The sequence below is a fragment of the Oryctolagus cuniculus genome, chromosome 8, assembly GCF_964237555.1.
Source record: "Oryctolagus cuniculus chromosome 8, mOryCun1.1, whole genome shotgun sequence".
NCBI lineage: Eukaryota > Metazoa > Chordata > Mammalia > Lagomorpha > Leporidae > Oryctolagus > Oryctolagus cuniculus.
In genome coordinates this window covers 62,127,897-62,375,815 of record NC_091439.1, presented here as the reverse complement: position 1 = coordinate 62,375,815, position 247,919 = coordinate 62,127,897, and the positions used below count along the sequence as shown (strand labels likewise).

The 247,919-nt window shown below is 40.8% G+C and overlaps 4 protein-coding genes and 3 pseudogenes across 18 annotated transcripts in view; 3 read left to right on the top strand and 4 right to left on the bottom strand.

The window, feature by feature from the left end:
* Positions 1-5,377: 5,377 nt before the first annotated feature.
* Positions 5,378-163,276, bottom strand: SLC9B1 (solute carrier family 9 member B1). 10 transcript variants are annotated; one of them, XR_011378326.1, is made up of 16 exons: positions 163,143-163,276; positions 157,887-157,963; positions 156,886-156,954; positions 155,766-155,901; positions 142,340-142,510; positions 140,354-140,496; positions 138,122-138,249; positions 114,344-114,519; positions 91,883-91,989; positions 90,869-91,018; positions 85,334-85,442; positions 83,625-83,761; positions 42,845-42,944; positions 36,012-36,127; positions 6,650-6,850; positions 5,378-5,621 (listed from the first exon to the last, which is right to left on the bottom strand). XR_011378326.1 is itself a non-coding variant. In XM_070047787.1 (13 exons), exons 1-13 carry the CDS (start codon positions 163,222-163,224, stop codon positions 80,326-80,328), a joined length of 1,701 nt encoding a protein of 566 aa, XP_069903888.1. In that variant the 5' UTR covers positions 163,225-163,247; the 3' UTR covers positions 80,229-80,325. The 10 variants fall into 10 exon arrangements, 2 of the variants coding, with proteins under 2 accessions (XP_069903888.1, XP_051675497.2); XR_011378328.1 differs by lacking the exons at positions 6,650-6,850; positions 36,012-36,127 and adding an exon at positions 10,309-10,395; XR_011378327.1 differs by lacking the exon at positions 36,012-36,127.
* Positions 45,629-57,455, top strand: CISD2 (CDGSH iron sulfur domain 2). Of its 3 annotated transcripts, XR_011378330.1 has the most exons (4): positions 45,639-45,855; positions 53,913-54,040; positions 55,465-55,679; positions 56,966-57,455. XR_011378330.1 is itself a non-coding variant. In XM_008267552.4 (3 exons), exons 1-3 carry the CDS (start codon positions 45,753-45,755, stop codon positions 57,053-57,055), a joined length of 408 nt encoding a protein of 135 aa, XP_008265774.1. In that variant the 5' UTR covers positions 45,638-45,752; the 3' UTR covers positions 57,056-57,455. The 3 variants fall into 3 exon arrangements, 1 of the variants encoding a protein (XP_008265774.1); XR_011378331.1 differs by lacking the exon at positions 53,913-54,040 and having other exon boundaries at positions 45,629-46,075; XM_008267552.4 differs by lacking the exon at positions 53,913-54,040 and having other exon boundaries at positions 45,638-45,855.
* LOC127483224 (leptin receptor overlapping transcript-like 1 pseudogene) lies at positions 108,416-108,802 on the top strand (annotated as a pseudogene).
* On the bottom strand, positions 148,540-157,949 carry LOC138843520 (large ribosomal subunit protein eL29-like). The gene is made up of 3 exons (XM_070047790.1): positions 157,887-157,949; positions 156,886-156,954; positions 148,540-149,465 (listed from the first exon to the last, which is right to left on the bottom strand). Exon 3 carries the CDS (start codon positions 149,431-149,433, stop codon positions 148,672-148,674), a length of 762 nt encoding a protein of 253 aa, XP_069903891.1. The 5' UTR covers positions 149,434-149,465; positions 156,886-156,954; positions 157,887-157,949; the 3' UTR covers positions 148,540-148,671.
* Positions 163,277-163,308: 32 nt separating the features above from the next.
* LOC103350816 (BBSome-interacting protein 1 pseudogene) lies at positions 163,309-163,534 on the top strand (annotated as a pseudogene).
* A 1,431-nt stretch (positions 163,535-164,965) lies between these two features.
* On the bottom strand, positions 164,966-168,032 carry LOC100345184 (peptidyl-prolyl cis-trans isomerase-like 4; annotated as a pseudogene).
* Positions 168,033-194,435: 26,403 nt separating this feature from the next.
* SLC9B2 (solute carrier family 9 member B2) overlaps positions 194,436-247,919 on the bottom strand; it is a 61,408-nt gene continuing 7,924 nt past the window's right edge. For 2 of the 4 annotated variants that reach the window (XM_070047788.1, XM_008267544.4), the window contains exons 2-13: positions 240,674-240,798; positions 239,486-239,657; positions 231,241-231,411; positions 227,900-228,042; positions 226,606-226,733; positions 216,677-216,852; positions 213,766-213,872; positions 211,542-211,691; positions 207,489-207,597; positions 205,233-205,369; positions 200,581-200,801; positions 194,436-199,993 (exon numbers count right to left, since the gene is read on the bottom strand). In XM_070047788.1, coding sequence (XP_069903889.1) covers positions 200,583-200,801; positions 205,233-205,369; positions 207,489-207,597; positions 211,542-211,691; positions 213,766-213,872; positions 216,677-216,852; positions 226,606-226,733; positions 227,900-228,042; positions 231,241-231,411; positions 239,486-239,657; positions 240,674-240,763 — 1,602 coding nt within the window. In that variant the 5' untranslated portion in view covers positions 240,764-240,798 and the 3' untranslated portion in view covers positions 194,436-199,993; positions 200,581-200,582. Of the gene's footprint in view, positions 199,994-200,448; positions 200,802-205,232; positions 205,370-207,488; positions 207,598-211,541; positions 211,692-213,765; positions 213,873-216,676; positions 216,853-226,605; positions 226,734-227,899; positions 228,043-231,240; positions 231,412-239,485; positions 239,658-240,673; positions 240,799-247,919 lie in introns of those variants that run through there. The other 2 variants (XR_518645.4, XM_008267546.4) reach the window with 2 other exon arrangements.

The following is a 247,919-nucleotide window of genomic DNA, read 5'->3' as shown; positions in this document are numbered from 1 at the left end:
GAGAAAGGTCTTCCCTTGCCGTTTCCCTTGCCGTTGGTTCACCCTCCAATGGCCGCCGCGGCCAGCATGCTGCAGCCGGCGCACCACGCTGATCCAATGGCAGGAGCCAGGTACTTCTCCTGGTCTCCCATGGGATGCAGGGCCCAAGCACTTGGGCTATCCTCCACTGCAGTCCCGGGCCACAGCAGAGAGCTGGCCTGGAAGAGGGGCAACGGGGACAGAATCCAGTGCCCCGACTGGGACTAGAATCCGGTGTGTTGGCACCGCAAGGCGGAGGATTAGCCTAGTGAGCCGCGGCGCCGGCCAAGCCTAAATCTTAAATCACATCTTAAATCTAAACTTTTGTTTTACAATAGTGGCACTATATTTTTTATATTAACCATTAAAAGGTTATATAAAGGGGCAGGTGTTGTGGCACAGGTTGTGCTGCTGCTTTGGACACTTTCATGCCATATCTGAGTGCCTGGTTTGAGTCCAAGCTGTTGTGCTTCCAAACCAGTTTCCTGCTAATGCACACTCTGGGAAGTAGCAGGTAAATGTTCCAGTACTTGGGCACCTGCCATGTACATGGGAGACCTGGATGGGGTTCCAGGTTCCTGTTTCTGCCTGGTTTACCCTTGGCTGTTGGCAACATTTGGGGAGTAAACCAGCAGATAGAAGATCTCTTCCTCTGTCACTCTCCTTTTCAAATAAATCATTTTTTAAAAAGATTTATTTTATTTATTTGAAAGACAGAGAGGTAGAGACAGAGAAAGAGGTCTTCCATCTGCTGGTTCACCCCCAAGGTGGCCGCAACAGCCGGAGCTGCTAGGAGCTTCTTCCGGGTCTCCCACGTGGGTGTAGGGGTCCAAGGACTTGGGCCATCTTCTGCTGCAGGCCACAACAGAGAGCTGGCTTGGAAGAAGAGCAGCCAGGACTAGAACTGGCACCCATATGGGATGCTGGCGCCTCAGGTCAGGGCTTTAACCTACTGCACCTCAGCACCGGCCCCATAAATCATTTTTTAAAAATGATTATACTGGCTCTCTCTCTCTCACTGTCCACTCTGCCTGTCAAAAAAAAAAAAAAAAAAAAAGGCCGGCGCCGCGGCTCACTAGGCTAATCCTCCGCCTTGCAGCGCCGGCACACCGGGTTCTAGTCCCGGTGGGGGCGCTGGATTCTGTCCCGGTTGCCCCTCTTCCAGGCCAGCTCTCTGCTGTGGCCTGGCCGCGGCGGCCATTGGAGGGTGAACCAACGGCAAAGGAAGATCTTTCTCTCTGTCTCTCTCTCTCACTGTCCACTCTGCCTGTCAAAAAAAAAAAAAAAAGATTATATATAGAAAATGACTAATAAATGAGTCATAATGTATGGATTATCCATGTTTATGTTTGGTAATGCCATTTTGTAATCCCGAATTCCTGAATTCCTTTTGGATGGCTTTGAAGAGAATTTATTGGTTGTTTTTAGGCTTATTTATTTATAGGTTGTTACTAGGCTTTCTGTTTGCTTGCTTGTATTTGCATTTAGTGGACTTATATTTATACTTAAATTTGGTTTAAAGAAATGTGGCCTAGAAGCATTTTGATGCCTTAGGATAAAGCTGGCTAGGATTAGCTCAAATTTTTCACTATTCACAAATCTAGTGTTATGGAGAGCCCGCTTTGCAGTTGCAAATAAAGCTGAAACATTTTCATTCTTTTAACCTATTTGGATTACAATGGTAGAAATGTCTGCATCTGAATACAGAAAGGAAAATGATTGTTTTTTATATCTTAGTCTGGGTGGAGTTTTTAGAAGTCTGGTTTTAAATACTGAAAGATACATTCCTATTGAGAAGTTAATAAAAGTACATAATTGTTGAAAAGAGGGGCTGGTATTGTGGCACTGTGGGTTAAGCTGCCACCAGCATCTTATCTGAGGGGGAGTGCTCTGCTTCTGATTCAGCTCTCTGCTGAGACACCTGAGAAAGCAGCTGAAGATGGTACAAGTACTTAGGTCTCTGCCACCCATGTGAGAGACCTGAATGGAATTTCTTGCTCCTGCCTTTGACCTGAGAAGTTCCAGCTTTTATGGCCATTTGGAGAGTGAATCAGTAGATGGAAGAGATCTCTCTTTCCCTCACAATGCCTTTCTAAGAAATAAAGCTTTTTTTTTTTTTTTTTAAACAACAACAACAAAAAGTTTGAATAGATGATGGGCTGAAAACAATTCCTTTTTTTTAAAAAATATTATTTATCTGAAAGAGTTATAGATGGCCACAATGGCCCGGGTTGGTCCAGGTCGAAGCTAGGGGCCACTAGATTGTTCAAGGTCACCTGCCATGGGTGGCAGGGTACCAAGAGCCTGGGCTATCTTCTGCTGCCTTTCCCAGGCACACTAACAGGGAACTGGATTGGAAGTGGAGCAGCCAGGACTCAAACTGGCACCTATATGGGATGCTGGCATCACAGGCAGCTGCTTTACTATCTGTGCCACAATGCCAGCCCTATAGTTCCTTTGTAATGAATATTATGTTGAATTCTCAAAAACTTTCTAGTAAATCAGATTTTCTTGCATGAATTGGCACAAAACAGAAAAATACCAAAGATCAAGAAAATATAAAATTGGCAATTAACTAATCTGAATAATGAAGGTGTGCCAAGGTTCTAATATTTGAATTCTTTAGTGAGACTATATTGTTATAACTTAAACATGGGGCTAATTGAAATATAATTAAGATTTGTACTGTATCTACACTTATGAATGTATCTATGTTTTCATGTATCTTTATATTTGACATAGAAGTCTATAACTTGCCAAGGACACTGGGTCTAATACAATTTCATCATTTTAATTAGAAATTCTATGGAGGAGATTTTCTGTTTTGCTTGGAATAGATCATTTGGAGCTCATCAACCAAATGTTATTCATATTATTAGTTTTATACTTACCAATGAATTCTCCTTTTTATTAAGTGAAATTAAGGTATTATAAATTATTTCATGCTAAGAACAACATTTTCACCTTAAATTAATAGGATTTTAACCATGTAGTGAACTTGCACAAGTCTTTGAGATAAAAATAAAGTATTTTTCTACACAAAAATTTAATACTAATACACACCAGTGTTCAGAGTAGCAGGATTCATAAAGGCCAAGTAGAAGAAACAACTCAAATGTCCAACAGGTGATGAATGAATAAACAAAATGTAATTTGGTTGTAAGGTGGAATAGTTTGAACAAGAAGGGACAAAATACTGATACATGTTACGACATGTATCTTGAAGCTAAAAAATATCCTGTTAAATGTAAGAAGCCAGGCTTAAAAGGCCACATATCATATGGTTCTGCTTATATGAAAGGACCAAAAGTGAATCTACAGGGACAGATGGCAAACTAATGGTTGCCAGGAACTAGAAGTAGAGAGAATGGGGAGTGACTGCTAATGAGTGTGGGGTTTTGAGGATGAGTTGTTGAAATTTTCTAAAATTAGATAATGGTGATAGCTGCACCACTCTGCGTCTATAGCAAAACATACTGAATTATACACTTTTTTATTTATTTTTTTATTTATTTATTTTTTTATTTGACAGGCAGAGTGGACAGTGAGAGAGAGAGACAGAGAGAAAGGTCTTCCTTTTGCCGTTGGTTCACCCTCCAATGGTCACCGCGGCCAGCGCACTGCGGCCAGCGCACCGCGCTGATCCGATGGCAGGAGCCAGGTACTTATCCTGGTCTCCCATTGGGTGCAGGACCCAAGTACTTGGACCATCCTCCACTGCAGTCCTGGGCCACAGCAGAGAGCTGGCCTGGAAGAGGGGCAACCGGGACAGAATCCGGCGCCCTGACCGGGACTAGAACCTGGTGTGCCGGCGCTGCAAGGCAGAGGATTAGCCTAGTGAGCCGAGGCGCCGGCCGAATTGTACACTTTTTTAAGAGTTGATTCTATGACATATAAATTATCTGAAATATAGATTTTTCAAAATAATGGTAGATTAGAACAAATATGGAAGCTAGTCTGGAAGCTTATTAGTCAGTAAAATAATTTTTAATTTATTTTTTATTTGAAAGGCAGACAGATGGATCTCCCATGCTCTGGTAGACTCCCCAAATGCCAGGAATAGCCAGTGCTGGACTGGACTGTAGCCAAGAGCTGGAAACTCAATCCTGGTTTCCCTCCTGAGGGGCAGAGACTCAGCTACTTGAGCCATTTCCCGCTTCCAGGAAGCACTTTAGCAAGAAGCTGGAATTGGGCTCTGAGCTGGACTTCCCAAGTCAGGCATCAAACCCATGCAAGTGTCCCAAGCAACATCCCAACTGCTACTCAAAATGCCTATCTCAGTAAATACTTTCTCATAATAATAAATGAGTTATAGCATTCTTGAAACACTTAAAATGTGAAAATTTTATAGGCAGATTTTTCCTTCAGTATAAACAATTTAGATTTTTAAAAATTTTATTAGATTTATTTATTTGAAAGTCAGAGTTATACAGAGAAAGAAGGAGAGGCAGAGAAAGAGGTCTTCCATCCACTGGTTCACTTACCAATTGGCCACAGTGGCTGAAGCTGTGCTGATCCGAAGCCAGGAGCCAGGAGCTTCCTCCAGGTCTCCCACATGGGTGTGGGGGCCCAAGGACTTGGGCCATCTTCCACTGCTTTCCCAGACTACTAGCAGAGAGCTGGATTGGAAGTGGAGCAGCCAGGACTCAAACCGGCGCCCATATGGGATGCTGGCACTGCAGGTAGTGATTTTACCCACAAGCCACAGCGCCGGCTCCTGTAACTTAGATTTGTTTTTAACATTAGTATTTACTGTGAAACACTCTTAAATTTGGAGATATTTTCATCAACATTTGCTTAGTAACACATGATCAAAAATTAAATAGTATTCTATTTTATTGAACTTTTATAAATGCTCATTGTTATGACCAGAAATGGGAGAATATAGCCAATTAAAAAAAAAGATTTATTTATTATTTGAAAGAGTTACACAAAGAGAGGGAGAGACAGAGAGAGAGAGGGAGAGCAAGTGAGCTTCCATCTGCTGGATTCACTACCCAGATGGCCTCAGTGGCTAAGGCTGAAGCTACGAGCCAAGGAGCTTCATCCAGGTCTCCCACATGAGTAGCAGGTGCATAAGTATTAGGCCATCTTTTGCTGCTTTTCCTAGGCCTTTAGCAGGGAGCTGGATCAGAATTGGAGTAGCTGGGACATGAACTGGTGCCCACATGGGGTGCTGGCATCACAGGCAGCAGCAGCTTTATCTGCTACTCTGCAATGCCAGCCCATGATGATAAATCTAAATTTGTTCTATTAAATTTAGGAGTGATTGTGGCAGTGTGGCATGTAGTGGTTCTAAAGGTCCATGTGGTATCTTAATGATTTAACAACACCACTTAAATGAGGAATTGTTTTAAACTTTGCCTTTAAAAAAAAAAAGTTTTATTTATTTACATGAAAGTCATAGTTACACAGAGAGAGGAGAGGCAGAGAGAGAGAGAGAGGTCTTCCATCCGCTGGTTCACTCCCCAATTGGCCACAACAGCTGGAGCTGCGCCGATCTGAAGTCAGGAGCCAGGAGCTTCTTCCAGGTCTCCCACACTGGTTCAGGGGCCCAAGGACTTGGGCCATCTTCTACTGCTTTCCCAGGCCATAGCAGAGAGCTGGATGGGAAGAGGAACAGCTGGGTCTTGAACCAGCACCCAAAAGGGATGCTGGCACTTCAGGCCAGGGTGTTAACCCACTGCGCCACAGCGCTGGCCCCTAGACCTTCCCTTTTTTAGATTTCTTATATTACTTGAAATGCAGAGTGATGGGGGGAGGCAGAGAAAGAAATCTTACATCCATTGGTTACTCCCCAAACAGTTGCAACAGCCAGATCTGAGCTGGGCCAAAGCTAGGACCCAGAGACTCCATCTGGGTCTCCTAAACAGGTTGCAGGGGCTCAGACACATGGGCCATTCTCTGCTACCTTCCCAGGCACATTAGCAGGGATCAGCATTGGATTTGGAGTAGCCAGGACTCAGGACTAGTACCAGCACTCAGATAACAGGATGCTGGTGTTACAAGCTGTGTCTTAACTTGCTGTGCCCCAACACCCTCCTCTCCCCTGTGTGAAATTTATTTTTTAAAGATTTATTTATTTATTTGAAAGTCAGAGGTCTTCCATCTGCTCCCCAGTTGGCCACAACAAGGCCAGAGCTGCACCAATCCAAAGTCAGAAGCCAGGAGCTTCTTCCAGGTCTCCCACAAGGGTGCAGGGACCCAAGGACTTGGGCTATCTTCTACTGCTTTCCCAGGCTTTAGCAGAGAGCTGGATCGAAAGTGCATCAGCTGGGACTCAAACCAGTGCCCATATGGGATGCTGGCACTGCAGACAGTGACTTTACCTGCTACACTACAGTGCCAGCCCCTGAAATTTTTAATACGTACAGTTGTCTCTACGATTGTTTCTAGGACCTCTTGCAAATATCAAAATCCACAGATGCTCTAGTCCCTTTTATAAAATGGTATAGTGTTTGCATTTAACCTTCACCTCTCTAGATTACTTAGAATATCTAATATGACATAAATGTTATGTAAATAGTCTTTATACTATATTTTATTCTATATTGTTTAGGAATAATGACATGAAAAAAGTTTATAGATATTAACTATGGATGCAAAACTATTTTTTAAAAGATTTATTTACTTGAAAGGTAGTTGCAGGGAGAGAGAGAGAAGAGAGAGATCAATTCTTCATCTGCTGGTTCCCCAGATGGCTGCAATGGCATGGGGCTGGGCCAAATCAAAATCAGAAGCCAGGAATTCCATCCGGGTCTCCCACATGAGTGGCAGGAGTCCAAGCATTTAGGCCATCTTCCATTGGTTTCTCAGGTGCACTAGCAGGGAGCTGGATCAGAAGAGGAGCAGCCAGGAATCAAACCAGCTCTCATAGAGGAGTCTGGTATCACAGGTAGTGGCTTAACTCACTGCACCAGAATATGAGCACTGCAAAAAAGCTTTTTACCTGCACTTGGTTAAACTAGTAAATGTGAAGGGATGATCATACTATCTAGTACCTATTGAGGATTGTTGTTTATTTTATGTACAAACATAACACAAGGCACTAAAAGAAACAGTGGAACTAAGAAACTATACTGTACAGTACATTTTTTTTTTTTCGACAGGCAGAGTTAGAGAGAGAGAGAGAGAGAGAGAGAGAGAGAGAGACAGAGAGAAAGGTCTTCCTTCCATTGGTTTACCCCCGAAATGGCCACTACTGCTGGCGTGCTGCGCCGATCTGAAGCCAGGAGCCGGTGCTTCCTCCTGGTCGCCCATGTGGGTGCAGGGCCCAAGGACTTGGGCCATCCTTCACTGCCTTCCCAGGCCACAGCAGAGAGCTAGACTGGAAGAGGAGCAACCAGGACAGAATCTGGTGCCTCAACCCGGACTAGAACCCGGGGTGCCTGCGCCGCAGGCGAAGGATTACCCTAGTGAGCCGTGGTACTGGCCAGTACAGTACATTTTTAAAACATTTGTTTACTCCAATAATTTGGCTCATTTGGTAGTGAAAAGATGTGGCAATTTCGGAGATACTCCATCATCAAGCATATTAAATTTAAAATCTCAAAGTTATAAGGAAGTAGTAATGCAATTGGGATTTCATGCACATACCTGGTAGAAGAATAATATGAGGGCCATGGCTCACTTGGTTAATCCTCCACCTGCAGCGCTAGCATCCCATATGGGCACCGGGTTCTAGTCCCGGTTGCTCCTCTTCCAGTCCAGCTCTCTGCTGTGGCCCAGGAGGGCAGTGGAGGATGGCCCAAGCTCTTGGGCCCTGTACCCGCATGGGAGACCAGGAGGATGCACTTGGTCCCTGGCTTTGGATCGGTGTAGCGCCAGCCGTGGTGGCCATTTCGGGGGTGAACCAACGGAAGGAAGACCTTTCTCTCTCTCTGTCTCTCTCACTGTCCACTCTGCCTGTCCAAAAAAAAAAAAAAAAAAAAGTTGATGCTTTGAGACAAATTGAGATTAAAAAAAAAATCCAGAAATTACTAGACATTTATAGATGTGTGTGAATTTAGCTTTTTTGTTTTTCTTCTTACTATTTTGGAGTAGGGGAACAAGGATGATTCCTCTGGAAGATTTTAGGGATAGAACCTAATGTCTAATGCTGGATTGGATGATAAGGTTATAATTAGGGACAAAAGGAAAGGGAAGGACTTTGGAGGCAAGATAGATGTGTAGAAAGAAGTGAGAAGAAAAATATCAAAGCCTTGTGAATATTTTTTATTTTGTTATTTGTGTATATATATACACAGATGTTAAATATCTTTGATTTCTGTTCCTTTATCATGTAACATAAGATGTACTGAGTTTATATTGGTATTTAAGTATTATTAATTGTTCTTATTTCTGTTATGTGATATCAGGAGAAAAATGACCATCACCCAAGGACCTTACTACCTCTGCTGGGGAAGGGATTAATACATTTCTAGTTGTGTCACTTTCGGTGAAATTGCAACCTTGTTATTGTCTATTTGGAGATTAAAGTATAGTTTAAGGAGATTATATGGGTGCCAAGTTGATAAGAGGTGGACTTGAGATGGTTACTTTTATTTTTATTTATTTATTTTTTTATTTTTGACAGGCAGAGTGGACAGTGAGAGAGAGAGAGACAGAGAGAAAGGTCTTCCTTTTTGCCGTTGGTTCATCCTCCAATGGCCGCCGCGGCCAGTGCGCTGCGGCCAGCACATCACGCTGATCTGAAGCCAGGAGCTAGGTGCTTTTCCTGGTGTCCCATGCGGGTGCAGGGCCCAAGGACTTGGCCCGACCTCCACTGCACTCCCGGGCCATAGCAGAGAGCTGGCCTGGAAGAGGGGCAACCGGGTCAGCATCCGGTGCCCTGACTGGGACTAGAACCCGGTGTGCTGGCGCCGCAAGGCGGAGGATTAGCCTATTGAGCCACGGCGCCAGCCGAGATGGTTACTTTTATGTGTCAACTATACAGGCTATGGGGTGCTCAGAAAACTGGTAAAACATTAATTTTCAGTGTATTTGTGAGGGAGTTTCTGGAAGAGATTAGCTTTGAGTCAACAGACTGAAAATAAAGAAGATTGCCCTTAACAATGTGTGTAGACGTTACCCAGTCTTTGGGAGCCCTGAAAAGAAAATAGAGGCAGAGAAAGGGCAAGCCTCTTTCCTGTTTGAGCTGGGATGTCCATCTCTTCCTGCCCTCAGACATTGATGTTTCTGGTTTCCTGGCCTCTGGACTAAGACTGTGACTTATGCCATCGTACCCTCCCCTCTAGTTCTCAGGCTTTTAAGCTCAGATTGAATTATGCTGGCTTTCCTATTTCTCCACTTTACAGATAGCAGAATATAGTAGGTTCCATAATTAAGTGAGCCAATTCATATATGAGTATATATTCATATTTAGGAGAACTTTACTAGTATATTTCTCTTGCTTAAATGCTACAAATCTCTGCTGACCAATATAGTTTCCTGCTAACGTACACCTTAGGAGTCAACAGGTGACACCTGACACCCACATGGGAGCTCTGGATTGAGTTCCTAGGTACCTGCTTTAGCCCAGCCCTGACCTGGCTGTTGGGGGCATTTAGGGAGTGAACTAGAAGATGAGAGATCACTGTATGTTTCTCTCTCTGCTTTTCAAACAAAAAAATAAATGAGAAAAAAATCCTTTTATCACATACCCAAAGTGGAATTAGTTGAATTTAACCTTGTGACTCTTTTGTAGGGTCAAGAAATGCGAGACAGGTAGGACAAATAAATTAATAAACCTGATTCTAAAGTGAAAGTCAAAGGAGGAAGGCTTTAAAGAGTTTGGGTGTATATCAAGAGTCATTTCTATTCTAGAACAAAGAACATGATTTCTTATGGAAAAGCAGTTATGGCTACAAGTCATCCTGCAAAAAGGGTTTCTCTAACTCCACTTGCCCAGTTTGTGTTACCTTCCTATGTAAAATGCTCCAGAGTTCCAAATTCACTTAGCCAGACCCACCAACCGGGGCCAGCATTGTGACATAGTGGGTAAAGTCACCACCTGCAATGCCAGCATCCCCTGTGGGTGTTGCTTCCTGTCCTGGCTGCTCCACTTCTGATCCAGCTCTCTGCTGGCAGCCTGGGATGAGAAATGGAGGATGGCCCAAGTGCTTGGGCATCTGAACCTACATAGCAGATGTGGATGAAGCTCCTGGCTTCAGCCTGGCCCATTGGTGGCTGTTGCAGCCATTGTGGGAGTGGACCAGCAGATGGAAGATCTCTCTCTCTCTCTCTCTCTGACTTTCAGAATAAATAAGTAAATCTTAAAAAAAACAAACAAACAAAAAAACACCCATGTACCTTCTGCCCATCAGATTGAGGCTGCCTGCCTTTCTGGTCCATTATCAGAAAGTCTCCAAGTTTCCAACAGGAGTCACTTCTTTTGGCCTAGAGGAAGGACTCAAGCACAGTGGGGGAAAATTGAGTGTGAAATCATGTTGAGTGGCTGCACAAAAGCTTTAAGAATATTTGGATTGGTGGCCAAGCAATCTGTACATTGAACTCTCTTGAGTGTCACTGTATGTTTCAGCTGACTCTGGGATCCTTTTTCTTTTTTTAGAGCCAGAGTGGTTGACTCACATTCTTCTTCACTGCCATTATCTGGGGCTTCATAACAGGAAACAAGCTTTCTTTTCTACCCTGCTAAATGTGGAAAAGGGCAATTTCATAGGATTTTTCTTTGCCATATACTTTTGTTCCTAAAACAAGTATACACCCTGTTAGGTTTTCATAAGGGTTTTTATTTCTGGTAATAGGACTTTAGCACTTCTATATGATAATAAGCCAGCAGCTGGCAGTGTGAAGGTCAACAAGAAAGTGGGTAAACTATTTGATGGTGGTTTCCTTCCTATCACCACCTCCAGCACTGTCTCCCACCTTCTCAGTAGATGAAATCCAATAGAAAAATTCCTAAGATTCAACTAGTCATGTGTTGCATAATGATGTGTTGGGTCAAGAATGGACCACATATGTGATGGTGGTCCCATAAAATTATAATGACACTGAAAAATCCCTGTGACCTAGTATCATTACAGCTTTCTTAATATCATAGCACAATGCATTACTCACATGTTTGTGGTGATTCTGGTGTAAACAAACCCAGTGTGCTGCCAGTATAAAAGTATAGCACATACAATTAGGTACTGTACATAATACTTGATAAGAAACAGTGATGTTATTTATGTGTCTACTATACTGTACTTTTACTCATGATTTTAGAGTGTACGCCTATTTATTAAAAAAAGTTTTCTGTAAAAGCAGTATGTATGTTATACCAGCAGCAGTTGCATTAATAGGCCACACTGAGGGACTGACCTACACTATCTGGGTTTGTGTAGGTGTACACTGTGATGTTTGAATAATGACAAAATCACTGGATAACACATTTCTTAGAATGTAATCACATCCTTAAGTGACATATGATTATGTTTTAAAGAAAAATTGGAAATGGTTATTGTAGTACTTTCTTTGATGTTGACACACATTAGCACAAACTAAGAAGCTGTTTTAAATTTTTATATATTTTTTCTTCTTAAATATTTACTTATTTATTTGAAAGGCAGGGTTACAGAGAGGCAGAGGCAGAGATAGAGAGGTATTCCATCCAATAGTTCACTCCCCAGATGGCCACAGTGGCCTGAGCTGCGCTGACCCAGAGCCAGGAGCCAGGAGCTTCTTCCGGTCTCCTGCGTGGGTGCAGGGGTCCAAGGACTTGGGCCATCTTCCATTGCTTTCCCAGGCCACAGCAGAGAGCTAGATCAGAAGTGGACTCGAACTGGTGCCCATATGGAATGCCAGCACCGCAAGCGGCGGCTTTACCTGCTACACCACAGTGCTAGCCCCCTAAGTAGCTTTAAATAACATATTTATAGATCTGGACACCAGAGAATTAAATGGGTCTCACTGGACTAAAATCAAATAAGCAGGACTGCATTTATTTCTGGAGGTTTTAGACCAGAATCTGTTTTCTTACCTTTTCCAGCTTCTGGAAACTACCATGTTCCCTGGCTCATGAACCATTGCTGTGTTCAAACCAGCAATGGCTAGCTGAGTCTTGCTTATCTCATTTGGATATACTCTTCTGCCTCTTTTGATGTTCATTTCCATTTTATTTGACAAGGGATTGAGGTAGATCTTCTATTAGCTGGTTATCTCCCTAAATACCCACAACAGCCAAGGCTGGGCCAAGCCTAAGCCAGAATCTGGGGACTCAATCTGTCTTCCACATGGGTAGCAGAGACCCAGGTACCTGAACCATCACCTGCTGCTTTCCAGGGTGAGCATTGTCAGAAAGCTGATCAAAAGTAGAGGAGGCAAGAATCCAACCAGGTACTCCAACATGGATAATCCAAGATACACAATGCCAACTGAAGGATAGATGATCAATAACCTTTTTTTCCCCTTTGCCATGTAACTATATTCATTCACATAGTCCAGCAACTAGGATGTGGGCATCTCTGGCAAGATGGGGAGTGGGTGACTAGAGTCTTGCTACTCCAGCTATTTGTAACCCATTGAGTTCTCTTGAGTTTATAGGCACCTACCTTTCTTCTTTTCATCACATTCCCACTTTATTCATCCAAAAAATATTTGCCTACTCAAAATATCAGATGCCAAGTGATACAGATAGTTCAAATGTACTAATGATTAGTACAGCTAAACTTTGTCAATTGTGACTCAGAGTTCTGGTGAGGTGATACAGGTTGAGTATCACTTATTCGAATTGCTTGTGACCAAAAATGCTTTGGGTTTTTTTGTTTTGGAATAGTCACATTCATATAATGCAAAATATATAATGAGGGAGAAGCTCCAAGTCTAAACACAAAACTCATTTTTGTTTCATATATGCCTTACATACATAGCCTGAAAGTAATTTTATCCATGTTTTTAAAAAAATATTTACTTTTATTTATTTGAAAGAGTTACAGAGAGAGGTAGAGACAGAGAGAAAGAGGCCTTCCATCCGCTGGTTCACTCCCCAATTAGCTGCAACAGCTGGAGCTGTGCCAATCCAAAGCTAAGAGCCAGGAGCTTCTTCCAGGTCTCCCACATGAGTGCAGGGACCCAAGGGTTTGAGCCATCTTCTACTGCTTTCCCAGGTTATAACAGAGAGCTGGATAAGAAGTGGGCAGCCAGGACTCGAACAGGCACCCACATGGGATGCTGGTGCTGCAGGCTGGGGATTTAACCCACTGTGCCACAGTGCTGGCCCCTATCTATGATCTTTAATACACCTTTATTTTGACTGGGACCTCACATGAGGTCAGGTATGGAATTGTCCACCTGTGGCATCGTGTTGGTGCTTAAGTTTTAGAGCACTTTAGATTTTTCTATTGGGAATGCTCAACCTGTATTGACTTTAAGTACATTGGTGGTTAATGAAAGGTGGAAAATGGAGAGGTTGGCATGACTTAGAGGGACTTTGTCAAAGGAAATTTTTTTTTAGGAATGGGAGAGATTTGGGTAAATTTATAGTTGAAATTCATAAAAGAAATGAGATACAGGACAGAGGGGTTGATGGATGAAGGCAGTTTTCTGAGAAGATATGAGACCTGGAGTAAAAATATAGGTGGAGTACTTGATTCTGAACAAGGGAGAAACCCATCAGAAATTAGAAGAAAGTGAGGCTGGTGCTGTGGTGTAGTGGGTTAACACCCTGGCCTGAAGCGCCAGCATCCCATATGGGCACCAGTTCGAGATCCAACTGCTCCACTTCTGATCTAGCTCTCTGCTATGGCCTGGGAAAGCAGTACAAGATGGGCCTTGGGCCCCTGCACCCGTATGGGACACACAGAGGAGGCTCCTGGCTCCTGGTTTCGGATTGGTGCAGATCCAGCCATTGCAGCCAATTGGGGAGTGAACCATTGGATGGAAGACCTCTCTCTCTGTCTCTTTCTGCCTCTCCTCTCTCCATGTAACTCTGACTTTCAAATAAATAAATAAATAAATATTAAAAAGAAGAAGAAGAAGAAGAATGTGAGGCTGGCGCTGTGGCATAGTAGGCTAGGCCTCTACCTGTGGCGCTGGCATCCCATATAGGTGCCAGTTTGTGTCCTGGTTGCTTCTCTTCTGATTCAGCTCTCTGCTTATGGCCTGGGAAAGCAGTAGAAGATGGCCAAAGTGCTTGGGCCCCTGCACCTATGTGGGAGACCTGAAGAAGCTCTTGGCTCCTAGCTTCAGGTGCTCAGTTCCAGCCATTGGAGCCATTTGGGGAGTGAACCAGTGGATGGATGCCCTTTCTCTCTGTCTGTAACTCTTCCTCTCAACTAAATAAATAAAAATCTTTTTAAAAGAAGAAGAAAGGATATTAGAGTGGGTAAAAATGAAATGAAACTAGGTTAGAGGAAGCAGAAAGTCAATATCATAGTTGATCTCAACTTTCTTAGTAAAGAAGAGGGCTGTGTGACAATATTGAGTTGGGCATGAGAAAAGTTGCAGACTTTGGAATCAATCTGGAGGCAAAATGAAAAACTAACCAAAGAAAAAAATGTTGGTTAATGAACTAAGGTAGGAGATTATTAATTTGTAGGCACATTTTTCCATATGGTTGTATGATTTTTCCCCCTCACTATTGAGGTTTTATTGAGGTGTTTGGATATGTTTAATAGGATTTTTTAATAGAGAATTGCATTGCTAATCAATGTGTGAATATGTATATAAATCAGTGCTTTTACAAAGATGGTACATTGGTATATTGTATTGGTACTTTTTAAAGTGGACAGTTAACACCTTTTCTTAAATGTATGTTCCCATGTTGAGAAACTCAAATGGCAGGAAAAAAATTATATGCCAGTTGAGACAGGATTCAAGGGGCTGGGGAGGGAGGCAGAAGTATAGAAGGAAATGAGAGGCTTTTAAAATTCAATCAAGATTCATTTCACAGATATTTATTGAGCACCTACTGTGAACAGACTCTGAGTTTGGCATTGTAATTAAATAGATGGTTTTCATGATTTGTTCACCACCCCCTCCAGCCCCCCACATCCCCACCCCTCTAGAAATCATTTGTAAAACTGAGAACCTTTCTGGGTTGGAGACCAAAGCTTTACCCATTCAGATTCTTGTCTCCCTTTCCCTCTATCGCTAATCCCCACTCCCACTTAGGATACTCCTGATGGCTCCATGGGTAGCCCTAGTGTTCACTCAGCAAGTCTGAAAAGCCAACAGTTTAATGAATATTAATGTCATTTTAAATTATAATGAGAAAATCTCATTATAAGAGTAATAGTCATGTGTAAAACAAGTGATTTGAAGAATTTAGGGGGGAGTAAATGTAAACATAGGCATTCAGATGAAGATAATTTGGTTGAACAATAAATATGTAATGAAAAGAGCATTTCATTTGTCTGACTTCTTCTGTGTAAGCCAGAAGTGTGCTTATGGCTCCCTAAACTAGTTTCACTCTGAAAGAATAGAAATAGGTAGTCCAGAATAAAGCAGTTGGGGGCTGGCACTGTGGCATAGTAGGTTAAGCATCTGCCTGTGGCACTGGCATCCCATATGGGCACTGGTTCAAGTCCCGGCTGCTCCACTTCCAATTCAGCTCCCTGCTGATGGCCTGGGAAAGCAGTAGAAGATGGATCAAGTGCTTGGACCCTGGTACTCACATGAGAGACCCAGATGAGGTTCCTGGCTCCAGGCTCCAGGCTTTGGACTGGCCCAGCTCTGGGTGTTGTGGCCATTTGGGAAGTGAGCCAGCAGATGGAAGACCTCTCTATGTGTCTCTTCCTCCCTTTCTCTGTAACTCTTTCTCTCAAGTAAATAAATAAATCTTAAAAAAAAAAAAAAGAATAAAGCAGTTGCCTTTTCCTTGTCTCTACTGGTTGGACCACAGCCAGATTATTATTATTATTATTAAGATTTAATTTATTTGAAAGGCAGAGTTACAGAGGAAGCAAGAGACAGACACAGAGATTTTCCACCTTTAGATCACTCCATTAGTGGCTGCAATGGCTAGGGCTGAGCCAGGCAGAAGTCAGGAGCCAAGAGGTTCATCTGAATCTCCCACATGGGTCATCTTCCACTTCTTTCCTCAGGGCATTAGCAGGGAGTTGGATCAAAAGTGGAGCAGCTGGGACTTGAACCAGGCCTATATGAGATGCTGGCATTGCAGGCGGCTACTTTACTTTCTATGCCACAATGCAAGTCCCATGTTAACATTCTTGTACAAGTGATTGTATGGACATGTGCTTTCATTTTTCTTGGAAGAACAGCTAGGAGTGGAATGACAAGATCACATGAGAGGAATATGTTTAACTTTTTAAGAAGCTGTCAAACTTTCAAACTGCCAAGTGGTTATACCGTTTTACATTCCCACAAGTAGTGTATGAATTCCAATTCCTCCTGCTTTGTTAGGGTTAGTCTTGTGAATTTTAGCCATTCTAATAAGTGTGTAATTGGGGCTGGCTGCTGTGGCGTAGTGAGTAAAGCTGCCTCCTGAAGCATTGACATCCCATGTGGGTGCCAGTAGAGTCCTGGCTCCTCCACTTCCAATCCAGCTCTCTGCTAATGCACCTGAGAAAGCAGCAGAAGATGGCCCAAGTGCTTGGACCCCTGCACACAGTGGGAGACCCAGAGGAAGTTCCTTGCTTTTGATCTGCCCAGCTCTGGCCATTGTGGCCATTTGGGGAGTAAACGAGCAGCTCTCTCTCTCTCTCCCTGTAACCCTGCCTTTCAAATAAATCAATAGTCTTTTAAAAAATGTATGTAATGGTATCTCTTATTTATTTTAATTTGCATTCCCCTATAACTAATTATATTGAACATTTTTCATGTGTGTGTTTGCCACTCATATATATTCTTTCCATATTTTTTGCCCTTGTTTACTCGATTCCTTTTGTCAGTATTTATTTTTACCAGTGACATGGATTAAATTAAACATCTACAGTAGCCTTAAAATTAATAGTCATTAATAGTAACATATGCATGGGGGAATATGAGAAGGCATCAATAGCATTCTTTTGTGAGACCACATAATTTAAGGATTGACTATATAAATCCAAGTGTTATATATATTTAAAAGAATCATAAGGTAGCAGAACTACCTCAATTCATATTGTTTCCAATAAATTTCTGCTTCCTCTAGCAAGATTGAGACCCTAAAAGGGGGTCCCTTTTAGGTTCAGTGTTGTGAAGCCAGTAACAAGACCAAAACTTAAGCACAAGTAGCACATGCTAATTTAGTGGCTAATTTAGTGAAGAAGTGGAAGCCTAGCTCGCAAATCAGGTTCTCAGCTTATTGAAGATTGAAGAGTCATAGATTTGGGCAGCAGGAGTTCGGGAGAGGAATATGCTAATTAAAGGGAGGGATTTTAATGGCTTTCTTGGAATAGGTGGAAATTTCTTAGAACTTGGGTGCCACCTCTTTTCAGTCCTTTTATAGTCTGAGGTTTCCTGTCATGGTGGTCAGCACCTGCCATTTAATAAGGAAATTAGCACATGTGGAAGGTCTTTTGAGGTCACCCAGGCACCATCTTGGATCTAGCCAGTTCTAGCTGGCCTGTCTGAGGAATAATTCTGGTATCTATAGACATTCTCCTGTTCTCAAAGATAAGCAGTGTTAAAGTGTGGTGGGCATTTATTCAGGTTACTCAGGTGCTGTCCTGGGTAACGATACTGTTCAATCCTTCAATCACTTCCAAAACTAGGAGTACATGTGGTAGTGTGCTAGAGCTGGCTTATACAGACTTAAAAGAACTGCTTTAAATATTTTTAGGGATTTTGTAGGATGATTGTTAGAAGTCACTATTATAAAGCAGTTACATAACTGACAATTATATTAAAATCCAATATGTAAGACTCAGTAAACAATACCCAAAACTTACTTCCTCTTTCTAGTACATTAAACTATTATTCATGCTTTTGTGGTTACATCAATTTGGTTCTCATGGTGGAAGTATTATATAATTGTTGAGAGTATAATATACCTCTTCTCAACTGTGTATTCAGTGATGTCCTATGGTAGCTTGAAATGGAACACAGTAGGAGAACTTACTCTAGGGGCATTTGCAGACACCAAAAATCAGAGCTTTACTCTCATGCCCCAGCAAGAGATGGCTGTTAAACATTTACTACCACACCAGTGATGCTAAGGCCCTTGCAGCTGCACTGACTTCCTGTCCATAACAATAACTGAAGCTTCAGTTTCATGGAGAATTCACCTTTGTGAAACTCTTAACTCCTCAAAAAGAGACAAATATTTTTGCTACATATAAAGCTATAACACCAATTTTCCTTGCTGATCATTTTTCCCCTAACATCCAGGTTTCTTCAGTTGAGGAAGCTAACATCTGACTACTGGGTTAGGAGGATACCACTATATATTATATCTGTGATCTCAAGGAAAAGCACATAATACTTTATTCTGAGAACAAGAAAAGGATGTACAATACAGAATTGTCCTAGGCAAAAATATAGGAAAAGCAAATAAGTGCCATACAACCAAGTTTCTGTATTACCAAAATTCAATTTATGTAAAGGAAACTAGATTAAAATGAGAGAGCAAGAGATGATGGGAGGGTTTGTTCTAACCCTTAAATCAACTTAAAAATTATTTATTTATTTGAAAGGCAGAGTTACAGAGAGAGGGAGAAAGGAGGAGAGAAAGAGAAACAGATGTTCCATCCTCTGATTTACTCTCCAGTGGCTGCAACAGCAGAGCCAGACTGAAGCCAGGAGCCAGGAGCCAGGAGCTTTATCCAGGTCTCCTACTTGGGTGGCAACGGCCTGAGCACTTGGGCCATCCTCCAGTGCTTTTCCCAGGCAATTAGCAGGGAGCTGGATTGGAAATGGAGCAGCCAGGACGTGACCCATTGTCTATATGGGATGCTAATATCACAGGCAACAACTTTACCCACTATGTCACAACACTGGCCCCTCAAATCAGCTTTTTATTTTGTTTTTAAAAGTTAGCTTATTTATTTGAAAGGCAGAGTTACAGAGAGAAAGAGAGACAGATTTTCCATCTGATGATTTACTCCATAAATGGCTGCTACAGCCAGGGCTGGGACAGGCTGATGCCAGCAGCCAGGAACTTCATCTAGGTCTCCCACATGGGTGCAGGGGCCCAAACACTTGGGACATCTGCTGCTGCAGATTAGCAGGGAGCTGCATTGGAAGTGGAACAGCTGAGACATGAACCGGCACCCATATGGAACCTAGTGCGTCACAGCGCAGGCCCCTCAAATCAATTTTTTAATATATGAAGCACTTTTTGCCCAAAGTCATCAAAGATGCTGGATACTGTTAGGAATTTAACTTCTAAGACAGATTCAGTATAATACTACAGCAGTCTAAAAATAACCAAATAAACTCTGGGAACAAATTTTTTATTTCTAAAACATGGAGCTACTGCTAAGGTAAGTGTCCATTAAAGTTTAATTTTAAAAGCAGCTAAGAGAAACCTACTAATGACTTCAAGAGCTTGCATTGTGGTGCAGTGGGTTAAGCTGCAGTGTGCAATGCAAGCATCCTATATGGGCGCTAGTTTGAGCCCAGCTCCAGCTGTTGTGGGCATTTGGGGAGTGAACCATCAGATAGAAGATGTCTCTCTCTGTCTTTGTCTCTCTATCTCTCTTTAACTCTGCCTTTCAAATAAATAAATCTTTTTTTTTTAATTGATACCAACAAAAACTAAACACCAGAACTTATTAGAAAAAGATTTCAAGGGGCAATAGAAACATTTAAAATGTAAGAGACAAATGTATCATCCATATAACTTTAAGTATTTGATTATGTTTCATAAGGAATTTGGATAGAAAAGCACATGTATACCTTGATTATAGGAAGGTACTAGTAGTGACATTTATTTAGAATGATGCATAGAGAGGTGGGCATTAGATCGAATGATTAAGTCACTATTTGGGGCACCATATCCCATATATCAGAGTGCCTGGATTTGAGAGCTAGCTAATGCACACCCCAGGAAGGCGGCAGGTGACAGCTCAAGTACTTGGGTCCCTGCCACTCGTGTAGTAGATCCAGATTGAGTTTGTGGTTCCTGGCTTCTGCCTGACCCAACCCTGGCTGATGCGAGCATTTAGAGTGAACCAGCAGATAGATCTCTGTCTCTGTGTATCTCTCTCTGCCTTTCAAATACATACATATATTTTTATATACATATATTTTTAAAATAATCATGCACAGAAAGAATAGCTCCATATTAAATTAGGGGGACTTAAATAATCTTTAAAACCAGTCAGTGCCCTATATAATGAGTGAAATAGATGAAACTTCCATGGGTATATGTCCTCCCTTATTCCTCCTTTCTTTTATTTTTAAAAGATTTATTTATTTATTTATTTGAAAGAGTTACACAGAGAGAGATAGAGAGGCAGAAAGAGAGGTCTTTCATCCACTGGTTCACTCCCCAGTTGGCTGCAATGGCTGGAGCTGTGCTATCAGAAGCCAGGAATCAGGAACTTCCTCCTGGTCTCCCATGTGGGTGCAGGGGCCCAAGGACCTCTGGGCCATCTTCTGCTGTTTTCCCAGGCCACAGCAGAGAGCTGCATGGGAAGTGGTGTAGCTGGTACCATATGGGATGCTGGCACTGCAGGCAGTGGCTTTACCCACTGTGCCACAGTGCTGGCCCCTCTCCCTGCTTTCTTAAATACAAGAACACAAATTCCCCAGGAGAGAACTCTTTTCTCTGTTTATGAAATTATATTTTAGGAATTTCATATGACAAATACTCAAGAATATATGAAACTAATATACACGACAGAACTGCCTGCTGAACATTTCCCACAATTGAAATTAAATTAATCACTCTTTTCTTCCTAAACCTTGTCCTATTTTCCAAAAAAATTGGTTTGTCTACTGACTGTCCTACTTAGGTGAATATCGACTCAATATATTGGAGTAATGTTTGTCTTTCACCTTTCTTGCTCCTTTCAGTCTCCATTTCTGCTTCCTTAGGCCTTCAATGCATATTACACCTTAAGTTTTCTGAAATTTAAATGTTGAAAACGTTTTTCATCATTACTGTATTTATATAACTACTCTGTGAGTTAAGCCAAAGCTATAAACATTTCATCATTCAAGTATTTATTGAGGGCCTACAAGGTGACTGACATGCAAATAAGAAAGCATCATCAGACAGGCTAAATGACTTGCTGAAGGTGACAGATCAGTAATTAAGACCAATCCTGTGGTTCTGATCTCAACATTCCTTTCATTACATATGATTCCTCTCATGAACTCATTTTTGGTCTATTACTTTAGATTCCTAATGAGTTTCTCTGTTTCTGCTCTTCCTTCTCCATTCTATCTTGTACATCACCATTAGATTAAGCACAGCTTTCAATCTAACATAGTCCAATAAAATTTTTAGTGGTTTCCCAGTATATCGTATGTAACAGTAAACCATGTTAATGCCTTATTGAGTTTCTTTCTCTTTTAGGACACTGACTACTGGACACTGACCACTGGACAGCCTAATGTAGTACTTTCCTGACACAAAGTTTTAGTGTTGTAACACTAATGTTGTAACACACTTTCAGCCCCCAGCTCCCCATTAATCTGTAAAAGTATCAAACCTGGCCCTTCTATTTTGCCCAGCAGAATAAGCCTTACTGAGTCATGCCTGGAACAATCTGTAAATTGCCTTAACATATTCTTTCATTTTTTAAAACAGCTTTTTTTTTTTTTTAAGATTTATTTATTTGAGGCTGGCGCTGCGGCTCAATAGGCTAATCCTCCGCCTTGCGGCGCCGGCACACCGGGTTCTAGTCCCGGTCGGGGCGCCGGATTCTGTCCTGGTTGCCCCTCTTCCAGTCCAACTCTCTGCTGTGGCCAGGGAGTGCAGTGGAGGATGGCCCAAGTGCTTGGGCCCTGCACCCGCATGGGAGACCAGGATAAGCACCTGGCTCCTGGCTTCGGATCAGCGCGGTGAACTGGCCGCAGCGCGGCGGCCACTGGAGGGTGAACCAATGGCAAAGGAAGACCTTTCTCTCTCTGTCTCTGTCTCTGTCCACTCTGCCTGTGAAAAAAAAAATTATTTATTTGAAAGACAGAGTTACAGAGAGAGGTAGAGACAAAGAAAGAGGTCTTCCATCTGCTGGTTCACTCCCAAGATGGCAGCAATGGCCAGAGCTGTGCTGATCCAAAGCCAGGAGCCAGGAGCTTCTTCTGGGTCTCCCATGCGGGTGTAAGGGCCCAAGGACTTGGGCCATCTTCTACTGCTTTCCCAGGCCATAGCAGAGAGCTGGATTGGAAGAGGAGCAGCCAGGACACGAACTCACGCCACATGGAATGCTGGCGCTTCAGTCCAGGGCTTTAACCCACTGCGCCACAGCACTGGCCCCTAAAATAACTTTTAAAAATGTTTATTTGAGGGGCTGGCATTGTGGCATAGCAGTTTAGGCCTCTACCTGTGATGCAGGCATCCCATATAGGTGCCAGTTCAAGTCTCCTCTGCCCTACTTCCTTCCAGCTCCCTGCTGATGTGCTGATGTGAAAAAGCAGCCGAGGACGGCCCAAGTGCTTGAGTCCCTGTACCCACATGGGAGACCTGGAAGAAGCTCCTGGCTCCTGGCTTTGATCTAGCCCAGCTCCGGCTGTTGCAGATGGAAGACTGTAACTCTCACTTTCAACTAAATAGAATAAATCTTTAAAAAAGGTTTGTTTGTTTGAACAGGAGAGTGAGACAAAGAGAAAGAGAATGTTCTCACCCATTGTTTGCTTCCCCAAATGCCTGCAAAAGTCAAGCCTGGGCCAGGCTCAACTCAGGAGCCAGGAATTCAATCCAGGTCTACCACATGGTGGCAGGGACCTAACTACTTGAGTTACCACTTGCCGCCTACCAGGGTAAGCATTATCAAGAAGCTGGAGTCAGAAACCCAACAGAGATTGACTTGGGCAGAATAGCAGCTTCAGATCCTCCATGAGGTCACAGGTTTATGAAGGTTCCTCTGCCTATTCCTGTAGGGCAGAGTCAGGAATAAGTTTAATTCTGGAGAAGTTAACTTGGAGAGGGATACCTTGAACTTTTTCTATGGTAGGGGTGTTGGGTAGTACTTTGATAGAACACTTTCTATTCAGGCTGTAGTTGAGCAGGTGGAAATCCCCTTCTTCAAGTCTTTAGTAACAAAAGATCTAAGAAAAAGACTGTTTATGACCCTTGGGATATGGTGTTGGAAAAATTTTGTTACTATATTCTCCAAGAGCTTTTTGTATATGATCCAAATTAATAGTGTACTTTATTTGATCCTGGGTATATGGATCAAAGTGAAAATCAGCAGTATGGAAAGGCCATGCACATATCCTTTCATAGGAGTTTAACAGTAAGTTTACTTTAGGTGCCATACTTATTTTAAGAAGGGAAACTGGGCAGCAGCTTCAGTCAAGTTTCAAAGGTGTCTTGACATAATTTAGCCAGGGTGTGTTTAAGGAATTGGTTTACTCTCTCAACTTTGTCTGATGACCAAGGTTTCCAAGACACATGGAGGTGGCAGGTGATGTCTACAGAGGAGGTTACCTGATGGCTTCCTTTGGAGACAAAGGGCCATTATCACTTTGGAGGGATCTTGGGAACCTGAAATGGGGAATCACTTCATTTAGCAAGACCTTAGATACCTCTTGGCACCTTTTCTGTTTGAGTTAGAATGGCTTCATCCAGTAGGTGTCAAGAAAAACTAGTCAATATTTAAAACCATTTGCTTTAGGCATATTTGTAAAGTCAAATTTTCAGTTTTCACCAATATGTGATTCCTTCCCTGTACAGGGTTAAGTAGAAGGTGTGGTTTGTTGTAGCTGCCAGGGATATTTTTGAAGACAAAAGGAGAAAAAAAGATCTAGTCACTGCTTGTGTCAGTGTATAATCCATTGCCTCCCAAACTGTGAGAAGCCATCTGAGCCAGAGTTTCCATCCCCAGCTGGGTGAATCGTACAAGTTTTTGATGATTTTCTACTGAGAGCCCATTGGTAGCACTATTTCAGGATGTAGGTACCCTCATCCATTGGGGTCTTTAGTATAGCCTGGTTGTTGGGGTCATTCTATCTTGGGAATAGTATAGTGGGAGCTTTTAGCTGCTGACAAGAGACTAGGGGATCAGAACCATTTTCAGTGCTCCTGCTTTTTTTTTTTTTTTTAAGGTTTTTAAATTCTTTTTTTAATTGGAAAGGCAGAGTTACACAGAGAGAGGGAGAAACAGAGAGGAAGAGAGATCTCCCATCTGCTGGTTCACTCCTCAGATGGCTGCAGTGGCTGGGACTGGGCCAGGATGAAACCAGGAACCTGGAACTCTTCTGGGTCTCCCACAAGGGTGGCAGGGGCACTTGGACTTCAGCCATCTTCTGCTGCTTTCCCAGGTGCTTTAGCAGGGAGCTGGATCCAAAGTGGAGCAGCTGGGACTAGAACCAGTGCTCACAAGGGATGTTGCCATTGCAGGCTGTGGCTTAATCTGCTGTGCCACAATGCTGGCCACCCAGGGCTGCTTATGTAGCAGCTCATTTTGCTGCCTTACCTTCTGCCAATATGATTGTTTCCCTTTTGGTGCCCTCTTCAAGAATCTCAGCTACCTCTAGGGGTTCCAAAATGCCTATAGAAGAGCCACAATTTCTTGGCCATGTTTAATAGGAGAAGTTTTTTATAGTAAGTCCAGATTGCTGCCTGGGCATGCAACACAAGGAAAGCATAGTTAAAAAAGTATTGACTGTCTTGTCTTTTCCTAATTTTAGGGATCTGGGTAAAGCAATGAGTTTGGCATTTTGACCTGAAGTGTCAGGAGGTAATGTTTCAGCTTCCACATTTGACTGAGACTCACTCACTATGGTGTATCCTGCCATTCTGATCCCTCATTTTATGAAACTACTGCCATCAGTGACTATTCATCATCTGGGTTTTCTAGAGGCTCATCTTTGAGGTCAAGTGTACTCTGCTCTGAAGTCTCTACACAGGAGTTAGCTCTTTAACATCTTCAAAGGGAAGGAAAGTGGCTTGACTGAGAACTAGGCATACTTTGAAAGTTATCTGGATTGAGAGTTCTCTCTGGTAAATCTAAAAGAAAGATCTGGTACTTAGTGAGGCATCCTTATGTTAATCATTGGTGTTTCTCTTAACATCCAGAACCCCCCTGCCCCTGGTGAGGAGTTTAAACCTTGGGGGACTAACCTAAAGTTCACTTGGCAGCTGACCACCAGAAGTGAGTAGCAATCACTGCCTTTAAGCATCCATTTTGTCATTTTGTGGCTACTGAGTCCAGCTGTTTGGAGAAATAGGTCACTGGCTGTGAGAGTGGGTCTAACTTTTGAGTAAGCACCCCAAGAGGAATTCCCTTTTGCTCAGTCAAAAATAGGGTAAAAGACATATCAAAATTAGGGATTCCTAGTGCAAGGGCAGTGGTCAATAAGCTCTTTTTTTAAAAAAAAAATATTTAATTTGAAGGGAAGAGAGAGGAGAGAGGGGAGAGGGGAGAGGCGAGAGAGAAGAGGGGAGAGAGGAGGGGAGTGGAGGGGAGGGGGGAGAGAGAGAGAGAGAGAGAGAGAGAGAGAGAATCTTCCATCTGCTGGTTCATTCCCCAAATGGCTACAACAGCCAGGGATGAGCCAGGCCGAAGCAGGAGCCAGGAGTTCATCTGGGTCTCCCATGTGGGTGCAAGGGCCTAAGCACTTGAGTCATTTGTTGCTTTCCCAAGCACATTAGCAGGGAGCTGGATTGGAAATAGAGCTGGAAGGCAAACTGGTGCCCATATGGAATGCTGGCACTACAGGGTAGCTTAACCCACCACACCACAAGGCCAGCCCCATCAATAACCTCTTAATTTCTTGGAAAGCCTCATGACATTTCTTGATCCATTCAAGTGGATCCATTTTGGAACCTTTAAGGTTTCATGTAAAGGCTTGGTATGAGTCTAAATCTTGAAATCCAGATCCTGGAGGAGCCTGCCATCCCCAAGGATGTTCTTACATTTTTAAAAAGATTTATTATTTATTTGAAAGTCAAAATTACAGACAAGGAGAGATGATGGGATGCTGGCATCATAAGTGGTGGCTTAACCTACTGTGCCACAATGCTGGTCCTATCTGTAACATGTCTCCTTTTCAGTTAATTGCTTTCTGGTTTCATGATGTATCCCAGATAGGCCACTTTCTATTAAGAAACTTGGGATTTAGCTGGAGAAACTTAATACCCTCATTCCCCTAAACAATTTAAAACCTGAATAATATTTTTATTTGAGTACTCCTTTGATGGGTCACAAAAAGAATATCATCTATGTACTGTAAAATGTCCCCAGCCTTTAATTTGAGCTCCTTGTGTTTCCTAACAAGGGTGTTATCAAACACATTTGGGCTATCCCTAAAACCTTGGGGAAGGACCATATCCATGTACTGTTACATTTAAGTAGGGGGTCATTCCACTCAAAGATGAATAAATATTGGGATTATGGATGTAGAAGTATACATTTTAAGGCCAGGACCATAAAACAGATGGTGCCTTTATGGAACTGGGCTAGAATAGTATAGGTGTTTGATACAATAGGGTGGAGCAGGATGACAGCCTCATTTATGGTCCTGAGACCCTGAATCATGCAATGTTCCTCATTTGGCCACGGGACTGGCAGAATAAGAGTACTGTAGGAGGACTGACATTAAAGTAGAACCCCATGTTCAAGAAATTTATTGATCAGAGGTTGGAGTCCCCATTAGGCACAGACCTTAAGGAATACTGACATCAATAGGGGGAAACTGGTGGTATCCTTTAAGATTTTGACAGGGACATAATAGGTGGCCTGTCCAGAAATGTCCCAGAGTTGAGGGTTTGATTTATGTTGAAACTTAACAGGGAGTTTATCTAAATGGAGTATTGCCTTAGTATCTATTAGCATCATAGTAAGAGTTCTGGTCCAGGGGCATTTTTAGCTAAAGGGACTTGCCCAAGGAGGACAACAAGTTTCTGACAAGTAGAGGCATTAGGCATTCCAGCATTACCTCAAAGTGCTAGGTGACTAGAACATCTATTTGGCAAGCTAGAGGCAAGGTAAGAAATTGGGAAAGAGATTTACTCTCAACTCTGGTAATACATCTTTAAGGACAGGGGTCCTGTCTGGGAATTTTAAAAAGAGTAAATGGTTCCTTTGTCCATCAAATCAGTATTGTTACTTGTGACATCCAGGGTTCTCTGGGTTTCTAGGACTGAAATAATCATGAGTTGTGGTTGCTACCTGAGTTCCCAGGCCATCAGTCCTCAGTGACATAAGGGAATTAGGATTCTTCCCCTCCCTTTGGAGATGGGGACAATCTCATTTCCAGCATCCTTCTTGTTTGCATTGAGGACATGGTCTGGGTGGCTCTCTCAGGTGGAGACATTATTTGAGCCAATGTCCTGGTTTCCCACTTTAAGTTCTCCTTTGGATTTTTCACTTACACCTGGACACCCCTTAGGTTGACTGTGAGGCTGCAGAGCACTGGTTTATAGAAACTGCCACCATGAGAGCTTGTTGTAAAGAACATTGTTCCCTGAAGTAGAGCCCCCTTTTCTCCTCAGCTTTGTCTCTGTTACTAAGTATGCCAAACACTGTAGCTAGCGTCTGGTTACTGGGAATTTGGGGGTTCTACTGATAAATTTTGGAGTTTTCTCTGAATGTCTGGGGCTGACTGATGAAATGAATACTGACCAAGACCTGTCTCTCAGGTGTGCTGGGTTCTATGTTGCTGTATCTCTTTAAGGCCTCTATCAGTTGTCTCTGGACTACAGCTGGGCTTTCTAATTTTGTCATAATTGATTGGCTTAACAGTGTATTTTTTTTTTCTTTTATCCCAGTCACCAATCAGGTAACTCTATGGCTTTAGCACCCTAAAGCCCCATGACCTCTTTGATAGTTCCATTTGGGATATGTTTGAGGAACTGCCGTGGCTCCCATAGCATATTAGCTCGGTTGCTGAGCTGTCAGGGACTCGGTATGAACTTGGGTTTCAGCACAAATTTGCTGTTTTCCTTCCATGGTACAACAGATAGAACAATATGTAAGTCACCCAGGTTAGATCAAAGGCTAGGGTTAAGGCCTGAAACTCTTCAATAATCTAAGTGGCACCTTCCAAGCATCTCCCCAGGTTTTGTTTGCACTGAGTTAGATCAGTCACGGAGAAAGGAACATGTACTTATTATCCTAGCTTCTCCATTGGCTACTTCCCCCAGGGGGCAAAGTCTATTTGCTCCACTACAGGTGACCCCAGATGAACTACTTCCTAGTAAAGGAACACAGACTGGATTATAGGGTGGAGGCTGGGGGCTGGTAGGGAGCAAAACAGAATCAGGACTTGAGAGAGAGGAAGTCCCATCATCCCTTCACACTTAGGCAGGTTGAGGTTGAGGTAGTTGGACCCTGGGTGGTGGAGGGGCACTTAATAATAATTCATCCATCGAATTCACCTGTCTTTATAGAGGGTGAGGCTAGACTTGATGCTGGACAGGAGCTTCAAGATTTTCCACAGGTATAGCAAGGATACTTAGGGTCTACAGTGTGGCAGAATTTGTTATCCATCAATAAAAAGAGGCTTGCCACCCAGGGCCCAATATTTCCTTAGCTATGGCAGTGGAATACTATGTTTTTAACAGGAAAGTAGGGGTTTTAGAAGACAATGTAAAAAATATCATAGCTAGATTGCAATAAAGATAAGAGACTTCCCAGCCAATGCCTTGGAGCAAATCCCAACCATTCTTACAAGGCTTCATCAGAATGGATCCCTGGCATCTTATCTGGATGATGTTGGCTCTTGGCATTCCCACCTCCCAACAGTTGCTGGAGGGAGCAAACATCATTGGGTTAAGAGGAATTAGTCCATAGTGGGTGAGAATGGCGTGAAGAAGAGAGGGTAGAGGGACACAGTCCAAGATTCTCAACCACAACAGAGATTACAGTTGACAGAAAGATTCATTGGCTGATTTCTCAGTGGGCTTTCAACTCCTGCTTGGCTCACCAAGGATTGTGTGGAATGAGGGGTCCAGGTTCTGGTCACCAACACAGGAAAGAATTTGAAGAAAGGACACAAGGGCCAGTAAAAAATTTTTATTGCAAAGCAGAAGTACACACTGAAGGAGTGAGTGTGGGCACACTAGAGAATGAGCTGTGTCCCAGGTGCCAGTAGAGATTCTTTTATCAGGCTTTTCCAGCTTGTGGCAGCATCCTTTACTGATGGGTGAGTCTTTGTCATGTAGTACTACTGGGATAACACACTCTAACATACATTGTGTATTTCACTAGAATCTTAATTTTCCCCCCAGTGATGTATGTGTTTTACTATTATAATAAAGCAAAGGTTGGTCAGTGGTTAAGATGAAGCTTAGAGCTATTAAAATTGGTTTTTGATTGCCTGTCCAGTATTAAAAAATGGTTGGGGTATAACTGCTTGGTTATTGTTGATCAGGACTTGTTTTCAAGAGGTGGTTATGACACCAAAAGTGCTTGCCGTAGAGCAGGCCACTTGCCCTATGCCAGTTATCTATCCTGCCTCACTAGGGTTTTCATTTGAGATCCTGAAGAATCAGAATGAACTGAAAGTAGATCAGAACTTACAGGAACAGAGTCATCTCAGGCATAACTATATTGTGGTGATGCAAGTCTATATATCGCCCTTGTCTAGCTGCCTAACAGAAGCAAAAGAAATCCTCTTTAGAGGAAAGTAATGTTATCCACAGCCTCAAAATATCTCTGTGATATTTTATATGTAATATTCAGGACACAAAAATAATCAGGTATACAAAAAGGCAAGAGAAAACAGGAAGCAACCCATAAAAATTATAAGGACTTCAAAAATCACTGTAATTAATATGTTCTTAAACTTAAAAAAAAACATAAGAATAGGAATGTTTGTAGTGCCTGGAAACACAGAAAACCAAATGAAAATTCTACAGCTGAAAGACAAACATCCAATCAATGGATCTAATGGCCAATTATAGAGTTAAAGACAATCAAGGAACTGGAAGAAATTTCAGAAGAAAATATGCAGGTGTATTTAGAGAAAGAGATGAAAATATAAAAAATTAGGGAGTGGGGAGAAGAGGAGATATACAGAACAAGGATTTTTTTTTTTTAAATGTCTAATTTAGGTATAAGTAAAGACCCAGGAAAGGAGTGACCGATGGAAGAAGGCATCATTTGAAAAGATGTCTAAAATAAAAGCCACCTGAAAAAGCAAGAAAATCACACCAAGTCACATCATAGTAAAACTGCTAAAACCTAGAAAACAAAACCAAAAGCAACCAGAGGACAAAGATAAGTTACTTTATTACATGAGTGGCAATAAGAAAGCTGCTTCGCAACTCAAATTATGCTATCTTCAACTTACTGAAAGAAAATATTGTGAACATAAAATTCCATATCAAAATAACTATAGGGCCGGCGCCGCGGCTCACTAGGCTAATCCTCCGCCTAGCGGCGCCGGCACACCGGGTTCTAGTCCCGGTTGGGGCGCCGGATTCTGTCCCGGTTGCCCCTCTTCCAGGCCAGCCCTCTGCTGTGGCCAGGGAGTGCAGTGGAGGATGGCCCAGGTGCTTGGGCCCTGCACCCCATGGGAGACCAGGAAAAGCACCTGGCTCCTGGCTCCTGCCATCGGATCAGCGCGGTGTGCCGGCCGCAGCGCGCCGGCCGCGGCGGCCATTGGAGGGTGAACCAACGGCAAAAAGGAAGACCTTTCTCTCTGTCTCTCTCTCTCACTGTCCACTCTGCCTGTCAAAAAATAAAAAAAAAAAATAAATAAATAAAAATAAAAAATAAAAAAAATAACTATAAAAATAGTGCAAAATAAAGTTATTTTCATACATACAGAAACTAAGAATTCAGCACAAGCATATCTGCTCTAAAAGAAAGAGCAGCCTCTGGGCAGAGAAAAATGATGTAAGAAGGAAGTGCTGATATTCTGTGAGGAATTAACAGCAATAAAAAGGAAAAATATGTAGGTAAATCTAAGTGAACATTAACTTTACAAAAAAGGCTGCAATACTGTGTTAAAACATACAGATTTAATTCATAACAGCAACAAAAATTTAGGGAGCACAAATAAAGTGTTAGAGGGTATTTTTACAATGTCCATAGAGTGGCAGAAGTACTAATATACATATTAGAATTTTAGAAGTCAGGGATGAGCAATCAGCTTCCTAGAGGAATTAAGATAGTGAGCAACAACAACAAAAGAATAGTGAACACAGAACTAAAAGTCTAAGAAAAAGATGAACTAATTTCCTAAAAACTTGATAAATTGCAAAGGAAGTAAAGAAAAAAGCTTGGGGCCGGCACTAGGGTGTAGCAGGTAAAGCTGCCGCCTGCAGTGCCAGTAACCCATATGGGCACTGGTTCGTGTCCTGGATGCTCTACTTCTGATCCAGCTCTCTGATATGGCCTGGGAAAGCAGTGGAAGATGGCCCAAGTCCTTGGGCTCCTGCACCCGCGTGGGAGACCCAGAAGAAGCTCCTGGCTCCTGGCTTCGGATCGGCGCAGTTCCAGCAGTTGCAGCCAATTGGGAAGTGAACCAGTGGATGGAAGACCTCTCTCTCTGCCTCTTTTTACTCTGTTTAACTCTGACTTTCAAATAAATAAATCCTTAAAAAGAAAACTTGTAAACCAGGTGGGACAAATAAAATACGGTAGGGTGGCACTTCTAAAGCTCCATATATCAGTACTCACATTAAATGTAAATTAGTATTCCCAACTAAAAGACAAAGTGTCACCTTGGGCTAATAAAATACACCTTTAGCTTATTTTCAAGAGACAAAAAAATTTTTAAAAGATTTGTCTCTTTGAAAGGCAGAGTTATAGAAAGAGGAGGAGAAACAGAGAAAGACATCTTCCATCTGCTGGTTCACTTCCCAAATGGCCACAATTGCTGGGGCTGGGCCAGGCTGAAGGTAGAAGCCAAGTGGAACAGCCTAGACTTGAACCAGCGTCCATACAGGATGCTGGCATTGCAGGCAGCTTAACCCACTATGACACAAATTTTAAATATTTACACACACACCATATATATATATATATAGCATGTATATATACAAATATATACATGTACATATATATATATATACACACACACACACACCCCTGTAAAACTAACAGATAGATAGATGGTGTGGCCATGCTATTATCCAAGTAGCATTTATACAAGAAGCAAAACGAGATATAAAAAGGTCCTTTGTAAGGGTCCTAATAGGAAACAAATAACATTCAGGTTGGGATCATTTAGTAAGGATTTATTTACAGTGGGACTGATAACAAATTTGTGTGTAGGGTACAATGGAATCATAAGGGATAGTTCTGTAACCCAGGGCTAACAGCAGGGGAGCTGTACCACCTTTACACCCAAAGACACAAAGGGATGAGGAAGTTACCAGAATCTGGAAGGAGAGAAAATTGTGAAAAATTCACTTCAAGGGATGCAGTGGCTTTTTGTTAGAGTACGCACCCAGTTACAAGGTAGCCTGATTTCTACAAGGCAATCCAGTTACGAGGTAACCTCTAACAAAGGGAGCAGTGAAATAAATACCCTCATCTCACTCTTTTTTCACCAGTATCCTCCTGTCAGCTACTAAGTCATCATGCAGTGGTGTTAATTCAGTCATATGTTCACTCAAAACCAAAAACATTAGCCACCCCAGAATTCTTCATACACAGTAGAGAAGAAAAGAAGTAACAAAACACAGTTTCATAGAACCTGCTTTTTCACTGGTCATAAGGCCTAGAGTCATAAGCACAACTGCTTTCTTTTACCACCTATTCTAGACTTCTCTCAATCTTTACCAACAGCTAAGCTGAATGGAGTTATTTTACAGGTGAAGTAACCAAGATAACAGTCTTGTATGATCCGAGTCCTAGTGGAGGTCCTTAGGGGGTCATACCCCCTCCTTTTTTTTTTTTTTTTTTTTTTTTTTTTTATTGGACTACTGGCCGAGAGAGCACTGAATGCATCTGAGTGAATACCCTACATTATACATGAAGTAATACTGAATCCAGTTTTCTCCTGTTAAGTAGGAGCCTCACCGTTGCCAGTACAGGGATCCCCTTTTCTGTTGGCTTAGTGATATAAGCAGTTCAAACTTGCTGGTGAACACCATCTGCGTCTAATTAATTGAAACCATTTTTCCTGTGAAGCATTCCTCCACTGCACACAAGGACACTGGAAGCAACTAAAGTTTCAGGGACCAGAAAATTCTTTAAGTGGGTTATTAGGGTATAATAGAGCAACTGCCAAAAAGGTGTATCTTTGTGCACCATAATGGTATATACAAGAATGTTCATAGTAGTGCTTTTCATAATAGCCAAAAAAATAAACATTTCCAACTTCCTACAACAGTAAAATGGATAAATTGTAGTATATACATAAAGTAGAATATTGCATAATAGTGCAAATGAATGTACAACTTTTACCAGTAACATGAATGAATCTCAAATGAAGGAAGTCAGACACAAAAGAATGCACTATGTATAATTCAATTTATATAGTGGTTAATTATTGATGAAACTAATTTTTGGTTTCAGAACAGAAGATGTGACTACCTTGATTAAAAGACACAATTTTCTACTGTCCTGAATAGATATTCTAACATGTTTCAGGCTACTGGACCCCTAAGACACTTGTAGGTCCTGGAAGTTTTGTAGGGTTTCTAGTGTACCTCCTACCATGCATATGTCTTACCAATGTGTGTAAATGCTGGATACTATTTGCTAATTTCACTACTATAATGAATCAATGTGATGTTCTATGGTGTAACAAGATTACCAAGGTCTCTTAATACCATAAAAGAGAGTTGACGTAGGATAAGATAGTAGGAGGGTTACTGTTGTCCTTGCTATCTAAACCCAATCTGCTAATTTTCTTTACTGACTGCAGTGTGTGTGTGTGGGGGTAATTCCAGATCAATATCATGTCATGTTTATTAATTTCCTCCAAAGAAGATATCATATCTAAGACAGTTACTGCAAATGTCATCTCCGCTTGCTTAAGCTTTGCAATAATGTGCTGTTATCCTTCATTACCCACCTGGTTTTTACAGTATTCTGTAAGACCTACCTGGTGACCACACAGGTAGTGGAAATGGCAATGTGGTAAGAATCCTCATGCCAGCATGACAGTGTTAATATCTGCAATTTCCTCAGGCATGCAATGCTGCTTTGCATTTACTATCTTGATGAGGAGTGGCAGAAGGCAGTCTTGAGCTTCCATGTAGCTTTTTTGTATTAGTCATTTTTTAAAAAAGATTTATTTATTTATTTGAAAGAGTTATATAGAGAGGAGAGGCAGAGAGAGAGAGAGAGAGGTCTTCCATCCACTGGTTCACTCCCCAATTGACTGCAATGGGTGTAGCTGCGCTGATCCAAAGCCAGGAACCAGGAGCTTCCTTCGGGTCTCCCACGTGGGTGCAAGGATCCAAGGATTTGTGCCATCTTCTACTGCCTTCCCAGACCATAGCAGAGAGCTGCACAGGAAGTGGAGCAGCCAGGACTTAAACCAGTGCCCATATGGGATGCGGCACTGCAGGCAGTAGCTTTACCTGCTAAGCTATAGCGCCGGCCCCTATTAGTCACTTTTATTCATCACTATAATACCTCAAAGAAGGAAGATTTATATTTGCTCATGGTTCTGCAGGTTCACAGTCCAAGACTGGATGGGCCCCATCAGGGTCTCCTGTGTGGTAAGACAGAGATTGACAGTGGCAGAGTGTATGCAAAGGAATGACCATATGTTGAGCCAGGAAGCAGAAAGACAGTGAGCATAATCATCTCTATGTGCTCTCCTTATATAAAGCCATCATTATACACCATGAATACTTTAAAAACATTTTTATTTATTTTGATTTTATTTGAAAAGCAGAGAGGGGCCAGCATTGTGGTATGGTGGGTTAAGCCACTGCCTATAATACTGGTATCCCATATGAGAACTATCTCAAGTCCTGGCTGTTCCATTTTCAATCCAGCTCTTTGCTAATATGCCTGAAAAAGCAGTGTAAGATGGCCCAAGTATTTGGGTTCCTACTCCTATTGTGGAAGACCTGGATGAAGCGCTTGGCTCCTGGCTCCGGCCTGGTTCAAACTTGGCTACTGTGGCCACTTGGGGAGTGAACTAGTGGATGGAGAATCTCTCTCTAACTCTGCCTTTCAAATAAATAATCTTTTTTTTTTTTTTGATAGGCAGAGTGGACAGTGAGAGAGAAAGAGAGAGAGAGACAGAGAGAAAGGTCTTCCTTTTCCATTGGTTCATCCTCCAGTGGCCGCTGCAGCTGGCACACCATGCTGATCCAAAGCCAGGAGCCAGGTGCTTCTCCTGGTCTCCCTTGCGGGTATAGGGCCCAAGGACTTGGACCATCCTCCACTGCCTTCCCGGGCCACAGCAGAGAGCTGGACTGGAAGAGGAGCAACCGGGACAGAATCTGGTGCCCGACAGGGACTAGAACCCGGTGTGCTGGCGCCGCAGGTGGAGGATTAGCCTATTGAGCCACAGTGCCGGCCCAAATAAATAAAACTTAAAAAGCAAAGTAAAGAGAGAGAATGAGATAGAGACAGAGATCTTCCATTCACTGGTTCACTTCCCAAATGTATGAAATAACTGGGTTGGGCTAGGCTGAAGCCAGGAGTCTGGAACTTAATCCAGGTCTCCCATGAGGGTGGCAAGGAATCAGGTACTGGAGCCATTACCTCTTGCCACCCAGGTGTGCACTGGCAAAAAGTTAAGAGTTAGATATGGAGCTAGAATTGGATGTTCACTCTCAAGCAGGGTTTAAAGTATTGCACCCTAAGCTTGCCCTCTTTGACCCTAACTACTTACTCCAATCTAAACATTTCCCAAAGGTACCACTTCCAGAAACCATAATTGGATTAAGGTACCACCCTTACTCCATTAACCATTAACATAAGACTTTGGGGACCAAATACTGAACACAAGGACCTTTGAGTAACATGCAAACTAATATTCAAAGCATAGCTCATTCTGCCCTTAACAGCATTTCACACCATGGGTTAGAAAACCAAAAGTCTGATTGCTTATTATTAAAATATATCTATTCTGACTATATAGCTACATACCTGGGACTGGAGATGGGTTCCTCTGGATCCACTGTTAGCTGCTCATGCCAAGACTCCATCTATCACTTGACTTAGGTCTTCTATGCTGACCAGTTTCTCAGTGTGGAATTCTGGGTCTTCAGATATTAGTATATGATTAGAGATAGTATGCAATAGACCTTAAGAGATCTGGATACTTTCCTTTCTCCAGGAAGCTGGTACTGGTCCCTCTAGAGAATGGTTAGAGCAGTGATTTCCTAAATTTTCTCCTTATTGGAATTACCTGGGTAATTTTTTTTTTTTGACAGGCAGAGAGAGAGACAGAGAGAAAGGTCTTCCTTTGCCATTGGTTCACCCTCCAATGGCCGCTGCAGCTGGCGTGCTGCAGCCAGCGCACCGCGCTGATCCGAAGCCAGGAGCCAGGTGCTTCTCCTGGTCTCCCATGCGGGTGCAGGGCCCAAGGACTTGGGCCATCCTCCACTGCACTCCCGGGCCACAGCAGAGAGCTGGCCTGGAAGAGGGGCAACCGGGACAGAATCTGGCGCCCCTACCGGGACTAGAACCTGGTGTGCCGGTGCCGCAGGCGGAGGATTACCTATTGAGCCGCGGCGCTGGCCACCTGGGCAATTTTTAAAAATACCAATACCGGGGCCGGTGCTGTGGCGCAGTGGGTTAAAGCCCTGGCCTGAAGCGCTGGCATCCCATATGGGCGCTGGTTCTAGTCCCGACTGCTCCTCTTCCAACCCAGCTCTTTGCTATGGCCTGGGAAAGCAGTGGAGGATGGCCCAAGCCCTTGGGCCCCTGCACCCACGTGGGAGACCTGGAAGATGCTCCTGGCTCCTGGCTTCAGATCAGCGCAGCTCCAGCCGTTGCAGCCATCTTGGGAGTGGACCAGTGGATGGAAGACCTCTGTCTCTCTCTACCTCTCTGTAACTCTTTCAAATAAAAAACAATACCAATGCCTAGGTCTCACCCTGAGAGATTATAACTGAATTATCCTACAAGGTATTGAAATGTGCAGACTGGTTTGGGAACAATTCATGATACACAGCTGTGATTCCAATGTAGCTTTCGCAAAAGAATGCAGTTTCTTTTCATCAGTCAAGGAGTCCAAAGTCTGAGAAAGAGATGAGATCTTTCTAGTTTCACAATAACATGTTAACTTATTTCTCAGAATTTTTATACCTATCCATCAATAAGCATCTTAGTAGGTTATCTATTTTGTTTCAAGAACTCTTTTTTTTTTTTTTTACAGTTTATGGATTACAATGGCTTTCCCCCCACATAACTTCCCTCCCACCTGCACCCCTCCCATCTCCCGCTCCCTCTCCCATTCCATTCACATCAAGATTCATTTTCAATTATCTTTATATACAGAAGATCTATTTAGTATATATTAAGTAAAGATTTCATCAGTTTGCACCCACACAGAAACACAAAGTGTAAAATACTGTTTCAGTACTAGTTATAGCATTACTTCACATTGTACAACACATTAAGGACAGATCCCACATGGAGTAAGTACACAGTGACTCCTGTTGTTGACTTAACAATTTGACACTCTTGTTTATGGCGTCAGTAATCTCCCTAGGCTCTAGTCATGAGTTGCCAAGGCTATGGAAGCCTTTTGAGTTCGCCGACTTCGATCTTATTCCAACAGGGTCATAGTTAAAGTGGAAGTTCTCTCCTCCCTTCAGAGAAAGGTACCTCCTTCTTTGATGGCCCCGTTCTTTCCACTGGGATCTCACTCGCAGAGATCTTTCATTTAGGTCTTCTTTTTTTGTTTCAAGAACTCTTGATCACTTCACCATTAGCATCTTTTTTCATGGGGTCAAAACAGTATGATTAACATTCTATCCTTTGATTGATTGTGGTAACCCTGCCCACTTTATCTCTAATAGTTGTATGTCTCTACCACTTTGGGATTCTATCCCTGCCACTGAGATCAGGAACCCCAATTTTACCACAGTATTCATCATCATGTCTGGCAAACAAAGATTGCTATTTCAGGGTTCTTTGGGAATGCTGATGCTCCCGTCATCATTGCATTCCTAAGTGACTTGAAAATTGAGGATGGCTAAGAGTCTTTGTATTTCAGGAAATATCTGGCATTTGGACCATTTCACTTGTACACTATTACCGAGACCAAGCCTCATCCTAGCAAACTATTAATGCCAACATAATACATCTTGATTCTTGGGTGAGTATATTTATGCCAATAAATCTGCCTTGATTTTATTTTGTATTTATTCTTCCTTGGTAATAACACTCTTAGAACTCACTTCCATAGATACCTGCCAGGTTCCTGCTGATTAAATTGGCAAGGTCTAAGAAAAAAAAAAAGCAACGAAAGAACAAAAAAAATAATAAAAACAAAAAGAAAAGAAAAAAAGAACAATAAAAAACAAAGAAAAAACAAAAAAAAAAACCAAGAAAAAAAAAACAAAAATAAATAAATTGGCAAGGTCTCTTTCTCTTTTTAAAAGGTTTATTTATTTGAGAGACAGAATTACAGAAAGAGAGAAGGACAAAGAGGTCTTCTATCTATTGGATCACTACCCAAATGGCCACAATGGCCGGAGCTGAGCTGTTCCAAAGCCAGGAGCTAGGAGCTTCTTCCGGGTCTCCCACATGGGTGCAAGGGCCCAAGCACTTGGGCCATCTTCTACTGCTTTTCCCAGGCCATAGCAGAGAGCTGGGTTGGAAGTGGAGCAGCCAGGACTGGAACTGGCACCCATGTGAGATGCCAGCACTGCAAGTGGCAGCTTTACCCACGATGTCACAGTGCCAGCCCTGGCAAAGTCTTTTAATTCTTGTGTATGCTGTCTCCTTCCAGAGCAGGCTTCATACTTTCTTAACCAAGTTGTTTGGGAATTTAACTGGAGGCATTGGGAGACGGGAAGTTGAGGACAGCATGTATTAGCTTTTGAGGAGGAAAGTGGTCACCAAGGCCCTCCATGTAGAGGCTGATCCTCTGAGAACAAGGGAGGTTGAGGGGAATATGGAGGTTCAAAGTTCTAATTCTTGTCACCCAAATGTTCCTATCCTGTCTATGCTTTCACCTTAGAATGATTAACTGGAAAAATCAGGCATTTAATTGGTACGATAAATCTGCAGCAGTTTCAGAATATAAGAAACTCCTTCAAAACTGCAGCAGAGGAGTTGATGCTCCATATGCATTTTTTTTAAGATTTATTTATTTGAAAGAGTTACATAGAGAGTTCAAGAAAGAGAGGTAGAGAGAGAGAGAGAGATGTCTTCTATCTGCTGGTTCACTCCCCAATTGACTGCAATGGCTGGAGCTGCACCGATCTGAGGCCAGAGGCAGGAGTCTCCTCCAGCTCTTCCATGTGAGTGCAGGGGCCCAAGGACTTGGGTCATCTTCTACTGCATTCCCAGGCCATAGTAGAGAGCAGTATCGGAAGTGGAGCAGCCAGGACTCAAACCAGCGCCCATATGGGATGCCGGCACTGCAGGGAGCGGCTTTACCTGCTGTGACACAGCTCTGGCCCCTCCATATGCATAGTTTTTCTTTTTGTTTTTCTTGTGGCCATTCTGTCTAGGAGGAGGTCAGGCATATCCACAATTTTCATAATTACTACTATTACCATAGTGATACATTCTTCCCACCTTCACTCCATCCTATGCTATTATGGTGATACAATATGGATGTTGTCCCCCAGGGTTCACGTGTTGGATGCCTGTGGAACATTTAAGAGGTGAAGCCTAGTGGGAGGTGATTGAGTCACTGAGGGCATCACTCTTGGAAGAGATTAATGTGGTTCTCATGGGATTCTGGTTGGTTCCCATCAAAGAGAGTTGTTACAAAAGAGCAAGACTGGCCCTTTCCTGGACTCTGGCTTTGGAGACTAGCTTTAGGAGGGCACGGTTTTCATCACTAGTCAACCTGAGTAGAGATTCTGGAGGGTCTCCCAGACCTTTTACTTACTCCATTGCTCTGGCTGTCTTGTGGAGTGGAGATAGGCAGAGAGCCAGTCGAGCTTGGGTGCTGAGATCCTCCATCTATTTTTTCTGGGACAGTATGCTGAAGTGTTCAAGGTTGTGTGCCTTCTTCCAGTGCAGCAGTGCAGCCAGTTGCAGAAATCTGTGTGCTGTATGCAGGCCTCCATGGAGGATGGTGGGGCACTGGCTACAAGGGGCAAGTTGGGTGATGCTTCCCAGTTAAGAGAATCTATAGAACGAGGCATGCTGTGGAGTTCATTCACAGGCCTCGTGGTGGAGTCCCACAAGCCAGTTACCAGGATCCATGGCCATCTGTTGGGAATTAAGTACTAGCTGCTGGTGTGCCTCAGCCTTTTATCCAGCATCTAACTATTCCCAGACTATTCAGTTATGAGATTCCCTGAATGTTTAGTTTTTTTTTTTTTTTTAAGATTTATTTGTTTGAAAGGCAGAGTTACAGAAAGGGAGAGGTAGAGAGAGGAAAAGTCTTCCATCCACTGGTTCACTCCCCAAATGGCCACAATGGCTAGAGATGGGCCGATCTGAGGCCAGGAGCCAGGAGCTTCTTCCAGGTCTCCATGCAGGGAGCCCAAGGACTTGGGCCATGTCCACTGCTTTCCCTGGCCATAGCAGAGAGCTTGATTGGATGTAGAGCAGCTGGGGCTCAAAGTGCTACCCATAAGGGATGCTGGCACTACAGGCAGTGGCTTTAACCTCTAAGCCACAGCGCTGGCCCCTCCCTGAATGTTTTGCATGCAGTAAATCAGCAGTGGTCTCCTTGGGCAGCATCAAACAAACTTAAGGAAACTAGCCATTCCCTTCACTCTTTCCCCCTGCAAGAATTCCTAGGCCATGGAGGCCTCTTTTGGATCTGAGCTGTGGTGCCTTGGGGAGGACAATGTGAGTCAAGTAAACTGTTCTTACCCTCTTCAATGCATCCATTATTGGAGTTTTTGCTCTACCTACGTGCTGAAACCTTTGAGTTGGAGTCCCAAGCTCCGTTAAAGATAATCATCTTGTCTGTGAGTGGTTGTTATCATCAGTATTTCTGAAACCCTTTGAGGGCTGGGACTTCATATTCCACCATCCTGATGTCAGTTAGGGTGAAAATGCTGCTCTGAGTTTACTAACTCAAAGGTGAACACATCTTACTTTATTTATTAATTTATTCTAAACACACAAGTAGCATAACAAAGCATTAGTCAGATTCTTGTTTTCTTTAATGTTTAGTTTATCAATGCTTAGAGAAGACTAATTCCAGACTTCTGAGGTAAATGAGAATGTGCCCTATTACTTTATTATTTTACTACTTAATGATTATATATGCAGATCACAGTGAGCACAGAATTTCTAAGGGAAAAAATATGGCTTCTAAAAAAAGAAAAACTTCCAAAATCTATGGAATTAAGCCTTTAATTATGCATATACATGTCTTTATATTTACTTTTTAAAAATGTTTTATTTATTTGAAAAGCAGAGTTAGAGAGAGGGAGAGTGATCATCTGCTGGTTCACTCCCCAAATGGCTGTAATGGCCAGGGCTTGGCCAGGCCAAAGCCAGGAGCTTCTTCTGGGTCTCCAGCATGGATGGCAAGGGCCCAAGCACCTGGGCCATCTTCCACTGTTTTCTCAGGCACCTTAGCAGGGAGCAGGATCAGAAGAGGAGCAGCTGGGTTTGAACCAGTGCCCAAATGGGATGCTGGTGTTATAAGCAGCAGCTTCACCCACCAATACTGCAACACTGAGCCCTATATTTGCTTTTAATCATAATCTTTTTTCTAGTCAATGATTCCAACAGTGATCAATCAATATACACTCATGGAATTATAGAGTATAAAGGTTCTTTCAAAGCTCATTCTAGGGGTAGCTGTTATGGTGTGGTCGGTTAAGCTACTGCCTGTGAAGCTGTGAGCATGGGTTCAGGTCCTGACTGTTCTGCTGCTGATCCGGCTTCCTGCTAATGTGCCTGGCAGAGCAGTGGAACATGGTCTAAATACTTGGGCCTTTATCACCCACATGGGAGAGCAGGATGGAGTTCCTGGTGCCTGGCTTCTGCCTGGCCCAGCTCTGGCCACTGCAACCATTTGGGGAGTAAACCAGCAGATGGAAGGAAGATCTCTAAACTGCCTTTATAAATAACATCTTAAGAAAAAAAAAAAGCAACTCATTCTATTTCATTAGGGGGCTAAGAATTTTACAGAGGGAATTCTATAGACTGCTTTTTTTTTGGTAATATAAAGTTCTAGGGAAGATAACTGAAAAATAGTTTAATTACTGACTTACAATAATTAACAAATAGCAAAACTCCAGTTTTGTTTTTGTAATTTAACTTTTATTTCCAGTTTTCTGTACTTCCTCTTAAAGCTGTGGGCAATGCAAAGCAGTTCAAATGAAGTTCCTTCCAATAAAGAGGAAGTACAATGTAAGAATGCTGAACACCAAAGTCAAAATACTCATTTTAAAATGAGTTTCTTGGTCCCTTAAAAAATATTTGAGCAGGGTGGTGTTTGACCTAGCTGTTGGAATGCCCACATCCATAGTGGAGTTGCTTGGAATCAGTTTCCGCTCTTGCTCCTCAGTTTAGCTTCCTCATAATACAGACCCAGTGAAGCTGAAGTGACTAGGTTCCTGAATCCATATGATAGCTTGTTTTGAGTTCCTGAGTCTCAGTTTCAGTCCTAGCTGAAACTGGGGGCTGTTGTGGACATTTGGAAAATAGGGTGGCAGAGGGGAACTCTTTCAATTAAATAAAAAATAACTTTGGAAAAACAAACAGATATTATTTTCACTGTGCTTCTATGTAATAATTATCAATTTAATCTCAAACCCAGCTCAAGGTAAGTCTCTCAATTTGTTTAAACATATTATATTCTCTTAATTTCATCTACTCACCCAATCATGGATCAGTGACTCTTTTTCTCTTTCGTTTCCTTGATCACATGTCCCATTTGTTGGTTTATTCATTTAGGAGGAACATACTCTCCATTAGCTTCTGGGAAAAAAATGCATGGAATATGTATTTTCTTGAGCCCTTTCGAGTTTAAAAATTATTTTATTCTAGTTTCACAACTGGTTGATCATTTGGCTTGGTACAAAATTCTAATTTTTCTGTGAAACTTTGAAGCATTATTCCCATGTGCTTAGTTTCTAGAGTTCCTGTTGAGAAGTCCTGTACATTCACCTTTGTGTGCATGATGAAATCTAATTTTTTTTTTGTCTAAAAAACTTGTATAAACTTTTCTTTGACTTAATAGGACACAGTAATGGGGAGAAGGGAGATAAAATTCCATACAGCTAACAGAGAAGGAGCTCCAGAAATCTGCATGGGGTTCCCTTAAACTTTTTACTTGAGGGTACTTCCAAAAGTTCATGGGAAATGGAATTAAAAGATAACTTCATTTTAGTGCAAAAACAATTTGAAATCCATGCATGGGAGGGTGAGGGGGTCTTCCAAAAGTTCATGAAAAATGTGTATTTTAAAAAAACTATTCATGGATTTCAAAATCTTTTGGCTTATGCTTTTTTAAAAAATTTTTTTTTTAATTTTTTTATTTTTTAGACAGGCAGAGTTAGACAGTGAGAGAGAGAGACAGAGAGAAAGGTCTTCCTTTTTCCGTTGGTTCACCCCCAAGTGGCGCATCGCGGCTGGTGCACTGTGTTGATACGAAGCCAGGAGCCAGGCAGGGACCAAGGACCTGGGTCATCCTCCACTTCACTCATGGGCCACAGCAGAGAGCTGGCCTGGAAGAGGGGCAGCTGGGACAGAATCTGGCGCCCCGACCGGGACTAGAACCTGGTGTGCCAGCACCGCAAGGCAGAGGATTAGCCTAGTAAGCCACGGCGCTGGCCTGGTTTTTGCCTTCACATTTACTTTTAATTCATTTTCTCAATTCCCTTTGTACTCATAACAATCTTAATTAGGTATTCAATAGTCTATGTGATTAGTATCAAAGCACTGGTTCAACCACTATAAAAAACAAATTATGTCTTTTAAGGAGAGTTTAAATGTAAGAAACGCCAGTGAGACCTGAATTTGAATACTATGTCACAAGGTGGTAAGTAAGCCTGTCATTCCTTTTTTAGAACGTTATCTTCAGACCCTCTCTCTGTTTTATGTACTGCCAAGAAGGCACGGTTGCGAAAATGAAATCCAAATTAAAAATATATGTAAAAACAGGATTTAAATTTTAAAGGGAATCTAAGAAAATATCCCTGATAAATGTACAATAATTGTACATTTGGCACGTGAGATTTTTCTGTTATACTTCTAAATTGAGGTATTAGTTTAATTCTTTAAGAAAAAGCTGTCTGAAAGCCTTAAGAATATCATTCAACACAGCATGTTTTGCCTCATCAGGATGACAAAGTGTCTAAGAAACATATATTTAATAGCCTTTTCTTAACTTTTCTTCCCCACTTACAACCTACCGCTACCTCAAACAGCTCCCCAGTGGTATTTCTATATGTGATGAGCAGATATTTAGACAGCCAACAGTTCAGATAACAAGGTTGCTGGCTGAGTTGCATTATTTTCTAGATAAAGATGCTCCAGTTCCTTCTTCCCCGACGCCAAAAACAAACTCCCAAAAGAAAAACTCTAACATAAATGCCAACCTTTTAACTCTGTACACCTTCTATATTACTCTAGGTCACAGCTATGAATTTACATTCAAATATACTCATAGAATTTCCACTGTGATTTTACTTGGACAATTCTGAACAGGTTAAACCGACAGAAGATAGTTTTATCTAATTTCTGTTACCCCTCTGAACTTTTTGTTTTTGGTACAAGACAATAAAAAATTTAGTACAGAGAAAGATTGCCTTAAAATTTTTATTCTTCCTTTTCCATCTTAAAATAAAAATGCCAAAGAAAAAGTAAAAAAATAATACCGACTCTCAGTTCCTTGGTATGTGTGGTTGGTTAAGCAAACTGCAACTAACGGTATACGCCCCATGCAAGCGGCCACGGCGTCTTTCAGAGATCCTAACTTCAGCCCACATATGACACAATATAGTGGCAAGGAATGATTCAAGAGACTGAGGATGTCTCCTTTCACCCTCCAAATCTTCTTTATACTTAATAAAAGTAAGTAAAAAAGGCTTTACATTTTAGCTGAAGGCCTGCTGCACAGAGAAAACCCTAAGGCTTTGTGTTTTTCTATTACCTCGAAGAGTTTTAGTTAATGCAGAAGACATGATCTGCAAAAAGAACGGAAAATACCTAAGGCAGGCCTACTAGGGGTCTTGCCTGCGTGCCAAAAACCTTGGAGCAGGGCTGCCGCAAGTTTGCCAAGGGGCAGTTCCTGGTTTAACTTCTTTCCTTCTAGAAAAATACCCTGCCCTTGGGGTGAGGGAGCAGAATCAGGGGCCGCGGGAGCCTGGGTGAGGCTGAAGAAAGGGGCAGAGACCCCAGGGGCGAAACAGCGCCGGCGAGAGAAACTCACTTTTGAAAGACACTCGCCGTTAGAAAGCACCCACAGGCCTTATCAGCACCAGAAATCCTTCCCGCTGGCCTCCAGGGCCTCCCAGGCGGAACACGCCCACAGCGCCGGCCTTCAAACTCCAGGCTCCCAGGAAGGCCTCCCCGCTCACCTAGCAGTTCCCGCGGCGCCGCAGCCCGCCGCGCGCGCACGTGACTCGCCGTGGCCAATCGGCGCCCGGAGACTCACTTCTCGGCCCGCAGCCCCGCCCGTCGGGGCGACCGAGGCCGCGAGCGCCCGCCGGCCGCTTCCGCTCCCTGCGCAGGCGCAGCAGCTCGGCGTGGGGCTCTGGACAGGAGCGGAAGCCGCACGCCAGGATGGTGCTGGAGAGCGTGGCCCGCATCGTGAAGGTGCAGCTCCCCGCGTACCTGAAGCGGCTCCCGGTCCCGGAAAGCATTACCGGGTTCGCGCGGCTCACAGGTAACCCTCCCAGCAGCCAGGCCCCATCCTTGCACCCTCTCCACGAGGGGGTGGGGAGGGATGGTTATGAAAATCCTGGCTCTGCGGGGCGGAGCGGAGCCTGGCGAGTGGCCCGTCGCCCCGTGACCCGGTGCGCGGAGGGACGCTGCGGCGGCGGTGGATGGCGCGGCCAGCGGCTTCGTGTCCTCGGGCTGTGTCCAGCGTCGTTGGGAGGAGCGAGGTCGGTTTTTGCCGAGAAGTTGCTGAGCTGGTCGCCGGCCAGTCTGTTTCGTCTCCTTATCGCTGTCCTCAGCGTCCTTGTTTGTTGTAAGATTAGGTTATCATTGTCCGAGCCGTCTTGTTCTGTGACAGGCAGCGTCAGCCCTGGGCTGGGTGTCCCCCTCAGAGCTTTGGGTGCAGGGGGCACACACACATGTGTCTGTTCTGCTTAGAGAAGTTAGAAGGTAGCCTCCGGGTCCACAGGGTAGAGCCGACCTGCCGTGGGGGCGTCCGAGGTCCAGTCCTGGGGGCAGCTGAGGTGACGAGTTGGAGGAGAGATGCCTTACCCGGAAAGTATTCGAAGGCTGGTATGACGGGCCCAGAATTAGGAAAGGAAGCTTAATAGTTAACATACTTAACGTTCTGTAGGTAGGGTGCCTCCGATATACAAAAATGTTACAATTGGGTATTCGTAGCCAAAGGATGTAAATCTGCAGAAGGCAGTCTGTATTTGGAGACTTCCTTGGGTTGGGAGCGTTGCAGTTTGTATTGTATTGTGTGGGATACATTTGGAAACCATTCTCATTGAGTAGGATGGGGAGCAAAGAGGCAAACATAGAACTCCTGTGCCTAGCTGTTGGGAAACTGAAGCAGATCAGAACGTGTGATACTAGACTTAGTAGCTGGGAGATTTTTAGAAAGGTGTCTTTAAGATCTTCACTGTCAACGAATATTTAATCCCTGTTAAAGGCATTAAGAAAACTGATCCAAAACACTTTACTTTCTCGCTTTAAAATATATAGTAACTTCCACTTTAAAGATGTTAAATATTTAATATTCTCAGAAATGACAACTATATTTAACAAGTCTCATTATATTGTGTCTGCAGCTTAGTTCTCTGTATCTGTTCAGGAAACAAGAATGTACTGTAGTAACTGCTGTATGAGATACTCTGTTGCAGATTGGACAACAGCTGCAGGGTCTCTGGAGTACTGTGGAAGAACTTAAGGCACCCTTTTTGAGTTTCCTCTTCAGAATAGATACATTCTGAAGTATACCTAGTGACATTGGACTTTCTTGAATGAGCTACTCGTGGAATCCATAGGTAGACTTTTGAAATTAAAAGCCAGTTAAGACATTTTACCAATGCATGAAAAAGTTTAAGAGGCTGAAAAGTATTTCTGTTTTCTTCTATGGAAATTAGAGCAAAAGAAGGTTATAGTTCCCAGTATTGTCTATTATTTCCTTCCCTTTTCAGAGCTAGTTTTTTTTTTTTTTTTAAGCTGTGAACTCTCATGGTGACTCTGCACTTTTTTTATTTTTTTAAGATTTATTTATTTATTTGAAAGAGTTACATAGAGAAGGAGAGGCAGAGAGTGAGAGAGAGAGAGAGAGAGAGAGATGTCTTTCTGCTGGTTCACTCCCCAATTAGCTGCAGTGGCCAGAGCTGTGCTGATCTGAAGCCAGGAGCCAGGAGCCTCCCCCGGGTCTCCCACATGGTTGCAGGGGCCCAAGGACTTGGGCCATCTTTTACTGATTAACAGAGAGCCATAGCAGAGAGCCGGATAGGAAGTGGAGCAGTCAGGACTTGAACTGGCGCCCAGATGGGATACCAGCACTGCAGGCGGCAGCTTTATCCACTAAGGCACAGCACCAGCCCTCTGCTCTGCATTCTCACAAACACATTCAGGTCCTTAATTACCATATACTATGTTTTCGAGAGTGAACTTTTTAAGATAAATTTCTCCGCCTTTGGAAGTGTAAGTGTATTCTAATACTTTGACTTTTGAAAAGTCTCTACCTGTTATCATATAAGCTTTTTTTATTTCATTTATTTATTTTGTTCCTCCAGGTCTCCCACATGGGTGCAGGGGCCCAAGCACTTGGGCCATCTTCTACTGCTTTCCCAGGCCATTAAGCAGAGAACTGGGTGAGAAGAGGAGCAGCCGGGACTAGAACTTATACCCATATGGGATGCCAGCACTGTAGGCGGAGGCTCAGCCCACTAGTTTTTTTTTTTTTAAAGGATGTATTTATTTGAAAGAGTTTCCAGAGATAGAAGGTAAGACAGAGAGATCTTCCATGTGCTAGTTCACTCCTTAAATGGTTTACATGGGATGTTAGTGAGGCAGGTGGTGGCTTTACCATAACAGCCCAGTTCCTTTTTTTTTTTTTTTAAGATTTATTTATTTGAAAATCATAGTTACAAAGCAAGAGAAGAGAAGAGAAGGATCTTCTATCCACTGGTTCACTCCCCACATGGCACAACAGCTAGGGCTGGGCCAGGTAGAAGCCAGAAGTCAGGATCCAGGAGCTTCTTCAGGATCTCCCACATGGGTGCAGGAGCCCAAGCATTTGGGCCATCTTCTGCTGCTTTCCCAGGCCAAGAGCAGGGAGCTGGATTGGAAGCAGGGCATCTGGTAGGCTAGAACCAGCGCCCATGTTGGGTGGTGGCATCGCAGATGGCGGCTTTACTTGCTGTGCCACAATGCTAGCCCCAAATCAGATTTTTTTAAAATAAAATTATTCAGCCTTTCAGAAATAACCTTTTATATGTATATATGTTAATAAGTCCAATTCTGTAAAGAATCTAATGCTTTCCAAAAAAATTCACTTTGTTCCATTTTTTTAAAATTAAAGTATGATTTACATACAATAATCAGAGCCTTAGTGTTTAGCTGAGTAATGACAAGCAAATACACCCTTGTAGTCTCTACTGAAAATCAAAGGATTCTCCTGCTCCTTTCTAGTCTATTCATCCTCTCTAATGATTTTGATAGCATAAAGGTTTTTGAGGTTCATCTAGTAGATCGGTAATTCATTCCTTGTTACTACAGACCAGTATTCTACTCCTTGAAAATACCGTAACTGGTTTATCTATTCTGTTGGAAGACACTGGGTTACTTCCAGTTTGGGGGCTATTCATATAAAGTGCTTTGGACTTCTTGTACAAGTTTTCTTGTAGATGTATGTTTTCCAACTCTGTTCCACTTACAAATTCTTGTTTCAGAATTGGCTGTTTCAGGACAGATAGCACTAACAAACTTAAACTGTCAGTTTTGACATGTTTGTGTTATTCTGGAAAAGATACTAAAGCCTCAGACACTGATTATGTTTAGGAGTAAAGCCTTGTGGCCGGCACTGCAGCACAGAGGGTAAAGCCACCACCTGAGACGGTGGCATTCCATATGGATGCTGGCGAGTCCTGGCTGCTTCACTTCCGGTCTGCTCCCTGCTAATACACCTGACAAAGCAGCAGAGGATGGCCCAGGTCCTTAGGCCCGTTACCCACATGAAAACAGGGAAGAAGCTCCTGGCTCCTGGCTTTAGACCAGCCTAGCTCTGGCTGTTGAAGCCATCTGGGGAGTGAACCAGTGGATGGAAGATCTCTTGTGTGTCCCTTCCTCTCTCTCTCCTGTAACTCTGCCTTTAAATAAATAAATCTTAAAAAAAAAAAAAAAAAAACAGCTTTTATGTTTCTAAGAAGCATACTAATTCAAACTGGCAAAATTTCATAACTAGACTGTATTTCTGGAAATTGTTTTTTGACTTTTGAATTGGAAGACTTTTGTTGTTGCTGTTCTATTTTAAAAGCTTATACAGTGGGGCCAGTGCTATGGTGCAGTAGGATAATCCTCTGCCTGTGGTGCCAGCATCCCATATAGGTGCCGGTTCTAGTCCTGGCTGTAGCTCTTCTGATCCAGCTCTCTGCTATGGCCTGGGAAAGAAGTAGAAGATGGCCCAAGCACTTGCTCCCCTGCACCTGTGTGGGAGAGCCAGCAGAAGCCCCTGGCTCCTGGCTTCAGATTGTCTCAGCTCAGGCCATTGTGGCCATTAGGGGAGTAAACCAGTGGATGGAGGACCTCTCTTCTCTGTCTCTCCCTCTCTCTGTCTGTAACTCTACCTCTCAAATAATATATGTTAAAAAAAATCCTTTAAAAAAAAAGCCAGTGTACTTAAGTATTGACTAGCCTTTGTAGTAAAAGTATCTTTATTTAAATGTTTTCTTCCATATGGCTATTTCACAATTTATAAATTATTGAAGTATTTATTGAGCACCTACTGCGTGTCAGCCAATGTTACAGATACCCAGACTGTTTCATAATGATGAATGGAAAAGAGATTTTTTTAGTTGGTCATTAATTTTATTTTATTGGCCTTTCAGTCCTGAATTCAGTTTCTGCTGAGTTTTGAGTGATAATAGTAAAGTCATCCATTTAAAATATTCTACTTTCATCTTTTCAACAGTTAAAAAATAGAAAACATTTCTGCGTCTTAGCTGTAAATGGTACATAAGAAAATAGGATATAAAATTAACAGCAGCCAATTTGTCAAAATTATTTTTATGGTATTACTATAAGTAATCTTTAAAATTTATTTTCATCTTACTCAAAAAGTGGAGAGACAGAAAAAACTTCCATCTATTGCTTTACTTCCAAATGCCTGCAACAGCCAGGGATGGGCCTAGCCAAAGCTAGGAGACTGGAACTAAACCCAGATTTCCATGTGTCTGGCAGTGACCCAACTACGTGCTGACTCCAGGGGTGAGCATTAGCAGGAAGCTGAATCAGAAGTGGAGGACTGGGACTTGAACGGGGCATTCTGATAGAGAATGTGAGTGTCCCAAGTGACAACCACAGTGCAAGATACCCACTCCTGTATGTAAGCTTTAGCAGATTTGAAAAGGAAAAAAAAAAAAAAAACTGTCCAAATTCTGTATAATATAGTGCCTGATTGATACCCATGAGTATTTTTTTTTAAAATTATAATAGATTTTTATAATTTTTTTAATGATTCATTTTCTTATTTGAGAGAGACAGAATTCTTATCCTCTGGTTCACTCCCCAGATGCCTGCCAGGAGCCAGGAATTCAATCCAAGTTTCTGGTCTGAGTGGCAGGAACCCAGTTACTAGAGCCAAACCACTGCCTGCCACTGTGTTAGCAGGAAGCTGGTATCAAGAGCTAGTAGTGAACATAGGTCTGATAATGAGACATGGTGTCTCAACTGCTAAGCTACATGCCTGCCTCTGTTCACGTCTTGATCAGGAATAGGTTGTCATAGCCAGTTTCACTATATAGGTTGAACCTGCGCTCTCTTAAATCCAGTTGTTTTTAGGAGATACTTTCTTTGAATTGTTTCTAACCTTTCAGAAAACATGTTAAAATTTCTTTGCTACTCAGGTTGCTTTGAAATATTCCTTTCTGTCTAGATTTTGTTTCTTTGATGATGCTGGTTCTTTATTCTACTTTCTTTAGTCTTCTTGCTCATCTGAATAGTGGAACATAGAAGTTAAATATAGATACTGGGAACCTGCTCAGGATTATGTGGTCTGTTTTTTTTTTTTAAACAAGTGATTTTTCCCCCCTTTTAAATTAGAAAATGGAAATCTTCACTGATAGAGGAAGAAAGGCTTTTGGAAGTGAAAATTTTTAACTGAGGGAAAAATTAGGAAAACTCAATTGTTTTACATTCAAATTAGCAAATAACACACTGAGTGAGTACTTTTTATTTTATTTTTTTAAGATTATTTATTTAGGCCGGTGCCGCGGCTCAATAGGCTAATCCTCCACCTAGCAGTGCCGGCACACCAGGTTCTAGTCCCGGTCGGGGTGCCAGATTCTGTCCCGGTTGCCCCTCTTCCAGGCCAGTTCTCTGCTATGGCCCAGGAGTGCAGTGGAGGATGGCCCAAGTGATTGGGCCCTGCACTCCATGGGAGACCAGAAGCACCTGGCTCCTGCCTTTGGATCAGCGTGGTGTGCCGGCCGCAGCGCGCGGGCCGCAGCAGCCATTGGAGGGTGAACCAAGGGCAAAGGAAGACCTTTCTCTCTCTCTCTCTCTCACTGTCCACTCTGCCTGTCAAAAAAAAAAAAAAATAGATTATGTATTTGAAAATATTAGAGAGAGAGAGATCTTTGGTCTGCTGGTTCACTCCCCAAATGGCCACAATGGCCGGAGCTGCGTCAGGTTGAAGCCAGGGTACTGGAACTCTGTCCAGGTCTCCCACAAGGATGGCAGGGGCCCAAACTCTTGGGCTATCTTCCTCTGCTTTCCAGGAATCTGGGTCAGAAGTAGAGCAGCCAGGACTTAAATGGGCACTCATGGCATGCTGGCTTTGCAAGCAGTGGGGTAACCTGCTGCGCCACAATGCTGGCCCCTTGTAGTCTTTCAGAGACCTGTTTAGGTGTCAAGATTTGTTCAGTTTTTGCTCATTTGAGCTAGAGTTAATCACTTCTTCCTCTGCATTGCTTATATATGAGTGCCTAGAGTACACTGTACTATAATCCTCTGTGGGTCTGTATTCCATACTAGATGGAAAGCTCCTTTGTGATGGGGAGTGTTCTCTTTTTTTTTTAATTAAATTTTTTTTCAAACCCCTATGGAGGGCTGACTTTCAGTAGTCTGCAACAGGGAGGTGCTCTGCTATGGTTGAAATACAAACCCAGAAGCAGGTCTTCTATGAATAGTTTAATGCCAAGTTCCCCACAAACATGCATTGTGTGATGGGGTCAAGAGGGCACCCCCCCATTCCGGCTGCACCTTGTTTCCCAGGATGAAGGGCTTACCACACCAGACCCTAGTCCCATGGTGTGGCAGGGGACTGACTGACTGAGACCAGCTGAAGCTCCTTTGGTGCTGCTGTCCATTCCACCTGGGCAGGATTCTGGCTTAGAGGCATTTAGTCAAAAGTGATAGGGCTTTTTGTATCTTCTGTACCAGTATCACTTGGCTTATGTCAATGAGATTTTACAGTTTTTAAAGACACTGAAAGTTTTTATTAACGATTTTAAATAGTCTTTCTGAATTTTAACTTATACCGTTTCAATGGTGAACCATGAACAAAGGTAAGTCAATCTACACCTTAAAGGAGTTACCTCAAATGTCAGTTTAATGGAATTCAAACAATTTAGCTGAAATTTATGGAAGTCTTGGTTTATGTAAGTCTCTGTTAAAAGAGATGGGAGTTGACTCTTTTGTTCAGTGAGGCAGGAAACATGTGCATCACTAGCTTCAAGGTGAAATGCAATAATAGCTTTCTTTATAATAGTGCTCTACAGTTTTTACTGAGAGTTCCTACTTCAGTCATTTGTTCCTCTAAAAGTCCGATGATGTTGGACGATTTTTTTGTATGTATTTTTTGTATACCTTGGAAGTTTTTACTCTCAAATCTTTTGAGTGCATAGTTTCTCTTCATTCTTTTGATTTGAGCTTAAAGGTCCTTTTTTAGAAACCTTCTGTGATCCCTTTACCTAGCCTACCTAACAGCCAACCTAGTGCTCTGCATCAGCTTAGTCGTTTGTTCTCCTGTACCATCCTGTTTATTTCCTTCATAGGATGGTGTGCGATGATCTTTGTTTGCTTGTGTATTGTCTGGCTCTTCTAAAATGTATCCCCTAAGAGAGCAGGGACCTTACCTAACTGCCTGTCTAATAGTGATGTCCGGAATGGGGTGAGTACGGAGAAAATATTGTTGAACAAATGAATGAATGATTATAATTCCTGCTTTATGGTTAAAATAAACCCAAGTATATGAAAAACTGGATTTATACCACAGATAAACTGGAAACTAGCTGCTTATTGAAATCCTGCCCTGTGCCAGGTACTACACATTGGGTATATGGAGACAAATAAGATAGCAGCAGGTGCACTTGCATGTAACAGCGTCTCTCTACATGGTGGGTCCTTAATAATTATGTAGTAATAAAATTGAAAACACTTAATATTAGGAGACTGATCAGATTTGCTTATTCAGAAAATGCTTATTCATTTAATTGAAGATAAAAATAAAAAGGGTGGTGACTGAAAAAGTAGAAGAGGAACCTTGCTGGGGTGATGGAAATAACTTATATTTCATTTTAGGTGGTGTTTACAGGTGTATATACTTTCACAACTCCTCAAACTTACTCAACAAATTGAACTGTAAATTATGCCTCAATGAAAAGGAAATTAAACAAATTACATTATTTAGGGGCTGTAGTGGTGATCAGGTAAGTAAGGTCCCTGTTTGTGTAGATCTTATGTTGTGATTGAGGGATATGATAGGTAGCTACAGCCATTAAAATTTGTGTTTTCAAGCTATATTAAGGATTTGAGGAGATGATTGAATTATCTGGTGTATTTATTGAGTTTGAAAAGTAGGATATAGACTGTACATTAATGGCCTCATAAAAATTTTATTTGTAAAAAATTCTTCATTTACTTGAAAAGGGAGAAAGAAAGAGAAGTATATTCTATCTACTGCTTTAGTCCCCAAATGCCCTCAACAGCCAGAGCTGAGTCAGGATGAACCAGGAGCCAGAAACTCCATCTGGGTCTACTGCGTGGTGGCAGGGGCCCAAGCACTGTAGCTGTCATCTGCTACCACCTAGGATGCATCAGCAGGAAGCTGGATTGGAAGCAGACTAGCTGTGATACAGATGCAGATGACTTAACCTCTACCACAATAGCTACTTCCAGTCTCATTGTTTTTAAAGCATTTACAGCTTATATTAACATACAACAGCAAAAAAGGAAAAACAGAAATATAGCAAAATATTACCAACTCTTACTGGTAGGATTATAATTATTCCAAATGTATAATAAATGTTATTTTCTTATGTTGAAACAATAAGAATAAAAAGTTGCTGTGTGAAATACATGCCACTTTAAATTATTTCTTATATTTGCAATTTGTAGATAATATTTTCCCTTCAAAGTATTTGAGCTCAATATACATCAGGCAGGTTCTGATGTCTGATCTCATGGCGCAGTGGGTAAAGCCACCGCTTATGACGCCGGCATCCCAATATGGTCACTAGTTTGTGTCGTGGATGTTCCACTTCTCATCCAGCTCCCAGCTAGTTCGGCTGATAAAGCGGCGGAGTATGCCCAAGTGTTTGGGCCCCTGCCACCCATGTAGGAGACCAGATGAAGCTCCTGGCTCCAGTCTGGCCTAGCTTAAGCTGTTGCTGGGAAGTGAACCAGAAGATCTCTCCCTGTCTCTCCCTTTCTCTCTCTAACTCTGACTTTCATATAAGCAAGTAATTCTTTTAAAAAAGTGAAAATGTTTTCTAAGCCAATAAATTCATCACACATTGAATTTCATTTATATTTATGGTGATTGTAATTCCTGGGAAAAAAAATAAATACAAACACAAATATACTTAATGGGAGCAGTGAGATAGGATTTTTAAATAAGACCTGTTTCTAAAAATTTATGTCTCCACCTTCTTATGTGTCAGGTTAACCCATAAATAAAATAAGGTGACCGTGGGTGAAGCTTGCTTTATTGTGTTACTTAATTACAGTTTCATAGATAAGGTAAATAAGAAATTAGTACATGAAGTAAGAGATCAAAATAAGTTCATGGATGAATGTGGACTTGCTTTTTTACAACAGCGCTACAGACCCTAACAAGTCTGTATATGTTTAGTTTCAGAATGGCTCCGGCTGCTGCCATTCCTTGGTGTACTCGCACTACTTGGCTACCTTGCAGTTCGACCATTTTTCCCGAAGAAAAAACAACAGAAGGACAGCTTGATTAATCTTAAAATACAAAAGGAAAATCCAAAAGTGGTAAATGAAATCAACATCGAAGATCTGTGCCTAACTAAAGCAGCCTACTGTAGATGTTGGCGTTCTAAGACGGTAAGATGTCCATTTATACGTACACTAACATTTTGTGCAGTTATATTTGTTTGGCTTGTTAATTCCTCAGTTGTGGGGGTTCTGTGAGATGATTGTTTTCATATTGTTTATAATTCTCCTATGGTATTAAAAGTCCTTATTCCTAAGTTACAGTTTACATTTTGTGATTGATACTACCTACCTTAGAAGTGATAAAGCTGCAAGGAAGTCTGGAAACTGATGCTTTCACAATGCTTAGCGCTTGAGCAAGTAACATGTATTTTTAAAAAACTTATTTTTTTGAGAGGATATAAAGTTGAATGGAAAAGGGCTGAAGCTGTGGGTCAATAACTAATGCTCCAATCTGATGCCTGTCACTCGGTCAAGCTGGGCAGGTGGCCAGCTTGGGCTAGAGCAGATTGCTTAATTTTTAATCTCTGATCTTCAGGTTTTTGTTTTTAATCTGCCATGTATCAACATTGCAGATGTTTTTGAGGATTTCGTGAGTTGATCTATGTAAGGTGCCTTACATAGTATGAGGTAGTAAATGGTAGTTATAATTATAGATGCTTTTTAAGGAGAAAGGAATTCAAAGTGAAGAGTAGTTACTGTAGATAGTTGATGGAATCTGTCTTGTACTGCATTGATTACACGTTGAGGTTTTAAGCACAGCATCCTTTGTAATAGCAGGATTTTAAAAACTAAAGATCTGAAAGTATGGGAACAATTGTAATACAAGTGATGGGATCTTAGAAACCATTACATATCATATTCTTAAAGAATATTTAATGATCTGAGATCCTGATGTCATATAAGAAAAGCATACTATAATATGATCTTAATTTTGAAAAATGAGTACAGTAAATGCTTGGGAAAAATAGAACAAAATATTAATTGCTGTTACATATATCTGGATGGGATATGAGTGAATTTTTAAATTTAGGGTTTACATTCCATTCTTTTTACATGTAAATAAGTTGAGATGTATGCAAAAGTAGAGCATAATAGAGTCTAGGAGGTTTTTTTTTTTGACTCTTTTTTAAACCTAGTATAGTCATTCAGATGGAGTCATCCAAAGGTTTTGTGTTAAAATCTAAACCAAATAATGAATTAACTGTTTGGATTGTTAGATTTGCTGGGTATGGAAATATGGCTTGTTTAGACATAGATTATATTCATTACCTAGAAAAGGTATCTGATCATTTTTTTTGATAAGTACATGATGTTTTCTTTGTGAGAGCAAAGAAACATTTCTACTTAATGAAACATTTTTAAAATAACACTTGTAATTGTTTTTTTCTTTTTAGTTTCCTGCCTGTGATGGCTCACATAATAAACACAATGAATTGACAGGAGATAATGTGGGTCCACTAATACTGAAGAAGAAAGAAGTATAATGTACGGAATTAGGATTGGAATCAGTTGTGTGCTGTAAAGTCTTACAATATTTTCTCATCCTTTGTGTGTAGAAAATATGAAATGGTGGTCATAATTATTACCACTGGTTGAATCATTGTTTCTGCCAGTTTATTTTCTTGCTACACTAGTATTTATATTTGATACTTTATATATTCAGTCATTTATGTAGACGTTAGATTGTCAGACCTCATTCTGACTTCAAGAGTTAATGTATCTTTCAATAGTAAAATCAACATTTCTGATTTTAATTACCTGAAGAAAATCTAAATTTGGGCAGTGGGTTCAAAGCTGTTTCTTTGAATAACAATATTTCCAGCAGAATCTGTACTTTAATAAATTTTTCCGTGTTTTCTGTTAAATATATTATTTTTCATATTGCTTTGGTTTTGATCATTTGAAGTGTATCTTTTTTCACCTTTTGGTCTTACACAACCCATTCTTTTTGGATTAGGGAACATGTTACCATCAAGAATTATTTGAGTGTTCATAAAGATAAACTCCTTTAAAGAGACTATTGTCTAATTAACATGAATATCCTAATTTCAGAAAAGTAAACTGGATATAAAAATTCCAGTGAGGAACAGTTATTTACATTATAAAAGAATTGTTTGCAAAAGGCTTGTTTGTGTCTGTTAGAAAAAAAATGAGAGGGAGAGAGATTGTGTGTGTGTGTTTTGAGGCATTTGACTTGGTGACAGCTGGGATGGGGTGGCAGGAACACTTGACAGACTTCTGGACTGCTACATTTTGAAGGTCAGTTAGACAAAAATACAGCATATCTGAATTCTCATTGAAATGAAAAATAGTTTTGTTCAAACTTGTATTGATATGAACATTTCTGTCTAACAATTACATTATCTAAGGAAATACATAAAAATATTTCCAAAATATACTGGAGAATCTCTTAAAAGTTTAGAACTTTTTTTTTAGCCTACTAGTAAGAGTCTTTCAGTTCTCACATTAATAGTTACTCTTAAGTCTGTCTAATAAAGGTGTAATCCATTGAGTTAACTTTTTTTTTTTATAATTAAGGTGCAGAAGGCAGACATACATACTTAAACACTCCTACAGTAATAAAGCTAAAAGTTACTGAGCATTTCTATGTGTCAGACACTACCTAGGCATGGTGCTTGGATTATTACATGTAATATAAGGAAGTGCTATTGTGTGATCTTAGCTTTCTCATGACCAGTAGCTGGAATTTTAAAGGTGGACTTAGAAATGTGTTTGTGGTTTCTGAGAAGTTTTATAAGGTGTATGTTGAAATCTGCTGTTTTTTCCTCTCACCACAGAATATTGTGACTACTTCTTTGGCTTTGGATTTTTTTTTAAAGATTTTTTTTTTTTTTTTTTTTTTTTTTTTTATTTGAGAGGAAGAGTTACAGACAAGAGAGGAGGAGAGGTAGAGACAGGTCTGACATCCACTGGGTCACTGCCCAAATGGCTGCAATGGCTGGAGCTGGGCCCATCTGAAGCCAGGAGCCTCCTCCGGGTCTTCCATGTGGGTGCAGGTGCCCAGCACTTGGGCCATCTTTTACTGCTTTCCCAGGCCATTAGTAGGGAGCTAGCTGTATTGGAAGTGGAGCAGCTGGAACTCGAACCGGTGCCTTTATGGAATGCCAGTGCCACAGGCAGAGGCTTGACCTACTACGCCATAGGCACTGGTCCTGGGAATTTTTTTTGAGGCTTTTTCTTTAGCATCCTTAAATGAGCTTCACTGTCAGGTTAACCAATTTGTTTTTCCACACTTAGTCACACAACTTTAGGAAAAATCCTCATCAAAAGTCTGGATATTCTGGCTGTGGTCATGAGTGCTTTTCTTTTTGTAAAATCATTCAATGCATAGCAATATGTCTTTACACCTGTTTTGGTGGTTTCCCATACTTAAGATTTCGCAGTAGGTAAATTTACTAAAAATGTGAAGCAAGATTATGAACTTTTAATTTTGTTAGGTTACAGCACTTAAAAAATTGAAAGTGAATCCACTCATAATTTTAATAGGAAGTATGATGACCATACTCTCAGAATAAGGTTTTTATCTCCCACAGCTTTTCAGTTGAAATATGTTAAAGAACTATGCCAAATATTTTCCCACCTGTGCAAAATTTTTCAGGAGCCTGGGGCTGGAAGCTGTGGGGAGCAACTCGGACTAGACTGTTACTGGAATTAAGACTTATTCTATGCATCTGCTCTCCCACAATATGGCGCTGGGAGAGGAGGAAACAGCTTCTACACAGCTGCCTCCAGTTCAACCAATAAACAGCAGGACCTGCTCCTGATTGGAGGAGAGCAGCGTGCTCGGTGTGTGGGTAGCAGAGTTGGGATTGGTGGAAGAGGACTATAAAGGAGGAGAGAGACAACATGCACGAGGGAACATCTATCTGAAGGAACACCTGTGCAGCCCCCGAGAGAGCGGTGTGCCGCTCCCCCGCGGAAGTGGGGAAAGTGGCAGGGGGAACCGCCCTTCCATGGAGGTGGAAGGGTTGGTAGCCAACCCGGGAAGAACCAGCAGCAAACCCGGGAAGGGCCGAGCAGATAAAAGAACAGCGCAGGGTCCTGTGTCGTTCCTCCACGAAAAAGGGGAGCGACATAATGGTGCCGTGACTCGGATATGAAGCCTAGGCAGGGTTTAGTGTTGTTCCTCCATGAAGAGGGGGAGCGACAGAAGCAAGCTTTTATTTTAATAACTCCTTTATATGAGCATTATTATCAGTTGCCATCACTTGTGAAGTATGCCTTAAAAAACAACCACATGCATCTGAATCAATACAAAAGAAGTAATTTAGCTCTTGAGATACATGTCTTAGGTTTCTAGGACTTGAAAGAAACCACCCTGCTGTTAAACTGTCACATGCCTGATTTGAGGGCTGCTTCTCCTGCTTGCCGAGGGAACTACTCATGTCTTAGTCAGCAAATGAGCACCACCATTACATAAATATCGGGCATCCAAAAGTGTTAGCAGGCTTGAGGTATTAATGATTCATTCATTTGGGTAATTAAGCAAGTTGTATTATGAAAAGCACATTACAGACCAGCTTTGAGTTCAGTGCCTCAGATGATGAGTCATTAAATTGCTTTTGTATTTTGTAACCTAATTTGCTAATAAGTGTATGGGAAGCTAATTAAGCCAGTTGCTGATCTACATGGTTCTAACTTCCTCACTGTGATCCTAGTCTTCCATTAGCAATGTGCTGTCAGACTCTCTTCCTCTACAGAGAGCTAAAGATCCACTGTTTTACAGCGGCCTTAAGAAATTCTGTCAGGTATTTTATTTGACAGGTACCGGAAACCTCGTAATTCCACTGCACCCATCTAGAATTCTTCTGTGGCAGCATCACCAATCTGGAGATGATTAGGAAGGATGTTACTAATACTTGTCTTTATTCAGTTAGTGCTTCAGGTCCCCACCTTCAGTCTACTAACTGTTCACACCCAATTCTAATAAGATTAGTTATCTGATTTCTTCCTGAATTAGTCACAGGTTTGGAAAGGGTCTTTCTAGAGTCAAATGAACAACAAAATGAGACAGCTGGTAACAGGAGACAGGACCAAAAAATACAGTAAACATTAAAAGCCTATTAGACTTGAGACAATTTTTTTAATATAGGATCCTGCATACAATAGGCCCTGAGGACATCACTGTGATCCCCGATTGTACAAATGATTTAGGGATGAATTTGAATCAAGATAAGTAGTAAGTGGTAGTTAAGAAGGCAGGATATACTTTGCTTAACAGTTAACAATTTAGTGTTTGAAATGGTATATCCAGGTGGAAAATTTATGCAGACTCTATCTTGACCCATGTCTTGATATTTATAGGCTTTATCACAAGAAATTTTTCCATTCAACTGAAACTTTTGTTTTTAAATATTTATTTGAAAGGCAGAGTTACAGAGAAGGAGAGACAGATCTTCCATCTGCTAGTTCACTCCCCAGATAGCCACAAAAGGGGGTGGTGGCTGGGCCAGGCTGAAGCCAGGATGCTGGAACTCTGTCTGGGTCTCCCATGTGGGTACAGGGGCCCAAGCACTTGGACAGTCATCCACTGTTTTCCCTGGCACAATAGCAGGGAGCTGTATTGGAAATGGAGCAGCTGAGACTTGAACGCAGCAGCTTAACCCACTGTACCACAATGTCAGCCCCTCAGCTGAAACATTTTTAAAGTTTAATGAGTAATTCACTAGATGATTCGTGAAAATATGAAGAAAACTAAATAAAGCAAACTCAATGGAATCTACATAAATCATGTTAGGCGACCTCTTCTACCTTAGGGGGGATTAAGAATCACTAAAAACGTGAGCAGCAGCTCTGTGCCTGCCTCCCTGCCTTGCTGGCCATGCTGGCCCTTTGCGGCACACAGATGGATTGTAGAAGACGCTTGGAGGCTGTTTTCATTTTTTTCATAACTGATGCATCATCCGAGGTTGCGCTTTTGTTTGTCATGATAAACTTACTGTATCATGTTCAGCAAGTCAGCTAGTCTTCAGAAATGCAGTTTAGTAGTCAAGTTGCGGCAAGCATCATTTTAATGCAGTGTAACAAGTACAGTTTGTACTAGTTATTAGTAATCGTATTGTGCAAGTTGTATCAGTTGCAGTCTTGAAAGACATTGAACATCTGTTCACAAAGATATCTTTCATCCAGAGATGACATCACTGTCTTTCCCCTGGCTGAAGTGCCTGAGTCTTTGCTTACTAAAATATTCTGTTTTGAACAGTTATGGTGAGGGGTGTATTTGTGACTCTTAGAACACTAGTCAAATACATCACCACAATGTTAAGTTCCTGAGTTTTCATAAGGCTGTAATTTTCCAAAATAATATAGAAAAGGGGGAAAGAGTAGTAAATCACTTAATTATAGAGATAAACCCTGTACTAGTGAGAAAATAAAAATGTCAACAAGCAGTTTACTACAATTTCAAGCTCCCTGTAACTTTCCATTATGACCATCATACTTTCTCTGCACCATCACACATGAATCAACTGCACCCATTCAACAAAGTGAAGAAACGGAAAGCTTGGAAGTAGTCAGTCTTCAGCTCTGTAGCGTGATACTCAGAAGTGAAGTCTGCACAAAGATGGCTGCTCGAAAATGCTGCATGCAGCTATCAGGTAGCAGATTGGGAAACCCAGAGGAAATTTTTTCTGGAAAAACATGGATGACCAAAACTGACCCAAGCAGAAATTTAAAATAATAGACCAATTACAAAAATGAGAATGGAAAGTAGTTTTTTAAAAAATCCATAATTTAAAAAGTTCTAGGATTGCAAGAAGTATAATTCCAATATTAAGTAGATTATTGCAATTTTTAAAAGGAAAAATTTCCCAATTCATTTCATATCGTCAATATAGCATTACTATGAAAACTCAATAAACACAAGACCAAAAGAGCAGATCAATCTTCTACATACGAAAATACTAAGTAAAAACCTAGTACTTTTTTTAAAAAAAAAGAGCAAGCAATACATTTTGACAGTGTTGTATTTCAGGAATTCCTGGGTGTTTCAATATCAAGATATTAACAATGAATTAAAGGAGAAAAAATATGATTATATTAATAAGATTGGTGAACAATCAGGAACATTCTTCCTAATGGAAGTTCTTGAGTAAAATAGAAGTTTAAACAATATTTATGAAGATCCTTAAGTAAGCATTTTAATTTTTATTTACTTGAGAGGTGGAGAGAGAAGACAGCATTTGTCTGATGACTTACTTCCCAAATGTCTGCAAAGGACCTGAAGCCTGCAACAGGGTAGTCATTCTAGGTCTCCCACATGGGTGGCAGGGATCCAACGAGTTGAGCTATCACCTGCTGTCTTCCAAGGTGTTGCATTAGCAGGAAGTAGGAATTGGAAGCAGAACCAGAACTACTACCAAGGGGTTCCAATATGGGATGCAGCCTGTTAGGAACAGCTCCTGTAATGAATATTTTAAAGATTTATTTATTGGAAAGGCAGAGTTACAGAGAGAGAGGGAGAGATAGAGAGGTCTTCCATCTGCTGGTTCACTCCCTAAATAGCCACAGCGGCTGGAGCTGGGCCCATCCGAAGCCAGGAACCAGGAGCTTCTGGGTCTCCCAGATGGGTGCAGGGTGCCAAGCACTGGAGCCATCATAATTGCTTTCCCAGGCCATTAGCAGGGAGCTGGATTGGAAGTGGAGCAGCCGGGACTCGAACTTGTGCCCATATGATATGCTAGTGCTGCAGGCAGATGCTTAACCTATTAAGCTACAGCACCGGCCCCTCCTATAATTAATATTAAAAATTATCTTGGGGGATTTGTGACTGTAGAGTTTAAAGTGAAATAATTACAGATATAGGAAAATAGAAAACTTTTTGATATTATTTGCCTAGGAAACCACAGAGATTAGGAAAAAGGGAAGAGGGAGTTTTGGTAATATATTTAGAAATGAGGAATATACAAAATTTATGATTAAGTGCCCTGAAATGCTAATGGGAAAAATACTTCAGAGCAAAAATAATAAAAGTAAAATAAACCTACCAAGAAAAATAGAGGGGCTGGCGTTGTGGTGTACTGGGTAAAACCACCACCTGATCCTGGCATCTCATGTGGGTGCCTGTTTGAGACCTTGCTGTTTGGCTCCGAGCTGGCTCCCTGCTGTTGTGCTTGGGAAGGCAGCAGAGGATGGCCTCAGTGCTTGGGCCCCTGCACCTACGTGGGAGACTCAGAAAGAAGCTCCTGACTTCTGGCTTCAGACTGGCCCAGTTCCAGTCATTACAGCCATTTGGGGAGTGAACTATCGGAAGGAAGATTCTCTCTCAATGTGTCCCTCTCTCTGTGTAACTTGGCCTTTCAAATAAATAAATCTTTAAAAAATACAAGACCTTTAAGGAAAAAATACTATATTACCAAAGATAATTGAACAAGATTTAAACATATGAAAAAGATACTATTAAAATACACACCTGCTGAAATTATATATAAATCCAATAACATTCACTTTATAATCATATGGGTATTTAAAAATTGGATTAGTGCAGGTGTTTAGCCTAGCAGTTATTCTGTGGGTTTTGGACGTCCACATACCACATCGGAGTACCTGGGCTGGAATGCAGGCTCCCAGCTCCGGATTCCAACATCCTGCCAGGGCAGACCCCGAAAGGCTGCATGTGATGACTCCTTGCCACCTAATGTGTGACCTGGTTTGAGTTCCTGGCTTCCAGCTTTGGCCTGGCCCGGTCCTGGCCACTGGAGACATTTGGGAAGGGAACCAGTGTATGGAACTCTGTCTCTCTTAAATAAAAATAAATAAATAAAATTGGATTAAGTTATCTTAACATTCATATAGAATAATAGAAAATTGGGAAAAAAGACTTTTGAGAGGAGTTTTTCTCAGCAGGTATCAACAAATATTATAGTTACTGGAATCAAGTTAATGTAAGAAAAACAATAGTGTTCAGGACTGGTATTGTGGTGAGCAAGCTAAGGCAGCATCCCATATTGGAGTGCTGGTTTGAGTCTTGGCTACTCTGCTTCCAACCCAGTTCCCTGCTAATGGTCTTGGGAATGCAGTGGAGAATGACGTAAATGCTTGGACCCGTGCCACCCACGTAGGAGTCCTGGATGGAGTTCCTGGCTCCTGACTTCTGCCTGGTTCAACTCCAGCTGTTGTGGCCATTAGAAGAGAGAACCAGCAGATGGAAGACTTTTCTTTCTCTCCCTCTCCGCTGCTGTGCCTTTCAAATAAATAAAAAATAAATACTGAAAGGAAAACAAATTGCATTCATTAAGCAGAATGGTAGGAAAATATGGACAAAGTACCAATACATGAAAGTTTAATATGCGACAGATATGTTCGAGGAAAAACTTGGGTCCTCAATTTGCACTAACAGTTTTGATGTGATGTGATACAGTATTATTAAATACACACACACACGTATAGAATGAGAGAGAGGGAGAGAAAATAGGAGATGAAGAGAGGGAAAACCTGTGTGGCAAAAGGTAACATTTATGTGACAAAAAAGATGAAGCCAGATATCAGTAATACATCACAAATAAGGGGGAAATTGCAGTGTAAGTTACAAAGATTAAGCAAACAAAAACAAAGAAAAATACTAACTTCCATGTCTGACATGCCAGTTGGAAATTTTGTTAAGTACATGTGTGCACACATGAAGGAAAATCTAAAACGTGGATTTGATAACATGTGGGTCATTGGTGACCTTACTCAGAGCTGTTTTGGTTAAATGGGATCAAGAAATGCAACAAAATTCATATAAGAGCACAATTTGAATAATAAATAATTAAAAAGCAGACTATAGTTACTGAAATCCAATCTATTCCATAATATCAGTAAATATGAGCAAACCTTTTTAAAAAATGAGGAAGTATGATAAACTATGTTGAGCAAGAAAGAATACAGGGAGTCACTAGTCACTGCGTGTTATGTAAACGAGCCAGAAAGCCTCTGTACATTGGCCCCTGAGCTTATTTCTTCATAATAGGCTGAGACTCATTAGTTCAAAAGCACACCAGGACCAAACTCCAGCTTTTACATATCCAATTGCTTTAAACAGTGACAGAATAAGCTAAGTTTTGGCCATTTAGAGCCTGCCTGCTTTACATAGCCTGTGAAACCATGTCGGTAATGTGCTTGCTACAGATAAAGCAAGCCCTGAGCCATGGAGGCTCCATGCCGCCGCTGCCCTTTGGAGTTCTCTGATCTCGGTTCTCCTCCATGCCATGCTGCTCAGTGACATCACTGAGACACGGATACCCCTGCTGTAATCCTTCTCTTCCCACCGGGAGGTGGGGCCCATGTCTCCCTCCCCTGGTTGGCCTCTTGCTGGGAGAACTTTCCTCTCACAGCAAGCCTGTCAATCAAACACCAAAATAGAACTTTTGTGTGCTACTGCCACCTCGTGGTCACATTTTTCATTGCTCAGTACAGAAATCCTGAAATGTACCCCCTCACACTTACATAAGTAGTAAAAATTCATGACGAGGGTATTACATAAGTAGTAAAAATTCATGAGGAGGGTATATCAATTCTAAAATGTACATACCTAACACTACTTCTCACAAGAAGTAAGTGCAAAGTTAATAGGCTTGCAAAATGTCCCTGACAAACCTACAAATACAGTGAAAGATTTTAGCATTTTCAGTAATTGACTAGATGGGCATAAAATTAGTAAAACAATATAGATGCTATAGAACTCTTTTAAAAATTGCTTATTTGTTTTCATCTATTTCAAAGGCAGAGCGAGTGAGCAAGAGAGGGATAGAGAGAGAAAGTTATCTCCCATCTTCTGGTTCTCTCTCCAGGTGCACAGCCAGGGCTGAGCCACGCTAAAGACAGGATTCTGAAACTCTGTCTGGTCCTCCCACTTGGGTAGCTGGGGCACAAGCACTTAAGCATCATCAACAGCCTACCAGGAAGCTGGGTTGGAAGAGAAGTGGCCAGGATCAAACCCAGGCATTCCAATACAGGATGTGGGCATCTCAAGCTGCTGCTTAATCTGTTGTGCTGCAACACCTTCTGGATGAACAGTTAAAGAATATCTGTTCTTTCCAGGCACACTTGAAATATATGTAAAAACTGGCCAGAAATTAGATGTAAAAGCAAGTATTGAATTTTTACATTGGTATGCAGAATAAAAGCACTATTATTAGAAATCAATAATAAAGTATCCAAAGTAAGTCTACACATGTAGAAATTAGAAGAAACGTTTCCAGATGGAACCAAGAAGAAATTATAATAAAGATCAGAGCACATTTAGAACTGAATGAAAATGTAACGATCATTGATAGATATATACTGTAAAATGGCTGAAGCAGTACTTGGAGGGAAATTTACCAGAAGCAATTCAACATTCATTGGAAGGACAACAGCATACATTCAGAGTGTTTTTTTTTTTTTAATTTAGACTCCTGATCCCCATCTGAGATTCTGAGTTAACAGAATGTTATTTTGGAGCAAAGCACTCTTCCACTTCCTCTTTCCCTCCACCTTCTTCCATTTTTAAAAAAAGATTTATTTATTTATTTATTAGAGAGGCAGAGTTACAGATAAGGAGAGACAGACAGAGAGGTCTTTTATCTGTTGGTTCACTCCCCAAATAGCCACAACCACCAGAGCTGGGTCCATCCAAAGCCAGGAGCCAGGAGCTTCTTCTGGATCTCCTATGTGGGTGCAGGGGCCCAAGAACTTGGGCCATATTCTACTGCTTTCCCAAGACTTTAGTGGGGAGCTGGATTGGAAGAAGAGGAGCTGGGACTTGAACTGGTGTCCAAATGGGACACTGGTACCACAGACGGAGGCTTAACCCACTATGCCCTACAAGATCCCTACATTCAGGGTCTTAACCAAGATCTATATCACACAAAAGGACTTCAAAAAGCTCATGGAAAAATGGAATTAAAAGAGGTTTGTTTTGTTGTAAAACAGCTTGAGAGCCATGTGTAATTTTCCATACTCCTAATTTTCCATTAACTTTTTCAAGACCCCTCATATTAGCTTTTCTACCCTTTGTCACAATATAGGCCAAAGACTCAAACTACCTATAAATTCTACAGAGCATCCCATTTGTCCTTTTTTTTTTTTTTTTTTTTTTTTTTTTTTTTTTTTTGACAGAGTGGATAGTGAGAGAGAGAGACAGAGAGAAAGGTCTTCCATTGCTGTTGGTTCACCCTCCAATGGCCGCCGCGGCTGGCGCGCTGCCGCGAGCACACCGCGCTAATCCGAAGGCAGGAGCCAGGTGCTTCTCCTGGTCTCCCAGAGGGTGCAGGGCTCAAGCACTTGGGCCATCCTCCACTGCCTTCCCAGGCCACAGCAGAGAGCTGGCCTGGAAGAGGGGCAACCGGGAAAGAATCCGGCGCCCCGACAGGGACTAGAACCCAGGGTGCTGGCGCCGGTAGGTGGAGGATTAGCCTATTGAGACACGGCGCCGGCCCCCATTTGTCCTTTATCAGTTCCAATGCACTGTGTAGGAAGTAGACAGTATGTTGGTCACCCTGAGGAGACACATATCCCCAACAGTGAGAGCAAACCTGTCTAAGGATGAAAGAACCTAACACATTAGCAAAGATTTTAGGAATTCCAGGGTTCTGAGGGAGGACAAACCATTTCATCTCACCTATCACCATTTCATCTTCCTACCATGAAGAAGGGGGTACAATGCCTCGGAGGCCTCTGGGGCAGCATATTTGATACTTGGAACACTGCTCTGACACATTTGCTGACTGATACGCAAGGCTTTGACAGGAAGTTGGCCATAGGTTTGATAGGGAGTTAGAGAAGCAAAGAGCTCTACAGCAGGTTCAGCTCCAGTGCAAGGAGTACTCTTGTGTGGGTTATACAGAGATGTATGCTGTGGGAAGACACCATGCAGAGTTTTATGGCAAATCTCAAAAGGAGAATCACAACACAGTCCTATGAGGTGCCATCTGCAAATAATTATACACTATATAATTCTATAATTTTTTTTTTTGACAGGCAGAGTTAGACAGTGAGAGAGACAGAGAGAAAGGTCTTCCTTTGCTGTTGGTTCACCCTCCAATGGCTGCTGCGGCTGGCGCACCGCACTGATCCAAAGCCAGGAGCCAGGTGCTTCTCCTGGTCTCCCATGGGGTGCAGGGCCCAAGGACTTGGACCATCCTCCACTGCACTCCCGGGCCATAGCAGAGAGCTGGCCTGGAAGAGGGGCAACCGGGACAGAATCCGGCGCCCCGACAGGGACTAGAACCTGGTGTGCCGGCGCCACAGGTGGAGGATTAGCCTATTGAGCTGTGGCACTGGCCATCATACTTACCTATCATAATAGCTCCTGGCATGCTACTGGATGCAGGTAGAAATGGACTGCCTGTCCCTGGGCTTTAAGTGACCCTGTGGCTCTAAATCCCATCATGACTTTGTCATAAGGGCTACCATGTCATAAGGGCAGGCTGGCCATCAGTAATCCATAACACAATGGAAGTAGCACATCAAGGATTGGGCATGAGAAGGACTAGAATGTACAAGCAGTGTGAGCAAGTGGTGTATTTCCCTGTGTCTTCAAAACCTATGGTAAAAGATTCTCTCCCTCAATTTGCAACTATGTCTGCATAGGAGTTCTCCTGTTTCCACAGGAGGATAAAAGCTAAGTTTTGTTCATTGAAAGGTCACCTTACTATGTGGATATAAGCCAAAAATAGATGACTGCTTACCTCAGTTCTGGGAATACAGCCATAGATTAAATTCTCTCCAGGGGAGGTTCAATAGATACAGATCAATAAATGTAATATACCACATTAACAGAATGAAGGACAAAAATATATGAAAATCTACATAGATACCTAAAATTTATTTCACAACAGTTCAGCACTCTTTTATCATAATAACTTCCAACAAATCAAGTATAGAAGGAATGTGCATTGGGCTGGCATTGTGATATAGGAGGTAAAGCTGCTGCCTATGATACTGGCATCCCATATGGGCGCCAGTTGATGTCCTGGCTGCTACAATTCTGATCCAGCTCTCTTCTAATGGCCTGGGAAAACATGGAAAGATGGCCCAAGTACTTGGGCCTCCTGCACCCTTTTGGGAGACTTGGATGAAGCGCCTGGCTTCTGGCTTTGTTCTGACTCAGTGTTGGCCATTGTGGCCATCTGGGGAGTGACCAGCAGATGGAAGATCTCCATGTCTCTGTCTCTTCCTCTCTGTCTGTAAGTCTGACTTTCAAATAAATAAATTAAAAAAAGAAGGAATGTGCCACAATACAAGAAAGTCCATAAATGATAAACCCACAACTAAAATCATACTCAGTGGTGAAAAATGGAAAGATTTTCCTTTAAGATCAGGCATAAGACAAGGATGCCAACCCTCACCATCTTCTATTCAACACAGTACTAGAAGCTATGGCAGGAGAATTAGGCACGAAATAAAAGGAAGAAGTGAAATCGTCTCTTTGCAGATGACATAATTGTTATGCAAAAAACCCTAAAGATTCCACTAGCAAGAATAAATGAATTCAGTAAAGCTCCAAGATACAAAACCAATATACAAAAGCCAGCAGTGTTTCTGACACTAATTACAAACTGACAAAGTCAAGAAAACACTCTCATTTACAATAGCCACAATAAAATACTTAGAATAAATTTAGCCAAGGGTATGAAAGATGTATACCTTGAAAACTATAAAACATTGATTAAAGAAATTGAAGACGAGACAAATAAATGAGAAAACATACGTTGCTCATGCATTGGAACAATGGATATTGTTAAAATGTCCATGCTATTCAGAGCAACTGATGGATTTAATGCAACCTCTATAAAATTTCAGTGTCATTTTCCATAGAAACAGAAAGAGTATACTTGAGGCTGCCACTGTGGCATAGCGAGTAAAGCCTCCATCTGCAGTGTCAGCATTCCATGTGGGTGCCGGTACAAATCCTGGCTGCTCCACTTCAGATCCAGCTCTCTGCTGTGGCTTGGGAAAGCAGTAGAAGATGGTATAAGTCCTTGGACCCTTGCATCTGCATGGAGACCAGAATAAGCTGCTGGCTCTTGGCTTCAGATCAGTCAAGATCCAGCCATTGTAGCCATTTGGGGAGTGAACCAGTGGATGAAAGACCTCTCTCTCTCTCTCTCTCTGCCTCTGTCCTCTGTAATTCTGCCTTCAAATAATAAATGAGATAAATATTTTTATGAGCCAAAGACCTCAATAGACATTTTTCAAAAGAAGAAATCCAAATGGCCAACAGGCACATAAAAAATATTCAGGATCACTAGAAATCAGGGAAATGCAAATCAAAACCACAATGAGGTTTCACCTCACCCCGGTCAGAATGGCTCACATACAGAAACCTACCAACAGCAGATACTGGCGAGGACGTGGGGAAAAAGGACACTAACCCACTGTTTGTGGGAACGCAAACTGGTAAAGCCACTGTGGAAGTCAATCTGGAGATTCCACAGAAACCTGAATATAACCCTACCATACAACCCAGCCATCCCACTCCTTGGAATTTACCCAAAGGAAATTAAATTGGCAAACAAAAAAGCGGTCTGCACCTTAATGTTTATTGCAGCTCAATTCACAATAGCTAAGACCTGGAATCAACCCAAATGCCCATCAACAGTAGACTGGATAAATAAATTATGGGACATGTACTCTATAGAATACTATACAGCAGTAATAAACAATGACATCTGGTCATTTGCAACAAGATGGAGGAATCTGGAAAACATCATGCTGAGTGAAATAAGCCAGTCCCAGAGGGACAAATATCATATGTTCTCCCTGATTGGTGACAACTAACCGAGTACCAAAAAGGAAACCTGTTGAAGTGAAATGGACACCATGAGAAACAGTAACTTGATCAGCCCTTGTCATCACTGTTGATGTACAATTTAATACTTTATCCATTTTAGTATTTTTTTGTTCTACTTAATACTATTGGTTGAACTCTGTAATTAATACACAGTTATTCTTAGGTGTTTAAAGTTAATGGAAAAGTGATCTCTGTTAAATATAAGAGTGGGAATAAGAGATGGAGGAGATATACAATTTGGGACATGCACAAGCTGACTTGCCCCAAATGGTAGAGTTAGAAATGTGCCAGGGGATTCCAATTCAATCCCATCAAGGTGGCATGTACCAATGCCATCTCACTAGTCCAAGTGATCAGTTTCAGTTCACAATTGATCATAATGATGGGTCTAAGAGTCAAAGGGGTCACATAAACAAGACTAGTGTCTGCTAATACTAACTGACAGAATAAAAAAGAGAGAGAACGATCCAACATGGGAAGTGGGATACACAGCAGACTCATAGAATGACAGATGTCCTAAACAGCACTCTGGCCTCAGAATCAGCCCTTAAGGCATGCGGATCTGGCTGAAGAGCCCATGAGAGTATTTTAGGCATGGAAAGCCAAGACACTGTGGCAAAACAAAACAAAACAAAAACCTAAATGAAAGATCTCTGCAAGTGAGATCTCAGTAGAAAGAACAGGCCATCAAAGAAGGAGGTACCTTTCTCTGAAGGGAGGAGAGAACTTCCATTTTGACAATGGCCTTGTCAAAATAAGATCAAAGTCGGCAAACTCAGGGGGCTTCCATGGTCTTGGCAACTCGTGACTAGAGCCTGGGGAGATTGCTGATGCCTTAAACAAGAGTGTCAATTTGTTAAGTCAACTACAAGAGTCACTGTGCACTTACTTCTCATGTAGGATCTCTGTCCTTAATGTGTAGTTCAATGTGAATTAATGCTATGACTAGTGCTCAAACAGTATTTTGCACTTTGTGTTCTGTGTGGGGGCAAACTGATGAAATCTTTACTTAATATATGCTAAACTGATCTTCTGTATATATTATAATTGAAAATGAATCTTGATATGAATGGAATGGGAGAGGGAGCGGGAGATGGGAGGGTTGCGGGTGGGAGGGATGTTATGGGGGGGAAAAGCCATTTTAGTCCATAAGCTGTACTTTGGAAATTTATATTTACTAAATAAATGTTAAAAAAAGATAAATTTTTTGTTAAAAAAAAGAGTACCCTAAAATTTGTATGGAATCACAGAAAAGCCCAACTAGCAAATTTTCAGCAAAAACAACAAAGCTGGAGGCACTACACTACCAAATTTCAAATTAGTCTACAAAGTTATAATCATAACAGCATGATACCACCATACAGACATGTAGACCACCAGAACAAAATAAAGAGCCCCAAAATAAATTCACATCTTTGATTTGTTTTTAACAAAGATGCCAAGAAGACAATATGGGGAAAGGACACTCTTCAATAAATGGTGTTGGGAGAGTTGGGTATTCATACACGGAAAAATGAAGTTAGACCATAATCTCATCTCATATACAAAAATCAACTCAAAATGGTTCAAATACTTGAAAATAAGACCCTAAACTCTGAAATTGCTGCAAGAAAACATATAGTTAAAGATGCAAGATGTTGGTCTTGGCACTGATTTTCTGGAAATATCCTAAATCATAAGCAACAAGAACAAAAACAGACAAATGTGATCACACAAAACCAAAAAGCTTCGGCATAGTACAGGGAACAATCAACAGATAAAGAGACAATATATGGAATGGGAGCAAATATTTGAAAACCATGTATCTTAGAAGAAATTAATATGCAAAGTATATAAGGAATCAATTCGATACCAAGAAAACAATCCAATTTAAAAATGGAGAAAGAGGGCCTGGTGTTGTGGTGCTGATGGGTAAGCCAGTGCCTGTGATGCTCATCCCATGTGGGAGTGTCTAGTTTGAGTCCCAGCTGCCCCACATCTACTCCAGCTCCCCTTTAATGTGCCTGGGAAGTCAATGCTCCTGGGAAAGCAGCGGAAGATGGGTTAGGTACTTGGGCCCCTGCCACTCACATGGGAGACCAGGATGGAGTTACTGGCTCCTGGCTTCAGTCTGGCCCAGCCCTGACTGTTGCAGCCGTTTGGGGAGTGAATCAGCAGATGGGAGATTCTTCTCTCTCTCACTTTCAAATGAATAAACAATTTTAAATTTAAAAAAACTTATTAAAGTATTGAATATTTTGCATGGAGTGAAGATATTTCAAGATTAATTAGAAAAACGTACCTTTACAATGTAGAGATCTCATAGTCACTACCTCAAATTGGTAGTGAAAACTGGCATCACTGAAGTGGAATGAGACATTAAAAACACTTCCTGACGTGCTGCCATTTAAAGTACACAGCATCACCTACAGATGACTCTAGCCAAAAATGCTCAAGATACCCAAATCTTTGGATTTAACATCCCATTTCAGGAAACTCAGGGGGTAGAGGAGTAAACTAACTGAAATGAAGTTTCACGTATCCAGAATGGGGTATGTTCTATGTGGTAGCAGGCATGGTCCCTTCAAAATGTCAATGCCATTTTACAGGGGTGTGAGTGTGGAGGAATTGTGCTGGATTACAAGATAAGTCATAACAACGTGTGGTTTGGTTCTTGATTAGATCTTGGCTTATAATAATTGCTCTGATTGGGGAATCTATTTGAAAATATTTGGGTACTTAATAATTTAAGGAATTACTGGCAACTGGTTTTAAAGAGATAATGGAGTTGTCATCATGCTGGATATATATATGCCTGAGTATAGAGAGCAAAATCAGCATGGTGCCTGTAATAATTTATTTTAGCACAAATTTTAAAATTACATGTGAAGCAAACCTGAAAAAATGTTAACAATTACTGCTTTGGGTGGTAATTATGTGGGTGTTTGTTTTTCCTACCTTTCTGAAGGTTTGGACTTCTTCATAATTAAAAGGGAAAAGCTGAGGTCACTGGAGACAGTGCATTTAAACAGTAGTGGGTCCCTTCCCCTAGCAGTTGGCTCAGAACACACATTATTTTAAACAAAGCCCTCCTACCCTGACCCATCAAAATCCTTAAAATATCTTCATCATCCCCTACCCCCCAATTTTACAAAAAGTCTGCATCTCCATTGCTGGAGACATATTTTTTTCTTTTTATAAAATAATCAGGCAAAATAGCCAAGGCCACGGCCCGCTGCAGCTCCCAGGAGGACCTATGGGCTCCAGGTCTTTGGCCAGAACTGACAGGACCATCTTAGCCCAAAGCTTGCAGCCTGCAGGGGTTTAGCATGCTGCACACTTGAAAATGCAGCAGCTCAGGCTGGCGCCGCGGCTCAATAGGTAATCCTCCGCCTTGTGGCGCCGGCACACCAGATTCTAGTCCCGGTCGGGGTGCCGGATTCTGTCCCGGTTGCCCCTCCTCCAGGCCAGCTCTCTGCTGTGTCCAGGGAAGTGCAGTGGAGAATGGCCCAGGTGCTTGGGCCCTGCATTCCATGGGAGACCAGGATAAGTACCTGGCTCCTGCCATCGGATCAGCGCGGTACGCTGGCTGAGGCGGCCATTGGAGGGTGAACCAACGGCAAAAGGAAGACCTTTCTCTCTGTCTCTCTCTCTCTGTCCACTCTGCCTGTCAAAAAATAAAAAAATAATTAAAAAAAAGAAAAAGAAAAAGAAAATGCAGCAGCTCAGATTCTCGGTGAGCTTTGTCCCTCTGTGCTGGCCTCTGTCCCCTACAGGGTTCTGGCACTTGGTCTCTTCTCACTGAAGAGCTCACTCCTGGGTACGGCCAGCTAGCTCTCACCACTCTGGGTGGAGTGACTGGCACCCTCACATAACCTGTGCTGTCCTCTGTGTCTGATTCTGAAGGAACAGGATCCCCCACAGTTCCTGGCCAGGCAGATGCGAAATGTATTTTGGATTTCCTTACTTTTGGTACAAGGACAAGCCAGTATGTACCACGTGGTCTTGGTGCCTGGCCACTCATCTTTGTACAAAAGTAGATAACATAGTTACCAAAAATTTGGACAAATCCATTAGTAATAAAGTATTGCATGATCTATTTTTTTGCTGGCAGTCTTTCATGTTAAGATGTTTTGTGATGAATGTAGTTCTGAGGGTTATGGATTTATACATTTTCAGATATGGAAGACACTGAAAGAGCTATTGAAAATATGAAATGGTCACTTCTAAATGATGGCAAAGTTATCTGTTGGGTGGTTTACGTCTTATATAGAACAAGAAGCAGGACTTGGAGCTACAGCAAAAGAATTCACAAATGTTTACATTGAGATTTGGGGAGAAGACATGGCTTCTTTGGACCTGCCTTAACAATGTAAAAATAATGATTGGTGGAAGTGTGAAACACAAAGACTTTGGATTCATAACCTTTGAAAGGTATACAGAAAACTGTAGATGAACTGTAAGAAGTTCAGAGGAAAACAAATTTATGCTGTCAAGTTCAGAATAAAATGCAACTGCAAACAGAACAGGCCCAAACACTTGGGGACCATTTTCTGCTGCCTTCCCAGGCACATTAGCAGGGAGCTGGATCCGAAGTGCAGCAGCCAGGAATTGAACTGGCACCCATACGGGATGCCAGCGCTGTAGGTGGGAGCTTAACTTGCTAAGCCACTGCACTGGCTCTGGCTGGATTTCTCATTTCTACCAGCTCCCTTTAATGCTTGGGTCTTTTAATACTAACAGAAAAAAATACAATTCATTTCCATTTGTGATTTAATTTTGTAAATAAAAACTGAAGATAGTGTTTCATGTAAAAACTGCTAAACCAGACTTACATTTTAAGGATATTCCAGAATGAATGTAAGACCAATTATGGTTCTTCAAAAAATATTTTTTTAATTTGAGAGAGAGAGCAAGAGAGTAAGGGATAGGGAACACTGCCATCTTATTTACTCTCTACATGTCCAAAACAGCTGGAGAGAGACTCCAGAAAAGGAAACTCAATTCAGCTGTCCCATATGGGTAGCAGGAGCCCAACTACTTGAGCCATCAACTGGTGCTTCCCAGGGTCTGCTTTAGTACAAACCTGAAATGAGGAGCCTGAGCTGTGGATTGAATCCTGATACTTAGATTTGGGACTTGGGAATTCCAAAAGGTGTCTTATCTGCTAGGTCATACACATATCCTCCAACTATGGTTCTTTTATTTACCATATTTTTTCAGGTATAATCACCAAGACCAGATTTTAAAATCTATTTAGTTGAATCTCCTTTCCTTAATATTAAGCTATGAGGGGCTGGTGCTGTAGTGTAGCAGGTAAAGCCACTACCTGCAGTGCTGGCATCCCATGGGTGCCATTTAGAGTCCCAGTTACTCCTCTTCTAATGCAGCTCTCTGCTATGGCCTGGGAAAGAAGTAGAAGATGGCCTAAGTCTTTGGGCCCCTGCACCCGCGTGGGAAATCCCGGAGGAAGCTCCTGGCTCCTGCCTTTGGATCAGTGCAGTTCCAGCCACTGTGGCCAACTGGGGAGTGAACCAGTGGATGGAAGACCTCTATGCCTCTCCTCTCTTTGTGTAACTCTGACCTTCAAATAAATAAGTAAATTTTTATACAAAAAAAAAAACAAGTTCTGAGTTAAAAAAAATCAAAAAACAACAACAAACACCAAAAAACATGGAGAGAGTCTAATCTCAGGGAAGAGATCCAGAGAAAATGGTAGAGGAAACTCTACACAAATTAGAGGGACACAGTGGACCTAAGTGAAGGGCATGAATGCACACAGCTCAGGACTCCAGCAGCTAAGAGACTCAGCACCAGCTTTTGAGAGTGAGGTGAGATTAGACTGCAGCAGCCCAAGCTGCAGGAAGAACTTGGCATGAGTATGGCTTGGAGCCTTGTGGGGATCAGTGTACCTGCCAATCTAGAGAATAAAAAGGGGGCATATTTCTCTTTTTCCAACCACCTGGCACCAGTGTCCTGTAACTAGATGAGAGAGGGCGGGTGCCATTTTGGACATCTGTAACAACTGCGCCAGTTCATGTCTGCATCCAGCAACCAGCTAAGAGGAGATACCTGAGTATGGCTGGGAGAATTGACATGGGGCTGGGTGTTCCTGACTGTGGGAGTAGTATGTGCTGGGACTGTGAAAACAATATGGCTGCGTGTGAGGGGGCAGGGTAGGGATGGGTCTTTGGGCAGTCACTGTGGGTGGTTCCACATGCTTGGGGCTCCCTGATTCCCTGGTGAGGGTCACTGCTGAGGGATCTGTGTTCACACTGACGACTGCAAAGATCCTTTGTGTGGTTCTTGTGGCAGTGTGAATGAATATTATACCCACTGGGGCTAGCAACCAGGCATTGATCTCCTTGGAGGAGAAGTAAGCACGAGTCTACACCAACAGAGCAGATTAATTCGCCCCTCTGATAAAATAAAAATGAAAAAGAATTTGAGTGTCACCCTGGACACTCCCCTCACCTGGAGCACTGAACAGAGCTCCATGGCCACACCCAATGCATGGCTCAGGGTATTCACTGAAAAAGCAGACACTCCACTAATCCACAGAGGCATAGTTCAAAGATAAAAGCCATTACAGGAAAACAAAAAGAGTATCTCCACAAATGCCCAAAAATAGACACTGCAACTCAAGAAATAAGAATAAGGAAGACAACATGATGCCTCCAAAGGAACACAACAACACTTCAATACAGAATGTGAAAATGAAGAGATTGAAGAAATGCCAGAAACTCAAAAAAATTGATCATAGGATTACTTAGAGGTAATCAGAAGCAAATTGACAAATTAAAGAAATCCATACATGATATGCAGAAGAAAAACCATATGATTATCTCAATAGATGCCGAGAAAGCATTTGATAAAATTCAACACCCGTTCATGATGAAAACTCTAAGCAAACTGGGTTTGGAAGGAACATTCCTCAATACAATCAAAGCAATCTATGAAAAACCCACAGCCAACATCCTATTGAATGGGGAAAAGTTGGAAGCATTTCCACTGAGATCTGGAACCAGACAGGGATGCCCACTCTCACCACTGCTATTCAATATAGTTCTGGAGGTTCTAGCCAGAGCTATTAGGCAAGAAAAAGAAATTAAAGGGATACAAATTGGGAAGGAAGAACTCAAACTATCCCTCTTTGCAGATGACATGATTCTTTATTTAGGGGACCCAAAGAACTCTACTAAGAGACTATTGGAACTCATAGAAGAGTTTGGCAAAGTAGCAGGGTATAAAATCAATGCACAAAAATCAACAGCCTTTGTATACACAGAAACTCAACGGTATCTATTAAACTAGCTCCTGTGACTTGGAAAGGAACCCTGGAAGCAGTGGAGGACATGTGAGGGCATTAATTTGCCATGGTTGTGGTTGTAGTATGCTCATACTTAAATACAGGTAATGACACATTGATATTTTTGTTGCCCAATAATCTGGAGTAGTGTCCTGCATTTATCTGCATTAAAATAACTATAAATTAATGGAATCTACAAAGAAGAAACTTTATGACTGTCCTGTATTTGGGAGCCTTTGTACAGCTGGATAGTTTCCATAATACAAAGTATTTGAGTTTTAAAAATTTTACTGTTATAAGGAAGAAGACATGGTATTATTTCATGTACTTAAATAACTTGCTTATTGAGTTTCAGAAGAAAACAATAGGAAATGATGACCTTTCACTGCACTGGTATAATGTTAAATTGGCAAGTTGTAGCAAAAAGCTTAAATCTGTGTTTCTCAAATGTGAACCATAGTAGTCTAATGCTGCTTTGTGTATACTGTAAGTGCTACAAATAGTCTCAGCACTGAAAATGTATTGATACCTCTCAAATAAATGCAACCTTTGATGTAGGTGTTTTGATATGCCTCAGAAAGTATCTGAGTGTCTGCAAATTTGTTAATTTGTTTGGTAATGAAGGTACTTCCTTTTCTTTTGTTGCTGTTGTTCCATATTTTCATGTTTAAATTTGAATTTTTGGACGGCGCTGTGGCTCAATAGGCTAATCCTCTGCCTTGCGGTGCCGGCACACCGGGTTCTAGTCCTGGTCGGGACGCCGCATTCTGTCCCGGTTGCCCCTCTTCCAGGCCAGCTCTCTGCTGTGGTCAGAGAGTGCAGTGGAGGATGGCCCAAGTCCTTGGGCCCTTTACCCTATGGGAGACCAGGAGAAGCACCTGGCTCCTGCCTTCGGATCAGCGCGGTGCGCCTGCCACAGCGGCCATTGGAGGGTGAACCAATGGCAAAGGAAGACCTTTCTCTCTGTCTCTCTCTCTCACTGTCCACTCTGCCTGTCAAAAAAAAAAAAAAAAATCTGAATTTTTACTACTGATAATTTAAGTATAATTTGTTCAGTGGTTCAAATGGGGTTGTCAAGGAAGAAACTTAAGAACAACCTTATTCATGTAACTGCTTAAGTAAAAACTAAATTTCATGTTCTGTATTCACACACTTTTAATGATCTGTATTTCCATTTATATATAAGTGATGATGTTTAAAAAAACAACAAAAAACCTATTTAGTTGACCCATTTAAATGTGATTTGTTTTATTGCTGTCTTTTTTTTTTTGGATGATTTTTAAAACAGTTACTAAAGTGATGGAGAGTTCTACTCCTCCTATTTGGATTAGTCTATTTTACCAAGTTCAATAGTCAAAGATTTTTATTGCTGTCATTAAGGTCATTTAATTCTTATTATGCTTAATTTGTATCATGACAGCAAACTCAACCTGATAGATGACTTTACTAGGGTATTTATAGACTTTTTTTTTTACGTTGTTCTTAAACATGTAAATACTAAGGGAGCATTTCATTTAATATTATTTATATTAAATTAACTTTAAAAATAAAGAATTGAGTAGTACAGTGAGTTATATAGTCACTAAATCCTGGGTTCTATGAACAGTCTCCACTTATTTCTACATTTAATTATTTGTCATGTGAGATAATTCATGAAAAGAAGCAGGTCAGTGATGTAATAAATATACCTTTTAATGATGTTCTAATGCTGACAAATGCAGTTTTATTTTGTTTGGATTATAATGGCGTGTAAGTATTTTGGGCCCCCATATGCCAATAATTAGAGCTCCATTTGGAGCTGTGATCAAGATGGCTAAAAATGCTACTGTCATCACATCCTTCGAATATGCTTCCAAGTGGGGTGCAGTGCGTCTTGCTGTTTCTAGAGCCAAAGGACCTAATACAGCCTGCATTTAGGGGGAAAGATGTTAAACACAGTTAACATGCAATAAAAGTAAATGGCTCTTTTAAAATAACAAACAAAAAATTGCTAGTACTAGGCTAATAGAAAAAAATGAGACAAGAGTAAAAGTGCTTATGCATCAGTTCTGTGTTCTGCTTAGTGAATATATCTGGGAGAATAGCACAGGAAGGACAACTCAGTGTTCAAACTCTTTGGAGCAGATTTTACACTCCTGTCCTCTCAGCCTTTCCCTGTTGAAACATTTGAGTGCTCACATTACCCTCAGATCTTTAAGTGTTCCATTTGAAGCAGCGTTTTACTTAGTTGCCTTTACCATGTACCACTGGGTTCTTGGCAGCAATAAGAAAACACAAGATACTAAGGCTTCCAAGATTCGCTAGGATTTACTGTTCTCATTGTTCTTACTTGGGAGGTGGTGTGACACAGGACTGACAGGAGTTTTGGATTCTAACAAACTGGGTTTGAGTTCTGTTTTTGCTGTAACCACATGAGTGATCTTGTACAACCAACTCAAACTCTTTCTAATTACTTGTAAAATGAACAACGTGAGAGTACTTCAAAAGGTTCATGGAAAATGTGTATTATGAAAAAAGCAGGCATGCATATCAGATTTTCTGCACTAAAGTTAACTTATCTTTTGGTTCCATTTTTCCAAACCTTTTTCTGATGTACCCTCATACTTAACCCCACTGGAATAGTTGTGAGGATTAAATATGAGAATAGAAAGAACACCTGGCACACAGCATGTATTCAGATAATAAGTTTCTCTTCCCATTCAGTCCTCATTCCCTGCATGTCAAGGGATGAATTCCTTTGAATTCTTTGTTTTAAAATGACCTCCAGTGCCACAAAAAATTTCCCCAGATTTATTATATCATATTTATTTTTAATTACTTAAAACAAAGGTCTTGCTATCCTTCTTTATATTTGCTAATTTGCATCTGAAATTGCCATCATTTTTAGGGATTAAATACAGATACATATTTTTATGAAGTTATAAAGTGACAATGTACTGGTAGAAATATTAGTCTAATATCAAAGATTATGACAAAAGAACCCCCAGTTTAAGATCATTTTCTATATTCCAAGTCAGTGAATAAAAGTGGTTTCATTTATATATATATATACACAACACTTGTATGTGTATATATATATATTATATATGTAACTTTTTGTTTACTAAATATAAGCTAGTGTATTTGATTCAAGGGAGAGAAACATAAATCAGGTAGAAAACCAACTCTAAAGAATCTTAGCGTTTAGAAGAGATTTTGAACATAAAAGAGCTGCCAAAGCCAGTGACTTTTAAGAGATGATGTTAATAATTATGAAATTAATAATGCTTATATAGTTAGATATAATTTATCATATGGCAGTTACCATTCTTAAAGCTTTTCTTTTATTAATTTGTTTAATCCTCAAGTGAAACATACCATATAGAGACTGCTATTAGATGACAAATGATTTCCACCTAGTAACTTAGATTTAATATTATTTCTTCAGAAGAATCCAGTTAGCAAACTTATCTTACATTTATAACCACATTCTTTATGTGCCCTCTTAACATCTTCCATTTTTTCTACTTGAATATTTTTAACAATTTATTTATTTATATAAAGGTTCTGCTTGAATTTTCATTAGTATCTTCAAACAGCAGAGAATGGAGGAAGAGATGAAAGTGAAAACTTAAAAAATTTTGTTCATCCAATTCATCTATCACATTTTTATCAGCTGTCATTGCTGTTGTGACTGTCTACTTGCATAAATAACTAATTTTGTATTTCTTGCTACTCACTGGAACCAGTTTGATATTCTTTGTACAGATGACAGCCTAGATCCAGGAGACAAGATCAGGCAGAAGAGGAATAATACTGAAGGACTTGAGGAAACATCTGCTTTTCTTTTTTTCCCTGCTTTACAAAAATTATGAAATAATGAAACAAAATTGCAAATGTATTGTTGGAAGGAGACAAAATAGAGGGATGGACAGATACTCCTTTTGCAGATTTATTATCCCTACAGCAGAAATTGGAAACAAAAAGCTATTATTATTTATGTTACTTGAAGTTAAAATTAATAACATTAATTAATTAATTATTAGTAACATCACTGCTTGAGCACCATCATGTGCCAGAGACTGTGCTGAGCACTTTATGTGTGTTATTTCATTTAATCCTCACAACACTGCTTATGAAGTAGATTCAATTACAGACTCACTGGAAAATGTGGAAATGGCAGCATAGAGAGATTAAGAAGTGACTTGCCTAATGTTATAGACAAGTACCATGGCATTTAAAATAGGCAATCTAGTCCCTTGGGACTGATTTTCTAACCAAGAGAATTCTGTTGCATAGAAATTTACAAGCTTCTGCTTTGGAATAACAGTGCAGAGAATTCCAATTAAATGAGGAATTATGTTGCTAGGTTAAAACAGTCTAACAAGTAGCAATATCTTTTAGAAGGAGAATATCATTGAATTAGAGGACAAAACTACAAGGTCGCCTTTTTCATTCATTCATTTATTAATTCATTCTTGTAGGTATGCAATTCATATTTATTTTAGGCACACAATGCTTATTTACCTCATGTGTGCCAGGCACTGTGTTAAGTGCCATGGAAAAATAATGAGAAACAAAGCAAATAATGTTCCTGTCCTTCCTATAAAGGATATTGCAGGGACTCTGAAATTAATCAAATATCCATAGAAATGTATAATTTAAAATAATATATGTGTATTCATGTGGTAGAATGAGCAGCAGGATAGAAAAGATGTATTTAAAAAATTAGAAAAAATATAAAAATTATAATTTCTAGATAAACTCTTTTATATTTTAGGAAATTAGGAACAATCTCATAAACTTTAAGAAGTGTGTCAGTAAAAGTATATTTTTCAATTTCATAATAATTGCTTTCAAATCTCAGTTTTAAAGAGGTTACATTAGTATTAATAAATAACTATTATCAAACAAGCATTCTAAAAGTAAGGCCAGTAAGCCTTACCTTTTTCATTCAGAATTTAAAAAAATAAAATCATAAAATTATTAGAATGATTTAATATGTTCTTACTTGGACTGTAGCTTTGGGAATCCATGATAAAGCAATAAATATTTTCTCCTTAAAATTAAAACCAGCAAAACACACCAACAGAAATGTGGTTAAAATTCGAACACACAATGCCAGACTGAGGGTAGCAACACAAACGCCTACAACAGATAAAAACAAACATAAATGAAAAAACATTTGGGAAGAAAGCATATGCCTAGAGATATGCTTTCTAGAACTTTTGAAAACATTTTAAAGCTACTGCTTCTTTATGTCTAGTTTTAAGTTAGAATTTAATAATTATAAAAAATGATGGGGCTGGCACTGTGGCACAATGGGTTAAAGCCCTGGCCTGCAGCGCAGGCATCCCATATGGGCGCTGGTTCGTGTCCCAGCTGCTCTACTTCCGATCCAGCTCTCTGCACTGGCCTGGCAAAGCAGTGGAAGAGGCCCAAGTCCTTGGGCCCTTGAACCCACGTGGAAGACCTAGAGGAAGTTCCTGGCTCCTGGCTTTGGATCGGCTCAGCTCTGGCAGTTGTGGACATGAGGGAGTGGACCATCGGAAGGAATACCTCTCTATCTCTCTCTCTGGCTCTACCTCTCTCTGTAATTCTGCCCTTCAAATAAATAAGATAAATCTTTTTACAAAAAAATGCAGGAATATGTGTTTCGCCTAGCGGTGAAGGCACCATTTGAGACACCTGCATCCTATGTTGGAGTGCCAGGGTTCAAGTCCTAGTTTCTCTTCTACTTCTAGTTTCCTGCTAAAATGAACCCTGTGAGGCAGCAGCAATGGCTTAAGTAGCTGGGTCTCCAAAACCCATGGGGAAGACCTGATTGAGTTCCTGGCTCCTGGCTTCTGCATGACTAAGCCACAGCTGTTGTGGCATTTAGACAATGAACCAACAGATGGGAGATCTCTGTCTTTCATGTCTCTTTTTCTCTCTCTCTTTCAAATAAATAATAAATAAAAATTTAAAAATACAAATATGATTGAGAATTCAGCATATAGTGCAAGAGTTATCTAATGGTAGAAACATCATATATAAGAAGATAGATGACATTTATTCAATTCTGAACTAACACATTTTTTTAAAAAGATTTATTTTATTTATTTGAAAGACAGAGTTACAGAGAGAGGTAGAGACAGAGAGAGAGAGAGAGAGAGAGAGAGGTTTTCCATCTGCTGGATCACTCCCCAGATGGCTGCAACGGGCAGAGCTGCGCTGAGCCAGGAGCTTCTTCTGGGCCTCCCACGTGTGTGCAGGGACCCAAGCACTTGGGCCATCTTCTACTGCTTTCCCAGGCCACAGCAGAGAGCTGGATCAGAAGAGGAGCAGCACAGACTAGAACCAGCGCCCACATGGGATGCCTGCACTTCAGGCCAGGGCGTTAACCCACTGTGCCACAGCACCAGCCCCTGAACTAACAAATTTTAAATTGAATTCAATTCTGAAGAAATAGACCTTTTGTAAATACTTCTAAATGGAAGTATTTAAAAGTTCCTGATAGCATCAAGTATTTCCCCACAGAAAAGAAATCTTAATCTCTATTTTCTCAGATCATCCAGGGAAGAGTCAAAGCTATCACACAGTATAAGGAAGAGCAAATATATGTCTGTTACATAGTATCTATGATTTTTTAAAAAGATATATTGTAAATAAAATTTTAAAATTGATAATTTTCTTAAATATTTTTGAATTTTATATTTTTTGTGCTCTAATTATTCTTACCAATGGTATTTGGTTCAAGAGCTGACACAGATATTTCTGATCCAACTAAACCAAAAAGAAGAGGTTGAAAAACATTCCATGCAGCTGTAACAAAACTTTGGACTCTAATCTGTGGAAAGGAGAAATATAGTTACTGTGGCACATAGAAGATAAATGCATTTGAGAGATTTGAAGTTTAACCACATTTAATAAACTTGCTTCATTTTTAGGAGAAATGTTAAAACCCAGTTAATAAAAACTGAGTAGGTTGATTCTTTTATACAAACATTTAGGTAAAATTTGATTAAAAGAAACCTACTAATGTATAATTAAAAAATGTGATTTGATCATTTTGCCACAGAACAAGTGAGATCTTGGGAGATCAAAAGATGCACAATTAGAGCACAAATCTTTGCTGGTAAGGTAACTGAACAGCGACAGAAACTGCATCACTCCTAATGAGAACCTATCTGGCTCATGCAAACATCTGGACTTGGAGAAGGGAGCTGAGAAGAACTCTGCTAACAATCATCCTAGAACTTAGTCCCAGGAAAATGAATCCTTATGATGTCATAGGCTACAAGGTAAAAATGTCACTAGCTACTAGGGAAAAAAATCTGATTTTCTGTTAGACCTGCTTCCAGAAGAACAATGTTGAATACTTCAAAGTTATTTTTTTCTTAAAATCAAATCAAAGATGGGTATTAGATTCTTATTCAGATGCCTGGCCAGCACCCCTTTTTGTGAATGAATGCCTCCCAGTGTCACTTCCCAATTAGTTACAAGACGGCCTCTACTGGTACCACAGTCTGGTTCTTCTGCAGCAATCTGCATGGAAAGATTTTCTGCTCCGTCGGTTTATTTTTGTTTACAGAACATATATAGGAACTCTGAGGTACCTTCTTGGGGCATGAACCACCTTCATAACTATTCCTTATGACTGGGGTTTCTGATTGCTGCTTATAAAAGTAAAGTTAAAAAAAAGAAAAAAAAGTGAACTCCGAGCGTAAAAAATTAAAAAACAAACAAACAAACAAACAAACAAAATCAGTATTGCTATTTCTTCTTTAGGGTACATTATTTGTTACATTTAATTTTTTTAAAGATTTTATTTATTTGAAAGACAGAGTTACTTAGAGAGGGAGAGAGAGAGATAGAGAGAGGTTTTCCATCTGCTGTTTCACTCCCCAAATGCCCGCAACAGCCAGACCTGAGTTATCTGAAGCCAGGAGCCAGGAGCTTCATCCACGTCTCCCATGTGAGTGCAGGGGCCCAAGGACTTGGGTCATCCTCCACTGCTTATCCAGGCACAGTAGGGATCTGGATTGGAAGTGGAGCAGCAGGGACTTGAACTGGCTCCCATATAGGATGCTGGTGCTGCAGGCTGGGGCTTTAACCCCCTGTGTCACAGTGCTGGCCCCTATATTTAATCTTTAAAAGTTATTCATTTCTTCTCCTTCATCTCCTTCTCCTCCTCCTTTTCTTCTTTAGTTCTCTTCCTCCTTCTCCTGTCCTCTCCTCCCCCTCCTTCCTCCTTCTCCTCCTCCTTTTTTTTAAAAAAAAAAATTTATTTATTTGAAAGGTAGAGTTAACAGAGAGAGAGAGAGAGAGGGAGAGATAGAGAGATCTTCCATCTGCTGGATCACTCCCTGAATGGCTGTAACAGCCACAGCTGGGCTGGAGTGAAGCCAGGAGCCATGAAATTCATCCTGGTCTCCCATGTGGGTGCAGGGACTCAAGTACTTCTTTTGCTGCTTTCCCAGGTGCATTGGCAGGGAGCTGGAATGCAAGTGGAGTAGCCAGAGCTCGAACAGGTACCCTTATGGGATGCTGGCATCACAGGTGGTGGCTTTACCCGCTATGTCACAACCCTGGTCTCATCTTGTTTCTTTCTTTTTTCATATGAAAAAGAATTCTATAATTTGGAAAAAAATCTAGGTTTATTTTTTAAAGATTTATTTGAAAGGCAGAATTACAGAGATAGGGAGAGAGAGAGAGAGACAGGTATCTTCCATCTGCTGGGTTCACTTCCAAAATGGCTGCAATGGCCAGGCCTGAACCAAATTGAAGCCAGGAGCCAGAAGCTTCTTCCAGGTCTCCCATGTAGGTAGCACTGGCCCAAGCACTTGGGCCTATTCATTAATTTTTAAAAATTATTATATTTGTTTATTCGAAAAGGAGAGAGACTGCTTCCACTCACTGGTTAACTCTCCAAATGCTTATAACAACACATACAAACATATATGAATAGATCTTTACCCCACAGTATTCACAAAATAAAGTCTAGATAAAGAACTAAATGTAGAAACATAATGAACAAAAATTATCAACATAATAGAAGATAATATAGAAAGTAGTATATAATGTTTATGCTCTTACAATCTTGGATATAGAGTCTTTCTTAAACAGGATGCAGAATTCATGGGGCAGACATTTAACCTAGCATCCTATATCAGAGTACCTGGATTCACTTCACAGCTCCAGCTGCTGATTCTAGCCTCCTGTTAATGCAGACCCTGGGTGGCAACGGTGATAGCCCAAGCAGTTGGGTTGCTGCCATCTATATGGGAGATCTGAATTGAGTTATCAGCTCCCAGTTTTGGCTTAGTCCAAACCCAGCCATAGAATGCTTTTGGGGTATGAGCCAGCAGATGGGAGCTGTTTGTCTCTGTTTCTCTCACTCTTATACATCTGCTTCTTTCTCAATGTCTCTCACACAAATAAATTAAAAAATTTTAACAACACAAACAAAAAATTCAGAATCCCAAACCTAAAGGAAAAATGGATTAAGTTTGGCTATAGGAAATTTTACTTTTATACAAAAGACAACATAAACAATGTTGAAGATAAGTAAATATTATATGCAATGAATATATAACAAAGGATCAGAAGCCCTAACACACAAACTATAAGACAGAAACAACAAGGTAAATAATTAAATAAAATGGGCAAAGTATCAATAAGTAGTTAAGGAATATATGAGAAGAAACTTACTCCACTACAAATCAGGGAAATGTAAATTAAAAAAAAAAACAATGTCATAAAGTTTCTTACTCATCTGATGGTTAAAAAAATAAAAAAAGAACTAGTTGAGAGTCTCCAGTATTGCTGAAAATTTCAAGTATTAACTACTCTCCTACACTGTTAGTAGGGGTATAAACAACTAAAATCTTTTGCAAGTAGTAATTCTACAATACCATCAAAATAAAAGTAGATTTTTTTGTAACCCCAAAATTCCATTTCTAGGAATGTATGCTTATGGAAGTCTTTGTGCAGATGTAAAAAAGACACATTGGCAGGATTGTTTATGGCAGCATCATGTGAAATACAAAAAATGAAAAAGATTGAAATGTCTAAAATTAGTGGATTGGTTAGATGAAATCATTAATTGTGGGAAGTGAGTTTGATAGGAGTGATGGGGGATAATCTTCATGGATTAATGATATGATTAAAATGTTAATGTATAAGAATTAAATTAATAAAAGTTATATAATTATACTAAATACAATTTGGGGAAAAGCCTGATTTGATAACTCAACTTCTGATTGCATTTTAGTGTATTTCTAAGTGTTTTTCCTAAATATATATTTTTAAAAGTCCGAAGTTGATTTATCTTTTTTTTAAAAGATTTATTTTATTTCTTTGAAAGACAGTTACAGAGAGGTAGAAACGCAGAGAGGACTTTCATCCATTGGTTCACTCCCCAAATGGCCACAACAGCCAGAGCTGAGCTGATCCAAAGTCAGGAATTTCTTCTGGGTTTCCCACCAGGGTGCAGGTGCCCAAGAACCTGTGCCATCCTCTGCTGCTTTCCCAGGCACATTATTAGGAAGCTGGATCAGAAGTGGAGCAGGCTGGCGCCGCAGCTCACTAGGCTAATCCTCCGCCTAGCGGCGCCGGCACACCGGGTTCTAGTCCCGGTTGGGGCGCCGGATTCTGTCCCGGTTGCCCCTCTTCCAGGCCAGCCCTCTGCTGTGGCCAGGGAGTGCAGTGGAGGATGGCCCAAGTGCTTGGGCCCTGCACCCCATGGGAGACCAGGAAAAAGCACCTGGCTCCTGGCTCCTGCCATCGGATCAGCGCGGTGCGCCGGCAGCAGTGCGCCGGCCGCGGCGGCCATTGGAGGGTGAACCAACGGCAAAGGAAGATCTTTCTCTCTGTCTCTCTCTCTCACTGTCCACTCTGCCTGTCAAAAAAAAAAAAAAAAAAAAAAAAGTGGAGCAGCCAGGATTCGAACCAGTGCCCATTTGGGATGCTGGCGCTGCAGGCCAGGGCTTTAACCTGCTGCACCACAGTGCTGGCACCAATATTCTATTTCCTTATTGATTCATACACTTCCTTGTGGACACAAATGGTCTGGGAACATTTTCATCTAGGATGAGTGGATTTCCTAATTGTCCATTATAGAAAAATTAGTTATTTTGTCTTTTTTTATTTATTTATTTATTTTTAAAAATTTTTTGACAGGCAGAGTGGACAGTGAGAGAGAGAGAGAGACAGAGAGAAAGGTCTTCCTTTTGCCGTTGGTTCACCCTCCAATGGCCGCCGCGGCCGGCATGCTGTGGCCGGCACACCGCGCTGATCCGATGGCAGGATCCAGGTGCTTATCCTGGTCTCCCATGGGGTGCAGGGCCCAAGCACTTGGGCCATCCTCCACTGTACTCCCTGGCCACAGCAGAGAGCTGGCCTGGAAGGGGGGCAACTGGGACAGAATCCGGCGCCCCGACCAGGACTAGAACCCCGTGTGCCGGCGCTGCAAAGTGGAGGATTAGCCTAGTGAGCCACAGCGCCGGCCTCTTTTATTTATTTTTAAAAATGTTTATTCATTTTTATTCACTTGGAAGAGAGAGAGACAGAAAGATCTTCATCTACTTGTTCACTCTCCCAAATGCCCACAACAGCTGGGGTCAGGCCTCACTGAAGCTAGAAAATAGCAACTCCATCTGGGCCTCCCACATGAGTACCAGATATTCAGTACTTGAGTCATTGCCCACTGCCTCCCAGGTAATCATAGGAAGATGGATTGGAAGTGGAGCAGAGGCAGGAATCAAACCAACGCAGTCTAATATGAGATGTGGGTATCCCAACTGTTGGGTTAAATGGTTGTGTCACAATATCTGCTGCCATTTTGTATTTAAAAATTGTATTATCGAAAGATAAAAAGTTGATTTCATGGAAGTAAAGAATAGATAGTGGTTATCAGACCTTGGAAAGGGTGTGAAGAGGGAAGATGGAGAGAGGATGAGTACTAAGTACAAGAGTTCAGTGGGATAGGAGAACTAACTTCTGGTGAATGTTCTGTAGCACAGTAGGATAATTATGGTTGACAACAATTAACTGAATATTTTAAAATGGGCAATAGAGAGGACTTTGAATGGTTCCAACACAAAGAAATAGTAATTATCTGAGAGGGATGGATATGCCAGTTACTTTGATCTCATCATTACACATTGTATGCAAATACTGAAATATCACAGTGTACCCCATAAATGTGTACAATTGATAAGTGGTGAATGAAAATAAAAATACATTTTAAAGTGGTATATTAAAAATATTCACCTTTTCTTCAGACCATGTTGTCCCTGCAATGAAAGACATCACTAATGTACATAATCCTCCAGTTGCATGCAAACCAGTACGTTGGCTGCCTAAGACAGCAGAAACACACATACTCAAAATAAGGAATGCTCTCTTCAATGGGAGTTTTGACTAGAATTAGATAGATATTTAGAAATTAATTTACATGAAATACATGACACATAATTTGACATCATCATTTATTTTTGAACCTGATATATTGCAAAATAGTATATTAAAGAATGTCTAAAATGTCAATTTCCTTCCTCACTATGCATTTTAGCAGACTTACTAGCAAGTAACAAGACTTTTGATTACTAAAGATTCAACTTCTAGTACATCTGATATGAATGTTATTAAAGTGGTTATAATACTTTAATTGTAATTGAAGATAATAGGAGGGACCCCTATAACCTTCAGTTCCATATACTATCCAATTAATTATTAAAATTAAAATTTTGAGTATCTTTTTATCCAAAATAATTGTTACAGGTCAATTAGGATGGAGGTCACAGAAATACAGGGGGTAATGAGACATCTTTTAGGGCAATAAAGGGTAAATTCAATGTGTTGCCTCTGTCAAAGGAAAGTAGCAGCAAATTTAAGTCAGAAAGTATGCAGCAATGAATAGGAACCTCTATTTCCATAAAATGTTCAATAGTTAAGTTTTGTGGACGAAAGATTAGGAAAAAAAACATCAAACATCAATAATCAATTTAGTGGAGAAAAGGTTTGGTGGAATGAAAGTGATAAGCTGAGTTTAATGACATTTTTCTGATATTCCTTACCTGCCAAGCCAGGAAATAAGTCTTCAATCGAAGACATTGACCTGTATCAATCACTATTGTGCTGTTTTTGCACAGAGCAAGCATGAGGCTACTTTTGTGGAAAGGGAGGTAAGTACTAAATTTAGTATTTCGTGGATCTTCCAAAAGTTAAAGATTTTAAAAGAAATCTCTAATACAACACTACAGAATAGGTTAGTTTTTAATTTACCTGGTCTTTACTTGGAAAAAAATGAACAAAAAGTCCCAGAATAGTTCCTACCAGCACACCAATAAGTACATCCCGGAAGGAGGATACGATATTATTAAGTATACCACCTGTAAGGGCACACAATAAGGGAAACATTTCATACAGAAATATTTTCACAGATGCTACATATCAGAAAACCATTTCTAGATGATTCATGAAGAAAGGCAAGCATTTTATAAAACATATATTAGGAAAATGAAACTTTAATAGGGACATATGTGAAAGCATGTAGATTTACTAGATAAATTAAATATGTGCTTGCAAAGAATTTAATAGGGACTCAACTCAGAAATTTCCATTGTATTAAGGGCTAGAAAACGAAGAAATAATAAGTTACAATGTGGTCCTCTTAATCAAGCCTGTAAGACCAGGCTAAAGCAAAGGAACAGCGAGAAAGTGAAAACGGAGCACCTGTAAGACCTAGTAGATGGCCAGTGCAGTTATATTAATGATTTTTCTCTGATGCATTACTTTGAGAAAGAAACAAATCATTTAAACATTAAAAAATAAAAACAATTTAACAACATAAAAATTTTGCTCCTGGGCCAGTCCTTGCAATAGCTGAGTCAACTGAGTTTTCAATATATTTTATACCCATGGATATTATACATTTATATTTGTAGCTCATTATAATAAGTAAAAAGCATGAATAAGCAACAAAAAATTAACCCTGGGTCACAAGAAACTTTTTTTTTTTACTAAAGTAGTTTAGGTATTGGACTCACTAAACTATGTAAATATATATTTTGGAAATTTTTTATATTAAAAATAATAGTGGGGGCCGGCGCCACGGCTCGATAGGCTAATCCTCTGCCTTGCGGTGCCGGCACACCGGGTTCTAGTCCCAGTCGGGGCGCCAGATTCTGTCCCGGTTGCCCCTCTTCCAGGCCAGCTCTCTGCTGTGGCCAGGGAGTGCAGTGGAGGATGGCCCAAGTGCTTGGGCCCTGCACCCCATGGGAGACCAGGATAAGCACCTGGCTCCTGCCTTCGAATAGGCGTGGTGCACCGGCCACAGCGTGCTAGCCGTGGCGGCCATTGGAGAGTGAACCAACGGCAAAGGAAGACCTTTCTCTCTGTCTCTCTCTCTCTCACTGTCCACTCTGCCTGTCAAAAAAAAAAATAATAATAATAAAAAAATAGTGGGGCCAGCGCTGTGGCATGGTGGGTGAAACCATTGCCTGTGATGCAGCATCCCATATAGGAATCAGAGTCCGGTTGCTCCACTTCCTATTCAGCTCCCTGCTAATGGCCTGGGAAAGCAGTGGAGGATATCTCAAGTGCTTGTGTTCCTACACCTATGTGGGAGACTTGGATGAAGCTCCTGGCCAAGCCCCAAACATTGTAGTCATTTTGGGAGTGGGCCAGGGGATGGAATATCTTTCCGTCTCTCCCTCTCTATGAAACTCTGCCTTTCAAATAAATAAAATGAATCTTAAAATAGAAACAGTGACATCAACAAGGTGATGAATTAGGAAGCTCCAAACCTTTATGTGCCATAGAGACACTCTCTGAACAACCGTAAAAAAAGCCTTTACAGAACTCCATAAGCCAATTAAAAAGTTGTAGTACCCCAGGCAAGTCCAAAGCATGGAAGAAAAACTGCTTATTTGTACACACAATAGCCCTTCCCCAAGTTGGCACAGGTTGGCATGATTGGGAGAAAATCATCAGGAGTGAAAGAGAAGAGCAGGACATTTTTGGGAGGTTTCCTTGGGTTACTGCTCTCTGCTTTACCTGTCTCCCAATCTGCATACTTTTTAGATGCCTGAGAACCACTGAGAACAAAGGACACAGATAAGGAACATATTACAGAACCACAGGGAGACACCAGGGGGAGCAAGAACTAAACAGAAGAAGAAACTGGCAAACCCCTCTAATTGGGCTACTGCATGCACAAACTCAAAGTTGATGCAGCCCCAGAAGTTAGAGAGCCCCTATAATCTATCTCCAAGCTTCTTGGTGAAGGTCTTCTACATGAAGCCAGTCAGTGGAGACTAGGAAAGGTGGCAGCCTTTCTAAAAGCCCTAATCCCTCCAACAATAAACACACATACAAGGCATACATAGACAGGGATATAGGATCAAAGCAAAGAAGCAAATTATATTTCCAGAAACTGACTTCAAAGAAATAGAGAACTATGAATTATGTAACAAAGAATTCAAAATAACTGTCGTAAAGCAGCTCAATGAGAACATGGATACATAACTAAAGGAGTCAGGAAATGAGGTATGAACAAATTGAGGATGTCAACAAAGAGACAGAAATTATAAACAGGGGGCTGTTTATAAACAGGTTGTGGCACAGTAGATTAAGCCACTGCTTGCAGTGCCAGCGTCCCATATCAGTGCTGGTTTGTGTCCTGGCAGCTCCAGTTCCAATCCAGTTCCCTGCTAATGCACATGGGAAAGCAGTAGACGATGGCCCTCATGCTTTGGCCCCTGACATCCACATGGGAGACCCAGATGGAGTTCCTGGCTCCTGGTTTTGGCCTGTTCTAGCCCTGCTGTTGTGGCCATTTGGAAAGTAAACCAGCAGATGGAAAACTCTTTCTCTCTCTGTAAGTCTGTCTTTCAAATAGATAATAAATCTTTGAAAAAAATAAAGAAACTATAAGAAGAACCACCCAGAAACTCTGGAGGTGAAGAATATCATAACTGAATTTAAAAATTCACTAAAAGGGATCAAAAAGAGTCTGCATCAAGTAGAAGAAACAGTTAGTGAAGGTGAAGACAGGTCATTTGAAATGATTAAGTCAGAGAAGCCAAAAAAAAAAAAAAAAAAAAAAAGAATGAAGAAAAGTTAAGAGAGCCTAAAGGACTTATTGCATGTCATCAAGTGGACTAATTTGCATATTATGGAACTTCTGGAAAGGAGAGAGGATATAAAGGAGCAGAGAGTCAGTTGAAGAAACAGCCAAAATCTTCTCAAATTTGAGGAAGGAAATGAACATTCAAATTCAAGAAGGTCAAAGAACTCCAGTAAACCCAAAGAGACCTACAATGAGATATATTGTAATCAAACTGTCAAAGTCAAAGAAAAATACAGAATCTTGAAAACAGGAAGAGAAAGCATCTAGTTACATCTAAACTAGTTGCTGTAAGATTATCAGAGAAACTTGCAAGTCAGAGGTAGGTGGGATGAGGTATTCAAAGTGCTGAAATAAAAAGACCTGCCAACCAAGAATAGTATATACAATGAAACTATCTTTCAAAAATGAGGGAGAAACAGATGTCCCCAGATAAATAAAGCTGAAAGAATTCATCACCACTAGATCTTCCTTACAGGAAATATTAGGGAGAACACTTTAGGCAGAAATGAAAAGGCAGAAGACAGTAACACAGAGGTATAAAAATATAAACTTGCACATTAAAAATATGTATTTAATTGGCAGAGTGACAAAGAGAGAAACAGACAGAGATATCTTCCACCAGCTGGTTCACTGCCCAAATGTCTGCAACAGCTGGGGCTGAATCAAGCCAAAATCCAGATGGATAGAGTTCTATGCAGATCTTCCACATGGGGGGCAGGGGCTCCAGTACTTGAGACAACTCCTGCTGCTTTCCTGGCTCATAAGCTGGAAGGAGAGTAGATGGGACTCAGCAGGCACTCCAATATGGGACAGGGGCATCATAAGTGGTAGCTTAATGGCTGTGCCACAATGCCTGCTCCTAAAGTTTTATATTAAAGGCAAATATATTGGGGCCGGCACTGTGGTGTAGTGGGTAGAGCCACTGCCTGCAGTGCCGACATCTCATATGGGCACTGGTTCGAGTCCTGGCTACTCCACTGCCAATACAGCTCTCTGCTATGGCCTGGGAAAGCAGTGGAGGATGGCCCAGGTCCTTGGGCCTCTGCAACCACGTGGGAGACCTGGAGGAAGCTTCTGGCTCCTGGCTTCGGATTGGCACAGCTCTGCCGTTGCGGCCAATTGGGGAGTGAACCAGTGGATGGAAGACCTCTCTCTCTCTCTGCCTCTCCTTCTCTGTGTAACTCAGACTTTCAAATAAATCAATAAATCAATAAATCTACATAAAAAGGTAAATATACAGACAAATACAGACTACTGAATACTGTACTAGTGCTAAGTCATTTTTTTAAGCTTTTATTTAATGAATGCAAATTTAATAAGTACAACTTCAGGAACATAGTGGTTCTTTCCCCCATACCCACCCTCTCACCCACACTCCTGTCCCACCTCCTACTCCCTCTCCCATCCCATTCTTTCTTAAGGTTCATTTTTAGTTTAACTTTATATACAGAAGACCAACTCTATACTAAGTAAAGATTTCAACAGTTTGCCCCCCTACAACATATAAAGTACTGTTTGAGAACAAGTTTAACTCAAATATGGAATTTAAAATATGAAAGCATACAAATAACTTCATTGAAATACATGAATGGGTACAGAATAAAAACAATGTAAGGTATGGAAAAGGAAATGTAAAGGAGTAAAATTTTGTACGTAATTGAACTTGTTATAAGTTTAAAATAGGTTGTCATGTTTTATGTAATTCTATAGTGATAAAAAAATCTACAGAAGATACACAAATAAAAGTGAGAAAGGAATCAAAGCATATCACTATAAAACAGGAGTCAATGGAACACAAAGGGAGGCAGCAAGAGGTGCAAAGAAACAAAAATAATCACAGACACGAGAACAATGAATAAAATGGCAATAGCAAGTCCCTGCCTATCAGTAATTGCTTTACATATGTGGGGAGCAACCCGGACTGGACTGAGTTACTGGAATTAAGACTTATTCTATGCATCTGCTCTCCCACAATATGGCGCTGGGAGAGGAGAAAACAGCTTCTACGCAGCTGCCTCTTGCCAACTTGAGTGATGACCTCCAGGAGCTGATCCTGCTCCTGATTGGAGGAGAGCAGCGTACTCGGCGTGTGGGCAGCCGAGTTGGGATTGGCGGAGGAGGACTATAAAGGAGGAGAGAGACAACATGCACCAGGAACATCTAAGGGGAACATCTATCTGAAGGAACACCTGTGCAGCCCCCGAGAGAGCCGGCCGGCGGTGTGCCGCTCCCCTGCGGAAGTGGGGAAAGTGTCCAGGGGGAACCGCCCTTCCACGGAGGTGGAAGGGATGGCAGCCAACCCGGGAAGAACCAGCAGCAAACCCGGGGAGGGCCGAGCAGACGAAAGAACAGCGCAGGGTGCTGTGTCGTTCCTCCACGAAGACGGGGAGCGACAACATATTAATGAATTAATTCCTCAATCAAAAGACATAGTTTAGTTGAATGGATTTAAAAAACCCAAGTTGTCTACAGAGACTCACTTTATTAATTAATTAATTAATTTTTTGAGATTCACTTTAGCTACAAGGACACGTATAGGCTGCAAGTGAAAAGACAGAAAAAGATATCCCATACAAATGGTAACCAAAAGGGAGAAAACAGACCTAAAGTAAACATTGTCACAGAGAGAATATTATATAATGAAAAAAAAGGGCAATTTATCAGGAAAATGGCATTGTGGCACTGTGGATTTTAAAGGTGCCTCCTGTGACACTGATGGTGCTCAAGTCCCAGCTGCTCCACTTCCAAACCAGCTCCCTACTAATGGCCTGAGAAAAGCAGTGGACAAGTGCTTGGGCCATTGTACCCACGTAGGAGACCCAGATGATGCTTCTGGCTCCTGGTTTCTGCCTGGCTCAGCCTTGGCTGTTGCCAGCCACCTGGGGAGTAAACCAGCAGATGGACGATCTTTCTTTCTCTGCCTCTCTTTCTGTAATTCTTTCAGATAAATAAGTAAATATTAAAAAAAAATTATAAATAGATATGCAGAGCACCTAACTATATGAAGCAAACACTGACAAAACTGAAGGAAGAAATAGACAGCAGTGCCTGAATAGTAGGAATCTTCAACACTTCAATTGCAGTAACAGATAGAATGACCATACAGAAAGATTAATTAGAAACCAGAAGATTTGGGGGCCGGCGCTGTGGCTCACTTGGTTAATCCTCTGCCTGCGGCGCCGGCATCCCATATGGGCGCCAGGTTCTAGTCCCGGTTGCTCATCTTCCAGTCCAGCTCTCTGCTGTGGCCCGGGAGGGCAGTGGAGGATGGTCCAAGTGCTTGGGCCCCTGCACCTGCATGGGAGAGCAGGAAGAAGCACCTGGCTCCTGGCTTCAGATCGGCGTATTTCCAGCCACAGCAGCCATTTGGGGAGTGAACCAGTGGAAGGAAGACCTTTCTCTCTGTCTCTCTCTCTCACTATCTAACTCTATCTGTCAAATAAAAAAATAAAGTGTTTAAAAAAAAAGAAACCAGAAGATTTGAAACATTATAGACAAACTGGACCAGACACTTCCAGAGCACTTAACTCTAATATAGTAAAATCTGCTTTCTTCTGAGGACTACAAAAAACCTTCTCTGAGACATATTACATGTTAGCTTGCAATATTTAAGAGATTTAAGAAGACTGAAGTCATACCATGTATCTTTTCTGACACAATAGAATGAAACTAGAAAAGCACAGAAGGTAAACAGGGAAAGTAAAAAATATATGGAAATTAAATAATACAGTTTTAAACCATCAATAGGACAGAGAAAAAATCACAGGAAAGTTAGAAAATATTCTGATACAAATAAAAGTGAAAACACAATATACCAAAATTTACAGGATATTGTGAAAACAGTACTAAGAGGGAAGTCTACAGAGGTAAAAGCCAACATTAAAAATGAAGAAAGATGTCAAATCAATAATCTAACTTTTACCTCAAGGAAAAAAAAGAACAAACTCATGTCTGATGTTACCAGGAGGAAGGAACTAATAGATGTTAGAGAAGAAATAAACAAAATAAAGATTAGGAAAAAAATTCAGTAAAACTAAGAATTCTTTGAAAGTTCAATACCTGATAAACTCTTAGTTAGACTAAGACAAAAAAGATACTCAAATTAAAAATGAAAGAAGAGACATTACAAAAGATGAATAAAGAGGATTATAGGAGTCCACCATTGGGGCCAATGCTATGGCATAGCAGGTAAAGCTGCCACCTTGCAGTGCTGACATCCCATATGGACGCTGCCAGTTCGAGTCATGGCTGCTCCATTTCTGATCCAGCTCTCTGCTATGGTCTGGGTAAACAGTAGAGGATGGTCCAAGGCCTTGAGCCCCTGCACCCATGAGGGAGACCTGGAAGAAGTTCCAGGCTCACAATTCAGATCAGCACAGCTATGACCATTGTGGCCATTTGGGGAGTAAACCAGAGGAAGAAAGATCTCTCTCTCTGTCTCTCTGTAACTCTGCCTTTCAAATAAATAAATAATCTTTTTCTTTTTTTTTTTAAAGAGTAAGTTAGGAGAAATGAACAAATTTGTAGCAGATAAAATCTGCCAAGACAAAATCATGAAATAAAAAATCCAAATAGATCTATACTTATTGAAAAACCTCTCAACAAAGAAAGCCTAAACTCTTTGGAAATTGAAGAGGAAGGAACACTTCCAAATTAATGTTATGAGATTAGCATCACTCTAAAGCCAAGGATACTATAAGAAAACTACAGACCAATATCCCTGATGATTTTTAAAGGTTTTTACTTAATGAATATGAATTTCACATGTACAGCTTTTAGGAATACAGTGTTTCTTCCCCCCATTCCCTCCTGCCCACCCCCACTCCCATTCCACCTCCTACTCCCTCTCCCATTCCATTTTTCATTAAGATTCATTTTTAATTCACTTTATACACTAAAGACCAACTCTATACTAAGTAGAGATTTCCACTGTTTACACCTACACAGACACACGAAGTAAAAAGTACTGTTTGAAAACTGGTTTTACCATTAATTCTCATAGTACAACTCATTAAGGACAGAGGTCCAACTTGGAGAGTAAGTGCACAGTGACTCCTGTTGTTGATTTAACAACTAACACTCTAATTTTTGATGTCAGTGACCACCAAGGCTCTTGGCATGAGCTGCCAAGGCTATGGAAGACTTTTAGGTCCACAAACTCCGTCGGTATTTGGAAAGGGCGATATGCAAAATGGAAGTTTTCTCCTTCCTTCTTTGATAGCTCCTTCTTTCCACTGGGGTCTCACTCACAGAGATCCTTCATGTAGGTTAATTTTTTTGCCACAGTGTCTTGTCTTTCCATGTTTGAATTGCTCTCCTGGGCTTTTCAGACAGATCCAAATGCCTTTAGGGCTGATTTTGAGATAAGAGTGCTATTTAGGGCATTTGTCATTCTATGAGTCTGCTGTGTAGCCTGCTTCCCATGTTGGATCATTCTCTCTTTTCAAATTTTATCTATTGTTATTTTTTTTTTGACAGGCAGAGTGGACAGTGAGAGAGAGAGAGACAGAGAGAAAGGTCTTCCTTTGCCGTTGGTTCACCCTCCAATGGCCGCCGTGGCCAGCACACTGCAGCCTGCGCACCGCGCTGATCCGATGTCAGGAGCCAGGTACTTCTCCTAGTCTCCCATGGGGTGCAGGGCCCAAGTACTTGGGCCATCCTCCACTGCACTCCCTGGCCACAGCAGAGAGCTGGCCTGGAAGAGGGGCAACCAGGACAGAATCTGGCACCCTGACGGGGACTGGAACCTGGTGTGCCGGCGCCGTAAGGCAGAGGATTAGCCTATTGAGCCGTGGCGCCGGCCCAAATTTTATCTATTGTTATTACAATACACTTGGTCTTATTTATATGATCCCTTTGACACTTAATCTTATTTATATGATCAGTTACACACTCGATATGATCACTTTGACATGTAAGATGGCATTAGTCCTTGCCAACTTAATGGAATTTGGATTCCTATGGAAAATTTTTAGCTTTACCCTTAGGTCTAAGTCCGTGGGAACATATGCCAAACTGTACATCTCCTCCCTCTCTTATTTCCACTCTTATTTTTTATAGGGATCAATTTTCAATTGGATTTAAACACCTGAGAATAATTCTGTGTTAATTGAAGAGTTCAACCAACGGTATTAAGGAGAAAAAGAAAATGCTAAAAAGAATAAAATAGCAAGCTGTTCTTCAACAGCCAGGACAAGGGCTGATCAAGTAATTGCTTCTCATAGTGTCAGTTTCACTTCTACAGGTTTCCTTTTAGGTGCTTAGTTAGTTGTCACAGATCAGGGAGAACATATGATATTTGTCCCTTTGGGACTGCCTTATTTCACTCAGTATGATGTTTTTCAGATTCCTCCATTTTGTTGCAAATGATGGGGTCTTATTATTTTTTTACCACTGTGCAGTATTCCATAGAGTACATATCCCATAATTTCTTTATCCAGTCTTCTACTGATAGGCATTTAGGATGATTCCATGTCTTAGCTATTGTGAATTGAGGTGCAATAAACATAGAGGTGCAGATAGCTCTTTTATTTGCCAACTTAATTTCCCTTGGGTAAATTCTGAGGAATGGAATGGCTGGATCGTATGACAGGGCTATATTCAGATTTCTGAGGTATCTCCAAACTATCTTCCACAGTGACTTTACCAGTTTACATTCCCACCAATAGTGGATTAGTGTGCCTTTTCTGCCAGCATTTGTTTGTTGATTTCTGTATGAAAGCCATTCTAACCGTATCCCTGATGATTATCCAGGAATCCTCAAAACAATACTAACAAATCAAATTCAACAGCACATTTAAAGGATTATACACCATGACAAAAGTGAGATCCATCCTTGGAATTCAAAGGGATTTAAAAATTATTCGATGCAATACAGCACATTAACTAAATGAAGAAAAACAAAACACACAATCATTTCATTCGATGTGAAAAAGCACTAGACAAATCCAATACCCTTTCATGATAAATACCTCAGCAAATAGAAGCAAATTGCCTCAATATGATAAATTCCCTATATGAAAACCCTACAGCCAATATCATAACCAGTAGTAAAAAGCTGAAAGCTTTTTGTTTAAGAATAGGAACAAGGCAAAGTTGCCTGCTTTCACCATTTCTATTCTCAAAGTACTGGAAGTCCTAGCCAAAGAAATTAGACAAGAAAAATATAGAAAGGCATTGAGAATTGGGAAGGAAAAAGTAAAATTAACTCTCTTCACAGATGGCAGAATCTTATATGTACGAAACCCCCAAATTTCCACAAAAATATTAGAATAAACAAATTAGCAAACTGGCAGGAAACCATATCAACACTTAAAATTGGTTGTGTTTCATACATTAATTATGAGAAATCAGAAGATAAATTTGTAAAATAATTCAGTATCAACAATAAATAAATATAACTAAGAAGGCAAAAGAGTTCTATATTGAACCAGAAAACATTGATGAAAGAAATTAGACACAAATAAATGAAAAGACATTTCATGTTCATAGACTGGAAGACATAATTTTGTTAAGATGGGCATACTACCCACAGCAATCCACAGATGCAATGCCTTCCCTATCAGAATTCTAATATTTTTAACAGAAATGGAAAAAGAATCCTAAAATTCACACAGAATATCATAGGACCCCCAAGTAGCCAAACAATCTTGAGAAAGAAAAACAAAGCTGAGGCCTCACATTACTGGATTTTAAAACTTCAGTAATCAAAACAGTAATTCACTGGCATAAAGACAAACACATAGAACAATGGAATAGAAAATATAAAGCCCTGAGATAAACACTCAATAAATGGCCAAATGATTTTTGATAAGGCATGAAGATCACATAATTGATAGTGTCTTTTAAAAAATTTTAAGTTTTACAAGTTTCATGTATTTCATATATACAGATTTAGGAACACAGTGACACTTCCTACCCTCCCCTCCCTTCTGTCCACACTCCAATCTTTTTTCCTCCTCGCTCTTCCATTCCCACTCTTAATTTTTATAAAGATCTACTTTCAGTTTATATAATGATCATAAAATTAACCCTACACTAAGTAAAAGAGTTCAACAAATAGTATGGAAAAAAAAAAAAAAAAACACTGTCCCTCAACAGAAGATACAATCAATCACTGAATCTAAAAATGTCCATTTCACTCCAATACATTACATTTTAGGTACTCCATTAGCTATCTCAGATCAAGGAAAACACATGGTATCTGTCTTTGGGACTGGCTTATTTCACCAAGCATAATGGTTTCCAGTTGCATCTGTTTTGTTGCAAGACAGGATTTCATTCTTTTTTTTTTAATAGCTGAGTAGTACTCCTTAATATGTGTGTGTGTCAATGATTAGATATCTGGGTTAATTCCATATCTTAGCTATTGTGAACTGTGCTGCAATGAACATGAGGGTATAGACAACTCTTTCATATGCTGATTTCTTTTGGTTTGGGTAAATTCCCAGGAGTGGGATGGCTGGGTCATATGGTAGGTCTATATTCAGATTTCTGAGGTGTCTTCATACTTGGACAGTATCTTTTGCAAATGATGTAGAAAAACTATATATTCACTTGCAAAAGATTGAAGATGGGGAAAAGCTCCATGATCTTGAATTTAGCAATGATTTCTTGGAAAGGAAACAACCACAGGACTATATTATGTCTAAATGTCAGGCTGGTAAAATCCAATAGTGAGCAGATCCTAAAAATCCTTGCCCCAGGACAGTGTCTGGAGTTGGAGACTCTAGAAGTCTTTGTTCCAGTGTCAGTCTCTGGACCTGCTCTACTGTCAAATGGAGTACTCTGGCACCAGTTGATCAGTTTTATATCGTAGCCAGCACCACTGGTAGTGGTTCAGAGGAGTGGCCTTGGGCTATGAGTCTACTACAACAGCAGGCAGACCACAGTAAGATTGGCTAAAGTACCACTCCAAGCCCATTTGTAGGCTGTGGGATATAGGTGTGGCATAGCATCAGGGCTTTGGTAACCACTGGATTAGGCATCTGGACCTACTTCTGCTCTAAGAAGGGACTTGTAGGAATGGACAACAGTTTTAAAAATTAATTTATATTTATATTTATTAATTATATTTATTTATTAATTTATATTTATTTATAACAGTTTTAAAAATTATTTCACACACACACACACACACACATACACACACACACACGAGAAAGGTGTCACTCCCCCTCTTCGTGGAGGAACGACACTAAGCCCTGCCTAGGCTTCATATCCGAGTCACGGCACCATTATGTCGCTCCCCCTCTTCGTGGAGGAACGACACAGGACCCTGCGCTGTTCTTTCTGTCTGCTCGGCCCTCCCCGGGTTTGCTGCTGGTTCTTCCCGGGTTGGCTACTATCCCTTCCACCTCCGTGGAAGGGCAGTTCCCCCTGGCCACATTCCCCACTTCCGCAGGGGAGTGGCACACCGCCGGCCGGCTCTCTCGGGGGCTGCACAGGTGTTCCCCTTAGATGTTCCTGGTGCATGCCGTCTCTCTCCTCCTTTATAGTCCTCCTCCGCCAATCCCAACTCGGCTGCCCACACGCCGAGTACGCTGCTCTCCTCCAATCAGGAGCAAGTCCTACAGTTTATTGGCTGAACTGGAGGCAGCTGTGTAGAAGCTGTTTTCTTCTCTCCCAGCGCCATATTGTGGGAGAGCAGATGCACAGAATAAGTCTTAATTCCAGTAACTTAGTCTAGTCCGAGTTGCTCCCCACAAAAGGAAACACCAAATACCTACAATGGGCAGGCCTCCCAAAGCTGGGATATAAGAACTCACTCATTTCAGGTCTTCCATGTGGGTCACAATAATCCAATTACCTGAGCCATCACTACAGCCTTCCAGGGTCTGCATTAGCAGGAAGTTGGGTTCAGGAGCTAGAGCTGGGTATAAAACCCAAGTTCTCCAATATAGGAGCAACTTAGCGCTTTAACTGCTAGACTTAATGCTTACTCCAGACCACCCCTTTGTAGACACTTTCCCAGTTCATTCTGAATTATGTGCAAACTGTGAATTTGGGACAGATTTGATCTTGGGGTACATTTTGGGACTAAACATACAGAACACACTAACAGTTGATCTATGGCAAACTTTGACTCAGGATACCATCTAGTGCTGGAATTGCCGAAGTGTCCACAGACTCAGAGAAAATAAATAGACTCCTTAGAATTTCTGGAAGGATAACCACAAATAAAGCAAGATTAATTTAATGAATCCTGCAATGCACAGATGATGTTGTACACCAGAAAGTGTCAAGAACTTCCAGGGACCCATGACATCACCTAACAAAATAAGATGCCAGAAGCCAATCATCTAGGAATTGGAATTTTCAAATGAATAGATGAAGATTTCAAAATAGCTGTTTTAAGGGAACTCAATAAATTTCAAGTGAACACAGAGAAACAATTATACTCTAAGAAAGACTTGACAGAGATATGAGAGTAATTAAAATACACTAAGTATAATTAAAAATGTCATATAAGTCATAATGGAAGAATGAATCAGTAGGCTTGAAGACAGTCTCTTTGAAAACATACAATTAGATCAGAAAAGAGAAATAATCAAGTAGATTGCAAAAAGCTTATGGGAACTTTGGGGAAGCATGAAAAGGGCAAATATCTGAGTTTTTCAGGTTCAGGAGAGAGTTGAGAATGCCAAAGGGTTAAAAGACATATTCAAAGAGTTAATAATGAAAAGATACAACTATTCAGGAACAGGAAGGCCAGAGATGAGTCAGATTCAACCCAACTAACTCTACCTAAGACATATTATAATCAAACTCTTTGCATTTAAAGATAAAGAGAAGATTATCTAAGCTACAAGAGAAAAAAATAACATATGCAGGGGTCCCAATTTGCCAGAAACCTTATGGGCCAAGAAGGAGTGTGATAAGATTTTCACAGTACTTAGGGACAAAAATTGCTAGCCAAGAACACTGGCAAAGCCAGGCTTAAGATCTGAGGGAAAAACAGTCAACCCTAGAGAAAGAAATACAAAGATAATTCTGTTACCCCCAGACCTGTCTAACAAGAAATGCTAAAGCAAGTTCTTCAAGCTGAAAGATAGAGACACTAATGAGTAAAAAGGATAGCAGAAGGTAGAAAACTCCAGTAACAGTAACTATATAAATTTGGAATGCTCTAATATTGTAAACATGGTCAGTAAAGCATTCATATCTTTAGTATGAAGACCAAAGACAACAAAAATAGTTACATATAAATGCTAAGAAATACACAAAATAGAAAGGAAAATATGGGACATAAAATTCAAAATGTTGGGAACAACAAAGTACAGGTACAGAGTTCTTTCTTAGCATTTGTTATCTCTTTTTTTCCTATATTTATAATCAATGTCATCTTGCTATAATTCCTCAATAGCTTGTTGTAACCAAACATGCTTTTGATAAGCCTCACAGTAATCACAAAAGTAAAAATCTATAACAGACTTAAAAAATAATTAAAAGAATACTAGAGAAAATAACTTGCATGCGTGCATGCATGTGCGTGCGCGCGCACACACACACACACACAGACTGTAAGAAAGGGAGAAAGAAAGGACAACAGTGAAACTAGAAAACAATTATCAAAATGGCAGCAGCAAGGCCACCGCCTGTTGAGAGTCACATTAAAAGTAAATGGATCAAATTCTTCAACTAAATGACAGAGTGACCAAATAGATTTAAAAAAACCCACCCAATTATATGCTGCTTATAAGAAACTCGTTTAACCTTAAAGGGCACACATAGACTTAAAGGTAAAGGATGGAATAAGGTATTTCATGCAAATGGAATCCAAAGGAAAGCAGGAATTGCCACAGTTATTCAAGAAAAAATAGATTTTAAACCAAAAGCAGTATAGACAGACAAGGAAAATCATACAATGATATAGAGTTCAATCCAGCAAGAGAAAAATAACAATCGCAAATAGATATGCACCCAATATTAGTGCACCCAAATCTGTATTTAATTAATTAATTTAATCTGTATGTAATAGATCTAAAGGGGGAGAGATATACTCCAATACAATATCAGGGAACTTTAACACCCTACTTTCAGCAAAGGACAGATTATCCAGACAAAATTAACAAAGAAATAGCAAAGTTAAATTGCTAGATCAATTGAACCTAACAGATATCTATAGAACATATTCCATCCAACAACTTCAGATACAAATTTTTCTCAACAGAACATGGACCATTCTCCAGAACAGAGCATATAGTAAGTCATAAAATAAGTCTCAACAAATTTACAAGATTAGAAATCATAGAATATATTCTCTGATCAAAATAAAACTAGAAATCAATAATAAGAAACACCTGGGCAACTACATAAATAATAGAAATTAAACAACTTACTCCTGAACAATCAAGGAAGAAACTTAGAATGAAATAAAAGTTTTCCTGAAATGAATAAAAATGCAACACAAAATACCAAAATATAAGGGATACAGCAAAAGCAATAGTAAGAGGGAAGTTTATAGCAATCAACACCTACATCAAAAGAGCAGAAGGCTCTGAAATAAACAACTTATTACTTCTCAAGGAACTCGAAAAGTAAGTGCAAATTATACCCAAAATTAGTAGATAGAAACAATTGTGAAAAGTAAACCAATCAACTTAGTAATTTTAAGAATTTCAACAGGATAAAAGTCACATTTCCATTATTTGAGAACTATGTAATATTCAACAACAAAGTAGAAAGTACTGCCTTAATAATTGGCAAAAAATTAAATAAAATTAGATCCTGACGCCTACCATATTCCAAAATATAGATGAAATAAAGATCCAATTTACAAATAAAACTTTAAACATCCTTAAAATTTTAAGTGACAGTTTAGTGTCATGAGGCAGAAGAGGATTTTATAAGCATGTACTTGCTTGGTTTTTCACTTTCTTTGGTGCTCCATCACTTGGGTTTCATTTCCTATAACATGTTCACATGGTATATATACTCTGTAATGTTCATTGTATTTGTAATTATGGGTTCAATGTAAACTTGAGAACTTGAGTCACTTGGTCTTGTCTGTATGCTGTGTAGGGAGCCAGATCAGAACAGTAGTCAAATGTGTGGGTCTGAGATCAGACTGTCAGATTTGCATCTTGGCGCCTCTATTCATTGGGTCTTTAACCTTAAGTAAGTTACTTAACCTATTACCCTTAGTTTCCATACCTGTAAATAAGTGGGAACATGTATGAAACTGAAAAAAAGTATCAAGCAAGGATTCAGTAGTAGCTAGAATCACTGTTCACTCTTTATCCTCAGTGTCTGGCACAGTAGCTGGCACAATAGAAGAGGAACACAAAAATCATTTTTTGAAAGAATAACTGATACCAGTCGTGAAGAAAAGACTGTCAGATTGAAATAAAAATATTTACAATTTCTGAATCTAAAAAATTGAGATAAAATTAAAAGGGAAATTACAAGTGGGTAAACTATAGAATACAGACAAAGAGTTATTGTTAATTTTATACAGAACCTTGACAAATCACAAAGAAAAAGAGATAAACATACCAATAAGAAACTGGCAAAAGACTACCAAAAAAAAAAAAGCAACTTCCAAAACACTCCAAAATGCCAATGGCCAACAAACATGAACATTTTTAACACGACTAGTACTCAAAGTACTTAATTTGAAGAGCTCTCACTTCTGTCTGGCTGCTGCTGCCTTGGGCCATGGAGACAGGAGTGTCATCACTTCCATGCCTGGCATCAAAGCTTTGATCAGTTTTCCTTTGGATGAACAACTGGGATGGTATTTTTGATGCTTGGATGTGCCCTTCCAATATACAACCAATAGTTGCCCCATTGTTCTATTTTTCTGCATTGTTTCACTTATTCCATTATGTGTAGCAAGAAGTCTGGTGGATGACACAGATGCTATGAGTAATGCTTGCAAGGAACTAGTATTTCTTATAAGAGGCATTGTTGTCTCCATTTTTGGAATTCTGATTATATTTTCCAGAGAACATGTGATTGAGTGGGGAGCCTGAGCACTTGTTCTCACAGGAAACATAGTTATCTTTGCATCTTCACTAGACTTTTTATTAGTCTCTGGTAACAATGATAACTTCAGCTGGCAGCATTGATGGAAAATAAATTATTGAACTGTTGTCAATGGACTTCTTGTTTCTTTTTGGCTATCCAAGTTGGGGCAGTGGTGCTGAATAGTACAGCAAGCTTCTTGCGGGTATTCTAGGTGCTCCTTTCTCACTTTTCTTGTAAGTATACTATTTTTACAGAAACTTGCTGGAAGTTTAAAAGGATTTTCTCTTTTGGAAGAGCTTGACTGATTTCACACTTATTACTGTATGCTTCTGTGGTATCCTGTTGAATCTAAGTATTTATGTGTTTTTCTTGTTCATTTTATTTTTAAAATATTTACTTATTTATTTGAAAGGCAGAGTTACAGAGATTGAAGGGGTGATGGAGAGTGAGAGAAATCTTCCTCCTGCTGGTTCACTTCCCAAATGGTTGTAACGGCTAGGACTGGGACAGGCCTAACCCAGATCTTCTATGTGGGAAGCAAGGCCCAGGCATTTTTGGACCATCTTCCAGTGCTTTCTCAGGTACATTATCAGAAGTGGAGCAGCCAACACTAGAACCACTGCTCATATGGGATTCCAGTGTTGCAGGCAGTAGCTTAAACCACTGTGCTATAACATAGGCTCCCTGTTCATTTTTTAAAAATCAATATGCAATGTTAAACACTTTTTAAATGTAACAAGCATTTGTATTGGTTAGGAATTCAGAATTCTGCTGTTTCACTGGGCTCAAGTATATCTTTTTCTCTAAAATTAAATTTTATTATTATAAGAAATGATAAGGGCCAGCACTGTGGCTCACTTGCTTAATCTTCCGCCTGTGGTGCCGGCATCCCACATGGGCACTGAGTTCTAGTCCCAGTTGCTTCTCTTCCAGTCCAGCTCTCTGCTGTGGCCCGGGAGGGCAGTGGAGGATGGCTCAAATGCTTGGGCCCCTGCACCTGCATGGGAGACCAGGAAGAAGCACCTGGCTCCTGGCTTCAGATTGGCGCAGCGCCAGCTGTGGTGGCCACTTGGGGAGAGAACCAACGGAAGGAAGACCTTTCTCTGTGTCTTTCTCTCTCACTGTCTATAATTCTACCTGTCAAATAAAAAAAAAAAAGAAATGATAAGTCAGGATGACATCATTCCCAATTTTATGCAGACATGATGAGTACTGGCATACCTGTATACTCAGTGCAAATATGGTAGCATTTATACCTCAGAGGGGCCAAGTATTAATGTTAAGGCTCTCCATAAGAGCTGCTAGTTTTACTAATAGATGTTTTGTGAATTGGAAATTATTTTATGGAATTGCTACAAAGGAATGCTTTTCTTCTCAGCTGTGGGAAGAATTTATGTGAACTTTAAGGTAAGTGTGTAAAAACAGACATCTGAGTTAAGATTTTTATCATGTTTATTTCGTTGAAATAGAGTGGTTGCATGGGAGGAAATGTTATTGAAATTCTCTTTTTTGAATGCTGTTTCTATTTACGAATACAGTTTCTGATCTTTTATCAACCATTGTGCTTAACCATGGACAAAATGGACATAGATGGAACTACTACTGATAAGGAAAAGTTTTATGTTTGCATGTATACACCAGAAAGCCTTCCTCTGCTTCCTTCTTTTAACTTACTTTTACAACTTAGACTATAGTTTAATAACACTCAGAAATCCTTAACTCACTGGGAAAACAATTGCTTTAGCATACATTTGAGTGTCCCCTCCCCAGCAAGGCGTTACATGATTAACAAGTCACTTGCTAGTCTTGCAGATAATTCATACATTATTGATTTAACACTTAGACAATGGCAAGGGTAGTTCTTATTCTATAAGTTTATATCATATGTAATTTAAAGATATTTAAGACAAATTTCCTGTGTACTTCTCAATTATTTTTTATTTTGATTTCATCATGACAGATCTACTATTTCTTCATAGAAGGTACACGTTGTATGAATTAATGCAAAGCAGGCAAATTCAGCTGTAAAGGATCTTTGGTACAAACCTGACTAAAAAATCCCCACTAACTGGGCATAGCCAAATTCTAGTGGTCATTTGTACCTCACAACTATCAGTACTTTTCCAGGAGCTGGTTAGGGACATGTTCAAGTTGGTCTGACAGTATTTTGTTAGGGATATTTGTTTGTGTGTTTACTCAGTATATTTACATAAAAATTACTTTGCTTTATGGCAAAACTGAATAATCATGACAGCTATCTTTTGTTTTATATGGTTTATTTCTTAAGAAATGGCAAGGGGCCGGCGCCATGGCTCACTAGGTTAATCCTCTGCTTGCGGCGCCAGCATCCCATAGGGGCACTGGGTTCTAGTCCCGGTTGCTCCTCTTCCAGTCCAGCTCTCCGCTGAGGCCCAGGAGGGCAGCGGAGGATGGCCCAAGTGCTTGGGCCCCTGCACCTGCATGGGAGACCAGGAAGAAGCACCTAGCTCCTGGCTTTGCATCGGCGCAGTTTTGGCCATTGCGGCCATTTGGGGAGTGAACCATCGGATAGAAGACCTTTCTCTCTGTCTCTCTCTCTCTCACTGTCTGTAACTCTACCTGTCAAATAAATAAATAATAATAAAAAAGAAATGGCAATAAATTTTGGGTTTGTTCAGCTTTTTACTAAAGATACCTAAAGCCACAGGATTTTTTTTTTTTTGCCTAACCCAAGTTGTCAGACTGAGCTATGAGACAGGAAGCAATATAAAATATCTGCATGTGGCTATACCATTTACACATGAGTCTCAAAATGGCTTAGTGTTACAATGTTTTAGACTTAAAGAGGAAGGTACATGCACACGTCAATTAGACAGTTGGTGAGATAGCTGGGAACTCTGTGCCTGTGAATGACTATTTTCTGCAGGTTCCAAATTCTCTGGTAGTTCTATTTGCTGTTCCTCTAGGATGTCAATGCAGTGCACTGGTACTGTTCTATTGTCAAGGCCACAGACTCTTTTTGTAGTGGCTGCATATTCTTCCTGTACACTCACTGCACTGGCAGCATTCTGTGTCTGATCTGGTACACTAGCTTTACATTGCTGTCTGTGATTTCTAGGCTGGTTACTTGAAGCATGAATTTTCTGTCATTCTTCCATGGAAAAATTTTTGATGAACTAATACCATTCTTAACTAGCAAAAAAAGAGATCCTACTTAGTACATTCACAATGGTAAAAATAATAGTAATACCTAATTTTGAAGAGGATAAGGAACAAATGGCAAGTTTATGTACCTGTATGTGTATATATATATATATATGTGTATACATATGTGTGTGTGTATATATATATAAAACAAATGTGGAAATGTTTACTTTTACAACTTCTGTAGTGCCATTCAAGGCCAGATATAATCTTCGAGATTAGAACTGGTGTTAAGACTCTTGTCACACAAATTACCAAAAAGCATATGGTTGTCCTGGTGCTATATATTTAAACTGTCTTAATAAAAGAGCAACCTCTTACTTTTTTAGGATGGTACAAAGTACCTTTAAAAAATATCTGTTGGGGCCGGCGCCGCGGCTCACTAGGCTAATCCTCCACCTTGCGGAGCCGGCACACCGGGTTCTAGTCCCGGTCGGGGCGCCGGTTTCTGTCCCGGTTGCCCCTCTTCCAGGCCAGCTCTCTGCTGTGGCCAGGGAGTGCAGTGGAGGATGGCCCAAGTACTTGGGCCCTGCACCCCATGGGAGACCAAGATAAGTACCTGGCTCCTGCCATCGGATCAGCGCAGTGCGCTGGCTGCAGCATGCTGGCTGCGGCGGCCATTGGAGGGTGAACCAACGGCAAAGGAAGACCTTTCTCTCTGTCTCTCTCTCTCACTGTCCACTCTGCCTGTCAAAAAATAAAAAATTAAAAAAAAAATCTGTTGGAGTAGATATTTGATGCAGTAGTTAAGATGCCACTTGAGATGACTATATTTCATGTTGAAATGTGTGGATTTAAGTCCTAGCTCTGCTCCCGATTCCAACTTCCTGCTAACACTCACCCTGGGAGGCAGCAGTGATAGCTCAAGTCACTGGATCCCTGTCATCCATGGGGGAAACCTGCATTGTGTTCCCGGGTCCTGGCTATAGCATGGCCCAACCCTGGTTGTTACAAGCATTTAGGGGAATGAATCAGTGGATGGGAGATCTCTGTCTGTCTCTCAGCTTTTCAAATAAATTTTTAAAATTAATTAAAAATACATATTAAACAGTAGTAATTTTAATACCTATTAAAATTAAATAAAAATTAATAATAAATTTAATAATACTGTGCTTAAAGTTTTCTAGTGAAAATTATGATAAAATTCTAAAATAGCATAAGCAGATTAAGAATAACAATATGGATTATCAAATTAATTGAAACACATTTTTTTTTTCAACTTTTATTTATTTATTTTTGACAGGCAGAGTGGACAGTGAGAGAAACAGAGAGAAAGGTCTTTGGTTCACCCTCCAATGGCCGCCGCAGCCAGCACGCTGCGGCCGGCGCACCACGCTGATCCGATGGCAGGAGCCAGGTGCTTCTCCTGGTCTCCCATGCGGGTGCAGGGCCCAAGCACTTGGGCCATCCTCCACTGCACTCCCTGGCCACAGCACAGAGCTGGCCTGGAAGAGGGGCAACCGGGACAGAATCCGTCACCCCGACCGGGACTAGAACCCAGTGTGCTGGTGCCGCAAGGCGGAGGATTAGCCTAGTGAGCCGTGGCGCCGGCCTCAACTTTTATTTAATAAATATAAATTTCCAAAGTACAACTTTTGAATTATAGCGGCTTCCCCTCACCCATAACCTCCCTCCCACCCGCAACCATCCTATCTGCCACTCCCTCTCCCATCCCATTCTTCATCAAGATTCATTTTTAATTATATATGGAAGATCAACTTAGTATATACTAAGTAAAGATTTCAAAGACAGCACCTACTCAGACACACAAAGTATAGAGTACTTTTTGAGTAGTAGATTTACCGTTAATTTGCACAGTACAACACATTAATGACAGAGGTCCTACATGGAGAGTAGGTGCACAGTGACTCCTATTGTTGATTTAACAGTTGACACTCTTATTTATGGCGTCAGTAATCACCCGAGGCTCTTGACATGAGCTACCAAGGCTATGGAAGCCTCTTGAGTTCACAAACTCCAATCTTATTTAGACAAGGCCATATTCAAAGTGGAAGTTCTCTCCTCCCTTCAGAGAAAGGTACCTCCTTCTTTGTTGGCCCATTCTTTCCACTGGGATCTCACTCACAGAGATATTTCATTTAGGTCATTTTTTGCCACAGTGTCTTGGCTTTCCATGCCTGTGAAACTCTCATGGGCTTTTTAGCCAGATCTGAATGCCTTAAGGGCTGATTCAGAGGCCAGAGTGCTGTGTAGGGTATTTGCCATTCTATGAGTCTGCTGGAAACACATGTTTTTAAAAATGAATAATTTCTGTTAAGCATTAGTTTCTTGATCCATTTAAGTTGATTCTCTATTCTAGAATGACTTTCCATGAAAAATAAAAGGATGTTAAATTGGAAAGTCTTGGTAGTAAATTAAGAAGGAAAGCCAGAAACCTTGTTTAAAAAACTGACTAAAAAGGTCATGAATGATATGATGTAGTTGTATTTTCTGCATACCTGAGGAGAAGACTATGCTCAGGCATGTGTTGAATCCAGTGATGGCCAGGATGTCATCCAAGCTGCTTGCAGCTACTAGTAAGGTTGGGATGCCTTTCTCAACACCATATCCGTTTTCCTGCAGAAGCAGCATGGAAGGGACAACAATAGCAGGAGAGACAGCACCTAGCACAAAGCTGAAACAAAGACATGGAAAGCTAACTAGAAAACATCCTTTTACCAAAGAGCGTTTCACTATAAACTCTGAATATGTTAACCTTTATAACAATTCCAAGAGCAAAGATTGTGTTTTCACATGAATGCCATCTAATGGTGATAAAACTTCCCAGGCATCCTTTAGTGCTGGCTAAAATTTTATAAAGATGTGGTTCAGGATGCTAGACTGTACACAACAGCAAACTCTCTCCTTGCCCTTAAATCTTTTGATATGAAGCTATAAGGATAATAGGAAAAGCAGTAACTCAACTAGAGAACAAAAGCGGAAACCTCAATGGACTAAAAGCAAGTGGATCCCAGGAAGACAATTTAGGCTTAGTAAAAGAAACCACAAGCCAAACTATGTGTAGGTAAAGATCACTACAAAAAATATGGTATGCCCCTAAATGTGCTCCAGGTCCAGAATTGACATATGCTGAGAGCAGGGGAGATCTCCAGAGAAAGCAGAGACCACTGTCAGAATGGCTAGACAAACCTACCTTCCACACCACCAAATACTCTTGATTCATAAGGGATAGAGGTGTCTGCCCAAAACCAGGGAAAGTGAGTATAATCACCATTGCTACAAAGGTAAAGGAGAAAATTCCTAGGAGTGGTTGATGATATGTATGAGGAATGGGAAAACTGCTGCTGCAAATGTCATATCCCATCCAGAACTTTGCCTCACCTCTTCCACATTCACTCTTTTATTTAAAATTTTAGTATTTTTATATTATCTTTATTAAAGACAGAGTGAGAGAGGATGAGAGATCTTCCACCCTCTGGCTAGCTCCCTAAATGGCCACAATAGCCAGGGCTGAGTCAGGATGAAGCCAGGAGCTTGAAACTCCACCCAAATCTCTCACATGGGTGGCAGGGACCCAAGTATTTTGGTTATCTTCCACTTCCTTCCCAGGCACATTAGTAGGGAGCTGGATCAGAAAGGGAGCAGCTAGGAGTAGAACTGTTGTTACAACATGGGATGCTGGCACTGTGAGTGGTAGTGTAACCTGCTGTACCACATTGCAAGCCTCCATAATTACTTCTTAGAGTTTGAAGTGTTTCCTGGGTCAAGATACTCTTGGTGACTCCACCACAATACACTGAGCAGTCCCGATCACACAACCTCCAGCTCCTGCTTCTTGGCAGCCAGCTATCAGCATCTGTAGGATTCTAAGAGTTTTGCCCTGCCAGCAAGAGCCCACCTGGGAACCCTGGGGAGGTTTCTCCCTCTTCCATTGCCTCAGACAACTCCTGTTAAGTGACTGAGTGATGATGAAAGTCAAAGTTCAGCTCCTTTGTGCCTGGCTGTACAACATCCATGGTACAGTTTATGTTCCTGATTTCCCTGTGGAATTGAAGAATGGAAGCTACAATTCTATGAAACCACATATCTTCCCCATTCAGTGGTGCCTGCACATTTTGCACACTGGAATTGCCTAGTGTCTTATGTATCTGTTTTTGTTATTATCTCCAAACATAATATCTTAAGAGAAAAATCATTTATCTCATGACTTCTGTGAGTCAGGAATCTGAGTATGCCTTAGTTGTATGCCTCTGACTCAGAACCTCTCATGGGTTGGGTAGAAGATCTGCATTCTCTTTATTCACACAGCTGTTGGCAGGCTTCAATCTTTGCCAGGGGGGCTTCTCCACAGGACTGCCCCAGGGCATGGCATCTAGCTTCCCAAAAGCCATCAAAGAGAAGGCAAGAGAGAACATATTTCTTTCTTTAAGATTTTGTAATTCTCATTATAGAGATCTTTAACATCCTATGTTAAGTTTATTCCAAGGTATTTGATTGTTTTTGTAGCTATTGTGAATGGGATTGATCTTAGCAGTATTTCTCAGCCGTGGCATTGCCTGTGTATACAAAGGCTGTTGATTTTTGTGTATTGATTTTATATCCTGCTACTTTGCCAAACTCTTCTATGAGTTCCAATAGTCTATTAGTAGAGTTCTTTGGATCCCATAAATAAAGAATCATATCGTTTGCAAAGAGGAATAGTTTGACTTCTTCCTTCCCAATTTGTATCCCTTTAATTTCTTTTTCTTGTCTGATGGCTCTGGATAAAACTTCCAGAACTATACTGAATAGCAGTGGTGAGAGTGGGCATCCCTGTCTGGTACCAGATTTCAGTGGAAATGCTTCCAACTTTTCCCCATTCAATAGGATGCTGGCCGTGGGTTTTTCATAAATTGCTTTGTACTGAGGAATGTTCCTTCTATACCCAATTTGCTTAGAGTTTTCATCATGTAAGGGTGTTGAATTTTATCAAATGCTTTCTCTGCATCTATTGAGATAATCATATGGTTTTTCTTTTGCAGTTTGTTAATGTGGTGTATCACGTTGATTGATTTGCGAACATTGAACCATCCCTGCATACCAGGGATAAATCCCACTTGGTCTGGGCAGATGATCTTTCTGATGTGTTGTTGCATTCTACAGCCAACTTATATTTGATCAAAGATACAAAACCAATCCATGGAGTAAGGACAGTCTATTCAATAAATGGTGCTGGGAAAATTGGATTTCCACGTGCAGAAGCATGAAGCAAGACCCCTACCTTACACCTTACACAAAAATCCACTCAACATGGATTAAAGACCTAAATCTACAACCCAACACCATCAAATTATTAGAGAACATTGGAGAAACCCTGCAAGATATAGGTACTGGCAAAGACTTCTTGGAAAAGACACCGGAAGCACAGGCAATCAAAGCCAAAGTTAACATTTGGGATTGCATCAAATTGAGAAGTTTCTGTACTTCAAAAGAAATAGTCAGAAAAGTGGTGCTCACTTCGGCAGCACATATACTAAAATTGGAACAATACAGAGAAACAGTCAGAAAAGTGAAGAGGCAACTGACAGAATGGGAAAAAATATTTGCAAACTATGCAACAGATAAAGGGTTAATAACCAGAATCTACAAAGAAATCAAGAAACTCCACAACATCAAAACAAACAACCCACTCAAGAGATGGGCCAAGGACCTCAACAGACATTTTTCAAAAGAGGAAATCCAAATGGCCAACAGACACATGAAAAAAAATGTTCAGGATCACTAGCCATCAGGGAAATGCAAATCAAAACCACAATGAGGTTTCAACTCAGCCCAGTAAGAATGGCTCACATACAGAAACCTACCAACAATAGATGCTGGCGAGGATGTGAAGAAAAAGGGACACTAACCCACTGTTGGTGGGAATGCAAACTGGTCAAGCCACTTTGGAAGTCAGTCTGGAGATTCCTCAGAAACCTGAATATAACCCTACCATACAATCTAGCCATACCACTCCTTGGAATTTACCCAAAAGAAATGAAATTGGCAAACAAAAAAAGCTGTCTGCACCTTAATGTTTATTGCAGCTCAATTCACAATAGCTAAGACCTGGAATCAACCCAAATGCCCATCAACAGCAGAATAGATAAAGAAAGTATGGGACATGTACTCTATAGAATACTATACAGCAGTAAAAAACAATGACATCTGGTCATTTGCAACAAAATGGAGGAATTTGGAAAACATCATGTTGAGTGAAATAAGCCAGTCCCAGAGGGACAAATATATGTTCTCCCTGATTGGTGACAACTAACTGAGCGCCAAAAAGGAAACCTGTTGAAGTGAAATGGACACTATGAGAACGTGACTTGATCGGCCCTTGTCCTGACTGTTGATGTACAATGTAATACTTTATCCCTTTTAGTATTTTTTTTTGTTCTACTTAATACTATTGGTTAAACTCTATAATTAACACACAATTATTCTTAAGTGTTTAAATTTAACTGAAAATTGATCCCTGTTAAAAAATAAGAGTGGAAATAAGAGATGGAGGAGATGTACAATTTGGGAAATGCTCAAGCTGATTTGCCCCAAATGGTAGGGTTAGAAATGTGCCAGTTGATTCCAATTCAATCCCATCAAGGTGGCATGTACCAATGCCATCTCACTAGTCCAAGTGATCAGTTTCAGTTCACAATTGATCATACTGATAGGTCTAAGAGTCAAAGGGATCACATAAACAAGACTAGTGTCTGCTAATATAAACTGATAGAATAAAAAAGGAAGAGAATGATCCAACATGGGAAGTGGGATACACAGCAGACTCACAGAATGGCAGATGTCCTAAACAGCACTCTGGCCTCAGAATCAGCCCTTAAGGCATTTGGATCTGGCTGAAGAGCCCATGATAGTGTTTTAGGCATGGAAAGCCAAGATACTCTGGCAAAAAACCACAAACAAACAGAACAAAAAAACCCAAAAACCTAAATGAAAGATGTCTGTGAGTGAGATCCCAGTAGAAAGAACGGGCCATCAAAGAAGGAGGTACCTTTCTCTGAAGGGAGGAGTGAACCTCCACTTTGACTATGACCTTGTCTAAATAAGATTGAAGTCGGTGAACTCAAGAGGCTTCCATAGCCTTGGCAACTCATGACAAGAGCCTAGGGTGATTAATGACGCCATAAACAAGAGTTTCAAATTGTTAAGTCAACAGCAGGATTCACAGTGCACTTAATCGTCATGTAGGATCTCTGTCTTTAATGTGTTGTTCAACGTGAATTAATGCTATAACTAGTGCTCAAACAGTATTTTACACTTTATGTTCTATGTGGGTGCAAACTGTTGAAATCTTTACTTAATATATACTAAATTGATCTTCTGAATATAAAGATAATTGAAAATGAATCTGATATGAATGGAATGGGAGAGGGAGCGGGAGTTGGCAGGGTCGTGGGTGGGAAGGAAGTTATGGGGGGAAAAGCCATTGTAATCCATAAGCTGTACTTTGGAAATTTATACTTGCTAAATAAAAGTTAAAAAAATATTAAAATTAAAAAAAAAGAAATGGCAAATGATCGAATAGATAGCTCTTTTTTAAAAAAGAAATACAAATGGCTGATTCTTGGATCCAAGATGTCTGAATGTTAAGAAGTCACACTGCTCTCATCCATAGAAAGATAAGAGAAACAAGGGAAGGACCATATCTCCATGGGACTGATGAAGAGAAATTTTCAGTGGAGGACTGACAGAACAGGCAGGACAGACATGCTGCCACTAGCCATGCTACTAGGCACCCCTGCATCTATGTGACTTACTTCCAGTTGGGAAATACCATCTTGCCAAGATAAGGTAGTAAAAAGCTGCAGCAGCCCCCACCACTGATAGCTTTAACTGAAGGAGAATTCCACAGTCCCCACTGATTTCAAGACCAGCCTGGGGAGCTGACAGGTATCTGAATGACAACTTTGCTCCACAAAGGGAGGCTACAGAATCTCCTCCCTCTTCTCCCATGAAAGTGTCAGCCTCAGTTTGCTGTGGTAGAGTTGCTGCTAAACTTTGTTCTGATTCAGGGAACAACAAACAGTGCTCCTGCTACTAGAAGCCACTAGAGCTAGAGAAAGAGAAACTTACAGGATCTAGAGCTGACCTCATACGCTGTAACTGTAGGAGTCCTGGGCATAAGCCCTGGATCTAAGAATATTGCAGATTGTATGTTGGTTCCTGTGTACCCACTCAGTCTGACTGCAGAGACTCAAAACTCCTTGCATACTGGGGACATATCTCATAGTGGGGTCAGAAGCGGGGTCAGTACTAAGCTTCTGCCCATGGCACTGGCATCCCATATGGGTGCCAGTTTGTGTCCTCTCTGCTCCTCTTCTGATCCAGCCCTCTTATGGCCTGGGAAAGCAGTGGAAAACGGCCCAAGTGTTTGAGCCTCTGTGCTCACGTGGGAGACCCAGAAGGAGTTCCAGGCTCCTGGCTTCGGGTCAGCCTAGCTTTGGCCATTATGGCCACTTGGGGAGTGAACCAGCAGATGGAAGACATTTCTGTCTCTCCTTTTCTCTGTCTGTAGCTCTGCCTCTGAAATAAATAAATAAAACTTAAAAAAAAGAAACACAGAAGGATAGTCATTATTATGAAAGAATGTAAAGGCAGAAAATCTCCCAGGAAAACTACAAAGGAAATCCAAGCAAACAATAGGAATATTTACAGAAAATGGCAGGGCCAAATAGTTATTAGTAGTAACCTTGAATGTAAATGGCCTAAATTCTCCAATTAAAAGATACAGGTTGGCTGAATGGATTAAAAAATGAGACCTTGTATTTGCTGCCTACAAGAAATACATCTCACCAATACATGCAGACTGAAAGTGAAAGGGAAAGGGTGGAAAAAGATATTCCATGCTAATGGAAAGCAAAAACGAGCTGGTGTAGACATCCTAATATCAGTCAAAATAGACATTAACATAAAAACTTTAAAACAGACAGAAAAAGGCAGTATGTAATGATAAAGAGATCAATTCAACAGGAAGATATAACTATAATAAATGTATATGCACCCAATGTCAGGGTGCCTGACTATTCAAAGCAAATGTTAATGGACCCAAAGAAAGACATAGACCCCAATACAATAGTAACCAGGGACTTTATAAGCCACTTTTCATCAATGGACAGATTAACGAGACAGAAAATCAACAAACAACAGAGCTAATCAACACTATGGACAAAATGGACCTGATATGTATGTATAGAATCTTTCATCCCACAGTGCAGAATACACATTCTATCTATCAGTGCATGGAAATTTCCCTATGATAGACTATATGCTAGGCTATAAAGCAAGCCTAGCAAATTCAAAAAAACTGAAATGATAGCATGCATCTTTTCTTTTTTTTTTTTTGTGGTTGAAAGAGACAAATATATTTTTTAAAAAACAATTTTCCATTGCAAAATATTGTATATATAGGAAAAGAAACGAATGTAGAGTTTAACAAATGAACCAACAGCAGTGTAGCTATTCCAAGTCAATATATATGAGATACCTCTGGCACACACAAGCGCCTGTGTGTCCCTGTCCCATCTCACCTCTTCTTCCTCATTTAGGCTGTGTTAACTTCTTTGCTTTTCTCTGTGGCTTTACCACCTGTATTTCCCTCCACTAGACTGAAAGTTCTACCCTGCTTCTAGTGTAGAGATTATAATGTTTATACTTACCTGAATCTATAACATATTACAACTTTCATTTGCTATTTAAAAGTTCTTAGAATATTCTAAAAACATTTCACTTTTCTGAACATCTTTTTTCTCATTGTTGGATGTTTTAATTCTGTATTCTTTTAATAGAAAACTTTCATTTAATAAATATAAATTTTGAAAGTACAACTTTTGGATTATAGTGGTTCTTCCTGCATTAACCACCCTCCCCTCCCATCCATAAACCATCCCATCTCCCACTCCCACTCCCATCCCATTCTTCATTAAGATTCATTTTTAATTATCTTTATATACAGAAGATCAACTTAATATATACTAAGTAAAGACTTCAACAGATTGAGCCCACACAGACACACAAAGTATAAAGTACTGCTTGAATACTAGTTTTACTGTTAATATGCATAGTACAACACATTAAGGACAGAGATCCTACAAGGGGAGTAAGTGCCCAGTGACTCCCGTCAGTAATTTAACAATTGACACTCTCTCTCTCTCTCTTTTTTTTTTAAGATTTATTTATTGATTTGAAAGTCATAGTTACATAGAGAGAGGAGAGTCAGAGAGAGACAGAGAGGTCTTCCATCCACTGGTTCACTCCCCAATTGGCCACAATGGCTGGAGCTGCACTGATCCGAAACCAGGAGACAGGAGCCAGGAGCTTCTTCTGGGTCTCCCACATGGGTGCAGGGGCCCAAGTACTTGGACCATCCTGCATTGCTTTCCCAGGACATAGCAGAGAGCTGGATTGGAAGTGGAGCAGCCGGGACTTGAACCATCGCCCACATGGGATGCCAGCGCTTCAGGCCAGGTCATTAACCCGCTGTGCCACAGCACTGGCCCCAACAATTGACACTCTTATTTATGATGTCAGTAATCACCCGAGGCTTTTGTCATGTGCTACAAAGGCTATGAAAGCCTCTCGAGTTCACAAGCTCTGACCTTATTTAGTCAAGGCCATAATCAAAGTGGAAGTTCTCTGCTCCCTTCAGAGAAAGGTGCCTCCTTCTTTGATGGACCTTTCTTTCCACCTTGATCTCACTCACAGAGATCTTTCATTTAGGTCATTTTTTGCCACAGTGTCTTGGCTTTCGATGCCTGCGAAACTCTCATGGGCTTTTTAGCCAGATCCAAAATAGCATGCATCTTTTCCAACCACAATATAATGAAGCTGGATATCTCCAACTCAAGAATTTCTAGAACATATGCAAACTCATGGAGAATAAAAACATACTCCTGAATGAACAGTGGGTCACAGAAGAAATCAAAAGGGAAATAAAAAATATTCTGGATATGAATAAAGATGACAATACAACATATCAAAACTTATGGGATACAGCAAAAGAAGTGTTAGGAGGGGAGCTTTTATCAATTGGTGCCTACATCAAGAAAATGGAAAGGTATCAAATAAATGAGCTATCAATGTATCTGAAGGACCTAGAAAAACAACAACAAAAAATCCAAAATTAGTAGGAGGAAAGAAATAATTAAAATTAGATAATAAATAAACAAAATTGAAACAAAACAACACAAAGATCCGTGAAATGAAGAGCTGGTTTTTTAAAAAATAAACAAAATTGACACACCACTGGCCCAAATAACCGATAAACAAAAAGGAGAAGACCAAAAATAATAAAGTGAGAGATTAAAAAGGAATTATAACAACATATACCACAGAAATAAAAGATATAATCAAGAATCAAGAATAATCAAGGGGGCTGGCGATTCGGCGCAGCGAGTTAAAGCCCGGGCCTGAAGTGCCGGCATCCCATATGGGCACTTGGTTCTAGTCCTGGCTGCTCCTCTTCCAGTCCAACTCTCTGCTATTGTTGGGAAAGCAGTAGAAGATGGTCCAAGTGCTTAGGCCCCTGCACCCACGTGGGAGACTTGGAGGAAGCTTCCGGCTCCTGACTTCAGATCAGCTCAGCTCTGGCCATTGCGGCCAACTGGGGAGTGAACCAGTGGATGAAAGATCTCTCCCTCTGTCTCTACCTCTCTCTGAAACTCTGTTTTTTAAATAAATAAAATAAATCTTAAAAAAAAGAATAATCAAGAATTACTATGAATAGCTATATGTCAACAAAATGGAAAATCTAGAAGAAATGGATAGATTCCTGGACACAATCTACCAATACTGGGTTATCAAGACATAGAAAACCTAAACAGATCAATAACCAAAACAGAGATTTAATCAGTAATAAAGATCCTCCCAACAAAGAAAAGCCCAGGACCAGATGGCTTCCCTACTGAATTCCACCAGGCATTTAAATAATTAATTCCAATTCTTCTCAGGTTATTCAAAATAACTGATGGAGGGAATTCTCTCAAACCCTTTATGAGGCCAGCATCATCTTAATTTATAAACCTGAAAAAGATACAAAAGAGAAATAGTACTATAGACCAATATCCTTGATGAACATAGATGCAAAATCCTCAACAAAATATAAGCTAATCAAATCCAACAACACATCAGAAAGATCATTCACCCAGGCCAGGGGGGATTTATGCCTGGTATGCAGGGATGGTTCAACATTCACAAATTGATCAATAGGATACATCACATTAACAAACTGAAGAACAAAAACATGATTACCTCAATAGATGCAGAGAAAGCATTTGATAAAATACAACATCATTTCAAGGTGAAAACTTTAAGCAAATTGGGTATAGAAGGAACATTTCTGAACATAATCAAAACAATTTATTATTATATTTTTAACTTTCATTTATTTAGCTGAAAGGCAGAGTTACAGAGAAGCAGAGTCAGAGAGAGAGAGAGAGAGAGAGACAGACAGACAGACAGACAGGTCTTCCATCCACTGGTTCATTCTCCAGATGGCCTCAGTAGCTGGAGCTGTGCCAATCTGAAGCCAGAAGCCAGGAGCTTCTTCTGAGATTTCCACACAGGTGCCAGAGCCCAAGAACTTGGGCCATGTTCTATTTCTTTCCCAGGCCATAGGAGAGAGCTGGGTCAGAAGTGGAGCAGCTGGGACTTGAACCGGCACCCATAAGAGATGTTGGTACTGCAGGTCATGGCTTCACCCACTACACCACAGCGCCAGCCCCAAGACAATTTATGACAAATCCACAAATCATTGAATGGGGAAAAGTTGGAAGCTTTCCCACTAAGAACTGGAACCAGAAAAGGAAGCCCACAACTGCTATTCAACACAGTCCTAGCAGTTTTAGCCAGAGTCATCAGGAAAAAAATTAAAGGACACAAATTGGAAAAGGGGAAGTCAAACTATCGTTGTTTGCAGATGACATAATTATATATATAGGGGAACCAAAAGATTCCACTGAGAACTACTGGAACTCATGAAAGAGTTTGATAAAGTGGCAAGATATAAAATTAACCCACAAAATCAATATCCTTTCTATACAAAGATAATGCCATGGCTGAGAAAGGACTTCTAAGATAAATCACATTCACAATAGCTACAGAGAACATTATATACCTTGAAAGAAATTTAACCAAGGGTGTCAAAGATCTCCACATGAAAATGATAAAACATTAAAGAAAAAAAATACAAGACACAAAAAATGGTAAAATCTTCCATATTTGTGGATTGGAAGAATTATATAATCAAAACGTCCATATTACCAAAAGCAGATTCAGTGTGATCCCAATCAAAATACCAATGACACTGTTCTCAGATTTAGAAAAAATGATGCTAAAATTCATAATGAAACACAAGAAATCCCAAATAGCAAAAACAGTCTTATACAACAACAGCAGCAACAAAAAGCCATAGGCGTTATAATACCAGGTTTCTAGGGAAACTACAGGGAAGTTACAATCAAAACAGCCTGGCACTGGCACAAAAATATGCATGTAGACCAATGGAACAGAACAGAAACTCCAGAAATAAATCCATGCATCTACAACCAAATGATCTTTGACAAAGGAGCTAAAATCAATCACTGGAGAAAGCACTGTCTCTTCATCAAATGGTGCTGAGAAAACTTGATCTTCCTTTGCAGAAGTATAAAACAAGACCCTTACCTTACACCTTATACAAAAATCAACTCCAAATGGATCAAGGGTCTAAAATTATGTCTTGATAACATCAAATTACTAAGGGAGAACATTGGGAAAACTCTGCAAGACACTGGCATAGACAAATACTTCTTGGAAAAAACCCAGAAGCATAGATAATCAAAGCTAAAATTGACAGATGGGATTATACCAAGTAGAGAAGCTTCTGCAGTGCAAAATAAACACTCATCAAAGTGAAGAGGCAACTGACAGAATGGGAGAGCATATTTGGAGACTGTGCAATTGATAAAGATTGATATCCAGAATCTGTAAAGAGCTCAAGGGGCCAGCACTGTGGCATAGCAGGTAAAGCCACTGCCTGCAGTGCCAGCATCCCATATGGGCGCTGGTTCAAGTCCCAGCTGCTTCACTTCTGATCCAGTTCTCGGCTATGGCCTGGGAAAGAAGTAGAATATTGCCCAAGTCCTCGGACCCCTGCACTTGTGTGGGAGTCCTGGAAGAAACTCCTGGCTCCTGGCTTTGGATTGGCACAGTTCCAGCTGTTGAAGCCATCTTGGGGGTGAACCAGAGGACTGAAGACACTGCCCCCTCAACACCACTCCTGTCTTCTGCCTCTCTGTAACTCTGCCTTTAAAATACATACATACATACATATATACATACATAAATAAATTTTTTTTTTTTGACAGGCAGAGTGGACAGTGAGAGAGACAGAGAGAAAGGTCTTCCTTTGCCGTTGGTTCACCCTCCAATGGCCGCCGCTGCAGCCGGCGCACCGCACTGATCCGATGGCAGGAGCCAGGATCCAGGTGCTTTTCCTGGTCTCCCATGGGGTGCAGGGCCCAAGCACCTGGGCCATCCTCCACTGCACTCCCTGGCCATAGCAGAGAGCTGGCCTGGAAGAGGGGCAACCGGGACAGAATCCGGCGCCCCGACCGGGACTAGAACCCGGTGTGCCGGCGCCGCAAGGTGGAGGATTAGCCTATTGAGCCATGGCGCCGGCCTAACAAATTTTTTTTTTTTAAAATGAGTTCAATGGGGGCCGGCACCATGGCATAGCAGGTTAACACCCTGGCCTGGAGTGCTGCCATCTCATATGGGTGCCGGTTCGAGACCTGGCTGCTCCATTTCTGATCCAGCTCCCTGCTATGGCCTGGGAAAGTAGTGGAAGATGGCCCAAGTCCTTGGGCCCCTGCACCCTTGTGGGAGACCTGGAGGAAGTTCCTGGCTCCTGGCTTTGGATCAGTGCAGCTCCGGCTGTTGCAGCCAATTGGGGAGTGAACCAGCAGATGGAAGACCTCTCTCTCTCTTTCTGCCTCTCCTCTCTGTGTAACTCTGACTTTCAAATAAATAAATAAATCTTTTAAAAAACGAGCTCAAGAAACTCAACAATAACAAAACAAACAATCCTATTAAGAAATGGGCAAAGGGCTTGAACAGGCCTTTTTCAAGAGAGGAAATTCAAATGGCCAATAGACACATGAAAAATGCTCAGGATTACTAGCTATCAGGGAAATGTAAATCAAAACCACAAGGAGGTTTCACCTCACTTCAGTCAGAATGGTTCTCATGCAGAAACCAACAAACAGTAAGTGCTGGCAAGGATGTGGGGGGAAAAGGCATGCTAATCCAATGTTGGTGGGAATGTAAACTAGTACAGCCATTATGGAAGACAGTATGGAGTTACCTCAGAAAGCAGAATATAGATTTGCCATATGACTAAGACATCCCACTCCTGAGAATTTACCCAAAGGAAATGAAATCAGCATATTAAAAGTTATCTGTATCCCTATGTTTATTGCTGCTCAATTTACAATAGATAAGATATGGAATCAACCCAAATGTCCATCAGCTGTTGACTGGATAAAGAAATTATGGTATATATATACACACTATAAAAAAGGATGAAATACTGTCTTACAACAAAATGGATGCAACTGGAAACCATTATACTTAGTAAAATAAGCCAGTTCCAAAAAGACAAATACCATATATTTTCCCTGACCTGTGGTAACTAATGAGAGTATCAAATATTTAATGTATAGGAGTGAAATTGACATTTTGAGATTCAGTGGTTGCTTACAGCCCTGAATGGTGTTTGGTGTTTGTTTTTTTTTTCCTTTTTACTATTTGTTGAACTCTTTACTAATGTAGCATTAAAGTAAACTGAAATTAGATCACTTTAAAAATTAGGAGAGGGATTAGGAGAGGAAGGAGGAAGAAGGGTGGGAGCATGGGCACGAGGGAGGGTAGGGTGGGATATTTTATTATATTCCTAAATCTATATACATGAAATACATGAAATTTGCATACTTTAAATAAAATTACAAAAAGAAAACATGGAAAAAAACAAAAAAGCAAAATAAAATAAATTAATAAATACAGTATCAATAAGGACAAGGTTATAGGAAATCTCAAGTGTATATAATATGATTTGTTGTGACATTCCTTTTTGTGGAAGGTCATGCTTTAGAAACTTATATTGGAAAACTTATCAAACCTTTGAAGTAAACAGGGAAAAGAAAGGAAAGTATGGATATATACTTTTTCTTCTTCTCTGTATTTTATACTTATACATATCTATATCTATATCTATATTTATCTTTCTGCAATGAATTACATTTTCTCCTTAAAAAAAAAACAAGATCCCATCTATATGTTGCCTATAAGAAACATCCTTCACCAATAAAGATACACACAATCTGAAAATGAAAGGATGACAAAAGATATTTCATGAAAATAGAATTCAAAAATTAAGAGTAGCAATACTCATATCAGACCAAACAGATTGTAAGACAAAAAATGTCGAAATAGACAAAGAAGGTCATTATGTAATGCTTAAGGGATCAATTCAACAAGATGAGTATAGTAAATGTATATGCAACCAATGCTAGGGGATGCAATTTTTTTTTAAGATTTACTTATTTATTTGAAAGTCACAATACAGAGAAGGAAAGATGGAGAGAAAGAGAAAAAGAGAGAGAGAGAGAGAGAGAGAGAGAATCTTCCTCCCACTGGTTCACTGCTCAGATAGCTGCAATAACCAAGGCTGAGCAAAGGCAGGAATCGGGAGTATCACCCATATCTCTCATGTGGGAGAGAGAGACTCAGACACTTGGGCCAACTTCTGCTACTTTTCCAATGCCATTAGTATAGAGCTGGATCAGAAGTGGAGCAGCTGAGACAGAAATTGGTACCCATATGAGATGCTAGTGCTTCAGGTGGTGGCTTTATCTATTATGCCACAATGTCAGCTCCAGGCACTCAGTTTTATTAAACAAATGTTAATGAACCTAAAGGGAGATATAAGCTCCAGTACAATAATAATGGGGAACTTTAACACCCTACTTTCATCAATGGACAGCCCAATCAGACCAAAAATCAACAAAGAAACAAGAGAGCTATTCTACACTATAGAGCAAATGGATCTAATAGATATTTTTTAAAAAAGATTTATTTGTTCATTTGAAAGGCAGAGTTACAGAGAGGCAGAGGCAGAGAGGGGCGGGCGGGGTGGGTAGAGTCTTCTATCTGCTGGTTCACTCCCTAAATGGCTGCAATAGCTGGAGCTGGGTGGATCAGAAGCCAGGGGCCAGGAGCTTCTTCCAGATCTCCCACACAGGTGCAGGGGCCCAAGCACCTGGTCCATCTTCTACTGCTTTCACAGGCCTTAGCACAGAGCTGGACAGGAAGTAGAGCAGCCGGGACTTGAACCAACACATGGGATGCCAGCACTGCAGGCAGCAGTCTTACCTGCTACACCTCAGTGTTGGCCACGCTAATATTTACAGAACATTTCAACCCACAGCTGCAGAATACACATTATTTTCACCAGTCCACGGAACATTCTCTAGGAGAAACCACATACTAGGCCACAAAACAAGTCTCAACAAGATAAAAAAATTGAAATCATACCATGTATTCCTGATCACAATGGAATAAAGCTGTAAATTCACAACAGAAGAAATTCTAGAAAATATACCAACACATGGGGTCTGAGCAACATGCTTCTGAGGATCCAGTACTGCAACTCAGTGGATGCTGCCTGAGACACAAGCAGATTCAAGTCCCAGCTGCTCCACTTCTTATCCATCTTTCTGCTAGCACATGTGGGACAGCAGTGGAAGATGGCCCAGGTACTTGAGCTCCTGCCACCCATATGGGCTGAGGCTCCTGGTTTTACTTGAGCTCCTGCCACCCATATGGAAGAGGCTCCTGGTTTTGTCCTGACCCAGTCTCAGAAATTGTTGCCAACTGGGGAGTGAACCAATGGATAGAAGACCCATCTCTCCCTCTCTCTCTCCCTCTCTCTGTAACTCTGCATTTTAAATAAATAAATAAATAAATATTTAAAAGAAAAAAGCTCCTGAATGAACAGTGAGTTACAGAAGAAATCAAAAAGTAGAAAAAAAATTCCTTGAGGGGCCAGCACTGTGGTGCATTATACCACCACTTGTGACACTGGCGATTCTTGTGAGAGCACTGGTCTTGTGATCCAACTTCTTGCTCATGTGCCTGGGAAGGCAGTGGAAGGTGGTCCAAGTGCTTGGGTCTCCGTAACACACATGGGAGTCCTGAATGGAGGGTCCTGGTTCCTAGCTTTGGCCTGGCCTAGCCCCAGCTGTTGTGGACATCTGAGGGGTGAACGAGTAGATGGAAGATCTCCCCCTTTCACTCTTTGATTCTGTTTCAAATAAACAAATAAATAAATATTTAAAAAAATTACTTTAAATGAATGAAAATGAAATTGCAACATATCAAAATTTATGGGACATAGCAAAAGTAGTGTTTTTTTATTATTATTTTTTGACAGGCAGAGTTAGACAGTGAGAGAGAGAGACAGAGAGAAAGGTCTTCCTTCCGTTGGTTCACCCCCAAATGGCCGCTATGGCTGGTGCACTGCGCCGATCCAAAGCCAAGAGCCAGGTGCTTCCTCCCGGTCTCCCATGCGGGTGGACTTGGGCCATCCTCCACTGCCCTGCCGGGCCATAGCAGAGAGCTGGACTGGAAGAGGAGCAACCAGGACAGAATCTGGTGCCCCAACTGGGACTAGAACCCAGGTTGCCGGTGCTGTAGGTGGAGGATTAGCCAAATGAGCCGCGGCGCCAGCCAAAAGCAGTGTTAAGAGGAAAGTTTATAGCAACAAATACCCACATAAAAAATTGGAAAGGTATTAAATAAATTATCTAACAATGTATCTCAAAGACCTAGAAAAACAAGAACAAACCAAACCCCAAATTAGTAGGAGGAAAGAAATATTAAAAATTAGAAAAAGAATAAAATAGAAAAATAAAAGATCAGTGAAATGAACAGCCTTTTAAAAAAATAAACAAAACTGATAAAATCATTGGCCTAACTAACCAAAAAGAGTAGAGGGGAGGAGAAAACCCAAATTAATAAAATCAGAAATGGAAAAGATGTTAAAATCGACAGGATAGAAATATAAAGAATCTTCAGGACCTACTACTAACAGCTATATGATAACAAGTTGGAAAATCTGGAAGAAATATACAGATTTCTGGACATATACAATTTAACGAAATTGAGGTACAAAGATATAGAAAGCTGAATAGTCCAATAGTCAAGGCTGAGATTGAATCAGTAATAAAAAGCTTCCCAACAAAGAAAAATCCAGGAACAAATGGCTTCACTGCTGAATTCTACTGAACTTTTATTTATTATTTTTTAAAGATTTATTTTTTTTTTAAATTGAAAGGCAAAGTTACAGAAAGATAAAGGAAGAAGAGGCAGGGTGGAGGGGAGAGAGAGAGACATATCTTCTATTAGATGGTTATGTCCGAAATGACCAAATGGCTGGTGTTGGGCCAGGCTAAAGGCAGGAGTCAGGAGCTTCATCTGGGTCTCTCACACGGGAACAAGTGCCTAATAACTTGGGCCATTTTCCCCTGCTATCCCCAGGCACATTAGCAAGGAGTTGGATTGGAAGTGGAGCAGCTGGGACTCGAACCAGCACTGTATTGGATGCTGGTGTTGCAGGTGGCGACTTTACCTACAATGCCACAGCACTAGCTCCTCTACCAAATTTAGGGAAGAACTAATTATAATTCTTCCTAAGCTATTCAAAAAACTGAAAGGGAGGAAACCCTTCCAAACTCATTCTGTGAAGCCAGAATACTTTAATTTCAAAACAAGAAAAAGATACAAGAAATAAAATTTGAGACTGATATCTCTGGTGAACACAGATGTAAAAATTGTCAACAAAATACAGCTAATTGAATCCAATGGCACATCAAAAAGGCCATCCACCATGACAAAGTAGGATTTATGCTAGTGATTCAGGGGTGAACTGGTCCAATAAATGCAAATCAATAAACCTGATACATCACATCAACAAAATGAAGGATAAAACCATGTGACTATCTCCATAGATGGAAAAAAAGCATTTTATAAAATACGAAATCCTTTCATAACAAAAAAACCTTTACAAGATCGAGTACAGAATGAATGTACCCCAACACAAAAAAGTCAATCTATAACAAACCCACAGCCAGCATCACATTGAACAGTGAAAAGATGGAAGTATTTCCATTAAACTCTGGGTCCAAACAAGGATGTTCATTCTAGCCCCTATTATTCAATATAATTCTGGAAGTTTTAGCTAGATCCCTTAGGCAAGAAAGAGATATCAAAGTGAGACAAATTGACAAAGAAGACTTCAAATCATATCATCCCTGTTTGCAGATGACATGATCTTTTATATAGGGGAACTTTGCCAAATTCTTTCATGATTTATAATAGTCTCTTAGTGGAAATTTAAATTGGTACAACCACTATGGAAAACAGTATGGAGATTCTTCAGAAAACTAAAAATAGATCTACCATATGACCCAGCCATTCCACTCGTAGGAATATATCCAAAGGAAATGAAACCAGCATATGAAAGACTTACTTGCACTCCCATGTTTATAAAAGCTCAATTAACAGTAGCAAAGATATGGAATCCAGTTGATGACTGGATCAAGAAAACATGGTATATATTCCAATGGAATGTTACTCAGCCATAAAAAGAATGAAATCCTGACATTTGCAATAAAATGGATGCAACTGGAAGTCATTATGCTAAGTGAAATAAGTCAGATGCAGAAAGATAAATATAATATATTTTCTCTTACTTGTGGATGTTAATACAGAGTATAAAACTGTGTGGATGTCAAATCATTTTGTATTTAGTTATAAATATTATTTCACTGAATTATGCCATGATACAACATACTCTTCTTTCCCCATTTAAAAAAAAAAGAAAGAAAGAAATACCAGAGGGGAGGAAAAGTAAGGACTCTTGAGGTCCTAATAATGTTGTGTTCTTAGTTTGTGTGTTGGTTATAAGAGTGTTCAGAGGGCAAAAATTACAAAATATACAGACTGCATTTCTTGGTTTGTATCCTGTAATTAAATAAAATGTTTAAATTAAAAAATACAAATGGCTAACAAATATATGAAAAAATGCATATCAGAAGCCATCAGTAAAATACAAATCAAAAGCAAAATGAGATATCACCTCACCCCTATCTGAATAGTCATTGTCAAAAAGACAGCAACTTGGGGCCAGTGCTATGGCGCAGCAGGTAAAGCTACTGCCTGCAGTGCTGGCATCCCATAAGGGCACCAGTTTAAGACCTGGCTGCTCCACTTCTGATCCAGCTCTCTGCTATGGCCTGGGAAAGCAGTAGAAGATGGCCAACAGTACAGATATTTCTTTCTAACTTTCTTTTTAAAATTTATTTATTTATTTAAGAGAGAGAGAGAGAGAGAAAGAGAGAAGGGGCTTTCCATCTGCTGATTCACTCCCTAAGTGGCCACAAACTTCATCTGAGTCTCCCATGTGGGTAGAAGGGGACCAAGCACTTGGACCATCTTCCAGTGCTTTTTCTAGGTTATTTACAGAGAGCTGGATTGTAAGTGGATCAGCTGAGACATGAACTGGCGCCTATATGAGATTCTGGCATTGTAGGCAGAGGCTTTACTTGCTTGGGGTGGTGATGCTGGCCCCAAGATTTCTTAAAAAACTAGAGATAGACTGTCATATAGTCCAGCAATCCTATTCCTGGGTATATACTCAAAAGACACAAACTCACAGTTTCAAAGAACTCTACAATATTTATAGCAGCATTGTTCACAAAATATGGAAATGAAGGTGTCCATCATCAGATGAATAAATGGACTAAGAAAGCGTGGTGATACAATGGGATACTATACAGGTATAAAACGAAATTGGGTCATTTGCAGCAAAACGGATGGCATTAGAGGGCATCATGTTGAGGGAAATCAGCCAGACACAGAAGGTAAACCACATGTTCTCCCTTATATGTGGAGCTAAAATTAAAAAAAAAAAAACAAAAACAAAAAACAAAAACAAAACTTCAGTCTAAATATAGAATGCTGATTAGTACAGGCTAGGAGGGGTGAGAGGTTTAAAAGGAATTTGAATTTGAATTAATAAAAAACAGGGAAGTTGGAAGTGGTTCATTAATTTTGGCTAATACACTATTATGAGATATTAATGGAGAAATTGGATGGGGTAAATGGGAACTTATTATTTTACTACCTCACAATTCTTGTTTTGTAAATTTAAAATTAACATTAAAATTTGGAAAATAAATACATAAATGATTGAAAACAGATCTAAATTAATTTGAGCAGCAGGGAGAAAGAAAGGGAAGACAGAGAGAAAGAGAAAGAGAGAAGTAATGAGAGAAAGAAAGCAAGAGAGAGAGTGAGCTCCCATTCACTGGTTTTACTCCTTACATGGTTACAGGGGCCAGGCTGTGGTGGGCTGGAGTCAGGAGCTGGGAACATAATCCCAATATTCACTCAGGTGGCAAGAACCTGATTACTCGAGCCATTACTGCTGACTCCAAAGGGCTGTATTAGCAGGAAGCTGGAGTCAGGAGCCAGAGCTGGAAATAAACCTAGACACTCCAATATGAGTGTGTGATCATCATAACTGCTAAGTTAAATGCCTGTTCCAAGATCTCACTTTTAAAATCGAACTTAAAAGTAAAATAATATATATAAATATTTCTTAATAAACATATTTGTGGCCATGGGTAAAAAGGACATTTTGTGTGACACATAAGAATGACATTAAAGACAAATTTAGAAAAATCCAATTACATTTGAAAAACTATTATTAAATAAAAATAGTTATAGTCTGCTTTTTACCCCCCCTTTTGATTTTCAATTTCCAAGGTCAAGTGCATGATTTTAAATATTAACTCTTATTTGTTGGTGATAATACACCCTTTTAAAAACTGAAAAAAATTTATCACAAGTAAAGTTAAATATCTAGTGACATACTAGGACAATATATTTGCAATACCTATAATATATAGATTGTAAAACAGATATAATCAATAAGGAAGAGAAGAATAACTCAAAAGAAAACCAGCCAGATGATATGAACAGGCTAGTCAAAAGAAAAATCAAAAGGATAAATTAAAGCTTATAAATAATAAAATTTAACTAAGTGAAAACAACAAACAAATACCATCTTTCATTTACCAGAATGTAAAAAATTCCTAAAATTTGATAATATCAAAAATTTTGAAGGATTTGAAAGGCCAACAAGTACTCTTTTTTTTTGACAGGCAGAGTGGACAGTGAGAGAGAGAGACAGAGAGAAAGGTCTTCCTTTGCCGTTGGTTCACCCTCCAATGGCCGCCACGGCTGGCGCACTGCAGCCGGCGCACCATGCTGATCTGATGGCAGGAGCCAGGTGCTTCTCCTGGTCTCCAATGGGATGCAGGGCCCAAGCACTTGCGCCATCCTCCACTGCACTCCCTGGCCACAGCAGAGAGCTGGCCTGGAAGAGGAGCAACCGGGACAGAATCTGGCGCCCCAACCGGGACTAGAACCCGGTGTGCCGGCGCCGCAAGGCGGAGGATTAGCCTAGTGAGCCACGGCGCCGGCCACAACAAGTACTCTTAAACTCTGTTGGTGATGTGTAATGTGATCTGTTGAAGGCATCTGGGCAACATTTATAAAAATTGAAAGTGCAAATAATCCTGGTAACTATTATAGACAAACTCATATTTGAATAAAATGGAAAAATAAGATGCTATTTGCTATAACATTGTAGATAAAAATCTGGTTGTGTCATTTATTATAATATTACACAATTAAAATATCTACATGTTTTAAAAAGATAAATCTTAAGAACGCTATGAGTAAAAAGAGAAAATTGTGGCCGGTGCTGTGGCTCACTTGGCTAATCCTCTGCCTGCAGCGACGGCACCCCAGGTTCTAGTCCCGGTTGGGGCACTAGATTCTGTCCCGGTTGCTCCTCTTCCAGTCCAGCTCTCTGCTGTGGCCCAGGAGGGCAGCGGAGGATGGCCCAAGTGCTTGGGTCCCTGCACCCGCACGGGAGACCAGGAGGAAGTACCCGGCTCCTGGCTTCGGATTGGTGCAGTGCCGGCAGTAGCGGCCATTTGGGGAGTGAACCAACAGAAGGAAGACCTTTCTCTCTGTCTCTCTCACTGTCTATAACTCTGTCTCTCTCTCTCTCTCTCTCTCACTGTCTAACTCTGCCTGGCAAAAAATAAATAAAAAAAGAGAGAAAATTGTAAGGGAAACATTCTCTCATATGATTTATATAAAAATGCAGAAATAACATTTTTTTCCTGTGTGCTTACGTATAAGTTGGAGGAGATCCTTTAAAAAAAAGTTCATAGAAAAATGTGTTTTAGTAAAAAATTATGCATGGATTTCAAAATGTTTTTTGCATCAAAAATTTTATCTTTTAATTCAATTTTCACAAATGTCTTTGAGTTCCCTATATATATTATATATATATTTATATTTATTTATTTATTTGACAGGTAGAGTTACAGACAGTGAGAGAGAGAGAGAGAGACAGAGAGAAAGGTCTTCCATCTGATGGTTCACCCTCCAAATGGCCGCAATGGCCAGAGCTACGCTGACCTGAAGCCAGGAGCCAGGTGCTTCCTCCTGGTCTCCCATGCGGGTGCAGGGCCCAAGGACTTGGGCCATCCTCCACTGCACTCCCGGGCCACAGCAGAGAGCTGGACTGGAAGAAGAGCAACCGGGACTAGAGCTCAGTTCCCATATGGGATGCCGGCGCTGCAGGCGGAGGATTAACCTAGTGCGCCATAGCGTCAGCCCTGCCTATAGATATATTTTAGAAGTATAGAATTCTTTTTAAAGGCTTAGAACAATAGTGTGAAAATCATGACATCACTTTGGGTAGAGTATAGGCACTAGAATTTGAAGATACAGGAAAAGACACTTTATTTTTATCTAAAGTTCTAATTTTTCTTTCTTTCTTTCTTTCTTTTTTTTTTTTTTTTTTTTGGACAGGCAGAGTGGACAGTGAGAGAGAGAGAAAGGTCTTCCTTTGCCATTGGTTCACCCTCCAATGGTCGCTGCGGCCAGCGCACCGTGCTGATCCGACGGCAGGAGCCAGGTGCTTCTCCTGGTCTCCCATGGGGTGCAGGGCCCAAGCACTTGGGCCATCCTCCACTGCACTCCCTGGCCACAGCAGAGAGCTGGACTGGAAGAGGGGCAACCAGGACAGAATCTGGCGCCCCGACCGGGACTAGAACCCGGTGTGCTGGCGCCGCAAGGCGGAGGATTAGCCTAGTGAGCCGCGGCGCTGGCCTAAAGTTCTAATTTTTCAACAAATAAAATGTCTTTAGATATTTTATAATGAAAATTAATTTTAAAAATCCACTGGATTTGGCACCAAGTATGCAATGGATGACCTTTGCTGCAAATTTCATTGGAATGGATAAGTTGAGGCAAAAGTTATTATTTTTTTGACAGGCAGAGTTAGACATTGAGAGAGAGAGACAGAGAAAATGGTCTTCCTTTTTCCGTTGGTTCATACCCCAAATGGCCACTACGGCCAGTGTGCTGCACCAATCCGAAGCCAGGAACCAGGTGCTTCCTCCTGGTCTCCCATGCGGGTGCAGGGCCCAAGCACTTGGGCCATCCTTCACTGCCATCCCAGGCCACAGCAGAAAGCTGGATTGGAAGAGGAACAACCAGGACAGAACCGGTGCCCCAATCAGGACTAGAACCCGGGGTGCCGGGGCCACAAGCAGAGGATTAGCCTAGTGAGCTGCGCTGCTGGCAGAGGCAAAAGTTAATTTTGAGGAATCTGGATATTAACCAATTGTAGAGCAGACAAAAACAGATGAAGCAGTGAATCTAGGAGAAGATTTTTTATTTCTTTTCTTGTTTTTAAAAATGAGAGAGTTTTATTTCTGTGTCTATCTCTACATAAACTCTTTCTCTCATACAAACAGTATAGAAGAAAGAGGCCACTGGATAGGTTACAATATACAGCCATGTAACAATACAGAAGAGAAGGAATACATCAATGAAGTGAATTAACTTCACTCTATACATTTAGGGACTATGAAGGTTTGTCAAAGATATGATAGATTTCAGACACAGCTATACTTTTGATCAATTAATTTCCATGGTTTTCTACCATTGTGAAGAGAACTTTAACAAAGAGTCTGTCTCTGTAATATTTGACTTGTTCAATAATTTAACCTAAGAATCCTTAATATTTTCATAGGGAAAAATGAGAAAAAAATTACCCTAATAGAAATCCCCATTCCCAGGGAAGTTTCATAATGAAGTGGGAAAAAACAGCAGCTGAACAGGCTTCCATGATACACGGACCCATGGACAGTCTTAAACAAACTCCCTTCAAATGCTTCAAAGCCTGAAACAAAAAAGGTTACATTTAGATAAATTTTATAATGACCAACAAGAAAATTATTTAAGCAAATATGAAATATAGAGCCTTTTTTGAGTAAACTAAATTTACTAAAACTAAATTTCATCTGACCAGATTGTTCCTATTGTATTGGTCTTAGAGCTCTAATACTCAAACAGCTCACCATGGGTTGGATTACAAACAGTTTCACATTGTATAAAACACTATTACATTTTATTTATTTGTTTTTTAAAGACTTACTTATTTATCTGAAAGGCAGAGTTATAGAGAGGCTGAGGCAAAGAGAGAGGTCTTCCATCCGCTAGTTCACTCTCCAAAATGGCCACAATGGCCAGAGTGGGGCCAATCTGAAGCCAGGAACCAGGAGCTTCCTCCAGGTCTCCCACACAGGAGCAGGGGCCCAAGGACTTGGTTCATCTTCTGCTGCTTTCTCAGGCCATAGTGGAGAGCTAGATAGGAAGTGGAGCAGCCGGGACTTTAACCCGAGCACATATGGGATGTCAGCACTGCAGGTGGCGGCTTTAAATGCTATGCCACAACGCTGGCCCCTAAATTTTAATTATTAAAAAAGATTCATTTCTTTGTGATTAAATAATTACTTCTACTTTCCCTAATATATGGTATAATGATAATATCAGTTAATTTTGGAAATAAACTGGTTAACTTATTACATAGAAAATACCAGTGTGTCAAAAAGAGAAAAATCATTTAAAAACTGCATAATTAACTTAAAAAGGGAGAAGTCTTCCAATCTTTCATGGTTCAAATTTTCTACCGGAGAACTGAATAAATTATCACTTGATTTAATTACTTATACTTTTGAGATAGTATTTCCATTAAACCCATATATTTGCCGCACTTATCTGACTAGCTCTTACATTCATGAACAATCATCTTGAAATTCACATAGATTATGATCCCTAGATTGTAATATTTTAGGAAGTCTTTCAAAAGATTAGTTTTTGCCGGCGCCGCGGCTCACTAGCGGCGCCGGCACACCGGGTTCTAGTCCCGGTCGGGGCGCCAGATTCTGTCCCGGTTGCCCCTCTTTCAGGCCAGCTCTCTGCTGTGGCCACGGAGTGCAGTGGAGGACGGCCCAGGTGCTTAGGCCCTGCACCCCATGGGAGACCAGAAGTACCTGGCTCCTGCCATCGGATTAGTGTGGTGCACCGGCTGCGGCGCGCCGGCCGTGGCGGCCATTGGAGGGTGAACCAACGGCAAAAAGAAGACCTTTCTCTCTGTCTCTCTCTCTCTCACTGTCCACTCTGCCTGTCAAAAAATAAAAATAAATAAATAAATAAAAGATTAGCTTTTACAATTATTCAAAAATAATTAAGATCATACATTTGTGGAGTAGTAATGAAACAAAAATATTATTGAAATTCTTAATTTCCCTAAAAAAGAAAAAAAAATCCCCTTACAGAGGGAACTAATTCTTAATTAACTGTAAAGTTCTCCATAAAACAGTATACTACTAATAGATATGCTATATTAGAGACATCTGTATCTGCAAATCACTAAAGATGATCTTGGGGCTGGTGCTGTGGTATAGCAGGTTAGGCTGTGTCCTCTGATGCCAGCATCCCATATTGACACCATTCTGAGTCCTGGCTGCTCCATTTCCAATCCAGCTCCCTGCTAATGGCCAGGGAAAAGCAGTGGAGGATGGCTCAAGTGTTTGGGCTCCTGCCACCCACGTGGGAAACCAGGATGAAGCTCTTGGCTCCTGGCTTTGGCCTGGCCCAGTCTTGGTTGCTGGGGAGTGAACAAGCGAATGAAAGCACTCTCTCTTTCTCTCTTCACTTGTCTCTCCCCTCTCTGTGTAACTCTGGCTTTCAAATAAATAAACGAATAAATCTTAAAAAAATGATTTCAAGTAGAGACCTTCCTTCATAGCAATTTCTCTTCATATCAGTAATAATGTTGGCTGGAGATAGAACTAAGGTGCAGTATTTCTGGAAAGTCTATTCTTTAGCCTAGTTTTGCTTACAGACTCCAATTGGAACAACTATAATAAAAATTCTGCTTCTTTTCTCACCACTGCCTAATATTTGAAATAACTTTAATCAAGTTATAATTGCAAATCTACCTTTGCATCAAGTCCAAGCCCTGCTCGTATAAGGATAATGGTAAGCGCAATGTTTCTTAAAGTTGAAGACCATGTGTTATGAATTTGGACATGCTTACTGATGAATGGAACATTCCTGATGATAAAACCAGCCAGTAACATCCCTTAAAGGAAAGAAGATACAGTAAGTCTGATTTAGTTCATTTTTCTAAGTGAGAAAATAAAAATGTTTAATTACTTCTCTTCAAGAACACTGTCTCTCATTGCTTTGGTGAAAGGCAGGTTACATAGCAGTAGTGGAGATAGAATAAAAAAGGAATGGAGATAAGAAACACCACATTCAAATGAAAATTTAAATCTAATTACTGAACACAAATAGGCAAGGACAGGAGTGGGGAGAATGAGCTGGAATGGCCAGATAACGGAACTCTCCCCTCCCCTTTAGTAAGGCACTGGTGGGTTTTAGGCAGCAAGTGATATATTGAGTCTTGTGTTTTCTATGGGATGTTCTGGTGAATTAGAGCTAAAACTGGAAATGGACCTGTTAGAAGTCTATGCCCATAGTACATTCAAATGCTAGAAACAGTCTAAGCTGCAGCAAATGTAAAGATTTTGGAGAGGAGGAAAAAGATTTGATGAACACTTAGGAGCTGCTTCTAGGTGGGTATTACAGACACAGAAAGAGGGTTAGAGATACCATGTAGAGATTATCTTTACTGATTGTGCACTGAATAATTTAGATGTATTGATTACTTAGAAGATAAGAGGCATAGCTCACAAAAACTTTTCCACTAATTTTCCTTTGTTCAGCTGAAGACCTATAGGACAAAGGTGATGAAGAAGTATGGTATAGGGGCTGACACTGTGGCACAGCAAGTTAATCCTCCACCTGCAGAGCTGGCATCCCATATGGGTGCCGGTTTGAGTCCCAGCTGCTCCTCTTCCGATCCAGCTCTTTGCTATGGCCTGGGAAAGCAGCAGAAGATGGCTAAGTACTTGGGTCCTTGGACCGCTATGGGAGACTTGGAAGAAGCTCCTGACTCCTGGCTTAGGATTGGCATAGTTCTGGCCACCTGGGGAGTGAACCAGCACATGGAAGACCTTTCTCTGTTTCCTCTTCCTCTCACTGTCTGTAACTCTACCTCTCAAATAAATAAACAAAATCTTAAAAAAAAGAAATCTGGTATAATACAGTTGAGGCAGATGGTGTATCTGTGATTATACATTGTGGAGATACCTAAATAGGTTACTAAAAAAAAAATCATAGGACCTCTCTACAAAATTTGATTCTTGTAATTGTATTTGAGTTAGATTATCTATAGGAAAATTCAGTTTATTGTAAATTTTTCTCCTTCCATATTATACTTAAAATCAAGAACATCCTAATAAATTATAAAACAATAGGAATTATACATTGAAGATATGCAAATTATTTTAAAAACAGATTTTGAAAAAAAAATCTGTGGGTGTATGTGGAGAGATTAAATACAACTATAACAGAGCCCTCTCAGGGCCAGCATTGTGATGCAGTAATTTAAATCACTGTCTATGATGCCAGCATCCCATATGGATACTGGTTTGAACCCCACCTGATGCACTTCTGATCTAGCTCCCTTCTAATTCACCACAGAAAGCAGAGGATGATGGCCTGAGTACCTGGGACTTTGCCATTCATGTGGGAGACCCAGATGGAGTTTCAGGTTCCTATTGCAGCTGTTTAGGCAGTGAACTAGAACATGGAAGATTTCTCTCTCTCTCTCTCTCTCAGGTTCCTATTGCAGCTGTTTAGGCAGTGAACTAGAACATGGAAGATTTCTCTCTCTCTCTCTCTCTCTCTCTCTCTCTTCACACACTCACACACACACACACACACAAACAGTAAATGCATAAAGAAGCTATATAGATCATATTACATTAAAATATTTCTCAATTAATATACAGCTAGACTAGAAGATTTTCACAATTTACAGATAGTAACAAAGAAAAGAGATCTAATTATATACTTACCAAGAAGAGGTGGAAGTGGAGGCACTGAAGGTATTCTAATTAGTTGTAAAAGTTTACCCCCAATTATAGCACAATAAAAAACAATTAACAGTCCAAATAAATTTCCACCAGGAAGCACTGCAGGGCCTGAGAGTGACCAGGTTATACACCATATCATAAGGAGTATAACTCCTGAAACAGAAAAAAACTTATCTACATAAACATAGATACAAAAATAAAAAGAATTATATTTTATCAAATGTATAATTATACAATTATATATTTTATAATATAGTAAATGCATAATATATACATATTTTATACAACATATTCATATATTAATAGCCAATGTTATACAATGTACATAGTATAGATTAACATCGCTTACTGATATGGCTGAAGAAAAATATCTGCTTAAAAGACTTTCAACTTATTGGACAGATTTTAAAGAGAGTGCTTTTATTTAAGAAAACAGTTAAAAAACTATGCATTAATTCTTTAAATGGCTAAGAATTTCACAAGAGCTGGTATTGCTACTGGTAAAGCTGTTGCCTGCAATGCCAATATTCCATATGTGTACCAGTTCATGTCCTGGCTTTTCCATTTCTGATCCAGCTCCCTGATAATGGCCTAGGAAAACTAATGGAAGATGGTCTAAGTGTTTGGACCCCTGCTACACGTGTGGGAGATCCAGATGAAGCTTTTGTTTCATGGCTTTGGCCTGGCCCAGCCCTGGCTGATGTGGTCATCTTAGGAGTGAACCAGCAGATGGATGATCCCTCTCTCTGGCTGTTGCCCTAGCTATTGTGGGCATTTGATGAATAAATCAGTAGGCAGGAGATCTCTCTGTCTCTCTGCCTTTTAAAGAAAATAAATAAATAAGGAGGGAATAGAAAAAGAAAAAGGAGTTATGAAGAAAAGTGAAATAAAAGAAACAAGGAAGGAAGAAGTATTAAGGGAAGAATAAATTTAGGAGTAAGTAGTGCCTCAGAAGTCAAGGATAATGCTTCAGTAAGGAAAGAGCGTTCACTGGTATTAAAAGCTGCAAAGATCTTGGATAGGTATGCAGTCAGAAATGGCCAATGGATTTAGTTAATACACTTGATCACATTAAAATCAGAACAATTTCACCAATTATGGTCCTTTCCATATTCTAGCGATGAAGTATATTTACTAGCCTACATAGTACTTTATGCCTTGAATGTAAATACCAATATTGATTTACTTAGGACTTCCAGTTTAAAATCAAGAACTGAAGTATCTTATAAAATTCAAAGACATTTCCTAACAGTCACCAACAGTTTGCATGGCATCTCATCTACATAATAACTAATTTATATCCAAGCAATTTAGAAGTTTTTTTTTCACTTTTAAATTTGTTAATATATACAGAACAGATTTCATGAATGTCACAGGTGCAATTCTAAGGATACAATGATATTTTTCCTCCCTCCCACCCTCCACCTACCCTTCCTTTTTTTTTTTTTTTTTAACTGTCTGCAATATTGTACTTTCAATTGACTTTATAATCACAGGCTGAATGCTCCTCTAAAGAGCTTTACAAGTTAAAGGTAGCTAAATCACTGTTCTGCAGGGGGTACAGACAAGGGTTATTGACAACTATACTCTATGTTAGCTACAACCAATCAGAGAAAGCCTATGATGTTTGTTGTTTGGGGTCTGACTTATTTCACTAAGCATCATGGTGTCTAGTTGCATCCATTTTGTTGCAAAAGACAGGATATCATTGTTTTTCATGGCTGAGTGATTGCATATATGGAAGTTCCTAATAGTGCCTATAGTATTAATGCTCCTATTGAAGAAACCAACAATTTAATCAAGAAAAATAGAAATACGCACAAATTAAAATTATGTAAGTGCTGCAAAGAATTCATTGATCCTTGAAAGATGAGATTTTAATAAGCAAAGAATTAAGGCATGTTTTATTGAGGGACAGGCTGAACACATATACAGCAAGGTAAAGTCAAGAACACACTGAAAGGTGAATAAACCTGTCTGGTTGTAATAAGAACTTTTGAGAGGTAAGAGTAGAATGAAAATTAGGAACTGAAACATAAAGTACCTTGAATTCTGTAATAAAACTCAAAGTAAATAAATATGATGTAAGTAGAAATGATAGGATTTATAAACAAAGTAACTGGCAACAGCATGAGGAAAAAGAACAAAGATGATTATTATGAAATTTCTAGGCTAAAAGATATAACATTTTTTATATACTTAAAAACATTTTATATTCTTAAAAAAGGAGGAAAAAATAGGAACAGAATTATCTGATGAGATGATTTTTTTTGCTATTTTAAAAAAATCAATTTATTTAGCTTTTAAGGTAAATAAATTTCATGTATATCATATATACAGATTTAGGAGCATAGTGATACTTGATATATTTTTGACTACAATGCATCTGAGGCACTTAGTAAGCACATGGTTAAAGATTTACTATTATGTTTTTGGTTGAAGTAAGATTTTCTTTTGGCTCTCTAACAATTAGGACTATAGGTAAGCACAAACATTTGCTTAATAAATAAAATTTTGATGCATCTAAATTAATGTTACTTCAGTACAGTACCTAAATACCACAGCTGAGAAATTCTTTTGGGAATAGTTCTACCAAGAACTTTTAGAATACTAGTACAATTTTTTTTTTCTCCTAATGAGAAAGATTCCTTGTTCCTAATAATTCTTTTCAATGTGCCATTCTCAGAGTCCCATTTGGGCACACAATATGACAAAGCAATGTATATGGGACAGCTAGATTTCTTTCCTGGCTTATCTGTGAGAAATTTCAGATTTTAGAAAACATATAGTTCTCTTTTATCTTTAGGACAAACTATAAAAATTTGTTAAAACAGATGTTCCAGGAGCCGGTGTTGTGGTATAGTGGGTCAAAGTGCCACCTGCGATGGTGGCATCCCATATGGGCACCAGTTTGAGTCTTGGCTGCTCTACTTCTGATCCAGCTCCTTGCCAATGTGCCTGAGAAAGCAGCAGAGGATGGCTCAACTTCTGAGCCCATGAATCCTTGTGGGAGACCCAGAAGAAGCTCCAGGCAACTGGCTTAGATCTGGCCCAGCCCTTATAGTTGTGGCCACTTGGGGAGTGAACCAGCAGATGGAAGATTTCTCTCTCTCTCTGTACTCTGCCTTTCAAATAAATAAATCTTCCAAAAAAAAAAGATGCTTTAAAACTTTGTTTAAGGAATCAACCCAGATGTCCATCAACTGTTGACCAGATAAAGAAATTATGAAAAAAAAAGAAAGGCTTCTCTCCCACTCCCCTCTCTCCTCCCTCTCCCTCTCTCCTCCTTCTCCCCCTCCCCCCTCTCCTCGCTTGCTCCTCTCCTCTCTGTCTCTCTCTCTTACACTCTCCTTCTCCCTCTTTTTTCTTCCTCGCCCCTTCTCTCTGGTCTGCTGGGTTTTCCCAATAAACCCCTTCCCTTAAAAAAAATAAATTATGGTATATATATACACTATGGAGTACTAAGCTGTTAAAATAAATGAAATCCTGTCTTTTGCAACAAGATGGATCTAACTGGAAACTGTTATACTTAGTGAAATAAGCCAGTCCCAAAAAGACCAATACCATGTTTTCCCTGATCCGAGGCAACTAATAGAGTACCTGAAATGTAATGTCTTTGAGTAAAATAGACATTTTGAGATTCGATTTGCAGCTTCATAATGACATGATGTTGAGCATCTTTTCATATGCTAACTTGCCGTATATATACCTTATTTTGCAGGGTGTGTGTTCCAGTGTTTCATTGTTAATAGGAGTGTTTTTCTTATTGATGAGTTTGAAGAATTTGTGTGTACACATACATTATGTGTGTATAAAAACTATTTATTTGAAAGAGAGAAGGGGGAGGGGAGATCCTCCAACCACTGTTTTGTTCCCCAAAAGCTCACTACAGCCAGGGATGGGCCAGGCTAAAGCCCCAAACATAATCCAGGTGTACCATGTGGGTGGCAGGGACCCAAGTACTTGAGTCATCAATTGCTGCCTCCCAGAGTGTGCAGGAAGCTGGAATTGGAAGTAGAGCTAGAACTTGCCCAGGTAATCTGATATGGGATATGGGCATTCCAAGAAAATATGCCAAATGCCTGTTCCTCTTTATATATTTTAGTTAATAGTCTTTATCAGATTTGTCTTTTGGAAATACTTTTCTCTCAGTCTGTGGTTTGTTTCTTGAAGCATATTCCAAGGGTCAGCACTGTGGCGCAGCAGTTTAACATCCTGGCCTGAAGCACCGGCATCCCATATGGGCGTGGGTTAGAGTCCCAGCTGCCCCACTTCCAATCCAGCTATCTGCTATGGCCTGGGAAAGCAGCAGAAGATGGCCCAAATCCTTTGGGAGACCTGGAAGAAGCTCCTGGCTCCTGGTTTCGGATCGGCGTAGCTCCAGCCATTGCGGCCACTTGGGAAGTGAACCAGAGGATAGAAGACCTCTCTCTCTCTCTTTCTGCCTTTCCTCTCTCTGTGTAACTGTGACTTTCAAATAAATACATAAATCTTAAAAAAAGAAAGTATATTCCAGATAAGTTTTTAATGTTAACTTATTTTGTGGGGAGCAACTCAGACTAGACTGTTACTGGAATTAAGACTTATTCTATGCATCTGCTCTCCCACAATATGGCGCTGAGAAGGGAGTAACAACTTCTACACAGCTGCCTCTCGCCAACTTGAGTGATGACCTGCAGGAGCTGATCCTGCTCCTGATTGGAGGAGAGCAGCGTACTCGGCGTGTGGGTAGCAGAGTTGGGATTGGCGGAAGAGGACTATAAAGGAGGAGAGAGACAACATGCACCAGGAACATCTATCTGAAGGAACACCTGTGCAGCCCCCGAGAGAGCCGGCTGGCGGTGTGCCGCTCCCCCGCGGAAGTGGGGAAAGTGGCAGGGTGAACCGCCCTTCCACGGAGGTGGAAGGGACGGTAGCCAACCCGGGAAGAACCAGCAGCAAACCCGGGAAGGGCCGAGCAGACAAAAGAACAGCGCAGGGTCCTGTGTTGTTCCTCCACGAAGACGGGGAGCGACATAATGGTGCCGTGACTCGGATATGAAGCCTAGGCAGGTTTTAGTGTCGTTCCTCCACGAAGAGGGGGAGCGACATAATTTCAGTTTATCGATTATTTTTTTCACGGAGTGTGTTCGGTGTTCTATCTAGTCATTGCCATATTCAAGGTCATCTACATTTTATCTTATGCTACTTTATAGAAATTTTGTAGCTTTTGTGCTCTATATTCAGGTCTATGATCCACTTTGAGTAAATTTTTGTGAAAGGTGTAAGGTTTGGGTCTAGATTGATTTTTTTTTAATGTGGATGTCCACTTACTTGATCCAGCACCCTTTGCTGAGAGACTATCTTTGCTGTACTTTATTCCCTTACCCTTTTGTCAAAATCAGCTGATGGAAGTCATATTTATTTAAGTCTATTTCTGGGCTCTCTATTCTGTTCCACTGATCTATTTGTGCAGTCTTTCCCAACATCAGAGTTTTGACATTCATGGTTTTATGTTAAGCTTTGAAATTGTGTAAGTCAGTTCTCTCTGTTCTTCTCCTTCAATATTGCATTAGATATTCTGGGTCTTTTGCTGCCTACATGGACTTTAGAATCAGTCTATTGATATCCATAAGAAAAAACTTTCTGGGATTTTTATTGGAGTTGCATTCGATTTACTGATCACAATAGAAAGAACTGACATCAGACAATATTGGGTCTTTCATGGATACAGAATCTCTATTTAATTTGTTGATTCCTTTCCTCAGATTTTTCTATTTTCCCATATAGATCTTGTGTATATTTATTGTTACTTTCATATCTAAGAATTTCATTTTTTGTGTGGTACTAGTGCAAATGGTATTGTTTTTTAATTTCAAATTATACTTGTTCACTGTGGCACATCTGAAAGCAATAAACCTGTGTATATTACTCTTTTGTCCTGCAACCTTATCATACTCACTTATTATTTGCTGCAGGAGTTTTTTTCCTTGATTCTCAGATTTTTCTATCTAGTTATGTTATCTGTGAAAAGTTTTTTTTTTCCTTCTGAATCTTTTTATTTCTTTTCTCTGATTTACTGTATTGGACATTAATAAGCACAATGTTGAAAAAAGTGGTAAGAGGAGGCATCCTGGTCTTGCACCCAATATTACAGGAAAAGTTTCTTGTTCATTATCATTAAGTATAATGTTAGCTGTAGGTTTTTTTTTTTTTTCTTCCCTGTCTCGGGTTTATTTGTACAAACAGCACAGGAGGACACTAGCCCCACGCAGACAGCAGCCCAGGGGTCACACCAGTCCTTCTGCCCTTGCATTGGCAGGCAAAGGCTGTTACTAGGGAGCCTTTGCGGGGGGCTGGGCACCTTTGGGAGGAGCCTGAGCCGGAACTGGGGCTACAGGTGTGGCCTGGGCCTTGGGCTTGGTTTGGGCCTGAGCCTTGGGTTTGGCTTGGGCCTGGGCCTTGGGCTTGGCTTGGGCCTGAGCCTTGGGCTTGGCTTGGGCCTGGGCCTTGGGCTTGCCTTGGGCCTGAGCTTTGGGCTTGCCTTGGGCCTGAGCTTTGGGTTTGGCTTGGGCCTGGGCCTTGGGCTTGGTTTCAGCCTGGGCTTTGGGCTTGGTTTCAGCCTGGGCCTTGCCTTTGCCCTTGCTCTTGATTTGAGCTTGAGCTTGGGCCTTGATTTGAGCCTTGACCTTGCCCTTGATTTGGGGCTCAGTCTTGGCCTTTGCCTTGGTCTGTGGCCGGGACAGCCTGAGACCCCTAGCAATGCGGGCACGGGCACGCCTTCCAAGCTTGGGGTGGGCAATGTAGGCAAGCCGATCGAGCTTCCGGCTGACACCCTTCGGGATCGTGGGCTTTACTTCCTTAGGCTTGACCAGGGCCTTGATAGCTTCAGCACGCGCAGCCATAGCCTTGGCGTTGTTGGCCTGCATCTTCTTCAGGCCCTTCTTGTTGTGCTTCTTGGCAAAATGCATGTTCCTCAGGAACTTGGGGTCCACCCCTTTCAGAGACTCGTATCTTTGTGATCGCGGTTTCTTGATGCCATTTCTGTGCCATTTTCGGGACTGGTTGTGCGTGGTGTGGTTCTTGGACTTGGCCATGTCTGCACTGTAACCCGCGGCTGCCGAAGCGCCTGGGACCGGAAAGAGAAGAGCAGCTGTAGGGTTTTAATAGACATTACTGAAGTTAAGGAAGTTCTCTCTATTCTTAATTTGCTCTTAGCCTTTTTTTTTTTAAGTCATGAAAAGATGTTGGGTCCTGTCAAATGTCTTTTTTTATATTCATTGATATAATCATGTAATTTTTCATCCTTAGCTCTCATGTGATGGATTATATTCATTGACCTTTGAATGTTGAGCCAACTTTTTTTTTTTTTGGACAGGCAGAGTTAGACAGTGAGAGAGAGAGAGAGACAAAGAGAAAGGTCTTCCTTTCTGTTGGTTCACACCCTAAATGGCCGCTGAGGCTGGCGTGTGCTGCGCCAATCTGAAGCCAGGAGCCAGGTGCTTCCTACTGGTCCCCCATGCAGGTGCGGGGCCCAAGCACTTGGGCCATCCTCCACCGCCTTCTTGGGCCACAGCAGAGAGCTGGACTGGAAGAGGAGCAACCGGGACAGAATCTAGTGCCCCAACTGGGACTAGAACCTGGGGTGCCGGTGCCGCAGGTGGAGGATTAGCCAAGTGAGCTGTGGCGCTGGCCTCTAACTTTGTTTTTTAAAATGAATTAATTGAAAAGGAGAGAAGAAGGAAGGGAAAGATAGGGAGGAAAGCAGAGATTTTCTGCCCACTGGTTCACTCTCCAGATGGCCACAGTGGCCAGGACTGGCCCAGACTGAAGCCAAGAGCTTCATCTGGTTCTCCCATGTGGGTGGCAGGGGCCCAAGTACTTGGGCCATCCTCCATTGCTTTTCCCAGGCAAGTAGCAGGGAGTTAGATAGGAAGTGGAACAACCAGCATTTGAACTGGTACCCAAATGGTATTACAGGAGGCAGTTTTACCCACTAAGCCACAATCCAAGCTCCTATTTTGGTATTTTTCAGCTCATTTTGTTATTATTTCTGATTTAAACCATTTGTTATTTGAGAGCTCACATTTGTAATTTCCATTCTTTTAAATTTGCTGAGGCACATCTGATGGCTCAGAATATGGTCTAGCTTGGTGAATGCTTCAAGTAAGCTTAGAAAGAATCTGTATTCAGCCATTGTTGGATGAAGCATTCCACAAATGTCAATTGTATCCAGATGATTGATGGTACTGTTGAGTTCAACTATATATATATTTTTTTTTAAGGTTGAGAAAAGTTCATTTTTGAGGAATACTTTTTTTTGCTTTTGTTTAATAAATATAAATTTCCAAAGTACAACTTTTGGATTATAGCAGTCCCCCCGCCCCATAACCTCCCTACCACCACAAACCATCCCATCTCCCACTCCCTCTCCCATCCCATTCTTCATTAAGATTCATTTTTTTTTGACAGGCAGAGTAGACAGTGAGAGAGAGACAGACAGAGAGAAATGTCCTCCTTTTTGCCGTTGGTTCATGCTCCAATGGCCGCCGCGGCCGGCGGGCACGGCCGGCGCATCGCGTTGATCTGAAGCCAGAGCCAGGTGCTTCTCCTGGTCTCCCATGGGGTGCAGGGCCCAAGCACTCGGGCCATCCTCCACTGCACCCCCTGGCCACAGCAGAGAGCTGGCCTGGAAGAGGGGCAACCGGGACAGAATCCGGCGCCCCGACCGGGACTAGAACCCGGTGTGCTGGCGCCACAAGGCGGAGGATTAGCCTAGTGAGCCACGGCGCCGGCCAAGATTCATTTTTAATTATCTTTATATACATAAGATCAACTTAGTACATACTAAGATTTCAACTGTTTGTACCCACACAGACACACAAAGTATACAGTACTGTTTGAAGACTAGTTTTACCATTAATTCTCATAGTAAAACACATTAAGTGCAGAGGTCCTACATGGGGAGCAGGTGCACAGTGACTCCTGTTGTTGATTTAACAATTGACACTCTTATTTATGACATCAGTAATCACTTGAGGCTCTTGTCAGGAGCTGCCAAGGCTATGGAAGCCTCTTGAGTTTACCAACTCCGATCTTATTTAGACAAGGCCATAGTCAAAGTGGAAGTTCTCTCCTCCCTTCAGAGAAAGGTACCTCCTTCTTTGATGGCCTGTTCTTTCCACTGGGATCTTACTCACAGAGATCTTTCATTTAGGTTATTTATTTATTTATTTATTTTTTGCCACAGTGTCTTGGCTTTCCATGCCTGAGAAACTCTCATGGGCTATTTAGTCAGATCTAAATGCCTTAAGGGCTGATTCTGAGGCCAGAGTGCTGTTTAGAGCACCTGCTAGTCTATGAGTCTGCTGTGTATCCTGCTTCCCATGTTGGATCGTTTGCTCCTTTTTAATTCTATCAGAGTTCAACTATCTTTTTACTGAATTTCTGCCTGCCAGATCTGTCTATTCTGATACAAGGAGGCTGAAGTTTCCAACCAGAAAATCTATTTCTCTTCACAGTTTTGTAAGTTTTTGACTCATGTATTTTGATGCTGTCTTACTAGGTATCATATACATTACAGATTGCCATGAGTTTTCCGAAAATTAACCTCTTTTATCACTATGTAATGATCCTCTTAATCCCCAGTAACTTTCAAGGTTCAGAAATCTACTTTGTCTAAAATTAATATAGCTACTTCACATTTCTTTTTATTAATGTTAGGATGGTATATCTTTCCATATCCCTTTATCAATATGTGATTTGTATAATCTATAACTAGGTCTTGTTTTTTGTTCTACTCTGACATATATTTGATTTTCTGAAGTTTGACTAGGATATGCCTACATGTAGACCTTTCACTTGTTTGTTTTACATTTATCCTGTTGGGTGTTCTGTGAGTCCCTGAACTTTTGATGTGGTATCTCACATTCATTTGGGGATATTAGTCATTATTGATTCACATATGTTTTAAGTTCATTTCTGCTTCTCTTCCAATTCATGTAAGTTCTACCTTTTGTAGCTGTTCCACAGGTTTCGGATATTCTATTAATTTTTCAGCTTTTTTCTCTCTTTGTTTTCAGGTTTGGAATTTGTTATTGACTTATTCTTAATCTCAGAGACATTTTCGGCTATGTTCTTTCCATTAATGAACCCATCCAAAGGCATGCTGCTTTTCTGTGTTTTTAATCTTTAGCATTTTTTTCTTCTTACAATTTCTCTCTGTGCACAATATCTATATGTTATCATGTTGTCTACTTCTACCAGCTTAGCATATTAACCATAGTCTGATAATTTTAACATCCATAGTCTGTTATAGGTGGATTTTTCTTTTTTCCTTTTAATATATCTTCTAAATTTTAATTGGAAGGTGGGCATAATCTACTGAGTAAAAGGGCCTTTGCTAAGCAAACTTATAGTAATATTTTTGTAGGGAAGGGTGTGTGTGTGGGGGGTATTCTATAGTGCATGACTAGGTCCTATGCCCAAGGACTGTGAAATTCAGTACAGGATGGCCAGAGCAGGCTGGAGTTAATTCCTTCCTCCTGTGTAGAAGACCAGAGAGGCCTGGAACTAGGTATTTTCCTTCCCCTAGGTTGGTTAGGCTCTTGTAAAATTCCTGTAGGTTTGACTCTGGTGAATGGTTTCTCTTGAGGGCTGGCCTTGTTAAGCACATAATGCCATGCTCTCTTTCACAGTGACTACTACCTCCCTCTGCTAGTTGGCTCCAGGGAGGGTAAAACATAAAACTGTGGACCTCCCCATCCCACAATGGGGCCTCTCCTGGAGTTTTTGACTCCAGATTTGTTCAGAATGAGTTTCAGCCAACTTGCAATTACAACTCAGATTGTACTACTCAGTCACTCATTCCCACAGGAGTTTCTAATCCTTTAAGTGAGAAGCCTCTCTGTCCACCTGTCTTTCTCCAAAATTTTAGGAGGGTCATTTGCTCTATGACCTGTTTCTCTCAAGGATTTAAGAAACATTCAATTTTCACCCTTTATTTGTTGTCAGGGCAGAGTAATGACTTCTAAGCTCCTTACATGTGGGACTAGAAATCAGAACTCTCCAGAATATTATTTTTGAATCATAAATTTCCAAAGACTGCTAACTTTATAAAGCTGGTAATAAAATTTTGAGAAATTCTGGCCCATTAAAATAATTTTCCTGAAGAAACTGCAGCCTGACCACAGGTGAAAACCTTTGGTGACCAATATATTTCCTTCTCACCCTTTGGCCCTGGCCCTACTCCTAACATCCACACTATAGAAACTGCCTACTAAGTAGACAGGAGCATAGGAACATACATGTTAGATCCATGTGCAGAAAATCTATTTCCAAAGAAGTCTAATCTCTTACGAAATATGAGGATCACTGAAGTTCAGAGAAAAAGTTAGATTCAGGGGGCCAGCGCGATGGCTCACTTGGTTAATCCATCACCTGCGGCGCCCCATATGGGCACCAGGTTCTAGTCCCGGTCGCTCCTCTTCCAGTCCAGCTCTCTGCTGTGGCCCTGGAAGGGCAGTGGAGGATGGCCCAAATGTTTGGGTGCCTGCACCACATGGGAGACCAGGAGGAAGCACCTGGCTCCTGGCTTCAGATTGGCGTAGCTCTGGCCATAGCAGCCATTTGGGGGGTGAACCAATGGAAGGAGGACCTTTCTCTCTGTCTCTCTCTCTCTCTCACTGTCTAACACTATCTGTCAAATAAAAAAAGAAAGATTCAGGGCCTTCAAGATAGTATTGATTTTAAGGGCCGGCGCCGCGGCTCACTAGGCTAATCCTCTGCCTAGCGGCGCCGGCACACCGGGTTCTAGTCCCGGTCGGGGTGCCGGATTCTGTCCCGGTTGCCCCTCTTCCAGGCCAGCCCTCTGCTGTGGCCAGGGAGTGCAGTGGAGGATGGCCCAGGTGCTTGGGCCCTGCACCCCATGGGAGACCAGGAAAAGCACCTGGCTCCTGGCTCCTGCCATCGGATCAGCGCGGTGCGCCGGCCACAGCGCGCCGGCCGCGGCGGCCATTGGAGGGTGAACCAACGGCAAAGGAAGACCTTTCTCTCTGTCTCTCTCTCTCACTGTCCACTCTGCCTGTCAAAAAATAAATAAATAAATAAAATAAAAAGATAGTATTGATTTTAAAAAAGATTTATTTATTTATTTGAAAGTCAGAGTCACAGAGAGAGGGAGGGAGAGGGAGAGAGTTCTTCTATCTGCTGGTTCATCCCCAGATGGCCATAACCCAGTGCAAAGCCAGGCCAAAACCAGGAGCCCAGAGCTTCATCCAAATCTTCCACATGGGTGGCAGGTGCCCAAATACTTGAGCCATCCTCTGCTGCCTTTCTGAGGCGATTAGCAGGGAGCTGGATTGGAAGAGGGGTAGACTGGACATGAACTGGCACCCATATGAAATTCTGGAGTTGCAGGCAGTTTTACTCACTCTGCTACAACCCTGGCTCCTCAAAATAATATTGTACACTAACTAAAAACTAATCTTTACTGATGAAAAATCAATGAGTAAAATTTGCTTTCAAAAGTTTGAAGTTAGAAAGAAGCAAATAAGAAAATACAATTTAATTAAAAACAAAATTGAGTATTTTAGAAAATGTTACTTATCCTTCATCATATTTAGTTTTGTTCTCTACAGGCTTGATACTTCTTGAGGTCAAAATATCGTTCTCTTTCTTAAGTTTAATCAAATAGAATAATTATTATTAAACAAGGAAACATACAAAAATATTTAGTGACAATGAAAGGATTTAAAATTTTCATGAGATTGGGCCAGTGCAGGAGCGTAGTGGGTAAAGTCGCCGCCTGCAGTGCCCACATGCCATGTGGGCACCAGTTTGAGCCCTGGTTGTTAAACTTTTGATATAGCTCCCTGTTTGTACACCTGGGAAAGCAGTGGAAGATGACCCAAGTCCTTGGGCCTCTGCACCCATGTGGGAGATCCAGATGAAGTTTCTGGCTCCTGGCTTCAGCAAGACCCAGTTCTGGCTGTTGCAGCCAATTGGGGAGTGAACCAGTGGATGAAAGACCTTTCTCTCTCTTTGTCTCTCCCTTCCTCCCTCACTCTCTGTAACTCTGCCTTTCAAATAAATAAAATAAACCTTTAAAAAAATTTTCATGGGAAAGCAACTTTATAGAACTCTTTGCATGGCTGCTGCTGTTTTACAATTTTAGGCCTAATTTTAATAAGAAGCTGCATATGGCCAGGAGGTCAAAGTTCTTACTACTTTAAAAATAAGTGTCAAGGTGGGTTGTAAATAATAATCTTTAATTTATGCTGCTTCTAATCCCAAAAATTTAACATAAAAAGGCATGCAAAGATGAAACTATAGACTTTTTAAAGCATTATTTTGCTTTTGCTTTTGAAAAGTTCAAGGGAATATTTACTTTGTCCATACAGATTCCATTTAGATTTCTTATTTCACATACCATTTGTAATAAATTTATTCAATGTTCCTTTTAGAGGACTAGGAATGTGCATTCTCATTTTCTTCTGTGATTTTGTTTCCTCTGTTTTTGACAGGATAGTTTCTTCGTATACATTACTGTTAGGATCACTGAGGATCTGAAGTAAAACAAGGAGATTTTTTAAAAGTGTACTAAAATCACTAAATCTCATAACTAAACTCATATTATACTGTTAACATGGAGGATTTCACATTCATGATCTATACTGGCAGGAATTTGGGGTGTTACAGCAGTACAGTTTGCATGGTACCTTGATTTAGCGTTTTACAGGCTGCAGTCTCCATCATTTTCATTTATCATTTATTGTAGTATAATGCACTGTTGAAAGTTCATGGAAAAGTGGAATTAAGAGATCAGTTTATTTTGATGTAAAAATTTATGAAACCCATGCACAGTTTTTCATGATATGCATTTTCCAAGAAATCCTGAAGATATTTTGGATAATGAATAGTGTGACATAGTAGTTATGTGTTCAGTATGGATCCCAAAGATTATTCACCAAAGCAACCTAAATGGCAGACCTGATTTCATTTCATATGAAAACTTAAATAACTGAAGGAAAAATAAGAAAAACAGGTCAAGTCTTCAGAAATTCAAGCATGCTTTCACTAATATTCTTGATAATACATTTAGATAGTTTATGGGTATATCTCATTCTTCCAGGCCTTAGAATGGTAGTCAGTTTACTTACAAAACTGTTCAATTGGAAGAAAAAAAGAAATTGATGAATTGTGAGAATTTGTGAGTATTTTTTTTTGGATTGTGAGAATATTGAGAAGTTTCTCCCAATGCAAAAAACAATTACAACTTATAACAACAAAAATCTGGGGTAGATTTAATTCTGGAATAGGTATCTCCAAATCCTGTGCCTCCACACACCAATATTTTGAGTGTACTGATAAAATTATGAGTACAGTTGGAGAGAGAACATCGCACTGATATAGGAAATAAAACAAAGATTACAGTGCACTGACAGATTAAGGCAGGGAAAAGTTAACACTTAGTAACCAGGGAGATAGAGAAACCATAGCAGATGGTGGCTAAAAATAATTTAACTCTTTAAAGTCAAAGTTTTTCAAACCTGATCATAACTGAGCGGTTGGAGTGCTGCTGTAGAGGCTTCTGAAAATTCTGTTACTGTATAAAAGGGCTAAAGACACAATGACAAAATTTTATTAGGGTGGATGAAAGGTAATACACAATAAACATGTTAAGTTTTATTATTTCAGAATTTTCAATAAGTTGACAGATTAAAATGGAGTCTTCACAGCTAAATAAGTAGTTGGAGGTAATGCTGAATATTTAAAATACTTTTAAAAGGGACTTTATTGGCCCTTAAGAACTGTATAAATCTCTATTTTTTAAAAAATAAGCAATTTGTATTTCTAAATATAAGCACCTATTATTAGCAAAAACTAAACCAACAAATGGTTTACTGACTTATTTTAAACACTTACAAAAAAATGCGGTTCCTCAAATACACAGAACATTTTAATAAATTTGGAGTTGTCTTTACATCTTTGTATCTATTAGTTTAAATGACCACGTTTTTTCTAGACACACCGAAAACTAATAAGCAATGTTTCTCTTATTCCTAACATCTGACTATATTAGCTATAAAATACTCTGCATTCAACATTTTTATATCTGTTCCATCCTTCGTACTCATATCAAAACTCATTAAAACTGGCTATTTCAAATTACTTCTTTACATTTTTAAGACATATAACAGGAAACTAACAGCAAATATTACAAATGAATTACAAGATCAGATGGATTTTAATTTTCTCTCTGTCTCTTATCTGCTAGTTCACTCTCTAAATGCCTACAATAGCCATGGCTGTCCTGACTGAAGCCAGGGGCAGAGTACTCAATCTGTCTCCAACACGAGTGGCAGGAACCCAACTACAGGAACCATCACATGCTGACTCCCAAGTTCTCCAGAAACTGGAGCCAGAATCAAACCCAGGCACTTGATACAGGATGTGGATGTCTTGACTGGTGTCTTAACCACTGGTCCAAGTGCCCACTCCCAGACTGGTTTTTATATCATATATTACATTAGAGTTTTAAGACTTTTACCTCAGTGGATGTAGATGTTACAAAGTCTTTATTATCCAAAGATTCAGTTTTTGATTCTGTGGTGTGCATGCTAAGATCTAGAAGAAAAATAATTTGTAAGTAAAAAAACAAAAACAAAAACAGGATGACACATCCACATGAAAACAAATATGGTTATGTGACATTAATGTTTATTTTTATCATAAAGCTTTATCAGTCAATCAGATAAGGTTACAGCAAAAACAGCTCCAAATATTCATTTTAAAAGTTATTAACCCAAACCATGTGCATGTTTTCAAATTATCATATAGTAATTTTTTTTAAATTTTTTTTATTTGACAGGTAGAATTATAGACAGTGAGAGAGACAGAAAGGTCTTCCATTCGTTGGTTCACTCCCCAAATGGCCGCCAAAGCCGGCGCTGCACTGATCTGAAGCCAGGAGCCAGGTGTCAGGTGCCTGTTCCTGGTCTCCCATGTGGGTGCAGGAGCCCAAACACTTGGGCCATCCTCCACTGCCCTCCCAGGGCCATAGCAGAGAGCTGGACTGGAAGAGGAGTGACCGGGACTAGAACCCAGCACCCATATGGGATGCTGGCACCGCAGGCGGAGGATTAACCAAGTGAGCCACAGCGCCAGCCCCATCATATAGGAATTTAATATATCCAATAGTTCATAATAATGAGCAAAGTTTCAAAAGAAAATATCAGAAACTGTAGTCCTTTTATTTTGTGGACAGAACTAGAATTCTGAGATATTTTCTACCACTGATTTTCTCTATCTTCAATCACATTCCTGAATGAGACTTCAAAAGATTTTAAATGAAATACGAAGGTTGGACAGCTATTGGTACTAGATATACTTCCCTGCCATAAGAAATTATTATTTCAAATAATCAGCATAATGATGCAAGTTAAGGAAGTAGAAAAGTAAGAACAAACCAAAGACCAATTTAATATAATAAAAGAAATAACAAAGATCAGAGCAGAAAGAAATGAAGAAAAAATATGTAAAACCTCAAGGAAAGGCCGGCGCCGCGGCTCACTTGGTCAATCCTCCACCTGCGGCGCCGGCACCCCAGGTTCTAGTCCCGGTTGGGGCGCCAGATTCTGTCCCGGTTGCTCCTCTTCCAGTCCAGCTCTCTGCTGTGGCCCAGGAAGGCAGTGGAGGATGGCCCAAGTGCTTGGGCCCTGCACCTGCGTGGGAAACCAGGAGGAAGCACCGTGGCGGCCATTTGGGGGGTGAACCAACGGAAAAGGAAGATCTTTCTCTCTCTCTCTCACTGTCTAACTCTGCCTATCAAAAAAAAAAAAAAAAAATCAAGGAAAAACAGTAGTTTTTGAAAAGATAAACAAAAGTGACATACTTACAGCTAGACTAACCAAAAAAGAAAAAGTCCAAATAAAATCACAGAAGTTACAAGTAGACATTAAAGCTAATACCACAGAAATAGAAAGGATTATTAGTGATTATTACGAATAACTGTATGTCAACAAATTGGAAAATCTAGAAGAAATGGATATATTTCCAGATACTCCAAATTTTAACCATAAAGAAAGAAAAACCTGCACAGACTAGTAACATGAATGAGGCTGTATCAGTCATAAAAGTCTGCAAAGAAAAGCCTAAGACTGACTGTTTCACTGCTAAATTCTAGCAGTTTTTTTTTTTAAGATTTTATTTTTTATTTGAGAGGTGGTTACAGACAGAAAGAGGGAGAGACAGAGAGAAAAGTCTTCCATCTGCTGGTTTACTTCCCAAATGGCTGCAATGGATGGAGCTGGATGGATAAAACTCCAGGAGTCAGGAGGTTCAAATAGCACATGGTTGCTAGGGCCCAGGCACTTATGCCATCTTCTACTGCTTTCCCAGGCCATATCAGAGAGCTGGATCTGAAGAGCACCTGGGATACAAACCAGCACCCATATGGAATGCCAGTGCTATAGGCAGTGGCTTAGCCTATTGCACCACAGTGCCAGCTGCTCTAGAAAAATTTTAAAAAAAGAACCCATACTTATTCTCTATCCCCTGAAATTTTAAGAATGTTTCCAAATTTATTATATGAGGCTAGTATCACTGGACAATACTCATCAATCAAAGCAAACTATAGACCAACGCCCATGATATAAAAGTCCTCCAAAAAAAAAAAAAAAAAACAACAAAAAACATGCACACTGAATCCAACAGAACATCAAAAAGACCATACACCACAATCAAATGGGATTATCCCAAAGATACAAGGATGGCTCAACACATGTAAATTAATAAGTGAAAAACATTACATAGGTGGCCAGTGTTGTGGCACAGCAGGTTAGGCTGCCACCTATGACACCGGGATCCCATGTGGATGTTCCACTTCTGATCCACCTCCCTGCATATTTTCCTGGGAAAGCAGCAGAAGATGGCCCAACTACTTCAGCCCCAGCTACCCACATGGGAGTTCCAGGCTCCTGGCTTTGGTTTGACTCAGCTCTGGCAGTGGCAGCCACAAAGTAAAAGACAGAAAACATATGATCACTTCAATATATATGGAAAAGTACTAGATAAATTATGTATAGAAGATATGTGTCTCAATATAGTAAAAGCTATCCACAAAAAACTACAGCCAAGATAATAAATACTGAATGAGAAAAAGCTGAAAGGTTTCCTTTAAGATTTGAAATAATAGGAGGATGTCCATTTTTTACCACTCTTACTAAATGTGGTAATGGGGGGCCGGCGCTGTGGCACAGTGGGTTAAAAGCCCAGCCTGCAACGGCGGCATTCCATATGGGCACCGGTTCGAGTCCCAGCTGCTCCTCTTCCGATCCAGCTCTCTGCTATGGCCTGGGAAAGCAGCATAAGATGGTCCAAGTCCTTGGGCCCCTGCACCCACATGGGAGACCTGGAAGAAGCTCCTGGCTCCTGGCTTTGGATCAGCTCAGCTCTGGCTGTTGCAGTCATTTGGGGAGTGAACCAGCAGAATGGAAGACCTCTCTCTCTCTGGCTCTACATCTCTCTGTAACTCTGTCTTTCAAACACACAAACAAAAAATGTGGTAATGGGAGTGTTAGCCTGAGCAATCAGCTAAGAAGAAAAAAAAAAGGCACGCAAGCAGGAAGAGTGAAAGTCAGGTCAAATTATACTTGTTTGCATATGACAACTTTGTATGTAGGAAAATTTAAAGACTCCAACAAAAAATTTAGAATTGAGAAATTCAGTAAAGCTGCAGGTTACAAAAAACAACATAAAAAATCAGTTGTGATGGAGCCTGTGTTGTGGTTTAATAGGTGAAGCCACTGCCTGCAATACTGGCATCTCATCTTGGCACTGGTTCAAGTCTCACTCAATTTTTTTTTTTTTTAGATTTATTTTTTCCATGATAGGCAGAGTTAGAGAGAGAGAGAGAGAGAGAGAGAGAGAGAGAGAGAGAGAGAAAGAGGTCCTCCATACACTGGTTTACTACCCAAACGGCCACAATGGCTGAAGCTTGGCTGAGCCGAAGCCAGGAGCCTGGAGCTTCTTTCAGGTCTCCCACATGGGTGCAAGGGCCTAAGGACCTGGTCCATCTTCTACTGCCTTCCCAGGCCATACCACCAAGCTGGATCGGAATTGAAGCAGCTGAGACTCGAACTGGTGCCCATATGGGATGCTGCACTGCAGGTGGTGGCTTTACCTGCTATATCAAAGCGCTGGCCCCACTTCTGATCCACTTCTGATCTAGCTCCCTGCTGATGTGCCTGGGAAAAGAAGTGGAGGACAGCCCAAGTCCTTGGGACCTTGCACCTGTGTGGGAAACCTGGATGAAGTTCCTGGCTCCTGGCTTCAGCCTGGCCCAGCTCAGGCCATTCAGGGAGTGAACCAGTGGATGGAAGATTTCTCTCTCTCTTTGTCCCTCTGTCCCTCCATAACTCTGCCTTTCAAATAAACAAAATAAATCTTAAAAAATCAGTTGCATGTCTTTTTTCCTTTAAGATCTATTTATTTATTTGAAAGGCAGAGTTACAGAGACGCTAGGAAAATAGAGGTGAGTGGGAACAGAGAAACAAACCAGAGTTAGATGGAAGGAATAAGTTTTGGTGTCCTATAGCACAGTAGGATAACTATAGTTTATAACAACTTGTTAAATATTTTATAAAGAACTGGAGAAAGCCAGTGCCGCAGCTCACTAGGCTAATCCTCCGCCTTGTGGCACCGGCACACCGGGTTCTAGTCCCGGTCAGGGCGCCGGATTCTGTCCCGGCTGCCCCTCTTCCAGGCCAGCTCTCTGCTGTGGCCAGGGAGTGCAGTGGAGGATGGCCCCAAGTACTTGGGCCCTGCACCCCATGGGAGACCAGGAGAAGTACCTGGCTCCTGCCATCGGATCAGCGCAGTGCGCCAGCCCGCAGTGCGCTGGCCGCGGCGGCCACTGGAGGGAGAACCAACGGCAAAGGAAGACCTTTCTCTCTGTCTCTCTTTCTCTCACTATCCACTCTGCCTGTCAAAAAAAAAAAAAAAAAAAAAAAAAAAGAACTGGAGAAGAGGAGTTCTAGGATTCTAAACACAAAGGCACCATAAATGCCTGAGGAAAGAGGTTGGTGCTGTGCTGTAGCGGGTAAAGCCACCACCTACAGTGCCAACATCCCATATGGGTGCTGGTTCATGTCCTGGCTGCTCCACTTCCAATACAGCTCCTTGCAAATGTGTCTGGGAAAGCAGTGGAAGGATGGCCTGAGTCCCTGGGCCTCTGTTCCCATGTGTGAGATCCAGAAGAAGCTCCAGGCCTCTGGCTTTGGATTGCCTCAGCTCTGGCTGTTGTGGCCATTTGGGGAGTAAACCAGCAGTTGGAAAACCTCTCTTTCTGTCTCTCTCTCTGTAACTCTTTCAAGTAAATAAAATAAATCTTTTTTAAAAAGTCTGCAGAGATGGAAATGTTAATTACCCTGACCTGATCACTGCACATCATATATATGTATCACACTGCCACACAGTTCACCATAAACATGTCCTAGTATTATGTATCAATTAAAGATAAATTGTAAAAGAAAAAAATAAATATGATCAACTACATTAATACTTCCATCTATAGTTACTGGTACATGTTAGCTGTTCATAAGGTTCACATGAAAGATCTGTAGGTCCAATATTTAAAGATATCTATCTATAAGGTTTTCTTTTGAAGAATGAACTAGAACTTCATTACAAGAGTAACAACATCTGGGAATTTTTATCTTAAAATATCTGTTATTTCTACCTTCTCTGTGATCCAGCTATGACTGTAGGAAGAATAGCCTTATTTTATATTTTTTTCGAATCTCACCATTATCCTGGGCAACAGATGAACTGTCCAGGAAGGGATGCATCTTTCCTTCTGAAGGCTTGAAGTGAGAATGCTCAGTCATCTTGGTAATATCAGATTGGATGCCTGAAGCTGCAGGAAAAAAGACTGGAACTTTCAGGAAAAAACTGTATCCAACAATTCCAATATGCCAGAAGTAAAGTCAACATTCCAGGAAGTTCTTCCAAAACAAGGGCAGTTATCTATGGAAGATGTAATCACAATGGTGCTATTAGTTCAGGATAGGTAAACCCAAACTTCTGCCCTTAAAATCTTTGATTCTGGAAAAGCTGGAGAAAATGCAGCTAGCAGGATAGGATGTAATTCACCAACAAGAAATAGCAGAGAAAGAACAATGGCAAATAACACAGTAATAACTAATAATTTAGGGAATACTCACCCCAGGCTATCTGCTATTTAACAATAACTAGAAAATCTGGATCTGAATGCTAAAAGAAATATTTGTTGATAAACCTGATATTCATAGAAATACAAAAATGTTCAAGACTGAGGAAACCTGTATTGGTGAATTTAAACACTGGTTTATACTGAACAGTTAATGCTGAAGCAAATTTTATGTTTTTTTTTTTGTTTTTTTTTTTTTTTTCACTTAAAGTATGGTTTTAAAATTGCAATCATTGGGCCGGCACTGTGGTGCAGTGGGTTAACGCCCTGGCCTAAAGTGCCAGCATCCCATGTGGGTGCCGGTTCTAGTCCCAGCTGCTCCTCTTCCAATCCAGCTCTTTGCTATGGCCTGGGAAAGCAGCAGAATATGGCCCAAAACTTCAGGCCCCTGCAACCACGTGGGAGACCCGGAAGAGGCTCCTGGCTTCGAATCAGCACAGCTCCAGCTGTTGTGGCCATCTGGGGAGTGAACCAGCAGACGGAAGATTTCTCTCTCTCTGCCTCTCCTCTCTGTGTAACTCTGACTTTCAAATAAATAAATAAACCTTTAAAAAAATTACAACTCATAATTCACCATTCCTGTTGGCTATCGGTTTTATAAGGTACCATTCTTAGCACAAGTGACTAAATGCAACTTTTTTTATACAGAGGACAATCTCAGGGTTTTACATTACCTAAATTAAAGTATTTATGTTAGAAATTTAAGAGCTTTTTTTTAAAAAACAATTTTGTGCGCCACATCATGTTTATACTATTTTGCCTAACCAGGGTGAACAGTAATGATCTAAAGGTGATAAAACTGTTTCTTAAACAAATTTGACTCTTTTATTTTTTTAACTTTTATTTAATGAATATAAATTCCCAAAGTACAGCCATTTAAATGGCTCCCCCCCATAACTTCCCTCCCACCTACAACCCTCCCCTTTCCCGCTACCTCTCCCATTCCATTCATATCAAGATTCATTTTCAATTATCTTTATATACAGAAGATTAATTTAGCATATATTAAGTGAAGATTTCAACAGTTCGCACCCACACAGACACACAAAGTGAAAAATACTGTTTGAGCACTAGTTATAGCTTTAAATCACAATGTACAACACATTAAGGACAGAGATCCTACATGAGGAGTAAGTACACAGTGACTCCTGTTGTTCACTTAACAAATTGACACTCTTGTTTATGGCATCAGTAATCACCCTAGGCTCTTGTCATGAGCTGCTAAGGCTATGGAAGCCCCCTGAGTTCACTGACTCTGATCATATTTAGACAAGGCCATGGTCAAAGTGGAAGTTCTCTCCTCCCTTCAGAGAAAGGTACCTCCTTCTTTGATGACCCATTCTTTCCACTGGGATCTCATTCGCGGATATCTTTCATTTAGGTTGTTGTTGTTGTTTTTTTGTTTTTTTTTTTTTTTGCCACAGTGTCTTGGCTTTCCATGCCTGAAATACTCCCATGGGCTTTTCAGCCGGATCCACATGCCTTAAGGGCTGATTCTGAGGCCAGAGTGCTGTTTAGGACATCTGCCATTCTATGAGTCTGCTGTGTATCCCACTTCCCATGTTGGATCGTTCTCTCCCTTTTTTATTCTATCAGTTAGTATTAGCAGACACTAGTCTTGTTTACGTGATCCCTTTGATACTTAATCCTATGAGATTCTTCTTTAGATTTCTTTGAACTTCTGCTTTGGTCTCTCTTTTTTTTTTAAAGATATTTTATTTATTTGAAAGACAGAGTTACAGAGAGAGGTAGAGCCAGAGAGAGAGGTTAGTCTTCCATTGCTCGTTCACTCCCCAAATAGCTGCGATGACCAAAGCTGAGTTGATCCAAAGGGAGGAGGAGCCAGGAGCTTCTTCCAGGTCTCCCACGTGGGTGCAGGAGCCCAAGGATTTGGGCCATCTTCTCTATTTTTAACTCCTTTCTCTTTCATAAGAATCAGTTTGGTATTTGGGTTTGTGACTATTACTATAGTGGCCATCCCTTTGTCAAGATTGGCTGCAACTTTGGTTCTGAGGTTGGTCTTTCTTTTCACTCTTTTGTTTTTCTCAACAGCTTTCCTCTTCTTCATGGTGACCAAATCCCATCTCCCTGCAGATATTCTGGTTAATATTTTTGACAGGCATGTAGTCTCACATTCTTTCTATTCAGATCTGTGCCAGGTTTTGTTCTTGTGTTTTCTACTTGTGTGTGAGTGACTTGACTTTCTCTTCTGCCTCCTCATCTAGTATCAGATTGAATTTTGCATCCTGTTTGGGTTCTACTTTATCTTTCAGAACCAAATTAGAGCAATTATCCTGTTCCTTTTCATACTCATTGAAATCACTCTTAGCGTATTTCCCACCTTTTCAAATTCAATAAAAGCATAACAAAGGGACTCCCCTGTCTTCCAATCTTGGATAACCTTACAACTTCTTATTGGCCCAAATCCTGAGAATATTATTTCCAGATCTTCATCTGTGGTCACTGTTACTGGAGAAATGCAGGGTTCTTGTCTTCGCGCAAGAAAGAATTCAGGGGTGAGACAGAGAGTAGTGGGAGGTAAAATAGCAAGGTTTATTAGGGAAGGGACATCCATAAGGATGGATGGGCACCTCTCCAGACAGAGCCTGAGAGAGTGCCCAGTTGCTCGGACTAGGGGTGGGGAGGAAGGAGCGAGGTTACATGGTTGAGTAGAGAGATTACACCTGACCAGGCCAGGTGGGCAGCTCAGCAGAGAGGCAGAGGGCTGAGCACGCAGTCCAGTTGATGCCAGGGGTTTTTAAGGAGATGGGTCTTGCTTCCCCACCTCTGCTCCTCTTGGAACAAAGGGCTTTTTGGATGTAAATAGAAAAACTTCTATCTGAGTTTTCCCTTGAAGGTACATTTCCTCCTGAAACAAAGGACTTTATGGATGCAAATGTTAAGAAGCTCCTCACTGAGTTTTCCCTTGAAGGTATCAGCCAGGAGGAAGGGTGAGCAGGACCCCCTAGAGAATAGGGATCCGGAGCAGGGTATTTGAAATGCAGATACTGGGCTTCATCTGGGAGATTGTGAAAGATTTGTCAGGCAGAAGGGGTGGGGACCCCCCACCTGGCAGGTTATCAGGTAGAAGGGGGCAGGGCAGGATGCGAATACCAGACTGCCCCTGAAACATTGTGAGGATGACTTTGAGATGCAGATGCATATGCTGGACATACGGCCTGCCACACACACATAAGCTCATATCTAACTTCTTACCTAACAGTCACTGGATTCAATTTCCAAACAAACAGCACATTTTCTGGAGGTTTAATATCTGTGTCATGTAGGTCTCCCACCATCTCTGGGAAGAATAGCTTGAGTTTTGGCCTCTTTTTCTTCATTCATTTCTTGTACTTCTTCAGCTGATCTTCCTTTAAAATCATCAATTTCTGGGCCGGCGCCGCGGCTCAATAGGCTAATCCTCTGCCTTGCACTGGTACACCGGGTTTTAGTCCCGGTTGGGGCGCCAGATTCTGTCCCGGTTGCCCCTCTTCCAGGCCAGCTCTCTGCTGTGGCCAGGGAGTGCAGTGGAGGATGGCCCAAGTCCTTGGGCCCTGCACCCCTTGGGAGACCAGGATGAGTACCTGGCTCTTGTCATCGGATCAGCGCGGCGCGCTGGCCGCGGTGGCCATTGGAGGGTGAACCAACGGCAAAAGGTAGACCTTTTTCTCTGTCTCTCACTGTCCACTCTGCCTGTCAAAAATTAAAATAAAAAAAATAAAAAAAATCATTAATTTCTTCATCTGCTCCTATTTTGACCACTATCTAACTGTTCCTTTGTGGGTTCTGGTAATTGATCAGGAATAAATCAGGAGGGTCATCAAATGGATAATTTAAAAGCACTGAATGATTTATCCGGATGTCTGAATATGGTACAAAGTGCTTGTCAACGACGGCTTCATTAATTTTCTTAACTATGTCCATGCCTTCCGTCATTTTGCCAAACACTGTGTGAACACCAACAAGGTAATCTAGATTTTCTCCTGTAATAATAAGAAACGGAGATCCATGCTGATCACTGCCATTGTTCCCCATGAACACAGTTCTTTTCTTCTTGTGTTTAATTCTTGCACTTCTTCTACTTCAAAAAAAGCTTGCTTGATCACCATATAGTTGACCAAAAATAGACTCTTCTCCATGACCAGTGGCTGTATGATCACCAGTCTGTATGATAAAATCCCTCTGTACATTGCGATTAAGGAAATAATTATAATATTTTATTTTGCACAACTTCAAAAAATTCAAGCAGGCTGTGGGGGAATCTTGAATATTAGGTTTCAGTTGTGTTTCTTGCATGCACTTCTGGGCATGGCCGCTCCTTGTTGTACAGGTCAATGACAACATCGCCCTGGTGCTGGCTGAGAATAATTTTTTTTCTAACACTAATCATTTTGATAATCTAATTTAAGAATGATCAAGGGGCCAGCGCTGTGGTGTAGCAGGTAAAGCCAGCGCCTGCAGTGCCAGCATCCCATCTGGTCACCAATTCAAGTACTGGCTGCTCTACATCTGATCCAGCTCTCTGTTATGGCCTGGGAAAGCAGTAAAAGGTGGTCCAAGTCCTTGGACTCTTGCACCCACGTGGGAGACCTGGAAGAAGCTCCTAGCTCCTGACTTTGGATCAGCCCAGCTCCCACTGTTGGGGTCATTCAGGGAGTGAATCAGTGGGTGGAAGACCTCTTTCTCTCTCTGCAACTCTGCCTTTCAGGTAATAAATAAATAAATCTTTAGAAAAAAAAATAATGATCAAAGCTACTTTGTATCTTACAGAAAGTTCATTAAGTGGCCGGCACCATGGCTTACCAGGCTAATCCTCTGCCTGTGGCGCTGGTACCCTGGGTTCTAGTCCGCGGCTCACCAGGCTAATCCTCTGCCTGTGGCACTAGTATCCCGGGTTCTAGTTCCAGTTGGGGCACCAGATTCTGTCCCGGTTGCTCCTCTTCCAGTCCAGCTCTCTGCTGTGGCCCGGGAAGGCAGTGGAGGATGGCCCAACTGCTTGGGCCCCTGCATCTGCATGGGAGACCAAGAAGAAGCATCTGGCTCCTGGCTTTAGATCGGCGTATTTCCAGCCGTAGTGGCCATTTGGGGGGTGAACCAATGGAAGGAAGACCTTTCTCTCTGTCTCTCTCTCTCATTGTCTAACTCTGCCTGTCAAAAAAAAATTTCATTAAGCTTTATATCAGTTCAGTAAACAAGGGAGTCAAGCATGCATACATTTCCCCTAGTATAATCTTAAAAGATTTATACTTTCAATTCAAAAGTTTACACAGATTATTTTTTATAAAAGTTTGCTAGGAACACAGCTTAAAATTAGCAAATTCAAATGTGCTTCCTTACTTGATTTAAAATTTGTTGTGTGAAATTAAAAAGTTCTTTAAAAGACCTAAACTAAATGTACTCTCAAAAATATTTTTCTCTGAATTCTTGAGTTATTATTGAGGACAAATTAAAGATTTCAAGTTTTAATTATTAGGTAATGTATAGGAATTTATCATACATACCCCACAGTGTTTCAAGTGTCTATATTTTTCAAAGGTAAGAAATTTTAAAACTAAGAAAAAAATTTTAAAACTTTATTTTTAAAGATTTATTTATTTATTTAAAAGGCAGAGTTACAGAGAGGCAGAGGCAGAGGTAGAGAGAGACAGAAAGAGAGAGAGAGGTCTTCCATCTGTTGGTTCACTCCCCAAATGGCCGCAATAGCTGGAGCAGTGCCAATCTGAAGCCAGGGACTTTGTCTGTGTCTCCCACATGGGTGCAGGAGCTCAAGGACGTGGGCCATCTTCTGCTGCTTCCCCAGGCCATAGCAGAGAGATTGATCAGAAGTGGAGCAGCCAGGATTCGAACCAGTGCCCATATGGGATGCTGGCACTGCAGGTCACAGCTTTACCTGTTATGCCACAGCACTGGCCCTGGTTTATTTATTTTATTATGGTTATTTGTTTAAAACACAGAGACACAGAGACAAAAAGACAGATAGATAGGAGATCCTCTATCATTGGTTCACTCCCCAAATGACAACAGCTGTAGCTAGTCAGGCTGAATCCAGGAGAGCAGAACTCAATTCAAGCCTTCCATGTGGGTGGCAGGGACCTAAGTAATTTGATCTATCACCTGTTGCCACCCAGAGTGCATTAGCAGGAAGCCTGAAGTGGGAGTAGAGTCAGGACTTAATAGCAAGGCCCTCTGAAATGGGATGCTGGTGTCCCAAGTGGGGTCTTACCTGTAGCACCGAACACCCATACTGATAATAAAAATTTTCAATAAGAAGGACATGAAAACAAATGTTAGCATTTGAATGTCTATCATATGCTAGGCTCTTTGCATTGACTGTTTCACTTCAATGAAATAAAGTATTACTGTGTAAATCCTGTGATAACTGAGTATGACTTTATTAAAGCATAAACTAGTATTTGTTTTTAAAATTTGATTTAAAAATTAGATGAAAGTCCGTTCAAAGTGAAATTAACATGATGGTCAAAACTGCCACCTTGTCTTAGAGTGATTACCTTGTCATTAGCTGTTGGATCAGGTGCTAAACTCTTAAAAACAAGGGAGTAAGTTCTAAGAACAAGAAGGGTGAGTGAATCACATAAATTGTGTGAGATTCTGAAGGGATAGACTGAGGTCTAGAATCATTAAAAATTTGAGCTATAGTTCACGTAAGTTGTAAGTTAAGGACACAAAGTTATTAATTCACTCAATTTTTGAATGCCTATTCTTTTGGACTTTGGAAGCAAATGAATAAACCAAACCAGAAGACTTCTGCTTGCATGGAGCTTATATTCTTGTGGAGGGATGGCAGGAGGAAATAATAAACATCATTTTTAGACTGTGATAAGTACTAAAGAAAATAAATGAGGATGTCATTGTGATCAAAGTGACACCTGGACTGTGACTGAAATGAGAAGCTCTAAGTCATACTAGGCAGATGGCCAGAAAACAGGCATACACAACACCAGGAATCACACAAGTAGAGTTATCCAGAAACTAGGAAGCATATTTTAAGATCTACAACTGTGTTATGATTAGGATGGCAGGGCGTGGAATCCAGGACAGCAGATTATGCATTAGAACTTCAAAGAGAACCTGGGTAAGGAATCTGTATAACAAATGTATAGACTAGCAACTAGAAATGAAGTTTGATCCTGAGTCAAGCACCCTTTGTGACTGGCAGTTACTCAGGTCTTTCTTAACACTCTGTAAAGAGTAGAATTGGTAGGTGGTATCCCAAGTAACTAAAAGAAAGGACTCTGAATCTGAGGCAGAATGTATTCCACTCTCCCTTTTATGGTTTTGTAACTATGGGAAGTGATTTATCTTCATAGGCCTCTATTTCCTTATCTAAAAATAACAATATAGTGGCACTTACTTTATTGGTTAACATGATTAAACGATATAATAACTGCTGAACTATGCTAAACACTTCACACAAATGATGTCATCTAACTCCTACCACTCTATGAAGTATTTACTATCTCTATTTTACAGATATATATATATACATACATATATACATATATATATATAAAACCAAGAAGGTTATATAATTTTCTATCATGGATTCTTTCTTCATTCTTTTCTATGCTGCCATTGAGCTCATCTAGAGAATTCTTTATTTAAGATACTGTATTCTTCATTTCAAAATTTTGTTTCTTCTTTGCAGTTTCTATTTTTCTATTATAAATGAGTATCTTCCCTTTTATAACAGCTACACTTATCTTTAATCTTTACCACATAAAACATAGTTGTAGTGTCTGCTTTAAAGACTTTGATAATCCCAATAATCTGCATCATCTTGGGTTTACATCTGGTGATTTTCTTTTCTATTAGATAATCATTTCTTGTTCTTAACATATGAAATATTTGAAGTAGAAAACCATTTACTGTTCTTTACATATCAAGCATTTGGAGTATATGCTAGACATAATATTATGCAGAATTTGGATCCTATTAAAATTCTCCAAAGAGTATTTAAAATCTGTGTTTATTTTAGTAGGCAGTTAACTTGTTTACATATGGATTATCAGTTCTCTTTTGCTTTCAATAGACAGCAGTTCCAACCTCAGTTGCTTTCAAAGCTTTTGCTAGGCTGCTTTGGGTCTGTTTCATGCATGCACAACTTGAGGCGACCCAAGATACTTGGTTGGTTTCATATATAGACATAAAGCTACCCATAATGCCATAAGTAGGGGCTATAAATGAGGAAAAACCCTAGTGGAAATAACAAACAAAAAAAAAAATCTACCATCAAGGATTTCTTACACTGTCTTCAGTCCATTGCCCAGATCTTCAAACTACAAAAATGGGCTTTCTACCATTGTTATGGCCTCCTGTATTGCCCTTGCACAATTGCATGAATGGGGCCTTGCTTTCAGGAGAAAGTCTCAGAGAAAGAAAAATTCACCTGTAGGGGCTGGTGCTGTGGCTCACTTGGTTAATCCTCCACCTGCGGCGCCAGCATCCCATATGGGCGCCAGGTTCTAGTCCCGGCTGCTCCTCTTCCAGTCCAGTAATCTGCTGTGGCCCGGGAAGGCAGTGGAGGATGGCCCAACTGCTTGGGCCCCTGCACCTGCATGGGAGACCAAGAAGAAGCACCTGGCTCCTAGCTTCGGATTGGCGCAGTTTGGCTGTAGCAGCCATTTGGGGGTGAACCAAGAGAAGGAAGACCTTTCTCTCTGTCTCTCTCTCTCACTGTCTATAACTCTACCTGTCAAATAAATAAATTAAAAAAAAAAAAAAAAGAAAAATTCACCCGTGTAGTTTGACTCTCCTTCACAACTCACTGGCTTTGTTTGCTTTCTGCAGACCTCAGGTGGTTTCTATCTGCATTTTATCCACAGGTTTGGGTTGTAAGCAGCAGAAAAGATCAGCTGTGGTGAGCCTATGCCATGGGAGATGGAACTGGAAGCCTGTGGGCTCAATCAGAGGAGGGACTATAATTGGTTTTATTTTGATCTACATAGTGCCTGGCATATGGTAGACACTCAGTACATATTAGTGGAATAAACATTAACTAAATTGAGAACTTAAAAATGCCAGATACGGCCAGTAGAATCCAACAACACATCACAAAGATCAACCACACAGACCAAGTAGGATTTATCCCTGGTATGCAGGGATGGTTCAATGTGCGCAAATCAATCAATGTGATACACCACATTGACAGACTGCAGAAAAAAAACCATATGATTATCTCAAAAGATGCAGAGAAAGCATTCGATAAAATTCAACACCCTTTCACAATGAAGACTCTAAGCAAATTGGGTATGGAAGGAACATTCCTCAATAACAATCAAAGCAATCTATGAAAAACCCACGGCCAGCATCCTATTGAATGGGGAAAAGTTGGAAGCATTTCCACTGAGATCTGGTACCAGACAGGGATGCCCACTCTCACCACTGCTATTCAATATAGTTCTGGAAGTTTTAGCCAGAGCCATCAGGCAAGAAAAAGAAATTAAAGGATACAAATTGGGAAGCAAGAAGTCAAACTATCCCTCTTTGCAGATGATATGATTCTTTATTTAGGGGATCAAAAAAACTTCACTAAGAGACTTGGAACTCATAAGAATTTGGTAAAGTAGCAGGATATAAAATCAATGCACAAAAATCAAAATCCTTTGTATACACAGACAATGCCATGGCTGAGAAAGAACTTCTAAGATCAATCCCAGTCACAATAGCGACACACACACACACAAACACACACACAAATCAAATACCTTGGAATAAACTTAACCAAGGATGTCAAAGATCTCTACAATGAGAATTACAAAACTTTAAAAAAAAAAAAGAAATAGAAGAGGATACCAAAAAAATGGAAAAATCTCCCATGCTCATGGATTGGAAGAATCAATATCATCAAAATGTACATATCTCCAAAAGCAATTTACAGATTCAATGTGATACCATCAAAATACCAAAGACATTCTTCTCAGATCTAGAAAAAATGATGCTGAAATTCATATGGAGGCACAGGAGACCTCGAATAGCTAAAGCAATCTTGGACAACAAAAACAGAGCCGGACGCATCACAATACCAGATTTCAAGGCATACTACAGGGCAGTTATAATCAAACAGCATGGTACTGGTACAGAAACAGATGGATAGACCAATGGAACAGAATAGAAACACCAGAAATCAACCCAAACATCTACAGCCAACTTATAGTTGATCAAGGATCTAAAAACAATTCCTGGAGGCTGGTGCCGTGGCTCACTAGGCTAAGCCTCCACCTGCACCACCGGCACACGGGGTTCTAGTCCCGGTCAGGGTGCCGGATTCTGTCCCAGTTGCCCCTCTTCCAGTTCAGCTATCTGCTCTGGCCCAGGAGTGCAGTGGAGGATGGCCCAAAGTCCTCGGGCTCTGCACCTGCATGGGAGACCAGGAGAAGCACCTGGATCCTGGCTTCAAATCAGCGCAGTGCGCCGGCCGCGATGGCCATTGGAGGGTGAACTAATGGTAAAGGAAGACCTTTCTCTGTCTCTCTCTCACTGTCTACTCTGCCTGTCAAAAAAAAAAAAAAAATTCCTGGAGCAAGGACACTAACCCACTGTGGGAATGCAAACTGGTAAAGCCACTGTGGAAGTCAATTTGGAGATTACTTATCCTTGGTTAAGTCTATTCAACAAATGGTGCTGGGAAAACTGTATTTCCACATGCAGAAGTATGAAGTAAGGCTCTTAACTTACACTTTACACAAAAATCCACTCAATGTGGATTAAAGATCTAGATCTATGACCCAACACCATAAAATTATTAGAGAACATCGGAGAAACCCTGCAAGATATAGGCACAGGCAAAGACTTCTTGGAAAAGACCCCAGAGGCACAGACAGTCAAAGCTAAAATTAACAAAAGGGATTACACTAAATTGAAAAGTTTCTGTACTGCAAAAGAAACAGTAAGGAAAGTGAAGAGGCAACTGACAGAATGGGAGAAAATCATCGCAAACTATGCAACTGATAAAGGATTAATATCCAGAATCTACAAAGAGATCAAGAAACTCCACAACAACAAAACAAATAACCCACTTAAGAGATGGGCCAAGGACCCAAACAAACATTTTCTTTTCTTTTTTTTTTTTTTTTTGGGCAGGCAGAGTTAGACAGTGAGAGAAAGAGACAGAGAGAAAGGTCTTCCTTTCCGTTGGTTCACCTCCAAAATGGCCGCTATGGCCAGGAATACGCCGATTCGAAGCCAGGAGCCAGGTGCTTCCTCCTGGTCTCCCATGCGGGTGCAGGGCCCAAGGATCTGGGCCATCCTCCACTGCCCTCCCAGGCCACAGCAGAGAGCTGGACTGGAAGAAGAACAACCAGAATCCGGTGCCCCAACCGGGACTAGAATCCGGGGTGCTGGCGGCACAGGTGGAAGATTAGCCTAGTGAGCCGCGGCGCCAGCCCTAAACAAACATTTTCAAAAGAGGAAATCCAAATGGCCAACAGACACATGAAAAAATGTTCAGGATCACTAGCAATCAGGGAAATGCAAATCAAAACCACAATGAGGTTTCACCTCACCCCAGGTAGAATGGTTTACATACAGAAATCAACTAACAACAGATGCTGGTGAGGATTTGGGGAAAAAGGGACACTAACCCACAGTTGGTGGGAATGCAAACTGGTAAAGCCACTATGAAATTCAGTTTGGAGATTCCTCAGAAACCTGACTATAGCTCTATCACACGACCCAGTTATCCCATTCCTGGGAAATTACCCAAAGGAAATTAAATTAGCAAATAAAAGCGCTATCTGCAGCTCAATTCATAATAGGTAAGACATGGAATCAATCTAAATACCCATCAATAGAAGACTGGATAAAGAAATTATGGGATATGTACTCTATAGAATATTACACAGAGATTAAAAAAAATTGAAATCCATTCATTTGCAACAAAAAGGAGAAATCTGGAACACATCATGCTGAGTGAAATAAGCCAGTCCCAAAGGGACAAATATCATATGTTCTCCCTGATCTGTGACAACCAACTGAGCATCTAAAAGGAAACCTGTTGAAGTGAAATGGACACTTTGAGAAGCAATGACTTGATCAGCCCTTTACCTGACTGCAGAGGAATAGCTTACTATTTTGTTCTTTTTAGTATTTTCTTTTTCTCCTAAATACCATTGGTTGAACTCTTCAATTAACACAGAATTATTCTTAGGTGTTTAAATCCAGCTGAAAATTGATCCCTGTTAAAAATAAGAGTGGGTATAAGAGAGGGAGGAGATATACAGTTCAGCACATGCTCCTTCGGACTTACCATTAACAGTAAAGCTAAAAACTTGCTATGGGACTCCAAATCCCATTAAGTTGGCAGGTACCAATACCATCTTACTGTTTAAAGTGATTCATTTAACACCGGGTTCTAGTCCCGGTTGGGGCGCCAGATTCTGTCCTGGTTGCCCCTCTTCTAGGCCAGCTCTCTGCTGTGGCCAGGGAGTGTAGTGGAGGATGGCCCAAGTGCTTGGGCCCTGCACCCCATGGGAGACCAGGAAAAGCACCTGGCTCCTGGCTCCTGCCATCGGATCAGCGCGGTGCGCCAGCCGCAGCGCGCTGGCCGTGGTGGCCATTGGAGGGTGAACCAACGGCAAAAGGAAGACCTTTCTCTCTGTCTCTCTCTCTCACTGCCCACTCTGCCTGTTAAAAAAAAAATTGTAAAAAAAAGTGATTCATTTAAATTTATAACTGATCATAAAGATAGGATTAAGTGTCAAAGGGATCACATAAATAAGACCAGTGTCTTCTAATAATAATTCATAGAATTAAAAAGGAGGGAACAATCCAACATGGGAAGCAGGATACACAGCACACTTGTAGAATCACAAATGCCCTATACAGCACTCTGGCCTCAGAGTCAGCCCTTAAGGCATTCAGATCTGGCTAAATAGCCCATGAGAGTTTCCCAGGCATGGAAAGCCAAGACACTGTGGCAAAAAATGACCTAAATGAAAGATCTCTGTGAGTAAGATCCCAGTGGAAAGAACAGGCCATCAAAGAAGGAGGTACTTTTCTCTGAAGGGAGGAGAGAACTTCCACTTTGATTATCGTCTTGTCTAAGTAAAGTCAGAGTTTGTGAACTCAAGAGGCTTCCATAGCCTTGGCAGCTCCTGACAAGAGCCTTGGTGATTACTGACGTCATAAATAAGAGTGTCAGTTGTTAAATCAACAGCGGGAGTCACTGTGCACTTGCTCCCCATGTAGGACCTCTGCACTTAATGTGTTTTACTATGAGAATTAATGGTAAAACAGGTCTTCAAAAAGTATTGTATACTTTGTGTGTCTGTGTGGGTGCGAACTGTTGTTATCTTTACTTACTATAGAGTTGAACTTCTGTATATAAAGATAATTAAAAATGAATCTTAATGAAGAATGGGATGGGAGAGGGAGTTGAGATGGGATGGTTTGTGGGTGGGAGGGTGGTTATGGGGGAAAGAATAAGTTTTTAAAAAAAATAAAAAATAAAGATGCAAGATACACAAAATAGCAATAAAATCATTTCTGCCTTGTGAATAAGAAAGATATCTAGTAGAAGAGTAAGAGATTCCAACCCTAAAAATATTTTTCAAATCATTAAAAAAAGCAAAATACTGAATAATATAAGAAATTAGCAATTATGATGTAAAAGCAAACAAGGATTCAGTAAACAACCTAGAAAAAGGCTGTGCTTTAAAGAACAAAAATCTAGGGAGGAAATTTTGAAGAACTAGAACCAGGCTTGGACAGATTTTTGGCACAACTTTACAAGGAAGCTGAAGAAGAAAAACCAGGAGTCTAAATAACCAGAAAAGGGTATCTTGATATATAAGCCTTGCTTCTTTCCCTAATGTCCCCTTCACTCTTTGCTTTAGACATCTCTTTACAACCATCTTTCTTGGAATTTATCTCTTCCTTGGGAAACTCTTTCTCTTTTATCTCATCAATTTAAAATGTTTATTTCCTGGGGCCGGGTGCCGTGGTACAGTAGGTTAATCCTCTGCCTGCGGTGCCAGCATCCCAAATGGGCACCGGTTCTAGTCCTGGCTGTTCCTCTTCTAATCCAGCTCTCTGCTGTGGCCTAGGTAGGCAGTGGAGGATGGCCCAAGTGCTTGGGCCCCTGCACCCACACGGGAGACCAAGAAGAGGTACCTGGCTCCTAGCTTTGGATCGGCGCAGCTCCAGCTGTTGCGGCCATCTGGGGAGTCAACCAGCAGATGTAAGACCTTTCTCTCTGTCTCTCCCTCTCACTGTCTGTAACTCTACCTCTCAAATAAATAAAATCTTTAAAAAAATAAATAAAATGCTTGTTTCCTTAATATAAGTCTTGCAATTTCAAATGTAAAGTAGGGACCTGTGTGGCACAGTGGGTTAAGCCACTGTCTGCAATGCTGGCATCCCATACGGGCACTGGTTAGAGTTCTGGCTGCTCTACTTCCAGTCCAGCACCCCACTAATGTGCCTGGGATAACAGTAGAAGATGGCCCAAATCCTTGGGCCCCTGCACCCACATGAGAGATCCAGATAGAGTTCCAGGTTCCTGGCTTTGGCCTGGCCCATATCCAGCCAATACAGCCATCTGGGGAATGAATCAGCAGATGGAAGATCTTTCTGTCTCTCCCTCTCTCTCTGTAACTCTGCCTTTTAAATAAATAAATAAATGAATGAATGAATAAACTCATGAGTCTTATTTTTAAATAGTTGTTCTTGGACTGGTGCTGTAGCGTAGCAGGTAAAGCCACCTCCTGCAGTGCCAGCATCCCATATGGGTGCTGGTTTGAGCCCTGGCTGCTCCACTTACAATCCAGCTTCCGGGTAATACTCCTGGGAAAACAGAAGAAGAGGGCCAAAGTGCTTGGGCCCCTGAACTCATGTTGGAGATTTGGAAGAAGCTCCTGGCCCCCTAACTTCAGATTGGCCCAGCTCTGGACATTGCAGCCATTTGAGGAGTGACCCAGAAGATGGAAGATTTCTCTCTCTCTCTCTCTCTCTCTCTCTCTCTTTGTAACTCTGCCTTTCAAATAAATAAATCAATATTTAAAAAAATAGTTGTTCTTTTTTTTTTTTTTAAGGAGTTGATCGCTTAATAGAATACTTTGTTGCCAACTGTACAACTGTTTGAAATAAATCTGATGTAAACAAAAGCCTACCTGATTAATCCAGAAGCAACTGTGGTAATCCTGGGGTCTAAGGGTTCTAGTGACTGAATCTTACAAGGAGTCTTCACATTGTATGTCTGGATGGCTAGAATAATGGAAGGAACAGAGTTTTGAAATCATAAGTATACAAATTGTATGAATACGGGTAAATGACAATCTCTCATCTCTTAAGGGGCATAGTACTGTATTTTTTACAGCTCAGGAATGAAATTGGAGACATGCCAACCAAATAGAACTTTACTGGGTAAGTTTATGGGAAATCATGGCATTCCTTTTGTTTATTTTGAATAAAAAAAGAAATTCCCTACTGGCATGCCAATTTATAATATCTTACAGTTATGATTACCTCAGTTTTAAAAATTTTACACTAAATTTATATATATAAGCTTCTAATTTTTTTAAGATTTATTTACTTATTTGAAAGTTGGAATTACACAGAGAGAGAAGGAGAGGCAGAGAGAGAGAGAGAGGTGTCTTCCATCCGCTGGTTTCTCTCCAAATGGCTGCAACGGCAGGAGCTGTGCCGATCTGAAGCCAGGTGCCTCCTCCAGGTCTTCCCATGTGGGTGCAGGGACCCAAGGACTTGGGCCATCTTCTACTGCTGTCACAGGCCATAGCAGAGAGTTGGATCAGAAGTGGAGCAGCTGGCACTTGAACCAGCGCCCCATATGGGATGCCGACACTGTAGGCGGTGGCTTTACCCACTACGCCACAGTGCCAGCCCCATACATAAGCTTCTTAGAATCCTTTTTGAGAGGGAGAATGAGGCAGAGTATAAATAAATACATACTCTGCTATTATAGGGACTGAGATACTTATATAACTTACATTAAAGGCTATGGTACTCAAAATTTTTATTAGAAGTATGCAGTGTTACCATGTTGCTAGGCTTTGCTTTCAAAGCAGTAGAAAATTTTGGTGAATTTAGAGGTCTTACTTTCATGCTTTATTAGAATATCTGTTTGACTATACATATACAAAATGAACACTGGGACACTGTAGAAAGAAGTTAGCAATCTAAAATCTCTATTTTTTTTTTTTTTTTTTTTGACAGGCAGAGTTAAGACAGTGAGAGAGAGAGACAGAGAGAAAGGTCTTCATTTCGTTGGTTCACCCCCAAATGGCCGCCACAGCCAGCGCGCTGTGCCAATCTGAAGCCAGGAGCCAACTGCTTCCTCCTGGTCTCTCACGCGGGTGCAGGGCCCAAGCACTTGAGCCATCCTCCACTGCCTTCCCAGGCCACAGCAGTGAGCTGGACTGGAAGAGGAGCAATCAGGACAGAATCCGGTGCCCCAACCGGGACTAGAACCTGGGGTGCTGGCGCCACAGGCAGAGGATTAGCCTAGTGAGCCACGGCGCCAACCTAAAATCTCTACTTTTCACTTGCTGCATAGTACTGAGTAAATCTTGTCATTTCACCTCACTGCATCTTAAGTCTAGATCTATCAAATGGGGCAGAGATGGAGAATCTTAGTTTCTCAGTTTTAAGTCTATCATTCTATTCTCTGATGCAAACTTACTGAAAAAACAGGGTAAACAAATACCAATGCATGCTACTTGGAAACTTCGCCTCCTAGATTAATGTCATATATGTATTATCAGTTCATACAAAGAGCTTCATGTCTTTCCCTGGTGTGTTCATGTGCAACCTAAGGGCTTATCTTTTTGGATCAATGTTGCACAATAGAGACACCTAGTGATACACCATAGATCATTCAGCAAAAATTTATGGCCAATTATCAAGCCTCCGAAATGTGAACCATTCATTTTATGGTTTAAATACTTTAAAATCATTCCTCACTTCTCTGCTCTACAGATTTAAGAAATGCCAATTAAATTTGACAGTAGCTTTAATAATTAAGAACTGAAATTTCCTTCAAAAATAATAACACATGCAGAATTCAATATAAATTATTCTCAATGAAACTGCAACTTTTGGAATTCTGGCATGTTTTAATATGTAGTCTGTGCCCTTAGTCACTGCACACCACTGACACATAACAGGCATTTAATACATACTTAGACAGTAAATGTTAGGTGAAACATATGCTCCAATATCTGCGTTTACATGTGCTGCTTTAGAATCCTTGGAACTATTGCTTCCTTTCAAAGGACTTTTCTTGAGGTTAGATCAAGGATCATCAGATAAGAACTGCAGTATAAATCTTTCTAAAATAATGAATTTGAGAACTATATCCACAAAGAAAATACTTCTATAAAAAGCACTCCAACTAGATCAGCTTTTTAAAAAATAATTACTAGTTAGCATTATTAATCAGAATGATATATAATGAGGATAAACTATTACTATTACAATTTAAACTCATTGTCACTGTTAAAAATTTCTATACAGATTGTTTCCTTACCCAAATAAGTATTCCTTTACCAGAAATACTTGACACTAGAAGCGTTTCAAATTCTGAATTTTTAAAATTTTACAGGATTTCCATATACATAATCAGGTATGCTGGAGATGGGATTCAAGTCTAAACACTAAATTCATTTATGTTTCATATGTACCATATACACATAGCTAAAAGTAATTTTATAAAATATTTTAGTGTATCTACATTTTGACTGACCTGTCACATGAGATTAGAAAATTTCAGATTTTGGAGTAATCTAGATTTTGGAATTTCTGATTAGGGACACTTAACCTCAGTATTTAGCATTTGCTTTCATCCACCAGATATTAACTTAAATTTTTATTCTTTTCATATGCCTAGATCTTGTTACCACAATTAAATGGTAAGGTGTCTGTCATGTGCTGCTTTAATATAATACCACAGACTGGATGACTTTTAATGAACGATAATTTATTTCTCCAAGTTCTGGGAAACAAAGTTCAAGATCAAGGCACTGGCATCAGGGCCTTCCTGGTACATCTTCTGCAGTGGAGGACTGCTGAGTTCTTTTATAGCTGAAGGCATAGGGCAAGAGAAGAAAGAGTCTCAACTACTTTTATAAAGTAATCAATCCCATCCATGAGGGTGGGAGGCTCACGGCCTAAACTCCTCTTAAAGGTCTCACCTCTTAACATTGTCACCATGGTAAGTAAATTTCAACATCGGTTTTGGAAGGGATAAACATTTAAACCATTGTAGCATCTCAAAGTTTTTGGAGGCTAGAAGTCCAAGATCAAGGTAGGTTCTGCATCTTGTGAGGGATCTGTCTGCTTTCAAAACAGTGGGTTGAATACGCTGTGGCCTTCAGAGAAAATGAATGCTGTGTCTTCACATAGCAAAAGGATGCAGAGGCCGGCGCCGCGGCTCACTAGGCTAATCCTCCGCCTAGCGGCGCCGGCACACCGGGTTCTAGTCCCGGTCGGGGCGCCGGATTCTGTCCCGGTTGCCCCTCTTCCAGGCCAGCCCTCTGCTGTGGCCAGGGAGTGCAGTGGAGGATGGCCCAGGTGCTTGGGCCCTGCACCCCATGGGAGACCAGGAAAAGCACCTGGCTCCTGGCTCCTGCCATTGGATCAGCGCGGTGCGCCGGCCGCAGCGCGCCAGCCGCGGCGGCCATTGGAGGGTGAACCAACGGCAAAAGGAAGACCTTTCTCTCTGTCTCTCTCTCTCTCTCACTGTCCACTCTGCCTGTCACAAAAAAAAAAAAAAAAAAAAAAAAAAAAAAAAAAAAGGATGCAGAGACAAAAAGAGTCTCATGAGTTCCATCTAGCCCACTGATAGGGACTTTTATAATTCCATCGAGGAGGGCAGAGTCCTCCCTCATGGCATAATCACCTCCTGAGGCTCTGCCTCTTCACACTACTGCACTGGGGATTAAGCCTCAACATGATGTTCTGAGGGGATACAAATAGTCAAACCATAATATTCTGCACTTGGCCTCCAAAATTTCATGTCTTTTTAATATAAAATACATTCACTCCATCCTAGTAGTCCCCCAAATCTTAATTTGTTCTAGCATCAACTAAAATTCTTCAGTCTTTTCTAAATCATATATGGATGAGTCCCCTCATCATGAGGCATATGCTCTCCAGCTGTGAGTCTATGAAATCAAACAATTTATGTGCTTCAAAAATACAATGGTGGGGCAGACAGGAGATATGCACACCTATTCCAAAGGAAAGAATTAGGGGGAAAAAAGGAGGTGGTGGTGGAAATACTTGGTCCTAATTAAGTCCAAAGACTAACGAGGCAAACAATAAATATTGATGCTTCAGAACAATCTTCTTTAACTCTGTCCTGCCCTCTGAACACAGTAGGACAATGGGTGGCTCCCTGAGTCTCCTGGAAGCCTTGTTTTCAAGGCTCTGCTGGGCATAGCCTGTGCAGTAACTCTACATGTTGGATCCCAGGTTTGTGGCTCTGTTAGGCTGGCTTTGCATGATGGTGGTTCTACAGGTCTAGGATCTTGAGGGAAGCCCTGCCCCAGAGGTGCCACCAATCATGGCCTCATCTTGCTTTTCAGTGGTAACTCCAATCACACAGTTCTACCAGGCATTTTCCTAGTATAGACTCTGAAGTGGCCCCACCTGATGGGAGTTTTTTTCCTGGCCCTGGGCTGAGTCTTTTGAAATCCAGGTGGAGGTAGCCATGGCTCCACAGCTCATGCAATCTGCAAGCCTGCAGAGTTAGTGACATGTGTATGCCACCAGAGTTTACTGCTTGTATCCTGTGAAGGAGAAATTGGACCCACTGCTGCCCACACCTGGGGTGGCCAGGGAGTGCCGTACAGGACTGTGTGGAGCAGAAATTGGAGACAGCCCTGGGCATCAAGTTCCAAAATTCCATGGGTACCACGGCCCTGCCTTTGAAACCATTCTGCCCTCTGGAACTACAACATTGGGTCTGTGAGGGGAGTGACAGCTTCAAAGATCTCAGAAAAATGCCTTCAGGGCCACTTTCCAATGACCCTGATGGAAATCATACCTGGCTTCTTTCTTTTCTTACTAAAAGATTTACTTGGCTACATCCTTGGTATTTTCACCCAAACTTTCCATTTTAGTCTTTACAACCTGTCCAGGAGAAAATTTTCCAGCTCTTCAGATTCTGCTTCCTTTTTGCTATAAATTCCATCTTTAATTCATTTCTCATCTCACATTTGACAGTAAGCAGTCAAAGCAACTATGGAGCACCCTAAACACTTCACTTAGGTATTTCTTTCACTTCACTGCTCTCAAGTTCTGCCTTTCACAAAGAAAAAGGATATAGACACAATTCAGCCAATCTCTTTGCCATTTTGTAAAAAGAATAACCTTTTCTTCAGTTTCCAATAAGATATTCCTCATTTCTGTTTAAAATCTCAGTAGAATGGCTTTTATTGTCCATATTTCTACCACAATTTGATAATCTTTTAGCAGACCATGGATCTCTTCTTCTGAGCCTGCACAAGAATTATCCTTAATGCTCTTTTCACAGAAATCTAAGATTTTTCTAGTATGTACTTCAAAAATGGTTATAGCCTTTATCCATCAACCAGTTCCAAAGTGATTTCCATAATTTCAGGTGTTTCTTATAGCAACATTCCACTTCTCAGTACCGTGTTTTTGTTTGTTTGTTTTTGTTTTTGTTTTTGTTTTTTTTTTAATCTTGGTCCAATCCTGCTGCTATAATTAAATTGTTGAAACTTGTAATTTATAAATAAGAATTCTATTTTGTTAAAGTTCTGGAGACTAGGAATCCACAATCATGGTGCCAGTAGGTTTGGTGTCTTGTGAGGGCCCTCTATGCTTCCAAAACAGTGACTTGAATATGCTGTGTGCTCCAGAGGAAAGAACAGTGTTATCCTCACATGGCAAAGGACAGAAAGGCAAAAAGGGCTCAGCTGTCTCCTTTCAGCCCATTCATAAGGGACTTTATAATCCACTGATGAGGACACAGCCTTTCTCCACAGTCTGCTCACTTCATGAGCCTCCAACTCTTAACACTGCTACATCGAGGATCATGTCTCAACATGAATTTTTGAGGGGCCAAAGTCATGCCACAGTGTAAGGTATTATAAGGCTTCAGAGCATGTCTCACATTTTTGCCTTTTCCTTAGAACCAAACGAAATTTCTCAATTACAGAACAAAGTTACCAACAATTTATCCAGAATCTGAGGTTTCCAATATGGCATCAAACTATCTTGCCAGCTTTCCCTCTGGCTCTTTCCCTTGATACTACATTTCAGGCAGGTGAAATTGCTAACTGCTCTTCCATGCTTTTATGTGTTCTCTTTTATTTGTTTGGAATACTCTCCCCCTGCATTTCTTTTTTGTAAATGATTATTTACTGCTTAAGAGGCAACCCAAATAAAGTTTTCTCAGTGTGTACCACAAAACTGGAAGTTGTCTTCCCCTTTTGAATTCTCACATTATTTTGTCACATGCTCTACCTTTTCTACCACTCTGGTTGTCCCTTCTTGATCATCTGCACTGGCTGCTTTCCTCTATTCACTCCTTATACTGTGGAGGTCCCTAGAATTTTACACTATGCCCTATTTTCTTCCCATTCTATGTGCATTTTTTAAGAAAGCTATTCTATTCCTTAGATTCTGGTGATGACTAACATGCTGATTGAGTTTGGCCTAGATGAGCTCTCTTGAGATTCTAATTTATCCAACCTAACTGAATATCTCAGCTTGTCTTATAAGCATCGTAAGCTTAGTATATGCACAACTGAACTCAAGCTTTTCTCCCATCAAATCTATTCCTTCATCAGAGAATTAATTTCCTGTTTCAGAGATAAAGCCACCATTTGCTCAAATTAGAAACAGACAAGTCATACTTTCACCTCCTACTCCTTTCCTGACATCTAAAAAGTTACTAATTCATGTTAATAAAAGTTACTAAATATTAAAAAATGGTCCATTTCTCATCAGGTAAATTGCCATAAACCACAATTCAAGCCATAAACAATTTCCTTCCTAAATACTTTAGTGGCCTTTCAACTATTCTCCCACTTCTAGTCTTGTTCTTCTCCAAAATAACTTCTATAATGGAGAATAATCTTCTTAAATGTAAGCTTGATTACAGCATTTCCTTGCTTAATGTTCTTCAATGGCTTCACATATAAGAAAAATGTCAACACCTCTTAAATTCAGCATATGAGGCCTGGCCCTGACCTATTCATACATATCTTCTCATTCTCAATACGTTATACTTTAGCTACACTACATTTTACTCTTCTAACCTGCCATGCCTTACCTCCCTGAAACATAATGCATTCTATCTGCTGCCTTCCAACACTGATTTTTGCCCAGATAACTTCATTACTTCAGAAGTTCTTTCTTCCAAAAGCTCTGACAGTCCCTTCATATATATCCTTACCAGAGTATCCGTCCTTTAATGATACATCCACCTCACTTTTAAGATTGCCTGTTTAGCTACCATTCTTCTATTTGACACACAGTGAGAGCCCACCACATAAAGGCAATTGCATTCTCTCCTGCATATAGAATTTAGTGAATGCGGGCTATTGCAGAGGCACATCTGGGACGTAAGAGTGGCCCAAGAAACACTTCCCAGTGACTCACAATCCCATCTATTTCTCTACTAAATAATTAAACAAAATTTGATTTCATAATTGTTTCTGGCTTCCTTAGTTTACCTAACAGTAGTTGTGGATAAGTTGGTCTTATTGGATTTTAAACACATACAAACTGCTATATATTGTTAAGATAGGTTTGCAATTAGCCATTACCCAGCAGAGTGTTGCTTTGATGTCACTTTGGATATAATGAAGTGTAAAAAGCAAAAAGGCAGGGGCCAGCACTGCTGTATAGTGGGTAAAGTTGCCGCCTGCAGTGCCGGCATCCCATATGGGTGCCCGTCCGAGTCCTGGCTGCTCCACTTCCCATCTAGCTCCTTGCTATGGCCTGGGAAAGCAGTGGAAGATGGCCTAACTCCTGGGGCCCCTGCACCTGCGTGGGAGACCTGGAAGAAGCTCCTGACTACTGGTTTCAGATTGGCGCAGCTCCAGCTGCTGTAGTCAACTGGGGAGTGAACCAGCAGATGGAAGAGCCCTCTCTGTCTTTCTGTCTCTGTCTCTTCTCTCTCTCTGTAACTCTTTCAAATAAATAAATAAATCTTAAAAAAAAAGAATGTATCCATGACATTCCTTTAAAAAAAAGGGGGGGCAAACTGCAATGGTGACATACATGAGACTCATAAACACTGTGGTTAATAATTCTGCCACTTACTAGGTATATGATCTTGGTCAAGACTCTTACCCTCTCTGGGTCTCCATTTCCTCAAATGAAAAAGGCAATTCAAAAATCAAATGAGATAAAATAAAAGCATAGCACATAACAAAGGATTATCCAACATGCTATCTGTTGTTGTTATTATTAGAAACAATATAGATCAGATCTCCCACAAGGGAAACAGGATTTCCAAACCTCATTCTTCATTCTCCCTATACTTGTATTTTAATAAACACATATTCACAGAAATGGTTGAGAACACAAAGAAAACAGGACAAAATTTTGGTAAGTGCATTTAAAAGTATGATCCAAGACAAAGGCATGGACCAAAAAACAAAAGTCACAATTTAAAAAACCAGATGGGCAAGTGGTTGACAATTTCTCAGCAACATGGTAACCCACTGACCTGGAAAGGCAGGTTATCCGTGGTCAAGGACTAGTTAATTTACTAGATTAACAATTATTATACAGGTGGATCCGCACAACATTCCCATCTTTCAGTTCCTTGATCTCTGTGGTGCCTATGATCTTTCTCTTCCACCTATCTCAGCCACCTACTGACAAGGCAGCAAACCCCGAACACCATTCTACTTTTTCTAGTCTGTCTGGTTTCCATTACCCAGCATGGCTATTTTTTTTTTCTTTTTGGACAGGCAGAGTTAGACAGTGAGAGAGACAGAGAGAAAGGTCTTCCTTTTCCGTTGGTTCACCCCCCAAATGGCCGCTACGGCTGGCACGCTGCGCCAATCCAAAGCCAGGAGCCAGGTGCTTCTTCCTGGTCTCCCATTGCATGGCTATTTTGTACCTTCTCAACACCCGGTAACCTTCCACTCAAACATTCCTCCTTACTTCTGATTTTGCCTCATAACTTACTTTTTTTTTTTTTTTTTTTTTTTAAAGGGAAAGGGGTTTTGATGGGGAAATCTGACAGCCCGGAGGGAAGGGGACAACTGACACTTTACAGTGAAAAAGAAGCAGTATCAAACAGAAACTCTCTCACCTCCAGCCCTGAATCTATCCATCTGCAGCTCTACCCATAATCACTGCCTTGCTTTTTTTTTTTTTTTTTTTTTTTTTTTTTTTTTTTTTTTGACAGGCAGAGTGGACAGTGAGAGAGAGAGAGACAGAGAGAAAGGTCTTCCTTTGCCGTTGGTTCACACTCCAATGGCCGCCGCGGCCAGCGCGATGCGACCAGCGCACCGCGCTGATCTGATGGCAGGAGCCAGGAGCCAGGTGCTTTTCCTGGTCTCCCATGGGGTGCAGGGCCCAAGCACCTGGGCCATCCTCCACTGCACTCCCTGGCCACAGCAGAGGGCTGGCCTGGAAGAGGGGCAACCGGGACAGAATCCGGCGCCCCGACCGGGACTAGAACCCGGTGTGCCGGCGCCGCTAGGCGGAGGATTAGCCTAGTGAGCCGCGGCGCCGGCCTGCCTTGCTTTTTTAAAAAATTATCTTTTATTTATTTGAGGCACAAACACACATAGTGGGAGAGAGTGAATGAGTAAGTGTCAATTTTGCACTTCTGTTGCACAAATGCTAATTTACCCCGTGGAAAATATGGGAGCGGCGTCCAATCCCCCAGTCTGATCGTCCACAGGCGCCGCACACCCACAGAGGCCTCCTAAATGTATTGCCGGACACATCCCGCACATGCAACTGTCCTGAATGCGGGGGAAAAAAAAAAACAAAAACACACCGACCTAACCAGCTGGTCGGCTGTGACAAAGCCACATGGGGGTCCAGGGGTGAGGGCGCGGGGGACGGCGGGCGCCGACCCGGGATCAGCAACCCATCCCGTCAGGGGGGCATGCGATAGTTCGTTCGCAGGGATGCACCACGCGTACCTGCCTTCGCTCGGTAAAATAATAACGGTGCAGTTAATTTTGACAGAAAAATCTCTTTTTTCCTACTCGCCATTACCAATAAAATGTGAGAAAAGGAGGAAAAAGAGGAGTTAGCGAGCGAAGAGAGATGTGCGATGAAAGAGTGAAGAAACGAGACGCGGAGGGGAAGGCGGCCAGGACTATCCCCGCGCGCTTGGGAAAGCAGCCCGGGAGTGCTTCGAACTGAAGGAAAACAAACGACCACAGGCCTGGAAACTAGGGAGAAACGGGCCCTACCTACGACTTCTTTAACAATCCTCGTCGGCGTGGGAGCGCCCCAGGCGCCCGGCAACCGTCGCAGAAACCACGCGCCACTGCGCGTGGCCCCGGGTGCGGTAGCGCCGCCGAGCAGCCGGGCCTGGGCGGCCGCGGGAGGCGGGACTAACGGCAGCGGGCGGGGCCGGAGGCGGCAGCGCGCTAGAGTGACGTCTGCCCGACCGCGCCTAGGGTGGGGCAGGTGCCGGGCCCCTGAGAATTCTGACGTGTTTTCGGTCTATTCACCTCTTTCCTTTCGCTGTGTCCTCCGAAAATTGACGTCTAGGGTTGTAAGAGTAAAGGGACAGAGCTGACGTTACCGGGCGTTTTAGGAAGGAGCGGCAGGGGCTGCACGTGCCGGAAGTAACTTAGCGGAACTCAGCGCACCGGTACGCCTAAGTCCTTGGAAGAAGAGCGAGTACCCGGGCTCAGCGTTTAGCAGTGGCGTGTGCTAGCTGTGGGACCGAAGCATTACGTAATGTGCCTGACGTTGTTTGCTCAGCTCCGAAGGCTGCGTTGTTGATGAGACGTGGAAAGCGTCTGGGGCAAGGCTCGGCACAAAGCAAACAGGAAATATACTTCTCAGTGTAATTCCCCGAACCTCTCTCCCTGGTGAAACAAGTGAACACAGAGCTGCTCTGCTTGGAGGTGCGCCCCACCAAGCTTCTTTAATAGAAGCCTCAAGTTTCCTGAGTTACACGAAAAACAATTGCTATTGGAAAAAGCCCAAGCCTGGTAGAAGACAAACTGTCTTTTCCTGTTTAACTTCTCTCCTGAGAGGCAACACAGCGTTCACTGCTGAACAATGTATTCTTCAGTGTTTTTTCCTAAAGTTATTTCCTCTACTGGGAGTGTATTCTTTCTCCCTTTCTTATTGGTCACGTAAGACCTGATTCCAGTTACAACTCTTTTTTGGGTGACTGAATAAATTATTTTTATTTTTTAAAATAACAGTTTCCTGCATTCAGTGTGGTATAGCTACCTCAGGAACAATTGAAAGTTAACTTTCTTCCTTGTTTTAGGAACATACAAGGGTCTTTGTGATTACAGAGCACAGGAATTGCTTCGTTCTCGTGGGAAAAGCAGGTAGATTCCCAAGGGCACTGGGAGTAGGGGGAAACGCCAGGGTTGGGAAGGAGGACGTCTGTGGGCATCCAGTGCCCTGCGTGGCACTGCTCTGTGCTCCAGATAAGGATGGACTCTGGGAAAGTTACATACTTAAGGTCCATCTAAACGGGAAGGAGGGAACATTAACAAATGAGTTTTGCAATTCTCACGAGATCAGAGGACAAAAGCTAGATTTAATTTGAATCAATTAAAAACTGCTATTGCTTTTAAAATGGCACAACTCAGCTTTCATCTGTTACAGAGAACAATATAAATAAGTTATATGGAAATGTAATGTTCTGGAACCAGCTTTGTGGCACAACAGCCTACAGCTGCTGCCTGCGATGCTGGCATCCCATCCCATATGGGTGCCATTTGAGTCCTAGCTGCTCCACTTCCAATCCAGCTCCCTCCAAATGGCCGGGGAGCATGGTCCAAATACTTGAGCCCCTGCTATCTGTGTGGGAGACCAAGATGAAGCTCCTGGTTCCTGACTCCGTTGTGGCTCAACCTTGGCCATTGCAGGCATCTAGGGAGTGAACCAGCAGGTGGACGATCTCTCTAAGGCCCCTACTCTCTGTAAGTCTTGACTTTCAAATAAACAAATACGTCTTCAAAAAAAAAAATCCTCTACAACATTTAAAAATAATGTCCATTTATTTGAAAGTAGCATAATGAAAATTTAACAGTGGTTTAAAAAATGATACATTTTCTTATAAACAATTATCAGTTAGTTAAAATAATTATATTTACAACATCACAGAAAGAAACATTTGAGGAAAAAGAACCTTATTCATGATATTTTTCCCACTATACTTGACATGAAAAGTTATAAAATATCTTCTGAAATCAATTCAATAAAATTTGGCCAATGATCTGTTTAGTTTGATTTCAGTGCCAACTTTCTTTTCTAATTTTCTCTCTCACCGTTTCTCTTTATGAACCTCAAGTGTAAACTACCTACTATGCTCCAGGCTTTATTGTTTTTAAACTTCGCTATTGTGCTTGTTTCCATCTTCACTTTGCTCTCTATTATTAAGCAGCCATCCAAATGCTCTGCATTCTGAAAGGTCCCATTCAAGTATTACCTCCTCTCTGTGTGTGTTTTTTTTTTTTTTTTTTTTTTTTTTTTTGACAGGCAGAGTGGACAGTGAGAGAGAGAGACAGAGAGAAAGGTCTTCCTTTTGCCGTTGGTTCACCCTCCAATGGCCACTGTGGCTGGCGCGCTGTGGCTAGCGCACCGCGCTGATCCGATGGCAGGAGCCAGGTGCTTCTCCTGGTCTCCCATGGGGTGCAGGGCCCAAGCACTTGGGCCATCCTCCACTGCACTCCCTGGCCACAGCAGAGAGCTGGCCTGGAAGAGGGGCAACCGGAACAGAATCTGGCGCCCCGACCGGGACTAGAACCTGGTGTGCCAGCGCCGCAAGGCGGAGGATTAGCCTAGTGAGCCTGGCGCCGGCCTGTTTTTTTTTTTTTTTTTTTTTTTTTTTTAATCAATTTCCCCACTGGGAACACTTCTGAATGATTCATTTGGATGACAACCATTTGTACATGTTTTCTTGTAAGGTTCTTGAATTCAAGTTTTGTGTCTTAGTTATGTTTATATTCTCCATAGCATCAGTACTAGAATTCAAGTTTCATTAAAAGCAGAGCCATTGAATATCTTGTTTACTACTGTATGCTATCATACGTAGCATAATGCCTGGTGCATATTCAGTTAATAAGAGTATTTTGAGGGCGGGCGCCGTGGCTCACTTGGTTAATCCTCCGCCTGCGGCGCCGGCATCCCATACAAGCACCGGATTCTAGTCCTGGTTGCTCCTCTTCCAGTCCAGCTCTCTGCTGTGGCCGGGAGGGCAGTGGAAGATGGCCCAAGTGCTTGGTCCCCTGTACCTGCATGGGAGACCAGGAAGAAGCACCTGGCTCCTGGCTTCAGATCGGCGTATTTCCAGCCGTAGCAGCCATTTGGGGAGTGAACCAACGAAAGAAAGGCCTTTCTCTCTGTCTCTCTCACTTTCTATAACTCTAGCTGTCAAATAAATAAATATATATATATATATATATATATATAAACTCCATGATAGTAGGAATTTTTTTTTAACTTTTATTTAATGAATATAAATTTCCAAAGTACGGCTTATGGATTACAATGGCTTCCCCCCCATAATGTCCCTCCCACTCGCAACCCTCCCCTTTCCCACTCCCTCTCCCCTTCCATTCACATCAAGATTCATTTTCTTTTCTCTTTATATACAGAAGGAATTTGTTTCATTCATTGTAAAGTCTGAATGTTGCCAAATGAATAAATTATTTCTTGAAGGCTTAGCATTCATTATATACAATAAAAGTTCTTCAGTTTATAAGAGTACTTCAAATAGTTCATGGACAATGAATTTAAAAGATGAGCTTAGGGGCTGGCACTGTGGCTCACCAGGTTATAATGTGGCCTGCAGTACCAGCATCGCATGTGGTTCCAGTCCTGGCTGCTCTGCTACCTTTGTAGCTCCCTGCTGATGCACCTGGAAGACAGTAGAGAATGGCTCAAGTGGTTGGGCCCCTCCCACACAGGAGACCCAGAAGAAGCTCCTGGCTCCTGAATTCGGTCTGCCCCAGACCCAACCTTTGTGGCCATTTGTGGAGTGAACCAGCAAATGGAAGACTTTTCCTTCTCTCTCTCTAACTCTATCAAACTAATAAAAAAAAATCTAAAAAAATAAAAATGAGTTTAAGGGTGAACATTTAGCCTAGTGATTAAGATGCCAGTTAGGGCATCCGCATTCCATATCAAAGTATCAGGGTTCAATTCTGGGCTCCTGCTTCTGACTCCACTTTCCTGCTAATAAAGACACTGGGAGGTAGTGGTGATAGCTCAAGTAATTGGGTTTCTGCCATCCACATGAGTGAATGAGAGGCAAATCCCAGCTCTGGCCATTGTGGGCATTCTGGGGAGTGAATCAGTGCCTGGGAGTTCTTTGTGTCTCTCAGCCTCTCAAAAAAATGTTTATTTTCATGCAAAGAATTCTGACATCCATATGTAGTTTTTTCATGATATACATTTTGTCATGAACTACGAGAAAATCTCTTTTACGCATAGATTTCAGAAACATTTGCAACAAAGTGAACTTGTATTTTCAATTTTTCCATAAACTTTTTGAAGTGCCCTCATATATCTTCACAAAAATTAAATATAAAGCATTTATTTTTTTAGCCAATTAATTCAGTAGATGATATATATTTTTTAAAGATTTATTTATTTATTTGAAAGGCAGAGTTACAAACAGCCAGAGAGCCAGAGAGCCAGAAGCAGAGAGAAAGAGAATTCTTCCATCTGTTGGTTCACTCCCCCAGTGGCTGCAATGGCTGGAACTGGACAAACCCGAAGCCAGGAGCCAGGAGTTTCTTCTGGGTCTCCCACGTGGGTGTAGGGGCCCAAGCACCTGGGCCATCTTCTACTGCTTTTCCAGGGCATAACAGCTAGATTGGAAGTGGAGCAGCTGAGACTTGAATCGGTGCTCATATGGTATGTTGGCACTGAAGGTGGCAGCTTTACCCTCTACGCCACAACGCCACAACGCCGACCTGGATGATGTATCTTTCTATGAATGATATATGCCCTAATACTGCAGGAGTATAATGTAAAAGCATCAAAATAAAATGGGTATTAAGAGTAGTTTTGGATTGGATTAAGATGGCAGAGTAGGGAGGGAGCTTACTGCTCTCCTCTAGAAGATAGTTTAAAAAAAGTGGGGAGAGTGCAGTCTCAGGGAGGAGTTAGGGAGAAAATGAAAGAGGAAACTCCACGAAAATTACAGGGACACAGAGGACCTACATGGAGGGAGTGGGCACACACAAATCAGGACCCCAGCAGCTGAGAGCCTCCACACCAGCTTTGGAGAGAGAGGTGAGACCAGGCTGCAGCAGCCTAAGTCACTGGCAATAAAGCTACAGGAAAAGTTGGGAGGCAATCTGGCTTGGAGCCCTGTGGGGCATAGTGGAGGAAAAAAGGGGGGGGGGCACGTTACTCTCACCCTGATCACCATGCAATGCTGTTCTGTAACAAGCTGATATGGAGTGGGCACCATATTTGACATCCATAACAGGCTGCACCAGCTCTTATCTTCACTTAGCAACTAGCTGAGCAGATTCCTGAGTTGGGCAGGGAGAACTGACAGGGGGCTGGGTGCTTGTGACTGTGGGAGGCTTGTGTCCCAGGACTGTGAAAACACTGACTGTGGGGCTTTGAAAACACTGAAGCTGTGTGGGAAGGCTCAGGGTATGGCTGGGACTTTGGGCAGTCACTGTGGGAGGCTCCACACGCTCAGGGATCTCTGGTTCCCTGGTGAGGGACATTGCTGGGGAATCTGCTTACACCGAGGACTGCACAGATCCTTTGTGTGGTCCTTGTGGAAGTGCAGATGGATATTATACCCACTGGGGCTAGCGGCCAGGCACTGGTCTCCTTTGAGGAGAGGAAATGAGCTGAGTCTATGCCAACAGAAGAAAACTGTCGCCTCTGATTAAAAAGAGAGAGAGAGAGAGAGAGAGATTTACCATGCCCAACCTGGGTGTTGCTTTAAAACTACCTTCACCCTGGAGCATTGAAGAGAACTCCCTGGCCACACCCACCAAATGCCTTTAGGTATTCTCTGATATCAGACACTCCACTAATCCATGCAGACTAGTGCAAAGATAAAAGAACCACAGCAAAAAACAAAAACAAACAAAAAAAGGAACAAAAACAAAAACACACACCAATTCAAGAAACAAGAATAAGGAATACAACATGATGCCCCCAAAAGAATAAAACACTTCAATACTAGATTGTGAAGATGAAGAATATCGACTGTTGAGGAATAGTTTTTGTTTTTGTTTTTTTGGACTGTGCAAATTGTTGTTGAACTTTTTTCTTAGTATAAAGTTGGTCTTCTGTGTATAAAGTTAATTCAAAATGTATCTTAGTGGGAATGGGAGAGGGAAGAGGAGGAGTGGGAGGGCGGATATGGTGGGAAGAATCACTATATTCCTAAAGTTGTACTTACGAAATGCATGAAGTCTGTATTCCTTAAATAAAAGTTTTCTTTGAAGGGAAAGATAAATAAATTAAAAAAAAAAAAGCAGCAGGAGGAGCTCACTAGTTGAGGAACACTTTTCTTTCAGGTCTTTGTACCGACTTTCTGCAGGTAATGAAACCCCTGATCCCTGCCTGTCCATGGCCTTTTCCTTCTGAAGAAGGTCCTCCAAGCTGCTTCTCCTCTGCTCTTTTCATCCCTTCACTCTTTAAAAATAAAACTGTTTTGCTATATAAAAAAAGGGAGTTTTAATTTTCTCCCTTGTAGTTTTCTGTGTTCTAAATGTTCTGCAATGGAAAGAAACTATTTTGTAATAAAAATTCTAATTTTAAAACTACGTAATGAATGAGTATCTGCAAATGTATGAGGAAATTTTTAGGACATTCAACTTAATAACAGAGAAATACTGGAATGTGTCAAAACAAAGTGTTAAAGCTTAAACAATCTGCCTAGAAAAACATACTTCTCAGAATGGACAGCACCAACCCTAGGCAAAACAACAGTGTTGAACAAGAATTTGCAATGTTTGTTTAGCACTATCACTGAAAATATGACACTTGTGTTATGGATTGAATTATGTTCCCTCAAATTCACATGCTGAAGTTCTAACTCCCCAGTGTGATGATACTTGAATGTCGGGATTTGGAGAGGCAATTAGGTTTACATGACATTATGAGGGTAGATTCCTCACAATGAGATTAGAGTGGTCTTATAAGACACACCAGAGTGTTCCCTCTCATCTCCAACCCCTCTCTCTCTCCCTCCCACACACACACACACCCACACACACGTGAGGACACAGTGAGAAATCAGCCATTGACAAGCCAGGAGAGACCTTTCCAGAGCTGGAGCGTGATGCCATCCTATCTTGAACGTTCAGCTTCTAATAAGTTTCTGTTGTTTAAGTCACCCAGTCTGTGGTATTTTGTTAAAGCAGTCCAAACTGACAGACAGATTCAGCAAATGAATATCAGAACTGCCATGGAGCAAGTATTTTCTGATACTGGAAAATCACCTCACTGATTCAGTCAGTTAGCATTTAGTAAATGCCTACTGTGTTCCTTGCCCTGTGCAGAACACTGAGGATTCAAAGATGCTCAAGGGGCCAGTGCTGCAGCGTGGAGGTAGGGCTGTGGCCTGCAGTGCTGGCATCTCACATGGGCTCTGGTTTGAGTCCTGGCTGCTCCACTTCCCATCCAGCTCTCTCCTATGGCCTGGGAAAGCAGTAGAAGATGGCTCAAGTCCTTGGGGACCTGCACCTGCATGGGAGACCTGGAAGAAGCTCCTGGCTCCTGATTGGTGCAGCTCCAGCTGTTGCAGTCATCTGGGGAGTGAACCAGCAAATGGAAGACATCTCTCCCTCTCTCTCACTCTGCCTCTCTGTAAACTCTGCCTTTCAAATAAATAAATAAATCTTACAAAAAAAAAAAAAAAAGGATGACCAAGACAAAGTTCCTGCTTCTAAGGAGCTGATATTTTAGAAGATAAACAAACTGAAAAAAGTGTTTTATTTGCTCTAACAGGGAACTCAAACGTTTGAGTAACTGTTTGTCTAAAGTTGGGTCGCAGTATGTTCCTTCAGTACTCTATCATGTTAACTCTGAGTTCATCATGGAAGATAGACTTTATGACATTCCAGTGGTAACAAATCTGAGGCTTCACAAGCTGAGCCCTGCAGAATGGTTTGCCTTTTCCAGTTTGACTTCACCATCTCCACTACCTACAACAGCAACAGTCTAGCAATGAATACATTCTAACAGAGAGTATCTGGCAATGGGCACAGATTTCAGAGATCCTCTGGTGGGAGTCAAAAGACTAGTACAAGACATAGATACTTAGATGGTGGCTGTTAATGAGGAGAGACAGGAAAGAACCAGTTCCATGCAGCTACAAAATGGTATAGGTTGTCAGCGGTGTCTTATAGTGCCCTTTACTCATTTCCACACACTAGATTCATTTCTATTTCTTCTCTGGGGCTACAAATATGTTAATAGCATTTCAATTTAGTTGAACTGTAGACGTTAACATGTATTCAAAGCCTTTTACTTGGAGAAAATGCTACTGATGACATGGCACACAGACTAACTGCATCTACATTGGCTTCACATCCCTTTTGCTGGCCAAATCTTAATCATCCCTTAACCAAAGGCCTACTTCTCTGGGAAACTGTGCCTTAATTGCACCACTCCCCATTCCCCACCAGGTTAATTAGGTGACCCCGCTGTGAGCTCCCTGTAGTTCCTACACAATGGCACTTATATTGCTTTACAATCTGCATCTGTCTCCTTTATAGACTGTCAAATTCTTAAGGACAGGAACAGTATGAGTTCTGATGATATGCCTGGGTTACCAAAGGCTCTCAGAAAATACCATTGGCCCTCCATAAACATGGGTTCCACATCCATAGGTTCCGCAACCAGGGATTTAACCAATTGTGGTTCAATTATATTAGGGAAAAATTTCTAGAAAGTTCCAAAAAGCAAAACTGGAATTCAGTACTACACTGAACCCATGTAGCTGGACACTCACAAAACTGAAAGGATGTGCAGGCATTGTATTAGGTATTATGTGTGACACAGAGATGATTTAAAGTGTACAGGACAATGTGTTTAGATTATATGCATTTTGTATCAGGGACTTGATTATCCATAGGTTTTGGTATTCATGAGAGGCTCTTAGAACCAATTTCCCACTGATACTGAGAGACAACTGTATTTGTTGAATAAATCTAGTTGTAGAAAAGTGGAAGAACAAATAATCATTAAGTTGATGATGCCCCCATTGTATGTAACTTTTGAAGTCCAATTTGAAACATCTATCTGACCTTTGGAATAAATTAATCCAGTCCAAACTGACATTATCGAACCACAGAGCAACCAGATTGAGGGTGACACAAAAATGAAGCCTGCTTGGAGAGGGTGAATATTCAGCTAGCTTTGAACAGAACTGTCTTAGTGGAAGAGCCTGAGATCGACGTTTAATGAAGAGAGACGTTTTCTGCAGATCAGCTAGGTGGGATAAGAATATTCATATTTCATTCATTTAATACATATTTAATAGTTACCTCAAAATTAGATTGAACTGTGAATTTTAACTTAAAGAGTTTAGATGGGATATGATAAGAAATAATAAATACTTCAAGTATACATATACATAATAAAAGCCATAAACTCTTCATCAACACTACTGTTCTACAACCAGAGAAGACATGGGTAATACAAAAAAGCAGAAATGGACTGTTACAAAGTGGGATAAAATATAATTCACGCAGATAAGCCTCTCTTCTCATATTTTCTCTGCTGGCATGTCACAAAGTTTGAAATTCCTGCCATATAAATCACTCTTTTTGGTTTAGGTATTGTCTTTAAATAATGAGTTACTAAATCACGGTAACATCCAACAAAAATGTTGTTGTTCTGGCCCCCAAATTTGACCTTCTATTCTTCCCAGAGATACTGACGCTTAGTGAGAGTTTCTGTTCAGCCTCTACACAGCTGGAAATAAGTCATCCTCAATAGAAGGAGGGGAGAGAGATGTGTCCAACTTCCACATCACTTCCTTAAAGGTAAAGTGTTTCACACGTCCTTTCTTGTTTTCCTTCATCTGGAAGGGTAGAAAGAAAACATGGTAGAGGACCACTTTTCACCTGCATGCTAAACTAGGGCCCAGAAAAAGTTCATGATAGAAAGACACGCCAGCATCCAACAACCAGCTCGTTTTCTTTCAAGCACAGTGTTTTTTTTTCTATTCTATTTTTCTATTCTATCTTCCTTCAAGCACTCTATTTTTTCTTCATCACAGCAGATTGTCTAATCCTAATTAATTTAATATTGATGAGGCTTGCAAAGATTTGAAAATAAGCTGTCTTTCACCTGAAGAACTGAAGAATCTGAACATGTTCATCACAAGGAATGAAAAAATAAGGGCTAATCAGGGTATGGGGAGCAACCCGGATTAGACTAAGTTACTGGAATTAAGACTTATTCTATGCATCTGCTCTCCCACAATATGGCACTGAGAAGGGAGAAACAGCTTCTACACAGCTGCCTCCAGTTCAACCAATAAACTGTAGGACCTGCTCCTGATTGGAGGAGAGCAGCGTACTCAGCGTGTGGGTAGCAGAGTTGGGATTGGTGGTAGAGGTCTATAAAGGAGGAGAGAGACAACATGCACCAGGAACATCTAAGGGGAACATCTATCTGAAGGAACACCTGTGCAGCCCCCGAGAGAGCCGGCCGGCGGTGTGCCGCTCCCCCGTGGAAGTGGGGAAAGTGGCTAGGGGGAACCGCCCTTCCACGGAGGTGGAAGGGATGGTAGCCAACCCGGGAAGAACCAGCAGCAAACTCAGGGAGGGCCGAGCAGACGAAAGAACAGCGCAGGGTCCTGTGTCGTTCCTCCACGAAGAGGGGGAGCGACACAGGGCACTCCCACAGAGAAGGAAGATTCAGAAGGACCACTGAAACAGGACTCTGAGTAGTCAGCTAAGAGATAGGATCAGGTAATTTTTTTTTTTTTAAGACTGATTTACTTAATTGAAAGGCAGAGTTACAGAGAGAGAGGGAGAGAGCTTCTTTTTATTGGTTCATTCCCCAAATGGCCTCACTGGGCAGAGGTGGGATTGGTAGAAGCCAGGAACATCATCAGAGTCTCCCACTTGGGTTGCATGGTACCAAATACTTAGGCCATCTTCCACCGCTTTCCCAGACACATTAGCAGAGAGCTGGATTGGAAGTAGAGCAGTTGGGACATGAGTCGCTACCCATTTGGGATGCAGGCATTGCAGGTCGCTTTTGTTGCTATACCACAGCACTAGCACCAGGATAAGGTCTTCTGACATCTAGACAGGGCAAGAGCAAGAACCAATTAAAATACTTCATGTTCTTTAAAATTTTGGTGGAACCAATTATAATTCACAGAAAGGAGGTAAAGTAGAAATGGAGAAGAGGCAGATTCATAGGGAAAGTGAGGACAGAAATTGATGGACTACATTATGTTGTTTAAAAAACAAGATGCATAGTCAAAAACAATTCTAGGCATGAGAGCCCATATGACCATAAATCATGAACCTGGCTAACTGAAGAGGATGCTGTACTTGGTTTTTCAAAGTTAATTTTAAATTGTGATAGTATGTGAACATAGATGTAAGTATACCCTTAGAAATCAAGAAAAATAATGAAGTAATATTAAAAAAACAAAGTGACAGACTGAAGGTAGAGGGATTGGAGGTAGATGACAGAGGTTTGGAGATGCAGAACATTAGCCCTCACATAGTAAGGGGAAGCACTAAAAATGTTTCAAGAAATAGTACTCTTTGGTTTTATTACATTTTAAGCTTGAACATTATTACATATTTCAATATTCACTTGATAAGAGCAGCCTCTGGCAGCTGTTTTCTAATCATTATGTTTGGCATTCTCTTTTCACCTCTAAGCTTGTGTAGAAGCTTCTCCTTCAACGTCATCTTTATTTTGATGTTCAAGTTTCTGAAGAAGTCTAGGGCCCAGCAAACCAATAAGTAGACTTCCAATTGGGGCTGTGATGAGGATGGCCAAAAATGCCACTGTCAACACATCCATTCCATAATCTTCTAATTGTTTGTCTCCATGTGATCTTGCTGTGTCCAAAGCCACAGATCCTATTGCAGCCTATAAAAGTTTAGGAGTAAAGTTAGAAACATCATAAGATAAGCATATATAAAATATTGAATGATTTTACTGTTTGCAGAAACAAATTGCTTACTCTTTTACTCAACCAAAGAAGTTCTATGAGCCTCCTTCCAAAGTGTACTGCAGTTTGTTTTGATTATCTAAAAACTCTCCCTGCCCTTTCTTGGAGACAAACTGATGATTCAAATGTACGTGTTTGCATAGGGTAGGGCTACATAAATATCAAGCAAGTACATTTCACAACACATGGCAGATACAGACTCACAATATGAATTAAACACAGCATGATGTTCCTATATACTAAATTTCTCCCGAGTAAAGATGAAAGTCATTGTGTCATTCTTTTATCTTTAGGAATCTGGAATTAAGAATAAGACACAAAGATGCAGAGATACCTATTGGAAGACGAAAAAGTTTTAAATAAGTATTGCTTTAGAGACTAAACTAATTGTCACCTATCATCAAAGTGGTGGGCTCATTTAAATCTTGAAGTTAACTTAGGCTTTTGATTAACTCTTTGTTTCAGGAGTTGGTGAAATGTTACATTTAAAATACATCTGTGGAAGGGTAGGTTTTCAGTCTAGCTGTTAAGATAACTGGTAAAAGGGTCCAGTGTTGTGGTATAGCAGATTAAATTTCCGCCTGCAATGTCAGCATTCCATATGGGCATCAGTTCAAGTCCTGGCTGCTCCACTGCCTATCTGGTTCCCTGCTAATGTGCCTGGAAAAGCGCAGAAGATAGCCCAAGTACTTGGGCTGCTGCACCCATGTCAGAGACCCAGATGGAGTTCCAAGTTCCTGGCCCAGCACTGGCTATTGCAGCCATTTGGGGAACGAACCAACAGATGGAAGATTCTCTCTCTCTCTCTCTCTCCACATCCTCTCTGTAATTCAAATAAATAAATAAATTTTAAATATATATATATAAACAAATATATACTGGTAAGATATCCACATCCCATATTGGAGTACCTGGATTTGATACCTGGCTGATTCTTGACCAGTTTATTCTAATGCAGACCCAGAAGGCACAAGGCAACAGTGAAGGCTCAAGTAACTGGGTTTCTGCCACTCATGTGGAAGACCTGGACTGAGTTTCTGGATCCTCTCATTGGGACCAGGACAGAACCAGCCATTGCATTCACCTGGGGAGTAGACCAGCAGATGGGCACAAGTGCTCTCTGACTCTGTCTCTGCTTCTCAAATAAATAACTTAAAAATATATTTATTGAAAAATATGACAAAAATTTTCATTTAATTTTAGAGGTAATATACAATACTTTCAATGCACATGTGGGGAAAATCTAGTAATCAACCTAGTTATCACTTATTGTACACAGCAGAACAATGCTGGCCTGTAAAACAATGAAACAGAGGAAAATATCAATGTACTCTGGACAGAATGTCAGAGACTACTAGTTGCCTACAGATATTTAAATGTCCTTTTTCCTTCTTTAATAAAACTCCCAAGTTTTAGCTGGTCACACTACTGTCCAGAGTTATTTTTTTTTAATCCAGCCTCTTTTGCAAATAGATGTAGCTGTGTATCTAACAATTAAGGGGAGAGTGGAGGTGATAAATACTACATGTAGACTGTACCCTGAAAAGGCACGGACACATCAACCTTATTACTGGATGAGAAAAAGGGAAGTCAGACCCAGGGATGGAGGGCACATGCTGGGGACGGTGTTCACACTGTGGCTCTGGAGTGCCCATGCTAGACTGCTGAGACAGAAATAAACATTTTTCTCATTTCGTCTCTGTGTGTTGGGTGCTCTATGTTACTGCAGATCACGTCCTGCCATAACTGATTCTACATTTTATGAATTTGTGACAAGAATTGCCTAACACACATTGCTCTTTTTTTGTATGTATGTCTTAGTGTGTTTATATATGTTGAATCATGATTTTTTTTAAAGATTTATTTATTAATTTGAAAGAGTTACACAGAGAGAGGAGAGGCAGTGAGCAAGAGAGAGGTCTTCCATCTGATGGTTCACTCCCCAGTTGGCCGCAATGGCCGGAGCTGCGCCAGTGTGAAACCAGGAGCCAGGAGCTTCTTCCAGGTCTCCCACATGGGACCAGGAGCCCAAGTACTTGGGCCATCTTCTACTGCTTTCCCAGGCCATAGCAGAGAGCTGGATTGGAAGTGCAGCAGCTGGGTCTCAAACCAGCGCCTATATGGGATGCTGGTGCTTCAGGCTAGGGCGTTAACCCGCTGTGCCACAGCACCGGCCCCTGAATTGTGATTATATTTTTCATAGCAGTCATAGATAAAAAATTTTGACAAACACTAATAGAGAGAAAATTTATATATATGTATACATACGTATATACATAGACATATGTATGTTTTATTTCTCATGAAGTGACAGGAGAAAAACCAAATTCTATATAATACTTGCTTCCAAAGAACACATATTATCCAACACATGTTAGATAATTGCTCTATATCTTAAAATTTGTTTTGGTGGTAGCAAAGTGCTGTCATTCAAACTTCAACAGTTAGAAACAAATTTTGGGGCCAGTGTTGTAGCATAGTGGGTAAAGCTGCTGCCTGCGACGCTGACATCCCATATGGGCGCTGGTTTGAGATCCAAGTGCTCCACTTTCAATCCAGCTCCTAGCTAATGTGCCTGGGAAAGCAGTGGAAGATGGCCCAAGTGCTTGGAACCCTGCACCTATGAGAGATCCAAAAGAAGCTCCAGGTTCCTGGCTTCAGGTTGGCCTAGCCACGGCCATTGTAGCCATTTGGGGAGTAAACCAGTGGAAGGAATATCTCTCTGTCTCTTCCTCTCTCTGTGTAACTCTTTCAAATAAATACATAAATCTTAGAGAAAGAAATCTTTGATACATAAGCGTGTATAGTCGTTATTTTGATACTTACCTATTAAAGTTATTAAATGTGGAAGCTGGAAACACTGTGAGGTTGGAACTATTCCATTTATTGTACTACACATATTATTCTCACAATACTTTCAGTCATTATCCCAGATATTTTTGGAAGCTTGATGGAATAATTTCTCTGGAATAACTTTCAAGCCCACAGTCACAGAAATTGTGGAATATAGGTACAAAACATAAACACCACCAAATGCCTCCTGAATTAAGAACATCTGATTTTCATTTAATAATAGTATAAATTTACATATTTAAATAATTATAAAATAATCAGAGATAGAAGTGTTAAATCTTGTTTGATGTAATTTGTCTAAAAATATATGATATAAATGGGAAAAACAACTATTACAGTTGGAAAAATCATAATCTACATGATTCTAACTTAATTAGCAATTACAGGTATCCTACCAAATGCATAAACAATTTGATGTAGTTATCTATAAGTTCTTTATTACTTGTAGTTTGGAGTGTACAAATATTGGGTCAAGTGACTGAAACATCTCTCTGGAGGTTCAGCTGGTTCCGCTCATCCCCCATAACCAGAAGGAATGTGTTTCAAGACCCTCTGTGGATACCTGAAACCCAGGATAGTACTATAGCCCAATATATACTATGAGGTTTTTTTATTGATTTTAGAAATTTCACTTTTTTTCCCTAAAGAAAGCACTTTGTGGCTTTTCCTTGTCATATACTAATTGCCAGCAACAAGACTCCTGTGCTTTGGGGCCATTATCAAGTAAAATAAGTCTTACTTGAACACAAGCACTGCATACCAAAACAGCTGATCTATTAACAGTTGATCTATTGACTAACAAGCAGGTAGAGCATACTGCATGGAAACACAGGGATGACTCATGTTCTGGGTGGGATGCAGCATGGCAGCGTGAGATTTCATGATGCTACTCACTCAGAATGGCACACAATTTAGAACTTTTGGATTCCTTCCGGAATTTTTCATCTAATACATCAGTAACTGAAAGTGCAGGAAGCAAAACCTTGGATATGGGGGGCTAGTGGAAATAATTTTCTAAGTTGTTTTTCAAGAAATATACTTTTCTCTATTATATATAAGACTCTGGTTCAGCATAATTGATTATCAATCAAATTCATATTGAAATATTTTCAAATATCAAGATAAACCACGCTATTTTGTTTTATTCTCCACTTTGAAGATGTTGAAAAGAGCTAAAAACTCTCTCTTTGGGTAATTTAGAGAGTGCTGATAAAAATGTCAAGCCTTTTCTCCAGCTACAACTACTTCCCTGTAGTACAGGGATTTATAGGATGTTTAGTTATATTCTGCTGAGCAATGAAATTTACATGAGCTATCCTATTTAAGGAATTGATATACTCAAAACTTTTAAAGAGCAGATTAGTCTAAATACTTTTTATAAATTAAACTTCAGTTATCTACAGTCATCAAATGTAAACAAACCCCTTTATTCAATATTTCAAGGTATCAACATAGAAACAGCAGTTAAAATGCTAATCGATCCTATCCATCATTACCTGGACTGTGGCCTTTGGAAGCCATGCAAAGGAAATAAATATCTTTTCCTTTATGTTAAAACCAGCAAAACACACCATCAGATATGTGGCCAGAATTCGTATCAATACTGCAATGCCCAGGGTGGCAACACAAAATCCTGTAAAAAATACTCAATTTTTAGAAATAATGAAGTGCTAGAGAGAAACTGCATCTCATGGTTACTGATTCAAAATACTATCAACAAAAATAACAAAAAATAAATAAAAAAAAATTGGGGGGAGGCGGAACTGTTGTGTAGTGGGTAAAGCCAAAATGCCTGTAGTGTCAGCATCCCATATGTGTGCTGGTTCATGTCCCGGCTGCTCTGCTTCCAATCCAGCTCTCTGCTAAGGCCTGGGAAAGTGGAGGGTGGCCTAAGTCCTTGGGCTCCTGCACCCTTGTGGGAGACCTGGATAGAAGCTTTTGTCTCTTGCCTTCGGATCAGCCCAGCCCTGGCTGTTGTGGCCATTTGGGGAGTGAAAGCACAGATGGAAGATCTTTCTTTCTAAGTCTCTCCCTCTCTCTGTAATTCCGCCTTTGAAACTAATAAATAAATCTTAAAAAAGCAAGATTAAAAAATTCAAAACCCAAAAATGTTTAGACAAAATTTATCAAAAACTCAGTATTAAGGATCAATCAGAACATTTGCTTAAGATAAGGTGTCTCCTGTTTCTCCTAGATTAATATCAGATATTAATTAAATATTTTACAAAAATGACTTGAATATTATCTCTCTTATGCTTTATGATAAGAATCACATTTTTTTCCAGTTAAAGTTTACTAAATGATACAGTGCATGACAAACTTCAAGCTAGGGACAGCACACACAGAACTGTGCACTGTACAGAAAAGAATGGGAAATCAAATGGAAAAGGGCTGTGGGCAGAAGTGAAATTAAGTATGGGGCCATATATAAGACTTCCAACATTATTTTAATTTTAATACATATTATTTTTAATTGTAAAATGCACATAACATTTATTATCTTAAACATTTCTAACTGTATGGTTCAGTAGCATTAAGTATATTTACATCATCGTGCAACCAATCTCTCCAGAACTTTTCTATCTCACAAAACAAAAACTCTGTAGCTATTAAACAACTACACATATCCCCCTGTGTAGTCCCTTTTTACTCCTATCTCTGACTGACTACATTAGATACCTCATGTAAGTGGAATCATACAGTGTCAGCCTTTTCGTGACTGGCTTATTTCAATTAGCTTTATGTCCTCAGGGTCATGTGCACTGCAGCATGTGTAAGAATGGACTTCTCTCTCTCTCCCTACACACACACACACACACACACACACTGACTTTAAATTCTGAAGAGAAGAAAACTATAACAGGGATATTTAAAGATGTATGACAGAAAGGGAAGTATCTAAGTATGAGATTCAGAAGGAGGCAGCAAACAATAGGATTCCTAATGACAGAAAAATACTATGATGGGAGGAAAGGAAGAAATAATGAGGATATGCACAGAAACAAAGTGCAGTGCAGTGTTTTCAATCAAGAGAGTTTTAATGTGATTTTTAATGTGTGAATAAATAAGAGAATGAATGAACAGAAAAATTTTTTTATTCCATTTTATTCTATTATAGGACTATCTTTAAAATTCTGACCATTCATCAGAAGTAAACTCGATGAACATTCATGTCCTTGGGGAAATTTTTTTAAAGAACTGACTTGTCTGAATAATGGTCAGCAATGTCGTTTTTCTTTGCTAATTTTTAAAGCATTCATTAATTTGAAAGGCAGAGTTACAGAGAGAAAGAGAGAGAGAGAGAGAGAGAGAGAGAGAGAGAATGTCTTCTATCTGCTGGTTTATACCCCAAATGGCTGCAACATCAGGAGCTGGGCTGATCTGAAGCTAGGAGGCAGGCGCTTCTTCCAGGTCTCCCACCTGGGTGCAGGGGCACAATACTTGGGCCATCTTCTGCTGCTTTCCCAGGCACATTAGCAGGGAGCTGGGTCAGAAGTGGAGCATCCATGTGGATGCCGGAACTGCACAGCACCAGTTCCATTGCTTTTCTTTACAAGGAACAGTATTACCTGCATAAAACTGACTGTCTTACATTAACCAGAATTATTTTCTAACCAACCACTCTAAAAGATTTAGATCATAGTTAATTTTTTATGTCATTGCAACAGTGGGAACCATATACCTACTGGAACTATTTCAACTGACTATAAAAAGAGTTGATCTTAGCAAAGGTACCTCTTTGAAATTCTTACCAACAGTTTCTGGCTTGAGAGATGCAATGGATACTTCTGCTCCAATCAGTCCAAAAAGAAGGGGCTGAAAAATATCCCAGGCAACTGCCACAATTGCTTCAACATCTTCCTAAAAGAAAAACAAACAACAAAACATATACAGAAATTTTTAATATATGAAGTTACAAATCTAAAGCATTGGGCTGGCGCTGTGGTTCACTTGGTTAATCATCTTCCTGTGGCACCACCATCCCATATGGGTGCCAGGTTCTAGTTCCGGTTGCTCCTCTTCCAGTCCAGCTCTGCTTTGGCCCAGGAAGGCAGAGGAGGATGGCCCAAGTGCTTGTGCCCCAGCACCTGCATGGGAGACCAGGAGGAAGCACCTGGTTTCTGGCTTTGGATTGGCATAGCTCCAGCTATAGCGGCCATCTGGGGGATGAACCAACGGAAGGAAGACCTTTCTCTCTGTCTCTTTCTCTCACTGTCTAACTCTATCTGTCAAATAAAAAAAAATTCAAAGCATTTTACTATATTGAAATTTAAATAATTTTACCTAAGATGGGCTTTATTTTTGTAGCATCAATAAATAAGAGATTACTTGGAACATAGAAAAAAATTCCTTGAAGACACTTTAACAGTTAAGATACATGGTGCACAGTAGCATATTAAGTATTAGTTGCAAATGGATGTTATTTATAAAGATTCTTATACAGTATGTTAATTATAAGGATTCTTATATGATTCTTACATAGACATGTATCTCATTATTGCTGCAAATTAACCTATGGCATGGAAGTATATAGTGTATTCAATCATTTCATTATTGACTGGCCTTTAAGTTATTTCCAATTTTATCTTTACAAAAATAATATTTAAAGTTATATCAAGTCATACGCAAAAATAAACCCGGATATAGTAAATCACTGAGCCAGTTACCAATTTATTGCCCCTTGGCTACAATTCTTTCATTGAGCTTGATCTTTTTCAGTACTTCTTTTTGCCAGTGAGTGCCATGTTAAACTTTGTCAGTAAGGAGCATTAGTTAAAGAGATAGCAGGATCCTACAGCAGGCACTGGTTTCTTCAGTACTGGGTTAGCCCTGGGGGCTTCTCCAGTGTCAGGCTCCTGCAGTCCAAGGTGGCCAGCAGCACCTAGTGGCCAACAACTTCCCCGGCACACCCTAACTTTTAACACAAACTATCTTTATAACACATACTACAAAGACCTTAGGAAAAGACTGGCATGTGTACTATAACAAAGTCAGGATGCTTAATGGCAAAAAAAATTCATAAAACAAACAAAAAGTGATAAACTGGAAGAAAATATTTGTGCCATGGATATGAGAAAAAGGAGCATTAACCAAGGAGCAAGGCACTGACCCTAGTAGAAAAATGGGCAATGAACATGCACAATGATTCCCAGAAGGAGGAAGGTAAATGAGAAGAAAACTCAAGATGCTGAAATTCATTAAGCAGAGAAACACAAAATAAAATGATAAAACTTTTTTTTAGGGGGGAGGTGTGGGGTACCACACTGGAAAAAGTACTAAAAAGTTTTAACAATGTCAAGTATTTCTGAGATTTTCAGGAAACACTCAGTCACTGATGGCAGAGAAATCGCTAATGCCTTTTTCTTGAAGGCCAATTTAGCAGAAGCTGTTACAGTGTCTAAGAATGTACATTGAACAGATTTTTTTTTCAATTAATAAGAATCTATATTTAGTGGAACGTTCTATGCTTATTGTTTCACATCTTTAAGGATCTACAGTTCCACATATATATGTATATACATATCCACCTGTTTATCAGGGAAGAATTTTTTCTGTATCTTCACTATTATTATTTCTGATATGTTTATATAGGGTGAAGATTCTATTTCTACTTTGCTCGTAAATATTAAAAGTAGAGCATATGTGAATGGGGTGATTTAAATGGAGTATTAAATACTTCTAGTCTTAGGGCATGCAAAAATTTAAGTTCTCAGGTCATAAAGAATCAGATAATTACTTATGTTCACATCTGCCACCTGTTATATGCAAGCCACTTGGCTCTCAACACTCATTTTCATCAGTAAAACAATAAGTTTCTATTAGATAACATTTAAGATCCTTTATCATTTAATGATAGTGACCAGTTCTGTGAGAACAAAGATACGGTTGCCACCCTTCCTCATATCTTTGGATTTAAAAATTATTTTTATTTATTTTAAAAGGCAGAGACAAGGAGATATCCCACCCACTGGTTCACTTCTCAAACACCTGTAACTCTCACAAGTGGGCCAGGTCTAGGTGAGGGTCCCAGAATTCAATCCAGATCTCCTATGTCGGTGGCAAGGACTCAGCTGTCAGAGCCATCACCTGTTGCATCCAAGGGTATATATACATCAGCAGGGAGCTGGCACTGGAAGAAGAGCATGGACTTGAACCCAGGTACTCTAATGTTGGATGAGAGTGTTCTAAACAGTATTTTAACTTTTATACTAAAAGCTCATCACTATTTTTATTTTTTTAATTTTCTAAATTCATTTATTTAATCTGTATTAAAGAAGGAAAGAGAGGGAGGAAGGGAGGCAGAGGTGGGGTGGGGAAATCTCCCATTTGCTGGCTCACTCCCCAAATGCCAGATGCCAGCAACAGCCTGGGATGGACCAGGCTGACACCAGGAGCCAGGAACTCAATCTTGGTCTCCCATGTGGGTAAAAGGAACCCAAAAACTTGAGTCATCGTCTGCTGGCTCCCAGGGTATTAGCAGGAAGCTGGTATGGGGAATGATGCCAAGACTCAAACCTGGCATTCTGAAATGGGGTATGGGCAAAACAAGTGGTGTTTTCCTGCTGTGCTTAAGTCTACACCTTCATATCTTTAATTTTTATTTATTGTTATTTTATTTGAAAGGAAGGAAGAGAGAGAAAGAGAAAAAGAGAGAGTGAGCGAGAAAGAGAATCTTCCACACACTGGTTCACTCTCCAAACACCTGCAACAGCCAAGGCTGGGTCAGCCAAATTAAGCAGCCCAGAATTCAATCTGGGTCTCCCATGTGGGTGGCAGGGACCCAGATACTTTTGCTATCATCTGCTGCCTCCTGCTGTACCCATGGGCAGGAAGCTGGATTGGAAGTGGAGGAGTCAGGACTCTAGCCAGGAACTCTGACAGGGATGTGAGTGTCCTAAGTGGCATCTTAACTACTACCATAGTGCCTGCTCCCCCACCTCCCATATCTTCTAACTTTTAAATTTTGTTTTCAGAGTATATCAGGGCTAAAGCTCTTTGGGCCCCTGTACCCACATGGGAAGACCCGGAGGAAGCTCCTAGCTCCTGGCTTCGGATTGGCACAGCTCCAGCTGTTGTGGCCAATGGGGTGTGAACCAGTGGATGAAAGACATCTCTCTCTGCCTCTCCTCTCTCTGTGTGACTCTGACTTTCAAATAAATAAGTGAATAAAATCTTTAAAAAAAAAAGAGAGAGAACAGGGAAGTCATCATGGTAACATGTCCATGATATATTTTAAGTAAAGAAGGGGCTGGCGCTGTGGCATAGTAGGTTAATGCCCTGGCCTTAAGCACTGGCATCCCATATTGGTGCTGGTTCGAGACTTGGTTGCTCCACTTCCAATCCAGCTCTCTGCTATGGCCTGGGAAAGCAGTGGAAGATGGCCCAAGTCCTTGGCCCCTGCACCCACGTGGGAGACCCAGAGGAAGCTCCTGGCTCCTGGCTTCGGATTGGTGCAGTTCTGGCCTTTGCGGCCAACTGGGGAGTGAACCCTCAGATGGAAACCTCTCTCTGTCTCTCTCTCTCTGCCTCTCCTCTCTCTGTGTAACTCTTTCAAATAAATAAAGAAATCTTAAAAAAATATTTTAAGTAAAGAAAAGACATCTAGTTACAGATTGAAAATAAGAGAGAAAATGATATATATATATATATATATATACACCTTGGGAGTATATTTGTATATATAAAGAAAAGAGATTCGTGATTTAAAAATTTGTATCAATTTGATGTTAAGAAAGTTATCTGGAAAGAAAAAATAATCTGATTAGGATAGAGTCCTGAGCAGAAGAATTTAAGATGAAATTCACCTTCTTTTTGGCCCATTTTATCCCTGCCAGGAAGGCCATGACCAGTGTGCACAACCCTCCAGATCCGGGGAAACCAAAATACACACTGCTGAACACAGCAAACACAGCGAAGCCCAGAACAAGGAATGCTCTCTTCCACACAAGGTTGACCTTTAGGAGAAAAAAGAGATAGTACTTATTTCACATAACTGATTCGTTTAATGATTGATTTTTTTTCCCTACATCTGGGAGTTAGAGGAAAAGAAAACTCTGTACACATAAATGCACACCACAGCACTGATTTTCTTTTCCGTAGCCAAAGCACAGTAAGGAATATGCACAAATGTAGGTTCCCCTTTCAGGAACACCAGTTCTCTCCATCTGCAGTTATCACTGCAGGATTTCATGGGGCTCAATGGAGCAGCAGAAAAAAACTTACGGGCTTTGGTGCCAGACAAGCCAGGGCGAAAACTGCAGCTTTTGTCCATCACTGCAGTAACCTCTCTGAACTCAGTTTCCTCATCCTGAAAGCATCGACTTGTGTATTGCTGAGTTGTTGTGAAGGTTAAAGATATCCTTTCTCTATTAGTTTCAGGGTTCACGTTTACTCTTAATGTGATGCCCCCTTGACTTTTCTTTCTAAATCCTTGAATTCTTGAAGAAGCTATAGACTGAGTAGTGTTTTTGTTTTACAGTCTGAGACCTGTATACCCTTCTCTCTTTCACTTTTCCCTGTTCAGTCTGGTAAACTTCTTGATCAGATTAGAAAGCAGGCTTTTCAAAGTGCCTAGCTTGGAGGCAGGCAAGCTCTTGAGGGAGATTTCCTTAGTTTACACCCAGCTCCACTGCTTCCTACCTGTGTGACCTTGTTCAAGTTACTTACCCTGCCTAAGCCTCGATCTCCTCATCAGTTAAATGGTCATAGTACCAGTGCTCTCTGTATGGATTGTTGGATAGATTATACTAGAACAGCAGTTCCCAACAGAATTTCTTTTCAGTGATGAAGAACACGTTTGTATCTGTCCACGGAAGTGTTCTGTGCCTGCTACCACCACACGCAGCTAGGGGCTGCCCTACTGAACAGTGTGGCAGGAGGGGATGACGTTAAAGTACTTACCACATCATTTAACATACAGAAAGAAACAAGTGTAGCTATCATTTTCCTGTTCTGTTGCATCAGTAGAATAATCTTAGAACATTATTTTATGTATTCATAAAACTTCCCTTGAAGTTTTTTAGGAGAACAAGAGAAATCCAAATTACCATACACACTGATAATGGAAACATTAATTTTCTTAATTAAGAAGATTTTTCTTTAGTTCAGTTTCTAATCCCATTAAAATGCTCTAAAATCTCAAAATAATTCCAATAATATAGAAAGAATAGTTTTATGTATGTTTACCTACCCTAAGAGATTCAGAAAGGAGAAGGGAAACAAGCAAAACCTTAGTCTCCCAATTTAAAAAGTCACTGTATATATATTAAGAATTCAGATCGTGGCCGGCGCCATGGCTCACTAGGCTAATCTTCCACCTGCGGCACCGGCACCCCAGGTTCTAATCCCAGTAAGGGCGCCAGATTCTGTCCTGGTTGCTCCTCTTCCAGTCCAGCTCTCTGCTGTGGCCCGGGAAGGCAGTGGAGGATGGCCCAAGTGTTTGGGCCTTGCACCCGCATGGGAGACCAGGAGAAACATCTGGCTCCTGCCTTCGGATCAGCACTGTGCGCAGGCTGTGGTGGCCATTTTGGGGGTGAACCAATGGAAAAGAAAGACCTTTCTCTCAGTCTCTCTCCCTCACTGTCTAACTCTGCCTGTCAAAAAAAAAAAAAAAAAAAAAAAAGAATTCAGATTGTGAATTGACTGGATTATGACTGTATTATAATGAGATGTTAAAGTCTCATCTATCTGCTAGCATTAGAATCTAAGATAATTTTGACACTAAAAAAAGGCATCCTCCCAAAAGCCATGAGTATCATGAAAATTTTTAAAACTTACATAAACTGTTATTTTGGAATTGATGCCATTTGTTTTACAGTCAAGTTTGAATTATACAAAATATAAGTTGGAGAAAAAAAAAGTCCAGGATTGCATTAAAATCTTATATATTTAGCCTCCTTCATAAATCTCCTGGACATAGGGAGTAGTTAGCAATTTTAAAATTTCTCAAACACGGCCTTCACATTCAGCTTGAGGAAAGTGTTCCAGTGATATTTTAGAGCAAACTTGCACAGCATGAATTTCTTTCACCTGGTCACTGCTTGGAAAGTATTGAATAAAAAATCCAAGAAGACATCCAGCTGACACACCAATTACCACTTCCAAAACTCCTCTGAGGACATTAAATACCGTAGACCCTGGAAACACACAAAAAAGAAAAATTCAGGCAGACTTCTAAGTCCCTAGGTATAACCAGGTTTACCCTACAACCATCAACACAATGCACCTGATACCACAGAAGGAACTGTTACAGATGTCAACTGTTTTTCACATTCTGAAATTTATATGATTTAAAATGTTTAATAAAATGGGTCTATCTTATAAGAGGATACATATCATTTGAGGCAAATTTAAAAGGTGGTATAAGGTATTATTTATGCACTTTTTATATGTTTACTTCAACAAAAGTCAACTTACCTATGAGACTAAGCTGCTGCTCAAGGTGTTATCGTAATTTATTATGAATGTACAGAATATGGCAAACTAATTTCAATCTTGATAGTCATTTTGTTTTTTTTTTTAAAGATTTTAAAAATTTATTTTTTGAGAGACAGAGTTACAGACAAAGAGGGAAAGACAAAGAAAGGCCTTCCATTGGCTGGTTCACTTCCCAAATGGCTGCAATGGCTGGAGCTGGGCCTATCCGAAGCCATTAGCTCCTTCTAGGTCTCCCACTCAGATGCAGGGGCCCAAGCAATTGGGCCATCTTCTGCTTACCAGGTCATAGCAGAGAGCTGGATCAGAAGAGGAGCAGCTGGGACTAGAACTGCACCCACATGAGATGCCAGCACCGTAAGTGGAGGCTTAGACCACTATGCCACAGCACTAGCCCCTGTTGAGGTATTTAAAGAAAAAAGAACTTCTTGGCCTTTCTTCCTGAAAATTTTGATTCAGTAAATCTGGTGGGCTCAGATCCAAAAGGTCTAAGGACCACCCTTAGAAGTTGGGACAGAGGAGATATAGCAAAATCAACTAGGAAGGTTCACCAAATGGACTCTTCTTCCCAACTCCTCTCTCCAGTCCTGGCCTTCCTCCTCCTACCTGACCCTGATTCAAGCAAACAGTTGCTCTGATGCTGTAGTTCCTAATCCTGCCTGCACTGCTTTCTAATCCTAAAGGTTCTGATTTAACTGGTCTAAGGTAGAGTATACTTAACCATATTCAAAAAAAAAAAAAAAACAAACAAACACCTCTCCAGGTGGTTCTAGTGTGCAGCTAAGGCTGAGCTCTGTGTTTTAAAGGAGTATAACAGGGCCGGCGCCGCGGCTCACTAGGCTAATCCTCCACCTAGCGGCGCCGGCACACCGGGTTCTAGTCCCGGTTGGGGCGCCGGATTCTGTCCCGGTTGCCCCTCTTCCAGGCCAGCCCTCTGCTGTGGCCCGGGAGTGCAGTGGAGGATGGCCCAGGTGCTTGGGCCCTGCACCCCATGGGAGACCAGGAAAAAGCACCTGGCTCCTGGCTCCTGCCATCGGATCGGTGCGGTGCGCCGGCCGCAGAGCGCCGGCCGCGGCAGCCATTGGAGGGTGAACCAACGGCAAAGGAAGACCTTTCTCTCTGTCTCTCTCTCTCACTGTCCACTCTGCCTGTCAAAAAAAAAAAAAAAAAAAAAAAAAAAGGAGTATAACAGGAAAGTAGCACGAACAATAGCTTGAGTAGGTAGAGTTAAAATATAGACAATGCTGTAGGTTTGACCTAACAGATACCAGCATATCCTCACTGGTTGTGAACAAGAAAGTACTATTATGAAAACAATGTTTTGAGAAGCTTAGTTTACTAAGGATTGGATGGAAGGTAGACTCTGGGACAATGGGAAGACGTGTGGTTCTATGTGACCATACATACTCATCACACAGGAAGGTAACTCCAGGGGCTGTAGAGAATGAGAATGCATACCTTTATCAGAAGGCATGCTTCCACTAAGGAATCTGAAGCTAAGCTTCAGCAACAAGTGTACTTCTTCACTAACATAAAGTCATTTTATTTCTCAATTTTGGACACAGATTAGGAAGTGAACGTAAACCTGTGCTGTGCCAAAGGATAATAAAAGTGTCAAGTTGCTTCTTGGCCTTTTGGCTGAGATCAAGTGTAGCATTCATTCACATCCAGTTCCCCTTTGATCACTACTTCAAACAAAATATGTTCGTGTTTTTAAATACCAATAAGACATTCATTAAAATCACTGCTATGAGTCACAAAAGGTGGATGGATAACAGAACAGGGATGGTTCCTTCAGAAGCATGCTGTTCATTTCACTTGGACTATCCTCTCTCTGTCTTTTGTGCTCATTGAGAAACCTATTCATCCTTTGTGTGATGTCTCTGAGATTAAACTTTCCCAGGTCACTCCAAGCAGAAGCTGTTGTCTTTTTCAAAACTTTCCTACCTTGGATCTACACTCCTACATTTGACTTGGGCAGTCTCTATTTAGAGGAAAGAAGGGAGTGAATATAGGGAGCTTCTGGTCCCTCCTTAGGGACATAACTCTGACATTGTTTTTCCTATTTCTGATTGATCTTAATCAGGTATCAAGCAAATATGTCATGGTTCTACCATTTTTTTTAAAAAAGATTTAATTGGAAGACATGATTATAGAGAGAAAGAGAGAGAGAGAGAGAGAGTGCGAGCGAGCAATTCCAACTGCTAGTTTACTTCCCAAATGGCTTCAATGACTAGGGTTGAGCCAGGCTGAAGCCAGGAACCTGGGACTCCAGCTGGGTTTCCTACATGGCTGGCAGGGGGCCAAGCACATGGCCATCTTTTGCTGCTTTCCCAAGTGCATAAGCAGGTAGCTGGATAGGAGGTAGAGCAGCTAGACACAAACCTGGGCTCATATGGGGTGCTAGATCACAGCCAGTAGCTTAACCTGCTGTGCCATAATGCTGGCCTCGCTTATACCACTTTAAGCTATGTGTTCAGGGTGCAAGAGAACAGCATAAGTTTACCTGTGGAAAAGGCCATGCCTAAGCACGTGTTGAATCCAGTGATGGCTAGAATGTCATCGAAGCTGCCAGCAGCCATGAGCAAGGTCGGGACTCCCTTTTCAACGCCATAGCCTCCTCCCTGCAAAAGGAGCATGGAAGGCACCACGACCGCTGGTGATACGGCACCTAGAACAAAACTAAACACGCAGCACTTTAAACGTTTATGACAGTAGCTTACTCATTTTTTTTGAAACTATAATAACCTCTACTCTTTTAAAGATTTTACTTGGGCCGGCGCCGCGGCTCACTAGGCTAATCCTCCGCCTAGCGGCGCCGGCACACCGGGTTCTAGTCCCGGTCGGGGCGCCGGATTCTGTCCCGGTTGCCCCTCTTCCAGGCCAGCTCTCTGCTGTGGCCAGGGAGTGCAGTGGAGGATGGCCCAGGTGCTTGGGCCCTGCACCCCAAGGGAAACCAGGAAAAGCACCTGGCTCCTGGCTCCTGCCATCGGATTAGCGCGGTGCGCTGGCCGCAGCGCGCCGGCCGCGGTGGCCATTGAAGGGTGAACCAACGGCAAAGGAAGACCTTTCTCTCTCTCTCTCACTGTCCACTCTGCCTGTCAAAAAAAATAAATAAAAAAAAAAAAGATTTTACTTGGACAACTACAGTCTTTGAAATGGCAAAGAAGTACTGAACCAGGAATACATAAACACATGAAAGTTCTGCAAAACAGTTTTCCAAAGCATACTCATGGACAACTTGCTTTGGAACTATTTAGGTTGCCTAAAAATATCTACTTATGAATAGTACATAAAGTTCTAATGGGGGGGCGGAGCCAAGATGGCGGAATAGTAAGGGCACACACCAATAGTCCGGGAAAAGATAGTTTAATAAAAGTGGAGTTATGGTAGTCTCAGGAAAAAATTGCAAAGGAAACTCTTCCGGATCTAGTGGATGTGACACGGAGGACCTATGGGGAGAGCAAGGTCACCCACCACGTGGAAGCCCAGCTGCAGAGTCTGTGCGCCAGCGCTGGAAGGGGAGGTGAGACAAAAACCCCAGTAACCAAGACATTGGCAGGGAAAGGTAGAAAGAGCCTACAGGGAACGAGGCCTGAAGCCCCGCTTGGGAAAGTTCACCAGACTGACTGGAGGAGAGAAAAAAATGAATAAGGGGAACTGGCACGGACACTAGCCTCTCTCTCCACTCACCTTAAAAAGCCGAGCAAGACAAAGAGCAGGCACCATTTTGGACATATGTAAAGAGGCGCCCACCATCAGCCAAGCAGAAAAACCTGACTCTAGTGGGGAGAAATAATAGGAGGTTAGGACCTAGTGAAAGTGTGGAGCTAATGCACTGAGACTGTGAAAATCTGAGGGGGGGCGAGGGAACTCACCGAGTACACAAACTTGGTAACTTTGGCAACCCGGTGAGAGACTGCAGAGAAATTTGAGACCACACTGAGGACTGCATAAACTCTTTGTGTGGTCCCAGGGGTAGAGCAGACGAATACATCATACATCAACTACCCTCAATTCTACTCAGCTGTGTGGAATTACTTCCCAACTGAGTCAAAAAAAGAGAGAGAGAAAGAGAGAGAGAGAGAGCACGCGCAAGCAAGCAACCAAGAGAACAATCTGGGTGAGTCACCTCTGGCAGACCCTTAACCCTGAAGAACCAAACAGAGCTCTCTGGTCACACCCATCACAGCCTCTAAGGATCCATCAAAAACAGAGAGTCCACTAAATCTAGTCATAGTAAAACGAGAAAAAGCACCACAGTGAAGAAACCAAAGAATATCTCCAATATGCCAAACAACAAACACAAAAACTGAGGTAATAAGAACAAGGAAGACACTTTGATGCCCCCAAATGAAATAGACACCCCAATTCAAGATTATGAAGATGATGAGATAGAAGAAATGCAAGAAGCGGATCTCAAGAAATTGATAAGAACATTAACAAGTTCTCAAAAACAAATTCTTGAACTACAGAAATCCTTAATGGACATGATAGAAAATCTCTCTCATGAAAATGAAATATTAAGGAAGAATCAAAATGAAATGAAACAACTAGTAGAAAATGAAACTGTGATAGTGACGAGAAATCATAATGAAATGAAGAATTCAATAGATCAAATGACAAACACATTAGAGAGCCTTAAAAACAGAATGGGTGAAGCAGAAGAGAGAATATCAGACTTAGAAGACAGAGCACAGGAAAGTATACAGTCAAACCAAAGAAAAGAAGAGGAAATTAGAAATCTAAAATACATTGTCGAGAATCTACAGGATACTATTAATAAAACCAACATTCGGGTTCTAGGAGTTCCTGAAGGCATGGAGAGGGAGAAAGGATTAGAAGGCCTTTTTAATGAGATACTAGCAGAAAATTTCCCAGGTTTGAAGAAGGACAGAGACATCCTAGTACAGGAAGCTCATAGAACCCCTAACAAACATGACCAAAAGAGATCCTTACCACAACACATTGTAATTAAACTCACCACAGTGAAACATAAAGAAAAGATCCTAAAATGTGCAAGAGAGAAACGTCAGATTACTCTCAGAGGATCTCCAATCAGACTCACAGCTGACTTCTCATCAGGAACCCTACAAGCTAGGAGGGAATGGCGATATATAGCCCAGGTACTAAGAGAGAAAAACCGCCAGCCCAGAATATTATATCCTGCCAAGCTCTCATTTGTGAATGAAGGTGAAATAAAGACCTTTCATAGCAAACAGAAATTGAAAGAATTTGTCACCACTCATCCAGCCTTGCAAAAAATGCTTAAAGATGTGCTACACACAGAAACACAGCCATCAATATGAAAGAAGGTAAAGGAAGAAAACCTACCAGTAAAAGATCATAGGAAGCTCAAAGCATATACTAGAAAATATCTTTGGGAAAATGGCAGGGCAAAGTCAATACTTATCAACAGTCACATTGAACGTTAATGGACTTAACTCTATCAGTTAAAAGGCACAGACTGGCTGAATGGATTAAGGAACAAAACCCATCTATTTGCTGCCTACAAGAAACCCATCTTTCCAACAAAGATGCATGCAGACTGAAAGTGAAAGGTTGGAAAAAGATATTCCATGCCAACAGAAATGAAAAAAAGCAGGTGTAGCCATATTAATATCAGACAAAATAAACTTTAACACAAAAACTGTTAAGAGAGACAAAGAGGGATACTATATAATGATTAAGGGTTCAATTCAACAGGAAGATGTAACTATTATAAATGTATATGCATCTAATTACAGGGCACCGGTTTATTTAAAAGGTATGTTAAGGGACTTAAAGGGAGACTTAGACCCCAATACAATAGTACTGGGGGACTTCAATACTCCACTCTCAGAAACAGACAGATCAACAGGACAGAAGATCAACAAGGAGACAGTAGATATAAACGACACTATAGCCCAAACGGATCTAACAGATATCTACAGAACTTTCAATCCTACATTTAAGGATTTTACATTCTTCTCAGCAGTGCATGGAACCTTCTCTAGGATTGACCACATAGTAGGCCATAAAGCAAGTCTCAGCAAATTTAAAAGAATTAGAATCATACTATGCAGCTTCTCAGACCACAGCAGAATGAAGGTGGAAATTAGCAACTCAGGAATCCCTAGAGAGTATGCAAACACGTGGAGACTGAACAACATGCTCCTGAATGAACAATGGGTCATAGAAGAAATCAAAAAATTTCTGGAAGTAAATGAGGATAACAGCACAACATATCAAAAATTATAGGATACAGCAAAAGCAGTGTTAAGAGGGAAGTTTATAGCAATAGGTGCCTACATCAAGAAATTGGAAAGGTACGAAATAGATGAGCTTTCAATGCATCTCAAGGATCTAGAAAATCTGCAGCAAACCAGACCCAAATCTAGTAGGAGAAAAGAAATAATTAAAATCAGAGAAGAAATCAACAGGATTGAATCCAAAAAATTACAAAAAATCAGCCAAGTGAAGAGCTGCTTTTTTGAAAAAATGAATAAAATTGACACCCCATTGGCCCAACTAACTAAAAAAAGAAGAGAAAAGACCCAAATCAATAAAATCAGAGATGAAAAAGGAAATGTAATAACAGACACCACAGAAATAAAAAGAGTCATCAGAACTTACTACAAGGACTTGTATGCCATAAAACAGGGAAATCTATCAGAAATGGATAGATTCCTGGACACATGCAATCTACCTAAATTGAACCAGGAAGACATAGAAAACCTATGCAGACCCATAACTGAGACAGAAATTCAAACAGTAATAAAAGCCCTCCCAACAAAGAAAAGCCCAGGACCAGATGGATTCACTGCTGAATTCTACCAGACATTTAAAGAAGAACTAACTCCAATTCTTCTCAAACTATTCAGAACAATCAAAAAAGATGGAATCCTCCCAAATTCTTTCTATGAAGTCAGAATCACCTTAATCCCTAAACCAGAGAAAGATGCAGCATTGAAAGAAAATTACAGACCAATATACCTGATGAACATAGACACAAAAATCCTCAATAAAATTCTGGCCAATAGAATACAACAACACATCAGAAAAATCATCCACCCAGGCCAAGTGGGATTTATCCCTGGAATGCAGGGATGGTTCAATGTTCGCAAAACAATCAATGTGATACACCACATTAACAAACTGCAGAAGAAAAATCATATGATTATCTCAATAGATGCAGAGAAAGCATTCGATAAAATTCAACACCCTTTCATGATGAAAACTCCAAGTAAACAGGGTATAGAAGAAACATTCCTCAATATAATCAAAACAATTTATGAAAAACCCACAGCCAGCATCCTATTGAATGGGGAAAAGTTGGAAGCATTTCCACTGAGATCTGGTACCAGACAGGGATGCCCACTCTCACCACTGCTATTCAACATAGTTCTGGAAGTTTTAGCCAGAGCCATCAGGCAAGAAAAAGAAATTCAAGGGATACAAATTGGGAAGGAAGAAGTCAAACTATCCATCTTTGCAGATGATATGATTCTTTATTTAGAGGATCCAAAGAACTCTACTAAGAGACTATTGGAACTCATAGAAGAGTTAGGCAAAGTAGCAGGATATAAAATCAATGCACAAAAATCAACAGCTTTTGTATACACAGGCAATGCCATGGCTGAGGAAGAACTGCTAAGATCAATCCCAGTCACAATAGCTACAAAAACAATCAAATACCTTGGAATAAACTTAACCAAGGACGTTAAAGATCTCTATGATGAGAATTACAAAATCTTAAAGAAAGAAATAGAAGAAGATACCAAAAAATGGAAAAATCTTCCATGCTCATGGATTCGAAGAATCAACATCATCAAAAACTCCATTATCTCAAAAGCAATTTACACATTCAATGCGATACCAATCAAGATACCAAAGGCATTCTTCTCAGATCTAGAAAAAATGATGCTGAAATTCATATGGAGGCACAGGAGACCTCGAATAGCTAAAGCAATCTTGCACAACAAAAACAAAGCCAGAGGCATCACAATACCAGATTTCAGGACATACTACAAGGCAGTTGTAATCAAAACAGCATGGTACTGGTACAGAAAAAGATGAATAGACCAATGGAACAGAATTGAAACACCAGAAATCAACCCAAACATCTACAGCCAACTTATATTTGATCAAGGATCTAAAAACAATTCCTGGAGCAAGGACAGTCTATTCAATAAATGGTGCTGGGAAAACTGGATTTCCATGTGCAGCAGCATGAAGCTAGACCCCTACCCTTCATCTCACACAAAAATCCACTCAACATGGATTAAAGACCTAAATCTACGACCCGACACCATCAAATTATTAGAGAACATTGGAGAAACCCTGGAAGATATTGGCACTGGAAAGACTTCCTAGAAAAGATCCTTGGAGGCGCAGGCAGTCAAAGCCAAAATTAACTATTGGGATTGCATCAAATTGAGAAGTTTCTGTAGTGCAAAAGAAACAGGAGAGTGAAGAGGCAACCAACAGAATGGGAAAAAATATTTGCAAGCTATTCTACAGATAAAGGATTAATAACCAGAACCTACAAAGAGATCAAGAAACTCCACAACAACAAAACAAACAACCCACTTAAGAGATTGGCCAAGGACATCAATAGACATTTTTTCTTTTCTTTTCTTTTCTTTTCTTTTCTTTTCTTTTCTTTTCTTTTCTTTTTTTTGACAGGCAGAGTGGACAGTGAGAGGGAGAGAGACAGAGAGAAAGGTCTTCCTTTGCCATTGGTTCACCCTCCAATGGCTGCCACGGCCAGTGCGCTGCGGCCGGCGCATAGAGATGATTCGAAGCCAGGAGCCAGGTGCTTCTCCTGGTCTCCCATGCCAGTGCAGGGCCCAAGCACTTGGGCCATCCTCCACCGCACTCCCGGGCCATAGGAGAGAGCTGGCCTGGAAGGGGGGCAACCGGGACAGAATCCAGCGCCCTGACCGGGACTAGAACCCGGTGTGCCAGCGCCGCTAGGTGGAGCATTAGCCTATTGAGCCGCGGCGCCGGCCCGACATTTTTCAAAAGATGAAATCCAAATGGCCAACAGGCACATGAAAAACTGTTCAAGAGCACAAGCAATCAGGGAAATGCAAATCAAAACCACAAAGAGGTTCCATCTCACCCCAGTGAGAATGGCTTACATTCAGAAATCTACCAACAACAATTGCTGGAGAGGATGTGGGGAAAAAGAGACACTAACCCATTGGTGGTGGGAATTCAAACTTGTAAAGCCACTATGGAAGTCTGTCTGGAGATTACTCAGAAACCTGAATATAACCCTATCATTCAACCCAGCCATCCCACTCCTTGGAATTTACCCAAAGGAAATTAAAATGGGGCTGGTGCCGTGGCTCAATAGGCTAATCCTCTGCCTTTGGCGCCGGCACACCGGGTTCTAGTCCCGTTTGGGGTGCCAGATTCTGTCCCGGTTGCCCCTCTTCCAGGCCAGCTCTCTGCTATGGCCCGGGAGTGCAGTGGAGGATGGCCCAAGTGCTTGGGCCCTGCACCCCATGGGAGACTAGGAGAAGCACCTGGCTCCTGGCTTCCGATCATCACGATGCGCCGGCCGCAGTGCACTGGCCGTGGCAGCCATTGGAGGGTGAACCAACGGCAAAAGGAAGACCTTTCTTGCTGTCTCTCTCTCTCACTGTCCACTCTACCTGTCAAAAAAAATTTTTAAATTAAAAAAAAAAAGAAATTAAATTGGGAAAGAAAAGAATGGTCTGCACCTTAATGTTTATTTGCAGCTCAATTCACAATAGCTAAGATCTGGAATCAACACAAATGCCCATCAACAGCAGAATAGATAAAGAAATTATGGGACATGTTCTCTATAGAATACTATGCAGCAGTCAAAAACAATGAAATCCGGTCATTTGCAACCAAATGGAGGAATCTGGAAAACATGCTGAGTGAAATAAGCCAGTCCCAAAGGGACAAATACCATATGTTCTCCCTGATCGGTGACAACTGACTGAACATCAAAAAGGAAACCTGTTAAAGTGAAATGAACACTATGAGAAATGGTGAGTTGATCCGCCCTTGTCCTGACTGTTGATGAACAACTTAATACGTTATCCCTCTTAGTATTTTTTTTGTTTGTTCTACTTATTACTATTGGTTGAATTCTGTAATTAATACACAGTTATTCTTTTTTTTTTTTTTTTTTTGACAGGCAGAGTGGACAGTGAGAGAGAGAGACAGAGAGAAAGGTCTTCCTTTTGCCGTTGGTTCACCCTCCAATGGCCGCCGCGGCCAGCGCGCTGCGGCCGGCGCACCGCGCTGATCCGATGGCAGGAGCCAGGAGCCAGGTGCTTTTCCTGGTCTCCCATGGGGTGCAGGGCCCAAGCACCTGGGCCATCCTCCACTGCACTCCCTGGCCACAGTAGAGAGCTGGCCTGGAAGAGGGGCAACCGGGACAGAATCTGGCGCCCCAACCGGGACTAGAACCCGGTGTGCCGGTGCCGCTAGGCGGAGGATTAGCCTAGTGAGCTGCGGCGCCGGCAATACACAGTTATTCTTAAGTGTTGAAACTTAACTGAAAAGTGATCCCTGTTGAATATAAGAGTGGGAATAAGAGAGGGAAAAGGTGTGCTCAAGCCGACTTGCCCCAAACGGTAGAGTTAGAAACATATTAGGGGATTCCAATTCAATCCCTTCAAGGTGGCATGTACCAATGCCATCTCACTAGTCCCAGTGATCAATTTCTGTTCACAATTGATCATAATGATAGGACTAAGAACCAAAGGGATCACATAAACAAGACTAGTGTCTGCAAATACTAACTGATAGAATAAAAAAGGGAAAGAACGATCCAACATGGGAAGTGAGATACACAGCAGACTCATAGAATGGCAGATGTCCTAAACAGCACTCTGGCCTCAGAATCAGCCCTTAAGGCTTTCAGATCTGGCTGAGAGTATTTCAGGCATGGAAAACCAAGACACTCTGGGGGAAAAAAATGACTTAAATGAAAGATCTCCACGAGTGAGATCCCAGTGGAAAGAACAGGTCATCAAAGAAGGAGGTACCTTTCTCTGAAGGGAGGAGAGAACTTCCACTTTGACTATGACCTTGTCTAAATATGATCAGAGTCGGTGAACTCAAAAGCTTCCATAGCCTTAGCAACTCATATCAAGACCTAGGGTGATTACTGATGCCATAAACAAGAGTGTCGATTTGTTAAGTCAACAACAGGAGTCACTGTGCACTTACTCCTCATGCAGGATCTCTGTCCTTAATGTGCTGTACATTGTGATTTAATGATTTAACTAATATTCAAACAGTATTTTTCACTTTGTGTTTCTATGTGGGTGCAAACTGTTGAAATCTTTACTTAATATATGCTAAACTGATCTTCTGTATATAAAGAGAATTGAAAATGAATCTTGATGTGAATGGAAGGGGGGAGGGAGAAGGAAAGGGAGAGTTATGGGTGGGAGGGAAATTATGGGTGGGGGGAAGCCATTGTAATCCATAAGCTGTACTTTGGAAATTTATATTCATTAAATAAGAGTTTAAAAAAAAGTTCTAATGGGATTAGGTCCCAGGAAGCTGCCTTTTATGAAACAAAACATTTAACTCATAAACCCTGAGAAATTGCCACGGATGTTTTAGATTGGAGCTTAGTATCAGCAGCCTTCTATCAGGGCTTGGTATGTAAAACAAGACAACAGAGGAAGCCATATGAAAGTGACGATGAAACTAATAATAGCAGCAGTCCTAACAGCAGAAAGCATTTTTTAGGGTTCACTATGTGCCAAACACCATGCTGAGCACTCTGCATTGATAAGCTGAGTTAATCTTTGCAATGACCCTTTGAAGTAGATACAATTACCTTCATTTTACAAATGAGAAAACTGAGGTACAGGGAGATTCATAACTTGTCAACGATCACAAACTGGAAAAGTACAGAGCTCGGGTCCAAATGCAGACATAGGGCTCCAGAGTCTTAGCATGAGAAGTAAGGATTTCTGACTCCTGCTTGCTCATTAACACTTAATTCTTACTAAGTACTTTTCTCTATTTACTTCTCATGGCTCTTAACCATTGGAAGTAAAAACCAATCATGGAAGGAAGAGACAGCAGAACCATGGAGTCATAGTAGCCTGATGGCTGAGGGGAAACAACGGTAGGTGTTGACAGCTATTGCTGTTTTTATTATTCTCTGTGCAGACTTTGAGGTGAGATCTAGCATCTCTCCACAGGCATGCAATCAGAGGTAGGTAAGATAACGTGACTTTTTCAACAGCTTGAATTACTATAATCACTGGAGAAGCACCTACAAAGGCACAGACTCTATTTTCAAGTTAAAACTATTGAAATGATATTGGAATATCTTGTATTTCCTGGTGCCCTTAAGAACATGGAATTGTACATTCTCTTGTGTGAAATTCAAGAGAGCCCTTAACATCCCTGCACATTTTCACATGACAAAGAAAAAATCATTACCCCAGTATGAATCCCCATTGCCATGGCAAGCCCATCAGGAAGTGCGAAAGAACAGCAGCTGCACAAGCCTCCACTAGACAGGGACCCAGAGAGAGTCTTACACAAACACCCTTCAATTTCTTCAGGGCCTGAAATACAAAAGCAGACATACTAACATAATCCCCTGCAGACAAGCAGAGAAGATGAGCTTATTAAATGCTTTGTCTTCAGTATTCGGGTCATGTCTGGGTCACTGTGAGTTTCCCAGGTAGTGAGTTTTATTTAACAAGCACTTTAGCATTCTAAGTGTCTTAGAGTTTGCATATTTAATCTTCATAGCAATCCTATGGATAGGTAGCATTATTTCATCTTTTTCTAGCTGTTCTCATCTAAAAAGGTATAAGTTTAAGTCATTTGCCCTACATCATGAAACTGGTGAGTGGGGAGGGTAGGTGTGAACGCAGGCAGGCTGCTTCCAGGGCCTGTGCTCATAATGCCCGCACTAGCTGACTTAACCTTTCAGTATGGGTTTTATTTAGAATTTGTAACCCCAGGATGAGACTAGGGTGGAGAACCTCACCCTTCAAGAACACTCATTCCTGCATTCAAAAACACACTTGCAGGGCTGGTGTTGTGGCACAGCAGGAGAAGCCACCACCTGCAACACCGGCATCCCATATGGGTGTTGCTTTGAGTCCTGGCTGCTCCACTTCTAATCCAGCTCCCTGCTAATGCAGCTGGAAAAGCAGCAGAAGATGGCTCAGGTACTAGGGCCCCACCACCAGCATGAAGACCCAGATGAAGCTTTTGGCTCCTGGCTTTGGTCTGGCCCAGTCCTAGCCATTTTGGGTATTTGGGGAGTTAACCAGTGGTTGGAAGACTCTTTCTCTCTAACTCTGCCTTTCAAAATAAATCTTTAAGAAAAAAAAAACCCACACATGAAAAAGCATTAAAAACAATATTCCTAAGACTTGTTCCAAGTACTAGGCAGTTTCCTAAGCTAGTATAGTTAGCCCTGAACACCTGTATAGGGATTTGCACACCAAAATATGCTTTGTCCTCTTCAACCAGAATCTACAACAATGGCCTAGATCTCTCTCAGAGAAAAGGAGAAGCTTTTTTAATCCCACCTTTCTCCAAGAAAACAGTATGAAAACATCTCCTGGGTTCTTGTGAAGCACAAGGCCCTGCTTGCATGAAATAAATTCTATTCTTTTCTTTAGAATATCATGCGAAGTATCCACATCTGTTTCCTAAAGATAAATATCAGAGGATCAAAATCCCTAATCAATAACCAGCGACCCACACTTCATACCTTTGAATCCAGACCAAGGCCAGCACGAACCAATATGATAGACAGGGCTATGCTTCTCAAAGAGGAAGACCACTTGTGCTTGATCTGCACATTATCACTGATCACTGGGATATTTCTGATGAGAAACCCAGCAAGCAGCATGCCTTGAATGGAAAATCAAACAAATCTAGTTAGTTTGCAAATACAGAAAATATTTTTCAGACTGACATGTAGAAGATACTCCTCTATAACCACAGGAACCACTTTCCTGATATTTAGTCCTTGGGTGAAATTAAGTTAAATTTTAAATTTAAAACACTGGGGCCAGTGCTGTGGTGTAGCACAATTAAGCTGCCACCTGTGAGGCCTGCATCCCATGATTCTGTCCCAGCTGCTCCACTTCAAATTCAGCTCCCTGCTAATATGCTTGGGAAAGCAATGGATGATGGCTCAACTATTTGGGCCTCCGCACACATGAGGGAGATCCTGAAGAAGCTCCTGGCATCAGGCTGGCCCAGTCCCAGCCATTGTGGCCATTTAGGGGAGTGGATCAGCAAATGGAAGATCTGTCTCTCCCTTTCTCTCTGTAACTAACCTTTCAAATAAATAAATAAGTCTTAAAAAAAAACTAAAATAACATAATAAATTAGAGGAGAAAACAAAAAAAATCATCAATGTTCTGCCAAAAAAACTGAAAACTAAAAGGGAGAAACAAGATTTAGCATTTGGAGAGTATGATTAAATTCTATATATAAAATGTTTTACATAATGCCAGTTTGGTCATCCCTTCGCATGTAAATAGTTCCTGAAATTACATGCTATAACTGATTGCCTGAAATACCAATAAATACTTATACAGGTATGATTTGGAGAGCTTTTAAAAATTTTGATACCCAGGCCATCTTCCATACATATTAATTCAGAATCTCCAGGGTGGGACCTGGGCATCAGCCTTTAAAATTTCCCTAGATGCTCCCTATGTGCAGTCATAATGACCTTGCTACTTAAACATGGCCTTAGAGCTTTAGAAATGCAGAATCTCAGGACTCACCCCAGATCTACTGGATAAGAATTTGCATTTTTACAAGATCCCCAGGTCATCCTCTGCATAGTGAGTTTTGAGAGTGATTGATTTAGATGAGGGGTCAGCAAACATTTGAGTAAAAGGGCAAATAATGAATATTTTGGGTTTTGAGAGCAACCCTGTTACAACTTCTCCATTCTATTAATAGAGTAGCAAGAAGCCACAGTTAGTAATATAAGTGAATGAATGTGAGTTTCTTCAGAAAAAGGGATGGCCTGTCAACTTTGTCTCATAGCATACAAGCATATTTAGAAACAACTAATTTTAACAACAATTCAGTTAACAACTTCAAGAATGAAAAAGCATCCATGAGAAATTATGTGAACTGCATGAAATTCTTTGCTTTACTTAAGATTTAAAAACATATTGGGAGATCCTGCAGAGTAAGATATAAATAATTTTGCTTCTTTTTATATTTAGCTTCAATAGCTGACCAGAAATTCAAAAGCAACTAATTTTGGTCTATTGTCCTCACTAAAAGAAGTCAACAGGAAAAAAAATTTGATCCAGGAAATGTGTACAAATATATATAACTGTGTAAAAGGTATTATTAGCATTTGAATAAAACTCAGTGATTAATAAATCTGTTAGAAATAAGCATAAACTACCTTTGTGATACATCAAAATTATGTAATGTAGAATTTTTATAACAAACAAAAGATGTACAATGGCTGGTTTGAAGATTAATGTGTGGGGGCAGGCACTGTGGCATACTAGGCTATGCCTCCACCTGCAGTGCCGGCATCCCATATGGGCGCCAGTTCCTGTCTTGGCTGCTCCTTTTCTGATCTAGCTCTCTGCTATGGGCTGGAAAGCAGTGGAAGATGGCCCAAGTGCTTAGGCTCCTGCACCCACATGGGAGACCTGGAAGAAGCTCCTGGCTCTTGGCTTCAGATTAGCCCAGGTCTGGCCATTGTGGCCATTTGGGGAGTGAACCAGCAGATAGAAGACTTTTTTCTCTGTCTCTACCTCTCTCTGTCTGTAACTCTACCTCTCAAATAAATGAATAAAAACTCTTAAAAAAGAAGGTGTGTGTGTGTGTGTGTGTATTTTGTTTGGGCAGTTCTCACTGCCTCTGGAAGCACTATCTTTGGCTATGTTTTTTACATTTTTTAAAAAAGATTCATTCATTTATTTGAGTGAGAGTTACACAGAGAGAGGAGAGAGAGAGGTCTTCCACCCAATGGTTCACTCCCCGGTTGACTGCAATGGTTGGGGCTGCGCTGAAGGAGCCAGGAGTTTCTTCCAGGTCTCCCACGTGGGCGCAGGGACCCAAGGAAATGGGCCATCTTCTACTGCTTTCTCAGGCCACAGCAGAGAGCTGGATCAGAAGTGAAGCAGCCAGGTCTCAAACCAGCACCCATATGGGATACTGGTGCTTCAGGCCAGGGTGTTAACCTGCTGTGCCAAGGTGCCGGCCCCATGGTCTATGTTTTAAAAACATTCCATTGTGTGTTGGTAGATGCTTAACAAGTAGCTCTCCAAAAAAATATGCATTCTCTATACATATATATGTTTATTGTACATTTTACTGATAGGGCATACACTGTTTACAAATATTTATATAACAACTTTTACTGTAAACTCTGAATCCATGAGCAACTATGATTGCAGTTCAACCAAGATTTCACAAAATCAAACTACAAATAAATGCCTGACTCTTAAGCGATAATCCAAAGAAGCCATTTGCATCACTGATGAGTGAGTTTAGTGTTACCATGAAGGTTGGTTGATACCAATTTATGTCAAGGAGCAAGGTGAAAATGAAACAATGAAAATACAGGACCCTTTTTGTCAACACTAACAATGACTTACAACAAGCCCTGTTTGCAGCATTCTTACGTTACATAGAAACTTCTGCTATAGCCAATTTAAAGGCACCAACATATCACTGATCATGGAGTTGGGAAGAGATGTGAAACAGCCACTATTATACAGTATTCCATAATCTCAAGATCTTGGATCAGGAGAAAGGTAGTAAATTAGAAAGTTATCAGTTTTGAGCACTAATTGCTCTTGTATTTTAATTAAGTTAAATTTATAAAATTTTCAAAAAATATATAAACTATATAAATATATAATACATAAAATATGTTTATATAATTTTCAAAAAATTGTCATGTTTACCAACTAGCTCACAAAGCTTTAAGTCGAACAAATGGTGTCAGCATAATAAATATAGGTTTTTTTCAATTTTATTTTCCAAATCTATTCAAATCCAAATCACTATTTAAAAAATGTTATTTACTCTGAGGAAAACAGCAAGTTTAGCACTTACCAAGAAGAGGGGGCAGTGGTGGCAGTGTGGGTAACTTGATGAGCCCAAAAAGTTTACCTCCAATGACAGCACAATAGAATAGGATGATAATTCCAAATAGGTTTCCTCCAGGAAGGCATTCACTGCCAGTAATTGACCAGACTACAGCCCACAGGAGAACGATGATGACAACTGAAATAAACCAGGACAACTAGTTTTTATCAGTAAGTTATTATTGAATACATACACCAATATTTATAAACATGTATGCATTATGAAGAAAATCAGTAATATGAAAGCAGTTTCATATAAGCAACCACATTAAGAAATAGGATCTTTCCAGTATCTTTGAATGCACCTACATGCTCCTCCAATCCCACTCCCTGTCTTCCTCACGCTGCCAGAAGGAACCCTTATCTTAATTTTTTATCATTCACATAGTGTTATTTTTTAAAATAATTTTAGTACAAATATATATTAGTAGCTACCATTACACAGGGAAATGATTGTTATTTTTACACTCTTCATAGGAACATGAGAATACCCAAACTCCAATCAAACCAGTATTTCAGTTCTGCCTTGAACTGGACATTATTATTCCTTTTTTACATAGTCAATGTTTGTTTAGAATTGCTCACTTATTTATTTCGGTCATCACTCATCATGAGATTTCAAAACCTTTCATCTGGGACAATTATGGTACTACCCTGAAGTATTTCCTTTCATAAGGGCACTAATATCATATAACCCTACCATTCAACCCACCCATCCCACTCCTTGGAATTTACCCAAAGGAAATGAAATTGGCAAACAAACAAGCTGTCTGCACATTAATGTTTATTACAGCTCAATTCACAATAGCTAAGACCTGGAACCAACCCAAATGCCCATCAACAGTAGACTGGATAAAGAAATTATGGGACATGTACTACTCTATCGAATACTATACAGCAGTCAAAAACAACGAAACCCGGTCATTTGCAACAAGATGGAGGAATTTAGAAAACATCATGCTGAGTGAATTAAGCCAGTCCCAAAGGGACAAATATCATATGTTCTCCCTGATCAGGGACAACTAACTGAGCACCAAAGGGGAAACTTGTTGAAGTGAAATGTACACTATGAGAAACAGTGACTTGATCAGCTCTTGTGCTGACGGTTGATGTACAATGTAATACTTTATCCATTATAGTATTTTTTTTTTGTTCTAGTACCATAGGTTGAACTCTGTAATCAACACACAATTATTCTTAGGTGTTTAAATTTTACCTGAAAAGTGATCCCTGTTAGGAATTTGGAAAACATTATGCTGAGTGAAATAAGCCAATCCCAAAGGGACAAATACCACTTGTTCTCCCTGATAGGTGACAACTAACTGAGCACCAAAAAGGAAACCTGTTAAAGTGAAATGAACACTAGGAGAAACGGTGACTTGATCAGCCCTCACCCTGACTATTGATGAGCAACTTAATATGTTATCCCTCTTAGTATTTTTGTTTGTTTGTTCTACTTAATACTTTTGGTTGAATACTGTAATCAATACACAATTATTCTTAAGTGCTGAAACTTAACTGAAAAGTGATCGCTGTTAAATATAAGAGTGGGAATAAGAGAGGGAAGAGATGTGCAATTCGGGACATGCTCAAGCTGACTTACCTCAAACGGTAGAGTTAGAAACATACCAGGGGATTCCAATTCAATCCCTTCAAGGTGGCATGTACCAATGCCATCTCACTAGTCCCAGTGATCAATTTCTGTTCACAATTGATCATAATGATAGGACTAAGAACCAAAGGGATCACATAAACAAGACTAGTGTCTGCAAATACTAGCTGATAGAATAAAAAAGGGAGAGAACGATCCAACATGGGAAGTGAGATACACAGCAGACCCATAGAATGGCAGATGTCCTAAACAGCACTCTGGCCTCAGAATCAGCCCTTAAGGCATGCAGATCCAGCTGAAAAGCCCATGAGACTATTTCAGGCATGGAAAGCCAAGACACTGTGGCAAAAAAAAAAAAAAAAAAAAACCTAAATGAAAGATCTCTGCAAGTGAGATCCCAGTGGAAAGAACGGGTCATCAAAGAAGGAGGTACCTTTCTCTGAAGGGAGGAGAGAACTTCCACTTTGACCATGGCCTTGTCTAAATATGATCAGAGTCGGTGAACTCAGAGGGCTTCCATAACCTTGGCAGCTCATGACGAGAGCCTAGGGTGATTACTGATGCCATAAACAAGAGTGTCAATTTGTTAAGTCAATAACAGGAGTCACTGTGCACTTACTCCTCAGGTAGGATCTTTGTCCTTAGTGTGCTGTACATTGAGATTTAATGCTATAACCAGTACTCAAACAGTATTTTTCACTTTATGTTTCTGTGTGGGAGCAAACTGTTGAGATCTTTACTTAATGTATGCTAAACTGATCTTCTGTATATAAAGAGAATCGAAAATGAATCTTGATGTGAATGGAAGGGGAGAGGGAGCGGGAAAGGGGAGGGTTGCAGGTGGGAGGGACGTTATGGGGGGGAAGCCATTGTAATCCATAAGCTGTACTTCGGAAATTTATATTCATTAAATAAAAGTTAAAAAATTTTTTAAAAAAGGGTGTTAATATCATAAAGTGAAAACCTGTGCTGTAGTGTAGTGGGTAAAGCTGCTGCCTGTGGGGCTGGCAACCCATATAGCTGCCAGCTGAATCCAGGCTACTCCACTTCTGATCCAGCTACCTGTTGGTGTACCTGGGAAAGCAGCAGAAATGACCCAAATGCTTGGGTCCCTGAACCCAAGTGGGAGACCCAGAAGAAGCTCCAGGCTCCTAGCTTCGGATTGGCCCAACTCTGGCCATTGCAGCCACTTGGAGAGTGAACCAGCAGATGGAAGACCTCTCTCTGTCTGCTTCTGCCTCTCTGTTAAGGCTGCCTTCCAAATAAATAAATAAATAAAAAGTGTTCAACAGAAAGGTACACTAAAAATGCAGACTCAAGTCATGAGGAAAGCATAGTTAGGGCAGATCAATCAGAACTCAAAAACAATCCTAAGAAGAGTACTAGCACAGTCCGTTCTTTGCAGACTTAAATCCAGAACCACATTTCCTACTTCAAGATGTATATTTTTGATGGCATCTATTTCAAGTAGAAAGCAGTTTCCTCAAAATATGATCCATACTGTGCTCTCTTCATCATTCAAAAATAATTTTTTAAGCTGAAGGTTAAGTGATGGCAGCTCCTTTACCTACTGTCAGCTGCTTCACCTACCTGGGTATTTTCATTAGCGGGCTTAATGCTGTGGAACGTACATAGTCCCTGAAGCCCCTCAACCAGCTACTGAAAAGAAAGCATCTCCATAGGATTTCAGTTTTCACAAAGTTCTCATGTGAGTAAGGTTTTACTGTAAGGAAGCATACACCTGATCTTTTTTCTTTTGTTATTGCTTAATGATACAAAAACATTAATGTGCCAGGAAAAATTATGCACAAAAATGCAAATTCCATATTACATTGTTATAATTCCCTATTTAGCAAACAAGCTATTCATGGTACACAAATACACGTATCAGAACCCATTATATTTTTCATGAGGATCTGTTGCAGTAAATTCTTACTTTTATTGTTGAGAATTATCTTTATTTTCATTCTTAGAAGATAATTTTTCTAGGCATACCCCCAGGTTTACCTCAAATTCTAGTTTGAGAATTATTTCCCCTCAGTTCCTTGAAAATATTATTCTTTGGTTTCTGGCTTTCACTGTTGCTGTTGAGAAGTCGAATTTCAGCTTGTGTAATGGATAAGTTTCCTTTGGCTGTTTTAAGTTATCGTTTTCTTTGGTTTTCTGCAGTTTTAGAATGAACATTTAGGTGTGGCTTCCTTTTGGTTTGCTTAGGATTTATACTTTTTTTTGTTACTTCTAGAAAATTCTGTCTTTATTTCTTCAACAATTTCCTCTTCCCTATTTTATCCATTCTCCCGATTCTCTTTCTGTGAGGTTAGGCAGTCCCACTGTTTCCATGTTGCTAAGCCTGTTTTCCCTCTTTCTGTGTCCTGCACCCTGGATGATCTCTTCAGATCTACTTGCCAGTTCATCGATTCTCTTTTCACTTAATCTGCTGCCTAATTTATTCATGGAGTTTTCAATTTCAATGGAAAGTTTTAAAATTACTGTACTCTCATTTCTAAAAGTTCAAGTTGGTTCTCATTCACACATGATTGTTTTTAAATAGTTACTTGTTTTACACTCCTGTTTGCTAAATCTTCTTTAACTTTATATCTATCAAAATATTTTATATTTTTCTGAAATGCAAACTTTTGAGATCTCTGTTTTGTTTCTTTGTGCATATTTTGTGATTTTTTTAATTTGGTTTTTGCAGCAGTGAGCACTTCCTCGGAATTCTAAGGGTTTGTTGGAGCCTTGGGTTAGGTGGGAGTGTTCCTGGATGGGGTCTGAATTGGCTTCTAACAGATACAGTTTCACTTTGGGGTTATTTTCCTGTGAATTTGGGGCACAAATTAGAATGAAGTTACATATTTTTAGTGGAGACTCCTTTGTTTCAGCCAACAACCACAGTCCAGACAGGGTTAGCTGCACACTCACTTGAAGAGCAGTTTTACCTCAGATTCACCGGCACACTGGAATCCCACTTTATGTGGGTGAAGGAGAATGGTTTTTCCTGTTATACTTCTTCCAATGTGGGCAGACTCGAGCTTAGCCTCTTGTGCCTTCAGGGCTCTCAAATCAAACTCAAGGTCACTGGAGTTTGGCAGAAAGCTCTAGGGTGAAAGCCAGTTTGAGTGCTACTTACCTTCCCTACTTGTACTTTGGTTTTGGTGTCTGATAATTGGTTATTTGCTTGAAAGATCACAAGTACATATCAAGAGATTTACGCAGTTTTTTCAGATTTTTCATTGATTTAAGTGACAGGATTTTTCCACTGAGTCTTGTCTATGATACTGCTAGAAACTGAGTTCAATATCCTTGTTTCTAAAACTTCACATAGTTATTCCAGATTATTCAGGGTTAAGACAATGAAATAATTCATGGGCCTTCTGTATTCTTCAATTGGATTTAGGGGTTAAAAGTTCAATGCAATGTTGGAAGTAGAATGGGAAAGCAGGATTTGTCAGCTACTAAATCTACTTTATGATATAAAAAAACTAATTTTATACTAAATTCAGCAACATAGAAATAATTTTTTTTTACTTTCCCATTTCAATATCACTTTTTTTTCAAAGTCTCTAGCTCCTTTTTTCCCCATATTTGAAATACAGTTATAAACACATAGCAAATGTACATTTATATGGTTTCTCTAAATCATACTTCGGCCAGTAATTTATTTCTTAGTTATGATTTTGGAAAATCATATTTTCCATAAGATTTATTGAAGAAGAATATCTCTATATCCTGAATGGGCACAGGAAGGAATATAGGACAAAAACAGTCTTGTAAACCCAAGAAACAGAATGAATTTTAGAAAAATATGTGGAAAACATATTTATTGTGAATCCTAGTTTTCAAGAAGTTTTGTAAAAAAAGATCATAAATGTTTTAAAAACAGGTCTCAAAATCACATCCTTCATTTTACCCTTTCCTTTATGTCAACCTGTATCTATTTTATTGTAAATATTTTAACTAGAAATTTGCCATATTTTGAGTGGGGAAAGTTAAAAAAATAATATAAAGGACAGAAAAGCATTAAATTATCCATTGCTTTATCAGCTAGTGCATTCTTTGGCACGTGGTTTCTCTAAATAAATATTGAGATTTTCTCCATGCTAGTTCAGAGCCTTACTTGATTTTATTAAAAACTTATCTAGAGGGCCCACCACTGTGGTGTAATAGGTTAAACCTCTGTCCGTGGCACCAGCATCCCATGTGCGCGCTAGTTCCTGTCTTGGCTGCTCCTCTTCCAATTTAGCTCTCTCTTTGGGAAAGCAGTGGAAGATGGCCCAAGTGCTTTGGCCCCTGAGCACACGTAGGAGACCTGGAAGAAGCTCCTGGCTCCTGGCTTCGGGTTGGCTCAGCTCTGGCCATTGAGGCCATTAGGAGAGTGAACCAGTGGACTCTCTCTGTAACTCTGCCTCTCAAATAAATAAATATTAAAAAAAAAAAAATCTAGAGCCTAAAGCTCAACATAGTATAATTGGCTTTCATTGTATCAGATGAAAGTGATAAAAATGTCTTTCAGAGTTCACAAATACAGTATAATTACAAGTAAGTCTCATTTTTCATTTTTCAGTGAGTATAACAAATACTATACTTGAAGTTTGTGGAAATGGAATGGAAAATTATTTTGATTTAAAAAAGCTGAAATCCATGCATAAAAGGGTCTTCAAAAATTTAGTGGAAAATGCATGATGAAAAACCATGCATGGATTTCAAAAAATGTTTTCACCAAAATAAACTTATCTCTTCATTCCTTTTTTCCATTAACTTTTTGAAATACTTCTTATAGGAGGCCAGATACTAATTTCAATGATAAGACCATTCCTCAATACAGATTTTGAAACTGTCTTCAAATTTGTCAATATAGACAATTTTCAACCCACTTTTCCTTTGCTATGGTCTGGATATTAGTTTGGATGTTAACTGTTCCCTAGAGGCTCATGTGCTAAGGGTTAACGCATTCTGTCCATAGTACTAAGAGGGTAGAAAAATCCACTTGTAGTGTTTCGAGGTGAGGTCTTTGGGGGAGTAATTAGACTAGATTAGTTTGTTAGGGTAGGGCCCATCCTAGTGACTTTTTTTTTTTTTTTTTTTTGACAGGCAGAGTGGACAGTGAGAGAGAGAGACAGAGAGAAAGGTCTTCCTTTTTCCATTGGTTCACCCCACAATGGCTACTGAGGCTGGCGCGCTGTGACCGGCACACTGCACCGATCCGAAGCCAGGAGCCAGGTGCTTCTCCTGGTCTCCCATGTGGGTGCAGGCCCAAGGACCTGGGCCATCCTCCACTGCACTTGCGGGCCACAGCAGAGAGCAGGACTGGAAGAGGAGCAACTGGGACAGAATCCGGCGCCCCAACCGGGACTAGAACCTGGTGTGCCGGCACCACAGGAGGAGGATTAGTCTATTGAGCCACCACTCTGGCCCTAGTGACTTCTTATGAGAAGAGGCAGACACATACATGATGTTCTGTACCACTATGGCGCTCCATCAGCAAGAACACCCTCAGCAGACACCAGACCAGTGGGTACCTGATCTTAGACTCAAAACTGTGAGCCAATAAGCCTCTCTCCTTTATAAAGTTAGGTTGCCTCAGGTATTTCACTGTAGTGATGAAAAGCTGACTGACTGATACATTCTTTTTTTTTTTTTTTTGACAGGCAGAGTAGACAGTGAGAGAGAGAGGGACAGAGAGAAAGGTCTTCCTTTTTCCGTTGGTTCACCCTCCAATGGTTGCCACAGCCGGCGCACTGCACTGATCCGAAGCCAGGAGCCAGGTGCTTCTCCTGGTCTCCAATGGGGTACAGGGCCCAAGAATTTGGGCCATCCTCCACTGCACTCCGGGCCACAGCAGAGAGCTGGACTGGAAGAGGGACAACTGGGACAGAATCCGGTGCCTGACTGGGACTAGAACCCAGTGTACCAGCGCTGCAGCCGGAGGATTAGCCTATTGAACCGCGGCGCCAGCCACATTCTTTTTCTTAATATACTGCACATACCACATCATACACAACTTACATCCTTTTTATGCAGAAAGTGGCATTACTGAATCAGAACACCCATTTATTAATCAAACTAATAAATTCTAAAATATTTTAGGCAATGGCAGCCCTTCTGGAAGAAGTTGAATTACAAACCAAGATCCCAACTTGTAAGACAACAAAATTTAATTGGAAGTAAAAATTAAGCCATGCTTACTCAAGTACCAGCTGCATTACTTTAACAATGGTAACAAGCAGCACTATGTAGTGCTTTTCTATTTATAAATGAGTTCCCATTTTTCTCACTGGAGCCCTAAAGTAACCCTGTGAAGTTATTCAGATAAAGAAAAGGAAAGGCCTTTGATTTCTGTTCTTTTCCCCTTCCTGCTGCCTCAAGTGGTGATGGCCAATGTGATCTTGAAGCCCTGGGCTGAAGACCTAACTCTATTGGCCAGGGTCCTTGAATGACTGTGTGGAGGAGAGCTACTCATCATTGTGTATTGCTTATCTAGTAGTCTTTTTGTGGGAGAGAAAGAAACTGTTTTTCCTTTTAAGCCATACTATTTGGAATCTCTCACTACATCTTCCCCTTTTACCCTTTCTTTCTGAATACACCCTCACCATTTACATACCATTTGTTATGACTTTGTCAAGTAAACCATGTGGAGGGCAAGCCAATATTTCTCTCAGCATTTGTAAATTACTTGACTCAGTTGGTGTTTCTTGCAGCTTTTTTTCACCACTATTCAATAGAATGCTTCCTTCTGTTGGTTCATTTCCTTTGAGGTTCATAACTGCCTCCTCCTGTATTTAAAATAATTTTATTTATTTATTTATTGGAAATGCAGATCCGTGTGCATACACACACACACACACACACACACACACACACATACAGGAGGAGAAAGAAAGAGGAAGAACTCCTATCCAGTGGTTTACTCCTCAATGCCTGGAATGGCCAATCTACCTCTTCCATGTGGGTAGCAGGAACCCATTACTTGAACCATCACTGCTGCCTCCCAGGGTCTGCATTGGCAGGAAACTGGAGTTAGGAATAAGAATTGGGTTCCAAACCCAGGTACTCTGAAGTGGGATGAGGGTATCTTCACTGGTATCTTAACTTCTAGGTCAGACATCTGCCCCTAAAAAAAAAGCCCTTAAAACTACTTTTCTACACATTTTAAAGTTACTAGTTCATCATATTTCAAATCAAATCTCCATTACTAGAATCACAGACAACATTTCATAATGAAAACACACACTCTCATCTCTAGCTAATTAGTTTAGGGAGTGGAACAAGGACTATGTTAGGAGTACTTATCAATGAAACAATATTTTTAGTACTATAAGCACTTGGGTCACATAAACTTCCATATTGATTTTATAATACTAGGTTTAAAAACCAGCCTATTTAAGATAGAATTCAGCACAATAGTTGGTAATAACACAAGTGGTCCAAGGAAAAGATAACTATCTGTAATGAAAACCAATTCACATTCACTTATCTACTTGAATTTAAGCAATAAAAAAAAGAGAGGGAAGAAATCAAAACCATCCTAGGGATCAGGCCAGGACTAAAACCATTTCATAGGCTCTTTGTTTTTCCAGCCTCAAGTAGCACTAGCTGCTAAAGACCACAGCTGGGAAAACTGGTAGTGATACCTATTCTGCACTGTATAGTTTGGGAATGAATAATGGAGAGAGAACTGTTAACTGAATGGTAGAGAATGAAGAGAACATGGTTCTGTCATAGCTTGGACATATATAGTCTCTTCCTTAAACAAATGGTGGAGATGTTCTACATTTTATCACAGACTTACCTGCGATTCTTGACAAGTAGTGGCTGTGTGGTTCATCTCTGTGGATGGGCCTGCATCCTCACATTCAATTGTTTTATCTTCATCCTTCATGATTTATAATTGAGAAGAGGGAAGAGGAACAAGGTCTGTTTTGAAGGGGAAACAGAATAGACACAGAACAGCAATTTGAGCATCTCTGGGTGTAAGTGAATAAACTACTTATTTCTTCCCTTGGAACACTGAATGACAATAGACTATACTTAACTTTCAAATTGTCATCTTTTGATTCATTCCAATATATTATCCTCATTGTTTTGTACCTTTTTGCTTATGTTGAAAAAGCCCTGAATGACCAATTGCATTTTCATTTCTTGATTTTCTTTATTTCTTCATTGCTTTTTTTAAAAAGATTTATTTATTTTACTTCAAAGAATTACATAGAGAGGGGAGAGGAAGAGACAGAGGAGAGAGAGAGAGAGAGAGAGAGAGAGAGAGGTCTTCCATCTGCTGGTTCACTCCCCAGATGGCCGCAATGGCCAGAGTTCGCCGATCCGAAGCCAGGAGCCAGGAACTTCTTCCGGTCTCCCACGTGGGTGCAGGGGCCCATGGACTTGGGCCATCTTGTACTGCTTTCCCAGGCCATAGCAGAGAGCTGGATCAGAAGAGGAGCAGCTGGGTATCAAACCGGCGTCCATATAGGATGCAGGCACTGCAGGCGGTGGCTTTACCCGCTACGCCACAGTGCCGGTCCCTCTCCCTTGCTTTTAAGTTATACTTCAAACATCCTGAACAATAACTAAAAATTATCCCCTCTGATGGGTCACCTTGATGAAGCAGGAAAATTCCAGGTAATTTTCCAAGGCAGACATGAGGCATGAGTCACCAAAGGGAAATCTCTGGATTCCATTATTTCCAGAGAAATCAGAGTCATTAATTCCTGCTTCGTGCTTACTTCTAAATTAAAATGTAAAACATAACCCCACTGACTGTGTTGCCACAATGCCTAGACACTCTGATAAATGGTAGTCATGGCTAGTAATTACAGGCAATTTGAAGTTACCAAAGTACACTCTGTTCTCTGAAGATTTACAGCATAACAGGAAAGATCAACGTATACCAAGTACCTACAATCCTGTAAGGCAGACTGTAGGCTGATAAATAAACAACCACTTCAAACATTTCTGCCTGGACTTTCCAAGCTATAGAGGCTGAGAGGACAAACACTCCAAATCCTAGCCACTTTTGTGGCTAGAGGTGGCCATGTGTCATAGATTTATGTATGAGATCTAAGTGGGAGTCTTTGGGGAAGCCTCTAGAGGAATATAATTTTTGCTGTCTGCCTTCTAGCATTTCTCTTTCTAGAATGTAGATACAATGACTGGTGGCATAACAGTCATATTTCAACCTTGACAATAGCAGCCCCATATCTGGGATAGTAGATAAATAAGACAGGAGGAGCTGTTTCCTCAATGCTATCTATGAGTTGCTGCATCAGTCATGGGCTGTCAACTTTTGAGGTAACTGTTAAGCCACTATTAGTAAAATTTTCTTTTTATGAGCAACCAAACTTATTCCTAATGCAGCCAGTATGGTGAGTTTTATAACAGAGGTACAAACTAAAAACTTAGGTAGCATCAAAGACAAAATTACACAAGAGAAGGGAAAACTCTAATTCAGCACATATTTGGGAGCCTAATATATGCCAGGCACTAGACAGGGCCAGAAGGACAGGGATGATTCAGACTGCAAAAAGGAATCAATTTCCTAGTCTAATAAAGGGCCAAGATGTTTGTATTTAAAATTTCAGAGAACATCATAATCTCACCACCACCATTATGATCTTCTTTACAAAACAGTGATAGCAGGGTGGCATTTCAGAAAATCTTCAGACTTTTATCCTATACAAAATATAGATTTATGTTTATATAATACTATGTATGTATATGCATTTTCTAAAGATTTATTTATTTATTTGAAAGGCAGAGTTACAGAGAGGCAGAGGCAGAGAGACAGAGAGAGAGGTCTTCCTTCCACTGGTTCACTCCCCAAATGGCCACAATGGCCAGAGCTGGGCTGATCTGAAGCCAGGAGCCATTAGCCTTCTCTGGGTTTCCCACGCGGGTGCAGGGGTCCTAGGACTTGGGCCATCTTCTACTGCTTTCCCAGGCCATAAGCAGAGAGCTGGTCGGAAGTGGAGCAGCTGTGGCTGGACCCAGCACCCATATGGGATGCCAGCACTGCAGGCAGCAGCTTTATGGGCTATGTCGTCACAGGGCCAGCCTCACATTATTTTTAAATTTAAGAAGTTACTCCAACATTTAGATTGATAACGAGAAAGACAATTACTTTAACAGGAAGATGTTGGATTCACGGCATTTGTCTTAAAGGCATGGCAGTCTGAAAGCCAGAAGGGTTGAAGGGAAACTGTGCTGGAGCCTGTGGCCAGCAGCTGAGAGTGATAGATGAGGTTAGAGAGCTGGGGTATTATACCCCAAACCACGGAAAATTACCCCTAACATCACAGTAAGTGGCGAAATCTGCTGGCTCAGGCGGTGGAAGAGCCTGCATCTGAAGTCCAGCTCCATCATACCCCAAACTACTTAGCTTTTGTGTGACTTACTCCTTACCTATAAAATGGGGTCAGTCAGAGTTGCAACTGTGCACATGTTTAGCATGCAGTAGTGCTGGTTACTGCTGACCACTTAGATCCCTCTTCCATGACCACCGCAAATCTCTGGGAATCTTTCTGCCCTTCCCACTGCACAGGACAAGGTCTCCCAAATCTTGAGGAAGTCACTCCTCAATCCCATTGACTTTGATTTTGAATCTCTTTCAAGATCGATTTCTGGCTTAGGTGCATATTACACTGATTGCTGTCATATTTTCATCTTCCTTATTAGAATTACATTAAAGTTCTTAGCAATGCCACCAGAATCACCTCTTTTATCAAATTCACAAAATCAGCCAATTTTGCCATTTAGGCAGAACATTTTAAAATGGTAACCAAGTATAAGAGGTTAAAATGAAAGCTTCAAGAACTGATTTCTTTAATGTTATTTATGATCCTCTTAAACATAAAAATCACAACTTGGCATGTTGCACAGTGGGAATTTATATAGTTTATATAGTTTCATGCTCCAAACAAAATCTCCCTGTTCTCCCATCATCTTCACCACAGTGTTTACTGGAATCCTTGGGAAAGAACGCTCTTTTTGTAAGGATTTCTAAGTCCAGACTTGCTATTGAAAATCCTCAAGACACTCAAGATAAGCCTTCCAAAGAATGATGTGGTCACAAAGCAAAGCAGACTCTTTATCTAGAAAGAGAAATTAATAACCACATTGTTGGAACATCCAGAAGCACCTGCTTTTCTGCTAGGCGAGCCAATCAGTTCCTTTAATTAAGCAAGTTTTGAGTTGGGTGTCTGAACTTGCTCCTAAATGAATCCTCAACAAGAACCTTCACACCTGAATCGGCTCCAAAAGATCTTCTGTTAATAATAGCTGATTTGAAAAGCGGTTCTGCAACCTCAAGAAAATGAAAAGAAAAAACAATAGGAATATTGTCTGTTTTAAAAAACATTAAATATATAGTATAATTTAGAGATTTGCATTAAAGAGAATGCTTAAACCAAAATTTGGTATGTAATAAAATAGTTGTCAGTTATTCAGAACACTAATTTCAGTGAAATGCTATGCTTTTCAAAATTTTTTTAACTAGTTTTCATTGTGCCTGGGAGGAGGGAGAAGGAAGGGAATATTACTAGATTCTTACAATTGTATCTATAAATCAGATTGAATCTGTTAAATATTAACTAAAAATTAAAACTAAACAATTTAAAAAAATAAAATAAAATCCAAACTAAACTACTTCCTTTGTCCCAAAGTTTTTTTTTTTTTATTTTTTTAACTTTTATTTAATGAATATAAATTAACAAAGTACAGCTTATGGATTACAATGGCCCCCCCCCCCATGAATTCCCTCCCCCCGCAACTCTCCCCTCTCCCGCTCTCTCTCCCCTTCCATTCACATCGATTCATTTTCAATTCTCTTTATATACAGAAGATCAATTTAGCATATATTAAGTAAACCTTTCAATAGTTTGCACCCACACAGACACACAAAGTGAAAAATACTGTTTGAGTACTAGTCATAGCATTAAATCTCGATGTACAGCACATTAAGGACAGAGATCCTACATGAGGAGTAAGTGCACAGTGACTCCTGTTGTTGACTTAACAATTTGACACTCTTGTTTATGGCATCAGTAATCACCCTAGGCTCTTGCCATGAGTTGCCAAGGCTACAGAGGCCTTTTGAGTTTGCCAACTCTGATCATATTTAGACAAGGTCATAGTCAAAGTGGAAGTTCTCTCCTCCCTTCAGAGAAAGGTACCTCCTTCTTCGATGACCTGTTGTTTCTACTGGGATACCACTCGCGGACATCTTTCATTTGTTGTTGTTGTGTTTTTTTTTTTGTTTTTTTTGTTTTTTTTGTTTTTTTTTTTTTTTTTGCCACAGTATCTTGGCTTTCCATGCCTGAAATACTCTCATGGGCTTCCCATGTTGGATTGTTCTCTCCCTTTTTTATTCTATCAGTAAGTATTTGCAGACACTACTCTTGTTTATGTGATCACTTTGACTCTTTTAGTCCCATCATTCTGATCAAATATGAACAGAAATTGATCACTTGGACTAGTGAGATGGCACTGGTACATGCCACCTTGATGGGATTGAATTGGAATCCCCCGGCACGTTTCTAACTCTACCATTTGGGGCAAGTCTGAATGAGCATGTCCCCAATTGTACATCTCTTCCCTCTCTTATTCCCACTCTTATATTCAACAGGGATCACTTTTCAGTTAAGTTTCAACACTTAAGAATAACTGTGTATTAATTACAGAATTCAACCAATAGTATTAGTATTAAGTAGAACAAAAAATACTAAAAGGGATAAAGTATTAAGTTGTTCATCAACAGTCAGGGCAAGGGCTGATCAAGTCACTGTTTTTCATAGTGTCCATTTCACTTCAACAGGTTTCCTTTTTTGTGGTTGGTTAGTTATCACTGATCAGGGAGAACATATGATATTTGTCCCTCTGGGACTGGCTTATTTCACTCAGCATGATGTTATCCAGATTCCTCCATTTTGTTGCAAATGACTTTTCTTTTGTTTTTGACTGCTGTATAGTATTCTATAGAGTACATATCCCATAATTTCTTTATCCAGTCTACTGTTCATGGGCATTTGGGTCGATTCCAGGTCTTAGCTATTGTGAATTGAGCTGCAATAAACATTAAGGTGCTGACAGCTTTTTTTGTTTGCCAATTTAATTTCCTTTGGGTAAATTCCAAGGAGTGGGATGGCTGGGTATTATGGTAGGGTTATATTCAGGTTTCTGAGGAATCTCCAGACAGACTTCCATAGAGGCTTAACCAGTTTGCATTCCCACCAACAGTGGGTTAGTGTCCCTTTTTCCCCACATCCTCGCCAGCATCTGTTGTTCGTAGATTTCTGTATGTGAGCCATTCTCACCCGGGTGAGGTGAAACCTCCTTGTGGTTTTGATTTGCATTTCCCTGATGGCTAGTGACCTTGAACATTTTTTCATGTGCCTGTTGGCCATTTGGATTTCCTCTTTTGAAAAATGTCTACTGAGGTCCATGGCCCATCTCTTAAGTGGGTTGTTTGTTTTGTTGTTGTGGAGTTTCTTGATCTCTTTGTAGATTCCGGTTATTAATCCTTTATCTGTAGAATAGCTTGCAAATATTTTTCCCATTCTGTTGGTTGCCTCTTTACTCTCCTGTTTCTTTTGCACTACAGAAACTTCTCAATTTGATGCAATCCCAATAGTTAATTTTGGCTTTGACTGCCTGCGCCTCCAAGGGTCTTTTCTAGGAAGCCTTTGCCAGTGCCAATATCTTGCAGGGTTTCTCCAATGATCTCTGATAATTTGATGGTGTCGGGTCGTAGATTCAGGTCTTTAATCCATGTTGAGTGGATATTTGTGTAAGGTGAAAGCTAGGGGAATTGCTTCATGCTTCTGCACGTGGAAATCCAGTTTTCCCAGCACCATTTATTGAATAGACTGTCCTTGCTCCAGGAATTGTTTTTAGATCCTTGATCAAATATAAGTTGGCTGTAGATGTTTGGGTTGATTTCTGGTGTTTCTATTCTGTTCCATTGGTCTATCCATCTGTTTCAATACCAGTACCATGCTGTTTTGATTACAACTGCCCTGTAGTATGTCCTGAAATCTGGTATTGTGATGCCTCTGGCTTTGTTTTTGTTGTACAAGATTGCTTTAGCTATTCGAGGTCTCTTGTGCCTCCATATGAATTTCAGCATCATTTTTTCTAGATCTGAGAAGAATGCCTTTGGTATCTTGATTGGTATCGCATTGAATGTGTAAATTGCTTTTGGGAGAATAGACTTTTTGATGATGTTGATTCTTCCAATCCATGAGCATGGAAGATTTTTCCATTTTTTGGTATCTTCTTCTATTTCTTTCTTTAAGATTTTGTAATTCTCATCATAGAGAGCTTTAACGTCCTTGGTTAAGTTTATTCCAAGGTATTTGATTGTTTTTGTGGCTATTGTGACTGGGATTGTTCTTAGCAGTTCTTCCTCAGCCATGGCATTGCCTGTGTATACAAAGGCTGTTGATTTTTGTACATTGATTTTATATCCTGCTACTTTGCCTAACTCTTCTATGAGTTCCAATAGTCTCTTAGTAGAGTTCTTTGGATCGCCTAAATAAAGAATCATATTGTCTGCAAAGAAGGATAGTTTGATTTCTTCCTTCCCAATTTGTATCCCTTTAATTTTCTTTCCTGATGACTCTGGCTAAAACTTCCAGAACTGTATTGAATAGCAGTGGTGAGAGTGGGCATCCCTGCCTGGTACCAGATTTCAGTGGAAATGCTTCCAACTTTTCCCCATTCAATAGGATGTTGGCTGTGGGTTTTTCATAAATTGTTTTGATTATATTGAGGAATGTTTCTTCTATACCCAATTTGCTTAGAGTTTTCATCATGAAAGGGTGTTGAATTTTATCGAATGCTTTCTCTGCGTGTATTGAGATAATCATATGGTTTTTCTTCTGCAGTCTGTTAATGTGGTGTATCACGTTGATTGCATTGCGCACACTGAAACATTTCTGCATACCAGGGATAAATCCCACTTGGTCTGGGTGGATGATTTTTCTGATGTGTTGTTGTATTCTATTGGCCAGAATTTTATTGAGGATTTTTGCGTCTATGTTCAT

Coding starts and splice junctions, on each gene's coding strand:
- CISD2 (XM_008267552.4), top strand. CDS start 45,753: ATGGTGCTGGAGAGCGTGGCCCGCATCGTGAAGGTGCAGCTCCCCGCG. Junction 45,856..55,464: donor CGGGTTCGCGCGGCTCACAG/GTAACCCTCCCA, acceptor GTATATGTTTAG/TTTCAGAATGGCTCCGGCTG. Junction 55,680..56,965: donor GATGTTGGCGTTCTAAGACG/GTAAGATGTCCA, acceptor TTTTCTTTTTAG/TTTCCTGCCTGTGATGGCTC.
- LOC138843520 (XM_070047790.1), bottom strand. CDS start 149,433: ATGGCCAAGTCCAAGAACCACACCACGCACAACCAGTCCCGAAAATGG.
- SLC9B1 (XM_070047787.1), bottom strand. CDS start 163,224: ATGACTGAGCATTCTCACTTCAAGCCTTCAGAAGGAAAGATGCATCCC. Junction 155,902..156,885: donor AACCGCTCAGTTATGATCAG/GTTTGAAAAACT, acceptor GTTTTACTTCAG/ATCCTCAGTGATCCTAACAG. Junction 80,542..83,624: donor TTCCCAAAGCTACAGTCCAA/GTAAGAACATAT, acceptor CCCTAAATGCAG/GCTGTATTAGGTCCTTTGGC.